This window comes from Ranitomeya imitator, chromosome 9 (assembly GCF_032444005.1).
Source record: "Ranitomeya imitator isolate aRanImi1 chromosome 9, aRanImi1.pri, whole genome shotgun sequence".
In the NCBI taxonomy this organism is placed as follows: Eukaryota; Metazoa; Chordata; class Amphibia; order Anura; family Dendrobatidae; genus Ranitomeya; species Ranitomeya imitator.
This window is the reverse complement of record NC_091290.1, coordinates 26433001-26717030: the sequence shown is the minus strand read 5'-3', so window position 1 is coordinate 26717030 and position 284030 is coordinate 26433001. Positions and strand designations below refer to the sequence as shown.

The 284030-nt window shown below is 45.2% G+C and overlaps 4 protein-coding genes and 1 non-coding gene across 6 annotated transcripts; 1 reads left to right on the top strand and 4 right to left on the bottom strand.

Annotated features, from left to right (window-relative positions):
- Positions 1-9754: 9754 nt before the first annotated feature.
- On the bottom strand, positions 9755-38166 carry LYVE1 (lymphatic vessel endothelial hyaluronan receptor 1). Its single transcript, XM_069738881.1, has 6 exons — positions 37930-38166; positions 13074-13245; positions 12819-12961; positions 10598-10972; positions 10331-10409; positions 9755-10137 (listed from the first exon to the last, which is right to left on the bottom strand). Exons 1-6 carry the CDS (start codon positions 38012-38014, stop codon positions 9966-9968), a joined length of 1026 nt encoding a protein of 341 aa, XP_069594982.1. The 5' UTR covers positions 38015-38166; the 3' UTR covers positions 9755-9965.
- Positions 38167-40468: 2302 nt separating this feature from the next.
- IRAG1 (inositol 1,4,5-triphosphate receptor associated 1) lies at positions 40469-158993 on the bottom strand. Its single transcript, XM_069740546.1, has 20 exons — positions 158843-158993; positions 83488-83648; positions 78605-78699; positions 78380-78456; positions 76531-76704; positions 76315-76392; positions 74454-74503; positions 72407-72988; positions 65792-65870; positions 63838-63973; positions 59748-59778; positions 58566-58706; positions 52764-52895; positions 52474-52615; positions 50842-50891; positions 50625-50732; positions 49951-50027; positions 47501-47623; positions 47051-47179; positions 40469-46018 (listed from the first exon to the last, which is right to left on the bottom strand). The coding sequence occupies exons 2-20, from the start codon at positions 83569-83571 to the stop codon at positions 45778-45780; spliced, it is 2529 nt and encodes an 842-aa protein (XP_069596647.1). The 5' UTR covers positions 83572-83648; positions 158843-158993; the 3' UTR covers positions 40469-45777.
- A 24377-nt stretch (positions 158994-183370) lies between these two features.
- CTR9 (CTR9 homolog, Paf1/RNA polymerase II complex component) lies at positions 183371-199407 on the top strand. The gene is made up of 25 exons (XM_069739907.1): positions 183371-183509; positions 184920-185018; positions 185988-186227; positions 186388-186505; positions 186590-186679; positions 187329-187477; positions 187935-188042; positions 188278-188385; positions 188466-188702; positions 189066-189155; positions 189229-189357; positions 189451-189634; positions 190204-190292; positions 190375-190560; positions 190718-190805; positions 191605-191753; positions 191859-191975; positions 192424-192569; positions 192662-192733; positions 192812-192947; positions 193102-193242; positions 197725-197891; positions 198338-198416; positions 198572-198687; positions 198913-199407. The coding sequence occupies exons 1-25, from the start codon at positions 183465-183467 to the stop codon at positions 199304-199306; spliced, it is 3477 nt and encodes a 1158-aa protein (XP_069596008.1). The 5' UTR covers positions 183371-183464; the 3' UTR covers positions 199307-199407.
- A 21946-nt stretch (positions 199408-221353) lies between these two features.
- Positions 221354-252178, bottom strand: EIF4G2 (eukaryotic translation initiation factor 4 gamma 2). 2 transcript variants are annotated; one of them, XM_069740472.1, is made up of 22 exons: positions 251961-252121; positions 239554-239670; positions 237601-237663; positions 234173-234410; positions 232672-232833; positions 232065-232167; positions 230441-230572; positions 230240-230306; positions 229996-230147; positions 229110-229220; positions 228935-229018; positions 228720-228818; positions 228469-228610; positions 228230-228393; positions 227101-227205; positions 226573-226788; positions 225006-225221; positions 224661-224919; positions 224051-224255; positions 223727-223935; positions 223515-223636; positions 221354-222314 (listed from the first exon to the last, which is right to left on the bottom strand). In XM_069740472.1, exons 4-22 carry the CDS (start codon positions 234250-234252, stop codon positions 222249-222251), a joined length of 2694 nt encoding a protein of 897 aa, XP_069596573.1. In that variant the 5' UTR covers positions 234253-234410; positions 237601-237663; positions 239554-239670; positions 251961-252121; the 3' UTR covers positions 221354-222248. The 2 variants fall into 2 exon arrangements, with proteins under 2 accessions (XP_069596573.1, XP_069596574.1); XM_069740473.1 differs by lacking the exon at positions 234173-234410 and having other exon boundaries at positions 251961-252178.
- On the bottom strand, positions 226888-227069 carry LOC138649897 (small nucleolar RNA SNORD97). The gene has a single exon (XR_011315402.1). It is a non-coding gene; the product is annotated as a small nucleolar RNA SNORD97 (small nucleolar RNA).
- Positions 252179-284030: the final 31852 nt, after the last annotated feature.

The following is a 284030-nucleotide window of genomic DNA, read 5'->3' as shown; positions in this document are numbered from 1 at the left end:
ATGGCAGCCGGGGGTCCCACCGAGGCCTCGTCCCCACCACAACCCAATAGTGAGGTCACGGTGCTAATGATAATGTTATGGCAGCCGGGGGTCCCACTGAGGCCTCGTCCCCACCACAACCCAACAGTGAGGTCACGGTGCTAATCATAATGTTATGGCAGCCGGGGGTCCCACCGAGGCCTCGTCCCCACCACAACCAAACAGTGAGGTCACGGTGCTAATCATAATGTTTTGGCAGCCGGGGGTCCCTCCGAGGCCTCGTCCCCACCACAACCCAATAGTGAAGTCACGATGCTAATGATAATGTTATGGCAGCCGGGGGTCCCACCGAGGCCTCGTCCCCACCACAACCCAATAGTGAGGTCACGGTGCTAATCATAATGTTATGGCAGCCGGGGGTCCCACCGAGGCCTCGTCCCCACCACAACCCAATAGTGAGGTCACTGTGCTAATCATAATGTTATGGCAGCCGGGGGTCCCACCGAGGCCTCGTCCCCACCACAACCCAATAGTGAGGTCACTGTGCTAATCATAATGTTATGGCAGCCGGGGGTCCCACCGAGGACTCGTCCCCACCACAACCTAATAGTGAGGTCACTGTGCTAATCATAATGTTATGGCACCCGGGGGTCCCACCGATGCCTCGTCCCCACCACAACCCAATAGTGAGGTCACGATGCTAATGATAATGTTATGGCAGCCGGGGGTCCCACCGATGCCTCGTCCCCACCACAACCCAATAGTGAGGTCACGATGCTAATGATAATGTTATGGCAGCCGGGGGTCCCACCGAGGCCTCGTCCCCACCACATCCCAATAGTGAGGTCACGATGCTAATGATAATGTTATGCCTCGTCCCCACCACAACCCAATAGTGAGGTCACGGTGATAATGATAATGTTATGGCAGCCGGGGGTCCCACCGAGGCCTCGTCCCCACCACATCCCAATAGTGAGGTCACGGTGATAATGATAATGTTATGGCAGCCTGTGGCTGGAGATTAGTGATTACGCAATACACAGCAAACACCTCTCGTCTAGCACATCCTTTATACACCCCATCCCGCACTTACCAACATTTCATTGCCACAAATTGGGACATTTAAGCCCATCTGGGACCATTCAAGACACCCCCAAAAAGACACTGGACAATTTTAGGTAGCTTTGCATAAACCCCACCCAGTTAGTGATTGGCCGGTTGGTTTGTTGCGTCAAAATCGGGATTGTTGATGCGTATGCCAACCCCTGCACACTTCGGCCCTCATGGACCAACTTTATTCTCGTCTGCTGCTTGATTTTACAATTACTCCAGTTTATGTTAATTTACCCTCCCCTTTATCTGGCCCTATCTACCATGGACCACCGTGATCTCTCATAGCTCTCCATTTGGAGCCCATCCACATTCTTTGTAGTAGGCACAGTACGACTGGCATTGTGGTTGGCACTGTATCATGGGCGTCCTTGCTGACACTGTTATGGCGGTATTTGTGACTGGCACTGTATATGGGTTATTTGTGATAGGCAATATTTTTGAACATTATAGCTGGCACTGGTATAAGAGTATTTGTGACTGGCAGTATATAGTATCTGACACTGTATATCTGGTGGGCAATGTCATTTGGGCATAGTAGCTGGCACTGTTATGGAGGGTATCTGTGACAAGCAGTAAACAGCACCGTAGTACTTGTGGATGGCAATATTATGGTGCCATGGAAGCTGGCACTATGGGGTATTCATGACTGACAGTATATGGTGCCATTGTGACTGACACTGTTTCTCAGATATTGGCATTATGATTTGGGCATAGTAGTCGGCACTGTCAGTGTTTGTGGCTAGCATTATAGAAGACCCTGGTGACTGGCAAATTGGCAATGTATTTGTGGTTGGAAATATTATAGTATAGTAGTTGGCAGTGTTATTTGTGGCTGGCTGTATAGTGGACCATGGTGATGGCACAGTATGGAAGGTATTTGTGTTTGGCAATATTATGGAGGCCAAGATGCTGGCGCTGTTATGGAGTATAGTGCTATATGGGGCAATGGGAGCTAGCTGCATTGAGGGGGCATTCATGTCTATGAGTATAGTGGAACATGGTGACTGGCACTATATTTGTGGATGGCATTATAATGGGGGTATAATAACTGGTACTGTTATGGGGAAATCAGTGTCTAGTTGTATAGAGGACCATAGTGACTGGCACTATATTTGTGATTGGCAATTTTAGGAGGGATTTAGTAGTTGGCACTGTTATGGGGTATTAGAGGACCATGGTGACTGGCTCTGTGTTTGTCGCTGTCATTATTATGGGGGTATATTGACTGGCACTGCTATGTGGTATTTATCAATAGTAGTATAGCGGACTCTGGTGGCTGGCACTGTATTTGTGGCTGTCATTATTATGGGAGTATGATGACTGGCACTGTAATGGGGTATTTATCAATAGTAGTATAGAGGACCATGCTGACTGGCACTGTATTTGTGGCTGTCACTATTATGGGGGCACAATGATTGGCACTGTTATGGGGTATTTATCAATAGTAGTATAGCGGACCATGGTGACTGGCACTGTATTTGTGGCTGTCATTATTATGGGGGTACAATGACTGGCACTGTTATGGGGTATTTATCAATAGTAAGATAGAGGACCATGCTGACTGGCACTGTATTTGTGGCTGTCACTATTATGGGGGCACAATGATTGGCACTGTTATGGGGTATTTATCAATAGTAGTATAGCGGACCATGGTGACTGGCACTGTATTTGTGGCTGTCATTATTATGGGGGTACAATGACTGGCACTGTTATGGGGTATTTATCAATAGTAAGATAGAGGACCATGGTGACTGGCACTGTATTTGTGGTTGTCATTATTATGGGGGTACAATGACTGGCACTGTTATGGGGTATTTATCAATAGTAGTATAGAGGACCATGCTGACTGGCACTGTATTTGTGGCTGTCACTATTATGGGGGCACAATGATTGGCACTGTTATGGGGTATTTATCAATAGTAGTATAGCGGACCATGGTGACTGGCACTGTATTTGTGGTTGTCATTATTATGGGGGTACATTATCTGGCATTGTTATGGGGGCATTTGGCTGGCACTGGAGCTCCCCCCCCCCCTCCCCCAGATGCTGCACTCATCCATTTGCAGATTCACTTTGGTAAAATCCTTTATTTCAGCATCCGAGGTGTTTATTATAAGCCATAAGATCCGCTCCCCCCATAGTAAATGATGCGATTATGATGCGTCACCTCGGAGCTATGGGGTCTGTACGCAGCACTCCGCCTGCCTTTCTGGGGTCACCCCATATTATAATTTCTCTCTCTGTACATAATGGAGCCGCCGTGGTGAGGGGGAATCTATTTACCCCTCTGTTGTTGCTATAGGTGTAATTTGCTTTTTCCTGTTCTGAAAACTGCAGATTTCCTGTAGATGTCGGAGATATTCACCAAAGGTCGACAGACATCTGTTCCCCTGCAAAATGCGCGAATCATGAGCCGATGACCTGCAAAGTGTGAATGGAGAACAACGTATGGGAAGCGCAGAAGACGCTGCAAAGTTCCCTGGACCCTCTGTCCTCATATAGATCAATCATTTCAAGGGATTTTCCAGTTTTATGTCGCAGCCATCTTTTTTATTATTATTATTATTATTGTTCCCATACATGTAAACAGAAAATGTAAGCAATTTTGTAAAGAGGTCTTGATTAGAAATTTCCCATTGATTTGTGCATACAGCTGCTTTGCAAACCTATGCGTCTCCATGGTAACAGACTACAAACAACCTCTGTGTAGTCTGAAGCTACAACTGTCTGTCCCCTACATTCTGTTGGTGAGAGAAGCAAAGGAGCTGCATACGAAAAACGGTAGAAGATTTGTAACCAAGACTTCGAGCGCTTCGAGACTCTTTTTTTATTTATCAAGGTCCTTGAATATAAAATTTTGCAACTTTGTTTTGCGCAAATGCACTTTATTCCAAACTTTGCGTCTACTTTCATGCATTATATAGAAATAATCTATTAATTACAGAGCACACCCAGAGATGAAGTATGCAAACATGGAGACCACCTTTTAAGGGTTTGTTCCCCCATCATAGATTATGGGCTGGGAACGATACTGGTCGCACTTTTCTCAGCTTTCCCTACAGGAGGAACATGGGTGTGTTTTGCACTGGATGCCGGATTCTGTTTTCTCCCTTCCTGACCTTCCTGTACCTCCATTAATACTGATGATTTCCCCTGTTGTCACCACAAATAACAGTGAAATCAACGATGTCTCCTGGGGATCGTGCAGGGCGAGATCAGACCGCTCATAGAAAGTCCGCAATGTGCTGGCGCCCATTCATCATTTTTTTACACTTTTTTTTGTCTAGGTTCACCTACTTTTTCTTTGCCCCATATTTGTCTTTTCGTTTGCGCCTTTTTTTTCACCTTTTTTTTTGCTTTCGTCTTTGTTTATTTTCAGTTCACCATTGTTGGACGGACTTTAGTGTTTCCAAATGTTTTCATCTGATTAATAATTATTTTCTTCTTTTTTTGCTCCATTTTTTTGCGACATTTTGTGGTCAAAGGGATGCTTTCTGGCCTGGCACAAAAGTCATGATCTTCGTGCACCGTTTTAAGAATTTGGCGCAAAAAAAAGCCAACGAATGCAAGACAAAAAAAAAAGAAAAGTGACTTAAAAATACAAATAATTAACCATGGCAGTATATCTCACACATACGTATCATACAGCGCATGGACCCCCGTTGTGCAGGGAAAATCTGTAAACGGGGCCCAGCGCTTCTTCAGAGCCGTGTCCCTTCATTCTTAGAATGGGTGGGGGTCTAAGAAGTCGGACACCCCTTCATAATAATGTACAGTAATTACCAAATCCATTTTAATAGCTAGTCCTTTGCAGACCTGGAGCTTATCATTATCTGTGTCCCTGTGACAACACTTCCGGTGCAGTTAGAAGTGCTGACACTCAGCACTTTTTTATCTGAGCTGAACCTTGCTCATCCAGTTTCTCCAGCAGTTTTTCACTTTGGATCATATTTCATGGATCTCCTCATTGGCTCAGATTTGTAGATGGAGATATTGCAATATATCTACATTATTTGAAATTTTTTTCCTACTCAGTGCTCACCCTCTAACACTTCGTAGGTTCATTACTGATTCATTACCTTATGTAACTTTTTCACTCTATACATAGATGGGTATTTCTTATAAATATGAGTAATTTTGCAATTTACTGCTTGTCAAAATGATCAGCCGTTGTTGAGATATTGTTTTTTTCTTTCTGTTTGTTTACAGCTCGTTGTCTTGGAGACAGACCACCGCTGCTAAACAGCAGAACATGCGCAGTGCTTACAAGCCCTCTTCTATTGAACTGCTGTTTTTAAGTCGTCCAGGATCGCGCTGTTATCTTCTAATCTCGGCTAGTTTCAGTGCAGTGCTTACAAGCTAGACTGCAGTGGTGGTCGGTATCCTAGGCAACCAGGTGTAAACAAAATAAAAGTGTTATATGTGTTTTTGGGGGGGGGGGGGAGTCGAGGAGTATAGGGGAGCCAGAAGAACCTAGGGGGATGTAGAAACAACTTTGTTTTGGGTGTTTATCAGTTAATAATTACCAACAGTATGTAATGTATCATTAAAAGAGGATTTATTAAAGGAACAGGAAAATATAAATAAACAGGTTAATTATATTTCTAACTAAGACAATCAGGTAGAAGGTAGGAAAGGCAGTGGCTATCTCATTGTGCTGTTTTACATATATCAGCAACATCCGCTCCTAATCTCCCCAACATCATCTGTCATAGGGGTCGGGAGGCCCCCAAACACACGACATAGTCGTCCAGTTGGGGGCCTCCAGTTGGTGGGGACACAGGAGGTTAGAAAAGAACAGAGGGTCTTAAAGAGGATAGAGGAGCTGAGAAGGGATAGAGGAGCCAGGAGAGAACAGAGGAGCTGACAAGGGATAGAGGAGCCAGGAGAGGACGGAGGAGCTGGGAGAGGACAAAGGAGTCGGGAGAGGACAGAGGAGCCGGGACAGGACAGAGGAGCTGAGAAGGGTTAGAGGAGTCTGGAGAGGACAGAGGAGCTGGGAAAGGACAGAGGAGCCAGGAGAGAACAGAGGAGCTGACAAGGGATAGAGGAGCCAGGAGAGGACGGAGGAGCTGGGAGAGGACAAAGGAGTCGGGAGAGGACAGAGGAGCCGGGACAGGACAGAGGAGCTGAGAAGGGTTAGAGGAGTCTGGAGAGGACAGAGGAGCTGGGAAAGGACAGAGGAGCCAGGAGAGAACAGAGGAGCTGACAAGGGATAGAGGAGCCAGGAGAGGACGGAGGAGCTGGGAGAGGACAAAGGAGTCGGGAGAGGACAGAGGAGCTGGGGCAGGACAGAGGAGCTGAGAAGGGTTAGAGGAGTCTTTAGAAGACAGAGGAGCCGGGAGAGGACAGAGGAGCTGGGAGAGGACAGAGAAGCTGAGAGAGGACAGAGGATCTGGGAGAGTACAGAGGAGCTGGGAGAGTACAGAGGATCTGGGAGAGGACAGAGGATCTGGGACAGGACAGAGAAGCTGAGAAGGGATAGAGGAACCTGGAGAGGACAGAGGAGCCAGGAGAGGACAGAGGAGCTGGGAAAGGACAGAGAAGCTGAGAAGGGTTAGAGGAGTCTGGAGAGGACAGAGAAGCCGGGAGAGGACAGAAGAGCTGGGAGAGGACAGAGGATCTGGGACAGGACTGAGAAGATGAGAAGGGATAGAGGAACCTGGAGAGGACAGAGGAGCCGGGAGAGGACAGAGGAGCTGGGAAAGGACAGAAGAGCCAGGAAAGAACATAGGAGCTGAGAAGGGATAGAGGAGCCAGGAGAGGATGGAGGAGGCGGGAGAGGACAAAGGAGCCGGGAGAGGACAGAGGAGCTGGGACAGGACAGAGGAGCTGAGAAGGGTTAGAGGAGTCTGGAGAGGACAGAGGAGCCGGGAGATGACAGAGGATCTGGGAGAGTACAGAGGATCTGGGAGAGTACAGAGGAGCCGGGACAGGACAGAGGAGCTGGGACAGGACAGAGAAGATGAGAAGGGATAGAGGAACCTGTAGAGGGCAGAGGAGCCAGGAGAGGACAGAGGAGCTGGGAAAGGACAGAGGAGCTGAGAAGGGTTGGAGGAGTCGGGAGAGGACAGAGGAGCTGGGAGAGGACTGAGGAGCCGGGAGAGGACTGAGGAGCCGGGAGAGGACTGAGGAGCTGGGAGAGGACAGAGGAGCTGGGAGAGGACAGAGGATCTGGGACAGGACAGAGAAGCTGAGAAGGGATAGAGGAACCTGGAGAGGACAGAGGAGCTGGGAAAGGACAGAGGAGCTGAGAAGGGTTGGAGGAGTCGGGAGAGGACAGAGGAGCCGGGAGAGGACAGAGGAGCTGGGACAGGAAAGAGGAGCAGAGAAGGGTTAGAGGAGCCAGGAGAGGACTGAGAAGCCGGGAGAGGACAGAGGAGCTGGGAGAGGACTGAGGAGCCGGGAGAGGACTGAGGAGCCGGGAGAGGACTGAGGAGCTGGGAGAGGACAGAGGAGCTGGGAGAGGACAGAGGATCTGGGACAGGACAGAGAAGCTGAGAAGGGATAGAGGAACCTGGAGACGACAGAGGAGCTGGGAAAGGACAGAGGAGTCGGGAGAGGACAGAGGAGCTGAGATGGGATAGAGGAGCCTGGGAGGACCTAGGACCTGAGGACAGAACAGCTTGGAGAGGAGAGAGGACAGAGGAGCCCGAAATGGATAGAAGAGTAGAGGATACTCAGGGGAGGGTCTTGCAATGTCTTATTTCTTTCCCCCATAATATATATATACAGTGGGGCAAAAAAGTATTTAGTCAGTCAGCAATAGTGCAAGTTCCACCACTTAAAAAGATGAGAGGCGTCTGTAATTTACATCATAGGTAGACCTCAACTATGGGAGACAAACTGAGAAAAAAAAATCCAGAAAATCACATTGTCTGTTTTTTTAACATTTTATTTGCATATTATGGTGGAAAATAAGTATTTGGTCAGAAACAAAATTTCATCTCAATACTTTGTAATATATCCTTTGTTGGCAATGACAGAGGTCAAACGTTTTCTGTAAGTCTTCACAAGGTTGCCACACACTGTTGTTGGTATGTTGGCCCATTCCTCCATGCAGATCTCCTCTAGCGCAGTGATGTTTTTGGCTTTTCGCTTGGCAACACGGACTTTCAACTCCCTCCAAAGGTTTTCTATAGGGTTGAGATCTGGAGACTGGCTAGGCCACTCCAGGACCTTGAAATGCTTCTTACGAAGCCACTCCTTCGTTGCCCTGGCGGTGTGCTTTGGATCATTGTCATGTTGAAAGACCCAGCCACGTTTCATCTTCAATGCCCTTGCTGATGGAAGGAGGTTTGCACTCAAAATCTCACGATACATGGCCCCATTCATTCTTTCATGTACCCGGATCAGTCGTCCTGGCCCCTTTGCAGAGAAACAGCCCCAAAGCATGATGTTTCCACCACCATGCTTTACAGTAGGTATGGTGTTTGATGGATGCAACTCAGTATTCTTTTTCCTCCAAACATGACAAGTTGTGTTTCTACCAAACAGTTCCAGTTTGGTTTCATCAGACCATAGGACATTCTCCCAAAACTCCTCTGGATCATCCAAATGCTCTCTAGCAAACTTCAGACGGGCCCGGACATGTACTGGCTTAAGCAGTGGGACACGTCTGGCACTGCAGGATCTGAGTCCATGGTGGCGTAGTGTGTTACTTATGGTAGGCCTTGTTACATTGGTCCCAGCTCTCTGCAGTTCATTCACTAGGTCCCCCCGCGTGGTTCTGGGATTTTTGCTCACCGTTCTTGTGATCATTCTGACCCCACAGGGTGGGATTTTGCGTGGAGCCCCAGATCGAGGGAGATTATCAGTGGTCTTGTATGTCTTCCATTTTCTAATTATTGCTCCCACTGTTGATTTCTTCACTCCAAGCTGGTTGGCTATTGCAGATTCAGTCTTCCCAGCCTGGTGCAGGGCTACAATTTTGTTTCTGGTGTCCTTTGACAGCTCTTTGGTCTTCCCCATAGTGGAGTTTGGAGTCAGACTGTTTGAGGGTGTGCACAGGTGTCTTTTTATACTGATAACAAGTTTAAACAGGTGCCATTACTACAGGTAATGAGTGGAGGAAAGAGGAGACTCTTAAAGAAGAAGTTACAGGTCTGTGAGAGCCAGAAATCTTGATTGTTTGTTTCTGACCAAATACTTATTTTCCACCATAATATGCAAATAAAATGATAAAAAAACAGACAATGTGATTTTCTGGATTTTTTTTTCTCAGTTTGTCTCCCATAGTTGAGGTCTACCTATGATGTAAATTACAGACGCCTCTCATCTTTTTAAGTGGTGGAACTTGCACTATTGCTGACTGACTAAATACTTTTTTGCCCCACTGTATATATATACACACACTTGTTACAATAACTTTACACCGACCATGAAGCCCCATACAGACGTAGTGGTGCTCACACAGCTGCGGAGGTTTGTGACACTGTATCTGTGTAAGAATTCTCAGCTGGAGTCCAGGACAGGAGGTGGACTTGTGACTGTAGTGTTGTGTTTAGCTCACAGAGGATTGACCCATTGTAACAGATCAATCAGCTGTGTGAGCCGGACTAGGTCGCTGCCCATCATTTCCATCAAGGATTTGTCCTGGTAAGACGAAGTGACATCCGAGGAGCAATGATGGCGGTATAATCCAGGGCCGGACGCTTTCATTAGTTATAAAATAATTTATTTAGCGTGGGGTGAGCTCATCCACCCATCCCCTAGTCTCCTTTAATGTGCTGGTTCAGGCACATAAATCTAATCACTGGAGCGTTAGAAATCGTTTTTTTCCGTGTTGTACTCGCCAGCCCCTGTCGGTCACACACCGGGCACTGTGCCCAGTCAATAAGCAGTTTATCTCTGCAGCCAGCCCACGGCCGATATTACACCTCCGCCTCTATAGAGTTTCCTGTAGGATTCTGTAGGCACTCCGCCTCTTTTCCGTTCGTATATTGTTCTTTCGTGTTTTCGGCACCCGACACGTCTTTGAACACTTTGGCTTCAACCAACTCTTTTTCCTTCTTCTTCTTGGTAAAGAGTAAATGCGTTTTGTATCTGTAGAAAGAGTCAAACATGAATGAAGTGTGATCTGGGGTGCAGAACCAAGAACGGCCACTATGCGGTGTGTAGAGTTGGCAGCCGGTGGTCCTGCAACAGCTGAACATTGGGGGGTGGCGGGTGGCGGACCCCCACCGGTCTGATATTATACTGCCTTGCTTGTAGTTTTGTAGAATATGGTTAAACTTACTTTTTAATATAGCAAATGGCGAGGATCACGGCCGCTATAAAAAACAGCAGCGCCAGTACGAGCAGTGTCGTAGGTAATCCTGTGGACAATAGAAATAGCTTGTAAATCCTTTGCCAAACTTGTCAGACACCCACAGGGTAAAACTGCAAACAAAACATAGACAAGCAGATCGCTCTTATGGGAAGAAATCAAATCGGTCAGAACTTTCTAATCGCAGACATTCACCTGTTTTTACACATTAACATAGTGAAAAGTTTGCGTTTTTACCTCCAAATACGACTCTCTCACTTTTTTGGGCCATCTGGTTCTCCTGTTTCGTGGGTGGTATGGTGTCCGGCGTTGGCGTTGTCTGTAGTGCGGTGGTGGACTGCACCGGCTTCACTGTGGTCACTAATGTTGTGTGCAACGACGTGGTCGAGGCTTTCCACGTGGTCGAGGCTTTCCACGTGGTCGAGGCTTTCCACGTGGTCGAGGCTTTCCACGTGGTCCACACGGGCGGCGTAGACGTCTCTCTTGGCTCCGTCTGAGTCTCTGTTTTTGCGCTGGTCGATGCCATGGTCGATCCGGATGTTGGCACTGCTGCACTGCTCGAAGGTGGTTGTGTAACCATGAGCCCGGGCTTACAGGAATTGATCCGGATGTCTGAAATACATGATGGGAGGATTCAGCGGAAAGGGAGGAAAGTAAGTAGTCACCTTCCTCCCCCCCCACACACTGATATTAGGGACCCCTTGCCCAAAAAGTGACACATTGCTGGAATCAGGGTCTCTGCCCCTACACTATGTTGCCTCAAAAAACCTGGTTATAGATTCTCTTTAAATAAATATATGTAAGCCCTTCTCTACCTTTATTTCAGCCATAATCCTACCTTAAGACCCCCCATGCACATTGGATAAGGGTTGGCTAAACCCACCTGTTTCGCCCCATCATCTAAAGTGAACAAGGGCCTCCGGACTCTCCCCCGACATCATCAGAAGAATCCCCCCAGTTGAATTTCAATGGCCGCTCCTTTTGTTTAGGACGGAGATAATTCTGACTCTCTCATAGATGAGCCGTGCGTTACTGTGTATCGGGGGAGTCTGGAAAGATACTGGAGCAGTCTGCTGAACGATCATTTTCCTAGTGTGTCTGGGTGGATAAAACACTGACTGGAGATTTGGCCCATAATCAATAAATTAAGGTAGAGAACTGTGAATGTTCCCATATAAGAAAATCTTCCATAGCAAAAGTCAAAAATGGAGCAAGAGGGTCGACCATCCCACAAGCTTTGGCAATATTGGGGTCAGGACCATAGTCGGTTTCCTCTCTATGTCACACCAACCCCCCTTCTTCAGTGACCCCAGTGACGTAGATGCCTCCATTATGGAGAACCCTTCCAATATTTAGGCTGAATTTTGCAACATATCTTTTATGTTTAATTAAGGGGTTGTCCAGTGAAAACAAGTCATCATCTATCATCGGAATAGGTGATAGCTTACTGATCGCGCGGGGGGGTCCGACCTCTGAGACCTGCACTGATCGGCAGAAGATGGGATTTTCATCCCCTGAGCGGCAGGTTGCACGCCCAACCCCCTACTCCATTCATTCTCTATGGGGCTGCCGGATAAAGCTGCACTTGGAAGCCCCGTAGGGAATGACGGGAGCGGCGGTGGTCGAGCATGCGCACTGACGCTTTATTCTGCTGATCGCTGTGAGCCCCCGAAGATTGGACCCCCATATCAATAACCTGTGATGTGGATTGGTGATAGATTGTTCTCACTGGACAACCCTTAAGCCAATCTGATGATGCAACCCCCATGTATTATCATCTGCGTAGGTGGGCATACCGCTATACTATAGCCATTATCAAGGCTGGTGGCCAAATTGCCCATGTGGCCAACTCTGTGGGTTTGTCTTTAGGCACATTTGGCGCCATAAGGCGATGCCCAAAGGGTTATAAACCAATGGTGGTCACCGTCCTCAGTAATGATCCTTAAGTTCTCATTGTTTTGGGCCACCTTCAGAGATGTCACCATTTGGCCATAGGGCCATATGCAGCCAGCAGTCAGACATCAGAGAAGCAAAGGTAACAGGCAGCGGTGGCCATAAGTTCTGTCTGAAGCTTTCAGGAATGCTTTGGCCTTGGCCCTACCCAATCCACGCTCTGTCCACTTTAGTAATCCTGCCTGCATACAGGACATAGAGGTTGAGTGCATTGCTTATTGCTTTCTGTGATAATTCTTTTCACCCCTCTGTCTGAAATCTTGTGGGGAGAAATTTTTAGGGTGAAATTATGTTCTTTCCACTTCCAGATTATCGCCCCGACAGTAATAACTGGAACTTTCAGTAGTTTAGAAATTCTTATGTAACCAATGCCATCAGTATGTTTTGCAACAATAAGGTTGTGAAGGTCTTGAGACAGCTCACTGGTTTTACCCATCATGAGATGTTTCCGGTATGGCACCTTGTTAATGAGACACCTTTTTTTATAGTAGTCATGTTCACTCACCAGACGCATTGAAACAGTAGGCGCTGAAGAACATTTTGTTGAGATCAACCTTCCAGGTGAGGACCCCAGTTTTGTTCCTGCCGCAGTTTTCGTTGTTTTGGATCCTCGGAATCACCCCAACTTGTTCCGATACCCAACCATAGCTGCAAAGAACAGAGATAAGTGATTATGTGTGTCTTCACTGCAGTTTTATTGCATTCTATTCATCTAAGAGGGCAAAAGAGATACAGAATATTACATAACGGGAAGACTTACCTGCACGTCTCATATCCATATCCCTTGGCCTTCTCCACCTGAGCCTTACTAGCCAGCTGTAAGCCCAGCTCCTGGCACGCACTTTCCGCCATTGTGTAGTTGAATTTCTGTGACCGGTCTTGATTCTCCACCAGTACTACGCCGGCTAGTCTGCATTTTGATTGCGTGAGATCTGAAACGGACGCAACAATGGATAAAGGTTTATGGGGTGTAAAGGGGTTAAAAGCGATCGCTGGGGTTGTGTCGGACAAAGGGTGCAAAGATTTTATCTTTCTTAAAGGGACCGTATTGCGGGTAAATCTAAAATTTGCTAATTTTATGTTCTTCTCAAATTTCTACATGTCTGCTTGCTGTCAGTGAATTGCAAAAAAAAATCTTGTTTATACTCATTGTGATCATATACTTCTCACAGCTGAGAGTTTGTTACAGTTGTATCCAGTCCTATGTAATCTGTAACATAAACAGTCTGACTGGTATGTTTTACCTGCACTGATACACTGTGACAAACCTGCAGCTGACAAGTGAGATTTTTGCAGATGTTTTGTTGTCCAGACTGGATTACAAATATATATTAAAAAAATATAAATTTCTGAGAAGTTTTAGGTCTGGATGTTTTTTTTTTTTACATCTGAATATAAAGATTGTTCTCATTCACTGACAGAAAGCAGAGATTTTGAGAAATTCTGCTCGGCATTTCCCTCCCAAGCTTAAATTAAGACGCTCAAAGTAATTTAAAAGGAAAGAGTCATCAGAAATTTACCTTTTTTTTTTAAATCGTTTTTTTTGTTAAAATATATTTTTTTACATTAATATAAATTTTTTTTTTTCTGCTTACCGAGAGGTTCTGCAGGCCTCGACGGGGTTCTCCCCCTTCGAGCTCCTGTAAGGCAGGAGAATCAGGGGACCCCTTGGGTTGGTAAGGGAATCCTGGGAAGAGGAGCTGAACCCTTCTGAAGTGTCCATAGTGGAGTATGTCATGCGCTTCCGTGACCAGATGCAGACCTTGACGCAGTTGGTGCATGACAACATTACGCAGGCTCAGGCTTATCAGAAGCACTGGTACGACCAGAACGCCCGGGAGAGGACCTACCACGTGGGTGAAAAGGTGTGGGTGCTGGTCCCCGTGCCAAAGGATAAGCTCCAGGCAGCCTGGGAGGGCCCGTACGTCGTCCACCAACAGCTCAACCCGGTCACCTACGTGGTCACGCTTGACCACGCTCAGGGTAGGCGAAAGGCCTTTCACGTCAACATGATGAAGGCTCATCATAAACGTGAACCTTTCGTCCTACCGGTCTGCAGCTTGCCCGAAGACGGGGAGGAAGACACCCTACTGGACATGCTGGCCCAAGCCAAGGCCGGTGGGTCCATCGAGGATGTGGAGGTGAGCGTCTCACTAACCGAACCCCAGCGGTCGCAGTTGTGGACCAAGCTGGAACCCTTCCAGGCCGTGTTCTCCAACCGACCTGGAAGGACTGAGTTAGCAGTCCATGAGGTGGACACCGGGAATCATGCCCCACTACGGCGAACACCCTATCGAATCTCCGACCAGGTGCAGCAGGTTATGCGCCAGGAGATCGATGACATGTTACAGCTGGGGGTGATTCGATGGTCAAAAAGTGCGTGGGCCTCTCCTGTAGTTCTCGTGCCCAAGAAGGATCGGACAGCCCGATTCTGCGTTGACTACAGGGGGCTCAACGCCATCACAGCCTCTGATGCGCACCAAATGCCGCGAATCGACGAGCTGCTTGAGAGGTTAGCTGGCGCAGATTGCCTAACCATAATGGATCTGAGTCGAGGATACTGGCAGATTCCCCTGAGCCCCGAGGCGCAGGAGCTGTCCGCCTTTATCACACCCTTTGGACTGTACGAGTCCATGGTTAACCTCCTGCCTCAGGGACTGGAGATGTACGCAGTGGCGTACTTGGATGACATTGCCATCTTCAGTTCCTCCTGGGAGGAACACCTGCAGCATCTCGAGGAGGTGCTCAGGCGAATTCACCGAGCTGGACTGACTATCGAGCCGGGAAAGTGCCAGATGGGCATGAGTGAGGTCCACTAGCTGGGGCAACGTGTAGGTGGTGGCACCCTAAAGCCAGAGCCTGAGAAGGTGGGAGCGATCGTGAACTGGCCCACCCCCAGGACCAAGAAACAGGTGATGTCCTTCCTGGGCACTGCAGGGTACTATAGGCGCTTCGTACAGCACTATAGTAGCCTGGCAAAACCCTTGATGAACCTCACCAGGAAGAAGCTACCCCACATCGTCAACTGGACCGACGGCTGTGAGGGGGCCTTCCTGGCGTTGAAAACAGCACTGTGTAACGCCCCTGTGTTGAAAGCAGTCGACAGCAGTCGACCGTTCTTGGTGCAGACCAACGCCAGTGAGTTTGGCCTTGGTGCTGTGCTCAGCCAGGTTGACTTGGAGGACCAAGAGCACCCCGTGTTATACCTGAGCCGGAAACTTCTGCCGAGGGAAGTCACCTACTCCACTGTCGAGAAGGAGTGCCTGGCCATAATCTGGGCCCTGCAGCGCTTGCAGCCCTACTTATACGGCCGTGCCTTCACTGTGTTGACCGACCATCACCCTCTGCGCTGGCTAAACGCCATGTGCGGAACCAACGGCAGGTTGCTACACTGGAGCCTTGCCCTTCAGCAGTTTGACTTCACCATTGAACACAAAATGGGCAGGGAGCATGGCAATGCAGATGGACTGTCCTGCCGGGGTGAACCTGTTGAGGTGCACATGGAGGAGCACCGAGCGGTCCTGCCTCTGTAGCGCACACCAGAAGGGGGAGGTGTGAGGATAATATATAATATAAATTTTAGTTTCTCTTGCCTGTGAGTGCCATGCTGTGGGCTAAAACCCCCCTTCTCTTTGTGTTCCTGAAATGTGTGTGTAGGAAAGGTTTTATCGCTTCTAGCTCTGGGAGCAAAGAGATTTTTACGATCGGTATAGCTGCACAGACAATGGTACCAGCTGAAACTGGTCTGATCTCTCTTTTCAAAACATGAGGCTCTTTGTCCTAATCTTGTAAGATTCTGGGCCACCGATTTGGGCTACAAAAATAATAAGTATATATTGCTAACCTCCATCGGCGGATCTATCAGCCACTGTAAGACCGAGCCTCTAATTCCACCAGGTAAAAAAATATAGATTTCTCTGGAACTGTACGTCCCAAATAGCCCAAATTTGGTTTTATTAGAAAGCCAATTGTAAAATAAGAAGAAAGCTGGGTGTGTTATGATTCTGATATGTATGGGAACGAAAATACGAGACTTATAAGAATTAGAGTTAAATTTGGTAAGTCTGAAGAGAGAGGACAGCCTGGGTAAACCAACCCCTTTTAGTGATGTCACCAGGCTGAGCTATAAGTGTTATGCCAGGCAGCCAGCAGTGGGAGTCTGAGTTTTTTAATTGAGGAGCTGTTTCTATCCCAACCTCCTGATGCACTGGGACATTTGGGGTTCCGCCTACCAGCATGGTTTTGCCTGAAATGAACTGAGAACATGTGAGTTTTACCTTTTCTCATTTAATCCCTTTATTTTATAATTACCTTGTACATATTTTCAATTGTCTCATATTGTAACATCTTTATATGCCTTTTTATAAACACTGCCTTCTTTCGGAATAAAATATATAAATTACTAGTTTTCGTTCTTCCTGCTCTAAAACGTACCCTATGTCTTCTGAAGGGAATTACGCTACTGTTTTGGGTTAGCTTTGGACCTGTTTAAACGAAGCTGGTGGCAGCATAAGGTGTTCTGGGTATTTGGGAGTCATTGTAGCAATGGCGGCATTGATAATTATTGTTCCTGCCTGAGTAGTTATATCGCCTCGCTGCAGCGTGCCCAATAGCCAGTACATAGCAGGCAGCCTTTCTGGCGACTAACTACCCTAGGTGCAGTACCTAATCTGACCTGAGGGTAAGGGGGACGCCAGAGAGCTGCAAGTTCAAGCAGAACTGTACAGCGGGATATACATAAATCCCTGCAGTTCGTGGAATATTGAAGAGCAGTGGGATAATTAAAATAAGCCCCTGCTGTAAACTAAGAGGTCAATAGCCTTGTGTGTGTTTTTCCATCACATTGTAGCAGTGGAGGGATAACTAAGATAAGCCCCCCTGCACATGTGATAGCCGTCTGTTGGCCTAAAGTCACCCCGATCCGTGACGTAGGGGTGATGGTTATGGTGTAAATCATGACACAAATCATATTTATATCTATATTAGAAAAATAAACTTGCAATTTTCACACTCGCTGCTAGGCTTAATATTACCCTCCACCTTTTTGTTTTCCATAGTAGCAACATTGAAGATGGATAGATAACAATTAGCAGCAATAGACGGTCACAAACTCTGTTTTTGCAATAGAAACATTATCTGAGCAAGCTCTAATCTGGGAAAGCATCATTGTGCAGCTAGAGGGAGGACGTGAGCTGTGACATCATCTATTGTAAATGATGTATCGGTCCCGTGTTATCTACTGTATATAGAGTTGTTCCCTGCCAAGAATCGCAACCTGCCACTGTAATCCTGCCTGCGATGATAATGAGACTGCTATTGGCAGCCAGAAATTTAAGATATATACATATATATATATATATATATATATATATATATATATATATATATATACATATATATATATATATATATATATATATATATATATATATATATATATATATATATATATATACACTACAGTTCCAAAGTTTAGGGTCACTTAGAAATTTCCTTATTTTTGAAAGAAAAGCACATTTTTTTCTAATGAAGCTAACATTAAATGATTCAGAAATACACTCTGTACATTGTTAATGTGGTACATGACTATTCTTGCTGCAAACTTCTGGTTTGTAATGCAATATCTTCAAAGGTGTAGAGAGGCCCATTTCCAGCAACTATCACTCTATAGTGATCTTATGGTACTTTGTGTTTGCTAACTGTGTAAGAAAGCTAATTGATGGTTAGAATACCCTTGAAAACCCTTGTACAACTATGTTAGCACAGCTGAAAACAGTTTGGCTGATTAGAGTACCTATAAACCTGACCTTCCTTTGATCTAGTTGAGAATCTGGAGCATTACATTTGTTGGTTCCATTAAACTCTCAAAATGGCCAGCAAAAAAGAACTTTCATGTGAAATTCGACAGTCTATTCATATTCTTAGAAATGAAAGCTATTCCATGTGAGAAATTGCCAAGAAACTGAAGATTTCCTACAACGGTGTGTACTACTCCCTTCAGAGGAGAGCACAAACAGGCTCTAACCAGAGTAGAAGGAGAAGTTGGAGACCCCGCTGCACAACTGAGCAACAAGACAAGTACATTAGTCTGTAGCTTGAGAAATCGATGCCTCACAGGTCCTCAACTGGCAGTGTCAACGTCTACAGTGAAGAGGCGACTCCGGGATGCTGGCCTCCAGGGCATAGTGGCAAAGAAAAAGCCATATCTGAGACTGGCTAATAAAAGGAAAAGATTAATATGGGCAAAAGAACACAGACATTGGACAGAGGAAGATTGGAAAAAAGTGTTATGGACAGACAAATCCAAGTTTGAGGTGTTTGGATCACACAGAAGAACATTTGTGAGACGCAGAACAACTGAAAAGATACTGGAAGAGTGCCAGACGCCATCTGTCAAGCATGGTGGAGGTAATATGATAGTCTGGGGTTGCTTTGGTGCTGGTAAAGTGGGAGATTTGTAAAAGGTAAAAGGGATTTTTGAATAAGGAAGGCTATCACTCCATTTTGCAACGCCATGCCATACCTTGTGGACAGCGCTTGATTGGAGCCAATTTCATCCTACAGCAGGACAATGACCCAAAGCACAACTCCAAATTATACAAGGACTATTTAGGAAAGAAGCCGCCAGCTGGTACTCTATCTGATGATATGTCCTGCCTTTACCTCGGTTTCTTACTAATACCTCCATGCATTGATACCGGGTACAGCAGTGAGACTTAGGGATTGTTATATTGGTCTTTTACGGTTAACATAGCTGTACACACGTAATGTCCTTTGGTCCATTACAATAGATTACATGCCCTGTTGTTTCCCTCTGACCGCACCTCATGCATGTGCTGATCCTGTCCTTTCTTTGGCCCAATTTCCACACCTATGGATTCGATCACTTTGTGATTAAAAACCCATGTATTATATAAGTTGCACATTTCTTTGGATATAATTTGTTTCTGTATGCTATTTATTTTTATTGTAACAATACATTTTTGGTGACATTTTATTGTCAATTTTGACTCGATGTTCTCCTTGATTATCCTCTCTTTCTTCATGCGTTTAATACTTTTCCCTGTTAATTTCTCATTATTACACATAATGGACAAGTATGGTTCTAGAATAAATTGTTGGAACAAAGTAATGCAACTAATAGGTGGTGTAACCTTAGAGTAGACAGCCTAGAGAACACGCTCCCAACTAATGTGCCCAAAAAGTTACCAAAAAGTTTGAGGAAAAGGAAGGAAAAGCAATCCAGTCACTGATATCCCTGGGAAGACGGGAAAGTCAGGATCAGATGTTTTCTTCGCTATATTAAAGAATCTTCTGTTGTTCTGTGTCACATAATACTCCATAAAGTCACCGTGATTCATCGCTGCTCAATAATACACTCAGAAAGTGCAAGATGGAGACAGGAATACGTGTAACAAGCAGCAGATCATTGTTTTCATGGAAGAGCATAAATATATGTATACAGGTTACACCACATCTCCCAACGTGACCCCACTGGATAGGACTATCATCCTCTATACATAGAAGACTACAACCCCCAACGTGACCCAACCACTGGATATGACTATCATCCTCTATACATAGAAGACTACAACCCCCAACGTGATCCAACCACTGGACATGACTATCATTCTCTATACATAGAAGACTACAACCCCCAACGTGACCCAACCACTGGATATGACTATCATCCTCTATACATAGAAGAATACAACCCCCAACGTGACCCAACCACTGTACATGACTATCATCCTCTATACATAGAAGACTACAACCCCCAACGTGACCCAACCACTGGATAGGACTATCATCCTCTATACATAGAAGACTACAACCCCCAACGTGACCCAACCACTGGATATGACTATCATACTCTATACATAGAAGACTACAACCCCCAACGTGACCCAACCGCTGTACATGGCTATCATACTCTATACATAGAAGACTACAACCCCCAACGTGACCCAACCGCTGGAAATGACTATCATTCTCTATACATAGAAGACTACAACCCCCAACGTGACCCAACCACTGGACATGACTATCATCCTCTATACATAGAAGACTACAACCCCCAACGTGACCCAACCACTGTACATGACTATCATCCTCTATACATAGAAGACTACAACCCCCAACGTGATCCAACCACTGGATATGACTATCATACTCTATACATAGAAGACTACAACCCCCAAAGTGACCCAACCACTGGATATGACAATCATCCTCTATACATAGAAGACTACAACCTCCAACGTGACCCAACCACTGGATATGACTATCATCCTCTATACATAGAAGACTACAACCCCCAACGTGGCCCAACCACTGGATATGACTATCATCCTCTATACATAGAAGACTACAACCCCCAACGTGACCCAACCACTGGACATGACTATCATCCTCTATACATAGAAGACTACAACCCCCAACGTGGCCCAACCACTGGATATGACTATCATCCTCTATACATAGAAGACTACAACCCCCAACGTGACCCAACCACTGGACATGACTATCATCCTCTATACATAGAAGACTACAACCCCCAACGTGACCCAACCACTGGATATGACTATCATCCTCTATACATAGAAGACTACAACCCCCAACGTGGCCCAACCACTGGACATGACTATCATCCTCTATACATAGAAGACTACAACCTCCAACGTGACCCAACCACTGGATATGACTATCATCCTCTATACATAGAAGACTACAACCTCCAACGTGATCCAACCACTGGATATGACTATCATCCTCTATACATAGAAGACTACAACCTCCAACGTGACCCAACCACTGGATATGACTATCATCCTCTATACATAGAAGACTACAACCCCCAACGTGGCCCAACCACTGGATATGACTATCATCCTCTATACATAGAAGACTACAACCCCCAACGTGACCCAACCACTGGACATGACTATCATCCTCTATACATAGAAGACTACAACCCCCAACGTGACCCAACCACTGGATATGACTATCATCCTCTATACATAGAAGACTACAACCCCCAACGTGGCCCAACCACTGGATATGACTATCATCCTCTATACATAGAAGACTACAACCCCCAACGTGACCCAACCACTGGACATGACTATCATCCTCTATACATAGAACACTACAACCCCCAATGTGACCCAACCACTGTATATGACTATCATACTCTATACATAGAAGACTACAACCCCCAACGTGATCCAACCACTGGACATGACTATCATCCTCTATACATAGAAGAATACAACCCCCAACGTGACCCAACCACTGTACATGACTATCATCCTCTATACATAGAAGACTACAACCCCCAACGTGACCCAACCACTGTACATGACTATCATCCTCTATACATAGAAGACTACAACCCCCAAAGTGACCCAACCACTGGATATGACTATCATCCTCTATACATAGAAGACTACAACCCCCAACGTGGCCCAACCACTGGATATGACTATCATCCTCTATACATAGAAGACTACAACCCCCAACGTGACCCAACCACTGGACATGACTATCATACTCTATACATAGAAGACTACAACCCCCAATGTGACCCAACCACTGGATATGACTATCATCCTCTATACATAGAAGACTACAACCCCCAACGTGGCCCAACCACTGGATATGACTATCATCCTCTATACATAGAAGACTACAACCCCCAACGTGACCCAACCACTGGATATGACAATCATCCTCTATACATAGAAGACTACAACCTCCAACGTGACCCAACCACTGTACATGACTATCATCCTCTATACATAGAAGACTACAACCCCCAAAGTGACCCAACCACTGGATATGACTATCATCCTCTATACATAGAAGACTACAACCCCCAACGTGGCCCAACCACTGGATATGACTATCATCCTCTATACATAGAAGACTACAACCCCCAACGTGACCCAACCACTGGACATGACTATCATCCTCTATACATAGAAGACTACAACCCCCAACGTGGCCCAACCACTGGATATGACTATCATCCTCTATACATAGAAGACTACAACCCCCAACGTGACCCAACCACTGGACATGACTATCATCCTCTATACATAGAAGACTACAACCCCCAACGTGACCCAACCACTGGATATGACTATCATCCTCTATACATAGAAGACTACAACCCCCAACGTGGCCCAACCACTGGACATGACTATCATCCTCTATACATAGAAGACTACAACCCCCAACGTGGCCCAACCACTGGATATGACTATCATCCTCTATACATAGAAGACTACAACCCCCAACGTGACCCAACCACTGGACATGACTATCATCCTCTATACATAGAAGACTACAACCCCCAACGTGGCCCAACCACTGGATATGACTATCATCCTCTATACATAGAAGACTACAACCCCCAACGTGACCCAACCACTGGACATGACTATCATCCTCTATACATAGAACACTACAACCCCCAATGTGACCCAACCACTGTATATGACTATCATACTCTATACATAGAAGACTACAACCCCCAACGTGACCCAACCACTGGATATGACTATCATCCTCTATACATAGAAGACTACAACCTCCAACGTGACCCAACCACTGGATATGACTATCATCCTCTATACATAGAAGACTACAACCCCCAACGTGGCCCAACCACTGGATATGACTATCATCCTCTATACATAGAAGACTACAACCCCCAACGTGACCCAACCACTGGATATGACTATCATCCTCTATACATAGAAGACTACAACCCCCAATGTGACCCAACCACTGTATATGACTATCATACTCTATACATAGAAGACTACAACCTCCAACGTGACCCAACCACTGGATATGACTATCATCCTCTATACATAGAAGACTACAACCCCCAACGTGACCCAACCACTGTACATGGCTATCATACTCTATACATAGAAGATTACAACCCCCAACGTGACCCAACCACTGGATATGACTATCATCCTCTATACATAGAAGACTACAACCCCCAACGTGACCCAACCACTGTACATGGCTATCATACTCTATACATAGAAGACTACAACCCCCAACGTGACCCAACCACTGGACATGACTATCATACGCTATACATAGAAGACTACAACCCCCAACGTGACCCAACCACTGTACATGGCTATCATACTCTATACATAGAAGACTACAACCCCCAACGTGACCCTACCACTGGATATGACTATCATCCTCTATACATAGAAGACTACAACCTCCAACATGACCCAACCACTGGATATGACTATCATCCTCTATACATAGAAGACTACAACCCCCAACGTGATCCAACCACTGGATATGACTATCATCCTCTATACATAGAAGACTACAACCCCCAACGTGATCCAACCGCTGGATATGACTATCATCCTCTATACATAGAAGACTACAACCTCCAACATGACCCAACCACTGGATATGACTATCATCCTCTATACATAGAAGACTACAACCTCCAACGTGACCCAACTGCTGGAAATGACTATCATTCTCTATACATAGAAGACTACAACCCCCAACGTGACCCAACCACTGTACATGGCTATCATACTCTATACATAGAAGACTACAACCCCCAACGTCACCCTACCACTGGATATGACTATCATCCTCTATACATAGAAGACTACAACCTCCAACATGACCCAACCGCTGGAAATGACTATCATTCTCTATACATAGAAGACTACAACCCCCAACGTGACCCAACCACTGGATATGACTATCATACTCTATACATAGAAGACTACAACCCCCAACGTGACCCAACCACTGGATATGACTATCATACTCTATACATAGAAGACTACAACTCCCAACGTGATCCAACCACTGGACATGACTATCATCCTCTATACATAGAAGACTACAACCCCCAACGTGACCCAGCCACTGGATAGGACTAACATCCTCTATACATAGAAGACTACAACCCCCAACGTGACCCAGCCACTGGATAGGACTATCATTCTCTATACATAGAAGACTACAACCCCCAACGTGACCCAGCCACTGGATAGGACTATCATCCTCTATACATAGAAGACTACAACCCCCAACGTGACCCAACCACTGGATATGACTATCATTCTCTATACATAGAAGACTACAACCCCCAACGTGATCCAACCACTGGACATGACTATCATTCTCTATACATAGAAGACTACAACCCCCAACGTGACCCAACCACTGGATATGACTATCATCCTCTATACATAGAAGAATACAACCCCCAACGTGACCCAACCACTGTACATGACTATCATCCTCTATACATAGAAGACTACAACCCCCAACGTGACCCAACCACTGGATATGACTATCATCCTCTATACATAGAAGACTACAACCTCCAACGTGACCCAACCACTGGATATGACTATCATCCTCTATACATAGAAGACTACAACCCCCAACGTGGCCCAACCACTGGATATGACTATCATCCTCTATACATAGAAGACTACAACCCCCAACGTGACCCAACCACTGGATATGACTATCATCCTCTATACATAGAAGACTACAACCCCCAATGTGACCCAACCACTGTATATGACTATCATACTCTATACATAGAAGACTACAACCTCCAACGTGACCCAACCACTGGATATGACTATCATCCTCTATACATAGAAGACTACAACCTCCAACGTGACCCAACCACTGGATATGACTATCATCCTCTATACATAGAAGACTACAACCCCCAACGTGACCCAACCACTGTACATGACTATCATACTCTATACATAGAAGATTACAACCCCCAACGTGACCCAACCACTGGATATGACTATCATCCTCTATACATAGAAGACTACAACCCCCAACGTGACCCAACCACTGGATATGACTATCATCCTCTATACATAGAAGACTACAACCCCCAACGTGATCCAACCGCTGGATATGACTATCATCCTCTATACATAGAAGACTACAACCTCCAACATGACCCAACCACTGGATATGACTATCATCCTCTATACATAGAAGACTACAACCTCCAACGTGACCCTACCACTGGATATGACTATCATACTCTATACATAGAAGACTACAACCCCCAACGTGACCCAACCACTGGACATGACTATCATCCTCTATACATAGAACACTACAACCCCCAATGTGACCCAACCACTGTATATGACTATCATCCTCTATACATAGAAGACTACAACCCCCAACGTGATCCAACCGCTGGATATGACTATCATCCTCTATACATAGAAGACTACAACCCCCAACGTCACCCTACCACTGGATATGACTATCATCCTCTATACATAGAAGACTACAACCCCCAACGTGACCCTACCACTGGATATGACTATCATACTCTATACATAGAAGACTACAACCCCCAACGTGACCCAACCACTGGACATGACTATCATCCTCTATACATAGAAGACTACAACCTCCAACGTGACCCAACCACTGGATATGACTATCATCCTCTATACATAGAAGACTACAACCCCCAACGTGATCCAACCGCTGGATATGACTATCATCCTCTATACATAGAAGACTACAACCCCCAACGTCACCCTACCACTGGATATGACTATCATCCTCTATACATAGAAGACTACAACCTCCAACGTCACCCTACCACTGGATATGACTATCATACTCTATACATAGAAGACTACAACCCCCAACGTGACCCAACCACTGGACATGACTATCATCCTCTATACATAGAACACTACAACCCCCAATGTGACCCAACCACTGTATATGACTATCATCCTCTATACATAGAAGACTACAACCCCCAACGTGATCCAACCGCTGGATATGACTATCATCCTCTATACATAGAAGACTACAACCCCCAACGTCACCCTACCACTGGATATGACTATCATCCTCTATACATAGAAGACTACAACCCCCAACGTGACCCTACCACTGGATATGACTATCATACTCTATACATAGAAGACTACAACCCCCAACGTGACCCAACCACTGGACATGACTATCATCCTCTATACATAGAACACTACAACCCCCAATGTGACCCAACCACTGTATATGACTATCATCCTCTATACATAGAAGACTACAACCCCCAACGTGATCCAACCGCTGGATATGACTATCATCCTCTATACATAGAAGACTACAACCTCCAACATGACCCAACCACTGGATATGACTATCATCCTCTATACATAGAAGACTACAACCTCCAACGTGACCCAACCACTGGACATGACTATCATCCTCTATACATAGAAGACTACAACCCCCAACGTGACCCAACCACTGTACATGGCTATCATACTCTATACATAGAAGACTACAACCCCCAACGTGACCCTACCACTGGATATGACTATCATCCTCTATACATAGAAGACTACAACCTCCAACATGACCCAACCGCTGGAAATGACTATCATCCTCTATACATAGAAGACTACAACCCCCAACGTGACCCAACCACTGGATATGACTATCATTCTCTATACATAGAAGACTACAACCCCCAACGTGACCCAACCACTGGATATGACTATCATACTCTATACATAGAAGACTACAACCCCCAACGTGACCCAACCACTGGATATGACTATCATCCTCTATACATAGAAGACTACAACCTACAACGTGACCCAACCACTGGATATGACTATCATACTCTATACATAGAAGACTACAACCCCCAACGTGACCCAACCACTGGATATGACTATCATACTCTATACATAGAAGACTACAACTCCCAACGTGATCCAACCACTGGACATGACTATCATCCTCTATACATAGAAGACTACAACCCCCAACGTGACCCAGCCACTGGATAGGACTAACATCCTCTATACATAGAAGACTACAACCCCCAACGTGACCCAACCACTGGATAGGACTAACATCCTCTATACATAGAAGACTACAACCCCCAACGTGACCCAGCCACTGGATAGGACTATCATCCTCTATACATAGAAGACTACAACCCCCAACGTGACCCAACCACTGGATATGACTATCATTCTCTATACATAGAAGACTACAACCCCCAACGTGATCCAACCACTGGATATGACTATCATCCTCTATACATAGAAGACTACAACCTCCAACATGACCCAACCACTGGATATGACTATCATCCTCTATACATAGAAGACTACAACCTCCAACGTGACCCAACCACTGGATATGACTATCATCCTCTATACATAGAAGACTACAACCCCCAACGTGACCCAACCACTGTACATGGCTATCATACTCTATACATAGAAGACTACAACCCCCAACGTGACCCTACCACTGGATATGACTATCATCCTCTATACATAGAAGACTACAACCTCCAACATGACCCAACCGCTGGAAATGACTATCATTCTCTATACATAGAAGACTACAACCCCCAACGTGACCCAACCACTGTACATGGCTATCATACTCTATACATAGAAGACTACAACCCCCAACGTCACCCTACCACTGGATATGACTATCATCCTCTATACATAGAAGACTACAACCTCCAACATGACCCAACCGCTGGAAATGACTATCATTCTCTATACATAGAAGACTACAACCCCCAACGTGACCCAACCACTGGATATGACTATCATACTCTATACATAGAAGACTACAACCCCCAACGTGACCCAACCACTGTACATGACTATCATACTCTATACATAGAAGACTACAACCCCCAACGTGACCCAACCACTGGATATGACTATCATACTCTATACATAGAAGACTACAACTCCCAACGTGATCCAACCACTGGACATGACTATCATCCTCTATACATAGAAGACTACAACCCCCAACGTGACCCAGCCACTGGATAGGACTAACATCCTCTATACATAGAAGACTACAACCCCCAACGTGACCCAGCCACTGGATAGGACTATCATTCTCTATACATAGAAGACTACAACCCCCAACGTGACCCAGCCACTGGATAGGACTATCATCCTCTATACATAGAAGACTACAACCCCCAACGTGACCCAACCACTGGATATGACTATCATTCTCTATACATAGAAGACTACAACCCCCAACGTGATCCAACCACTGGACATGACTATCATTCTCTATACATAGAAGACTACAACCCCCAACGTGACCCAACCACTGGATATGACTATCATCCTCTATACATAGAAGAATACAACCCCCAACGTGACCCAACCACTGTACATGACTATCATCCTCTATACATAGAAGACTACAACCCCCAACGTGACCCAACCACTGGATATGACTATCATCCTCTATACATAGAAGACTACAACCTCCAACGTGACCCAACCACTGGATATGACTATCATCCTCTATACATAGAAGACTACAACCCCCAATGTGACCCAACCACTGTATATGACTATCATACTCTATACATAGAAGACTACAACCTCCAACGTGACCCAACCACTGGATATGACTATCATCCTCTATACATAGAAGACTACAACCCCCAATGTGACCCAACCACTGGATATGACTATCATCCTCTATACATAGAAGACTACAACCTCCAACGTGACCCAACCACTGGATATGACTATCATCCTCTATACATAGAAGACTACAACCTCCAACGTGACCCAACCACTGGATATGACTATCATCCTCTATACATAGAAGACTACAACCCCCAATGTGACCCAACCACTGGATATGACTATCATCCTCTATACATAGAAGACTACAACCCCCAACGTGACCCAACCACTGGATATGACTATCATCCTCTATACATAGAAGACTACAACCTCCAACGTGACCCAACCACTGGATATGACTATCATCCTCTATACATAGAAGACTACAACCCCCAACGTGGCCCAACCACTGGATATGACTATCATCCTCTATACATAGAAGACTACAACCCCCAACGTGGCCCAACCACTGGATATGACTATCATCCTCTATACATAGAAGACTACAACCCCCAACGTGACCCAACCACTGGATATGACTATCATACGCTATACATAGAAGACTACAACCCCCAACGTGACCCAACCACTGGATATGACTATCATACTCTATACATAGAAGACTACAACCTCCAACGTGACCCAACCACTGGAGATGACTATCATCCTGTATACATAGAAGACTACAACCCCCAACGTGACCCAACCACTGGATATGACTATCATACTCTATACATAGAAGACTACAACCTCCAACGTGACCCAACCACTGTACATGACTATCATCCTCTATACATAGAAGACTACAACCCCCAACATGACCCAACCACTGGATAGGACTAACATCCTCTATACATAGAAGACTACAACCCCCAACGTGACCCAACCACTGGATATGACTATCATACTCTATACATAGAAGACTACAACCCCCAACGTGACCCACCCATTGGATAGGACTAACATCCTCTATACATAGAAGACTACAACCTCCAACGTGACCCAACTACTGTACATGACTATCATCCTCTATACATAGAAGACTACAACCCCCAACGTGACCCACCCACTGGACATGACTATCATCCTCTGTACATAGAAGACTACAACCCCCAACGTGACCCACCCATTGGACATGACCATCATACTCTATACATAGAAGACTACAACCCCCAACGTGATCCAACCACTGGACATGACTATCATCCTCTATACATAGAAGACTACAACCCCCAACGTGACCCAACCACTGGATATGACTATCATCCTCTATACATAGAAGACTACAACCCCCAATGTGACCCAACCACTGGATAAGAATAACATCCTCTATACATAGAAGACTACAACCCCCAACGTGACCCAACCACTGTACATGACTATCATCCTCTATACATAGAAGACTACAACCCCCAACGTGACCCAACCACTGGACATGACTATCATCCTCTATACATAGAACACTACAACCCCCAATGTGACCCAACCACTGTATATGACTATCATACTCTATACATAGAAGACTACAACCCCCAACGTGACCCACCCACTGGATAGGACTATCATACTCTATACATAGAAGACTACAACCCCCAACGTGACCCAACCACTGTACATGACTATCATCCTCTATACATAGAAGACTACAACCCCCAACGTGACCCTACCACTGGATATGACTATCATCCTCTGTACATAGAAGACTACAACCCCCAACGTGACCCACCCACTGGACATGACTATCATCCTCTGTACATAGAAGACTACAACCCCCAACGTGACCCACCCACTGGACATGACCATCATACTCTATACATAGAAGACTACAACCCCCAACGTGACCCAACCACTGGATATGACTATCATCCTCTGTACATAGAAGACTACAACCCCCAACGTGACCCACCCACTGGACATGACTATCATCCTCTGTACATAGAAGACTACAACCCCCAACGTGACCCACCCACTGGACATGACCATCATACTCTATACATAGAAGACTACAACCCCCAACGTGATCCAACCACTGGACATGACTATCATCCTCTATACATAGAAGACTACAACCCCCAACGTGACCCAACCACTGGATATGACTATCATACTCTATACATAGAAGACTACAACCCCCAACGTGACCCAACCACTGGATATGACTATCATCCTCTATACATAGAAGACTACAACCCCCAATGTGACCCAACCACTGTATATGACTATCATACTCTATACATAGAAGACTACAACCCCCAACGTGACCCAACCACTGGATATGACTATCATCCTCTATACATAGAAGACTACAACCCCCAATGTGACCCAACCACTGTATATGACTATCATACTCTATACATAGAAGACTACAACCTCCAACGTGACCCTACCACTGGATATGACTATCATCCTCTATACATAGAAGAATACAACCTCCAACGTGACCCAACCACTGTACATGACTATCATCCCCTATACATAGAAGACTACAACCCCCAACGTGACCCAACCACTGGATATGACTATCATCCTCTATACATAGAAGACTACAACCCCCAATGTGACCCAACCACTGTATATGACTATCATCCTCTATACATAGAAGACTACAACCTCCAACGTGACCCAACCACTGGATATGACTATCATCCTCTATACATAGAAGACTACAACCCCCAACGTGACCCAGCCACTGGATATGACTATCATACTCTATACATAGAAGACTACAACCTCCAACGTGACCCAACCACTGTACATGACTATCATCCCCTATACATAGAAGACTACAACCTCCAATGTGACCCAACCACTGGATATGACTATCATCCTCTATACATAGAAGACTACAACCCCCAACGTGACCCAGCCACTGGATATGACTATCATACTCTATACATAGAAGACTACAACCTCCAACGTGACCCTACCACTGGATATGACTATCATCCCCTATACATAGAAGACTACAACCTCCAACGTGACCCAACCACTGGATATGGCTATCATCCTCTATACATAGAAGACTACAACCCCCAACGTGACCCAACCACTGGATATGACTATCATACTCTATACATAGAAGACTACAACCCCCAACGTGACCCAACCACTGGATATGACTATCATCCTCTATACATAGAAGACTACAACCCCCAACGTGACCCAACCACTGGATATGACTATCATCCTCTATGCATAGAAGACTACAACCTCCAACGTGACCCAACCACTGGATATGACTATCATACTCTATACATAGAAGACTACAACCCTCAACGTGACCCAACCACTGGATATGACTATCATCCTCTATACATAGAAGACTACAACCCTCAACGTGACCCAACCACTGGATATGACTATCATACTCTATACATAGAAGACTACAACCCCCAACGTGATCCAACCACTGGATATAACTATCATCCTCTATACATAGAAGACTACAACCTCCAACGTGACCCAACCACTGGATAAGACTAACATCCTCTATACATAGAAGACTACAACCCCCAACGTGACCCAACCACTGGATATGACTATCATCCTCTATACATAGAAGACTACAACCCCCAACGTGATCCAACCACTGGACATGACTATCATTCTCTATACATAGAAGACTACAACCCCCAACGTGACCCAACCACTGGATATGACTATCATCCTCTATACATAGAAGAATACAACCCCCAACGTGACCCAACCACTGTACATGACTATCATCCTCTATACATAGAAGACTACAACCCCCAACGTGACCCAACCACTGTACATGACTATCATCCTCTATACATAGAAGACTACAACCCCCAAAGTGACCCAACCACTGGATATGACAATCATCCTCTATACATAGAAGACTACAACCTCCAACGTGACCCAACCACTGGATATGACTATCATCCTCTATACATAGAAGACTACAACCCCCAACGTGGCCCAACCACTGGATATGACTATCATCCTCTATACATAGAAGACTACAACCCCCAACGTGACCCAACCACTGGACATGACTATCATCCTCTATACATAGAAGACTACAACCCCCAACGTGGCCCAACCACTGGATATGACTATCATCCTCTATACATAGAAGACTACAACCCCCAACGTGACCCAACCACTGGACATGACTATCATCCTCTATACATAGAAGACTACAACCCCCAACGTGACCCAACCACTGGATATGACTATCATCCTCTATACATAGAAGACTACAACCCCCAACGTGGCCCAACCACTGGACATGACTATCATCCTCTATACATAGAAGACTACAACCTCCAACGTGACCCAACCACTGGATATGACTATCATCCTCTATACATAGAAGACTACAACCTCCAACGTGATCCAACCACTGGATATGACTATCATCCTCTATACATAGAAGACTACAACCTCCAACGTGACCCAACCACTGGATATGACTATCATCCTCTATACATAGAAGACTACAACCCCCAACGTGGCCCAACCACTGGATATGACTATCATCCTCTATACATAGAAGACTACAACCCCCAACGTGACCCAACCACTGGACATGACTATCATCCTCTATACATAGAAGACTACAACCCCCAACGTGGCCCAACCACTGGATATGACTATCATCCTCTATACATAGAAGACTACAACCCCCAACGTGACCCAACCACTGGACATGACTATCATCCTCTATACATAGAACACTACAACCCCCAATGTGACCCAACCACTGTATATGACTATCATACTCTATACATAGAAGACTACAACCCCCAACGTGATCCAACCACTGGACATGACTATCATTCTCTATACATAGAAGACTACAACCCCCAACGTGACCCAACCACTGGATATGACTATCATCCTCTATACATAGAAGAATACAACCCCCAACGTGACCCAACCACTGTACATGACTATCATCCTCTATACATAGAAGACTACAACCCCCAACGTGACCCAACCACTGTACATGACTATCATCCTCTATACATAGAAGACTACAACCCCCAAAGTGACCCAACCACTGGATATGACAATCATCCTCTATACATAGAAGACTACAACCTCCAACGTGACCCAACCACTGTACATGACTATCATCCTCTATACATAGAAGACTACAACCCCCAACGTGACCCAACCACTGGATATGACTATCATACTCTATACATAGAAGACTACAACCCCCAAAGTGACCCAACCACTGGATATGACTATCATCCTCTATACATAGAAGACTACAACCCCCAACGTGGCCCAACCACTGGATATGACTATCATCCTCTATACATAGAAGACTACAACCCCCAACGTGACCCAACCACTGGACATGACTATCATCCTCTATACATAGAAGACTACAACCCCCAACGTGGCCCAACCACTGGATATGACTATCATCCTCTATACATAGAAGACTACAACCCCCAACGTGACCCAACCACTGGACATGACTATCATCCTCTATACATAGAAGACTACAACCCCCAACGTGACCCAACCACTGGATATGACTATCATCCTCTATACATAGAAGACTACAACCCCCAACGTGGCCCAACCACTGGACATGACTATCATCCTCTATACATAGAAGACTACAACCCCCAACGTGGCCCAACCACTGGATATGACTATCATCCTCTATACATAGAAGACTACAACCCCCAACGTGACCCAACCACTGGACATGACTATCATCCTCTATACATAGAAGACTACAACCCCCAACGTGGCCCAACCACTGGATATGACTATCATCCTCTATACATAGAAGACTACAACCCCCAACGTGACCCAACCACTGGACATGACTATCATCCTCTATACATAGAACACTACAACCCCCAATGTGACCCAACCACTGTATATGACTATCATACTCTATACATAGAAGACTACAACCCCCAACGTGACCCAACCACTGGATATGACTATCATCCTCTATACATAGAAGACTACAACCTCCAACGTGACCCAACCACTGGATATGACTATCATCCTCTATACATAGAAGACTACAACCCCCAACGTGGCCCAACCACTGGATATGACTATCATCCTCTATACATAGAAGACTACAACCCCCAACGTGACCCAACCACTGGATATGACTATCATCCTCTATACATAGAAGACTACAACCCCCAATGTGACCCAACCACTGTATATGACTATCATACTCTATACATAGAAGACTACAACCTCCAACGTGACCCAACCACTGGATATGACTATCATCCTCTATACATAGAAGACTACAACCCCCAACGTGACCCAACCACTGTACATGGCTATCATACTCTATACATAGAAGATTACAACCCCCAACGTGACCCAACCACTGGATATGACTATCATCCTCTATACATAGAAGACTACAACCCCCAACGTGACCCAACCACTGTACATGGCTATCATACTCTATACATAGAAGACTACAACCCCCAACGTGACCCAACCACTGGACATGACTATCATACGCTATACATAGAAGACTACAACCCCCAACGTGACCCAACCACTGTACATGGCTATCATACTCTATACATAGAAGACTACAACCCCCAACGTGACCCTACCACTGGATATGACTATCATCCTCTATACATAGAAGACTACAACCTCCAACATGACCCAACCACTGGATATGACTATCATCCTCTATACATAGAAGACTACAACCCCCAACGTGATCCAACCACTGGATATGACTATCATCCTCTATACATAGAAGACTACAACCCCCAACGTGATCCAACCGCTGGATATGACTATCATCCTCTATACATAGAAGACTACAACCTCCAACATGACCCAACCACTGGATATGACTATCATCCTCTATACATAGAAGACTACAACCTCCAACGTGACCCAACCACTGGACATGACTATCATCCTCTATACATAGAAGACTACAACCCCCAACGTGACCCAACCACTGTACATGGCTATCATACTCTATACATAGAAGACTACAACCCCCAACGTGACCCTACCACTGGATATGACTATCATCCTCTATACATAGAAGACTACAACCTCCAACATGACCCAACTGCTGGAAATGACTATCATTCTCTATACATAGAAGACTACAACCCCCAACGTGACCCAACCACTGTACATGGCTATCATACTCTATACATAGAAGACTACAACCCCCAACGTCACCCTACCACTGGATATGACTATCATCCTCTATACATAGAAGACTACAACCTCCAACATGACCCAACCGCTGGAAATGACTATCATTCTCTATACATAGAAGACTACAACCCCCAACGTGACCCAACCACTGGATATGACTATCATCCTCTATACATAGAAGACTACAACCCCCAACGTGACCCAACCACTGGATATGACTATCATCCTCTATACATAGAAGACTACAACCTACAACGTGACCCAACCACTGGATATGACTATCATCCTCTATACATAGAAGACTACAACCTACAACGTGACCCAACCACTGGATATGACTATCATCCTCTATACATAGAAGACTACAACCTCCAACGTGACCCAACCACTGGATAAGACTAACATCCTCTATACATAGAAGACTACAACCCCCAACGTGACCCAACCACTGGACATGACTATCATCCTCTATACATAGAAGACTACAACCCCCAACGTGGCCCAACCACTGTACATGACTATCATCCTCTATACATAGAAGACTACAACCCCCAACGTGACCCAACCACTGGACATGACTAACATCCTCTATACATAGAAGACTACAACCCCCAACGTGACCCAACCACTGGATATAACTATCATCCTCTATACATAGAAGACTACAACCCCCAACGTGACCCAGCCACTGGAGATGACTATCATCCTGTATACATAGAAGACTACAACCCCCAACGTGATCCAACCACGGACATGACCATCATACTCTATACATAGAAGACTACAACCCCCAACATGACTCAACCACTGGATATGACTATCATCCTCTATACATAGAAGACTACAACCCCTAACGTGACCCGACCACTGAAGATGACTATCATCCTCTATACATAGAAGACTACAACCCCCAACGTGACCCAGCCACTGGAGATGACTATCATCCTCTATACATAGAAGACTACAACCCCCAACGTGATCCAACCACTGGATATGACTATCATCCTCTATACATAGAAGACTACAACCCCCAACGTGGCCCAACCACTGTACATGACTATCATCCTCTATACATAGAAGACTACAACCCCCAACGTGACCCAACCACTGGACATGACTAACATCCTCTATACATAGAAGACTACAACCCCCAACGTGACCCAACCACTGGATATGACTATCATCCTCTATACATAGAAGACTACAACCCCCAACGTGACCCAGCCACTGGAGATGACTATCATCCTCTATACATAGAAGACTACAACCCCCAACGTGGCCCAACCACTGTACATGACTATCATCCTCTATACATAGAAGACTACAACCCCCAACGTGATCCAACCACGGACATGACCATCATACTCTATACATAGAAGACTACAACCTCCAACGTGACCCAACCACTGGATATGACTATCATCCTCTGTACATAGAAGACTACAACCCCCAACGTGATCCAACCACTGGATATGACTATCATACTCTATACATAGAAGACTACAACCCCCAACGTGATCCAACCACTGGATATGACTATCATACTCTATACATAGAAGACTACAACCCCCAACGTGACCCAACCACTGGATATGACTATCATCCTCTATACATAGAAGACTACAACCCCTAACATGACCCGACCACTGGAGATGACCATAATATGATCCTAGAAGACATTTGCCGGGGTCTGAGTGGTCGTAGTGATCGTGCAGCTGTTTGTGGGTCCTCAGAATAACGTCACCTGGTGGTCCGGTACTAGATCCACTACACCCACCATTATCCGTCCTCAGGACTGAGCTGCAGATTGTTCCTCCTCAGTTCTCTCTCTTTGGTAAATTCTCCATGTTTCTTCTAGTTTTCCTAGACCTGGTGCAGACCTGGCAGCACGTCGCCCAGATCCCACCATCTTATCAGTGTGCGGAGAATATAGGGGGATCCAGTACGTACCTTTCACATCTATAGACGAGACCGATAAATAACCCCCCAGGACGAAGGAAAGGAGCGAAAGTCGAACCCCAAAGTGATAAGACATGTTATAGTCAGGGGTCCGGCGACCTGCTGGGGATCCGCTCAGTCCGATATTGTGAATCAAAGTCTGGGACCCTGAGAATAAGACTTCAACTTCATAAACATCTCCTGTCACCGCGGACAATGGGTGGAAACTCCTGACGTATGAAGCCCCCAATCTGCTCCATGGACAGATGTCTGGAATATTATAGTTCTGCTGATTCAGACGACATGGAGAACAGAGGAAACGAGATAACGCAAATCCTAGGAAGAGAACGTGTAAATAACTGCGGATTTATTACACCGTGTCCTCTGTCATCTCCACCCCGTAAACACCAAACATCGCCAGTACATCTTCTTACATTAAAGAGCAGTATTATAGTACTTCTATTCTTGTACATAGGGGCAGTATTATAGTACTTCTATTCTTGTACATAGGGGCAGTATTATAGTAGTTCTATTCTTGTACATAGGGGCAGTATTATAGCAGTTATATTCTTGTACATAGTGGCGGTATTATAGTAGTTATATTCTTGTACATAGGAGCAGTATTATAGTAGTTATATTCTTGTACATAGGGGCAGTATTATAGTAGTTATATTCTTGTACATAGGGGCAGTATTATAGTACTTCTATTCTTGTACATAGGAGCAGTATTAGAGTAGTTATATTCTTGTACATAGGGGCAGTATTATAGTACTTCTATTCTTGTACATAGGAGCAGTATTATAGCAGTTATATTCTTGTACATAGTGGCGGTATTATAGTAGTTATATTCTTGTACATAGGGGCAGTATTATAGTAGTTATATTCTTGTACATAGGGGCAGTATTATAGTACTTCTATTCTTGTACATAGGAGCAGTATTAGAGTAGTTATATTCTTGTACATAGGAGCAGTATTATAGTAGTTATATTCTTGTATATAGGGGCAGTATTATAGCAGTTATATTCTTGTACATAGTGGCGGTATTATAGTAGTTATATTCTTGTACATAGGGGCAGTATTATAGTAGTTATATTCTTGTACATAGGGGCAGTATTATAGTAGTTATATTCTTGTACATAGGGGCAGTATTATAGTAGTTATATTCCTGTAACATAGTAACATAGTAACATAGTAACATAGTTAGTAAGGCCGAAAAAAGACATTTGTCCATCCAGTTCAGCCTATATTCCCTCATAATAAATACCCAGATCTACGTCCTGTACATAGGAGCAGTATTAGAGTAGTTATATTCTTGTACATAGGGGCAGTATTATAGTAGTTATATTCTTGTACATAGGAGCAGTATTATAGTAGTTATAATTTTGTACATAGGGGCAGTATTATAGTAGTTATATTCTTGTACATAGGGGACAGTATTATAGTAGTTCTATTCTTGTACATAGGGGCAGTATTATAGCAGTTATATTCTTGTACATAGGGGACAGTATTATAGTAGTTCTATTCTTGTACATAGGGCCAGTATTATAGCAGTTATATTCTTGTACATAGGGGCGGTATTATAGTAGTTATATTCTTGTACATAGGGGGCAGTATTATACTAGTTATATTCTTGTACATAGGGGCGGTATTATAGTAGTTATATTCTTGTACATATTGGCAGCATTATAGTAGTTATATTCTTGTACATAGGGGCGGTATTATAGTAGTTATATTCTTGTACATAGGGGCAGTATTATAGTAGTTATATTCTTGTACATAGGAGTAGTATTATAGTAGTTATATTCTTGTACATAGGAGCAGTATTATAGTAGTTATATTCTTGTACATAGGGGCAGTATTATAGTAGTTATATTCTTGTACATAGGGGCAGTATTATAATAGTTATATTCTTGTACATAGGAGCAGTACTATAGCAGTTATATTCTTGTACATAGGGGCAGTATTATAGTAGTTATATTCCTGTACATAGGAGCAGTATTAGAGTAGTTATATTCTTGTACATAGGGGCAGTATTATAGTAGTTATATTCTTGTACATAGGGGCAGTATTATAGTAGTTATATTCCTGTACATAGGAGCAGTATTAGAGTAGTTATATTCTTGTACATAGGGGCAGTATTATAGTAGTTATATTCTTGTACATAGGAGCAGTATTATAGTAGTTATATTTTTGTACATAGGGGCAGTATTATAGTAGTTATATTCTTGTACATAGGGGCAGTATTATAGTAGTTATATTCCTGTACATAGGAGCAGTATTAGAGTAGTTATATTCTTGTACATAGGGGCAGTATTATAGTAGTTATATTCTTGTACATAGGAGCAGTATTATAGTAGTTATATTCTTGTACATAGGAGCAGTATTATAGTAGTTATATTTTTGTACATAGGGGCAGTATTATAGTAGTTATATTTTTGTACATAACCTGTCCAGTTCCCCTTTTTCTTTACAAGACATGTGTCACCTTTAAAGATTTATGAAAAGATTTGGTCTTTGAGATGTAGATAGATCACATTACACACACAGGCACTTTCAGCTTTTTCTCTTCTTTATTCTCACTATCAAGTATGTGGTCATTTACAGTACAACAAACAGCACAAAAATGTGCAACACAGAACATTACTAGCAAATTAAATATTCTACACCGAGTGATTTCTTCTGTCAGATCAGTACAATTCAGTGCTGTGCCAGACAAAAAATCAAAATATGACTACAACTAAACACAAATTGTCTGCAGATATAAATCATGGGAACATGAAAATTCAGAACAGAGGAGATTAGTGGCTTATACCAGACCTGAGGTACTAGCCGTGGCCTTTATCAGTGAAGAACGTCACATGTTGGAGCATAGCACAGACTGGAAAAAATTAATTAGAAGTAACTTTTTGAATGTTTATAAGCCTCAACACCTCTGACTAGACCCTGAGTTACATCTTGTATTATACCCCAGAGCTGCACTCACTGTGTACATACATTACATTACTGATCCTGAGTTACATCCTGTATTATACGCCAGAGCTGCACTCACTATTCTGCTGGTGCAGTCACTGTGTACATACATTACATTACTGATCCTGAGTTACATCCTGTATTATACGCCAGAGCTGCACTCACTATTCTGCTGGTGCAGTCACTGTGTACATACATTACATTACTGATCCTGAGTTACATCCTGTATTATACTCCAGAGCTGCACTCACTATTCTACTGGTGCAGTCACTGTGTACATACATTACATTACTGATCCTGAGTTACATCCTGTATTATACTCCAGAGCTGCACTCACTATTCTGCTGGTGCAGTCACTGTGTACATACATTACATTACTGATCCTGAGTTACATCTTGTATTATACTCCAGAGCTGCACTCACTATTCTGCTGGCGCAGTTACTTTGCACATACAGTTAGGGCCAGAAATATTTGGACAGTGACACAAGTTTTGTTATTTTAGCTGTTTACAAAAACATGTTCAGAAATACAATTATATATATAATATGGGCTGAAAGTGCACACTCCCAGCTGCAATATGATAGTTTCCACATCCAAATCGGAGAAAGGGTTTAGGAATCATAGCTCTGTAATGCATAGCGTCCTCTTTTTCAAGGGACCAAAAGTAATTGGACAATGGACTCTAAGGGCTGCAATTAACTCTGAAGGCGTCTCCCTCGTTAACCTGTAATCAATGAAGTAGTTAAAAGGTCAGGGGTGGATTCCAGGTGTGTGGTTTTGCATTTGGAAGCTGTTGCTGTGAGCAGACAACATGCGGTCAAAGGAACTCTCAATTGAGGTGAAGCAGAACATCCTGAGGCTGAAAAAAAAGAAAAAATCCATCAGAGAGATAGCAGACATGCTTGGAGTAGCAAAATCAACAGTTGGGTACATTCTGAGAAAAAAGGAATTGACTGGTGAGCTTGGGAACTCAAAAAGGCCTGGGCGTCCACGGATGACAACAGTGGTGGATGATCGCCGCATACTTAATTTGGTGAAGAAGAACCCGTTCACAACATCAACTGAAGTCCAGAACACTCTCAGTGAAGTAGGTGTATCTGTCTCTAAGTCAACAGTAAAGAGAAGACTCCATGACAGTAAATACAAAGGGTTCACATCTAGATGCAAACCATTCATCAATACCAAAAATAGACAGAAAAACACCTCAAGAAGCCAGCTCAGTTCTGGAAAAGTATTCTATGGACAGATGAGACAAAGATCAACCTGTACCAGAATGATGGGAAGAAAAAAGTTTGGAGAAGAAAGGGAACGGCACATGATCCAAGGCACACCACATCCTCTGTAAAACATGGTGGAGGCAACGTGATGGCATGGGCATGCATGGCTTTCAATGGCACTGGGTCACTTGTGTTTATTGATGACATAAGAGCAGACAAGAGTAGCCGGATGAATTCTGAAGTGTACCGGGATATACTTTCAGCCCAGATTCAGCCAAATGCTGCAAAGTTGATTGGACGGCGCTTCATAGTACAGATGGACAATGACCCCAAGCATACAGCCAAAGCTACCCAGGAGTTCATGAGTGCCAAAAAGTGGAACATTCTGCAATGGCCAAGTCAATCTCCAGATCTAAACCCAATTGAGCATGCATTTCACTTGCTCAAATCCAGACTTAAGACGGAAAGACCCACAAACAAGCAAGACCTGAAGGCTGCGGCTGTAAAGGCCTGGCAAAGCATTAAGAAGGAGGAAACCCAGCGTTTGGTGATGTCCATGGGTTCCAGACTTAAGGCAGTGATTGCCTCCAAAGGATTTGCAACAAAATATTGAAAATAAAAATATTTTGTTTGGGTTATGTTTATTTGTCCAATTACTTTTGACCTCCTAAAATGTGGAGTGTTTGTAAAGAAATGTGTACAATTCCTACATTTTCTATCAGATATTTTTGTTCAACCCTTCAAATTAAACGTTACAATCTGCACTTGAATTCTGTTGTAGAGGTTTCATTTCAAATCCAATGTGGTGGCATGCAGAGCCCAACTCGCGAAAATTGTGTCACTGTCCAAATATTTCTGGCCCTAACTGTAGATAGCATTACTCTTCTGGCTTTAGAGCTAGTTCAGTGTCTGCACTGTCTCTGGTGATTTGCATCTTTACAAGAGACTTTGATGTGAGTACAATTATCTTCACCCCTGCATTTTTAAAAGCTCAGCCAACTGTTAGTGTGGTGGCTGCCGACAAGCTTGCTGATGGTTTCCAATAAGAAACAACAGAATATTTCCTCCATGAACAATGTTTTATGGCTAAACATTCCCTGAATCATGTCCAGTTCTACTGACTGCAGAGGGTGATATGGCGTGTAAAGTATATGGCTGTGGTGTTCTGGATACCTTTGTCTGCTCCCCCATCTTCCTACCTCTCTATATTGTGTGCCCCATTTACTGATCTGGAGTTTCATTGTGTCTTAGAATTGTATTAGAGAATCTCTCAGAATCTTTCCTGCTTCTGCCGTTTTAGGCTTTGTTAAGAGGTTTTTGAGACATTTACAAATTATGGGTTTTTCAAGTGGAAACTGCTTCAATTAACTTTCTGTTTTGGAGGAAGTCGTAGGTTCTGGAATTTTTCCCTCCCGACCCTGGAATGGCTTTCTACAGCCATTTGATTGGACACTCATCTCAAATCCGTTTGGAGGGAATTCCATCAGGATCAGGAACCAAAAAAATGGACATGCAGTTTTTTTTTCCACCAGGCATTTTTCAAAAATCTCTTCAGGCAAAAATAAAAGATGCTGAAAAAAACTCCTCAGATGAAAAGCAAAGTGGATTTCCTATAATAAAAAACTCCTAAAAAAACCTCTGTGTGAACACAGCCTTAAACTAACAGGTTTTGTTTGCACATGGAAATAATATTTCTATAAGAAACATCAAGTATAGAAAACTAGTTGACAAGTCAAATGTTCCTGTCCATTTACAGTACACAGTAATGGCATCAAGAGTTCATCATCCCGGGTTGTTTAGGTTGGTGACTGCAGGCTTTATGATGTCCATGACCATAGTGTGTCCTTCTGTAGGGCTGTAACAATGGGATCCAGACAAATGATGGGTTAGGAGGTAGAAATGAGCAAATTGTTTCACAGGCCTATGTCCAGTGGCCAAGTAAGCATTTTGTGGCCTACGAACCCTCTTCTACCTGCCGGAATCCTCTTTTGATTAGTTGGCCTGGTATGACGTTGTGTGTGCATCCACAGCCATGGCATTTTGCAGCTAGTCCTAAGATTAGCTGAGGATGCCGGCAGGTAGGAACCACTTATTTAGAGCCCCATCCAGTGATGGCAAAATACTGACCTGGCAGCTGAACCAGGGTTCTACGACCCGATATGCCCATCTCTACTAGGAGGAGGTTTGTAAAGACTCTGACCTGAAGTTAGTTGCTAGGTAAGAGAACTGCAATATCAGATACAATTATGTGAAGCCCTGCTTGTCTGGCGCTTCATTTCAGTCCCATCCAGTTGTTCATATACATAAGTTCCCAGTGGCTTGCACCAGACCCCTTGGCGGTACCACTTGGATCCATTTTTATATATATTTTTTTAAACGGCCTTCAGCGCAATCTCGAGCCATGGCGACTTCATGGATCAACAATCTGTAGGAAGATCGATCTTGTGCAAGCCTAGAAAGGTCCACCAAGGTCTTCTCCGCCATTATCTTAATAGTATCAAGTCATCGTGTTGCTGTTTTACCTCTTCACCTTGCTCATTCTATTCTTCCGACCATGATCTCCTTCTCCAGTGATTGCTCTCTCCGTATGATGTGTCCAAAGTAGGCAAGTCGTAGCTTGGTGATCCTTGATTCGAGTGACGTGTCTGGCTTGATTTGTCCCAAAATTCATTTGTTTGTCGATTGATTTATATTTTAGAGTAAACTAACTGCTCATGTTATCTTTATAATGTCCTTAAAGGCTAACGCTAAACATTCAGGAGTGAGTATCATCCCATCACTTGTCTTCCCAATCTATAAATTCCCTTTCATAGGCCCTCAAAGTTTAGAAATGTGGAGTTATTTGTAGGGGTCCTCAAAGCCGATTCAGTTGTCGATCTGCTACCAATAAAATACAAGTAATGAGACCTCCTGTCTATGATTTAGGTGGTCTTCAGGATTAATAAAATGTTTTTTTTTTATTCCACCTTACAGAGCTCAGAGAAAATTCCTACTAATAATCAGAGCTTCCCTCTGTCTTTCAAGTACTCAGACGTCTGAAGCAGCAGTGAGAATCCCGCCGAACATCTGCTATCTCAGCCTCCTGGATGATTGTGGAATGAAATCATTGTTATACACAGTATTGATTTTTACAAATTTTGTGCGTAATCAACTCCATAGACTATAAAAACATGAAAACTCATGTACCAGACTGTAAATTAATATTATGCTAAATTAAATCCCCCCTGTGTCATGGTGGAACCTGGTAGAACGTTCTGTAATCCTGTGTAAGAACATTGTAACATTCTTGATGCTTGCGGGTCAATCTGGAGCTGATGAACCTGGATTTTCTTATGCCTCAAAAAACAGATGTTTCTTCTAAAATTTTACACTGCAAAAATCTTTGCACCCACCATGAAGACTGGTAGGGAGCACTAAGACAACCCCTCTTAGAGTTGTGCCCATCGAGATATCGTCCTCTGCAATAATATTGGGTCATTACGTACGGTAACTGCCTTAGTGATGAAGCCTTGGATCATCTTGGACCTCTTGGACTTGGCCCCCATTAATGTCCAATTTCTGTTTCGGCAGAGTTCCCTCATAATAGTCCCATCATACATGTCTTCACCATCATCATCTTGATAGAGGTTCCTCAGAGTGAGCTGAGACCACCACAGTGCGGAACCCTGTCTTCTACTGCCTGCGCTGCTTGTGCTGAGACCCTGAGGTCCACCAGGAATATCTCTGGGGTACAGAGCACGTGGCTTTCCCGTGACCGCCATCCGGGATTTCAGTGCATGAAGTGAAGGAATTATAAATACTTAACAAGACGGTCAGGAGGACAATCCCGGCCGCCACGATGGAGAAGATGCTCCAGTGGTCCATTAACTTGGGATACAGCATGTGCAAGTAGTCAATGCATTCTTCAATTTTACTGGAATTGGAGAAAAAATATGAATATTGGATTAATATTTTGATGTGGCGTCCGCATTTAAATAGAATATGTCAGCAGGTTTTGTTATGTAACCTTAGAGCAGCATGACGTAGGGGCTGAGAGCCTGATTCCAGCGATGTGTCACTTACTGGTCTGCATGCTATAATTTTTATACAATCACTGTTTTCTCTGTTGCAGATCTAGCAGATCTCTGAAAGCGGAGCCCTGTATAACCCCGCCCACAACATTAATTGGCAGCTCTCTGTGTACACTGTGCATAAGCAGAAAGTTGCTAATCAGTGGTGTGGGCGGGGTTGCACAGATCGGGATGACAAGGAGGCATGAGACACCTAGTCCTATAGTGATAATCTCCTGCTGATAAAATACTGATTTTTTGAAATAACACACAGCCTAGTAAATGGCACATTGCGGGATTCACTGGGAACTGTATGGGCGTCACCAAGGAAATAATAGAATAAGAAATTAATTTATTGTAACAACGCGTTTCGCATCCGGTTTGGTTCCTTCCTCAAATGATGTGGTGTTTGCTACAGAAAAAGTGGTCCATTGTGCAAAAACAAATTAAAAAAATCAAAGTTTGCAAAGTTTTCTATTTGTGTACTGTACCATGGTCACCAAAGTTATGTGAATGGTACCTCATATGGGATCAACAAGTTTTAAACAGGATTTTTAAACTTCATGTTGCAAATTTTGGTATAATTTTGGCACCTGTTCCTAGGAGAGGTAGATCATATTTTCTTACTTTACAAGTCTAAAATTGCATCAAGCAATGAGCCGCCACGCATCATTTAGTACATTTGGCTCAGTTTACTCAAATGATCATTTTTTAAGACTGGTGACTTAATCAGTCTTGACGTATCTGCCCCATTGTGTGTGAATTCTGTAAGTTGTCCATTTATAGGTCATCAAGATCAATCAGCCAGAAGATACAAGATCAGTAGGGATTTGTTAGGGTCAGATTTACGAGTGTAGGGGCTCCGAGAGCAGATGGAAGTGTTGGTGTCAGCTCACCTGCTCTTCAGTTTGGTGAATTCCTCCTTCCCCTCTTCTTCATACTCCACTGGACTCTCACTTAACTTTTCCTCATCTTCTTCCTTGAATTCTGGAAAACCCTGAACCTTCTTCAAACCTTCTTGATACCTTAAAGATACAGAGAAAAATGTGATAAGCTGTATATCCTTTCGGTTTCATGACTGAACACTAATAATACAAGTAGTGGTGTTCCGAGCGGCAGGCAATCAGGTAGAACCTGTTGTGGGGCCTGAAAAATGACGATTGTCAAATACTGTGGCTAATGAGAAGGTCATAAAATAGTAAGTAAATCTCACTTGTAAGGAAACAGAAGGCCACAATTAGGATCATTTATCTTTTTGGATCATCAGATTCCAGGTTAAGGGAATTTTGTGTTATTATTTTGTTGTATAAGTGATATACTTGCTAATTTTGGCAGGTGATCTCTACCCCTTGTTATAAGCCTCCTCTTCAATCTTGGCTTTAACTTCAGCACTGATGTCTTCTGAGCAGTTCGGCACCAACCCAGACACTTGCATCTCACAACCGTCTGTATCCAAGCTAGGCTTCCCACTTGAAAAATGGAAACGAAAAAATGACAAACATTATGTCACGTTGTGCCTTGGGACTTTGGACGTGAACCAGGTCCCTAGAATTAGGGGCGCCCTTGTCTATCCCTGTCCCACCGGATTACTCCTCAACATAGAGACCCCAGGTTCTCATGCCTTGCTCTGCTCCTAAATAAACCCTGATCCGTCTCCCCCTACCAGCCCAGGGAGGTAGAAAACTGTAGTGTATAGGATAACACTAATAAGACAAACAAGGGAAGACAGACACAGATGAATGAAAATAACAATCATACAAAATACACTCAACAAACAACAGAGTGGAACACAAAGCAGTTAAAGGAAGGAGAAACCAAATAGGAGAGGATGGGGATGTGCACGCAAAAAACTCCAAACAGCAATCTACCGAACAAATCTCCAAACGCCCACTCCAAGTACGAACTTCACCTCCAACTCCATATCAGGCAGTAAGAACTAACACTGGCAATTCCTGCGTGCCAGAGGAGAGCATATATAGGAGAAGGGAGCGGCCAACACAGAACAGTTGAGATAATCCAGGAAGTAAAGCTCCAGGAGCTTCATCTGAACAGATTGACACTTGCACTGCCTGCAAGGAAAAAACTGCACTGTTTAATACGATGGTGAAGTACTTCTAACCAGTTCAAGAGTTTGTGAAACCAGACACCGAGATCTTCTGGCTCCTCTCTGTCGCGTTCTCAGCGGAAAATATCGATGACCCTGCTAGTGCCAGTATAATAATCAACAGCACCTGGAAGACATATTGTAGTGACGGGCCTAACGTTGCGAGTGACGCCCATGGATTTGAAGCAGAAGGACATAAACCGCCGTTCACACTGAGAGATACTGTAGATAGATAGAACATAGAATAGGATACTGAAATTGTTGCACCATTATAACCGTTATTGCTACTATTGTGTGATTTGTTGTCCTGTATCCGAACTATTGAATTTAATTTCTGTGGCGGCTTTAGTTGGTTACTTCCACCTCATCCTTATTTGCGAGTTGCAACCCAGTAAGCTGTTCACATTGTTATGCTATGTGGGAGCATGGCCTTGGGGTAAGGCTAGACGTGACATTTGCAGCTGTAAACAGTAAATGGCCAAGTGAACATGTGGATTACAAATTGCCTAATAAACAATTATTTGATTTCGCACCATGCTGCCACTCGCCATTTTATGACGTCGCAGAGTATAAGCGGACGTAGGAATTGGTTCTGGTCAGAATAGCACGGATCGGCAGTACAGCCCGTGTAATAGTAATTCCGATAACTTCTCAATTTCCGTCTGTTCTGGGCACCTCCTTCGCACAGACCTTCCGTGTGCTCGGTGCTGGGCATTACTGTAAAATAAATGAATGAAGCTCCCGAGGACAACGCCCGGCTGCAATGAAAAACACTGATTTTCCAAGTAATATGGCAGTGAGGTCTTATCTCATCCTCCATGTCCTCTCCATTGTGTAACGTCAGCAAATCTATTACTTCAGCGGAGCAACAATTTCCTGCCCTGATATCGGAGAATGACCTGTATCCATGCACTGGCTCGCTGGGAGGGTCGCATTTAATTTCCATAAACCCTGACATCCTGTGTTACCGGTGGAAACAAATCAGTGGGAACGTGCCACCAGTGGCGGACGGGCTGGCCGGGTGGATTCTACTCTATATGTTTTTCTTTTTTTTAGGAAACTTATCTAAACTTGCCGAAACATGCACTTAGTCTTTGGCTGAGATGAAACAGTTTTCGCGACGTACTAATCATACAATGACCTCAACTGATGGAAAACCGTGCGACATATGCTCCGCGGGGGGATGTAAAGACTTTATTTATCAGGAAGTTGTAGGAAAACGCAAGGGTCAAAGGAGTTTTCCCACTGATACACTATGACATATCGATAGACTGGACTAAAGTTAGCCACAAGGTCGTGCCGGAGGTCACTTGAAAACTGAGCTAGAGCGCACAATGTCAATCAGCAGCTGCAAAGGAGATGTATAATTTGACTTGCAGGTTTTTAAGAAAATGCAATGGTAATATTGGATCGAAGACTGAAATTAGCAAAACTAGACATTTTTGCTAAGCTGAAATTTTGCCTTGTTGGTGAATATCCTTTATGACCTGGTAAGCTGTCCATGCTCTTTGGCCGACGTCCATTCTCCGGACTCCCCCATACCTATATATATATACTTATTTTGGTGGAGCGCTAATGTGTTTCCATAGGGAGCAGAAGGAAATTTGTGGCCAGATAGTGCGAATAGAAAAGGAAAAAGCTTGCGGGTTCTGTAGTCACAGGCCTGAAAACTTTCACATATGGAGAACATACTTTTCTATCAGAGGAGAAAGTCCCGGAGAGGCTGGTAGACTGCTCCTGCCACTGCTGCTGCTGCCTGGTGATTCTGCCTGAAAAGCCCAGAAAATCCAATTAATTAGTCATATTATTCCTAAAATACTCTGTGCTGCACCTTTCACTGGGTAACATTCTGTCTGGTACCATCTGCAAAATCCATGAACTTCTTTCAAGATCCTGCTCCTTCCACTGCGTTGGGCTACGTTCACATTTGCGGTGCGTCGGGCGCAACCGCGGCGACGCATGCGTCATGCGCCCCTATATTTAACATGGGGGCGCATGGACATGCGTTTTCTTGCGTTTTGTGACGCATGCGTCTTTTTTGGCGCAAGCGTCAGGGCGCAGAGGACGCAGCAAGTTGCATTTTTTTTTGCGTCCAAAATCGGCCAAAAATGGACGCATGCGTCACAAAACAATGCGTTTTTGCATGCGTTTTGCATGCGTTGTGCGTTGCGTCGCCGACGCAACACACAACAACGCAAATGTGAACGTAGCCTTACTCTCATTCTGAGACACTCTCCCACCCCATCATGATCAATACGCTATTATCCTGAAATACTTTGTGCTGCTGTGAACATGATCATCATTTTAGCAACCTTGTATGCATCCAGTGTGAGTAGAGACGAGAAGTAGAGAAGAAATCCACTTACCAGAGAAGACAATGTGGGGACGGGGGACGAGCTCGGGGACTGTCCTGGGATGTTCAGCAGATTAAATTTAGGAACCACAGCGACGCTCACTCTGCGACGAGGCATGTTCTGGAATAAAGCATCAGCGGTGATGTCCCCTGTAAGCGCTGCATCATCTGAACAGCTAGCAAAAGTGGAACAAACATTAGGGTGCGTGATTTTTGGATACTGTACCCACCTTCCCAATGGTCAGTGACATGGACCGTGAGGAGCGAGGGACGCCGTCATCTGAAATATACAAGTGGAGACAGTGACGTCATTCTGTGCAGTCTCTGCATAATGAGCAGGTCTGAAGGGGTTGCACATTTCTAAAGTAGATGCGATGTTTTAGGACTCCGGACTAATTCCCAGCCTTTATGTAGGCATGGTCAGATCATGGTGCTAGAAGCAACCATTAATGGAAGGAAATATTAGAGAAGCAGTCAGACATAAGGAGGCACCGTGGTAGGCAGAGTTTTGGCCACTTGTGGTCTCTCCCCTTATTTTCAGATATAATGCTTAAAAAGTTTTGAATATCCAACAAAACACTGGATCACTCTCAGATCAATATTATTCTATCGGGTCGTACACAGATCCCAGTCCGATTTTTTTCCTCTGTCCATGGCAACAATGGCAGCATATATTATTCACTTTCGATATTCGGATTGCATTCGTTGTACATCTTCGCAAAGTCCAAAAACACTTTATCTACAGTGGCTCCTCTGTCCTGGTGTCTACTCACTTCTTCACAAAAACTAATCAGATCAGTCAATTTCTGTCCTCAGTAAAACCAATGACTTACACTATTATCTACCACATACTCTTGTGCATATTCCCTTCTAAGCCCATCTAGTATTTTGCCCACAATGGATGATAAACTTACTACTCTATAATTATCCAGGAAAGACCCAGAGCCATTTTTGAAGCTTTGCGCCATCAGCTTTGCGCCAGTCATTCGCCAGAGTACCAGTATCTAGATTATGTACAGCGGCAACTGAGCTTAGTTCCCTAAGAACCCTTGGATGTAGCCCATCAGGTCCCGCGGTCTTGTTCACAATGATTTTATGTAACTTTAGTTTGGACCATAAAAACCAACTGAGCATATTAGATGACACGTTAGGAGCATTGGGATCGGTTGCATCCGCCACTCTGTTCTTCAGTATCTAGAGAGCTGAAGAATCCATTTAGTAATCATCCATTCTCTTGACTCATTGACCAATTCCTCCATTTTTTTTGAAGGACCCATGGGTCAGGAACTTGCTGAAGGCCTCCATGCCTACCAGGATGGTACTCCTATGAAGGCCAGCTTGTGGCTGGTGTGATTTATTTATATTTTTGCTATGTACTGCAATATTATGGTGTTGCATTACATAGTACAAGCGATCGGAAAAATTGCAGGTTCAAGTTCTCTAGGGCAGCTAACAAATAAAGTAAAAAGTGGGAAACAAATATTCTTAAAAATAAAGAAATTCAACTTCCCCCATGTTCCCCCGGCCGTTGACTACATCAAAATTCATGACACTAATTATTGTCAAAAATATTACTTCAGTCCCTGATGGGAGAAACATTTCTGGCGAGGAGCACAAAGGTGCACACCACTGAGAAGGGCGTCCTTTGCTCTCATCACTGAACACTGATGGTTGCAGCCACATATGCACAAAGACCAGGAGCAGCCCCGGAACTTGGTTGCCACCAAGAGTAAGAACATAATCAAAGAGGTCAATTTTTGGATTTAGCATATGGACGTAGACGGGAGAGGATCTGACAAGTAGCAAAGCATGGACGGTGCAGTGTGGGGGCCCTGCCATCTGCATAGCGGTGTCACATTTACCAGAAGCGGTGTAGTTGCGGCTGGAGTTCTGGTTGGCGAGTTTCTTAAACTCCATGAGCTCAGCATGATCCTTCTCATAGGTCCTCTTCAAGTTCTCCACATACTGCATCATCACTTCCGTGGCCCGAGACATGCGCTTCTCCTGGACAACAAAGTGCACAATTGCTGAGAAGATACATTTGTGGAGCACAAAAAGATGAGCAGAATTATTTGGTCAATCACAGCTCAAAATACAGCACCAAAATTCAAAATAGCCTAACAATGCAAACACAGATGTGCATCCTACAGACCTGCCGCACAGCGCCAACCATCTCCGCCCGGCTGGACAGTCTGGTGATCAGACGGTGGAGGACACAGATGTCCTCTAATAACTTCTGGTAAGCTTCACGGTGCTCACTGTTCTGCCACAACGATGCAGAAGACTGAAAGAAGAGAGAGGTGCAATGGGACAGAGACAGAACACATACTCCAGAGCTGCACTCACTATTCTGCTGGTGCAGTCACTGTGTACATACATTACATTACTGATCCTGAGTTACATCCTGTATTATACTCCAGAGCTGCACTCACTATTCTGCTGGTGCAGTCACTGTGTACATACATTACATTACTGATCCTGAGTTACATCCTGTATTATACTCCAGAGCTGCACTCACTATTCTGCTGGTGCAGTCACTGTGTACATACATTACATTACTGATCCTGAGTTACATCCTGTATTATACCCCAGAGCTGCACTCACTATTCTGCTGGTGCAGTCACTGTGTACATATATTACATTACTGATCCTGAGTTACATCCTGTATTATACTCCAGAGCTGCACTCACTATTCTGCTGGTGCAGTCACTGTGTACATACATTACATTACTGATCCTGAGTTACATCCTGTATTATACCCCAGAGCTGCACTCACTATTCTGCTGGTGCAGTCATTGTGTGCATACATTACATTACTGATCCTGTACTGATCCTCAGTTACATCCTGTATTATACTCCAGAGCTGCTCTCGCTATTCTGCTGGTGCAGTCACTGTGTACATATATTACATTACTGATCCTGAGTTACATCCTGTATTATACCCCAGAGCTGCACTCACTATTCTGCTGGTGCAGTGATTGTGTACATACATTACATTACTGATCCTGAGTTACATCCTGTATTATACTCCAGAGCTGCACTCACTATTCTGCTGGTGCAGTCACTGTGTACATACATTACATTACTCATCCTCTACTGATTCTGAGTTATGTCCTGTATTATATGATTCGCCCACCAGGGAAATGGGATACTTGGTACCGGGTCCGGTCTTAAAGGGGATGTTACGGTGGCTGCAATCCGGTCCGTGGCCCTGGGAGCCCAATTAAATGAAAAGTCTTTTAGGGGTTTTATGAATAAAATTCGTGACGCCACCTGTGGTGTTCGGTCAGTGGGGACCGACGCTGCTTAAAGGGGTCCTCTGGGGTGATGGAATGGCAGCTAGATGGTATAACTTCCCACAGGTGAAGTATGTCCCCAGGGCTTCCCGGTGTGTAGATGGAGAGTGGTGCGATGAAGAACGAGGACACAGGTTTGCAATGTCTTTACCTGGTTTACTGTAGGCTTCAGGCAACAGGTACAGGCAGGGTCCGGCCGGCTTGGAAGCGAATCCAGGGTCTCCCTTACCAGGTGGAGATCAAAGCCTTCCTCCACGTGCAGTAGTGTTGTAGTCCCTTACTGCCTAATGCTTCCAATAAGGTCCTCACAGTTCCTCTCTGTCCCCCATAAAGGTTAGGACACAACCCGTATGACAGGTGAACTGGGCCTCTTTACAGGGTGTCTATCATGACCCGGCCCCTATAGATATCACTGTGTCTCCTGGGTATCAATGCGGACAGGTGATGTACAATCCAGCTGTCCTGCCAGTTTCAGCTATGCCACTATAGAGTTCAGCACGGCCATGGTCTTCCACCTACCGGAATCTGCACTAGCCAGGGAGGTAGCCACTTCTCAGCTCTGCTCCACTGGTGTTGTTCTCCTGCGCTTTTTCCCTCCGACACCTTTTCTACAATCTGTTCCTTCTTTCTGATTCCTTCTTTCTCCAGGAGCTGTAGTACCTTGAACTACACGGCCCCTTCAGACTTTCTAGCACTCTCTGCCCGTCTGCTCTCTTCAGGTCCCCTGATCGTCTGCACTGTCTGCTGTCTGGGACGAACTAACTCCTCTCCGTCCAAGACCAGAATATATCAAGGGGAGTTCACCCTGAATCTGGGTTCAGAGCTCCCCCTTCTGGTCTGGAGTGTGAACGTGTTGTATGTAGTGATTACCTGGTGAAAGATATCTTTCATCGCTTCCAAGCGTGACATCACCCTCCCAAGGGGAAAGCGATGCCACTGTGACGATCAGGACCCTGGGGCGTCACATTATACTCCAGAGCTGCACTCACTATTCTTCTGGTGCAATCACTCTGTACATATATTACTGATCCTGAGTTACATCCTGTATTATACTTCAGAGCTGCACTCACTTTTCTGCTGGTGCAGTCACTGTGTACATACTTTGCATTACTGATCCTGAGTTACATCCTGTATTATACCCCAGAGCTGCACTCACTTTTCTGCTGGTGCAGTCACTGTGTACATACATTGCATTACTGATCCCGAGTTACATCCTGTATTATACTCCAGAGCAGCACTCACTATTCTGCTGGTGCAGTCACTGTGTACATATATTAGCTATACAGAGGCATGTAAAAGTTTGAGCACCCCTGAACTATTAAGAGTTAAAGTTAAAGATGACACATTTCCTTGTATTTTAGGCAAAAAAATACACATACAGTATATATTCATCTTTTACATGTTAAATGGTTAGTACCTAGTAGCGCCCCCTTTTGCTAGTATCACAGCTTGTAAACACTTTTTGTAGCAAGGCAAGAGTCTTTCAGTTCTTGTTTGAGGAATTTTCAGCCATTCTTCCTTGAACAATTCTTCCAGTTCTGTGAGATTCCTGGGTCATCTTGCATCCTCTGCTATTTTGAGGTCTAGCCACAGATTTTCATTGATGTTCAGGTCAGGGGACTGTGAGGGCCATTGTCAAACCTTCAGCTTGCACCTTTTGAAGTCGCCTATTGTGGATTTTGACATATGTTTAAGATCATTATCCATTTGTAGAAGCCATCCTCTTCCTCTTTTCCACTCCAGCTTTTTCACAGATGGTGTTATCTTTACATCAAGTATTTGTTGAAATTTCATTGAATTCATTGTTCCCTCTACCAGTAAAATGTTGTCTGTGCCATTGGCTGCAACACAACCCCAAAGTATAATTGATCCACTCCCATGCTTAATGGTTGGCAAGATGTTCTTCTCCTGAAATTCTGCACCCTTTTTTCTCCACACATACCTTTGATCATTGAGGCCAAAGAGTTCTATTTTAACCTAACTGGTCCACAGGAATTGTTTCCAAAATGCATTAGACTTGTTTAGATGTTGTTTTGCATACTTCTGATGCTGCATTTTATGGTGAGGACGCAGGAGAGGTTTTCTTCTGATGACTTTTTCCTGAAGGCCATATTTGTGCAGGTGTCTGAGTGGAACAATGTAAAGTCTGCTAAATCTTTCTGAAGGTCTTTTGCAGTCAAGTTAGGGTTCTGATTTGCCTCTCTAGCAAGCCTACCAGCAGCTCTCACTGAAATGTTACTTGATCTTCTAGATCTTATCTTGACCTCCACTGTTCCTGGTAACTGCCATTTCTTAATTACATTTCAAACTGAGGAAAGGACAACTTGAAAACGGTTTGCTATCTTTTTATAGCATTCTCCTGCTTTGTGGGCCTCCACCATTTTCATTTTCAGAGTGCTAGGCAGCTGCTTAGAACAACCCATGGCTGCTGTTTTGGCACAAGGTTAGAGGAGGCTGGGTTTTTATAAAGCTGGGAATTTGCAACACCTGGCCTTTTCTAACAAAGACAGTGAACAAGCCATAACCCTAACAGGCTAATTAAGGTCTAAAACCTTGGTTAAAGTTATCAAGGTCACAAAAATCTCCAAGGGTGCCCAAATTTTTGCATTGGCCCATTTCCCTTTTTCTTAATTTCTAAAATGTAAAAAAAATAATAATATTTATTTTGTTGCCTAAAATACAAAATAAGTGTCATCTTTAACTTTAGGCCATTTAGAGATCATTTTATGTTCAACTTGCCTAACTGTTTACAATAACAGTAACTTTGCTCAAACTTTTATAAACCACTGTAGGTGATAACTTGTTTTCCTTGGACAACTCTTTTAAGGTTTAATTTTCCTAATAATCCTAAAATCTTTAATTTTTTACTCCGGCTACTAAACTTAAAATTATATTGTCACTCCCTGTTCTGCAGAGCTCAGCAGTCATTATCATCACAGGAGAATTGTAATTTCAAATCTGGATGGGCTGTTGCTCTGTGTTCTGTGTATATAACTGGTATAACATTGTAAAGTTCATCAGTGTCTTTGTATACAGTTCTGCTCAAAACTTTACATGCCCCGGCAGAATTTTTGCTTTCTTGGCCTTTTTTCAGAGAATATGAATGATAACACCAAAACTTTTTCTCCACTCATGGTTAGTGGTTGGATGAAGCCATTTATTGTCAAACTACTGTGTTTTCTCTTTTTAAATCATCATGACAACCCAAAACATCCAAATGACCCTGATCAAAAGTTCACATACCCCATTTTATAATACCGTGTATTGCCCTCTCTAACATCAATAACAGCTTGAAGTCTTTTGTGGTAGCTGTGGATGAGGTTCTTTATTTTCTCAGATGGTAAAGCTGCCAACTCTTCTTGGCAAAAAGCCTCCGATTCCTGTAAATTCCTGGGCTGTCTAGCATCAACTGCGCGGTTGAGATCTCCCCAGAGTGGCTCAATGATATTGACGTCAGGAGACTGAGATGGCCACTCCAGAATCTTCACTTTCTTCTGCTGTAGTCAATGACAGGTCGACTTGGCCTTGTGTTTTGGATCGTTGTCATGTTGGAACGTCTAAGTACGTCCCATGTGCAGCTTCCGGGCTGATGAGTGCAAATGTGCCTCCAGTATTTGCTGATAATGTGCTATATTAATCTTTTCTTCAACTTTGACCAAGTTTCTTCTGCCATTGTAGCTCACACATCCTCCAAACCATCAGCGATCCACCTCCGTGCTTTACAGTAGGAATGGTGTTCCTTTCATCATAGGTCTTGTTGACCTCTCTCCAAATGTAACGTTTATGGTTGTGGCCAAAAAGTCCAATTTTGGTCACATCACTTCAAATTACCTTGTTCCAGACGTTTTGAGGCTTGTCTCTGTGCTGTTTTGCGTATTGTAGGCGAGATACTTTCTGGCATTTGCATAGTAATGGCTTTCATCTGGCGTCTCAACCATGCAACCCATTTTTCTTCAAGTGCCTCCTTATTGTGCATCTTGAAACAGCCACACCGCTAGTTTTCAGATAGTCCTGTATTTCAGCTGATGTTATTTGTGGGTTTTTCTTTAAATCCCAAACAATTTTCCTGGCAGTTGTGGATGAAATTTTTGTTGGTCTACCTGACCGTGGTCTTGTTTGTACAGAGCCCCTGATTTTCCATTTGTTAATCACAGTGTGAACATTGCTGACTAGCATTATCAATGCCTTGGATTATCTTTTTGTATCCTTTTCCTGTTTTATACAGTTCAACTACCTTTTCCCGTAGATCCCTTGACAATTCTTTTGCTTTCCCCATGACTCACAATCCAGAAAAGTCAGTGGCTGGATGAAAGATGCAAGAGTCTGTCTGGATCCCAGAAACTCACTCAGCTTTTATGCAAACACACTGATTACAAGCAAACAGATCACAGGTGAGGATGTTACCTTTAGTAGTCATTCAAACCCATTTGTGTCAACTTCTGTGCATATTATCAGGCCAAAATCACCAGGGTATGTAAACTTTTGATCAGTGGTTTGACAACCACTATCCATGAGTGGAGAAAAAGTGTTGGTGTTATCATTCATATTATCTGAAAAAAGGCCAAGAAAGCAAAAATTCTGCCAGGGTATGTAAACTTTTGAAAACAACTGAATGTCGCAGTGGAACGACTGCCTCAGGTAATCTACCGCCATCTCACCGTAACAGCCGCCTTGAAGTTCTCTAATTCCTTTTCATTATTTTCCTCGGTCAGGTTTCGCTCCCTCTCTGACTGATTCAGCCGGGCTTCCAGCGTGTAGCTGTCATTCCGAAACGCCAGGGAAAGCTGAACGAAAACGTTCTGTGAAAGTGCAGACATTTACCAAATATTATATTTGGCTGGAACAAACGGAGACTGGAGATTGGAAACATCACAAAGATGAAAGCGGAGTGTTCCCCGGTCCGGAGGGCAGAAGACTGAGGTCAGAGTCAGCCGGCTGTTACATAATAACCGCTATACTATGCTTCCGGTGGTATTAGATCACATGACACCATCATATGTATAAAACCGCCACAAACACTATACTGTCATTATAAAGAAACATTAACCGCAAATCCCTCCTCACTAAATAACATTTGTCAACTATGGGGCATTTTTTGTTACTTAAACGCTTGCATTTGAGGCTACATATCATTGTTACAATTGGTTTTAATTACAAATTTTGCACCGTTTTGCTTTTCCAGGCTCTTTGTTTTTCTGCACATTTGACTTTGATGTGGTCTGTAGTCATAAATCAGCCAAGAGAAGCAAAAAAAATACATAAAAGAGCTATAAACTCCCAATCAGACTGTCATAGCGGGCTCACTGACGGATTCTTAGTTAACTCATTATGCAGCCAACAATTAACATTGCAACACAGAGGCTATAGAAAGCAAGCGGTGGAAAATACTTAATGAAATCCAATAGTAAAAATGATTAATAGCCTCAAATACATGCGTTTAATTGGCAACATATTATTGCAGAACCATTACACCTAGTGGGATCGACCTCACAAAGAACTACTGCGGTACTGGAGGCCAAAGGAGGTCCAACATGATACTACTTGGGTTACAGCTATGGACATCACTCCCATACTCGGACATTCTGTAACTTGCCTGAAGAAAGCTGCTTTAGGGGTTAAGGAGCCCCTGTTCTTTTGATACGTGGGAGTCCTAGGGGTCTGCATTATACGCCCCAGAGGAGTCGGGGCCGGGCAGATCATTGCAGAACAATAGGGACATTATATTGGCAATACTCATATTTTACTATATTTGGACAGAATATTATTTTCCCTAGAAAACCCTTTAATCCGGATATGTTTGTCGTATTCCAGCAACCTTCGTGACTGCGCACGGGACTCACCTCGACTTCCTTCTCTGTCAGCGGAGGGGCACTGAAAGGAGACAAGTACATATTACATATCAAGTCACAGAAATGTCCAGAAACACAAACACCAGAGACATCAACAGGAAACCAGTGATGATAGGAGGCCACGAGGCACAGGGGAGCGGATTACTGCAGGCCAAAAAGTGATGCCCCGGTCACGTCTCATCTACTGTACATGTGTATGTTTCATAGAGAGACTATATGAAGTGGTGTCTGCTCCTGTGTGACAACCTCCAGGGCTTACCCTGCAAATATATCCAAAGCTGCAGCTAGGAAAAGAAGACAGCTACCTCCTCACATTCCTGCATTATTCTCCAAAGCTGCACCTAGGAGAAGAAGCTAGCTACCTCCTTATGTTCCTGCGTTATTCTCCAAAGCTGCACCTAGGAGAAGAAGCTAGCTACCTCCTCACGTTCCTGCATTATTCTCCAAAGCTGCACCTAGGAGAAGAAGTTAGCTACCTCCTCACATTCCTGCATTATTCTCCAAAGCTGCACCTAGGAGAAGAAAGCTAGCTACTTCCTCATGTTCCTGCATTATTCCCCAAAGCTGCACCTAGGAGAAGAAGCTAGCTACTTCCTCACGTTCCTGCATTATTCTCCAAAGCTGCACCTAGGAGAAGAAGCTAGCTACCTCCTCACATTCCTGCATTATTCTCCAAAGCTGCACCTAGGAGAAGAAGCTAGCTACTTCCTCACGTTCCTGCATTATTCTCCAAAGCTGCACCTAGGAGAAGAAGCTAGCTACCTCCTCACATTCCTGCATTATTCTCCAAAGCTGCACCTAGGAGAAGAAGCTAGCTACCTCCTCACGTTCCTGCATTATTCTCTAAAGCTGCACCTAGGAGAAGAAGCTAGCTACCTCCTCACGTTCCTGCATTATTCTCCAAAGCTGCACCTAGGAGAAGAAGTTAGCTACCTCCTCACATTCCTGCATTATTCTCCAAAGCTGCACCTAGGAGAAGAAGTTAGCTACCTCCTCACATTCCTGCATTATTCTCCAAAGCTGCACCTAGGAGAAGAAGCTAGCTACCTCCTCACATTCCTGCATTATTCTCCAAAGCTGCACCTAGGAGAAGAAGCTAGCTACCTCCTCACGTTCCTGCATTATTCTCCAAAGCTGCACCTAGGAGAAGAAGTTAGCTACCTCCTCACATTCCTGCATTATTCTCCAAAGCTGCACCTAGGAGAAGAAAGCTAGCTACTTCCTCATGTTCCTGCATTATTCTCCAAAGCTGCACCTAGGAGAAGAAGCTAGCTACTTCCTCACGTTCCTGCATTATTCTCCAAAGCTGCACCTAGGAGAAGAAGCTAGCTACCTCCTCACATTCCTGCATTATTCTCCAAAGCTGCACCTAGGAGAAGAAGCTAGCTACTTCCTCACGTTCCTGCATTATTCTCCAAAGCTGCACCTAGGAGAAGAAGCTAGCTACCTCCTCACATTCCTGCATTATTCTCCAAAGCTGCACCTAGGAGAAGAAGCTAGCTACCTCCTCACGTTCCTGCATTATTCTCTAAAGCTGCACCTAGGAGAAGAAGCTAGCTACCTCCTCACGTTCCTGCATTATTCTCCAAAGCTGCACCTAGGAGAAGAAGCTAGCTACCTCCTCACATTCCTGCATTATTCTCCAAAGCTGCACCTAGGAGAAGAAGCTAGCTACCTCCTCACGTTCCTGCATTATTCTCCAAAGCTGCACCTAGGAGAAGAAGCTAGCTACCTCCTCATGTTCCTGCATTATTCTCTAAAGCTGCACCTAGGAGAAGAAGCAAGCTACCTCCTCACATTCCTGCATTATTCTCCAAAGCTGCACCTAGGAGAAGCAAGCTACCTCCTCATCTTCCTGCATTATTCTCCAAAGCTGCACCTAGGAGAAGAAACTAGCTACCTCCTCATGTTCCTGCATTATTCTCCAAAGCTGCACTCACTGTAATGCATCATACACTACAGGTACAGGATAAATAATGTATGCACACAGTGACTGCACCAGCAGAATAGTGAGTGCAGCTCTGGGGTATAATACAGGATGTAACTCAGGATCAGTAATGTACTGTATGTACACAGTGACTGCACCAGCAGAATAGTGAGTGCAGCTCTGGGGTATAATACAGGATGTAACTCAGGATCAGTAATGTAATGTATGTACACAGTGACTGCACCAGCAGAATAGTGAGTGCAGCTCTGGGGTATAATACAGGATGTAACTCAGGATCAGTAATGTACTGTATGTACACAGTGACTGCACCAGCAGAATAGTGAGTGCAGCTCTGGGGTATAATACAGGATGTAACTCAGGATCAGTAATGTAATGTATGTACACAGTGACTGCACCAGCAGAATAGTGAGTGCAGCTCTGGGGTATAATACAGGATGTAACTCAGGATCAGTACAGGATCAGTAATGTAATGTAATGTACACAGTGACTGCACCAGCAGAATAGTGAGTGCAGCTCTGGAGTATAATACAGGATGTAACTCAGGATCAGTAATGTAATGTATGTACACAGTGACTGCACCAGCAGAATAGTGAGTGCAGCTCTAGGGTATAATACAGGATGTAACTCAGGATCAGTAATGTATGTACACAGTGACTGCACCAGCAGAATAGTGAGTGCAGCTCTAGGGTATAATACAGGATGTAACTCAGGATCAGTAATGTAATGTATATACACAGTGTCTCCACCAGCAAAATAATGAGTGCAGCTCTGGAGTATTATACAGGATGTAACTTAGGATCAGTAATGTAATGTATGTACACAGTGACTGCACAAGCAGAATAGTGAGTGCAGCTCTGGAGTATTATACAGGATGTGACTCAAGATCAGTACATGATAAGTAGAAAGAACTCTGTGACCTATTTGACTTCTAATGACTATGTATGTAATTAAAGTGTTTTTTTTGGCCTCAGCTTACCAGGGGTGATGATTACAGCACATGATCGCTGCATCCAGTCATTGGTCGCAGCCGTTATGTATAACACGTGATTGTTGAGGCCAGAGATTTAGATCTCTCTCATCTCTTTCTAAACATCCCTCATTTACCTGGTATATATGTAACGGGATGCGGGACGGTAGCCGTGGGCGAGGTACTCATCTTTCACACCTCGGCACCCTACATGAAGATGAGGGACCCTGGCTGGGTGTGTGGACTTTCGTTATGGGGGCATCAGTCCCTTGCAGTCTGCAAGATACCGGTAACTTTAGCTGGCCAGGACCAGGTCTTACAAAGTTCAATGAGGGAGACCGCCACTTAAAAAGGAACAGTCTTTTACTAAACAATTACTAGGCAGGAATTATATACAACAGATAGCGGGCGCGTAACATCATGAACATTTTTCTTACCACATGGAACATCTTCATACAAATTTTCTCTATGCATCATTATTTAGTCCTGTCTTCACCACCACCCACTATGGTACTTCAGGAAGTTCCCTTGTCCCCAATGACGGTACTATAGTCAGTGAGAGTCCTGTACTTCAACCCGCGGTTCCGGTCCTTTTTCCCGTAGCGGAGCTACTTGGCCACTTTGGCCATTACGCAGCTTCTCCGCGGCACTCTCTTCTTCTCACGTTCCCAGTTCTGTCACCTTCTGTACTTGCAAGCTCGGTATTGCATTACTAGGTTTCCTGCCCCAGAGAATCACACCTATGTCACCTTCTCTTGCCTCTTTTCTGAATCTCGCTATCTGCTCCCTCGGTCTCCACTCACTCCAGGGACACCCACGTCGTGCGACTCTGCTTACTTATCAGACCATAGGTCTGCTCCTGCTGCAAGCTGGGCCCTATCTCACCTCCTGACTGGAAACTGTCACTGTCTCTTTGCTTTAGTCCCTCCCATCCTGGGCTAGTCCCAACCATCAACCCTAACTCTCCCTACTGTTGGGCAAAATACAACACCGTAACTAATATCGCATGTCACAATACACATTACAACAACCCATGTGTCTTCCAGGGGAAACGTGGGCAGCTTGTCTACCTCCTTATGTATAAGTTGATGAATCCTTTCAGTATTTTCCGTATAGAAAATTGCCCGCAATAACTGAACCGTAGTGAAAAATATTCTGGATTGTACCTGCTTGTGAGGGCTTTGTGAACACGAAGTTTCCTGAGTAAGATGTCCGGGATATTGGGCATGACATCAGATTCAGCTTCCCCTTTCCCCTCATCATCATCATCATCAGCAGACAGAGACTGGACAGGAGAAGAGCCTGAAACACCATAAGTTCAATAATGCCATTAATCAAACTTTCCACTTACGGTATCTGTATCCCACACACACTACCAACATGAGAATCTAATATCCACCAGAGGTAAAGTCCCTGGAAGATTCCTCTAGAAAGTGACCTGCACCCCAGCAGCGCTGCGCCCCATCATGTGCCATAAATACACGAAGAGAGAACCTGCTGCCTCCATGGAGCCCGAGTCCATCCCTTCAAAAACCCAAGAAGAAGAAAACAGGTCTAAAACTTTTAGAAACGGCGAATTACAGGATGTGAATAAGACGTCTGTCACCAGCTCTGGTTTCTTATCACTGGGGAACAGACAGGGATACTCCATGATGGAAATGTCACACATCAATGCCCCATATAGAAAGTATCATGTAAGGCTACGTTCACATTTGCATTGTTGGGCGCAGCGTCGTCGAAGGATACCGACGAATGCGTCATGCGCCCCTATCTTTAACATGGGGGGTGCATGGACATGCGCCGGTATGCGTTGTACGATGCATGCGTCATTTTGACGCACAAGACAGGGCGCGGACGACGCTACTTTTAGCGTTTTCCCTGCGCCGAATTTCCTGATCTTTACTATCTTATGACAACGCATGCGTCACAAAACGCTGTGGTGTGTATATGCGTTGTGGGTTGCGTCGCCGTCGCTGCGCCCAACAACGCAAATGTGAACGTAGCCTAATACAGTAATATAGTCACATAAACAATCCTCCTACTTCACAATCATATTCTTAACACTAGGGGGAGTATAATAGCAGTTTTATTCTTGTATATAAGGGCAGTAATATAGTAGTTATATTCTTGTACATAGGGGCAGTATTATAGTAGTTATATTCTTGTACATAGGGGCAGTATTATAGTAGTTATATTCTTGTACATAGAGGCTGTATTATAGTAGTTATATTATTGTATATATATGGCAGTATTATAGTAGTTATATTATTATACATAGGGGCAGCATTATAGTAGTTTTAGTTTTGTACATAGAGGGCAGTATTATAGTAGTTATATTCTTGTACATAGGAGCAATATTATAGTAGTTATATTCCTGTACATAGAGGGCAGTATTATATTAGTTATATTCTTGTACATAGGAGCAGTATTATAGTAGTTATATTCTTGTACATAGGGGCAGTATTATAGTAGTTATATTCTTGTACATAGGGGCAGTATTATAGTAGTTATATTCTTGTACATAGAGGCTGTATTATAGTAGTTATATTATTGTATATATATGGCAGTATTATAGTAGTTATATTATTATACATAGGGGCAGCATTATAGTAGTTTTAGTTTTGTACATAGAGGGCAGTATTATAGTAGTTATATTCTTGTACATAGGAGCAATATTATAGTAGTTATATTCCTGTACATAGAGGGCAGTATTATAGTAGTTATATTCTTGTACATAGGAGCAGTATTATAGTAGTTATATTCCTGTACATAGGGGCAGTATTATAGTAGTTATATTCTTGTATATACAGTATATGGCAGTATTATAGTAGTTATATTATTATACATAGGGGCAGCATTATAGTAGTTTTATTTTTGTACATAGAGTATTATAGTGGTTATATTTTTGCGCCTTGAATCTGTTCTGGTTTCTATAAAGGTCAGCACAGTACACATACTAATTAAGTGCATTATTCCTGCCCTGTCACTAGTTCGTTGTGATCTATTACATTGGGCTTTTCTCCTTTCCTGTATCAGTTGATAATATCGGTCCCAGGAGCTTTACAGTTTTGTTCCTCTGGTTCATTAGCTGGAACATATCGGAGACCTCCGGTGTCGTACCTCTTTCCTGTTCAGCCGCCTCACTGAGATCCGGGAGCTTCTGTCCTGTGAGGTTCTGACTTCTCATCAGTTTATGTTCCTGAACAGGAAATATAACGGTGATTAATAATTTTGGAAGGGGAGGATTATATATCATAATTTATAGGTTTTCCTTAATCTGAAAAAAACAAACACAACAGTTAGTTAGAGCAGATTAGAACACAGATTGGAATGTAAGTTTGGTGCAAGAAGGAGTCCGCATCCCTCGCTTAATGTGGAGGAATCGGACTCAAACGTAGATGACTGAAGACCTAAAAGGTTTTTTTAACATTTTGTTGACCATGACGTAATGGGGATGAAAGTATTGAGAGTGGGAGTGATGTAAGAGGGAGTGAGTGTTGAATGGTGAAGAAAGGGAAAAATTAGATACCGGTAATTATGATGGATGATAACTAGGGATGGGATTTTGGAAGTTGTGAGTTGAGGTGGAGGCCACTGAGGACAAGCGTAAGATGTTGGAAGGTGAGGATGACATTGTTGGTGGAGGACTTATGATGGACCGTGGATATTATATGGTCAATGGTGAAGGTGATATGGTGGAGAGTGGTGCTAGGGTTTTGGAGCATGGAAACACCAAGTAGGGTGAGTAAGAAATATGTGGCGATACAATGGAGGACAATAGTAATGTGGTGACGGAGGTTGAAGATTGGATAAGTGATGATGAGGATGAAATGTTGGATCATCAAAATAATATAATGGAGGTGAGGATGATACTATGGTGGGTGAAGATAATTTGATGGAAGGTGGGGATTACATGGTCTATATGTGTGGAGGAGAGTGGTGGAGAGATCATGGAGGGTGATGACACCAAGGAGGAAAACGATGGATTGATGGAACGGTATGATGGATGATGACATGATTGTCACGTGGTGGAGGATGATTGGATTAAAGAGGAAGAACTGCGATATGGTGATGAAAGAGGTTTGGACCAATGTGATGAAGTGATGGATGGAGGCTGGAGATGAGGGTCATATGATGTGCAGTAAGGATAAAGAGGTGGATGATAAGTGTTGGAGTTTGTGCAAGTGGATTTTCAGGATCTAGTCCATCGGCCACATTAGTACTAGTAGTCTGGACCCGCTGGTCTGGGAGCCGGAGAACCGACTCCTACCTGAGAGTATCCGCGGCTCTTCGTTGGAAGAACTGACTCACGGATCGGTCTGCGTAATTCTAATGATAAGATGTTGGAAGTATGATGGAGACTAAGGATCACATGATGGAGGATAAAGACTAAGGATCACACACTGGGGGGATACAATTTTGGACAATGATATTTTTGGGAGCTACAATGGAGGTAGTAAGAGTGGGGATAGTACGTGGGGTATGGAGCAGCTGAGGATCATGGATGGATAATCAGATGACAAGAAGAAGAATGACTTAAAGAAAGAAATACAACATAACAATACGGGAAAAGTATATGAGAAGGACTGAGTGACAGTAGAGTAAGCCTCCATTGCTCCATGAAGCTTCTCACACAATAACGCAATGAATTCCTTACATTTTGGGAAGACATAATGGAACGTGTCATGATAACTGTGGTGCTTATCACGTCCCCGTCATGACAATGTCACGGCACGATACAGGTTATTGGCAGCAATCAGGAAAGGAAGTATCCGGGAAGACGGAGGATACTCCGTTGTGAGATACTCGGTCTGCACATGCCTTGAGGCGGACATGCATTAATCAGGCTTTTCCTGTTTACAGGTTGGGTCACATTAGAATGGCCCGGTTTAGTCGCCCGCTTTGTGTGAGAGTAATAAATGTCACTCTGGACAGGGCGGATGTTCTTCCATTATTGAGATTCATTTACCCTCTGGATTTGCATGTCATTTAGGGCTCATTCACACAGTCCGAGTGTTGTCCGTGAAAAAAATTGTCAGCACTCAAACCAATGTTATTCAATGAGGCTGTGTGGATGAATGTTTTTTTTTTTTCACTGACCGAATCTGTGTGTGAAAAAAGAAACTTCAGCATGCACTAGTTTCTTCCATAAATTGGATGACACTCATCCAATCAAGTCCATGGGTGCGCGAAAAAAATCAGATGCCTTACGGAGCCATAGTATAACATCCAATGTTTACAGGTACATTGCAATTCTGTAGGATACTGTAAATGGTCCTGTAAATTATTAAAAACTGCTGGTGTAAAAAAAACTAAAACATATTGCACACGGAGTTTTGTGGATGAAACATTGAACTAATTTTTATACGCTCATAAGAACCTACATTAAGGGTACTTTGACACTGTGTTTAGTGGCTCCGTCAGTGCATATGTCCGACTCCCCCACTTACACAAAACGGAGTTTGGACGTATGCGCCGACGAGGCCATAGACTGTAATGGTGACTTCAGAGCGAACGTGAGCTCTGCCGTGCACTTTTTTCGGGAGTGTACGCCTACTGTTCCAGTATAATGGAAATCAATTCTCTGTGCATCGGGCTTTTACCCGGCTGCCAATCTAACGAAGGAGAGCTGCAGTTTAAAGCATGGGGGAAGGACAGTTCAACAGCCTAAGTCTGAAGAACCGTAGAGATCAGGCAGAATCCCACCACTGCTACCACTTTTGCAGGAAGGCATAAGGGAGATCAGGCAGAATCCCACCACTGCTACCACTTTTGTAGTCAGGCATAAGAGAGATCATGAAGAATCCCACCTCTGCCACATGTGAGGAACCCGCACTTTGCCACCCGCCGGACGTCACTATTGCGTTAGATGGATCACATAATGCGGTCTCCCCACTATCATCAACGTGACATTCCGCACCCCCTGGAGACATGTATGGTCAGTCTGATACAGTTTTACACAGACACCCCCTGTCCACAAGGGCCCAGAGAGGCAAAGGGAGTAAGAGAATGTGGCTCATGCAGTAACTGACATGGCATCACACTCGCTCACGACCCTGACAGGCTGAGAGGTCCCTTTCACTAGCACCAGTGAAAACAGAGCACTGCCAGCCCGATAGGACTGCCACCAGTTCCTTGTTAAATATAAGCCCGGTCTGTTTACGGGATTATATCGGGCCAGAAACCAGCCCCAGTAGCACGAAAAGTTAAATCGAGAAACGGACATGTGAATTCATGGATAGAGATAAAAGAGCAACCCAAGGTTAAATTATATGTTTAATCACCTTATGGGCACAGAAGACTACCGTATACACAGTGGTTATACATATGCAGAGAAAAAACAATAGGTCATGCTTTACATGGGCATTTAACCCCTTTGAGTCACTCCCCTCCTGCTCTCCTGAACCTAAATCCCCTCCCCTTGCTTCTAGAAGCTAAAAACTCCACAACCTAAGATGTCTCATAATGTCTTAATGGAAAGTCCTAGGGAGGCGGTTTTGGTGCAATCTGATCCGGCCGGGCCCCTGCTATGTGTTAAAACCAAATACAGCTTTGCTATCTGGTTTTTACTATTTGTTATAGGTATCTCCATACCCCTGGGTGCTAGAACGAGATGATACCCAGGCAGGCGTTTGCCATGTTCTGGGGATCTTGGAAATATACACAATGTATGGCTAGAATGTATAGTATCTTCATAACTCCTTATGGAATTATGTTTCTGGAATGTTCTAGAAAGTGTCTGCAACTTCAGCAGGACTCTATATGGCAAGCAGACCTTTGTCGTGCTTTGAGCACTCCAAGGTGTGAGATCTGTTACTCACAGCCTCTGAAGCTTCGTCCCCCCTGCTGAGCTTGGTGGCAGCTTTTTCCTTGAGGCTTTGAGAATATGAGCTTCTTATCATTGCTGGACAAAGGAAAGACTTTTATAATCCCAGGCCAAATAAAATACAAATGATTGGCATGAAATTATATCTCCAATATTCTTCACACGGAGCAACTAAGGTGAGCAAGCATAGCCATAACCTAATGTCCATAGCAGGTAATCCAGAGGGAGTGACTGCCAAAATAGAAAAGTCTGTGCTGTCTGTTATCTATTCTGGGACAGTCAGCGTAATTCACCTCTAGGATTGAAAAACCCTGTCCTAAAACATCATACAGTTGACAGTTTGCTACACTGTATCAGTGCAGGTAATGCTCTGTGACATAACACATAAACATCACAATTTTTCTCATTACCTGATATTTTGCTACAATGTATCAGTCAGTGCAGGTAAAATGGAGGCTACTGGTTAAATGTAGGAGTGGGGTAAAAAAAATCTGTATTACGCCACAATCAGCACTTTACATCAGTATTTGTAAGCCAAAACCAGGAGTGGGTGATCAATACAGAAGTGGCGATGTGTTTCTATTATTCGTTTTCTCTAATTGTCCAACTTTTGGTTTTGGCTTACAAATACTGATGTAAAATACTGACCAAATACTGCGTGTGTGAATATGGCCTCACTGTAACCTGTCATATATCACCATCTACAATCCGGAACCCATCATCCATATGAGAGGAGCACCCTCTAGTGGTCACCACAGTAATTATCCACGGCTCACAGCTGCAGCTGCATACAGCCGATTTCTGCTTTTCTTCGGCTTTTAGGAGTTTTCTGGTTTTAGGTAAGTCTTATTATTAGGAATATTTTCCTGTAGGCTATGTGCAGTTTTCGGAGCAGAAATTAAGCAAATTTGATTTTTTGAAGAGTTCCCACTCAGTTTCTGCTCCAAAGCCACCTTAACAAAATCTGTGCTGTGTGCACATAACCTTAAAGGACTTGTGCAAAGTATGGAAGTTATCCCCTATGCATAGTATGGGGGGAAAACTCCCTGATCACTGAGGCTCCAGTAGCTGGGAATCCCACTGATCTTGAGAACAGAGCTCTGCAGAGTCCAGTGTGAATGGAGCCGAGATTCAGGATGCACTCTGTGCTTTATTCTCTATGAGACTGCCGGGTACATCTGAGCGCTGTATTTGGTCATCTTCAGCAGTCCCATAAGGCTAGTCTTACACGTCCAGATAATTCCGGTACCGGAAAAATCGGTACCGCAATTATCCGTGTCCGTGTGCTTACCGTGAACATCAGTGTGGCACACGTGTGGCAGCCGTGTGCCACCTGTGTGCCAACTGGGTACCACACGGACCGTGCAGGAGACAGCGCTACAAGTAAGCGCTGTCCCCTGCAACTGGTGCTGAAGCCGCCATTCATATCTTCTCTCCAGCAGCGTTCGCTAGAGAGAAGATATGAAAAATCCTTTTTTTTGTATTTTTCGTGTTTAAAATAAAGATCCCTGTCCCCACCCCCCTCCCACCCCCTGTGCGCCCGCCCGCTGTTACTAAAATACTCACCTGGCTCCCTCGAAGCGTCCTCTCCATGCCGCACCTTCTCCTGTATGAGCGGTCACATGGTGCCGCCCATTACAGTCATGAATATGTGGCTCCACCCATATGGGAGGTGGAGCCGCATATTCATGACTGTAATCGGCGGTACCACGTGACTGCTCATACAGGAGAAGCTGGCGCTGAGAGGACGCTGCGAGGGAGCCGGGTGAGTATTTTATTAACAGCGGATGGGCGCACAGGAGGTGGGAGGGGGGTGGGGACAGGGATCTTTATTTTAAACATGAAAAAAAAAAAAGGATTTTTCATATCTTCTCTCTAGCGAACGCTGCTGGAGAGAAGATATGAATGGCGGCTTCAGCACCACGTGGGGGGGACAGCGCTTACTGTAGCGCTGTCTCCTGCAGAGCACACGGACTGCACATGGACGCTGTCCGTGTGCAGTACGTGTTTTACATGGACCCATTGACTTTAATGGGTCCGTGTAATCCGTGCGCTTCCACGAACACTGACATGTCTCCGTGCTTTGCACACGGACATACGGTCCATGAAAACACGCTGACATGTGCAGAGACACATTGATTTTAATATGTCTATGTGAGTCAGTGTCTCCGGTACGTGAGGAAACTGTCACCTCACGTACCGGAGACACTGACATGTGAAACCGGCCTAAAGAACAATGGAGCAGAGGTTGGGCATACCGAAGATCTGCCCGTTCATAATGCTCCCAGCGGTTGGATCTCAGTGATCAGGATGTTATCGCCGCTCCCAAGGATAGGAGATTATTTCCAAACCTGCTACAACCCTCTCACTTTTCTGCAAATTCTCTGTGTAATAAAAAGTTCTACAATTCCCCAATTTATTTTCCGCTTCGATTTTTCATGGGTTTTTAAGATTTCTGCTGATCTAGTGATAACCTCACTTGTGTCAATTGGACACGTGGAGGCCTCTGACTATCAACGTTTCCATTCACTGACAGCAAGCAACGATCTTGAAAACGGCGAAGAATTAAAAATCTGGAGCAAAAAGAAAAAGGACGCAAAATGTTTGCACAGTTTGTAGTTGCGCAAAACTTATGCGACTTTTCCCATTTTTCCGTCAGTTGTACCAACTTTTCGAGGTTAGCTTGAGGGCGTGATATCGATCGATTCATTGTAATTTGGACCGCAAAAGTCTTGTAAAATGAAAGACAAGACAATAAGTGACTTAAAAAACAAACCTGTAAATGATGGATCTTGGTCAAAGACTATTGAAAAGTTACAGAACTTTCATCATGCGATGATGGGGCTTAGGATGGGGATCCCTTTAAGGCGAGTATTGACCCCTTATGAGCACATATGGTGGTCACTTACCTCCCTTAGTTTGGTCAGCTTCTGGAGTCGAACAGGTTGAATATGAAAATCCTTCAGCCCGGAGAACTTGGACAGTTTATCGTTACACTTATCATAACTGGAAACGAGGTCTTTTTCGGGTGACTCTAAACTGGATTTAGTTCTCTGTTCTGGTTCGACGCTGTCCCAGGAGAGGGCCCTCAGGAGCGGCGGCCTGTTCCCGGCCGTCACATGTTCCAACCGGGATACAAACTTGGAGTCAACAGGGACTTGAGGTGACCCCGAGAATTGGAAAGCCACACTAGAAGCAGCCAGTCCCTCCGAGGGGCCTCCTCGAGGCGGGTCACCCGGCTTCTTCAGGATGGATTTCTGGAGCTCCTGCTCAGGACCAATTCTGGTCTTTATAATAGAAGGTTTAGAGATATCAGGGGCCGGGGATTTATATGTACCGCTCACGTGTTTCAGGGGGTCAAAGTTTTCCTTCTGTTCATAAAGGGTCTCCTTAGAAGCAGCTGTAAGACTTTGAGGACGCGGGGTGAGCCGGCCCTGGGAAATCTTCCTTTGGTCGTTCTGCTTCCGATTCGTCAATCCCTTTGTTGCATTCTAGAACAATGGAAATTATTAATATGGTATTTAGGACTGGAGATGAGATGGCGCTCATGGAGAATCTCTGTACAGGGCAGTAGAAAAGCTCTAATGCAATGTTATATCTTGTAATGACTGGATCCTTAATGTTATCACTTGCCATCATTTGTTTGTTTTTTTTTCCTGAATCCGGAGCTGTCTTTCTTTTGCTCCTGCGCCTCTCCGTTCCATAGATATGGCCCTTCCTTTGCTGTATATAAATCTAGCTCTTTATCCAACTGGGTGTGGTCTTTATAAAGACGCCCACAGAAAATTGTTGATAACCAGTCCCACTTGGTTAACAAGACTAGATTTACGTAAAGGGAAGAAGGGAGACATATCTCAGGAATGGAGAGGCGCAGGAACAAAAGAAAAACAGCGCCGGATTCAGGAGAACGGCGGCTTTTATGCAAAGTAAAAATAACATTTATTGCAAGTGACAGGTCCTCTTTAAACGGGTATCACGCTTAGTCGGTTGCGTCTTTAAATAAGTATCAGGGGTGTAAACAATTCTCTGTGAGCCAAATACAGCAGCACACATCTCTCATCTGTCCTGGACTCATCCCCATTCATACAATTAAGGCTACTTTCACACTAGCATCGGATTCGGCCCGTCGCATTGCGTCGGGCTGAGATTCCGACGCTAGCGTTTGATGCGCCGCACAACGGGGGCAGCGGATGCATTTTTCCTGCGCATCCGCTGCCCCATTGTGAGGTGCGGGGAGGTGGGGGTGCAGTTCCGGCCGCGCATGCGCGGTCGGAAAAAGCGGTCCGTCGGCAGCAAAAAACTTTACATTTAGCGTTTTTTGCTCCCAGCGGTCTGCCACAACACGGCGCAACCGTCACACGACGGTTGCGACGTGTGTCAATACGTCGCAATGCGTCGGTAATGTTACTCTATGGGGCAAAAACGCATCCTGCAAACAACTTTGCAGGATGCGTTTTTTCCCCTAAACGACGCATTGCGAAGTATTCAAAAAAACGCCAGTGTGAAAGTAGCCTAACCAGCCCCTCAGCTGTGGGACTAGTCCAGGATGGGTTTTCTGCAAAATTTTATTAACAGCAACCAAAAATCTTGAGAACAGTAAGAAGATGAGACAAAAGGGGTGAATTTCTAAACACTGGGGCATCAATGGTTGGCAGGTGTCACGTCGCCTTATGTTCTGCTTCGTTACACATTTTCTGAGAAATAGAAAAGTATAGAAGCGAATTCTGCAGGAGCCACTTGAGGTTCGCCACTTGTTCCATTATTCCTCCTCCATCTAAATGTCCCCTTCAGCAGGGTCATGTCCCAAGCACGGTCCTGTGACTATACCACCGCTTTACAGTAAGCCGCAGATCACACCCCCAGCTGTGGAGGGCGCTCTTCCGTGTCCATTATAAGTCATAAAGACTTGGAACATACAATAATCTTTTTTTAACCTCAGTACTTGTGCCGTCTTACCTGTAGCAATGTTGCAGCTTCAGGGAAGACACTGGGATACGGATCAGGTCCTGTACACAGAAACAATAATGATAATTTTATTTCTATAGCGCCAACATATTCTGCAGCACTTTACATTTTAATAGGGACTGCCAAAAATTCTGTGCTCTAAGGGTATGTGAACACATGAGTCTTTCACCCTCCGGCGTATCCGCATCGTTTTTGATATAGGAAGACACTTCGGGAAAAACGGTGGCGGTGTTTTTCCTGACGTGTCAGTTTTTTAGTTTTGGAAGAACGAACCAGCCATTTCCTTTAGCCGCTTAAAAGCTTTCGAAGCCTGAAGAGGCTAAAAGAAGTGATAAAAGATGAAACGGGCGCAAGGCAAGGCGTTTTTATATTGCTGTATAAATGTTCTTTTTGCAGGTTTTTTAGTTCTCTTTTATTTGGGTTCCAGGCGGAATCCGCCCAAAAAATATGCACATGCCCTAAAGGTCAGTGGCCATCTTAACCCTCTCCGGTGATATTTTTTTTTCCCCTTTGAAAGTCAACTTTAGCACAACAATGGCGTTCATGAGATCACCCTCCTCTTTGGTCACCTCCATGTTGGCTACCGGAGGAGGTGGATTTATTTCAGCCACTGTCGGCGTGTGTTGGGACCATGTCTTCACGCTCAGGGCTCCTTCTTTTCCACATTGCTGAGCGTTCCTTCTGTCTGACCGCTCCGGATACCTAATATAGTCACAATGAAGCGGATGATTCCCAGCGCGACACTAAATGCTGAAATGTGAAACAAGAGAAAGAGGAAAAAAAATCCCGCGTGTCTGGCAACGTGCTCCAAAATAAGTGGAATTCGGAGAGAACAATGTTTCCTCATTTATGTGAACTATTATTAGTCTGTCCTTTATGGAGATTTAAGTGGGATGGTGGGGGTGAAATTAGCAGATAAGTCACATCACTAAGTAACGGGGTAAACAGAGCGATTACAGATCAAGGAGAAGACGTCGTCAGGACCCCAGAGATGACCGCCATTCATATGGAACATCACACATACTGGAGATAGGGAAGAGACAGGGGTGGAATACAATCGGCTCTCATGGTCCGTGTCTTAAAAGGATGGCCCTTTTGCAGAATTGGGAGGATTATGCCCACCCGGTACCCTTTTGCTGAATTGACCCATATCTGCGTTCTTAGGATGCAGATACTATGGAAGATAGGGAAGCAACATGTAATGCAGTTGTTGCAATGGCATCTTCACGACAATGTGAGAGCGTTAGCCGGTGAGTATTCCTTACTAGGGGTGCAACATGATGCATAGATTACTCGGGGGGCATAGTGTATGAGGCACAATCAGTATAATTCTTGCAAAAGCAAGAAGTCATCTTGACGGCAAACTTTGCAGACCAGACTCGAGGTCAGGAGAACTTTCTTCTATGACAGTACCATTTAAAACTGTGCAAAGAAAAGGTCTTAGCATTTACAGTGCCACCAATAATCATGCCAGCCGGTCACGGCACCCAGAACCGTTCATGCCATCCATAGTAACCCATAGCATTGCTTTACAGAACCGGGTAAACCAGTCAGGGGCATCATAAGAACTCTTGGGGTCCCATAGCAAAGTCAAGAATGGGTCCCTGCCTTGTATATGGTAATGTGAAGTATTGCAAAAATAGCAAATCTAATTCAACTTGGGCAGCAACCAAAGGCTGTAAGGTGTCCTGTATGAGATCAGCCGATCTCAGGAGAGCCCATGTAGTAGGGTGGCACAGCCGGTGGCTACCGTTCTAGTTCCTGTGCCAATCCAAAGCCACTGACTATAGGACCACAGACTTTAGCCTTGATATTTCCCAAGAATTGATGAGCATTTGATGGCTTTTTGTACCTGGTGCTGCCGGAAAGGTGAAGGAGTTGCTCCGAGATGACACTGGAGACACTTTGGGGCTCGGTGATGGGGATGAGACTGGCGAGGAAAAAATAAGAGAAAGTCTTGTTATAGTGGCATTGTCCAAGTATAAAATATATTGTAATGACAGATAACATTTTACTGTACCAGGAGGAGGTTTTAGGTACAGAAACAAACCCTTACTACACCAAGCACCTGTGGGCGAGTCAGAGAGGCTGCATCTCGAGCGTCGGCCCCGTCGGGTTAGGAATTTTTCACTGACTTTTTTGGCTTCTTCCAATAACTGCAGGTTTTTCCTCTTGTCCTCCTCTGATATCCTAAGGTCGGGTAGACTCCCATGGACCAGGTCGATCACATGGCCATTGTTATCTGAAGGAGAAAAGTGTGAGCTGCCGGAGCAGAATGTAGTGCTACCATATGTTTACAGGGACAGAAAACGGAACATGTCAAGATATCTCCTCCAAGCTCTGCCTATGATGGGCCACGCTGGGCATTTTTTTGTTTGTTGCATATTTAAAGAGCGGCGTCCGTCAGTTGGAGTAAGGAAAAATAATGTATCGATAATGGCTTCTTCTGTATCTTTTGTAACTTTCTTTCTTTTGCTCATGATTTATGCTATTTTCTTAAATAGACTCCCCCGGAAGAAGGCACACGCAGCCGAAACGCGCGTAGGGGCTCTGGCGCCATCAGACCTAAGGTAATCTAACGTTTTTTACTAATGCTTTTACATGCCATTTATGTTACATCCCAAGCATGGGACACAGGATTGTAACGCCATTGGGCGTAATAGATTGCTGAATGCACGGGAGATTTAAACCTTGTGGCAGTGAAGTGAGTAACTATTAATGTGCCTTAGGTCTATGGTGACTATTTACTGGTATTTATCACCATCATTATTGTCTCTTTCTTTGTTTTGTTATGTTTTATGCTAATAAAATTTGTTACTATATTATACCTTGAGGTTGACTCGTGCAAGTTTTTATAGGTTTATAGTTCGTTTGTTGTACGGTACCGGTAGGATTTCATTATCCTTGGATGGTCACAGGGTGTAAATTGTATTTACCCTGTGTGGTGTTTGTCAGTAATTGGTGAACTGTATAGATAGATAGATAGATAGATAGATAGATAGATAGATAGATAGATAGATAGATAGATAATAGATAGATAATAGATAGATAGATAGATAGATAGATAGATAGATAGATATTTCAAGACAAGATTATTAGAAAAGGAGCAGTTGGTGCTGATGGCGGATTTCGGTGGCTCACATTTTAGCCTGATATGTAGAGGTTTCTTTTTTCCAGAATTTTTTAATTTTTTGCATTACATAAACATGCACTAAAAGTCACTTTTCAGTGATTACTGTATTGTTGTTAAATGCATTTTAGGATACTATTGATAAATCCATGTTCCACGGCATCGAGAACTTCTGCTCTTGTCACAATGCAAAATGTTGAAAATCTATTTTGACAATGCTATGTCACAGGGACCACCCTATCCCCAAGCGGACGCCTTGGGTGGACCACCCACAATTACAGATAAGAAACACTTGACCCTTGGCAAGAATTGTATCCAAGGAAGAATGACCTCTATAGGGCTTTGTACACAGGACGCTCTCCGCTTCCCTCCGCTCTGCGGCGTCCACACACACACACGATGCTCCTGGCACTTCAGCCGTTGTCACACTGTGATGTTTTGGAGACTGTTCTGGTAAACATTGTGAAGTGTTCCTCTCCTGCCGCGGGTGGCATGTCTTGGCAGTCTATGCACATATTTTTAAGTATTTACCATCGGGATGGAAACCCACCCTTGAAGCGTCTGCCAAGATGTAATGACCACACGTATGCCCGGCCACCCATTATCACTAAGACATCATTAATTGATGGGTGAGGGGGAAAATCAAAGTTTAGGGTCGAGATGGTAAGAATGTTTTTAAGTACCAATTTCCGTTTTCCTAAGACATGTTATCTCCTCTTATCCCTCAGAAGATCACTAAGGTAAAAAGACCATCATAATCCCCCGACAGAGTCGTGGGCGATCTTACCGACAGATATCAAGGAGTTTGCGGAAGAGATGGATGATCTGGCCTGGCGACTGGATCTAAAGGACGGACTGTGAGGTCTGCGGGAGAAATTCCAAAGATCTGACCATGTAATGCAATATATGTAAATGATAATTAATAAAATATGTAAAAAAAAAAAAGATACATTAATTAGAAAAAACTTAACCATTGTCTTGAGATATGATCAGAACGGTAACAGCTGCTTACCGGATTCTTTCAAGACAGTTTTCCTCTATAGAATTTCCTGGTTCTGGTAGAATTATAGATGGTGGGATGAAGGCTCTGCCGTCAGACGCTGCATCCTGAGAAGAAGCACACCATGCAATATATAACTTATAGAATGACAGCTAAAAGGCTATCAACGATTAACTGCTTGATATATATATATTGTGAGGGGAATCATATACGAGGGTCATTATGTGTCCCCCAGGATGTGCATAGAAGCATACTGAACCCGCTATTGTGCTTTGTAACTACAGCCACAGCTGTGATTACAATGCAAAAGAAAAGAGAAATTGGATTTGGTCAAACTATTTGACCAAGTCAGAATTAAGAAGACTTGACTTGACTTTTATTTTTGGAAAGATCTACAGGAAGGTAATGGGGCGGTTCTCTCCCTCCATTCTTGGTTTTGGGAATGGCCCATGTCCACAATTCTCATTTAAACTTTCAGTTAAGGTTTGGGTGTGTCAGTGTTTGGATTGCATGAAGCAGAGCAGGAGGCTCTGTGCAGGATAAGGGCTGTATGAGCCTGAACACAGGCCACAGAAGGCAGAGCTGTTGACGCACCCACGAGTGACACAGCGGTGCAGTCGCCCAAGGCAACAGATGTGATAAGAACTGTTATGGACTATTCGGCTGCGAACCAGATGATAAAGTTTGAGTTATTTTTGTAAGTTCCCAAAATAAATACTTGTAAATTGGAATAACCTGGGTCACTGCCTCTTTAACACGCTGTTGTGAAAGTCTCTGCATTACAATATACAGTACAGACCAAAAGTTTGGACACACCTTCTCATTTAAAGATTTTTCTGAATTTTCATGACTATGAAAATTGTACATTCACACTGAAGGCATCAAAACTATGAATTAACGCATGTGGAATTATATACTTAACTAAAAAGTGTGAAACAACTGAAAATATATCTTATATTCTAGGTTCTTTCTTCAAAGTAGCCACCTTTTGCTTTGATGACTGCTTTGCACACTCTTGGCATTCTCTTGATGAGCTTCAAGAGGTAGTCACTGGGAATGATCTTCCAACAATATTGAAGGAGTTCCCAGAGATGCTTAGCACTTGTTGGTTCTTTTGCCTTCACTCTGCGGTCCAGCTCACTCCAAACCATCTCGATTGGGTTCAGGTCTGGTGACTGTGGAGGCCAGGTCATCTGGCGTAGCACCCCATCACTCTCCTTCTTGGTCAAATAGCCCTTACACAGCCTGGAGGTGTGTTTGGGATCATTGTCCTGTTGAAAAATAAATGATGGTCCAACTAAACGCAAACCGGATGGAAAAGCATGCCGCTGCAAGATGCTGTGGTGGCCATGCTGGTTCAGTATGCCTTCAATTTTGAATAAATCCCCAACAGTGTAACCAGCAAAGCACCCCCACACCATCACACCTCCTCCTCCATGCTTCAGGGTGGGAACCAGGCATGTAGAGTCCATCCGTTCACCTTTTCTGCGTCGCACAAAGACACGGTGGTTAGAACCAAAGATCTCAAATTTGGACTCATCAGACCAATGCACAGATTTCCACTGGTCTAATGTCCGTTCCTTGTGTTCTTTAGCCCAAACAAGTCTCTTCTGCTTGTTGCCTGTCCTTAGCAGTGGTTTCCCAGCAACTATTTTACCATGAAGGCCTGCTGCACAAAGTCTCCTCTTAACAGTCGTTGTAGAGATGTGTCTGCTGCTAGAACTCTGTGTGGCATTGACCTGGTCTCTAATCTGAGCTGCTGTTAACCTGAGATTTCTGAGGCTGGTGACTCGGATAAACTTATCCTCAGAAGCAGAGGTGACTCTTGGTCTTCCTTTCCTGGGGCGGTCCTCATGTGAGACAGTTTCTTTGTAGCGCTTGATGGTTTTTGCCACTGCACTTGGGGACACTTTCAAAGTTTGCCCAATTTTATGGACTGACTGACCTTCATTTCTTAAAGTAATGATGGCCACTCGTTTTTCTTTACTTAGCTGCTTCTTTCTTGCCATAATACAAATTCTAACAGTCTATTCAGTAGGACTATCAGCTGTGTATCCACCAGACTTCTGCACAACACAACTGATGGTCCCAACCCCATTTATAAGGCAAGAAATCCCACTTATTAAACCTGACAGGGCACACCTGTGAAGTGAAAACCATTCCCGGTGACTACCTCTTGAAGCTCATCAAGAGAATGCCAAGAGTGTGCAAAGCAGTCATCAAAGCAAAAGGTGGCTACTTTGAAGAACCTAGAATATAAGACATATTTTCAGTTGTTTCACACTTTTTTGTTACGTATAGAATTCCACATGTGTTAATTCATAGTTTTGATGCCTTCAGTGTGAATGTACAATTTTCATAGACATGAAAATACAGAAAAATCTTTAAATGAGAAGGTGTGTCCAAACTTTTGGTCTGTACTGTATATACACTGCATAGTACCACTTCTCCTGTTCTTCACGATGGGAGAGGTAGTAGAGATTGCCTGTATTCTCGGTGCTGTATACGGGGGGAATGTAGCGGATGTTTTGTTCTATGAAGCAGATAACGGGATTCTTGCCAGCATATCGTTGCCATTACTGTGAACATGTCACTGGATTTAGCCGCTGCTTATAAAACATTTTGAAACCGTTTCTGAGAATTTCAGCTTAGTTCTATTATTAGCTTCAGAATTTCTACAAAAAAAAACCACTTTAAATCTCCCAAGGGAACAAGCTGCTGAAAATATTATGAAGATAGAACAATTTATCACAGCAGCCGGCAGCGGAGAATCCTTACATCAGACTTTATACTGTCATCGGCCCAAAGTTTTCAGACTGACACAAATTCTGATTTTCACAAACTTTGCTGCTTTTTTTTGCTCTTTGATTGTTTAGTCGGATGTTTCTCTGGTTACTGAAGTACTAAACAGGCTACATCAATGGTGTGTCCACCCCTAAGTGGTTAGATATAGGTGGTGTTGCCATTCTAGCCCTGGGTCTTCTGTGGCTGGGCTTCAGAGGAGAAAATTAATTTTGCGATACTGCAGTGTTGCAGTGGATTGTACTGTACAAGCGAAAAAGCTATTGCAGGTTCAAGTCTAGGAGAACTGATAAAAAATGAGAAAAAAACCTGTTAAAAATCTTCTTTTAAAAATCAGATACATAAATGTTCAAATCATCCCCCTTTTCCTTAGTAATTTTTTTTACTCTTTTTAATACAGTATTACTTTTTTTTAATTATGGTAAACCTAAAAAAAAGAAAGTTTAGTATCTCTGTTACGTGTTACAGAACCACTCAGCACTCAGAATATGTTGTGCAGTTACAGTATATGCATGTATAATAGGTTCCATGTGAGATGCATCAGCCCACAGGTTGCGCCCCCGGGCAGAGGGGACAAGATATCCCCCTTCTGTCCTCCCCCCACCTTTGTAATTCCGACAGTAAATATCGGCAGGCTTTGGCCACCTGCGGCTATTGAAATGTATGTCTGGCCTGCCGCTTTTCTATTGGCCTGCCCTGTGTATCTGTGTGATATATTCTGTGTCCTGTGAATAAAGTGTTGTCAGACTGAAAATACGTGGAGAAGCAGTGATATTTTATATGCTCCCAGGTAACCAAGGAATTCCAGCCAGAGTCCTTCATTCAGACTCCAGCCAAAGCAGAGTGGACCTCCTGAAACACGGGGTGGTACTGAAAGAGGTACCCCAGCTTGGTAGACCCCGTTACAATCGCTATGTACAAAATGTGAACACATCATATTTACCTCATTGTGAACGTCATAAAAATAATTTCTAACAAATATTGTTTTGTTTTGTTTTTTTCCCAATTCCACCCTGCATCCCATTTTCTATGAACATTATATGGTAAAGTGAAAAGCATTATTTACAATTATAACTCGTCACTCAAAAAACACGTCCACATTCTGCCATGCAGACAGAAAAAAAAAAGTTATGGTTCCCAGAAGGCAACACATTTTTTTTTTTAAATGAAAAAAATTAAGTAGTTTGTTTCGAGTGCTATCTGTAGACCTGATGTAAATTGGGGCCATCTGTTGCCAGATGGGGGTCTTCAGATCTCAGCTTCATGGATCCTAAAGCCCACCATAGACATGAGATGGCTGTTGGCCAATCATTTGGCTGGCGGCTCTCTCATCCAGTTATCCCATACTCAGAAGCGCTTGTTCGAGTGAGTGTTTTGGTGTTCTCTATGAGAAAGCCATCTTGATGACGCTTATCTCCAGGAGAAAGATAGGATCGGTCAGTCTGAAATCGGACATGGTGGATCCTTAAAGGGAACCTGTCACCGGAATTTGGCTGGACCGGTTTTCGGTCATATGGGCGGAGTTTTCGGGTGTTTGATTCACCCTTTCCTTACCCGCTGGCTGCATGCTGGCCGCAATATTGGATTGAAGTTCATTCTATGTCCCCCGTAGTACATGCCTGCGCAAGGCAATCTTGCCTTGCGCACGCGCAGTATGCTTTGCCCAACTGCGGGCAAAGCCGAAAAGCATTAGTGCGCATGCGCCGGCGCACTATGTCCCGGAAGTATTTAACTGTGTTCAGGGACATAGTGCGCCGGCGCATGCGCACTAATGCTTTTCGGCTTTGCCCGCAGTTGGGCAAAGCATACTACGCGCGTGCAAGGCAAGATTGCCTTGCGCAGGCGTGTACTACGGGGGACATAGAATAAACTTCAATCCAATATTGAGGCCAGCATGCAGCCAGCGGGTAAGGAAAGGGTGAATCAAACACCCGAAAACTCTGCCCATATGACCGAAAACCGGTCCCGCCAAATTCCGGTGACAGGTTCCCTTTAACTCCCCCGACAATCAATTGCACAATTTCAAAACCAGTCGACATTAGTCTAATGTGAATGGGGGACTTAAATGTACTATGTAGATATAGGACACTCACCTTCACCGAGGCGGAGGAGGATGGAGGAGGGGAGGAGTGCTGGGTATCTCCAGTTTGCTCCGGCACTCCAGGTAATGTGGGCATCCTGGACGGTGACTGGTGACTTGATAGATCCTGGACTGACCATACACAGACAGTCAGGAATTATCATCTGCCGTGAGCTTAAAAAGAAACACATCATTATGTTATATTCTATGTACTGGGAGATTATACACACATTGTAATCACTACGTAACCGGACATCGTCAACGTTAGGCACTGTTCAGATGTTCAGTTATCATCCGTTTGTAATGGGTCCAGTGGTGTCTCCGATCACCTCTAATGTTCTGGGCACAGCAAAAAATGGAACCATTGTTGGATTATCTCAATGAGAATAACTGTTTAACTCCATATCAGCATGGGTTTATGAGAAATCGCTCCTGTCAAACCAATCTAATCAGTTTTTATGAAGAGGTAAGCTATAGGCTGGACCACGGTGAGTCATTGGACGTGGTATATCTCGATTTTTCCAAAGCGTTTGATACCGTGCCGCACAAGAGGTTGGTACACAAAATGAGAATGCTTGGTCTGGGGGAAAATGTGTGTAAATGGGTTAGTAACTGGCTTAGTGATAGAAAGCAGAGGGTGGTTATAAATGGTATAGTCTCTAACTGGGTCGCTGTGACCAGTGGGGTACCGCAGGGGTCAGTATTGGGACCTGTTCTCTTCAACATATTCATTAATGATCTGGTAGAAGGTTTACACAGTAAAATATCGATATTTGCAGATGATACAAAACTATGTAAAGCAGTTAATACAAGAGAAGATAGTATTCTGCTACAGATGGATCTGGATAAGTTGGAAACTTGGGCTGAAAGGTGGCAGATGAGGTTTAACAATGATAAATGTAAGGTTATACACATGGGAAGAGGGAATCAATATCACCATTACACACTGAACGGGAAACCACTGGGTAAATCTGACAGGGAGAAGGACTTGGGGATCCTAGTTAATGATAAACTTACCTGGAGCAGCCAGTGCCAGGCAGCAGCTGCCAAGGCAAACAGGATCATGGGGTGCATTAAAAGAGGTCTGGATACACATGATGAGAGCATTATACTGCCTCTGTACAAATCCCTAGTTAGACCGCACATGGAGTACTGTGTCCAGTTTTGGGCACCGGTGCTCAGGAAGGATATAATGGAACTAGAGAGAGTACAAAGGAGGGCAACAAAATTAATAAAGGGGATGGGAGAACTACAATACCCAGATAGATTAGCGAAATTAGGATTATTTAGTCTAGAAAAAAGACGACTGAGGGGCGATCTAATAACCATGTATAAGTATATAAGGGGACAATACAAATATCTCGCTGAGGATCTGTTTATACCAAGGAAGGTGACGGGCACAAGGGGGCATTCTTTGCGTCTGGAGAAGAGAAGGTTTTTCCACCAACATAGAAGAGGATTCTTTACTGTTAGGGCAGTGAGAATCTGGAATTGCTTGCCTGAGGAGGTGGTGATGGCGAACTCAGTCGAGGGGTTCAAGAGAGGCCTGGATGTCTTCCTGGAGCAGAACAATATTGTATCATACAATTATTAGGTTCTGTAGAAGGACGTAGATCTGGGGATTTATTATGATGGAATATAGGCTGAACTGGATGGACAAATGTCTTTTTTCGGCCTTACTAACTATGTTACTATGTTACTATGTTACTATGGATGATCCATAGACTTCAATGTTAAAAAAAAATCTGTTTATTTCTGAGGGAGGTTTATTGTCCAGCTAAAAAAAAGTTGTGCCAACAGTGTTATTTGTTTTGGCTAAAAAACGGGTAACAGTTGGAAAGGAGGAGAATAGAAAACGTTTTATGACTTATGTTCCCATTCCAATGAATTTCTCCAAAAGCGGAAATAACTACTGGCCATGTGAACAGAGCCGTAATTGTCTGGGTGCTGTATTGTTCTATTTTATCTGAGCACCACTATGTAGTAATATCCATGTAAAATAAGGCTATAATGTATATTGGAGCTTTTCCCCACATATACTGTAACGTGCCCATAGGCCCCCATTTATTAAGGACCACAATAGTGTCCTCTTTCGGCCTTTATCTGCCGGCATATCGCTTGTTTAATTGCAGAAAAAATTGAAGCAGACTGCGCTTTCCTACATAACAGCCACTGCAAAGCAACGTATAATGTGTGGTAATGGGTCTCTGTGGTGGATGGATGGCTAGGCAACATCCGGTGCATACCTCCTGAGTGTATGTGCCTGACATTGTTATCTGAACTGTATGGTCCTATCTGGTCACTTTGTGTATTGCTATCAGTGCTTTTTCTTTTCTGATTTATCTAAGCACTTGTGGCATGACCTAAGCACCCCATGTGCTATTTATCTGGACCCTATGTCTCTGATTTATATGGGTACTATAGTGTTATCTAAGCAATATATATTTTATGTATCAGTACACTGTATTGCACTACTTACCTAGGTATTGTGTGTACTATACAAGTGCTATCTATACTATTAATTAAGGCACAGTTTGGCATTATCTAAGCACCTCAAATACTGTTGGAGTACAAATAATGTAGGAGATGTTACTTGCAGTCCTATGTAACATTACACATAACAGTGATATTAATGCGGAAGGCGTTACCCACAGTTCTATGTAACAGCTGTGGCAATGCCACTCAATTGGGAGCGATCTGAGGTATCACAGGAACCGTTTCTACTTAAAGTCCGGTTGGTTTATTTCAGTTCTCATATACCAATTTGCAGGAAAACTTTAAATAAAGCCTTTGTCCGGCATAAAGTAAAACATAAATTAAACCGTTCATACAATAGTGCAGGTTTGGCTTAGAGTCCAGATTCTTAGTCCTTTTGCAAAGCCACACAATCCAGGAGGTCTGCACACCTCCATACACAGCACCCTGTGTCAGATAAACAGGACCCATTTTACAATGTGTACCACTCCCAGTGGTGGAGATATGGTGAGAAACCTAACTCTTCTGCTGCTCACAAATAGAGCTGGACCTAAGATGGCTTATAAACCCCTCTCTTAGTACTATGTGTACTTGAGCATTACTTCGGGTTTATATCACAGAGGACATGCACCTCTGTGATACCTATCTCCCATCTACTGTGTCCAGCAGCCACCTTACACAACACAAATAACATTGATAACCCTGAGTACAGATAACGTAGTAAATGTTACCCGCAGTCCCATGAAACACTGATAACTCTTCGAGTACAGATAATATATTATATGTAACATATTTAATTATTATACAAAATAACTTAAATCGGACCTGCCTGACAAAGTGAAATAGACCAAAAACTCCTCAAAAGCTAGACATAATGCCACATTCCAAAGAAATTCTGGAACAAATGAGAAACAAAGTAATTGAGATCTATCAGTCTGGAAAAGGTTCTAAAGCCATTTTTAAAGCTTTGGAAATGGTGAAAACATTTATGCATAATGGCTCTCATTGTTTTTCGCTGGAGTCCCAAAGCTTTCCATGAGTGGCTGGCTGACCAAAAATATCCCAAGGGCGCATCGACAACTCATCCAAGAGGTCACACAAGACCCCACAACAACATGCAAAGAACTGCAGGCCTCACTTGATTCAGTTAAGGTCAGTGCTCATGACTCCACCATAAGGCCGGAGTCACACTAGCGTATAATACGGACGAGTGCTATGCGAGAAAACATCGCATAGCACTCGGACCAATGTTATTTTATGGGGAAGTTCCCATCACCGTTTTTTTCTTCGGGCGTATTCTACGTGCGAGTGAAATCGCAGCATGCTGCGATTTTACGTATATATCGGCCGAGTCTCGCCAATGCAAGTCTATGGTTACGATTAAAAAAAAAAAAATCGGACACCACAAGGACCATCAGTGTAGCTTGCGAGAAATACGCACACATTTTCCTCATTTCAGCCCATCGAGCCATTAAATTCATTGGGGAAAAGCAGTGAGAAAACATCTTGATGATCCTAAGGACTTTTGGGAGAATACTCTGTGGATTGACAAGGCAAAAGTTTAAATTTTTGGAAGGTGTATGACCCATTACATCTGGCATAGATGTAACAAAGCTTTTAAAAAAAGAAACATCATACCAAAAGTAAAACATGGTGGTGGTAGTGTGATGGACTGGGGTTGTTTTACTGCTTCAGGACCTGGAAGACTTGCTGTGGTGAATGGAACCGTGAATTCTGCTGTCTACCAAAAAATCCTGAAAGAGAATGTCCGGCCATCTGTTCGTGAGCTCAAACTGAAGCACACTTGGGTTATGCAGCAGGACAATGATTCAAAACACACCAGCAAGTCCACCTCTGAATGGCTTAAGAAAAACAAAATGAAGACTTTGGAGTTGCCTAGTCAAAGTCTTGACCTTGATCCGATTGAGATGCTGTGGCATGGTGGCATGGCCTTAGAAAGGGAGTGCATGCTCGGAACCCCACCAATGTGGATGAATTACAACAATTCTGCAAAGATGAATGGCCTAAATTTCTCCAGAGCGTTGTAAAAGATTCATTGCCAATTATTGCAAATGCTTGATTGCAGTTGTTCCTGCTAAGGGCGGCTCAACTTTTTCAGGCCGGACCCTGTAGGTTTGGATTTCTTTTTCCCTTAATAATACAGACCTTCATTTATAAACTGCTTTCTGTGATTACTTGTGTTATCTTTGTCTAATATTTACATTTGTTTGGTGATCTGAAACATTTAAGTGTGACAAGCATGCAAAAGAATAGGAGATCAGGAAGGGGGCAAACACTTTTTCACACGCCTGTATGTCACCTGCAGTCCTATGTAACACCGAGAAAAAAACTATGATAACTTCAAATACAAACGATATAGTAGATGTTACCTGTAAATCCTATGTAACACCACAAAAAAACAGTAATACCTTCCTGAGTACAGATAATGTATTATATGTGACCTGCAGTCCTATGTAACACTACAGGTAACGCAGTGATAACTCTCTGAGTACAAATAATGTATTATATGTCAACTGCAGTCCTATGTAACACCGCAGATAACACAGTGATAACTCTCCGAGTACAGATAATGTATTATATGTCACTTACAGTCCTATGTAGCACTACAGATAATGCAGTATTATAATTTATTACATGTCACCTGCAGTCCTATGTAACACCACAGATAACAGTGATAACTCTCCGAGTACAGATAATGTATTATATGTCACCTGCAGTCCTATGTAACATACATAGTAACATAGTAACATAGTTAGTAAGGCCGAAAAAAGACATTTGTCCATCCAGTTCAGCCTATATTCCATCATAATAAATACCCAGATCTACGTCCTTCTACAGAACCTAATAATTGTATGATACAATATTGTTCTGCTCCAGGAAGACATCCAGGCCTCTCTTGAACCCCTCGACTGAGTTCGCCATCACCACCTCCTCAGGCAAGCAATTCCAGATTCTCAATGCCCTAACAGTAAAGAATCCTCTTCTATGTTGGTGGAAAAACCTTCTCTCTTCCAGACGCAAAGAATGCCCCCTTGTGCCCGTCACCTTCCTTGGTATAAACAGATCCTCAGCGAGATATTTGTATTGTCCCCTTATATACTTATACATGGTTATTAGATCGCCCCTCAGTCGTCTTTTTTCTAGACTAAATAATCCTAATTTCGCTAATCTATCTGGGTATTGTAGTTCTCCCATCCCCTTTATTAATTTTGTTGCCCTCCTTTGAACTCTCTCTAGTTCCATTATATCCTTCCTGAGCACCGGTGCCCAAAACTGGACACAGTACTCCATGTGCGGTCTAACTAGGGATTTGTACAGAGGCAGTATAATGCTCTCATCATGTGTATCCAGACCTCTTTTAATGCACCCCATGATCCTGTTTGCCTTGGCAGCTGCTGCCTGGCACTGGCTGCTCCAGGTAAGTTTATCATTAACTAGGATCCCCAAGTCCTTCTCCCTGTCAGATTTACCCAGTGGTTTCCCGTTCAGTGTGTAATGGTGATATTGATTCCTTCTTCCCATGTGTATAACCTTACATTTATCATTGTTAAACCTCATCTGCCACCTTTCAGCCCAAGTTTCCAACTTATCCAGATCCATCTGTAGCAGAATACTATCTTCTCTTGTATTAACTGCTTTACATAGTTTTGTATCATCTGCAAATATCGATATTTTACTGTGTAAACCTTCTACCAGATCATTAATGAATATGTTGAAGAGAACAGGTCCCAATACTGACCCCTGCGGTACCCCACTGGTCACAGCGACCCAGTTAGAGACTATACCATTTATAACCACCCTCTGCTTTCTATCACTAAGCCAGTTACTAACCCATTTACACACATTTTCCCCCAGACCAAGCATTCTCATTTTGTGTACCAACCTCTTGTGCGGCACGGTATCAAACGCTTTGGAAAAATCGAGATATACCACGTCCAATGACTCACCGTGGTCCAGCCTATAGCTTACCTCTTCATAAAAACTGATTAGATTGGTTTGACAGGAGCGATTTCTCATAAACCCATGCTTAACACCACAGATAACACAGTAATAACTCTCCGAGTACAGATAATATATTATATGTCACTTACAGTCCTATGTAACACCACAGATAACGCAGTGATAACTCTACAAGTACAGATAATGCATTATGTCACCTGCAGTCCTATGTAACACCACAGATAACACAGTGATATCTCTCCGAGTACAAATAATGAATTATATGTCAACTGCAGTCCTATGTAACTCAACAGATAACACAGTGATAACTCTGAGTACAGATAACGTTTGTCACCTGCAGTCCTATGTAACACCACAGATAGCACAGTGATAACTCTGAGTACAGATAATGTATGTCACTTGCAGTCCTATGTAACACCACAGATAACACAGTAATAACTCTCCGAGTACAGATAATGTATTACATGTCACTTGCAGTCCTATGTAACACCACAGATAACACAGTAATAACTCTACAAGTACAGATAATGTATATGTCACTTGCAGTCCTATGTAACCCAACAGATAACGCAGTGATAACTGAGGCTATGTTCACACGTATAATGGTCCTCTGCAGAATTTTCCGCAGTGGATTTGATAAATCTTCAGGGCAAAAACGCTGCCTTTTTGCTGCGGATTTACCGCGGTTTTTCTGCGGATTTCACTGCGGTTTTACAACTGCGGTTTTCTATAGGAGCAGCTGTAAAACCGCTGCGGAATCCGCAGAAAGTGACATGCTGCGGAATAAACAATGCTGCGTTTCCGCGCGTTTTTTTCCGCAGCATGTGCACAGTGTTTTTTGTTTCCCATAGGTTTACATTGTATTGTAAACTGATGGGAAACTGCTGCGGATCCGCAGCGTTTTCCGCATCGTGTGCACAGACACCGATTGCATGAATTGTGTGACGTCTGCACACAGAACCAGAGCTGGACAGCACCTCAGTATACTGCTGTGATTTTCCGCCACGCTCTCCCCTGCCTTATATAGCAGGTTTTATGAATTAGAGGAGTTTTTCTTGCTGGAATAACACGGGGTCTATTTCCGTCCTCATCATTCATCATATCAGTGCAGGAGCCTGGGCTAATAGCAGTCGTGTCCATTCATCCCGGCCCCAGTCACCGCCGGCTACACCATCTTTTCCCACGGTGCTTCCTCTATGGACTGTGCCTAATTTAGAAGGATTAAGATGATGGCCTCCAGGGGCCGAATCTTCAGCCAGATGCCTAGAACAGGATAAAAAGGATTTTTTTTTTTGCATGTGCTGTAGTATCAGGGTTAAAGGGGCAGGATACATTGTAAGAGCCTCTTCCATAAATGGAGACAACACTGGACAGTTTTACTTCACTTTTGTTATCACAGTGAAAAACAAAAAGATAAAAAATCCTATAACCGATCCATTAATCCCATTAATTGAATTTGCTGGGAGCATCCAGGTTTTTCTTTTTCAAACCATTCCGAAAAATTTGTGGCTTCCTGTGATGAATAAAGGGTGGGCGTTTCACCAACTGTGTCCCCAGATGGGCATTTTTGGTTGGTATTATGGGGGTCCCGTTCAGGACTTGGGACAGGACTAAAGTGTCCCGTAATTGCCGACATCAATTTTGGTAACTATTCAGACCCATCAGCAATTTGAAGAGCAACTAGAACCGTTTTAGCCTATTATTTATTGGCAAGAAGAAAAGCTGAATCCCTCATGGTGTACTAGATCTCTGCTTGCAGTCAGTGAATGATAATCTTATCACTTTCGAAAGATGGCACAATTCCTCTCTACACACAGATAGAATAGGGCCCCTGTTCAAGAACAGTGTACGGGCCCTTTGCAGTCCACTGACTCATGATAATGCACATTTCCGCCTGCTTTGGAGGTGGTAGTGGCCCCCTACGTCTTGGGCCCCTGTGTGCACAGCTTGCGTCTACCTCCAACCTTTTTCTTTTGTGTATGAAAAGGGGAATTGGAGCACCCGCTAGGAACGTGGGATACTCAGGCCGGGTCCGGCGGTACTTAAAGGGTTGGTCACGGATGCTGTGACCCGGTCCGTGGCCCTGGGCGTCCAACAAAAATGATGAAGCAAAGTGGAAAATAAAGTCTATGGGGGATAATTTGTGACGCCACCTGTGGTGTTTGGCCAGGATGGCCAACGCTGCTTAAAGGGACCGCTGGGGCAGATGGTAACGCAGCGAGGATGGTTCTGCTCCCCACAGGCGGAGCGGGGCCCCACGACTACCGATGCAGTTGGTAAGGGATGATAGACGGTGCGGTGCAGGACTGAGGGTGCAGGAAAAAATAGGAGGACACAGGGATTGCTGTTTCCTTGACCTTTTACTGGTGAATTGCAAGTGCAGTCCAGGGCACAGGTTACAGGTGTTGATGTGGTCTGGGCTGCCTGGGAGTGACTTGGGATCCACCTAGCCAGGTGGGTTCGGAGGCCTTCCTTCTGCACTGAATTCTGTCCCTTGCTGCCTGAAGCTTTACACAAGTTCCCCTGTGTCTGATACTCAACCTGTATGGTTGACAGCATGAACCTTTCATGGGCACTGTCTTCTCACTGGCAGCCCCAAGCTCCAGACTTGCTGTTGTGCCTCCAGGAGTCAGATGAGCCAGGAGAACTGCAATCTCCTGCCCTTCGGTTCTAGTTGCTGGGCCTTTAGTACCCGTGCAACCACAGACTCCAGTGTCCGGTTTCTTCTGCGCTTAATCCTGGGAAGAGCTCAATCACAGCTCCGCTCCCAGTCTCTCTCCTCACATGCTTCCTCTCCCTTCACTGTCTCACACAGAACTCACTTACCCCGCCTCCAGACCAAAACTTATAGGGAAGTTTGTTGTGAATTCTGTGGCAAAGCTCCCTCCTGTGGTCACAAGTGGTACTTCGGCTGATTCTCTCTGTGAGCTTCCGTTGGTGGAGGAAAGTGGTACTGTGGCTTCTGAGTTTCCTTCCTCAGGTGATGTGGTGAAGTCGTTAGGTGCTGCTCTATTTAACTCCACCTAGTGCTTTGATCCTGGCCTCCAGTCAGTGTTCTAGTATTGGACCTGTTTCCTCCTGGATCGTTCCTGTGGCCTGCTGCTCTGCATAGCTAAGTTCCGCTTTGCTATTTTGTTTGCTGTTTTTTTCTGTCCAGCTTGTCTATTTGTTTTTTCCTGCTTGCTGGAAGCTCTGGGACGCAGAGGGTGTACCTCCGTGCCGTTAGTTCGGTACGGAGGGTCTTTTTGCCCCCTTTGCGTGGTTTTCGTAGGGTTTTGTGTTGACCGCAAAGTTACCTTTCCTATCCTCGCTCTGTTCAGAAAGTCGGGCCTCACTTTGCTAAATCTATTTCATCTCTACGTTTGTCTTTTCATCTTAACTCACAGTCATTATATGTGGGGGCTGCCTTTTCCTTTGGGGTATTTCTCTGAGGCAAGGTAGGCTTATTTTCTATCTTCAGGCTAGCTAGTTTCTCAGGCTGTGCCGAGTTGCATAGGGAGCGTTAGGCGCAATCCACGGCTGCCTCTAGTGTTGTTGGAGAGGATTAGGGATTGCGGTCAGCAGAGTTCCCACGTCTCAGAGCTCGTTCTATGTTTTTGGGTTATTGTCAGGTCACTGTATGTGCTCTGACCTCTATGTCCATTGTGGTACTGAATTACCTTATAACAGTACTGGAGGCCAAAAGTACTAATGATTCTCAATAGAGGGAAAAAAGAAGTTCTGAGACCATTGTTTTTTCTCTGCACTGTGTTTTGCCTTTTTTTTCCCCTAGACATTTGGGTGGTTCAGGACACAGGTGTAGCGATGGACATTAAAGGTCTGTCTTCATGTGTGGATCAGCTCACCGCAAGAATACAAAATATTCAAGACTTTGTGGTTCAGAATTCTATGTTAGAACCGAGAATTCCTATTCCTGATTTGTTTTTTGGAGATAGAACTAAATTTCTGAGTTTCAAAAATAATTGTAAAATATTTCTGGCTTTGAAACCTCGCTGCTCTGCTGACCCAGTTCAACAAGTTAGGATCATTATTTCTTTTTTACGTGGCGACCCTCAGGACTGGGCATTTTCTCTTGCGTCAGGAGATCCTGCATTAAGTAATATCGATGCGTTTTTCCTGGCGCTCGGATTGCTGTACGATGAGCCTAATTCAGTGGATCAGGCAGAGAAGAATTTGCTGGCTCTGTGTCAGGGTCAGGATGAGATAGAGGTATATTGTCAGAAAATTAGAAAGTGGTCCGTACTCACTCAGTGGAATGAAGGTGCGCTCGCAGCTATTTTCAGAAAAGGTCTCTCTGAAGCCCTTAAGGATGTCATGGTGGGATTTCCTATGCCTGCTGGTCTGAATGAGTCTATGTCTTTGGCCATTCAGATCGGTCGACGCTTGCGTGAGCGTAAATCTGTGCACCATTTGGCGGTATTACCTGAGCTTAAACCTGAGCCTATACAGTGCGATAGGACTTTGACCAGAGTTGAACGGCAAGAACACAGACGTCTGAATGGGCTGTGTTTCTACTGTGGTGATTCCACTCATGCTATGTCTGATTGTCCTAAGCGCACTAAGCGGTTCGCTAGGTCTGCCACCATTGGTACGGTACAGTCAAAATTTCTTCTGTCCGTTACCTTGATCTGCTCTTTGTCATTGTATTCTGTCATGGCATTTGTGGATTCAGGCGCTGCCCTGAATTTGATGGACTTGGAGTATGCTAGGCGTTGTGGGTTTTTCTTGGAGCCCTTGCAGTGTCCTATTCCATTGAGAGGAATTGATGCTACGCCTTTGGCCAAGAATAAGCCTCAGTATTGGACCCAGCTGACCATGTGCATGGCTCCTGCTCATCAGGAGGTTATTCGCTTTCTGGTGTTGCATAATCTGCATGATGTGGTCGTGTTGGGGTTGCCATGGCTACAAGTCCATAATCCAGTATTAGATTGGAAATCCATGTCTGTGTCCAGCTGGGGTTGTCAGGGGGTACATGGTGATGTCCCATTTCTGACTATTTCGTCATCCACCCCTTCTGAGGTTCCAGAGTTCTTGTCTGATTACCGGGATGTATTTGATGAGCCCAAGTCCGATACCCTACCTCCGCATAGGGATTGTGATTGTGCTATCGATTTGATTCCTGGTAGTAAATTCCCAAAAGGTCGACTGTTTAATTTATCTGTGCCTGAGCACGCCGCTATGTGGAGTTATGTGAAGGAGTCCTTGGAGAAGGGGCATATTCGCCCGTCATCGTCGCCATTAGGAGCAGGGTTCTTTTTTGTAGCCAAGAAGGATGGTTCACTGAGACCTTGTATAGATTACCGCCTTCTAAATAAGATCACGGTTAAATTTCAGTACCCCTTGCCGTTGTTATCTGATTTGTTTGCTCGGATTAAGGGGGCTAGTTGGTTCACCAAGATAGATCTTCGTGGTGCGTATTAAGCGAGGAGATGAATGGAAAACTGCATTTAATACGCCCGAGGGCCATTTTGAGTATCTAGTAATGCCATTCGGACTTGCCAATGCTCCATCAGTATTTCAGTCCTTTATGCATGACATCTTCCGAGAGTACCTGGATAAATTCCTGATTGTGTACTTGGATGACATTTTGATCTTCTCGGATGATTGGGAGTCTCATGTGAAGCAGGTCAGAACGGTGTTTCAGGTCCTGCGTGCTAATTCTTTGTTTGTGAAGGGATCAAAGTGTCTCTTTGTTGTTCAGAAGGTTTCATTTTTGGGGTTCATCTTTTCCCCTTCTACTATCGAGATGGACCCTGTTAAGGTCCAAGCCATCCATGATTGGACTCAGCCGACATCTCTGAAAAGTCTGCAAAAGTTCCTGGGCTTTGCTAATTTTTATCGTCGCTTCATCTGCAATTTTTCTAGTATTGCTAAACCATTGACCGATTTGACCAAGAAGGGTGCTGATGTGGTCAATTGGTCTTCTGCTGCCGTGGAAGCTTTTCAAGAGTTGAAGCGTCGTTTTTCTTCTGCCCCTGTGTTGTGTCAACCAGATGTTTCGCTTCCGTTCCAGGTCGAGGTTGATGCTTCTGAGATTGGAGCAGGGGCTGTTTTGTCGCAGAGAAGTTCTGATTGCTCGGTGATGAAACCATGCGCCTTCTTTTCCAGGAAGTTTTCGCCTGCTGAGCGAAATTATGATGTGGGCAATCGAGAGTTGCTGGCCATGAAGTGGGCATTCGAGGAGTGGCGTCATTGGCTTGAAGGAGCTAAGCATCGCGTGGTGGTCTTGACTGATCATAAGAACTTGACTTATCTCGAGTCCGCCAAGCGGTTGAATCCTAGACAGGCTCGTTGGTCGCTGTTTTTTGCCCGTTTTGACTTTGTGATTTCGTACCTTCCGGGCTCTAAAAATGTGAAGGCGGATGCTCTGTCTAGGAGTTTTGTGCCCGACTCTCCGGGTTTATCTGAGCCGGCGGGTATCCTCAAAGAGGGAGTAATTGTGTCTGCCATCTCCCCTGATTTGCGGCGGGTGCTGCAAAAATTTCAGGCTAATAAACCTGATCGTTGCCCAGCGGAGAAACTGTTTGTCCCTGATAGGTGGACGAATAAAGTTATCTCTGAGGTTCATTGTTCGGTGTTGGCTGGTCATCCTGGAATCTTTGGTACCAGAGAGTTAGTGGCTAGATCCTTTTGGTGGCCATCTCTGTCGCGGGATGTGCGTATTTTTGTGCAGTCCTGTGGGATTTGTGCTCGGGCTAAGCCCTGCTGTTCTCGTGCCAGTGGGTTGCTTTTGCCCTTGCCGGTCCCGAAGAGGCCTTGGACACATATCTCTATGGATTTTATTTCAGATCTTCCCGTCTCTCAAAAGATGTCAGTCATTTGGGTGGTCTGTGATCGCTTCTCTAAGATGGTCCATTTGGTACCCTTGTCTAAATTACCTTCCTCCTCTGATTTGGTGCCATTGTTCTTCCAGCATGTGGTTCGTTTACATGGCATTCCAGAGAATATCGTTTCTGACAGAGGTTCCCAGTTTGTTTCGAGGTTTTGGCGGTCCTTTTGTGGTAGGATGGGCATTGACTTGTCTTTTTCCTCAGCTTTCCATCCTCAGACTAATGGCCAGACCGAACGTACCAATCAGACCTTGGAAACATATCTGAGATGCTTTGTTTCTGCTGATCAGGATGACTGGGTGTCCTTTTTGCCTTTGGCTGAGTTCGCCCTTAATAATCGGGCCAGCTCGGCTACCTTGGTTTCGCCGTTTTTCTGCAACTCTGGGTTCCATCCTCGTTTCTCTTCAGGGCAGGTTGAGTCTTCGGACTGTCCTGGTGTGGATACTGTGGTGGACAGGTTGCAGCAGATTTGGACTCATGTAGTGGACAATTTGACCTTGTCCCAGGAGAAGGCTCAACGTTTCGCTAATCGCAGACGCTGTGTGGGTCCCCGACTTGGGGATTTGGTTTGGTTATCTTCTCGTCATATTCCTATGAAGGTTTCCTCTCCTAAGTTTAAACCTCGTTTCATTGGTCCGTATAGGATTTCTGAGGTTCTTAATCCTGTGTCTTTTCGTCTGACCCTTCCAGATTCTTTTTCCATACATAACGTATTCCATAGGTCATTGTTGCGGAGATACGTGGCACCTATGGTTCCATCTGTTGATCCTCCTGCCCCGGTTTTGGTGGAGGGGGAGTTGGAGTATATTGTGGAGAAGATTTTGGATTCTCGTGTTTCAAGACGGAAACTCCAGTATCTGGTTAAGTGGAAGGGTTATGCTCAGGAAGATAATTCCTGGGTCTTTGCCTCTGATGTCCATGCTCCCGATCTTGTTCGTGCCTTTCATATGGCTCATCCTGGTCGTCCTGGGGGCTCTGGTGAGGGTTCGGTGACCCCTCCTCAAGGGGGGGGTACTGTTGTGAATTCTGTGGCAGAGCTCCCTCCTGTGGTCACAAGTGGTACTTCGGCTGATTCTCTCTGTGAGCTTCCGTTGGTGGAGGAAAGTGGTACTGCGGCTTCTGAGTTTCCTTCCTCAGGTGATGTAGTGAAGTCGTTAGGTGCTGCTCTATTTAACTCCACCTAGTGCTTTGATCCTGGCCTCCAGTCAATGTTCTAGTATTGGACCTGTTTCCTCCTGGATCGTTCCTGTGGCCTGCTGCTCTGCATAGCTAAGTTCCGCTTTGCTATTTTGTTTGCTGGTTTTTTTTGTCCAGCTTGTCTATTTGTTTTTTCCTGCTTGCTGGAAGCTCTGGGACGCAGAGGGTGTACCTCCGTGCCGTTAGTTCGGTACGGAGGGTCTTTTTGCCCCCTTTGCGTGGTTTTTGTAGGGTTTTGTGTTGACCGCAAAGTTACCTTTCCTATCCTCGCTCTGTTCAGAAAGTCGGGCCTCACTTTGCTAAATCTATTTCATCTCTACGTTTGTCTTTTCATCTTAACTCACAGTCATTATATGTGGGGGCTGCCTTTTCCTTTGGGGTATTTCTCTGAGGCAAGGTAGGCTTATTTTCTATCTTCAGGCTAGCTAGTTTCTCAGGCTGTGCCGAGTTGCATAGGGAGCGTTAGGCGCAATCCACGGCTGCCTCTAGTGTTGTTGGAGAGGATTAGGGATTGCGGTCAGCAGAGTTCCAACGTCTCAGAGCTCGTTCTATGTTTTTGGGTTATTGTCAGGTCACTGTATGTGCTCTGACCTCTATGTCCATTGTGGTACTGAATTGCCTTATTATAACAGAAGTTCCCCTGAAACCGGGTTTAGAGCTTCCATTCTGGTCTGGAGTCAGTAAGGTGTTGTATGTTTGTGTTACCTGCTAAGGGGATCCCTCCTTACTTCCAGGCATGACATCACCCCCCGTGAGGATGGCAATGCCATTGTGGCAACCGGACTCCTGGGGTACCACAGAATGTCAATGTGGGGTGTCATAAAGTGACAGATTTCTTGCTTTTTAGCCTCCTTGGATGGAGTGCAGGCTTGGACTGGCCCACAGGAGAATCCTCCGGTAGGCCTCCCCTGTGAAGGAGTGCCAATGAGTAGTGCTATTATACTTGATTCACAATTTGCAGAAAAAGGTATAATCTAATCATTCCTCAAACAAGCTAGCCAAGTCAAAATTACATAGAAGCAACAGTAAATTTGAGTACTAGGATCAGGTTATTTTTGCATGTAGCTGAACAGTGGGCCCAAGAATCAATGTTACGAGTGGGCCTTTGCCCACCCAGTCCGATACTGCTTGGATGTTGTCATTATCGTGGCAATCGACTATAGGCTTGTTAAACCTCGGCTTTTTTTTACTTAAATACATGTATTTTTTGGATAAAAATAATTTTTGTAATAGGATTTAAAAAAAAAAAAAATTATGACTGTTTACATGCGGCGGTGGCTAGGAAAAATAGTGTCAGACAGCCCAAAAGTCACAAAATTTTAGCAAAGCCTTGAATTGCGCCAAATTTTTGCAACTTTTAAAAAGCTTTTCATGGGCGTAAATAGTTTGATGAATTGGGGCCCATTGTCCCCGGCTAACTTCTCACAGTATGTTTTCTCTGGTACGCTGCGGCGGCACTTCAGAGTAAAGCATACGTGGCTGCAATAACGCGACCGGTCTCTGATTTATGCCGCCCACGGATTCGTCCGGTGTGAGTCAGCTGACAAAGTTTGTATAAAGCGCACACATTACTTATCTGTGCACACTGTGAGTAATGCAGCAAGTGAGCGTCACGGTACATTATTAATCGATGTTTACTCTCTGAAGAGGTTACTGGAAGAATCAGGAAAGTAAACGTATAAGATACTTTATATAAAAGAGAATTCTGGAATCATAACACAGCGATCATAAAACTATGTCTTATCCAAACACCGAGACGTCTGCACTGCTACAGCTACTGTTCTGCAACAACCGAGACCCCGCAGCCAATCACTGAGCCGCCGATAAAATAGGCAACACCTGGAATTTAAAGGGGTTCTCCAGTGAAATGTATCTCTGCGGCGTACACAGACTTTCTTCTCTAAAAGGTCCACTTTTTAACTTAAAGGGGTTATCCATGACTATTTAATATTCCATACTACAGGCTTAAGAACTTACAGGTAGATAGTTGTGACTATCCACCTGTTGTGCCCATCGCCGATCTCTGCTGGCACAGAGTGGTTACTAACCACTCCTGCCAACGATTCGGTCAATCATGTTGACAGAGAAGCGGCTTCTCTTCCGCTCTTCTCTATTGACAGGATGTGACTGCGTCATGCTGATTGACAGCCATCTCCCCGCTGCCTAACTGTGGTGAGCCGGCTATCAATCAGCATGACGTCAGCAGACAGGCTCTGTCAACACAACAGCCTGGAAGAAGAGGAACTGCTCTGTTGATGTGAAGCAGCTGAATCGCCTGCAGGAGCGGGGCCGAGGAGAACAGGCCTTTGTTAGGAACTACCTGCCTGTTAGTTCTTAGGCCCATAGTAAATAAATAAAATAAACAATCCCGTAATTGGGGCTACAAATCATTCTTGGAAATGGATTTCATCAAAAGTTTGGACCGTCTGCTTTCTGTATTGTACTATTGTCTATCGCTGCTTACAAAATGAGTTAGCTGAGACTCTGTCAGTGAATACTCAATAATGGTTTAATGGGGAGCTTGTAACACTTTTATCCGTCTTTTCATGAGCTCTTTTCTGCTGATTTATGACCACAGATCACATGAAAGTTGAATGTGCAGGGAAACAATGATCTCCGTAACAGCCAAACGGTGCAAAGTTTTTAATGAAACCCAATTGAATTTTTAGGAACAAAAACATAGATTTAAGTAACAAAAAAAAAAAAAAGAAAAAAAATTCTGCTACATAAGGGGTATGATTATAGTAGGCGCAGGGTAAAAATCTAACAATCCAACTTCTTAAATAAAGGACGAAGCTTTATTAATTTTGCATTGAAAGTCATACATTGTGATGGAAAAGAAGATCAAATCAATTTCTTAATTTATGTATTTCCAGCTGATACACATAGATACAAGATGTGCAGACTACATATTGCAGATTGCAAGCCTTTCTTATAATTAAATGCACGACATTTGCAGTGTTCTTGTACTGTCGGCGGTGATAATTCTTAGGGCTCATTGACATGTCTCATTTTCACGTGCGTTTTCACAGACATTAATTTTACTTTTACATAGTAACATAGTAACATAGTTAGTAAGGCCGAAAAAAGACATTTGTCCATCCAGTTCAGCCTATATTCCATCATAATAAATCCCCAGATCTACGTCCTTCTACAGAACCTAATAATTGTATGATACAATATTGTTCTGCTCCAGGAAGACATCCAGGCCTCTCTTGAACCCCTCGACTGAGTTCGCCATCACCACCTCCTCAGGCAAGCAATTCCAGATTCTCACTGCCCTAACAGTAAAGAATCCTCTTCTATGTTGGTGGAAAAACCTTCTCTCCTCCAGACGCAAAGAATTCCCCCTTGTGCCCGTCACCTTCCTTGGTATAAACAGATCCTCAGCGAGATATTTGTATTGTCCCCTTATATACTTATACATGGTTATTAGATCGCCCCTCCGTCGTCTTTTTTCTAGACTAAATAATCCTAATTTCGCTAATCTATCTGGGTATTGTAGTTCTCCCATCCCCTTTATTAATTTTGTTGCCCTCCTTTGTACTCTCTCTAGTTCCATTATACTTTTGATATTCTGTAGGGCCATTAATATGTTTGATTTTTTTTTTTTTTTTCTTTTTTTGAGATGAGCAAATTTGACATCTAGTGCCGGTGCTGAAACCTCAGAACACAGACTTCTCCTGGAAGTCCCTTTTACAGTTTGGGAGTCCGGGGTAGAGAGAGGGAGGGAGATTTTCCAGATCCAAAGTTCGGGTCCACATTGATTTCTATGGGGTTGGGGGTTTAAGTTCTGGTACGTCAACCAAACTTTGGATTAAAGTTCAGTTGAACTCAATGATCCCGAACTTCCACAGGTCCGATCATACCCAATGATTTGTTTTCGTGCTCTTTTTTTGAGCAAGATTATGAAAACGGTCAAGAACCCAGAGGGGGTATCTCCTGCTTCTCAGGCTATTAAACACCTCGGATGCTTCTTCAATTCACAGAAAACTTGTATGACAAAAAAATCTGTGTAACTTGGTGTCGCTCAACTATTTTAGAGCTTAGATTTTCCTGTTAAAGGGAACCCGTCAGCGAGATTGTGTACAGTAACCTACAGTGTCAGGTCGGCGCCGTTATACTGATTACAATGATACCTGGTGATGAAATCCGTCTTGTGGTTGTTCTTTAATATTTTTTTTGAGTTAATGATACGCTCGTGCTCCGGAGCAGCCTGTGGGGGGTCTTCATATCGTGCTCTGATTAAGTATTCATCTGTATGGCTTCTGACAGGTCACTGATCCCTCACTGATCTGCCCCTCGCTTACATAATGAATATCATAGATATTTAAAAAAAAAATCATCTTCAGCAGGTGCCTGCGCTGCAGCATGATCACATGTGTAATCTGTATTTATTTTATTTGGTGCTATAAGTAAATTAATTAAAAAATGTGTCTCAAAATGGCACCAGCCGTGCCTGTGCAGTAGCAGCTATCGGCGATCTGATATCTGCTACTGCGCAAGCGCCAGCGAAGCCATCTTGCTAGGCAAAAAAAATTGCATCCTCCAAGATGGTGCCGTCAGTGGCAGCGCAGTAGCAGATATAGCATCGCCGATAGATGTCATAAGCCATACAGATGAATAGCTAAGCAGAACACAACATAAAGGCCCCCCACAGGCCGCCCCGAAGCACGAGCAGATAATTAACTCAAAACTGAAATTAAAGATTACACAACCACAAGACGGATTTCATCACCAGGTATCATTGTAATCAGTATAATGGCGCCGACCTGACAGTGTCTGTAGGTTACTGAGCACAATCCTGCTGACAGGTTCCCTTTAATAAAACAAGTAGACAAGTGCACAGAAGTCCATAGCAAGTGTGACTTATGGAGCAGTATTATAGTAGTTATATTCTTGTACATAGGAACAGTATTATAGTAGTTATATTCTTGCACATAGGAGCAGTATTATAGTAGTTATATTCTTGTACATAGGGGCAGTATTATAGTAGTTATATTCTTGCACATAGGAGCAGTATTATAGTAGTTATATTCTTGTACATAGGAGCAGTATTATAGTAGTTATATTCTTGTACATAGGAGCAGTATTATAGTAGTTATATTCTTGTACACGGGGCAGTATTATAGTAGTTATATTCTTGTACATAGGGTGCAGTATTATAGTAGTTATATTCTTGTACATAGGAGCAGTATTATAGTAGTTATATTCTTGTACATAGGAGCAGTATTATAGTAGTTATATTCTTCTACATAGGGTGCAGTATTATAGTAGTTATATTCCTGTACATAGAGGCAGTATTACAGTAATTATATTCTTGTACATAGGGGAAGTATTATAGTAGTTATATTCTTGTACATAGGGGCAGTATTATAGTAGTTATATTTTTGTACATAGGAGCAGTATTATAGTAATTATATTCTTGTACATAGAAGCAGTATTATAGTAGTTATATTCTTGTACATAGGAGCAGTATTATAGTAGTTATATTCTTGTACATAGGGGCAGTATTATAGTAGTTATATTCTTGTACATAGGGGGCAGTATTATAGTAGTTATATTCTTGAACATAGGGGCAGTATTATAGTAGTTATATTTTTGCACATAGGTGCAGTATTATAGTAGTTATATTCTTGTACATAGGGGCAGTATTATAGTAGTTATATTCTTGTACATAGGAGCAATATTATAGTAGTTATATTCTTGTACATAGGAGCAGTATTATAGTAGTTATATTCTTGTACATAGGAGCAGTATTATAGTAGTTATATTCTTGTACATAGGGGCAGTATTATAGTAGCTATATTCTTGTACATAGGGAGCAGTATTATAGTAGTTATATTCTTGTACATAGGAGCAGTACTATAGTAGTTATTCAAAACCCTCACACTGACATACAAAGCCATCCACAACCTGTCTCCTCCATACATCTGTGACATGGTCTCCCGGTACCTACCTACACGCGACCTCCGATCCTCCCAAGACCTCCTTCTCTACTCCCCTCTCATCTCTTCTTCCCATAACCGCATCCAAGACTTCTCCCGTGCTTCCCCCATACTCTGGAACTCTCTACCCCAACACATCAGACTCTCGCCTAACATAGAAACCTTCAAAAAGAACCTGAAGACCCACCTCTTCCGACAAGCCTACAGCCTGCAGTGATCCTCAACCTACTGAACAGCCGCACAACCTGCCCTACCCTCTCCTAGTGTATCCTCACCCACCCCTGCAGACTGTGAGCCCTCGCGGGCAGGGTCCTCCCTCCTTATGTACTCGTGTGCCTTGTTATCTGCTCATGTTTAATGTATTTGTCTATATTTGCCCCGTATTCACATGTAAAGCGCCATGGAATAAATGGCGCTATAAAAATGTATAATAATAATAATAATAATAATAGTTATATTCTTGTACATAGGGGCAGTATTATAGTAGCTATATTCTTGTACATAGGGAGCAGTATTATAGTAGTTATATTCTTGTATATAGGAGCAGTATTATAGTAGTTATATTCTTGTACATAAGGGGCAATATTATAGTAGCTATATTGTACATAAGGGGCAGTATTATAGTAGTTATATTCTTGTACATAGACTCAGTATTATAGTAGTTAGATTCTTGTACATAGGTGCAGTAGTATAGTAGTTATATTCTTGTACATAGGAGCAGTATTATAGTAGTTATATTCTTGTACATAAGGGGCAATATTATAGTAGCTATATTGTACATAAGGGGCAGTATTATAGTAGTTATATTCTTGTACATAGAGGCAGTATTATAGTAGTTATATTCTTGTACATAGGTGCAGTAGTATAGTAGTTATATTCTTGTACATAGGAGCAGTATTATAGTAGTTATATTCTTGTACATAGGGGCAGTATTATAGTAGCTATATTCTTGTACATAGGGAGCAGTATTATAGTAGTTATATTCTTGTATATAGGTGCAGTATTATAGTAGTTATATTCTTGTACATAGGGGGCAATATTATAGTAGCTATATTATTGTACATAAGGGGCAGTATTATAGTAGTTATATTCTTGTACATAGACTCAGTATTATAGTAGTTAGATTCTTGTACATAGGAGCAGTATTATAGTAGTTATATTCTTGTACATAGAGGCAGTATTATAGTAGTTATATTCTTGTACATAGGTGCAGTATTATAATAGTTATATTCTTGTACATAGGAGCAGTATTATAGTAGTTATATTCTTGTACATAGGGGCAGTATTATAGTAGCTATATTCTTGTACATAGGGAGCAGTATTATAGTAGTTATATTCTTGTACATAGGAGCAGTATTATAGTAGTTATATTCTTGTACATAGGGGGCAATATTATAGTAGCTATATTATTGTACATAAGGGGCAGTATTATTGTAGTTATATTCTTGTACACACACTCAGTATTATAGTAGTTAGATTCTTGTACATAAGAGCAGTATTATAGGAGTTATATTCTTGTACATAGAGGCAGTATTATAGTAGTTATATTCTTGTACATAGGTGCAGTATTATAGTAGTTATATTCTTGTACATAGGGGCAGTATTATAGTAGTTATATTCTTGTACGTAGGAGCAGTATTATAGTAGTTATATTCTTGTACATAGGAGCAGTATTATAGTAGTTATATTCTTGTACATAGGGGCAGTATTATAGTAGTTATATTCTTGTGCATAGGGGCAGTATTATAGTAGTTATATTCTTGTACATAGGGGGCAGTATTATAGTAGTTATATTCTTGTACATGGGAGCAGTATTATAGTAGCCATATTCTTGTACATAGGGGCAGTATTATAGTAGTTATATTCTTGTACATAGGAGCAGTATTATAGTAGTTATATTCTTGTACACTGGAGCAGTATTATAGTAGTTATATTCTTGTACATAGGGGGCAGTATTATAGTAGTTATATTCTTGTACATAGGTGCAGTATTATAGTAGTTATATTCTTGTACATAGGAGCAGTATTATAGTGGTTATATTCTCGTACATAGGTGCAGCATTATAGTGGTTATATTCTTGTACATAGGTGCAGTATTATAGTAGTTATATTCTTGTACACTGGAGCAGTATTATAGTAGTTATATTCTTGTACATAGGGGCAGTATTATAGTAGTTATATTCTTGTACATAGGAGCAGTATTATAGTAGTTATATTCTTGTACATAGGGGCAGTATTATAGTAGTTATATTCTTGTACACAGATGGAAGTATTATAATAGGTATATTCTTGTCTGTAGCAATCATAAATGAAGGACATGACATTTCATTTTCTCATGGCTACTTCTTGCTGGAGGATCACTTATATAATCCAGAACTAATCATTCACTGAGATTCCTTTAATGAGACGCTTGGATGGGCTGGTGGGTAAAAGACGTCTGACTGAGAGCGGCACAACTCCAAAAAAGGTGATTCTATGGGGAAATGTCTTTCCTGACACATAATCTGAACTTTTCATATTTGACATCTGCTTTTCATTTGAGGTTATTTTAATCTGTTATCAGCCTTGTCCTCAGGATATATCTTACCTAATATTCTTATGTTTGCACTTGGCTAAAATTAGGTCTAAAAACAACATTGAGATGTTTAAATAATCCTAGCTGCTCCATGGAGATACTTCACTGAAAAAGGAGATCATGCAATAAAGTAATTTGGAACTTTTAAAGAGCTTTTCCCCAGAAAAAAAAGATCAACCCGTAAGTCGTTTTCTAAGAAAGAAATTTCAGCTTTATCAATTTTGGGGAAAGATGGATGACAAATTATCATTATTAATAATATGATCATCAATACATCTACGGTAGTTATCACCTATGAGTGTAATAGATATAAAATATGATATAATCCCATAACACAAAAAATACTATAAAGGATGAAGGAGGGTAATGCAGTAGAACAAATACTCAAAGGTCCACTGCAAAATTGTTCCATCAAATGTCCCTACTGTGCATGTCCTTTATGCGGTCCTGTTGTGCTTAGTTCTGTGGCTCCAGAATGGTGGTCACCGCACAGCGACATCAGTACTAGACACCATCCTAGTGAGACAGATGTCCTAAGCAACTCATGTCTGTGTGCAGAGATTTTCCAGCACTACAAGAAAGAGAAAGATAGAAGGCATCATTCCTCATGTTCTATCAGTCCCTGCAAAATACTACTTACTACTAAAGCAAGGAAATGCTGCATCCGTCATACAACGAATGCCAAGGCTGTCCGATGTGTGCCATGTATTGTGAGGCACTATAGTGAGACACATAAACAGTGGCGTAACTAGAAAGTTATGGGCCCCGATGCGAACTTTCAAATGGGCCTCCCCCCCCAACCATGCAAAAATATTTTCCACCCAAATTTAGATTTTCCCTATTCATTTCGCACACTATAGCTTTATCGCAAAGTTGTATAGTGTGACCTCAATGGCGCAACTATCCGGTGCCCCATCCTGGTATATATCTGTCCCCCGTACTGCCATTGTTATGTAATTTATAAAAGAAAATAAACCATTATACTCATCAGGGGCTTACATAGAAGTCATGGGGATCCATATAATAAGTATAATGCACCCCCATAAAACTCTTTATAATAGAATGCACCCCCATAGTCCTCTATGTAATATACTGCACAGTTCATAGTCATCCATATAGTATAATACACTCTCCATAGTCATCCATATAGTATAATACACTCTCCATAGTCTTCCATATAGTATAATACACTCTCCATAGTCCTCCATATAGTACAATAGTATAACACCCCCCATAGTCCTCCATATAGTATTATACACTCCTCAGTCCTTCATATAGTATAATATACTCCTCATAGTCCTCTATATATTAAAATACACTCCTCATAGTGCTCCATATAGTATAATACACTCCTCAGTCCTCCATATAGTATAATACACTGCTCATAGTGATCCATATAGTATAATACACTCTCCATAGTCATCCATATAGTATAATACACTCTCTATAGTCATCCATATAGTATAATACACTCTCCATAGTCCTCCATATAGTACAATAGTATAACACTCCCCATAGTCCTCCATATAGTATAATATACTCCTCAGTCCTCCATATAGTATTATACACTCCTCATAGTTCTCCATATATTAATATACACTGCTCAGTCCTCCATATAGAATAATACACTCCTCATAGTGCTCCATATAGTATAATGCACCGCCATCGTCATCCATGTCGTACAATTCACTTCTCATAGTATAATGCACCCCATAGTTCTTCATATAGTATAATGTATTCCCCATAGTCCTCGATACAGTATAACGCAGACCACATATAGTATAATGAAGCCACCCCCCAGAGTAAAATACACCCACCCCACAAAAGTATAATGCAGTCCCACCATACAATATAATGTAACCCCCATAGAATATAATGCAGCCCCCCCATACAGGTGCAGTGAGAAAGACACGGGCAAATGGCACAAGGGGACACATGTGGGTTAGGAGGCAGGGGAGAAGGGCACAAGGGGACTAGTGGGCAAGGGAGACTGACACAAGGAGACACACGGGGACAAGGGACACAAGCACAAGGGGACAAAGGAGACAGGCACAAGGGGACAAACAGGGACTAGTGGGCAAGGGAGACTGACACAAGGGGACACACGGGAACAAGGGACACAAGCATAAGGGGACAAAAGAGACAGGCACAAGGGGACACACAGGGACTAGTGGGCAAGGGAGACTGACACACAGCTACACACAGGAACAAGAGACACGAGCACAAGGGGACTCATGGGGACCAGGAAGAAGAGGAGAAGGGCACAAGGTGACTAGGAGGCAAGGGAGACAGGCACAAGAGGACACAAGGGGACTCCGAGGGCAGAGTAGATAGGGACGCAAGTAGACTGAGTTGCAAGGGGACAGGGGAAGACGGGGAGACTTGGGAGCAGGGAAGAAGGGGGCACAGGGATTACGAGGACAGAGTAGATTGGGAACACACGGTGAGAAAAGGGACAGGGGAGACTTAAGAGCAGGGCAGACGGTTCACATGGGGACAAGTGGCTGGGAATGCATGGGGGAGCAGGAGGACTCAGGGCATGGGAGATGGAGAGCATTGGGGGAAATGGGGCTAGTGTCACAGGGGGGCGGGGACGCTGGGGGCCGAAGACGGCAACACACGGGCAGCAGACACACCTCACTGCCGCCGGTCCTGTACACCTCCATGTTCATCCCTGTACCTGCGGTATGCCCCTCCTAGGCGGATCGGTCCACGTGCCCCCTGCCAGATCCGGAGCCGAATGTTCCTCGGACCCAGCAGCCACAAGCTCTGCCAATATGGCGGACGGCATCACCTGTGCAGATGCTGCACTGCCTGGGTCCTGCAGACAGCGGGTGCACGATGAAGTGATGTCATCACGCACCCGCAGTGTCAGAGGCAGAGGGGAATAATGGGAGAGGGAGCGTCAGCTGACGCTCTCTCCTCCATCATTGCTTTGAACTGTACCGGCGTCATAGACGTCAGTATAGTTCAATGCGGGGGAGTCGGGTGCCTTTGACCTGCCGGGCCCCTGACCTGCCAGGCCCAGTCGCAGCGGTGACCACTGCGACCGTGGTAGTTACGCCCCTGCCTCACACACACACACACATACTACAAATCACACACATACACTACAGATCACACACACACATACTACAAATCACACACACACACACACACACACACACACACACTACAGATCACACACACACACGATACCAGCTCATACACACATCTCACACTCTCCTCTCTGGTACAGGGGAGGCTGATATAAACGTGCAGCTCCTCAGCTTCTCCTGACTACAGCAGCTCTGTCCTGTCCCGCACCTCCCCCCTGCTCTCACCTTCTGTCCTGGGGCTGCAGAGCAGGAGAAGATGTCTCACCGTGGCTGTGCTGACTGGAGCTGCTTCCTATCTGTCACATGCCCTGGCTGCCCCCTCCCCCTAGATACACCTCTGACTGTTGCCAACTTGCCGTGAGCGAGAAATCTCCTGCACTGCAACATGGTGTTGGGTGCCTCGTACCTTCCGGGCCCCTGACCCGCTGGGCCTGGTCGCAGTGGCGACCGCTGCGACCGTGGTAATTACGCCCCTGCACATATTGTGGTTACACTCTAATGAGACATATAAGCATTGTGGTTACTCTCCACTGAGGCACATAAGCATTGTAGTTGCATTCCAGTCAGGTATATATGCATTGTGGCTACACTCTACTGCGACACCTAAGCATTGTGGTTACACTCCAGTGAGGCACCTAAGCATTGTGGTTCCACTTCAGTGAGACACCTAAGCATTGTGACATAGTAACATAGTTAGTAAGGCCGAAAAAAGACATTTGTCCATCCAGTTCAGCCTATATTCCATCATAATAAATCCCCAGATCTACGTCCTTCTACAGAACCTAATTGTATGATACAATATTGTTCTGCTCCAGGAAGACATCCAGGCCTCTCTTGAACCCCTCGACTGAGTTCGCCATCACCACCTCCTCAGGCAAGCAATTCCAGATTCTCACTGCCCTAACAGTAAAGAATCCTCTTCTATTGTGGTTACACTCTACTGCGACGCCTAAGCATTGTGGTTTCACTCCAGTGAGGCACATAAGCATTGTGGTTCCACTCCAGTGAGGCACATAAGCATTGTGGTTCCACTCCAGTGAGGCACATAAGCATTGTGGTTCCACTCCAGTGAGGCACATAAGCATTGTGGTTACACTCCAGTGAGGCGCATCAGCATTGTGGTTACACTCCAGAGAGTCACATAAGCATTGTGGTTACACTCTACTGCGACATCTAAACATTGTGGTTACACTCCAGTGAGGCACATAAGCATTGTGGTTACACTCCAGTGAGGCACAGAAGCATTGTGGTTACACTCCAGTGAGGCACCTAAGCATTGTGGTTACACTCCACTGAGGCACCTAAGCATTGTGGTTACACTCCGGTGAGGCACATAAGCATTGTGGCTACACTCCACTGAGGCACATAAGCATTGTGGTTACACTTCAGTGAGGCACATAAGCATTGTGGTTACACTCCACTGAGGCACATAAGCATTGTGGTTACACTCCAGAGAGTCACATAAGCATTGTGGTTACACTCTACTGCGACACCTAAGCATTGTGGTTACACTCCACTGAGGCACCTAAGCATTGTGGTTACACTCCGGTGAGGCACATAAGCATTGTGGCTACACTCCACTGAGGCACATAAGCATTGTGGTTACACTCCAGAGAGTCACATAAGCATTGTGGTTACACTCTACTGCGACACCTAAGCATTGTGGTTACTCTCCACTGAGACATATAAGCATTGTTGTTGCATTCCAGTCAGACACATGAGAATTGTGGTTCCACTCTAGTGAGACATATAAGCATTGTGGTTACACTCCAGTGAGGCACATAAGCATTGTGGTTCCATTCCAGTGAGGCACACAAGCATTGTGGTTACACTCCAGTGAGGCACACAAGCATTGTGGTTACACTTCAGTGAGGCATATAAGCATTGTGATTACACTCCAGAGAGTCACATAAGCATTGTGGTTACATTTCAGTGAGGCACCTAAGCATTGTGGTTACACTCCGGTGAGGCACATAAGCATTGTGGTTACATTTCAGTGAGGCACATAAGCATTGTAGTTACATTCCAATAAGACACCTAAGTATTGTGATTACACTCCAGTGAGGCACATAAGCATTGTGGTTACACTCCAGTGAGGCACATAAGCATTGTGGTTACACTGCAGTGAGGCATATAAGCATTGTGGCTACACTCCAGTGAGGCACATAAGCATTGTGGTTACACTCCAGTGAGACACCTAAGCATTGTGGTTACTCTCCAGTGAGACACCTAAGCATTTTGGTTACACTCCAGAGAGTCACATAAGCATTGTGGTTACATTCCAATAAGACACCTAAGTATTGTGATTACACTCCAGTGAGGCACATACGCATTGTGGTTACACTCCAGTGAGACACCTAAGCATTGTGGTTACTCTCCAGTGAGACACCTAAGCATTTTGGTTACACTCCAGAGAGTCACATAAGCATTTTGGTTACACTCCAGAGAGTCACATAAGCATTGTAGTTACACTTTAGTGAGGCATATAAGCATTGTAGTCACATTCCAATAAGAAACCTAAGTATTGTGATTACACTCCAGTGAGGCACATAAGCATTGTGGTTACACTCCAGAGAGTCATATAAGCATTGTGGTTACACTCCAGGGAGGCACATAAGCATTGTGGTTACACTTCAGTGAGGCACATAAGCATTGTGGTTACACTCCAGAGAGTCACATAAGCATTGTAGTTACACTCCAGTGAGGCACCTAAGCATTGTGGTTACACTCCAGAGAGTCACATAAGCATTGTGGTTACATTCCAATAAGACACCTAAGTATTGTGATTACACTCCAGTGAGGCACATACGCATTGTGGTTACACTCCAGTGAGACACCTAAGCATTATGGTTACTCTCCAGTGAGACACCTGAGCATTTTGGTTACACTCCAGAGAGTCACATAAGCATTTTGGTTACACTCCAGAGAGTCACATAAGCATTGTGGTTACACTTTAGTGAGGCATATAAGCATTGTAGTCACATTCCAATAAGAAACCTAAGTATTGTGGTTACACTTCAGTGAGGCACCTAAGCATTGTGGTTACACTCCGGTGAGGCACATAAGCATTGTGGTTACACTCCAGTGAGGCACATAAGCATTGTGGTTACACTTCAGAGAGTCACATAGGCATAGCGGTTATACTGCATACACCAGTTTATATCCCAGTTCATACCTTTGAGTTTTTTTCAGTCTGTTTGCATCATGTGCATATAAAGCCATGGCCTGCTTTTTCTTTGAGCTGAGCATTCTATTGATGTGGCTCTGTGTCCACTAGTTGGGCCCAGTCCTTCTCAGCCCTTAACCACATACATGTCACTTGACTAACGGTAAGGTTTTTAATATTAGAGTTAGGACTGTCCTAACTATGATCACCGTGATGAGGCAGGATGGCTTTTGCATTTTTTATTTATAAAAAAACATGTTAACTAAGTACCGTATATTATCTTCATGCACTAATCTATTTATTTACTGCAGGGTATTCTATCATTATGTTTCTGTCTTTGTTTTTTTTTTTATTGAGGTATATAAGCATACAGTTACACTCCGATGAGGCACAGAAGCTGTCCATTTCCAGTGGGGAAACCAAGATAGTGGCTCTTGATGGTTATAAAAAATAGAGACACATGTGAGTTCAAGTGTAAAGGTCCATGAAAAAGTGGACAGTATAAGGATACCATTTATGTTGCATCTGTATGTTTCTCATTTTTCGCAGACTGGTCCCTAGGGGAAGCTTTGGTAATCTCCACCAATGTTTGTTTAAGCGATAAAAAAATGGATGACAAAGAGATGAAAAAACAGATTTGGACACTAAACTATAACATTACGTACGTCTCCTCAAGAGGCCATGTAGATCCTGGATAATGCTGAATCAGAGTATGACTAGAGTGCAATCAAGCTAGAAGACAACTGCATACATGAAGGAGGGCACAAGCTCCCTGATATTTCAGGAGCGTAGAGAACAGCACATCCATGTAATGACTGTGCTATGGATGATGTTACAAAGCAGGGAGAGAATGGGGGAGAATCTTTGCTGGTTTCCCTTTACTTGTTCAATTCTTTAAATAGGATTTCAGCATAAGATGCTACATATCATCGTAAATACCAATCTGCAGAACCCAGGAAATGTTACCACATTCGTATACAGCCATGTACACATACACGCACTTTGTGGGTCTGGGCCATAGACAGAGACAAAGAAGGGAAGCAATAAAAATAGTACATAAAATGATATCCTTTTTTGTACAGTTTTAGGAGAAACTTAAGAGCAACCTAGTCTGTTTTATGCAGTTTGTCTTACAAGTTCACTTTCATGATTTTACCACTCACGGTGTCCTAGAGACGCTGTGAAAGACAGCTCTGCCGTCCTATGGGATCGAGGGCTGGCTGAGCTGTCAGGATTGTGAGTGACAGCTCTGTCACCCAATCTGAGGAAGAGGTGTTAATATTATGACTGACAGCTCAGTCGTCCTATCTGGCTAGGTCTGTGGGACCTCCTGCAAGTGTCATCCATTCTGGTTGATTACAGGACTATTTAGCACTCTGTCAATTCTCAGACCTTTGCCAATTATAGCTTTGCTCTAGTGGTATGTATGTTTTCTCTGTACTCTGTGTTGTATTCTGATCTCCGTTGTCAACCTGGAAGTTAGCCTTTTGATCATCCGTCTGACTTACCCTTTTGTCTTGATCCGATCTCTTCTTGGTTCTCTGACCTCGGACTGTTACCTGACTATAATTTTGTCTTTTCCCTTTGTCTATTACGAGCCATCTTGGAACTGACCACAGACCTCTTGACTATCCTGCCTCCTGGTAGGTCCGGGAGAAGTGACCACAGTCACATACATCCTCTTTCAATTCTATAGTTACATTATCAATTGGGGTTGAGTTAAAAGGCCATTTGTGAATAATGGAAAGTCAATCATTCTACTTCAAGAAAGATTATTTACTGACTAATGCAATATTCCCAGGAGTGGATATCCAAGCAAATGCACCTCAAGGTCAGATGATGCAATGCTCAGAGAAATTGCAAAAACACAAGAGCTACAGCTCAGACTCTAAAGGCTTAAGGTTACTGTGCTAAGTGTCCAAGTTAATGATAGTACAAATGGAAAAAGACTGAACAAATATGGTTTGGTTGGAAGGGTTTCTAAAAAGAACAAGGCAAGATTTCTGGAACAATGTCCTTTGGATAGACAAGACCAAAACGGAGATGTTCGGCCTTAATGCCCTGCACCACGTTAGCTGAGAAGTGAATATAGCATAGCAGCACAAACACTTCATACCGACTGTCAAGCACATGGGTGGAGGGGTGATTATTTGGGCTTGTTTTGCAGCCACAGGACCCAGGCACCATGCTTTATTAATTGACATAAATGTGAGGCAATTTAATCAAAAGCTAAAGCTTGGCCGAAACTGGTTCATGCAACCAGACAATGATCCCAAGAGCAGCAGCAAATCTACTTCTGAATGGCTGAAAAAGAAAGGAATCAAAGTGTTAAAATTTTCCAGTCCAAGTCCAAACCTCTATCAAAATGAAATGACATAGCAAGACCTTAAGAAAACTGCATAAATGAATGCCGCAAACCTCAACTTAAAAAGGTTGTCCAATACTCTATGACAATCCTGCCTTCTCAGTCACTATATTCCCCCATGTAAAGTAATAACCGCCTGTACTAACCTCCGATGTCACTGCCATTCCAGTTACATCAGCACCAGGTCTCCTGGGGCTCGTGTGACGTTATGTCACATAATCCCGGTAGACAATCAGCAGCCACTTCATTCTCACTTCCTGCAGACTAAATTGACATCTGGAAGAAGTGAGAACTGCTGCTGCTCTGACTTCATCCGGATGTCATTTACGCACTGAAGAAACTGAGCATGAAGAGGCTCATTAATGGCAGCTGATTTTTCCTGCTGATGGAATCATGGATATTAAATTTGCCAATGTGAGAAAGGCCTTTAGTTAATTAGTGGTTATCTTGGGTTCCTTTGTGATCTTGTAGACTATTACACGCCATGCTCTTGGAGTGATATTTGTTAGTTGACCAGTCAAAGGAAAGTAATAATGGTTTTAAACGTTCTCAAATTATACACAATGTGTATGACTGTGGTTTGGTGGCGTCCAAACTCTTTTGAGTTGGTTTTGTAGGCTTTTCCAAACTGAGGAACATCAACAACTCTTCTTCTGAGATCTCATTTGTTCATGCCATTATACACTTGCAAAACATGTGTTGTGAAGATCAAATTTTGGTAGATCCCTGTTCTTTAAATAAAACCTTCAAACTATCTACTAATTGTAAACGTTCACATCATTTGCAGCTTACAGATATGTAACATTGGACCTCTTTCCTTATTTAACTATTTTCAAATTCTAATATTTTACTCATTTTTGTTTTTCGTTTCCCTTCATCTACTTTTAGAACTTGGGTAAAAATCTGTTGAAGTTTTAGGTATAATTTAATGTGGAAAATTCTGAAGGTTTCAAAAACTTTCAAGCTCCACATGTTGTGCCCCCAACCCCAAATACTGTGGAGTCGACAGAAAAATGGCTACAAAATGCCCTATATGGACCCAGCCTTGCTACAGAATATCAATATCATAATATCACTAATCATTACTTCTTTCTTTTAAGATCATTGTATACCCAAAACCTACATCTACTCAATCAATTTCACAACAATGTAACAACTGTGTGCAATAATTAAACCATTGTCATCTCAGCCAGTAATTGGTAAATGTAATATCCTGGATTGTACAACTTCCCAGCCTCCAGGCTACAACCTGATTTCTTGTAAATTATTGGAAACAAATGAAAACTATTGTTAATAACATGCGGAAAGGAGATCACCCAGTAAAAGAACAAATGTCTTTCAAGTTCAACTTATACTCCATACTTATTGATTCAGAGGAAGCTACAAACCTTATGAGGCAGATGTAAACTGCCCTATTTTAGGGGTAAATTTCTTTCCTAACGCCAGATGGGGCAATCAGACTAGTTCCCTAGATCAACCTCCAATCTCCATCTTGTTTAGAGAAAGCAACATGGCAGAACTTTAATTCAAAAGATTATTATTATTATTTATTGTTATAGCACCATTTATTCCATGGCGCTTTACATGTGAGGAGAGGTATACATAATAAAAACAAGCACAATAATCTTAAACAATACAAGTCATAACTGGTACAGGAGGAGTGAGGACCCTGCCCGCGAGGGCTCACAATCTACAAGGGATGGGTGAGGATACAGTAGGCGAGGGTAGAGATGGTCGTGCAGCGGTTTGGTCGATCGGTGGTTACTGCAGGTTGTAGGCTTGTCGGAAGAGGTGGGTCTTCAGGTTCTTTTGAAGGTTTCGATGGTGGGCGAGAGTCTGATGTGTTGTGGTAGAGAGTTCCAGAGTAGGGGTGATGTGCGAGAGAAATCTTGTATGCGATTGTGGGAAGAGGAGATAAGAGGGGAGTAGAGAAGGAGATCTTGTGAGGATCGGAGGTTGCGTGCAGGAAAGTACGGGAGATGAGGTCACAGATGTATGGAGGAGACAGGTTGTGGATGGCTTTGTATGTCATGGTTAGGGTTTTGTACTGGAGTCTCTGGGCAACGGGGAGCCAGTGAAGGGATTGACAGAGGGGAGAAGCTGAGGAATAGCGGGGGGACAGGTGGATTAGTCAGGCAGCAGAGTTTAAAATAGATTGGAGGGGTGCAAGAGTGTTCGAGGGGAGGCTACAGAGCAGGAGGTTGCAGTAGTCAAGGCGAGAGATGATGAGGGCATGGACTAGGGTTTTTGCAGATTCTTGGTTGAGGAATGAACGGATTCGTGAAATATTTTTGAGTTGAAGTCGGCAGGAAGTGCAAAGAGCTTGGATATGTGGTTTGAAGGAGAGATCAGCGTCAAGGATTACCCCGAGGCAGCGAGCTTGTGGGACTGGGGTGAGTGGGCAGCCATTTACTGTAATGGATAGGTTCATTGGGGGGGTCACGTGAGAGAGGGGAAAAATGATGAATTCGGTTTTGTCCATGTTAAGTTTCAGAAATCTAGCGGAGAAGGATGAAATAGTGGACGGACATTGAGGGATTCTAGTAGGGAGGTGATATCTGGTCCAGAGATGTAGATCTGTGTGTCATCAGCATAGAGATGATACTGAAAGCCATGAGATTCTATGAGCTGTCCCAGGCCAAAGGTGTAAATGGAGAAGAGCAGGGGCCGAGGTGAGGAGGTGGTGTGTGAGTGGGAGACGCTGAATGTCCGGTTGTTAGGTATGATGAGATCCAGGATAGGGCCAAGTCTGTGATGCCAAGGGATGAGAGGGTCTGTAATAATAGGGAATGGTCCACTGTGTCAAAGGCAGCCGACAGGTCCAGGAGGAGGAGGACAAAGTAGTGTCGCTTGCTCTTGGCGGTTAAGAGGTCATTGGTGACCTTAGTAAGGGCAGTTTCAGTGGAGTGGTGTGACCGGAAGCCAGATTGTAAGCGGTCAAAGAGGGAGCAAGAAGAGAGATGGGAGGACAGTTCAAGGTAGACGTGTTGTTCCAGTAGCTTGGAGGCATAGGGGAGAAGTGATATAGGGCGATAGCTAGATACAGAGGATGGGTGAAGAGAGGGCTTTTTGAGGATAGGTGTGATGGAGGCATGTTTAAAGCTTGAGGGGAAAACACCAGTTGTTAGTGATAGCTTGAAGAGATGGGTTAGGGTTGGGATGAAGACTGTGGTGAGGTTTGGGATGAAGTGGGATGGGATCGGGTCAAGTGCACAGGTGGTGAGATGTGATCTTGAGAGTAGAGTGGAGAGTCTATCTTCTGTAATGGTGGAGAAGTTGGTTTTGGAGGTGGAGGGCTGGGAAGTCGAGAGGAAGGGCTCTGGGGGTTGTTGACCAAAACTGTCTCTGATGTTATCAATCTTCTGCTTGAAAAATGAGGCAAAGTCTTCAGCTGAGATGAGTGGGGAGGGAGAAGGTGCTGGGGGACAGAGGAGAGAATTGAAGGTGTTGAATAACTGTTTAGGGTTGTGAGACAGGGAGGATATGAGAGATGAGAAGTAGGTTTGTTTAGCTGTGGGGAGTGTGGTCTTGAAAGTAGTGAGGGACTGTTTGAATGCGATGAAGTGCTCGTTGGAGTGGGATCTTTTCCATCTCCGCTCAGCAGTCCTGGAAGCTCACCTCAGTTCTTTGGTCAGGCTGGTGTGCCAGGGCTGTCTGTTGATTTTGCGAGCTTTGGTATGTGTAAGAGGGGCAAGAGATTCCAAAGCTACAGCTGTAGAAATGACTGTGGGAATGTGGTGAGGAGGACCAGGATTTGGAGAGATATCACCAGCAGTGAGAAGGAGCAGAGAAAGTGTTAACAGGTGGGAGCAGGAGAGGGCATGAGGGGGCTTTCTGTGTTTGGAGACAGAGGATTGTATGTTAAGGAACAGTTTTGAGGAGGAGGTGAGATGGATGGGGAGGATTGAAGAAGACATGAACAGTTCTTTACTAGGAGTAGGGATTAGGGGAGTTTGCAGAAAGTGAAGAATTATAGGGGTGAAAGTGAAAACAAACAGAAACATTGTTTACAGTGACTGGCCAGTTACCTTCAGTTCCCTTCTGGTTCAATTCTGGTTTTAATTCTAAAATTAATCTTCACACTTCTAGGACACACTTATAGGAATCACACAGCAGACTAAAGTCATTGCAGACTTTTGCTATGCAATATATGTACACAGGGCTGCCACTAGAAATTTCGGGGCCCCATACTGGCAAAATTTTCGGGGCCCCCTTGAGACTCCGCCCAGGCTCCACCCCAGCCCCGCCTCCAGGCTCCACCCCTCGAACTGTCCACAGTCCCACCGCTCTCTCTTGGAAAAACTCCACTTCTCACCAATCACACATTAACAGTTCCCATCACCAGATCACACATATAGCAGGCAGCTTTTGTTTTGGCCAAAAGATTTTTTAAGCCGCCACCATAACACGGTAGACACTTTTGGCCGGGCCCTACTCTGCTGTAACCTATTAAATATTTGTTAAAATATGCAATACAATTTAGGTATATTTTTATTTATTTTTCAATTTTTAAAATGCCCAATAATATCACATAGAAGGAACAAATACCACAACACCATGACCAGATGACATATTACCACCACAGTGATCGAATAATATCACATACAAGGAACAAATACCACAACACCATGACCAGACCACATATTACCACCACAGTGATCGAATAATATCACATACAAGGAACAAATACCACAACACCATGACCAGACCACATATTACCACCACAGTGATCGAATAATATCACATACAAGGAACAAATACCACAACACCATGTCCAGACCACATATTACCACCACATAGTGACTGAATACTACAATTCTGATCAGTAATTTTTAAAAAAGCACCATACTATCACCATAAGTGCCATTATACACAGGAGATCTGTAATTAGTATGCAGTGTCTGTGTACAGATAATATAGTGATCACTAGTGAAATTATACACAGGAGCTCTGTATACAGTGTATAGTGTCAGTGTATAGGTAACACACTGACTCACCAGTGACGTCTCTAGGTGAAGTCCTTCATCTTTCATCCAGCACAGACCGCCATCATTTCATCCAGCCAGGACTTCTCTCTGCAGGAAATAACACAGTTATCTCGAGCTCCGCTTGCAGAACACATTACTTAATTTTTCACAACTTCTACATTACACCACATGAAGAAGGCGACATAGTATACTCTATACAGTAACAGGACCGCCCCCCATTTAAAACAGTATACTCAAAAAATAAAATAAATACATCACTGCAGTAATAATATCCCTAAATTAGCCCCTATGGTATTAATAATATCACCCAGCCTGGCCCCGTGTGTCTCATTCCTGGCGTCAGCCAGATATTCTCCCATCCTGCCCTCATGAGTATCCATTCTGCCCCATATGATCTCCTTATCCTGCCCCATATGATCGCCCCATCCTGCCCCATCTGTCTCCATCATATCCATCCTGCCCCATGATCCTGCACGATCTGTCTCCAATTCTGCCCCCAGTGTCTCCAATCATGCCCCATGTCTCCATTCTGCCCCCTATGTCTCCAACCATGCCCCCATGTCTGCAATCCTGACACTTGTCTCCAATCATGCCCCCTGTGTCTCCAATCCTGCCCCATCTGTCTCCAGTCATGCCCCCATGTCTTTCATCCTGCCCCGTGTCTCCAATCATGCCCCGTATCTCCATTCTGCCCCGTGTCTCGCATTCTGCCCCTGGGTCTCACAGTCTGCCCCTGTGTCCAGCATTCTGCACCTGTCACTGTGTCCAGCATTCTGCCCCTGTCACTGTGTCCAGCATTTCTGCCCCACTGTGTCCAGCATTCTGCCCCACTGTGTGTCCAGCATTCTGCCCCACTGTGTGTCCAGCATTCTGCCCCACTGTGTGTCCAGCATTCTGCCCCACTGTGTGTCCAGCATTCTGCCCCACTGTGTGTCCAGCATTCTGCCCCACTGTGTGTCCAGCATTCTGCCCCACTGTGTGTCCACCATTCTGCCCCACTGTGTGTCCACCATTCTGCCCCACTGTGTGTCCACCATTCTGCCCCACTGTGTGTCCACCATTCTGCCCCACTGTGTGTCCACCATTCTGCCCCACTGTGTGTCCACCATTCTGCCCCTGTGTGTCCAGCATTTCTGCCCCACTGTCCAGCATTTCTGCCCCTGTGTGTCCAGCATTCTGCCCCACTGTGTCCAGCATTTCTGCCCCTGTGTGTGTCCACCATTCTGTCCCACTGTGTCCAGCATTTCTGCCCCTGTGTGTCCAGCATTCTGCCCCACTGTGTCCACCATTCTGCCCCTGTGTGTCCACCATTCTGTCCCACTGTGTCCAGCATTTCTGCCCCACTGTGTCCAGCATTTCTGCCCCTGTGTGTCCACCATTCTGCCCCACTGTGTCCACCATTCTGCCCCACTGTGTCCAGCATTTCTGCCCCACTGTGTCCGGCATTTCTGCCCCTGTGTGTCCAGCATTTCTGCCCCACTGTGTCCGGCATTTCTGCCCGTGTGTCCACCATTCTGCCCCACTGTGTCCACCATTCTGCCCCTGTGTGTCCAGCATTTCTGCCCCACTGTGTCCAGCATTTCTGCCCCACTGTGTCCAGCATTTCTGCCCCTGTGTGTCCAGCATTTCTGCCCCTGTGCGTCCAGCATTTCTGCCCCTGTGTGTCCAGCATTCTGCCCCTGTGTGTCCACCATTCTGCCCCACTGTGTCCAGCATTTCTGCCCCACTGTGTCCAGCATTTCTGCCCCTGTGTGTCCACCATTCTGCCCCACTGTGTCCACCATTCTGCCCCACTGTGTCCAGCATTTCTGCCCCACTGTGTCCGGCATTTCTGCCCCTGTGTCCACCATTCTGCCCCACTGTGTCCACCATTCTGCCCCACTGTGTCCAGCATTTCTGCCCCACTGTGTCCGGCATTTCTGCCCCTGTGTGTCCAGCATTTCTGCCCCACTGTGTCCGGCATTTCTGCCCGTGTGTCCACCATTCTGCCCCACTGTGTCCACCATTCTGCCCCTGTGTGTCCAGCATTTCTGCCCCACTGTGTCCAGCATTTCTGCCCCACTGTGTCCAGCATTTCTGCCCCTGTGTGTCCAGCATTTCTGCCCCTGTGCGTCCAGCATTTCTGCCCCTGTGTGTCCAGCATTCTGCCCCTGTGTGTCCACCATTCTGCCCCACTGTGTCCAGCATTTCTGCCCCACTGTGTCCAGCATTTCTGCCCCTGTGTGTCCACCATTCTGCCCCACTGTGTCCACCATTCTGCCCCACTGTGTCCAGCATTTCTGCCCCACTGTGTCCGGCATTTCTGCCCCTGTGTGTCCAGCATTCTGCCCCACTGTGTCCACCATTCTGCCCCTGTGTGTCCACCATTCTGCCCCACTGTGTCCAGCATTTCTGCCCCACTGTGTCCACCATTCTGCCCCACTGTGTCCAGCATTTCTGCCCCACTGTGTCCGGCATTTCTGCCCCTGTGTGTCCAGCATTCTGCCCCACTGTGTCCACCATTCTGCCCCTGTGTGTCCAGCATTTCTGCCCCTGTGTGTCCATCATCCTGCCCCCCGGGCCTCCCTGGATCGCAGCAGCTCTCAAAGAAAAAAAAAAAAACACAACTTCTTACCTGGCCAAGCTCCAGCGCCAGGTGAAGCTCCCTCTCCAGGCTCCACACAGACGCACTCGCCGCCGGGCCCGGCGGCTGACAATGACGTCAGACGCCGGCGACGCCGGCGAGTGCGCACTGCGGCCCTATTCAGCCGCCAGCCTCAGACTGGCTGGCGGCTGTTAACTATTGACGTGCGGGCTCGGGCCCGCACGTCAATAGTGTGCCGCTGCCGCAGCGCCTGCAGGGGGGGCCCGGTGACCAGATGAGACGGGGCCCGATGCGGGCCCCCTCTGCTCACCGGGCCCCATACGCCAGTCACGGCTGTCATGCCCTGATGGCGGCCCTGTATGTACAACTAAGTGCATTCAGGCGTGAAGCAGAAAGGAGTGGTCTCTGCTCATCTTGGTCAGAGAATTAAGGGTGGACCAGATGCATACAATCAAGCCTGAGTAAACAAGCTCATAAATAACACAGGGTAAGCTGGGGTTAGATGAAAGGCATACAATGTGAAAGCTAGGAGCAGAGGGAAGTCTATGTGCAAAGCTGGGTGATGTACTATGTGCACTTCATAGACAGACAGCAGGAGAGCTGGGTGGATGAACATACCTGTAGGAAGAATAGACATGCTGGTTAGAGTTCGATGGTGGCAGATAGCAGGGCACAGTCTGTATACATCCTTCTGGTTTTAATTCTAAAATTAATCTTCACACTTCTAGGACACACGTATAGGAATCACACAGCAGACTATAAAGATCTATAAATTAGTCCTTAGGGGTAAATTCTAGGGTAGCAAGAATGGGGATCCAATTCATCTCAAATTAGCTTTTATTTGAAGGGCAAATAGTGACCCATTTGGTGATGCTTCAAAAAAGTGAAGGATTCTGAATGATCGTTCGGGAGAAATAGCTGGGTGCTCAAGTAAAGGCAAGAGGAGAGTGGATTGATAAGGAAATTACAATAAGACAGAAAAGATTTTTTAATCATATGGCCAAGTTCCAAAGTGCAAAAACTTTTGTTTGTTTTTTATTTTGCTGCTTCTTTCTGCACATCCTTCTATAGGTGTCCCCACCAAAATACTCAAGTCTGCTCTGTTTTTTTAACTATTATTTTGAACATTTTGCAATTTTGCACCTACAATCACAAACTGTGACTTTTGCATGTGGCCTTTCAAATGAATAGGATTTGATCTGCTGAATCCTGAACAATGGTGGTGTTCTGGATCAATTCACGGCTCACATAAAGTTGTGGCTGGAGCTGGCAACAGCTGATTGGTGCGGGTGTCGGATCCCCAATGATTTGATGCTGATAATCTATTCTATGGATAGGCTATCAATAGTGGAAATCCTCTTTAAGACAAGATTCTTTGCATAGGGTCATGGTCTTTATGATCAGTGATTGCAATGACCATTGAAGTCATAGAAGGATGCACCAATTCCACATGGGTGACCGTAAATTTCCTCCAGGGTTTTGAGTCCCATGTGGACCCGTCCTAGAAGAAAGTTCTCACAGTTTGTCACCAGATGTTCCCTATAATGAGGTAGGACTAGCTTCCATAATCCCATACTGTAAACTGGATCCTCTTCACCAGTGGTGGCTGTGAGAGTGTCGACCACAGGTTTTGTAGGATCATGCGAATATGCTCCTTCTGTTACTCACCCAGCACATGACTTGTGTGTGTTTAATGATGCTGTGGTCATTATATGGCTGATGTTTAGTTTCATCTCCAGTCGTGCTTGTGTTTATCCAGCCTTAGTCTCCAGGAGATATATACGTCCATAGCCAGCTGTTCTCTCCGGCTTCGTGCAGCTGCATTTCCTCTTCTCTCTTAAATTGTTGAGTCCCATGAGGGTTTACCCCCTTAATTCGTGACAGTGGCAGTTGTGACTGTATAGTGCTAGAGTCACGTACTTGTAAAGTTATTAAAGGGACATTAAAAGAGTTATCTGGGAATCTTTAATTATTATAGGGTTGCAGATATGGATAATAACAAACACACCAATACTCTCCCTCCACAGGTCCAGCACCGTTGCTCCACCACTGCCACCGGTCTTTGCTGTGAGGTTGCAGCAGTGAAGTCATGACTACATCATGTGACTGCTGCAGCCAATCCCTGGGCCCAGCAATCATGCTGGGTAGACCACTGAGCCCAGTAATTTGCTTCCATGGTCACATGGGCTGTACTTGTGATGGCACTGATGCAGCCATATAGACAAAGAGGGGTAGTGTCGGAAAATCTGCACTGGAATTGCAAGATGTAAGTAAGGCTGATTTTGTTATCTTTAGATGGAGCATGCCTGTGGAGTAAAAAGGAAAAAAGTGGACAAACCCTTTAAGAAATGTGTACAAAAAAATACATGACATTAAAAGATGAATATATGGTTCCTCTATGGCCCCTAATATAGCCCTGTGGATGCACACCACACAGCTAACTATGAAGCAGCTTCATTATGCTGGGCTTCACAGCTTTACACACTCCAGACAGGTGCAAAAAGTTGCAATACAAGTAGGTGTGTCAGAGGCAACAGGCAGTCGCTCTGCATCTAGCTGCAAAAGGTCTCTGCGTTTAGTATTGCAGACACCTTCTTAATCCTTCTGACTTTTAGATCCAGTGGCAACCTCCCTCCAGTTCTAATTGACACACCTGGACCTGGGTGTTTATAGACACTCAGTCTGCTTCAGGGAGCCGCTGGTGATATTCACGTTTTCCCTTGTGAAGGCTTGGCGCTATAGCAGTCTGCTTACTTCCTCTCTGGTGCTTTTGGAGGATGTTTGGGGTTACCTCTCTGGAGTCTGCTCAAGCTAAGTTTCCTCCCTCTTGTTTGTCTCCCTTCTTGTCTTTAGTGTGCAATGGGGACTGACCAGTGCTCATCTTCCCCCTCCTTCCCTATTCAGGGCCTAGCTCTAGGGATATACAGTACAGGGCTTAGGTTTCCTGCTTGGCGATTGATGTGGAACCAATATAGGGACGGTAGGGTAGGCAGGGTGCTATTAGATCTGTCTAGGGGTCTCCACTCCCCCTTTACCTAGAGTTTGGGCTTCCTTCCCCTCATTATTGCATAGCACAAGTCTGCAATGACTTTAGTCTGCAGTGTGATTCCTATAAGTGTTGTGATGCAGTGACCCCTGTTACAGCTAGGGGGCGCTGAATGTGCTCCCAAGGGCACGCATGGAGGCGTAATGGGGATAGTGAGACAGTGTCCGGCATTGTGGTGAATGGCCGGTATGTGTCGCAGAGGAGGTCTTCTGCGCTGTAAGCCTCTCTTGATATGGGGAGATGTTCCCTGCAATGCAACCCAGAGTACTTTGTCTTTGGTGCACATGAGCACTAAGATGTTGTTTAGTGAATCTAGGTCCGGGTTGCGGGTAGCTATGAGAGATGGGAGGGTCTGGCTACCCACATACCTCACCACTGGGTGAGGGTGCTCACTGTACCCATTTTTCCTGCGTGAAGTTCAGGTGTTTGAGGACCTGCAGTGATGTCAGGATCACGTGATCAGCCCATGTGATCCATACCTCACCTGTGGGTGTGGTTACAAACTACATAATGGAGGTGTGTTTGGTACATGGAGTGTTGACTGGGGGTCTGTCAGAATGGACAGACTTCCATGTGTCCAGGCGGGACACTACAGAGCGTTCTGTGTGCAGAGACAGTGACGGCACTGTGTTGGGGAGCTACTGACCTTTGGTGGGCCTGGACTGTCGGGAGTGCCCTGGTCACAAGGACAGTGATCCCCGTAAGGCAGTTTCCCAGGAGAGAGGACTGGCAGGAGGTCAGTGTGTGGAGAAGGAGCTCCAGGAAGGTAACCTCAGACAAGAGGGTTGTAATAAAAGCAGAGATGTATCTGCTATATGAACTGACTGATGTCCTATAATGTTTCGTGGATGTAATGAAACAGACTGTACTCTATCTGATTTATGCGGAGTTTAAATAAACCGGATTGCCTGCTTATGTGAAGTAACCGTTCCTGTGTGCTTGAATATCGCGGTCAAGCAAGTGTCTCCCAACACAGATAGTGTGTCCTAGAAGTGTGAAGATTAATGTAGAATTAAAACCAGAATTGAACCAGAAGGGAACTGAAGGTAACTGGCAGGTCACTGTAAACAATGTTTCTGTTTATTTTCACTTTCACCCCTATAACCCTTCACTTTCTGCTAACTCCCCTAATCCCTACATCTAGTAAGGAACTGCTCGTCTCTTCTTCAATCCTCCCCATCCATCTCACCTCCTCCTCAGAACTGTTCCTCAACATACAATCCTCTGTCTCAAAGCACAGACAGCCACCTCATGCCCTCTCCTGCTCCCACCTGCTAACACTTTCTCTGCTCCTTCTCACAGCTGGTGGTGATATCTCTCCAAATCCTGGTCCTCCTCACTACATCCCCACAGTCAGTTCTACCTCCCATCCACGCTCTATCACAGATTTCCGTAACCTCTCTAACCTTATACCCATTTGCCCGGCCCCCACTTCCCCAGTCCCACTAACAGGAGCTCTATGGAACGCTCGCTCTGCCTGCAACAAGCTTTCCTACATCCATGATCTTTTTATTACTAACCATCTTTCCTTCCTCACCATCACCGAAACCTGGCTCACCCCTTCTGAGACACAGCCTCTCCTGCTTCACTTTCGTATGGTGGCTTCCACCTTTCTCACACACCCCGCCCCAGCAGCAAGCATGGCGGAGGAGTTGGTTTTCTCCTGTCTGATAACTGCTTCTTCACCCACATCCCACTGCCACCCTCTGTTACCCTCCCTTCCTTTGAGGTGCACTCTGTGCGCATCTACTCCCCCTCCAACTGGCTGTCATTTACCGCCCCCCAGGGCCAGCCACCACCTTCTTTGACCACTTCACCACCTGGCTACTTCATTTCCTTTCTGCGGACATCCTGACTATCATCATGGGCACTTCAACATCCCCATTGACTCTTCCCTCTCAGCTGCCACTAAACTTCTATCTCTCACTTCCTTCTTCGGCCTCACTCAATGGTCTTCTGCAGCCACTCACAAAGATGGTCACACACTGAACCTCATCTTCACCCGCCTCTGCTCCCTATCTAACCTCTCTAACTCACCTCTTCCTCTTACTGACCACAATCTACTCACATTCTCTTCCTTCTCCACTCCTTGTCTACAATCCCCACCCCACAAACTTGCACACCCTCGCAGATATCTTAAACATCTTGATCTACACTCACTCTCTGAATTCCTGCTCCCTCTCACAGACATAAGTTCCCTACACAATGCGGATGAAGCTGCGGCTCTATATAATAACCACAATAGCTGTAGCTTTGGAATCTCTTGCCCCTCTTACACATACCAAAGCAAAATCAACAGACAGCCCTGGCACACCAGCCTGACCAAAGAACTGAGGTGAGCTTCCAGGGCTGCTGAGCGGAGATGGAAAAGATCCCACTCCAACGAGCACTTCATCGCATTCAAACAGTCCCTCACTACTTTCAAGACCATACTCGCCACAGCAAAACAAACCTACTTCTCATCTCTCATATCCTCCCTGTCTCACAACCCTAAACAGTTATTCAACACCTTCAATTCTCTCCTCCGTCCCACAGTACTTCCTCACTCCCCACTCATCTCAGCTGAAGACTTTGCCTCATTTTTCAAGTAGAAGATTGAGAACATCAGAGACAGTTTTAGTCGACAACCCCCAGAGCCCTTCCTCCCAACTACCCAGCCCTCCACCTCCAAAACCAACTTCTCCACCATTACAGAAGATCGACTCTCCACTCTACTCTCAAGATCGCATCTCACCACCTGTGCACTTTACCCGATCCCTTTCCACTTCATCCCAAACCTCACCACAGTCTTCATCCCAACCCTAACCCATCTCTTCAACCTATCACTAACAACTGGGGCTTTCCCCTCCAGCTTTAAACATCCCTCAATCACACCTATCCTCAGAAAGGATAGCCATCCTCTGTATCTAGTTATCGCCCTATATCACTTCTCCCCTATGCCTCAATACTGGAACAACACGTTCATCTTGAACTGTCCTCCTATCTATCTTTCTGCTCCCTCTTCGACCGCTTACAATCAGGCTTCCGGTCACACCACTCCACTGAAACTGCCCTAACTAAGGTCACTAATGACCTATTAACCGCCAAGAGCGACACTACTCTATCCTCCTCCTCCTGGATCTATCCTCTGCCTTTGACACAGTGGATCATTCCATGTTGCTGTGGACCCTCTCATCCCTTGGCATCACAGACTTGGCCCTAACCTGACCGGACATTCAGCGTCTCCCACTCACACACCACCTCCTCCCCTATCTGTCGGAGTCCCACAAGGTTCAGTTCTAGGGCCCCTGCTCTTCTCCATTTACACTTTTGGCCTGGGACAGCTCATAGAATCTCACGGTTTTCAGTATCATCTCTATGCTGACGACACAGACCTACATCTCTGGACCAGATATCACCACCCTACTAACCAGAATCCCTCAATGTCTATCCGCTATTTCATCCTTCTTCTCTGCTAGATTTCTAAAACTTAACATGAAAAAAAAAGATTTCATAGTCTTTCCACCATCTCACGCGACCCCCCCCCCAACGAACCTAACCATTACTGTAAACTGCTGCCCACTCTCCCCAGTCCCACAAGCTCGCTGTCTCGGGGTAATCCTTGACACTGATCTCTCCTTCAAACCACATATCCAAGCCCTTTCCACTTCCTGCCGCCTTCAACTCAAAAATATTTCACAGATCCGTACATTCCTAAACCAAGAATCTGCAAAAACCCTAGTCCATGCCCTCATCATCTCCCATCTCGACTACTGTAACCTCCTATACGATACGGCCCCCCGAGGAAGTCAACTACGCGAAACGCGCGTCGGGGGTTGTACATTCAGCCTGTCGAGGTCTCTCCTTCCCACATGGGTAAGCACACGCTATGTTTAGGCTAATGAGCAATGTTATATTGGTTGCATTGAGAACGACAATTGCCGGTATGGGCTCCCCATGTAATTGATTCAGATGGAAGGATGCCTATCTTACAATTCTGTACTTGCTCTTGGCTCTAACAAACATGGAGACATCTTTTCCGGTTGTTTTGGTATTTTTATTGTGTTCTTTTCCCTATTCATCTTTTCGTCATGTTTTTTGTACTTTGGCATCTAGCCGTTATTTACTGTAAATGAGCTCTGTGTAATAAAGATTTCTTTTTGATATTACATTTAAATTATTTGGGCTCTATTTATTACTTAAATTTGTACCCATGAGAGTATACTCCTGGTCCTCTGTAGGTTAACTATATTTGTTTGGAGTCGCGGTAGCGCTCTCATTCTTTGGTCCTGTATTTAGGACCATAACTATCAATGTGTTTCCAGCATGTCAGTGACTGTTAACCAACCTCCTGCTCTGTGGCCTCCCCTCTAACACTCTCGCACCCCTCCAATCTATTCTAAACTCAGCTGCCTGACTAATCCACCTGTCCCCCCGCTATTCTCCGGCCTCTCCCCTCTGTCAATCCCTTCACTGGCTCCCCATTTCCGAGATGACTCCAGTACAAAACCCTAACCATGACATACAAAGCCATCCACAACCTGTCTCCTCCATACATCTGTGACCTCGTCTCCCGGTACTTTCCTGCACGCAACCTCCGATCCTCACAAGATCTCCTTCTCTACTCCCCTCTTATCTCCTTTTCCCACAATCGCATACAAGATTTCTCTCGCGTATCACCCCTACTCTGGAACTCTCTACCACAACATATCAGACTCTCACCTACCATCGAAACCTTCAAAAAGAACCTGAAGACCTACCTCTTCCGACAAGCCTACAACCTGCAGTAACCACCGATCGACCAAACCACTGCATGACCATCTCTACCCTCACCCACTGTATCCTCACCCATCCCTTGTAGATTGTGAATCATCGCGGGCAGGGTCCTCTCTCCTCCTGTACCAGTTGTGACTTGTATTGTTCAAGATTATTGTACTTATTTTTATTATGTATACCCCCTCCTCACATGTAAAGTGCCATGGAATAGATGGTCTATAATAATAAATAATAATAATAATCCCCTCGTGTTACTTAGTCTTCCCACACTGTACGTGACAGTAGGTGGAAAAGTGTGCTGAACTGTTTAGCCACGCCAAAGGTGCACTGAACACTGGTGCTTGGTTTGAAAAGTAATTTTGTGCTGACAGCTTGCCTTTATCAAGCCCTTTAAGAAATGGCTAAAAAGAAACTTGGCAGTGTTAGATGAATCAGAGGACTCTCTATTGTTACTAATATTCAGCTACTCACCCCTACTGCTAGATAGCTGTGATGCAGACACTCTATTGGACTCCTCAGCTTTCTACCCTTCTGTTATGCTGGCTGTATGAATGTGTCTTATTTTTAATAGCAAGAAACAAGAACTTTTTTATAAACTTTTTCATATTACCATGAGCGCAGATTCTAATGCAAAACAAGTAGGTGGTGAGGAGAACTGAACTGGTCATCCATGCACCTGCACCAAATGCCTGTGGCTGGTTTGAACGGTCATTCTCTGCTGACAGGCTGCCTTTAAGGGGACAACCCTTTAAAGATATCACTAAAAAGAAACTTGGCAGTAGTAGATGATTCACAAGGAGTCTTGGTTTGATCAATCATTCTGTGCTAAGTACAGATGCTTGGTGCACCCTTGGTGTGGCCAAACATTTATGTGTGCCTTCCCACCTACTTGTTTTCATTTATCTCCATCTCTCTCTGGCTCTATAAAGCCAGAGCTGTCAATCAAAGAACAGGAGAGTGGAGATAGAAGGAAAACAAGTAGATGGGAAAGTGCACTTCAATCTTTGGCCATGCCAAGGGTGCATGGAGTGCCTGTGTATTGGTTCGAGCAGTCATTTTGTGCTGACATACATACACAAAGAAAGGTTGCACTCTATCGTGTCAAAGCATGTCGAATATGAAATACATGAAATATGAATAGCAAAATGGCTATTTGAACATTAGGAAAAATATTTATGAGACTCTTTGCACAGAATTTGGCCAAATAGTGTGAGCCCATCAACCATCGTCAAGGTGGTCTAATTAATCTGATGGATCCCTGACCTCCCTGTCCAAATGTGAACACTTACCGAAGGCTAATGTCTGTATGCATGGGTGAATGTGGACACCTCTCTCAGTAAAGCCTACATATGGGTTGGCCGGAACCAAGTGTGATTAGATGTAATTAAAAACCACATGGTGAAGGGAGGAGTGCACAGTCAGTAAGCTAACATAGAAATGACAGCTAACATAGAAATGACAATGAGAGAGGCGTCCACATTCACCTATGCATACAGACATTAGCCTTCGGTAAGTGTTCACATTTGGACAGGGAGGTCAGGGATCCATCAGATTAATGAGACCACCTTGACGATGGTTGATGGGCTCACACTATTTGGCCAAATTCTGTGCAAAGCGTCTCAAATATTTGTTCTAATGTTCAAAAAGCCATTTTGCGATTCATATTTCATGTATTTCATATTCGACATGCTTTGACACGATAGAGTGCAACCTTTCTTTGTATATTGTATATGGAGATAGCTGCTCCTGGTATGCACCTATTCACACTAGTTTGGATGTGCCAGTCGCTTTTCTGTCATTTTGTGCTGACAGACTCCCTTTAATTTGGAAGGGTGACATTGTTCTCTATTTTGGATACTTGGCTATCCTGGCAAGAGCCATAATTACTTTTTCTAAATAAAAAAGATAAAATGTCACAGTTTACATTGAATTTTCTGCAAACGATGGGTGACCACAGTCTGTAGGGGTCATAATATGTATCCCCCGATTTGAGTGTGATCCCACAAATACACTACGAAGGTACTGAACAGTTATGAGAGGATTCACCACTGGGTGCCATCCCTGCATTAACACAGAGATAATGCAGACTAATATGCTATTAGTGTCTATGAAAAAGCGGTTGATGCCCTGCGGGACGCTGTAATGGCTGCTTATAGGACGCACTTTTTAAGCAATTACCTGATATATTCTGTGCAGTTACTCGGAGGTTCTTTACAACCAGCTGAAAAAGAGACTGACTCCATGTTTGTGTCATAATTACTATGCCGGCTCCTCAGATGGGCCCTACAATGGGGACCTCATGGATGTCTCCAGCAGGTCTGACAGACGACAGCTGCCCTCAGAGCTATTGTACCACATCGGCTAATGGAGGAATATAGCGTCACGTAATCCTCTTTGTTATCATAATGCTGAACAGCGTATACAGTATTCTCCATGATGTTTAATGTATATCACATCACGCTCTTCATCATGTCAGGTACCCAACCATTCGCCGGAGGGGTGGGCACAAGTGGCGAGGGGCACATTGCAGGCTCAGTTATCAAAAATGACTTCTTTTTCAGGCAGTTCCTCAAAAAAAAAAAGGAATAGTGATGAGCGAACGCTCGGATAAAGCGTAATCAGAGCATGCTCGGGTGCTGAGTGTATTCAGCGTGCTCGAAAAATATGTTCGACAGAGTCCTCGGGGCTGCATGTCTCGCGGTTGTTTGAGAGAGTCCCCAGGGCTGCATGTATCTCGGCTGTTCGACAGAGTCCCCGGGCTGCATGTCTCGCGGCTGTTCGACAGAGTCCCCGGGCCTGCATGTCTCACAGCTGTTCGACAGAGTCCCCAGGGCTGCATGTCTCACGGCTGTTTGATGGAGTTCTCAGGGCTGCCTGTCTCGCACCTGTTCGACAGAGTCCCCGGGGTTGCATGTCTCGTGGCTTTCAACAGAGTCCCCGGGGTTTTTATGTCTCGTGGCTGTTCGACAGAGTCCCGGGGGCTGCATGTCTTGCGGCTGTTCGACAGAGTCCCCGGGGTTGCATGTCTCGCGGCTGTTCGACAGAGTCCCCGGGGTTGCATGTCTCGTGGCTTTCAACAGAGTCCCCGGGGTTGCATGTCTCGTGGCTTTCGACAGAGTCCCCGGGGTTGCATGTCTCGCGGCTGTTCGACAGAGTCCCCGGGGTTGCATGTCTCGCAGCTGTTCGACAGAGTCCCTGGGATGGAATGTCTTGCGGCTGTTCGACAATGTCCCCGGGGCTGCATGTATTGCGGCCAGGGTCGGAGTGGGGTGTCTGGGGCCCACCAGGGGAATGGACTCTAGGGGCCCACCCTACAGCTATATGCAAATATCTGTCATTATAGCGGAGCATCAGATGTAAAACACCGCTGGCTGCTGCACATCTACTGTGTGCCCCAATAACTGGGATGTATAATTTCAGTAGTTTACATTAATGGGGTTCTTGGTAAAACAAGTTATCACCCATCCATGGGCTCCACAGGATAGGTGATCGCTTAGGTCCGACCATTAGAAACTGCACCGATTGGAAGAATGGGGAAGTTTTATCCCTGACAGGACACTTTTATCCCTATTTTAAAATGCAGCGGCAGGTGGGATGTCTGACCGCAGCTCTATTCATTCTCTTTGGGGCTTCCAGAAAAAAACAAGTGCAGCCACTGAGGGAATGAATGGATCAGTGATCTAGTCAGACATGCCACTCCAGTCTAATGGGGATAAAAAGTTCCACATTTTGCTGAATGGGTCAAAGCAGTCAGACCCCCACCAATCAGTACGTTATCACTTATCCTGTGGAGAGGTGATTACTTTTTTCCACAGGAAACCCCCTGTAAGTGCATCTCGGCCGCTGTCTACAAAGCATTAAAACTCTAATGGAAATAAAGAATCTTCTCCTAATTAATATCAGAGAGAACAAATGACCGCCATACACAACACAATCCACTATACCAAGACCAATAATACCACATACAGGAAGAAATACCACCACACCATGGCCACACCACATAGTGACCGAATAATACTACATACAAGGGACAAATACCGCCACACAATGACCAGATCACATATTACCACCACATAGTGACCGAATAATATGACATATTAGGGCAGCACGGTTCAGAGGTTAGCACTGCAGCCTTGCAGCGCTGGGGTCCTGGGTTCAAATCCCACCAAGGACAACATCTGCAATGTATGTTCTACCTGTGTTTGCGTGGATTTCCTCCAGGTACTCTGTTTTCCTCCCACATTTACAAAGACATACTGCTAGGGAATCTAGATTGTGAGCCCCATCGGGGACAGTGGCAATAATGTCTGTAAAGCGCTGTGAAATTAATAGCGCTATATAAATGAATAAAAATAAATATTACCAGCATATAGGGACCAAATGATACCACATACAAGGAGAAATACTGCCACGCCGTGACCAGACCACAAATTACCAACACATAGTGCCCGAATACTACAATATTGATTATGAATACAAACCACAATACTAACAACACTGTTATTACCACCAGTGACAATATGCACAGTACCTCTGTATATAGTGTCAGTGTACAGGTAATACAGTGATCACAGGTGACATTATACACAGGAGATCTGTATATAGTGTCAGTGTACAGGTAATACAGTGACCACCAGTGACATTATACACAGGAGCTCTGTATATAGTGTACTGTAATACAGTGATCACCATAATTATACACAGGATCTCTGTATATAGTGTCAGTGTACAGGTAATACAGTGATCACCAGTGACATTATACACTGGAGCTCTGTATATGGTGTATAGTGTACAGGTAATACAGGGATCACCGGTGACATTATACACAGGAGCTCTGTATATAGTGTCAGTGTACACATAATACAGTGATCACCAGTGACATTATACACAGGAGCTCTGTATATGCTGTATAGTGTACAGGTAATACATTGATCACCAATGACATTATACACAGGAGTTCTGTATATAAAGGTACAGGTAATACAGTGATCACCAATGACATTATACACAGGAGCTCTGTGTATAGTGCACAGGTAATACAGTGATCACCGGTGACATTATACACAGGAGCTCTGTATATAGTGTCAGTGTACACATAATACAGTGATCACCAGTGACATTATACACAGGAGCTCTGTATATGCTGTATAGTGTACAGGTAATACATTGATCACCAATGACATTATACACAGGAGTTCTGTATATAAAGGTACAGGTAATACAGTGATCACCAATGACATTATACACAGGAGCTCTGTGTATAGTGCACAGGTAATACAGTGATCACCGGTGACATTATACACAGGAGCTCTGTATATAGTGTATAATGTACGGGTAATACAGTGATCACCAGTGACATTATACACAGGAGCTCTGTATATAGTGTCAGTGTACACATAATACAGTGATCACCAATGACATTATACAAAGGAGCTCTGTACACAGTATACAGGAACACATGGGCTACTTGCACAGTGAACAAGTCTGTATGATCATGTTCACACACCACCAAGAAACCTGAAGACACAAAAGAGAATAGTAAAACCAAAAACACTCAGTTTGAAAAAATGTTGCAGTAATCCGCAAGTGCTAGTAAAAGATGTAAAAAACAGGGTATTTGGTTGATACGTTTTTTGCAAAAAATGTATACTAAGCTGCTCTACCAATCTTCACGGTATACCCTTATCAGAGCAGTCCTAACTAATGTATGCAATCCCTATCTGATGTATTTAAAAACCTGATCATCTGTATATAACCTGTGTGAACAGGGTTCAGAGAGGAAAAATCCATGTGTGCATACAGGGTAGAACAGCTATTGTGCAGATAGTCCAAGAGGAGTGGTGGAACTCCCCAGTCTTGTAGACACAAGAGAACAATTATGCAGCTTAGTATACATTTTTTGCAAAAAACGTATCAACCAAATACCGTGTTTTTCACATCTTTTACTAGCACTTGCGGATTACTGCAACATTTTTTCAAACTGAGTGTTTTTGGTTTTACTATTCTCTTTTGTGTCTTCAGGTTTCTTGGTGGTGTGTGAACATGATCATACAGACTTGTTCACTGTGCAAGTAGCCCATGTGTTCCTGTTTCCATAATTGTTCTCTTGTGTCTACAAGACTGGGGAGTTCCACCACTCCTCTTGGACTATCTGCACAATAGCTGTTCTACCCTGTATGCACACATGGATTTTTCCTCTCTGAACCCTGTTCACACAGGTTATATACAGATGATCAGGTTTTTAAATACATCAGATAGGGATTGCATACATTAGTTAGGACTGCTCTGATAAGGGTATACCGTGAAGATTGGTAGAGCAGCTTAGTATACATTTTTTGCAAAAAACGTATCAACCAAATACCCTGTTTTTTACATCTTTTACTAGCACTTGCGGATTACTGCAACATTTTTTCAAACTGAGTGTTTTTGGTTTTACTATTCTCTTTTGTGTCTACACAGTATACAGTGTAAGTGTACAAGCAACACACTGACTCACCGGTGACATCTGTAGTTGAAGTCTTTTTTCTTCATTCAGTGCAGATCGCCATTACTTCTTCCAGCAAAGACTCATCTCTGCAGAAAAGAACAGTTTTCTATAGCTGATCGCATCCAGAGCACATTCCCCACTATTTTCCTCGACTTCTATACTATGTCAGATGAAGAAAAAAGACATAGTGCCACCCTGCACAGTAGCAGGACCCCCTTTTGTTCTCCCAATGGAAGACAGTAAGATCAAAAGTAAATTACAGCAGTAATAATGTCCCCTGAATGTTCCCTACAGTAATTATGTCCCCACTTGCCACCATAAACCAATAATGTATGTTCCTCATCCTGACCTCAATACAGTAATTATGTCACCCCTTTACTTAATAAGGTGCCAGATCCTTGGCCCCTTTATTTAATGTCTCCATCTTGGACCCCAATGTCCACCTTAAAAAGGTCCCTATCCTCTAGGCCCCTTCCAGTAATAATGTCCTCATCCTGGGCCCCTTTATTTAATGTACCCTCCCTGGGCCCCTATGTCCATCCCTATCGCCACTACCTTGCCCAACTACAGAGGGGGGGATTCTTCTCACCTTCTTGCGCTCTTCGGCATCCTCTTTTGGCTTCATATTCGGCGTAATCATTATAATGGCTGTCGACTGCAGCTGTGACAGGGCGCTCTGCTCTGTGACAGGCCGCGCGCTGATATCACATAGCAGTAACAATGAAAGGCTGCCGGCCTATCAAAGGCTGCAGGAGTCATTTAACAAAACTGCTATGTGACTTCAACACATGGCCTGTCACAGAGCAGAGCGCTCTGTCACAGCTGCAGCCGGCATTCATCTTGACGTGCGTTGTCGGGTCCAGGTTTTCATGGGCCTCGGGCGAAAGAGTATCAGTGGGCCCCTTTAACACATGCCACGATTCCTGATGCACAGATAAAAAAAACAGATATAGTACAATATATAGGCACCACACAGTGTGCCATACAGTATTATGGTCAACACATAGTGCTCCATACAGTATTACTGGCACCTCATAGTCCTCCATACAGTATTACGGGCAACCACATAGTGCTCCATACAGTATTACGGGCACCTCATAGTCCTCCATACAGTATTATGGGCAACCACATAGTCCTCCAGACAGTATTATGGCCAACCACATAGTCCTCCATAATGTATTATCGGCCGCATTTAATGCTCCTCCATACAGTATTATGGGCACCTCATAGTTCTCCATACATTATTATGGCCATCCATAAAGTCCGCCATACAGTATTATTGGCCCCATATAATGCTCTTCCATACAGTATTATTGGCCCCATATAATGCTCCTCCATACAGTATTATTGGCCCCATATAATGCTCCTCCATACAGTATTATGGGCACCTCATAGTTCTCCATACATTATTATGGCCATCCATAAAGTCCGCCATACAGTATTATTGGCCCCATATAATGCTCTTCCATACAGTATTATTGGCCCCATATAATGCTCCTCCATACAGTATTATTGGCCCCATATAGTGCTCCTCCATACAGTATTATGGGCACCTCATAGTCCTCCATACAGTATTATAGCTAAAAACATTGTCCACCATACAGTATTATTGCCCCATATAATGCTCCTCCATACAGTATTATTGGCCCCATATAATGCTCCTTCATACAGTATTATGGGCACCTCATAGTCCTCCATACAGTATTATAGCCAACCACATAGTCCTCCATACAGTATTATTGGCCCCATATAAAGCTCCTCCATACAGTATTATGGGCACCTCATAGTCCTCCATACAGTATTATGGCCAACCACATAGTCCGCCATACAGTATTATTGGCCCCATATAATGCTCCTCCATACAGTATTATTGGCCCCACATAATGCTCCTCCATACAATATTATGGGCACCTCATAGTCCTCCATAAAGTATTATGGCCAACCACATAGTCCGCCATACAGTATTATTGGCCCCATATAATGCTCCTCCATACAGTATTATTGGCCCCACATAATGCTCCTCCATACAATATTATGGGCACCTCATAGTCCTCCATAAAGTATTATGGCCAACCACATAGTCCGCCATACAGTATTATGGGCCCCATATAATGCTCCTCCATACAGCACATCATGGGCCCCCTGTCCTTACTCTCCAAACAGTATTATGCCCCCAAGCTCCTCCACACAGTATTATGCCCCCCAGCTCCTCCATACAGCATTATGGGTCCCCCGCTCCTCCACACAGTATTATGGGCCCTCCGCTCCTCCACACAGTATTACACCCCCCAGCTCCTCCACACAGTATTATACCCCCCAGCTCCTCCACACAGTATTATGCCCCCGCTCCTCCATACCGTATTATGGGTCCCCCGCCCCTCCATACAGTATTATGGGCCCCCAGCTCCTCCACACAGTATTATGCCCCCCAGCTTCTCCATACAGTATTATGGGCCCCCCCACACAGTATTATACCCCCAGCTCCTCCACGCAGTATTATGCCCCCCCCTGCACAGTATTATGCCCCCTCGCACAGTATTATGCCCCCCCCTCCATACAGTATTATAGGTCCCCTGCTCCTCCACACATTATTATGGGCCCCCGCTCATCCACAGTGTTATGGGCCCCCTGCTCCACCACACACTATTACGCCCCCCAGCTCCTCCACACAGTATTATTCCCCCCAGGTCCTCCACACAGTATTATGGCCCCCCGCTCCTCCACACAGTATTATGCCCACCCCCCGCACAGTATTATGCCTCCCCCCCGCTCCTCCATAAATTATTATTGGCCCCAGACATAAAGAAAAAAAAAAGTAAAATCCTCACCTCTCCCGTTCCTACCGCAGGTCCGCTGCACTTAGCGTCTCTCTGGCTCTGCTAGCTCAGGACAGAGAGGCTGAACGTGCAGTGATGACGTCATTGCACCCTCTGCCCTGAGACGTCGCAGAGTCAGAGGGCGCTGAAGACACTGCAGCTGCCGCCGGAACGAGGAGAGGTGAGTATTAGAAGGGGGGCCCAATGCCAGCGCTGGCATCGGGGAGCCCCTGGTCGTGGCGGCGGTCGGGGCCACCAGAAGATTTAAAGGGCCCGCATCCTTTTTTTTTTTTTTCTTCCTCCTCCTCCTCTCTGGGGCGGGGCCCACCAGGCATTTCGGTGTTCCGGTGGGCCAGTCCGATCCTGATTGCAGCTGTTCGACCGAGTCCCCGGGGCTGCATGTCTCGTGGCTGTTTGACAGCTGCAACACATGCATGGATTGCCTGTTTGTTAGCATAAATGGATAACACCTTATCCGAACACGTTCACTCATCACTAATAATGAACCATAGACCTTGAAAGGTACAGAAATCAGTACAGAATCATGTCCCCCCCTTTTTACGCTGCCTGGGTACAACCTCTCCTCTGATGTCAGAAAGATGTGGCAGTATAAGGGGGCTGCTTGGGTGGTGAAGTGATCCCTTAAATATGATATAGGATACAATAGCCCCTGGTAATAGAGTGTTGTCTTGTAGGCATACATTGGAGACAGTTCAACTTTACTCTCAAAGAGGCAATGAGCTTGATGGTTACAGCTTCTGTCGAAGGACAGCATCCTGTTTGGTTACAAATGTTCTTACATGAGACAACAGCATGAACAAGGGTAGATGATTGGCATCAACTTCAAAAGGGGCATGTACTTGAATACTACACTTTACCCATCCTAATAACAGGCTCCCCAGCAGCAAATCTGCCACAGTCTCTGTGTCCCTTTTTATATATAACATGTGCTGCTCACCCCCACTTCTAGCTAAGATGCAGGCACTCTGCCACAACTCTTCCTCCTTCTGCTGGCCTGTCCTTTTGTGTGTGTCAGACCTCTACTGCCAGGAAACAAGCATTTTGTGGAATTTTAATATTATCATGTATAGTTAACAGTACAGGCATGTTTCGTTGTATAAGAAAGACAATAATAAGCATTATTATATACCAGGGGACAGAATACTGGAGAGCGACAGTGCTCGGCTATACCCAACAGGAAAAATACAACATAGGAACTCAATAGTAGAAAGCTATTTGACTTTTGGGGTTCTAAGCACTGCACCCCTTCACTTTTGGTGTCCCAGCTTACAGATCCCTATCAATGCTTTATGGCTTACCAGAAGACAAATGTGTCTGGATTTCCCCTTTAATGGGCAGCGAGCGGCCCTGGGATATCTCTTTTCCCTGGTAAGTCTTTGAGGGGGGATATGATCAGATATTATCATAATGTTGGGGGCTGGTATTAACCCCTGACTTGCTGGCCACCTATTTCATGGATCAATGTGAAGAGAAGCGGTGGCTATATATAACGATGGCAGCAGAGATGGAATAAGGATTATTAATAGTCCCACAGTGGCCTGAATGACTAGTCATCATTAGTTACGAGGAGCATGTGGGAGCTAATTATTTAATGCGGAATCATAGAGGGAGAGACTGGAGAGGACGTCCAATTCTGCATGTGAAAGTAACTATATCTGCAGGCACAAGACATGTATCTGCAGGCACACTACTGCCCCCTTAAATCAAGGCTGATTATGGACGGAGCTATTGGTTCCCATGGCCTACAATGATAAGTAGCCACTAATCTGTCACGTGGCAACAAAAAGAGGGCAAAATAAGTCATTAACACACATCAAAAATCGACAGGATGCATATAAGAATAGGGACGTCTCCATGTCCATACGTGATCGCCATTCCACAGTTACAGAGACAGGTTGCCTGCTTTATACTTCAGAGCTGAAATCACATTTCTGCTGATTGTTATTAAAAACAGTCAGGAGATTTGTTGTCAGGCATAAACCCAAAACCTTAGCTGAGCTTCTATAGCACATGGGGAATCAGATGACTGTACAATGCCTACTGTAAAGATGGCATTCACATAATACAGGGTGTAACTCAGGATCAGTACAGGATGAGAAATGCAATGTATGTACACAGTGACTGCACCAGCAGAATAGTGAGTGCAGCTCTGGAGTATAATACAGGATGTAACTCAGGATCAGTAATGTATGTACACAGTGACTGCACCAGCAGAATAGTGAGTGCAGCTCTGGGGTATAATACAGGATGTAACTCAGGATCAGTAATGTAATGTATGTACACAGTGACTACACCAGCAGAATAGTAAGTGCAGCTCTGGGGTATAATACAAGAGATAACTCAGGATCAGTAATGTAATGTATGTATACAGTGACTGCATCAGCAGAATAGTGAGTGCAGCTCTGGGGTATAATACAGGATGTAACTCAGGATCAGTAATGTAATGTATGTACACAGTGACTGCACCAGCAGAATAGTGAGTGCAGCTCTGGAGTATAATACAGGATGTAACTCAGGATCAGTAATGTAATGTATGCACACAGTGACTGCATCAGCAGAATAGTGAGTGCAGCTCTGGGGTATAATACAGGATGTAACTCAGGATCAGTACAGGATCAGTAATGTAATGTATGTACACAGTGACTGCACCAGCAGAATAGTGAGTGCAGCTCTAGGGTATAATACAGGATGTAATTCAGGATAAGTAATGTATGTACACAGTGACTCCACCAGCAGAATAGTGAGTCCAGCTCTGGAGTATAATACAGGATGTAACTCAGGATCAGTAATGTAATGTACGTACACAGTGACTGCACCAGCAGAATAGTGAGTGCAGCTCTGGAGTATAATACAGGATGTAACTCAGGATGAGTAATGTAATGTATGTACACAGTGACTGCACAAGCAGAATAGTGAGTGCAGCTCTGGGGTATAATACAGGATGTAACTCAGGATCAGTAATGTAATGTATGTACACAGTGACTGCACCAGCAGAATAGTGAGTACAGCTCTGGAGTATAATACAGGATGTAACTCAGGATCAGTACAGGATAAGTAATGTAAATGTATGTACACAGTGACTACACCAGCAGAATAGTAAGTGCAGCTCTGGGGTATAATACAAGAGATAACTCAGGATCAGTAATGTAATGTATGTACACAGTGACTGCATCAGCAGAATAGTGAGTGCAGCTCTGGGGTATAATACAGGATGTAACTCAGGATCAGTAATGTAATGTATGTACACAGTGACTGCACCAGCAGAATAGTGAGTGCAGCTCTGGAGTATAATACAGGATGTAACTCAGGATCAGTAATGTAATGTATGCACACAGTGACTGCATCAGCAGAATAGTGAGTGCAGCTCTGGGGTATAATACAGGATGTAACTCAGGATCAGTACAGGATCAGTAATGTAATGTATGTACACAGTGACTGCACCAGCAGAATAGTGAGTGCAGCTCTGGGGTATAATACAAGAGATAACTCAGGATCAGTGATGTAATGTATGCACACAGTGACTGCATCAGCAGAATAGTGAGTGCAGCTCTGGGGTATAATACAGGATGTAACTCAGGAGCAGTAATGTAATGTACGTACACAGTGACTGCACCAGCAGAATAGTGAGTGCAGCTCTGGAGTATAATACAGGATGTAACTCAGGATCAGTAATGTAATGTATGTACACAGTGACTGCACCAGCAGAATAGTGAGTGCAGCTCTGGAGTATAATACAGGATGTAACTCAGGATCAGTAATGTAATGTATGCACACAGTGACTGCATCAGCAGAATAGTGAGTGCAGCTCTGGGGTATAATACAGGATGTAACTCAGGATCAGTACAGGATCAGTAATGTAATGTATGTACACAGTGACTGCACCAGCAGAATAGTGAGTGCAGCTCTGGGGTATAATACAAGAGATAACTCAGGATCAGTGATGTAATGTATGCACACAGTGACTGCATCAGCAGAATAGTGAGTGCAGCTCTGGGGTATAATACAGGATGTAACTCAGGAGCAGTAATGTAATGTACGTACACAGTGACTGCACCAGCAGAATAGTGAGTGCAGCTCTGGAGTATAATACAGGATGTAACTCAGGATAAGTAATGTATGTACACAGTGACTCCACCAGCAGAATAGTGAGTCCAGCTCTGGAGTATAATACAGGATGTAACTCAGGATCAGTAATGTAATGTACGTACACAGTGACTGCACCAGCAGAATAGTGAGTGCAGCTCTGGAGTATAATACAGGATGTAACTCAGGATCAGTAATGTAATGCATGCACACAGTGACTGCATCAGCAGAATAGGGAGTGCAGCTCTGGAGTATAATACAGGATGTAACTCAGGATAAGTAATGTATGTACACAGTGACTCCTCTGATGCTTTTCCATTCTAGGTAATAGTAAGAGATATATTTACCACTGTAGATATGCTGCTATCTATGGTACTTTATTGTCCATTAGGTGACTCTTATACACTATTATTAATCAAATAGTGGGACTTTTTCTTGATGTGATTATAATTGCACTTGCACTTTACTAATATCATTCTAAATATAACTGCTCCTGTTTTTTGGTAACATACCTTTCATTATTTCATCATTCGAGATATGCTACAATCTATGTTTTCCTTGATTATTATGTAGTATCCAGGTGTCAATATGTTATAACAAAGGAGGATTCTCTTGTTTCCTTTGATTAGACTACTGCTGCACTTAAATTGTATTATTATTGCACTTGCACTTTGATCAAATATTTGTTATTGCAGCATCAATGGTCTATAGGACTTAAATGCCTCTACCACTTGACAACCTAAAGATTATTATCTGACATACTGAATAGACTTGGATATGCCACTGTATTAATCGGGATCTAAGTTATACCTGTGTCTCCCCCTTTGTTAGAGGATTTGCCCTGCCTTTTTATTTTTTCCTGTTTTTATTTGATGACTTAATAAATATTATATTTTATATTAAGCTGGGATCTCATTATATCCTTCAGCATATTGAGTGGCTGTTAGGGATATTGGTTGTATATCCCTTCTTAATATATTCAAATGTATTTACATCTTTAAAATGTGAGTACATTTAAATACTAAAGTCAGGACTGGGGCAGAGGAGTGATTGTCAGCCTCGGTCCAGCCTTGAGCTTGAATAGCGTAGCCATACGTCCTAACCCCCGCTCATTCCTCACTTCCTTACTTCTTCCCCCACTTTTTTTTATCATTATGAGTTTTTCATTTTAAATTATATCATTAAAAGCCATGTTTTAATCTCCACGTCAAGCGGGTGCGGGAATCCCATTTTTCTTTTTGACATTGCATTCACGTACTGACAGTTTTTCTGTCTCTGCATTCATGTACTGACGGTGGTTCTGGTACCGCATTCATGTACTGATGGTGGTTCTGGTGTTTCAGTAATGTGCTGATGGTGGTTCTGATCTTGTACAAATGTAGCAATACAAAACTGGCTTCTTGGCTATGTTAAAGCTTAAAAATCTTCAAAACTTTGAGTTTTGAGATTATGAGGAGGATATGGTGAGATTCTATTTAGTTTGTGCTCCAAAAACTCGTTGTGGTGATGTATTAATGTACTGATAGTGGATCTAGTGATGTATTCATGTAAATACCCCTTAAGATTTTTTTGGTGCCCTTAGGATTTGTTCAGTATGGTAATGCATTGGGACCAAAAAATATGCACCCCTGCTTTAGAACATCATTTATTAATATAAATTATATGTAGAGATGTATTGTGTGATCCTCATAGAACTGATCTCTTTACATAAAACCTGCTAAAGTGTTATTCTGCCATAACTTCTTGTTTAAAATTTTTATTAAACGTTCCCTGAAGTTTTTTCCTTTCTTTTTATCTGGCATGGAGATAAGTCATGAGAAACATCAACTCTCTTCCTACACAACTGTCTCTCCTCCTCCTTGTTACTTTCATCTCTTTACAACCTCAGATTCCGCATCTTCCAGCTAAACAATAGCTTCTACCATTGCTGTGACTCAGGCCGAAACTATCCGAAGTTCTGAGCTGTGATGGGACATTTCATACCATCTGTTCGCCAAGAAGAAATCAAGATGATAATTGTTTACAACTCGACCCTCTGGATCTGAACTATTTCATTCCGACAAGAGAAGGATGGCGTTTTTTATGGCTGCATGGGAAGGGTACAGCTAGACTGCTAAAAACCCAGCCGGTGTTGGCACCACAGAGCAGGGCAGATCCAGGGGTGCAGTGTCCATAAAATGCACAAGCTGACATTATAACAAGTGTCAAGTGAATGGGGCCATACTGTAGTATACTGCATTGTGATGGACGTAAGATGTTTCTGTGCAGGAGAAAACTGTTGAAGGATATATGTGCTGTAAATGTGGGTGAAGTCGTCAGTCGTCGGTGGATGTTTTTTTAGCAGGGAAGCGAGAGAGAGCCCTCCAAAATCCACATCAAAAAAACTTTTGAAAAGTCTATCCCATAAAATCCGCTCCAAATTTTACACCAAAAGGCTACAGAAACTGCATAGAAAAAAAAGCTTGAAAAGTGCTAAAAATCTGCTTCAAAACCAGTATCAGAATCTCATTTAAAAAAAACCAAAAACGACTAGGTTTCTGATGTGGATTTCTTTTTAAAATCATGTTGGACTTTTCTTCTGAAAAAAAGCTCTTCTTGAATATTCCCACATGGGATATGTGCACAAGGAGCTTTTGGAGGAGTTTTTGGATTAGAACCTGAAAAGAAACTCTTCAAATCCTCCTTCAAAAATCCTCAAAAACTTGAACGTTCTGCTCAGTTTCTAAGGCTGAGGGTATGTGCACACGTCAGGATTATTTCCTGACAAAATCCTGAGAATTCTGCCAGAAATCCGCGTCCTTTTTTCGCGTGGAATTTGCGCGTTTTTTTGCGGAATTTTTGCCGATTTTTTTTTTTCCGGAATGTCCTTTTTGATAGGAAATCCACAAAAAATCCGCAAAAAGATAGAGCATGTCAGTTTTTTTGCGGAATGCATTTTTTTGGCGGAAAAAAACGCTAACATATGCACAAAAAATGCAGAATGCATTCTAAAAGATAGGATGCATAATGTTAGCGTTTTTTTACCGGATTTATAGCGTTTTTATAGCGAAATTCCGCAAAAAAACATTAAAAATCCTGACATGTGCACATACCCTTATGGTAGATTTGCACAATGAACACTTGTTGCAGAATTTCAGTTATGAAATTTGTGATTCATGGCATAAAAAAAATTTGGAGAATGTACTATCTGTCATGGAAATGTAGCAATTTTTTTTACCACGGATTTCATTCATTGCTGTTCATAGGGAGTGTGTCATTAGAAAAAGACCTATAGTTTAAATCAGGTTTTTGTGTTTATTCTATTTTTTCAATGTTTATTTTTTCATTCCGTATAAAAATCTAGATGAGAAATCTTGCAATTTTCACACCGGCTACTTGAATTATTCTACACTGTAACTTCCTGCTGTTTCTGGAAACCCACACGTACATTAATTGCATGGAACAAACTCCGACCCTATCTTTTGCATTATTCTAATGAGCGTGTGTAAAGGTCATTATGAAGGTAGTGGGAGCATGGGAGCTGTGACATTGCCTATTGTGATTGGTGAATCAGGTGTATCAGCTCTGTATAGAGGTGTTACATGCCATTGTAATCCTGCCTCTGATGATAACGAGACTGCTGAAAACTCTTCCTGAAAGGACAGTGAATATGATCTCAAAAATAGCAAGGCTACTAATTTTGTTTTAGAACACAGATCGTGAAACGAAAAAAAGGCTTTTTTTTTTTTTAAATCCTTGTCACGCAAAAACAAGAAATAATTCTCAGATTATGCATCCCATTTAAAGAATGAAGCCATAGCCTTACCTGCATAAAAATCTGCTAAGGAAACAAATTAAGATTTTTGGTGAAGTTTTTGTTATCAGATTTACATGTGTTAACTTACCCTTACACTTATTATTGACCTAATTTTGACTTTATATAATGTATATATCCCTCATGAACATACAGTGGGGCAAAAAAGTATTTAGTCAGTCAGCAATAGTGCAAGTTCCACCACTTAAAAAGATGAGAGGCGTCTGTAATTTACATCATAGGTAGACCTCAACTATGGGAGACAAACTGAGAAAAAAAAATCCAGAAAATCACATTGTCTGTTTTTTTAACATTTTATTTGCATATTATGGTGGAAAATAAGTAAACTTATTGTTTCAAAACATACTTATGGCATTGGTTACAGAAGAATGTCTAAACGACTGAAAGTTCCAGTGAGCGCTGCACGTTCTTAAGGGTTATTCCCATCTTCACTGATGGACATTGTCAGATTGGTCTTGTAAATATAAGCACTTTTGCATTTTACTGCTTGTTTAAATTTTCAGTTGTTCTTGAGATATTAACATTTTCCTTTTATTTTGTTTACAGCTCGTTGCCTAGGAGTCCGACCACCGATGCTGTCTAGCTTGTAAGCACTGTGCTTAGAATTTGTGTTTGCAATCATTTTCAGGAAGAAACTGAGTATTATCTGACAGAATTGCAGGGGTGTCAATACTTTTGGCCACAACTGTACATCTGAATGGGATTGATTTGGTGTCAGGCCGGTTGATCTCTGCAACCCACATGTGGATGATTGGTTATGTGAAAAATTTTCTGCGACTCTCTGCGTGTGAATTCCACTTAAAGCTTGGTTACGAGTTAGTTTCCATCCAGACTTCATAAAATTTCATCCACATACAGTGCTGCGGAGAAAATCTGGAAATCTACGAAAACTGCGGATTTGATATCTGCAGCATGCCAACTTTAGCTATGAATATTCATTGAGGATTGCACCCCTATTAATGCAAAAGTTGAAATATACGGTAAATCTACAGCATTTCTGCTGCGTAATCTGCAGAAAAATTTGCACAATTTATTGTGGAGTCTGAATTTTTACTGAGGGAGTTTTGCAGCAGGTAATTCCTATGTGGATGTACCCCAAGGTTATGTTAACATTGGATTTGCTGCCCCAAAATTCTAAAGCAAATCTGCAGGAATTGGCAGAAGTATTTGCAGCAGTAAATCCGTACCAAGCTGTGCTGATTTTGGTGCAGATTTTACACTGATTTTCCTGAGGAAAACAGCACCACGTATTTTATTAAAATCCCAATACTCAACTCGACTGGCACTTCTCAGGCCACGTGCAGACGTTGCGGAAAGTAGTGCAGATTTTTCCGTACTGATTTTGGTAATTCCACAGGTAAACCGCGCTGCGGAATTACTGTGGATTTATCGCGATTTTTTTGCGGATTTTGTGCGGATTCCACCTACGGTTTTACACCTGTGGATTCCTATTATGGAGCAGGTGTAAACCGCTGCGGAATCCGCACAAAGAATTGACATGCTGCGGAATAAACAACGCTACGTTTCCGCGCGTTTTTTTCCGCAGCATGTGAACTGCGGATTTTGTTTTCCATTGGTTTACATGGATCTGCAGCAAAATCCGCAACGTGTGCACATACCCTCCGGCTTCCATAATCCTTACCTATTCCCTGCCGGTCTCTGTATAAAAGTCTCCTGGGATGACGTGTGACCAATGTAGCCCGACCAAGGCTTCAGCCATATGTTAGCCAGGACACCAAATGCATGGATGCCAAATCTGGATATTGCAGCCAGGTCATCATATTACATCCAGAACTTCCAGCCGGGATTCCATATCAAAGACAGGACATCATAGCACAGCCAGGACATCATATCACAGCCAGGACATCAGGACATCATATCACAACCAACACACCAGGACATCATATCTTAGGCTGGTTTCACATTTGGATTTTTTGCCGCTGCGTTTTAACGCATATAAACGCATGCGTTTTTTTCCCTATATTTAACATTAAAAACGCATGCGTTTTCTTTGTACGCGTTTGGCCGCGTTTGACGACGCATGCGTCATTTCGATGCTTGCGTTTTTGTGCGGAAATGCAACATGTAGTAATTTCTAGAGGCTTTTTTTGCCGCAAAAAAACGCATGCGTTCGATTGCGTCAAAAAAAGTATTGTTGTCTATGTAAACGCATGCGTTTTTAAGCACATGCGTTTGGTTGCGTTTTTGAACGCATCTGTTGCAATAGAGAAAAACAAGTCTAGACACTGATAAGCCACCCCCCACCAACAAGGTGATAAAAGGATCCAAACCCTAACCCTAACCCTAGCCCTAACCCTAATGGGAAAATGGAAATAAATACATTTTTTAAAATTTTTAATTTTTCCCTAACTAAAGTTGATGAAGGGGGTTTGATTTCTATTTATAAGGGGTTTTCTAGTGGATTTTTATGATTGGCAGCTGTCACACACTGAAAGACGCTTCTTATTCCAAAAAATATTTTTGCGTTACCACATTTTGAGAGCTACAATTTTTCCATATTTTGGTCCACAGAGTCATGTGAGGTCTTGTTTTTTGCAGGACGAGTTGACATTTTTATTGGTAACATTTTCGGGCACGTGACAATTTTTGATCACTTTTTATTCCAATTTTTGTGAAGCAGAATGAACAAAAACCAGCTTGTGAAATTTCCCATCATGCTTACAAAAAGCGCAAACGCAGGAAAAAACGCATGTAAACGCGTACAAACGCAGCGTTTTTTTAACCGCATGCGTCTAAAAAACGCAGCGTTTGTACGCGTTTATATGTGTTTTTTCCTCCACTTGCGGATGCGTTTTAAACGCTGCGTTTTTAAACGCAAATGTGAAACCAGCCTTATCCAGCACACCATATGACAACCAACATACCAGGACATCATATCTTAGCCAGCACACCATATCACAACCAACACACCAGGACATCATATCTTAGCCAGCACACCATATCACAACCAACACACCAGGACATCATATCTTAGCCAGCACACCATATCACAACCAACATACCAGGACAACATATCTTAGCCAGCACACCATATCACAACCAACACACCAGGACATCATATCTTAACCAGCACACCATATCACAACCAACATACCAGGACATCATATCTTAGCCAGCACACCATATCACAACCAAGACATCATATCTTAGCCAGCACACCATATCACAACCAACACACCAGGACATCATATCTTAGCCAGCACACCATATCACAACCAACACACCAGGACATCATATCTTAGCCAGCACACCATATCACAACCAACACACCAGGACAACATATCTTAGCCAGCACACCATATCACAACCAACACACCAGGACATCATATCTTAACCAGCACACCATATCACAACCAACACACCAGGACATCATATCTTAGCCAGCACACCATATCACAACCAACACACCAGGACATCATATCTTAACCAGCACACCATATCACAACCAACACACCAGGACATCATATCTTAACCAGCACACCATATCACAACCAACATACCAGGACAACATATCTTAGACAGCACACCATATCACAACCAACACACCAGGACAACATATCTTAGCCAGCACACCATATCACAACCAACACACCAGGACAACATATCTTAGCCAGCACACCATATCACAACCAACACACCAGGACATCATATCTTAGCCAGCACACCATATCACAACCAACACACCAGGACAACATATCTTAGCCAGCACACCATATCACAACCAACACACCAGGACAACATATCTTAGCCAGCACACCATATCACAACCAACACACCAGGACAACATATCTTAGCCAGCACACCATATCACAACCAACACACCAGGACATCATATCTTAGCCAGCACACCATATCACAACCAACACACCAGGACAACATATCTTAGCCAGCACACCATATCACAACCAACACACCAGGACAACATATCTTAGCCAGCACACCATATCACAACCAACACACCAGGACAACATATCTTAGCCAGCACACCATATCACAACCAACACACCAGGACAACATATCTTAGCCAGCACACCATATCACAACCAACACACCAGGACATCATATCTTAGCCTGCACACTAGAACACCATATCACAGCCAGGACACCAGGAAATCATATCTTAGCCAGCACACCATATCACAGCCAGGACACCATATCTTAGCCAGGATGTTCATATCACAGTCAGGGTACCATATTATTAAAATGACAATAGGCCACCACATCAGGATATTGTAGACTGGACAACATTTCACAGCCAAGTCATCCAGTACATAATATTACACCTAGGATATAAGGACACCAGCACCATATCACAGCCAGGACACCAAGATATCATATAGCATCACAGCCAGCTCACCAAGCGATTATACCACAGCCAAAATACCAGCCCCTCCCCCGTATCATAGCAAGGACTCCATGACACCATATCACAGCCAGGAGTCAGGACACCAGGACTTTTTATCACAGTCAGGACCCCAGGACACTATATCACAAGCAGCACACCAGGACTCTATATCACAGCCAGCACACTATATCACAGCCAGGACATCAGGACACTATATCACAGCCAGGACACTATATCACAGCCAGGACACCAGGACACTATATCACAAGCAGCACACCAGGACTCTATATCACAGCCAGGACACTGTATCACATCCAGGACAGTATATCACAGCCAGGACACCAGGACACAGTCAGGACCCCAGGACACTATATCACAGCCAGCACACTATATCACAGCCAGGACATCAGGACACTATATCACAAGCAGCACACCAGGACTCTATATCACAGCCAGGACACTGTATCACATCCAGGACAGTATATCACAGCCAGGACACCAGGACACTATATCACAAGCAGCACACCAGGACTCTATATCACAGCCAGGACACTATATCACATCCAGGACAGTATATCACAGCCAGGACACCAGGACACTATATCACAGTCAGGACCCCAGGACACTATATCACAGCCAGCACACTATATCACAGCCAGGACATCAGGACACTATATCACAGCCAGGACACTGTATCACATCCAGGACAGTATATCACAGCCAGGACACCAGGACACTATATCACAAGCAGCACACCAGGACTCTATATCACAGCCAGGACATCAGGACACTATATCACAGCCAGGACACTGTATCACATCCAGGACAGTATATCACAGCCAGGACACTATATCACAAGCAGCACACCAGGACACTATATCACAGCCAGGACATCAGGACACTATATCACAGCCAGGACACCAGGACACTATATCACAGCCAGGACACCAGGACTCTATATCACAGCCAGGACACCAGGACACTATATCACAGCCAGGACACCAGGACACTATATCACAGCCAGGACACCAGGACACTATATCACAGCCAGGACACCAGGACACTATATCACAGCCAGGACACCAGGACACTATATCACAGCCAGGACACCAGGACTCTATATCACAAGCAGCACACCAGGACTCTATATCACAGCCAGGACATCAGGACACTATATCACAGCCAGGACACTGTATCACATCCAGGACAGTATATCACAGCCAGGACACTATATCACAAGCAGCACACCAGGACACTATATCACAGCCAGGACATCAGGACACTATATCACAGCCAGGACACCAGGACACTATATCACAGCCAGGACACCAGGACTCTATATCACAGCCAGGACACTATATCACAGCCAGGACACCAGGACACTGTATCACATCCAGGACACTATATCACAGCCAGGACACCAGGACACTATATCACAGCCAGGACACCAGGACACTATATCACAGCCAGGACACCAGGACACTATATCACAGCCAGGACACCAGGACACTATATCACAGCCAGGACACCAGGACTCTATATCACAAGCAGCACACCAGGACTCTATATCACAGCCAGGACATCAGGACACTATATCACAGCCAGGACACTGTATCACATCCAGGACAGTATATCACAGCCAGGACACTATATCACAAGCAGCACACCAGGACACTATATCACAGCCAGGACATCAGGACACTATATCACAGCCAGGACACCAGGACTCTATATCACAGCCAGGACATCAGGACACTATATCACAGCCAGGACACTGTATCACATCCAGGACAGTATATCACAGCCAGGACACCAGGACACTGTATCACATCCAGGACAGTATATCACAGCCAGGACACCAGGACAGTATATCACAGCCAGGACACCAGGACACTGTATCACATCCAGGACAGTATATCACAGCCAGGACACCAGGACTCTATATCACAGCCAGGACACCAGGACAGTATATCACAGCCAGGACACCAGGACACTGTATCACATCCAGGACAGTATATCACAGCCAGGACACCAGGACACTGTATCACATCCAGGACAGTATATCACAGCCAGGACACCAGGACTCTATATCACAAGCAGCACACCAGGACTCTATATCACAGCCAGAATACCATATTACAACCAGGAGACTGTATCACAGCCAGAGGCATATAAGCTTTAACCTGTGATAATTATGATAACACTGCTGAAATCTCTGATGGATATTAATAGAAAGTAACAATCAGTTAATCATCAATTTACCAAAATGTGCAGCTCAGCGTGGGAGAACTGCGGGAACCAGCAGGGATTTAGGATAATTTATCTTTCTAGAATGTGATGTTTGGACTGGATCCAGAGGGGGAAATAGCGAGAAATACAAGTGTAAATTTCCTCAAACCTCATATAATTCAGTCGGCTGTTATGATTATAAGTCAGTTTTGTATATAGGCCCCGAGAACACAATGTGATATTATCCCGATACCACAACAATAGTATAACCGGAAACCCTGGGACAGCGAGACGGATGATGGGATTCTATGGGACTGTTTAGGGTTCTCAGGCTCACGACTGCTGCTTTGTCTTAACCTTGAGAAAATATGTTTCAGTTCATCTTAAAGGCACTGGTACATTGTAACAAACTATCAGAACACTAGAGAAATTTGTGCGGCTGATGGAACAAATACTTATCAGTTTAGTATTTCCCCTATTGACTTTATAGTAATGTCAGCCTGATGTTACATAACCTTACCTGTGAGCTGCACTAAGTATAAGGCTATGTGCACACGGTACCATGTAAACCTATGGAAAACAAAATCCGCAGTGCCCACGGTGCGGAAAATACTGCGCGGAAACGCTGCGTTGTATTTTCCGCAGCATGTCAATTCTTTGTGCGGATTCCACAGCATTTTACACCTGCTCCTCAATAGGAATCCGCAGGTGTAAAACCGCAGGTGAAATCCGCACAAAAAACGCAGGAAATCCGCAGGTAAAAAACGCAGTGCGTTTTACCTGCGGATTTTTAAAAAAACGGTGCGGAAAAATCCGCACACGAATCCGCAACGTGGGCACATAGCCTCACTTATCCTTCATTATTAGGACAGGTGGTAACCTATTGATTGCTGGGGATGGGTGTCACTTTTGGGACCACCATTAATCTCAAGAACAGGATTCTGCCCCATCTAAGTGGAGCAGGGGGACGAGAATGAGCTCCTCTACTCCATTCATTCTCTATGGAACTGCCGGAGATGGTGGAGCTCTGTAGTCCCCTGGAGAGTGAATGTCCTCCTTTCAGAAGGGGCTCGGCAGAACCGAATTCTCAGGATTGGTGGGGGTACTAATGGTCACAAGCCCCAGTGATCAGTAACTAGTTCCCTATCCTATCGATATAGGATAACTTATATATTTAGAAAAAACTGTTTAACCACAGAATTGATCACATAATTCACTTTTAGCATTTTGAACACTAGGGCGGCATTATTTGGGCACCGTGGGGATATATGGTAGCATAATTTAGGCAGTGATGAAATAATATACGGACAGTAAAGTTTTATTATGAGAGTACTGAAGTATCTAGCACCATAGAGGCATTATTTGGACACTATAAGGGCAGGTGCTGTAGATTCTCTCATCTAAGAGAATTGGGTCCATTATGCTAATCACACTCGGGTCAAACTTTGATCATAGTGTGATCCGATTCTCTCGGATGAAAAGAAGATGGGAGAAAAAAATTGCTCCATCTTCTCCATTCTGTCAGTCCGTGGAAATCGGACTGCACTCGGATGTCATCTGAGGTTTTCCATGGACTCATTTACTTGCGTTGCCGAGTGCGATCCCAATATCGGATCAAACTCAGACGTGGGTGACTTTTTCCACAGACAGGCTCTACCTAGGAAAAATACTGGATACGTGGACGGCCCCACATTGGTCCGTGTGTGATCTGATGTTTTGTCGGATCGCACTCAGACAGAAAATACGGCCACGTGTACGAGCCCTAAGGATAATACATGGACCCAATGTTCTGGTATGTAACACATGGTGGTAATATTATACCACTGGAGTGGTGTTATTAAGGCAACGTTGTAGTTTAGGCACAGTCTTAGTATTATTTCACCAATATCTAATAGATTATGAAGGATTATTTTCATTTCCTACTATTTTCAATATTTTGATGTCATGTATACATTGCATTTCTACTTTGGAATATTCTTGTACAAATTTACATTTTGTGGATGAAGAAATCTAATTTATAGGCTGTGATAAGCCTCAGTCCATAAATGCTGATCTGTGGGTCCGGCGCATCAGTGAGAGGCAATGGTTGCGTAAAGATGATCTTACTTCATTCCCACGGGGCCAATTCTGCTGTGGAATTTTCACGGCAAGAATACACAGCGGGAAAAAACAGTGCAGATTTCGCTATGGAAATCTGATCACTCTAAAATACAGAAAGGACTGTACAAGATGGCCATAGATCCTCACTCTAAAATACAGAAAGGACTGTACAAGATGGCCATAGATCCTCACTCTAAAATACAGAAAGGACTGTACAAGATGGCCATAGATCCTCACTCTAAAATACAGAAAGGACTGTACAAGATGGCCATAGATCCTCACTCTAAAATACAGAAAGGACTGTACAAGATGGCCATAGATCCTCACTCTAAAATGCAGAAAGGACTGCACAAGATGGCCATAGATCCTCACTCTAAAATACAGAAAGGACTGCACAAGATGGCCATAGATCCTCACTCTAAAATACAGAAAGGACTGTACAAGATGGCCATAGATCCTCACTCTAAAATACAGAAAGGACTGTACAAGATGGCCATAGATCCTCACTCTAAAATACAGAAAGGACTGTACAAGATGGCCATAGATCCTCACTCTAAAATACAGAAAGGACTGTACAAGATGGCCATAGATCCTCACTCTAAAATACAGAAAGGACTATACAAGATGGCCATAGATCCTCACTCTAAAATACAGAAAGGACTGTACAAGATGGCCATAGATCCATCATGGTGGCCACAGTGTATTCTATAGGAATAAATAATACCCCATGCCACAAAATAGTAATAACAATTGCTTTCCGCATCACAAAATGATATTCTGTAACACTGTATCTACTTCATGTCACCTACCAGGTAAAGTACAATCGATGGGATCTTGTAACTATTATTAACTAATTAACTAATATTAGTAATTATAATAACTAATGACCGCCATTAGTGAGTTGTCTCCAGCACTGGAGAAATTGCTAGATCACACAGTAATCAAAAGCCGAACATTATATTAATGCCTTAACAGAGCAGCAAGACTCCTTATATCCCAGTTATATTAAAGGGTGCTGCTGAGAACTAAGAGACCCCCCCTATAAGGAGTAAGTAATGATCCATAAGGGGGCTACTGCGGAATACAACACCCAGCATTTTGTGGGATGCATCAGTCTGCAGGGATATAATGAGAATTATAATCATGACACAGATATTGATAGATGCTACGAAAAGTTGAAAATGCCGTAAAGATTATCCACGATAGAATATTATGGTGAATTTATAAGACATCACATAAAAGACTGATTGAATCCATTTCTCCCGTCCATGGTTCCCAATAGAGAGGTCGTTCTTTGGCTACGTTCACATTTCTGTTGCGTCGGGCGCAGGTTCGGCGACGCATAACGACGCATGCGTCATGCGCCCCTATATTTAACATGGGGGCGCATGGACATGTGTTGTCTTGCGTTTTGTGACGCATGCGTCATTTTTGGCGCAAGCGTCAGGGCGCAGGTCCTCTGCGCCCTGCAAGTTGCATTTTTTTTGCGTCCAAAATCAAGCCAAAAATGGATGCATGCGTCACAAAACAATGCATTTTTGCATGCGTTTTGAATGCGTTGTGTCGCCGACGCAACGCCCAACAACGCAAATGTGAACGTAGCCTTTGTACAGGAGGATAATAGTTAATATACCATAAAAGTCTTGGAAAACAACTTTGAAGAGGTCTAGTTGATCATTGGGGTTCCATAGATGGTTCAACTGGAAGAGCAAGTAATTGGCAAACTATGAAGAAAAGACTATGACTCTTTGATTGCAGAGATGATGATCTGTTGTCGGCCACTTTCATTAATTATTAAGTATTCCCAAGAGTAGCGAAAGCGAAACAATCATTAAAATAAATGTGTGATGGATAAAAGTCAGAGTCACTTTTGGGAGGTCCAAGAAAAGGACCCTTTCGTCTATTATAATAGAGAAAGGGATGACACAATGGAAAAGTGTCGTAATTGCCATCCTAGGGCAATATCTGTGCAGGGCCGGTTTCACGCGTCTGACATTGACAGTCCGGGCACGGAACATGATGTCCGGACCGGCCGCTGGTCTCCAGACCCGAACGCAACAGTCTTATAGGCATAAATAAGGTTGTGTGGTCGGGGTCAGAAGACTCAAGGCTGGTCCCGACATCACGATCCGTACTCAGACTGTGGATGTCGTATGTGTATCACCTCCACAGTAATATCCTGACACTGAAAAATACAGGACATCCGCCGTCTTGGACCGTCCCCTTCTTAAAAGTATTGCATGCGAGTTGGTACTGCGCTAGATCACGTCTTGCATGCAATAAGCCGCCATATAGATGCTGCCTAGCGCCTCGTGCGCATGACCGTAGTTTTGGTCCGACAAACCATCAGACTAATGGGGCCGTGCACATATCCGTTTTTTTTTTTCCTCGAACCGAGCCAAATCTGGTACTTTGTATGAAACTGAAATAAAATGATTTTCTTACCTGCTTTATGTTCCATTACACTGAGCTTTCCCCCCCAATGTCGGACCAGGACCTTCTACTCGTGGAGCAGCATTTAGTGCATCAATGGACGACTCCTCTGCATGGACTCGCGTCCTCATTACATGGAAGGCTGCAGTCCTGGCTCGTCCCTGAAAATGCAGTTTATTCTTGGATATGCAGATTACCATCCAAAAAAGCAAAATACCCTTTTTTTTCCCCTCTCCCTCCTCCGGCCGCCCTCTCCATCACTCCTGGGAGCTTTTACCATTTAAGGTCAATGCTGTATTTGGCTGAAGAAACTCGTCTCTGAATTTTTGCTACATGTAAAGCTCAGAGTCCGGGTTTTCCGAGCAAAATAAATAAACTTTTAGAAAGAGGAAAGGGAAAAAAAAAAAGTCTTGTCTCTCCTTGTGGCAGTTCTTAAAAGATCTTCCCCCTTCTCATCTCCTGCAGCCAAGACACATATGTGGAGAAGACACCTCGCTGGGAAATCTGCTCTATGTCAAACCTGATACTTGTATATATCGAAGGCCAGGACCCAAAGCAACATGGCGCAGTTCTCCAGGGGGACCCGGCGGTTATTTATAGTCATTCCCATCATAGACTCAATTACTGTAATGTTATTTACCAAGAAACACCCTTACATTTGTCAGAGCGATGAACGTGTGATACTCTGTGCTGAGCCGCCGTATCTAACCCTATCCTGGCAGCACCATGCACTAATCGGTGCAAATCGGATGCAACTAAGCCTTCCGTGGGTGATACTGCCTGCTAAACTGCGGAAATTAATCATGGCATGTATGATACCATCCTCTGACACCCTGTATCTAAGGCTATCTGTGATACTGTCAGCAGAATCAGTGTATCTAAACCTATTATATGTAATACTGTCTGCTCAGCTACTGTATCTAATCCTATCATGTGTGACACTGTCTGCTGAATCACTGTATTTAAGACCACCATATGTAATATCCTCTGAAGAGCTGGTGCATCTAAGCCTATCATGTGCTGTACCATCTGCTAATCTGATTTATCTAAGATTATTTGTGATACTGTCAGCAGAATCAGTGTATCTAAACCTATTATATGTAACTAGATGGTGGCCCGATTCTAACGCATCGGGTATTCTAGAATATGCATGTCCACGTAGTATATAGCACAGCCCACGTAGTATATTACTCAGCCACGTAGTATATTGCCCAGTCACGTAGTATATTGCCCAGTCACGTAGTATATTGCCCAGCCACGTAGTATATTGCCCAGCCACGTAGTATATTGCCCAGCCACGTAGTATATTGCCCGGCGACGTAATATACAGCACAGAGCCACGTAGTATATTGCCCAGCCACATAGTATATTGCACAGCGACGTAGTTAGTATACTGCCCAGCCACGTAGTATATTGCCCAGCTATGTAGTATATTGCCTAGTCACGTAGTATATTGCCCAGCGACGTAGTATATTGCCCAGCCACGTAGTATATTGCCCAGCCATGTAGTATATTGCCCAGCCATGTAGTATACAGCACAGAGCCATGTAGTATATTGCACAGCAACGTAGTATACTGCCCAGCCACGTAGTATATTGCCCAGTCATGTAGTATATTGCCCAGCTACGTAGTATATTGCCCAGCTACGTAGTATATTGCCCAGCTACGTAGTATATTGCCCAGTCACGTAGTATATTGCCCAGCTATGTAGTATATTGCTCAGTCACGTACTATATTGCCCAGCTACGTAGTATATTGCCCAGTCACGTAGTATATTGCCCAGCTATGTAGTATATTGCCCAGTCACGTAGTATATTGCCCAGCTACGTAGTATATTGCCCAGTCACGTAGTATATTGCCCAGCTATGTAGTATATTGCTCAGTCACGTATTATACAGCACATAGCCACGTAGTATATTGCACAGCGACGTAGTATACAGCACAGAGCCACGTAGTATATTGCCCAGTCACGTAGTATATTGCCCAGCTACGTAGTATATTGCCCATCCACGTATGTCACAGGTTTAAAAAAATAACAAAAAAAACCATATACTCACCTTCCGAGGGCCAGTTGTAGTTCGATCACATGACCGTGACGTTATGGAAGGTCCTTCTCGCGCAGGAGCGCAGGACCTGTGATGACTTCGCGGTCACATGATCGTGACGTCATGGAAGGTCCTTGTCACATACCATCCTTAGCACCGGAACGTCGCGAAGAGCGGGAAAGGCACCGGAGGGTAAGTATATGATGATTTTTTATTTTTTTTAATTATTTTTAACATTAGATCTTTTTACTATTGACGCTGCATAGGCAGCATCAATAGTAAAAACTTGGTCAGACAGGGTTAATAGCGGCGGTAACAGAGTGAGTTACCCGCAGCATAATGCGGTCCGTTACCGCCGGCATTAACCCTATGTGAGCGGTGACTGGAGGGGAGTATGCGGGCGCCGGGCAGTGATTGCGGGGAGGAAGGAGCGGCCATTTTCTTCCGGACTGTGCCCGTCGCTGATTGGTCGTGGCTGTTTTGCCGCGACCAATCAGCGACTTGGATTCCATGACACACAGAGGCCGTGACCAATGAATATCTGTGACAGAAAGACAGACACAGAGACAGAAAGACGGAAGTGACCCTTAGACAATTATACAATAGATACTGTCTGCTCAGCTACTGTATCTAATCCTATCATGTGTGACACTGTCTGCTGAATCACTGTATGTAATATCGTCTGAAGAGCTGGTGCATCTAAGCCCATCATGTGCTGTACCATCTGCTAATCTGATTTATCTAAGATTATTTGTGATACTGTCTGCAGGATCAGTGTATTTAAACCTATGATAAAAGTATGTAATACTGTCTGCCGAGCCAATCATATGTTATACTGACTGTTGAGCTTCTGTATCTAATCCTATCATGTGTGATACTGTATGCTCAGACACATGATTTAAGCTTATGTCTGATACTGTCTGCTGAATTAGTGCACAATCTAAGCCTATAATGTGTGACACCATCTGCTAATTTGATGTATCTAAGATGTGTGATACTGTCTGCAGGATCAGGATATTTAAACCTAGCATATGTAATACTCTCTGCCAAGCCAATCATTTATGATACTGCCTGTTCAGCTCCTGTATCTAATCCTATCATGTGTGATACTGTATGCTCAGACACATGATTTAAGTTTATGTGTGATATTGCATGCGCGGTCGGAAAAAGTGACGTCAGCAGCAAAAAACGTTACATGTAACGTTTTTTGCTTCCGGCGGTCCGCCACAACACGGCGCAACCGTCGAACGACGGTTGCAATGTGTGTCAATGCGTCGCAATGCGTCACTAATGTTAATCTATGGGGCAAAAATGCATCCTGCAAACAACTTTGCAGGATGCGTTTTTTCCCCTAAACTACGCATTGCGACGTATTGAAAAAAACGCCAGTGTGAAAGTAGCCTAAGGCTGTGATGAGTGATACTTTCTTCTGAATTAAACTCAATTTCACTGCATAGCCTAAGGGTACCGTCACACTAAAACGACGCTGCAGCGATACGACAACGATGTCGATCGCTGCAGCATCGCTGTGTGGTCGCTGGAGAGCTGTCACACAGACAGCTCTCCAGCGACCAACGATCCCGAAGTCCCCGGTAACCAGGGTAAACATCGGGTTACTAAGCGCAGGGCCGCACTTAGTAACCCGATGTTTACCCTGGTTACCAGCGTAAACGTAAAAAAACCCAAACACTACATACTTACATTCCTGTCGCGTCCCTCGGCGCTGTGCTTCTCTGCACTGACAGTGAGCGCCGGACAGCTGGAAAGCAGAGCGGTGACGTCACCGCTGTACTTTATGGCCGGCCGGCGCTCACCAGTCAGTGCGGGAAGCTGAAGGCGAGGGACATGACCAGACACCGGGAATGTAAGCATGTAGTGTTTTTTTTTTTTTTTTTTACATTTACACTGGTAACCAGGGTAAATATCGGGTTACTAAGCGCAGCCCTGCGCTTAGTAACCCGATGTTTACCCTGGTTACCAGTGAAGACATCGCTGAATCGGCGTCACACACGTCGATTTAGTGATGTCAGCGGGAGATCCAGCGACGAAATAAAGTTTCAAACGATCTGCTACGACGTACGATTCTCAGCGGGGTCCCTGATCGCAGTAGCGTGTCAGACACAGCGTGATCGTAAGGATATCGCTTGAACGTCACGGATCGTGCCGTCCTAGCGACCAAAGTGCCACTGTGTGACGTACAGAGTGAAGCAGCCGGTGACACGGTGAGCTCGACTGCTGCACTTTGCACAGTTAGTTTAGTGAACAAGATGTCCAAGATGACAAAATTAATATACATTTTTTTTAAACAGAATAAAGTTAAACATAATTAATTCTGAGGAAATCCAAATCTTACCCGATGACCATTGTCTCAATATCACCTTTGGGGCAGCAAGACCATGTCTAGAGATGGTTCAGGTGATGTAGCTGGTACATGTCAGCTGTATTACCTAGCATCTGTGTCTAACAGCAGCAGCCAGAGGTGAGCTCCAGTCACTGCTGTTAACCATTTATATGTCGCTGTCAGTGTCTGACAGCGGCTTTTAAATAGAGTGGTTGATGGTTGTCACATGCACCGAATCACAGCGGCCACCCCCCAACCCCAATTCAATCATGGAGCACAGATGGGTCACCGTGGCAGCTTGGAATCTGCTGAAGACGCCCATCAATGAACTCTTGGTACAAATTAAAAAAAAAAAAAAATACAGATTTAAAAAAATAAAAATGTCTTGTATCCCTTGCATCTGTAGAAGTCCAGTCTAAATAAACTCATATGGTAGACGCCATGAAACGAACAAAAAATCAAAAAAGACAGAATTATATTTTTGGTCACAACTCCCTGAAAAAAGGAGTAACAAATAACGATATGCAGACCGGTAGCAGTTAGAGTTCCGGTACCCAACCCGAACTTTATTCCAAAGTTCAGTTCGGTTACCAAGAACTGTACCCGATCTTGAACCAGAACCCAAACAACTTTGAAAACAATGGAGACCTGAATTCAAAAAATCTCTCTCTCTGTTTGGCTGTGGAAGTAAGGCATTAAAGGGTTATTTTCATTAACATACGTGGTTCAAATTGCAAAAACAAGCAATTTAATATTTTAGAACTTTGTAAAATAATGTTATCTTTTCTTGCCATTTTTTTTTTCAGATTTTCCCATCAGTGAAGCTGGGTGAGGACTTTTTATTTGCGTAGCTAGCTGTGGTTTTCATTGATACCATTTTGAAGTTCGTACAACAGTTTTATGACTTTTGCGGCTTTTTTTTTTTTAGATATTTGATAGACAAAAAATGGCAATTCTGGATTTTTATTTTTTTTTTTTACTTTTTTTTCCGATTTATTACTCTTATATTTCTGAATGATGAATGATTTAACCTGTGAATAGCTTTTATATCTTGTTACTGTTTTTTTTTAGATTTTTGAAAACTTTTTTTACTTGATAATCCCTTTAGGGAGAGAGGCAACTAAAAGGTTAAAAAGCAGCGGGTTGCCTTCACTGCTACTGGGCACACTTATATACAAACATATAACCCTTATATATTTGGCTATGATGTCATTACTTTACGCACTCAGGACACTTTATATGTAGTTAGCTCATATATACTCCATCTACCTCGCTGTGCTATTAACACTTTATGCACTCAGACACTTTGTATAAAGTATGCTGCTACCACTTTATTGTTATATATATGTTTTCACAACTTTTATATATATTTTTTTCATATATTTTTGTATTAATTAGCACCACGGTTGTCTACGAAGGATTTGATATATTTTTATATGGTTTTGACACTAATTTAAAAATCACATATATATAGTTTGTGCTGTGTTTGGTTTCACCATTTTTTAACATATATAACCCCAGGATATATAATCTTGGGTATATATTTTTTGTTCTGATAAAAAAAATTTTTGTGAAACACAGCGAGTAAAGGCATTATTTTCCTTAGGAGGCTGCTACCTGTATATTTGGGGATCCCTGGGTACCATATATTATTATTCCTGCGGTTTTGTTATTAATTTTTTATATATAGTTGAGAGTAATATGTTTTTTTAAAATTATTCTTTGATATATGTATTGCCAATATATTTAATAAAGGCATATTATTGATCCTAATGTTGTGGTAATCTCTGGTGATTTCCTGTCTTGTGGTGGTTTGGTGATTTGAGTAGCTAATCCTAGTATGTGCGATACTGTCTGATAAACCACTGTATCTAAGCCTACTATATTACACTGTCACCTGATCCAGTGTATCTAAGTCTTCTGCCTGTGATACTGCTTGCCGCCATGTCTCAGACGGCAGTAACATGGACTGTGACTGGTTGCTACGGGTGACAGGCTTCCCTTCCCTCAGGCCTTGTAGGCCTTGCTATCTATGATAAGAATATGGAGGGATTACTATAGCAACAAGCTTCAGTCTTTAAGATTTCTACCACAAGATGTCTGGTTGTTACAGACAACACGTCCTCCATGAAAGATCTGATCCCTCAGAACAAAAGGTGGAAAGGTGTCAGTGGAAAGGTTACGATGGCATGCACGCAGTTTAGTAAATCTTGCCCGTAGTCCGTAGTAAACCTCTGGCAGTGCTGACATGGATCCTGGGTGGTCTGTATGTATGCAGTAAAACACTGGAGATTTCGGCACAGATACAGTAAGCTCCTCTTATCCCCCTCTATAGATACGGATCAGTTTACATGTCCAATCACATCCATATGAAGGTTTAATTATGACGTTATATATAACTACAGCCTGTACATATCTACAACACACGCCTTGGTCTTTAATGGTGGCAATCAGTATGTCTAACCCTGGGAAGTTCACTACACGTCAGTAACCCCAAACCCTATTTTACTATTTTTATAGATGATCTATGTAAACGGCAAAGTCACTGTGTACATGCATTACTGATACCAGGTACTAATTCTGAGTTACATCCTGTATTATACTCCAGAGCTGCGCTCACTATTCTGCTGGTGCAGTCACTATGTACACATATTTCATTACTGATCCTGAGTTACATCCTGTATTATACTCCAGAGCTGTGCTCACTATTCTGCTGGTGCAGTCACTGTGTACATACATTACATTACTGATCCTGAGTTACATCCTGTATTATACTCCAGAGCTGCACTCACTATTCTGCTGGTGCAGTCACTGTGTACATACATTACATTACTGATCCTGAGTTACATCCTGTACTATACCCCAGAGCTGCACTCACTATTCTGCTGGTGCAGTCACGGTGTACATACATTACATTACTGATCCTGAGTTACATCCTGTATTATACCCCAGAGCTGCACTCACTATTCTGCTGGTGCAGTCACTATGTACACACATTTCATTACTGATCCTAAGTTACATCCTGTATTATACTCCAGAGCTGCACTCACTATTCTGCTGGTGCAGTCACTGTGTACACACATTTCATTACTGATCCTGAGTTACATCCTGTATTATACTCCAGAGCTGTGCTCACTATTCTGCTGGTGCAGTCACTGTGTACATACATTACATTACTGATCCTGAGTTACATCCTGTATTATACCCCAGAGCTGCACTCACTATTCTGCTGGTGCAGTCACTGTGTACATAATAATAATAATAATCTTTATTTTTGTATAGCGCTAACATATTACGCAGTGCTTTACAGTTTGCACACATTTTCACTGCTGTCCCCGTTGGGGCTCACAATCTAAATTCTCTATCAGTATGTCTTTGGAATGTGGGAGGAAACCGGAGTACCCGGAGGAAACCCACGCAAACACAGAGAGAACATACAAAACTCTTTGCAGATGTTGTCCTTAGTGGGGCTTGAACCCAGGACTCCAGCGCTGCAAGGCTGCATTACGTTACTGATCCTGAGTTACATCCTGTATTATACTGCAGAGCTGCACTCACTATTCTGCTGGTGCAGTCACTGTGTACATACATTACATTACTGATCCTGAGTTACATCCTGTATTATACCCCAGAGCTGCACTCACTATTCTGCTGGTGCAGTCACTGTGTACATACATTACATTACTGATCCTGAGTTACATCCTGTATTATACTGCAGAGCTGCACTCACTATTCTGCTGGTGCAGTCACTGTGTACATACATTACATTACTGATCCTGAGTTACATCCTGTATTATACTCCAGAGCTGCACTCACTTTTCTGCTGGTGGAGTCATTGTGAACATACATTACTGATCCTGTACTGATCCTGTACTGATCCTGCGTTACATCCTGTATTATACCCCAGAGCTGCACTCACTATTCTGCTGGTGCAGTCACTGTGTACATACATTACATTACTGATCCTGAGTTACATCCTGTATTATACTCCAGAGCTGCACTCACTATTCTGCTGGTGCAGTCACTGTGTACATACATTACATTACTGATCCTGAGTTACATCCTGTATTATACCCCAGAGCTGCACTCACTATTCTGCTGGTGCAGTCACTGTGTACATACATTACATTACTGATCCTGAGTTACATCCTGTATTATACTCCAGAGCTGCACTCACTATTCTGCTGATGGCGTCACTGTGTACATACATTACATTACTGATCCTGCTTGTTTATGTCTTCTATGAGATTTTGATAGAAAGTAAATAAACATGAGAAGACCATGAAATTGTCATCATAGCTGACTCTGACATTGTCCATCAGTCCTGTGCCTGGATCACCTCTCCCTCATCATCCTCCACTCCAACCCCCACCCTTACCAATAACCCCAATTAAGACATGACACTTAGGGTACCGTCACACACTGCAATTTTCATCGCTACAACGGTACGATCCATGACGCTCCAGCATTGTAACAATATCGCTCCAGCGTCGTAGACTGCTGTCACACTTTGCAATCTACGACGCTGGAGCGATAATTTCATGACGTATGTGCGATGTAGAAGCCGTTGGTTACTATGCGCACATCGTATACAATATTGTGCACACCTTTGTTACACCATGCGATCATGCCGCCACAGCGGGACACTAGACGACGAAAGAAAGTTTCAAACGATCTGCTACGACGTACGATTCTCAGCGGGGTCCCTGATCGCAGGAGCGTGTCAGACACTGCGATATCGTAACTATATCGCTCGAACGTCACGAATCGTGCCGTCGTAGCGATCAAAATTGCACTGTGTGACGGTACCCTTACTGTCCATGTTAATAATTTGGCCATAGCAGTCTTTACTTAAATAAGCAAATAATTAAACTTGAAAACATTCAGTGATAAGATTGGTAAGACGATTGAAGCTACCAAAATCTGGTGATTACCAAAACAAATCCATAAATCATGATTACTCACAGCCGTTACCCCACTGGCTTGGGAGCACCATAACCCAAATGGTTCCTTTCAATATCAAAACTTCTGAGCACTGGACATTCCATTACCCTCCCTCCCCCCCCCCCCAAAAAAAAACAAAAAAAAAAACACCAGACAAAGACAAACTTTTGGCAATTGAGGAATCCTCACCTTAATGGATCCCCTGGACCAATTTAGAACCAACCTCTGGGACCCCCTCAACAGCCACAATGAGAGCACCTTGAACACCTCAAATGCTCGAGACTGTATGGGCTAAAACCCAGGGATCAAAGCCCACGCCATTTAAATGCACTTTGTCAGCTACCCAAAACTCCTTGCCTCCTGTTTCCAAGTTGAAGTGCCGCACTGCAAAGCTTCCGTTCTGAATTACAAAACTGGAAACCGCCCTATTCACCTTTATGCGAGCATGAATCTTCTCTACTGGACGAATAGTTCAGTCTATTAAATCCACAAACCCTTCTGCGCCTTCTGACAACCCATTTCTTCCTCATGAACCATCCACCAACAGGGAGACGAAAGGTTGTAGGTAGAAGGGTCCCGGTTTTCCAAGCCCAAGAAGGCCGCACCACGCTGGAGGCAACTGCAGGAATGATGAGAAAGATGGACCAGCAGGTTGCAGGTGGGCTGGTGAACCAGCCGAAAACAACCCACTGTCCATCCATGAGCAGCCTGGGACATCCACGTCGTACTAATGGAACCCGAAGGGAAGGATAAGGGGATGAACCAGTGTGCCGCACCTGTGCCAGAGGTCCCCCGGAATCAAGCCACTGTCCGTAACACTTGAGGCCTGGGATATCCTGACGTTGTCGAGGAAAGCAGAAGCGGGCTGCCCGACAGATACATCGCCATGAGGGCCCACCGTAATGTCACCGGAGTCAGATGAACTGGTGCGCGCAGGCCCCGCCACCATCTCGGGATGAGGCCTACCGGACTCGGCCACATGCATGGATTTCTCCCAGGTCGGGGTCTTCTTGCTCGTTTACGTGGCCTCCAGCCCGACACTGAGTCTGGGGAGCCATATCAGGTGAGAGCCTCGTCGGAGGCCGCGACCTGTTAAGACGCCGCTCGAGCAGCGATGACGTTCCAACTGTCCCCGCTCCCCCACCAACGATGCCAGGCGCCTGCGCTTCCAGCTAGCCTGTGAGATGTGCGCTGGCTGCAGTACGCAAACGCTCCAACGGCTGCTCGACAGCTCCAATCACCATGGGTCACGGGAATCACTGTTAAATGCCCTGCAAGCGGGATACTGTAAAATCCCACCCCCTTCTCCTCCATATAAACCCCTTGTAACCTGACAATGTAATACACAGATAATGCAAGGCAAGAACAGTCAGTTCACAATATTATTCTGTATAAATACAAACAGTTGGTGATAATAACGGGGCAAATGAACAACAAACCAAATAGCGATACGAGTGACGTAGCAGCGAAAGTTCTCCACTATATAATACTAATGTCCCCTTCACGAAGTTGGTACACCCATTCACAGGAGTTACCGCGTAGATTCTCTGCCTTTAACTCTGGCCCTTGCAGGGGTCACCGGGTTTTCCCACTAGGCCTCAAGTCTTTCTGTTGGAGTCTATTAAAGCTCGTTGAGCCTCCCACGCACCAACTGGCCCCCACCCAACCTGTTGTCCTGACCCCGGCCAGCCCTGGTACTGTATGTTAAAACTGGCAGTGGTGGCCCTGCTCACTCGCACTGTCCCTCTGCAATCGCTGTGTCGTCGTCTCCTCGGGAATCTTCGCTGCTTGACCATCTGCTGGGCCTGGAGCGGCGAAGACTGGGGCTCGGCTCTTGACAAGGTGACGTCTGGTCTCTAGGGCGCAGGTCCTGGTTTTGACTGGTGCAGTCAAAACTCTGGGCCTTCCTGAATACAGCCTGAAGCTTGTCACCCTGATGGAGCAGACTTCCCGCTGAGGCCATCCCTGGTCCACGTCTGCTCCTCTCTTTCTCTTGGCACAGAATCTGCCTTGCTGACTGTCTCTAACCAGAACTAGCGCATGCCGCTCTGCAAAATATACTGTAGTGATACAATCCATGGATTCTGAATGAGTGCCATGGCCATTGGCATTGTCTGGTTTCTATTCCTATCATTACGAGGATCGGTGGTTCCATTTTTACAGAAATCTCACCTCTCCGCTGATCAGTCTGAGAGACAAGCTTTATCTTGGCCGGTACGGGTCTCCTCTTGGCCCGCAGGCGTCAGGCAGTTACATAGTTGTAAAACTTCCAATTCTGACTTGAAAAATGGAAACACTTAAATGTGATTTTAATGACGATAATTCATAAATGCTGGAGGCTATCGGTGTGATACAGAGCAGAAGATGGATGTTCTTCATCAGAATTTCTCATTTTTATTTGTGTTTCAAGGTTGGTGCCAACAACCAAATCACACGCTGATCAAACTCTGATCAGAGTTTGATCATAGTGCAATCTGATTCACTCAGATGAGAAGATGGAGAGAAAAAAAACAAACATTTGTCCATCTTCTCCATTCTGTAAGTGCGCGAAAATTGGACTGCACTCGGATGTCATCCAAGTGCAGTCTGATATGTTCTACACACTCATCGATCTGCATGGCCGAGTGCAATCCGCATATCAGATCAAACTCGTGCATGCTGCATTTTTTGTTCCTGGAAAAATAATTGGACATGTGCACGGCCCCATATGAATAACATGGGGGTGAATAGTATCAGTCAAAATGACAGCACTCGTCCGATTATTATAGCCGTCTGAACGAGCCTTTACTCATTGAATAGCAAAAGGTAAAATCTACTGTGACTTCCACAGCATAAATGATCTTCATCTAGATTTCAAATCAGCAGCAATGGATAAAGTTTATAAGTTTTTGGCTGTGGAAATTCTTCGGAACATGTACATGACATTTCTAAAAATCTGATTCACAACGCTGGTCCAGTAATATGCAGCAGATGTTCTGCCGGAAGTCGGCTGTGCAACCTAAAGGTTAAAAGTTATAAGTTTTACAAGTTTTCTAATAAACTTTGGATGGAATTCATCATGAGAAAAAAACTTTTGAACTTTTGAAGTCAGTTTTTCTCTTCTTGCGTCTGCGCTGCCACTAATTGCACAAAATTTTACAGATTATCGCACAATTCGGGTCATTTTGCCACTTCTTGCCTACTTTTTCAAAAAGTATCGGGGCAGGCGCAAAAGGGCCTTTTGACAGTTTTTTTTTTATTTTTACATAGAGGGAACGATACATTCCTCCCAATGTTTGATACATTTTGACACATCTTTAAAATGTAAAACTTCTATTTTAGAATCTTGTGACTTTTTCACAATTCATAAATCTGGTTTAAAATGAATTTGCACAGCTAATCTCACCCAGATTACACTCACTTTTTATAAGTTGCAAGAGTGTCGTAATGTTATAAAAAGTTGCATTTTTTTATGCAAAATCAATGTGCAACATAATATTCACTGGAAAACTGGAGCAAAAGTTTTCTTAAATAGCCCTTCTGTGTAATTTCGTCACTACTTTTAAGATATTTTCACTGTCCATGGATGGAAACGTTCGTTTTTTTAATTTACATGTAGCAAACTTTATACATACGGTAATTAGTTCTGCTCTTACCAGAGAACGTGCCGGGTTAAGGTGTTATCCGCCATGCTCTGGTGCTAACTGAGTGTCTTCGGCGTGCTCGAAAAATATGTTCAAGTTCTCGCGGCTGCACGTCTCGCGGATCTTCGACAGCCACAGCATATCCAGGGATTGCCCATTGGTTAGGTAATCCCTGCATGTGTCGCGGCTGTCTAACAGCCATGAGACATGGAGCTGCAGGGACTTGAACAAATTTTTCGAGCACGCAGAAGACACTCGGTTAGCACATGAGCATGCTCAGATAACACCTTATCCCGTCACAGTCACTCATCACTATTCCCCTCCTCTATATAATTCTACGCTGATTTATTTCTTGAATTAAAAAGGGGTTGTTTCATTTCAGAAAATGTTCAGCATGGGCTGCTGTTTATTAAAAAAACAACCAACTGAGCTATACTCACCTTCCCCAGGTCCATCGGCGAGGCTCCTGGTGTCTGGGATTGGCTGACATCACTCCGTCCAATCAGTGGGCTTAGCGGCTCTGAATCAAGCATTCTGTCTAGCCTTAAAGAACCGCTGAGCTCACTGATTGGCTGCAGTGCTATCAACGTGATATCCGTTCCAGACACTGGGAGCAGTGACGGAGACTTATCTATGGACCAGGGGAAGACGAGTATAGCTTGTTTTTTTGTTTTTTTTTAACCAACTGTAGCCAGGATTTTAACAATTTCTGAAAGGGGACAACCCCTTTTAACAGTTACACAACAGAATTCTGTTTGGCTGCAGCCGCCACTATGGGCAGCTCCATGCAGACTGCTGTAGATTGAGTTTAATGAGTACACAAAGCTCCTTAGCTCCCCCTGGTGGTGGCAGCAGACAAGGCAGATTTTAAAGGAATTGTCCACTACTTTAGTCACTTATCTATGCACAGTATTTGGAGCAATCTTAGAAAAAATGCGTTCTAACAGAGCCTCCTAACTTGACACCATTTTCTATACCACTGCTTGCTGTCAGAGGCTGTAAATATTCTTGATCACATCCAGAAGCTGGAAGCCATTGCCTCTATATAGGCTGTAACCGCAAGCAAGCCACATCGTACCGCTAACAGAGATTGTCTAGAATGGATGTAATTGTACTTACTGACTTGAGCAAGCAAATATTTAGAAAATGGCGTTGACTTGAAACCCAAAGGACACACAAAATGCCAGTTAAAGCAACAAATAAAATCTCAGCACGTCACCAGAGCGGCGGAGAAAAGCTTGTCCAAGTGAAAACTCAAATCTTGCTCTTTTACAGGCCGCCAGCTAGCGGCAAGGGTCACGGCTATGGATTACATATCGCTCTAGTTATGTGACATCGGACTAACCACCAGATGTTATCTCCTTAAAATAATAAATGAACGGACTGGTGAGAAAAATTCTCGTTGAAAACACCCGGGGCTCATTCACACGAGTCCAAGACACCAAGCACAAGGCCAAAAGAAGAGCAATACAGATATAGTATTTAGTCGTACTAGTAACGACTACTGATGGGCGAACCCCTGGGTTCGGCAGAACCGTTAAAAAAAAGTTTACTTTGGGGCCCGAACATCCAATGTTTACCACGCTGTCATGTGCATGACAGCGCAGCAAACACTGCCTCTGATCGGCGGTAAAATCATTACTGCAGGTCAGAGAGCTGAGGTTCCCATCCTGTCAAATGGCAGCGTGAGCCCGCAGCTGTGACCGGAGGTAAAATGTTTACTTCCGGTCACTGGAGTCGGCTGATGGGACTACTATTTCCACCAGCCTACCCCTGCTGCCGCTAATAACCGCGAGAGCAGGCAGCGGCTGATGGGAGTATTCATCAGCCAGCGCCTGCGCGCTAAATAAATAATAATAAAAAAAACCTGGCGTGGGTATCCCTGTATTTTTAATAATCAGTCAGGCAAAACTGACAGCTGCAGGCTGCAACCCTCAGATGGCAGTTGTAGCAAGGTTGGTTTTCAAGAATAGAGGGGTCCCCATGCTGTTGTTTTTAATTATTTTAAATAAATATTTTAAAAAAAAAACGGCATGGAGTCCCCCGTTTGACAACCAGCCAAGCTAAAGCAGACAGCTGGGGGCTCGTATTCTCAGGCTGGTAAGTGGTCATAGATATTGACCCCTCAGCCTAAAAATAGCAGCCCACTGCCACCCGAGTTGACTGCGTTATACTCTATGAGGGGAGTGAATTTTACTCTCTGAGGGGGCTGCATTTTACTCTATGGGGTGGCCACATTATACTCTATGAGGGGGCTGCATTATATTCTGAAGGGGCTGCATTATACTTTATGAGGGGGCTGCATTATACTCTATGAGGGGCTATATTATGCATTAATAGGAGGCTGCATTATACTCTATGACATTGTACTCTATGAGGGGGCTGCACTATACTCTATAAGGAGGCTGCATTATACTCTGTGTGGTGGCTGCTTCATGCTCTATGGGGTGACTGCATTATACTTTGAAGGGGCCTGCATTATAGTCTGAGGGGGGCTGCATTACACTCTATCAGACTATGGGGAGTGCATTATACTATATGTACTATATTGGATCTGCATTATACTGCATCAAGGACTATGTGGAATGCATTATACTATATGAAGAATGATGGGGTACATTATGATATGGGGAGTTCATTGTACTACATGGATGACTATGGGGATGCATTATAGCATATGTTGGACTGAGGAGTGTATTATACTATATGGAGGACTATGGTCAGTGTATTATACTATATGGAGGACTATGGGGCACGTTATATGATATGGAGAACTATGGGGCACATTATACTATATGGAGGACTATGGGGTGTGCATTATACAATATGGAGGACTATTGTGCACATTATACTATGTGGAGGGCTATGGGGTGCATTATACTATGTGGAGGACTATGGAGAGTTTATTATACTATAATGAGGACTATGGGGCACGTTACATGATATGGAGAACTATGGGGCACATTATACTATATGGAGGACTATGGGGTGTGCATTATACAATATGGAGGACTATTGTGCACATTATACTATGTGGAGGGCTATGGGGTGCATTATACTATGTGGAGGACTATGGTGCATATTATACAATATGGAGGACTATGGTGCACTTTGTACTATATGGAGGAGGACTATGGGGCATGTATTATACTATGTAGAGGACTATTGGTGCATTAAACTATGTGAAGGACTATGGTTCGTATTACACTAAACAAGCAAAATGCTGCCTATTCATTGAGTGATTGGATTGTTTATGCCGGAACAAAAATCATTGTTCTCAGCAGCAGTGAAAACTGCAGATGTGCTGCTGATAACATGATACTGTATGGGGACAGATTGATCTACTAGTGATCATTCTGTCCCAATCATTCTTCCTTAGGTGTAAAGAGGCCGGGAAACAAGCGTCGAACGACTTCAATATTGTCAATCACCTTTATTTAACAGCCTGAACTCAGCAAATGGAAATACAACCGAAATGTTTCTGTGTGATGGAGCAATATGTTAGCATTCGGGGCCCCACTTTAAACTTTGGCGTAGGACCCCATTGTATCTAAAGCCAGCCCTGCTCCTGCCTTTCTTCCTCCTCTGTCTGAGCAATGCTGGAGTCTTTTATACCCACTTTTGGGACTACAGCCATGCACTCCTCTTTCCCACCTGGTGACGCTATGATCAATCAAAGACCTGCATTGATCACACATGTCCATTAATCATCCGTTTGAAACTGATCCAGTAAGCAAAAATCGTATTGCTACTGGATCCATCTCTAAAGGATGATTACTGCACATGTGAACACAGTCTTACAGTAAACCTCCTTGTCATACATTCACCGATATACAAAATGGTATACACACAGATATTTCATGGATTTTAGATTTGAAATCTTGCAACGTGTCACAATAAGAGGCCATCGCTCCTGTTACAGCAGCGGTTTAAGATTTCTGATTGTAAATGGCAATAAAATCTGAGTCTGGAATTTCAGACAAGTTCACTTTATACTAAGAAGGCTGGTACTTGGAACGGACAATTCTGTGTAAAATTGGGCCTCAGAGCTGCAGACTCTATTAGAAATACTATATATGAACTCTATATATAGGCTCTGAAAATACAGACTGGTAATGATCGCGGGGGCAGCCACATCTCTCCGTAACACGACAATGACCCTAATAAGCTATAGGTGATTACTGAGCGTTGGCATGAAAATAATATCTGTAAAACTCAGAATGCAGCACTCGTGTAGAACCGGCATGAGGCCATAGTTTTCTGAGAATCTCCATGATTACCACTGTCAGGTACCTTTTATATAGGATATGGCTGTCCATACTGGTCAAACTGAACATATGAAGCCCCATCCATGTGTAACGTCCTATCAATATTTTGAATTCTTCTTCCATAGCAGCAGCTTCAGAGCCGACATCGCTGTGCAGATGTAAATCTGCAGCGCCCTCTACAGCTTCCTGGGAGGAATTGATTTAGTTTAGATGAAATATTCTGGACAACATTGACGCTGTAGCATGAATATAAATGCTAATCTAAAAAAAGCGCATTAAAAATTACATTGTTATATTTTTCATTATCAAGTGTTTTTCATTTTTTTTTAGTAATTTTATAGGATGAAAAAATCTCTTATTCCCCCTCTATAATAAACATACAGTGCCTTGCGAAAGTATTCGGCCCCCTGGAACTTTTCAACCTTTTCCCACATATCATGCTTCAAACATAGATACCAAATGTAAATTTTTGATGAAGAATCAACAACAAGTGCAACACAATTGTGAAGTTGAACAAAAGTTATTGGTTATTTTAAATTTTTGTGGAAATTCAAAAACTGAAAAGTGGGGCGTGCAATATTATTCGGCCCCTTTACTTTCAGTGCAGCAAACTCACTCCAGAAGTTCATTGTGGATCTCTGAATGATCCAATGTTGTCCTAAATGCCTAATGATGATAAATATAATCCACCTGTGTGTAATCAAGTCTCCGTATAATTGCACCTGCTCTGTGATAGTCTCAGGGTTCTGTATGAAGCACAGAGAGCATCATGAAGACCAAGGAACACAACAGGCAGGTCCGTGATACTGTTGTGGAGAAGTTTAAAGTCGGATTTGGATACAAAATGATTTCCAAAACTTTAAACATCCCAAGGAGCACTGTGCAAGCGATCATATTGAAATAGAAGGAGCATCATACCACTGCAAATCTACCAAGACCCGGCCGTCCCTCTAAACTTTCATCTCAAACAAGGAGAAGACTGATCAGAGATGCAGCCAAGAGGCCCATGATCACTCTGGATGAACACTAGAGATCCACAGCTGAGGTGGGACAGTCTGTCCATAGGACAACAATCAGTCGTACACTGCACAAATCTGGCCTTTATGGAAGAGTGGCAAGAAGAAAGCCATTTCTCAAAGATATCCATAAAAAGTGTTGTTTAAAGTCTGCAACAAGCCACCTGGGACTGGGAGACACACCAAACATGTGGGAGAAGGTGCTCTGGTCAGATGAAACTAAAATCAAACTTTTTGACAACAATGCCAAACATGTTTAGCGTAAAGGCAACACAGCTCATCACCCTGAACACACCATCCCCACTGTCAAACATGGTGGTGGCAGCATCATGGTTTGGGCCTGCTTTTCATCAGCAGGGACAGAGAAGATGGTTAAAATTGATGGGAAGATGGATGGAGCCAAATACAGGACCATTCATGAAGAAAACCTGTTGGAGTCTACAAAAGACCCGAGACTGGGACTGAGATTTGTCTTCCAACAAGACAATGATCCCAAACATAAAGCAAAATCTACAGTGGAATGGTTCACAAACAGTGGCGTAACTACCGCGGTCGCCAGTGCGATCGGGCCCGGCAGGTCAGGGGCCCGGGCCCGGCAGGCAGGCTCGGACTGGCAGTGCCTCCCCCCGCTCCAGGGCCTCCCCCCCCTTCCCCGCCGCCGCCACCACCACCGCCGCCGCTGCCTTGAATACTCACCCTGCTCCAGCGATGGTCTCGGCGTCTGCACTGCAGCTCGTTCCTGCTTGAGCGGTCACGTGACACCGCTCATTAAGATCATGAATATGCACGGTGTCACATCATGACCGCTCAAGCAGGAAGAAGGTGCTGCGCCGGCGCCGCCGTCTGGAGTCGGGACAGAGCGCGAGGGATGTCGGCACGGCCGTGCAGTGGGAAGACAGGTGAGTATGAGGGACGGGGGAACGGGGGGGGGGGGGGGGGATGAAGGAGGACATAAGCCGGCGCGCCGAGCAGGAGCGGAGAGCTAAGCCTGCATACAGGGGGGAATATGAGCCATGCAGGGGGGGATATGAGCCATGCAGGGGGGAATATGAGCCATGCAGGGGGGAATATGAGCCATGCAGGGGGGAATATGAGCCATGCAGGGGGGAATATGAGCCATGCAGGGGGGAATATGAGCCATGCAGGGGGGAATATGAGCCATGCAGGGGGGGATATGAGCCATGCAGGGGGGAATATGAGCCATGCAGGGGGGGATATGAGCCATGCAGGGGGGAATATGAGCCATGCAGGGGGGAATATGAGCCATGCAGGGGGGAATATGAGCCATGCAGGGGGGAATATGAGCCATACAGGGGGGAATATGGGCCATGCAGGGGGGAATATGAGCCATGCAGGGGGGGATATGAGCCATGCAGGGGGGAATATGAGCCATGCAGGGGGGAATATGAGCCATGCAGGGGGGAATATGAGCCATACAGGGGGGAATATGAGCCATGCAGGGGGGAATATGAGCCATGCATACAGGAGGGGTAATATGAGCCATGCATACAGGAGGGGTAATATGAGCTATGTATATGGGATAGGAGGGAGATGAGCCATGCATACAGGAGGGGGGTCATTATACAGTATTGAGCATCATGTATGGCCGTTATACAGTATTGAGCATCATGTGTGGCCATTATTCTATGGGGGTTACATTGAGTTGTATGGCAGGGCTGCAGGGGGGGGGGCCCCATTTGGAAGTTCGCACCGGGGCCCCTAACTTTGTAGTTACGCCACTGTTCACAAATAAACGTATCCAGGTGTTAGAATGGCCAAGTCACAGTCCAGACCTCAATCCAATGGAGAATCTGTGGAAAGAGCTGAAAACTGCTGTTCACAAACGATCTCCATCAAACCTCACTGAGGAAGAACGGGCAAGAATTTCAGTCTCTCGATGTACAAAACTGATAGAGACATACCCCAAGCGACTTGCAGCTGTAATTTCAGCAAAAGGTGGCGCAACAAAGTATTAAGTTAAAGGGGCCGAATAATATTGCACGCCCCACAAAAATTTAAAATAGCCAATAAATTTCGTTCAACTTCACAATTGTGTTCCACTTGTTGTTGATTCTTCACCAAAAATTTACATTTGGTATCTTTATGTTTGAAGCATGATATGTGGGAAAGGTTGAAAAGTTCCAGGGAGCCGAATACTTTCGCAAGGCACTGTACATCCATTGTACACAGCAGGGTATGTCTTTCAGTATAATCTGCCTGTAGTCAGAGCCTGAAATACAGATCAAGAACACAAAAGTCTCCTAGTGACATCACTAGAACTTGTGGCTCACAAAATAGTAGCAAAGCCACAAAAGAGGACTAAAAATCCTCCAAAAATTAAAAAATACAGCTGAAAAATGGGCAGCACTGCTTACCTGCCAGGTCTCTGGACAAATGCACTACAGGATAATCTGCCTGTAGTCAGAGCATGAAATACAGATCAAGAACACAAAAGTCTCCCGGTGACATCACTAGAGCTTGTGGCTCAGCAGCTTAAAGCACCTGTGTCTGAAATGTGAGGGTAGGTGCACACGGTCAGTAAACGCTGCAGGTTTGATGCTGCGTACATGCACAGAGTCCAACCCGCAGCGTCCAGATGTTACAGCATAGTGGATGGTATTTCAAGAAATCAGAGCAGAGTGTGAAAGGTGTATGGAGTGGAGCCACGTGTGTACGAGGTGTACAGAGCAGAGCCACGTGTGTACGAGGTGTGCGGAGCAGAGCCATGTGTGTGCAAGGTATACGGAGCGGAGCAGTGTGTGCAATGTGTATAGAGTGAAGCCGTGTGTGTACGAGGTGTACGGAGTAGTGCCGTGTGTGTACGAGATGTATGGAGAGGAGCCGTATGTGTATGAGGTGTACGCAGCGGAGCCGTGTGTGTGCAAGGTATACGGAGCGGAGTAGTTTCTGCAATGTGTATGGAGCGGAGCGGTGTGTGTATGAGGTGTACGTAGTGCCGTGTGTACGAGATGTATGGAGCGGAGCCGTGTGTGTATGAGGTGTATGGAGCGGAGCTGAATGTGTACGAGGTGAACGGAACGGAGCCGTGTGTGTTTGAGATGTATGGAGTGGAGCCGTGTGTATGGAGCGGAGCCGTGTATGCAAAGTGTACGGAGCGCAGCCGCGTGTGTAGGAGTAGCTATGTGTGGCCATTATACGGTACGAAGTATCATGTGCGGCCAATATACAGTATGGAGCATCATGTGCGGCTGTTATACAGTATTGAGCATCATGTGTGGCCATTATACAGTATTGAGCATCATGTGGGGCCATTATACAGTATGGAGCATCATGTGGGGCCATTATACAGTATGGAGCATCATATGTGGCCGTTATACAGTATGTAGCATCATGTGTGGCCGTTATACAGTATGGAGCATCATGTGTGGCCATTATACAGTATGGAGCATCATGTGTGGCCATTATACAGTATGGAGCATCATGTGTGGCCGTTATACAGTATGTAGCATCATGTGTGGCCGTTATACAGTATGGAGCATCATGTGTGGCTATTATACAGTATGGAGCATCATGTGTGGCTATTATACAGTATGGAGCATCATGTGTGGCCATTATACAGTATGGAGCATCATGTGTGGCCGTTATACAGTATGTAGCATCATGTGTGGCTGTTATACAGTATTGAGCATTATGTGTGGCCGTTATACAGTATTGAGCATCATGTGGGGTCGTTATACAGTATTGAGCATCATGTGCGGCCATTATACAGTATTGAGCATCATGTGCGGCCAATATACAGTATTGAGCATCATGTGCGGCCATTATACAGTATTGAGCATCATTTATGGCCATTATACAGTATGGAGCATCATGTGCAGTCATTATACAGTATGGAGCACTGTGTGGCCATTATACAGTATGGAGCTTCATGTGCGGCCATTATACAGTATGGAGCACTGTGTGGCCATTATACAGTATGGAGCATCATGTGTGGCCATTATACAGTATGGAGCATCATGTGCGGCCATTATACAGTATGGAGCACTGTGTGGCCGTTATACAGTATTGAGCATCATGTGTGGCCATTATACAGTATTGAGCATCATGTGTGGCCGTTATACAGTATGGAGCACTGTGTGGCCATTATAAAGTATGGAGCATCATGTGTGGCCATTATACAGTATGGAGCATCATGTGCGGCCATTATACAGTATGGAGCACCATGTGCGGCCATTATACAGTATGGAGCACTGTGTGGCCGTTATACAGTACTGAGCATCATGTGTGGCCATTATACAGTATGGAGCATCATGTGTGGCCATTATACAGTATGGAGCATCATGTGTGGCCATTATACAGTATGGAGCATCATGTGTGGCAATTATACAGTATGGAGCACTGTGTGGCCATTATAAAGTATGGAGCATCATGTGTGGCCATTATACAGTATGGAGCATCATGTGCGGCCATTATACAGTATGGAGCACTGTGTGGCCGTTATACAGTACTGAGCATCATGTGTGGCCATTATACAGTATGGAGCATCATGTGTGGCCATTATACAGTATGGAGCATCATGTGTGGCCATTATACAGTATGGAGCATCATGTGCGGCCATTATACAGTATTGAGCATCATGTGTGGCCGTTATACAGTATGGAGCATCATGTGTGGCCATTATACAGTATGGAGCACTGTGTGGCCATTATAAAGTATGGAGCATCATGTGCGGCCATTATACAGTATGGAGCACCATGTGCGGCCATTATACAGTATGGAGCACTGTGTGGCCATTATACAGTATGGAGCATCATGTGTGGCCATTATACAGTATGGAGCACCATGTGCGGCCATTATACAGTATGGAGCACTGTGTGGCCATTATACAGTATGGAGCATCATGTGTGGCCATTATACAGTATGGAGCACCATGTGCGGCCATTATACAGTATGGAGCACTGTGTGGCCATTATACAGTATGGAGCATCATGTGCGGCCATTATACAGTATGGAGCATCATGTGCGGCCATTATACAGTATGGAGCACCATGTGCGGCCATTATACAGTATGGAGCACCATGTGCGGCCATTATACAGTATGGAGCACCATGTGCGGCCATTATACAGTATGGAGCACCATGTGCGGCCATTATACAGTATGGAGCACCATGTGCGGCCATTATACAGTATGGAGCATCATGTGCGGCCATTATACAGTATGGAGCATCATGTGCGGCCATTATACAGTATGGAGCACCATCTGCGGCCATTATACAGTATGGAGCATCATGTGCGGCCATTATACAGTATGGAGCATCATGTGCGGCCATTATACAGTATGGAGCACCATGTGCGGCCATTATACAGTATGGAGCACCATGTGCGGCCATTATACAGTATGGAGCATCATGTGCGGCCATTATACAGTATGGAGCACTGTGTGGCCATTATACAGTACTGAGCATCATGTGTGGCCATTATACAGTATGGAGCATCATGTGTGGCCATTATACAGTATGGAGCATCATGTGGGGCCATTATACAGTATGCAGCATCATGTGTGGCCATTATACAGTATGGAGCATCATGTGTGGCCGTTATACAGTATGGAGCATCATGTGGGGCCATTATACAGTATGCAGCATCATGTGTGGCCATTATACAGTATGGAGCATCATGTGTGGCCGTTATACAGTATGGAGCATCGTGTGTGGCCGTTATACAGTATGGAGCACTGTGTGGCCATTATACAGTATGGAGCACTGTGTGGCCATTATACAGTATGGAGCACTGTGTGGCCATTATACAGTATGGAGCACTGTGTGGCCATATTTTTTTGTTTATAATTATTCTTTATGAACAGTGTGATCAGCAGTGCTAAATGGGTGTGGTTGAGACGTGGATATGAGTGTGACTAGTGAATGGGTGTGGTCAGAGGCGTGGCCTAAAATTTGCCGCGGCGCGCGTTGCGTGCCGCTAACTTTGTCCCTCTTTCCCAGCTTCAAAAGTTGGGAGGTATGCAACAAATCCTCCATAGGAAATGAATGATTATACTGGATAACACTAACTACCTGCACGGGTCCGGATTCTCTACCTGTTGTTAGTGAAACAAGTGAAGGTCATTCACATTCTGATCAGTATAATAATACTAAATATATACCTCAAATAATAATTCATTGCTATATAACCAATAAAATGGCGACTCACCCCTTACAGGCGACACTTCAAACGTCATAAGTAAAGGCCGGAAATGACGCAATCGGGTATTTCCGGGCAGCCTTAGATTGACCCCGCCGGGCCACCGTACCCAATGGTTGTGTGCGGAAAATGGGAACAGCCTCCGCCCCTTCCGGGTCATGTGACTCTGATGTCACAGCAGTCTGTTCGGTTGATCTAGGTCGCAGGTTGGACGGTGGGAACTGAGGAAGCGGCAACGATGTCCCGCGGCTCCATCGAGATCCCTCTCCGGGACACTGACGAGGTGAGGACGGGAGTATGGAGGGGAGCGGCTCACCCCAAGGCTAAACTTCTCACCTGCCCGAGTGCTGCGCCCCCCCCCCCCCTCCAAACCCCAGGAATTAACCCTGCACATCCTGCAGCCAGCACCTATTGCCCGCTCCTGTATGTGTGATGCTGGATTTCCCGTCAATTTCACCTGATGGATTGAAAAGTTGAACCCCCCCCCCCCCGTATAGGGTGAGGTCCTCCCCGCCGGTCGGTTGATGCAAGGTTTTTTTTTGAGCCTGTAGATGCCATTTAGTAATAATCTCCCCCACGTTACGACCTCTAATACGATGGCTGCAAAATCCAGACGGTAAAATCCACAGCAAATCTGCGGTGTGTGAACATTACAGAAGTCACATGCAACGTTTCCTATAGTAATCTTAAAGGGGTTGTCCACTTTTTAAATATTTAAATATTGGGTCCATGGGGGTGCTTAAAAGAAAAAAAACACTCTCCTCCCAGAACCCTTACCGGACCCCTTGCTTCCTGTTCTGGAGGGCGACCATTCATTAGTCACTTTGGTCTGAGCTGGAAGAAGCAGTCTCATAGTGATCCCTTCCAGCTCAGGTGGAGTATCACCGCTGCAGCCAATCAGTGGCCACCTGACGCCTCGCTGGAAGAGGAAGCTACGAGGCGGTCAGGGAATGCTTTCAGCACTATGGAGGAGCAGTGGGGTGATTCGTATTGTGTAATGCTAGTGGACGACCCCGGGGTGCAGCATAAGACAACTGTATCTTTCCTCTGATCCTACCTCGGACAGCAGCCAATCAATAGCGACTGGAAGAATAAGGTTTCCTCCACGCTGACATCAAGGTAAAGGCTGCAGACAATCAGCGGTCACTGATCAGCTGCACCGGTCACGTGATATTATGTCTGGAGACCGGCGGGGGGGACGTCGCTAAGATCAGAGGAACGGTACAGGCCTGGGAGGTGGTTTGTGCAGCATCCTGCAGCCATTAATAAAGGATTGGTCAACCCCTTTGATTTCTCATTCCAATACCTGGGCCCAATACCTTTGTCAGAGGAAGTTTTGACTGGTAAGAATCCCACCCGTTACTGAAATGAGGGGGCACAGGTGAGGTCTGTGTCCCTTCATTGCTGATCTGCTCTGTTCAGGGGGCGCAGCTGGAGATCATTTATAGGCTTCGTTCACATGTGAATGTTGATTTATTTTCCATCTGGATTTGTGGGCACAAGATCTGCAGTGTAAACCAGTGGCAGCATCGAAATGCCGCAGAACAATACCCGCTGGGAAATGGACATGCAGCGCTGATGATGATGACGGCGGCGGCATGTCCTCCCCTCGCTCTGACCGATCCCACAAGCCTCCCGTCCTTGTGTCTCACCTGTATGTAAATGGCTGTTTTACGTTCTTTCCTCCCTGCAGGTCATCGAGCTTGACTTCGATCAGTTACCGGAGGGGGATGAGGTGATCAGTATCCTGAAGCAGGAGCACACCCAGCTGCACATATGGATCGCCTTGGCGGTGAGTATCCAACGCTGCCAGCACTGGTGACACCCAGGGTTTTCGGTTTCTATATGGCAGCACTGTGGGCCGAAGCAATAACCTGGCCCCCCCCCGTTACGGCACCGCCTGTTCAATTATTCATCAGGAAAGTGCACACTGTAAAACTATTAGCATGCCCTTATGTGCTGGGAGTTGTAGTTCCACAACAGCTGATTGTAGATTGTAAGCTCTCACGAGCAGGGTCGTCTTATTTCGCTTTAATTATTGTATTTCTAACCTTGTTACTTATGACTGTTGTGTTTGAAACTGTTAAGCTGTAAAGCGCTGCGGAATATGTTGGCGCTATATAAATAAAGATTATTATTAGCTGAAAAATCAGTAGTGATCACTGTGACTTTATAGTGGCCAGAATACGTCCCTTTAAACCTGTTTGGTGTCGTAGGGAAAAAACAATGGCCACCAACCCATCAGCCTGTATCATGAGCTGTTACAAATCCTTCCCACTGGTCACAAATATTCAGACGCACGATACAGTGCCGGGTGTCAGTTATTTGCAAAAAAATAAAATAATGTGAGCTGTGGCGGACAACTGGAAAATGAAATCTAGATCTGGTGCCATTTGTACGTCACACGTGAAGGTGAATCCCTGAAACCACTGCCATTTCCATACCTTGTTGGAGCGCCCCCTAGTGGTAGATAGATATATAGATATAGATAGATATATAGAGATAGATAGATAGATATAGATATAGATATAGAGATATAGAGAGAGATAGATTTATATTATATAATATATATATACCTCATGTATGAGTACAGGGATGTTCCCGACCAGTCATCCATGTTACCTTTCCCCCCCTCCTTGGCCCTTTTGGGATGTGTGAAGAGATTTTGTCCGTTCTGTATTAGTCCTGTCCAGAGAGAATCCTTTTTCTTGCGATACGACGCATATTCATCTTATCACTGACATGTCGTCCTTCTCTCCAGCTGGAGTATTACAAGCAGGGAAAGACAGAAGACTTTGTGAAGCTGCTGGAGGCGGCACGAATAGATGGCAACCTAGACTACCGGGACCATGAGAAAGATCAGATGACCTGTCTGGATACACTGGCAGCCTACTATGTCCAGCAGGCCCGGAAAGAGAAGAATAAAGACAGCAAGAAGGAGCTCATCACCCAAGCCACCCTGCTGTACACGATGGCCGACAAGATCATCATGTACGACCAGGTGAGTGCAGCGTGTCCAGAACCTGGGGTCCTGCAGCTTCAGGGCATGCTGGGATTTGTAGTTGGGCCATGATGTATTTGCTGGAATGGACCATAGTCTTCGCTGTTTTAGTGTTGGCGGATAGCTCGGCTCGCGATCCTTCATTGTGTGTATTTTCCAGAACCACTTGCTGGGCAGAGCCTGCTTCTGCCTGCTGGAGGGAGACAAGATGGACCAGGCGGATGCCCAGTTTCACTTCGTTCTCAACCAGTCTCCGAATAACATTCCCGCTTTGCTCGGTAAGGTTAACAGATGGCGGCAATGTTCGTTTTACTCGTGAGTATTTTTTTTCCACACTTTTTTTTTTTTAATGAATTTTGCAGGAAAGGCTTGCATCTCCTTTAACAAGAAGGACTACAGAGGAGCCCTGGCCTACTATAAGAAGGCTCTGCGGACCAACCCCGGCTGCCCTGGTAAGACCACCGGGGTCCTATAGTTTGTGTTCAGGGTATCACCTTGTTTTTGTAGTTTGGCCAATGTCAGAGCCACATTGAGAGCAATGAGTGATGGTGCATCACTGAGCTTAGTTTGCTGTTAAAGTGCTTGCCCTGCTTTTTAGGGGACTTATTTTTCTTAAATGCATGCATTTCTGCTTAAAAAGAATTTTTTATAATTGGGTTTCATTAAAAATGTTGCACCACTTGCCTTCTATAGCCTCGGTGTTGCATTGACCATTGCTGGCTGCAGTATGAGTTAGCAGAGGATCTGTCAGTGAGCTCCGTCTCACCGTAATGGGAATGTTTGTATCTGTCACTTTTTGAGCTCCTCTCAGCTCATTTATGACCACAGACAACATCAAAGTTGAATGCAGAAAAAAACAAACAGCCTGTAACAGCCAAATGGTGCAATATTTTACAATGAAACCCAATTGCAAAAATTATTTTTTTGCCTCATATACATGCATTTAAGGGGAAAAAATGTCAGAGGTAGATAACTCAGAGCTGAACCTTACAGTACACCCTCCCCCACTACGGGCACTAAGAGACTTCGCTGCAGATGGGGGAACAGTGTCCTAAGTTTTGATATTTCTTAGAAGTGCGTCTGAATCTTGTGTTTCCACAGCCGGCGTGAGGTTAGGAATGGGACACTGTTTTGTAAAACTCAACAAGATGGATAAAGCTCGCTTGGCCTTTGGACGGGCGCTGGACCTGAACCCCAAATGTGTGGGTGCCCTGGTCGGGTTGGCAGTTCTGGAGCTTAACAACAAGGAGGTGAGCGACCCGAAGTGTCTTATTAACTAATAAGACTAAATCTTAACTAAAGTTGTCCAATGTGTCACCGGGGGACGGCTGCCATAAAGATAGAGCCTCATATTAAGTCCAATTTCGGAGCGTATAATTGGCGACGCTCCATGAATGTCCATAGAATCCGAGAGCCGTCTATGCGCGTTTTCTGTAATTGCATTTTCATATTATTAATTGTCTATTAATACCGTTATTCCCTGGTGCTGATTATTGATTTTATTTTTTTCACTTCTGAGCACGTTGTGCTGTTGGTGAGCGTTCACCTCCCACTGCTATCACTAAAATTAATCGATAGCACGAAATCCATTTTCTGGGTGGGATCTAAATTCACGTTTTTTTATTTATTTATTTTATTTTTTTTAACATATACTCTCCTAATCTGTATCAACATTAATTTAAAGAAAATCATGTTTATTTTCCACAGGCCGATTCCATAAAAAATGGCGTCCAGCTGCTGTCGAAAGCGTACACCATTGACCCCAGCAACCCTATGGTGCTCAATCACTTGGCCAATCATTTTTTCTTCAAGAAGGTGAGAATTATTTGTAATGTTTAGTGAAAAGACACAAAATCTTTTCTTTCCTTCTACCAGCTGGGGAGGAGGCTGACAGTCGTGTTATTCAGTGGCACAAGTGATATAAAATATCCCTAACTCTTCACGTACCTCCAATGCAGGGAGGGGGGTGTCCGGACATTGAGAAGTGTTTGCGAGCGCGACTCGTGTGGTGCCGTATTTTCATGGTTTGCGTTGGTTAATTCTCCTTCAGGATTACAGCAAAGTTCAGCACCTGGCTCTCCACGCGTTTCACAACACTGAAGTAGAGGCCATGCAGGCAGAGAGCTGCTACCAGCTGGCCCGCTCCTTCCACGTGCAGGTATGGGGGCAGCTGTGATGGCTGTGGGGGGGTGTTCATCAGGCTTGTGCCGTCCCTCACTCGGGGTATCTCTGTCTCAGGAGGATTACGATCAGGCGTTTCAGTACTACTATCAGGCCACACAGTTTGCCGCTGCCTCGTTTGTGCTTCCGTTTTTCGGACTGGGACAGATGTATATTTACCGAGGCGATAAGGAGAACGCAGCTCAGTGCTTCGAAAAGGTGCTAAAGGCCTATCCCAACAACTACGAGACCATGAAGATCCTGGGGTCACTGTACGCCGCCTCCGAGGACCAGGAGAAGAGGGACATTGCAAAGGTGAGTATGCAGCAAGTCCTAGACCGAGACGCTGCAGGTGGTCAGGCAACCATACACATTACACTGTCAGCCGATGGTCTGTGTATGGGGGTCTCTGATGTCGGGGGAGAAAAGTATCCAGTATGTCATATTGCTGGCGCACAAGCTATTGTTCATCCTGCAGTGGTCTAAAATTGATAGCGGTGTATATATATATATATATATATATATATATATATATATATATATATATATATATATATATATATATATAATAGATAGATAGTGTAACCCTCGTACACGGCACCCCTCCATTCTGGCTTCTATAAGGGTCCCCTATACCATCCACATCCTCTTAGCTCATCGGTCACTGCTTCTCTCTAGAGTCACCTGAAGAAGGTCACCGAGCAGTACCCGGATGACGTGGAGGCATGGATTGAGCTCGCTCAGATCTTGGAGCAGACTGACATCCTGGTAAGGATTCCTGCCCTTCTAGGAAGAGGGAGAGGTACATAGTCTGTACGTCTCACACCATCTTCTCTGGCAGAATGCCCTGTCTGCCTACGGCACAGCCACCCGAATCCTACAGGAGAAGGTGCAGGCGGATGTTCCTCCAGAGATCCTGAATAATGTGGGAGCCCTTCACTACCGTCTGGGCAACCTTGGAGAAGCAAAGGTATTAACGCAAAATTTACGCAAACATTTTCAGGTGTACATAAAATCATTCCAGTGGAAAACGGAGTTACATTTTATGTTTATGGGTTTACAGAAATACTTCTTGGTTTCCCTGGATCGCGCCAAAGCAGAAGCCGAACACGACGAACATTACTACAGCGCCATTTCCGTTACCACCAACTATAACCTGGCGAGATTGTACGAGGCGCTGTGCGAGTTTCACGAATCGGAGAAGTTGTACAAGAACATCCTGCGGGAACATCCCAACTATGTGGACTGTAAGTTCCCGATCGCTGTGATCTCACCTTTTCTTTTCTAATAGGAGTAGAAACTAGTGATGAGCAAACGTGCTGGGATAAGGCATTATCCGAGTGCTTGGGTGCTAACCGAGTGACATGGGCGTGCTCGTTCGGGGCTGTTCGGCCGCAACACATGCAGGGATTACCTGTTTGTTTGTTTTTTCTCGCATCTGCGAGACATGCAGCCGCAGGGACTCAAAACATATTTTTTGACCATAGCGAAGTCACTCAGCACCGGAGCATGCTCCGATAACACCTTGTCCCAGCACGCTCGCTCATCACTAGTAGAAACATAACAGGGAGCTGTAGGGTGCCATTGTATCACATCAGCACCTCGTAATAAAGGTACTGCACACAAGGAGCCCCTTCTCAGATTAGATGTTGACTCGGGCATTTAATGGGTTAATTGGTTTTGGTTGAAGCTTTCTTTGCTTTCAGCCATTGCATCATATACAGCTGACCTCTGCCATCCTCTCGCCTCTTTGACTTATCGCCAAGTGGTGTGGCACCGAGAGGTTACAGTTTTGCTCGTCTTCTTCATTGTTCAGGTTACTTGCGTCTTGGAGCCATGGCCAGAGATAGAGGAAACTTCTACGAGGCTTCAGATTGGTTTAAAGAAGCTCTTCAGATTAACCAGGTAGAGTCCAGTGACCACCTGCCAAGTCTCTGTGGTCAAGGCTCGGGCCTTGTGGTAAACCGGTCTCTATTGCTGCTTTCAGGATCACCCCGACGCTTGGTCCTTGATTGGAAACTTGCACTTGGCCAAACAGGAATGGGGACCCGGACAAAAGAAGTTTGAAAGGATTTTGAAGCAACCATCCACCCAGAATGACACCTATTCTATGTTGGCACTGGGCAATGTGTGGCTACAGACGCTGCACCAACCCACCCGAGATCGTGAAAAGGTAAGTGCGTCATTTGGCCCCACCATAGCATTGTTTTGGGCAAATGGCTTGGATTTTCAGCCTATCAATTTGCAGTACAAACACCCCCCCTCCCTCCACATATGAAGCTGCATATTGTCTTTATTAGCAAAGATGATGGGTTATTCTGTCCCCACAGGAAAAGCGTCACCAGGATCGTGCTCTGGCGATCTACAAACAGGTGCTGAGAAATGACTCCAAGAATCTGTATGCAGCAAACGGCATAGGTATGTACCGAGGTTATTGTGCCTAATACAGGAGACTGAGCTAATCAGATGTTATCCCTTTGTTCCCAGATGTTGCTGTGTACATACATAGCTGATCCCGAGTTACATCCTATATTATACTCCAGAGCTGCACTCACTATTCTGCTGGTGCAGTCACTGTGTACATACATTACATTACTGATCCCGAGTTACATCCTATATTATACTCCAGAGCTGCACTCACTATTCTGCTGGTGCAGTCACTGTGTACATACATTACATTACTGATCCTGAGTTACATCCTGTATTATACTCCAGAGCTGCACTCACTATTCTGCTGGAGCAGTCACTGTGTACATACATTACATTACTGATCCTGAGTTACATCCTGTATTATACTCCAGAGCTGCACTCACTATTCTGCTGGTGCAGTCACTGTGTACATACATTACATTACTGATCCTGAGTTACATCCTGTATTATACCCCAGAGCTGCACTCACTATTCTGCTGGTGCAGTCGCTGTGTACATACATTACATTACTGATCCTCAGTTATATCCTGTATTATACCCTAGAGCAGCACTCACTATTCTGCTGGTGCAGTCACTGTGTACATACATTACTGATCCTGAGTTACATCCTGTATTATACCCCAGAGCTGCACTCACTATTCTGCTGGTGGAGTGTCAGTGTAAATTAGTGGTTTTAATTGCCGATCTGGCGATTTAATTCTGCATCTAAACTGTAGACTGTAGGTCAATGGCGGACACAAGCTTCATTGATAAGGAGGTCACATATTTCCTTTTTTTTTTATGTAAGGGGCCGTGTTGGCACACAAAGGATACGTGCGAGAAGCCCGTGATGTATTCGCCCAGGTCAGAGAAGCCACCGCCGAGATCAGTGACGTCTGGCTGAACTTGGCCCATATCTACGTGGAGCAGAAGCAGTACATCAGCGCCGTGCAGATGGTAGGCAGTGTCTCCGGGTTTTCTTTCCTGCCTCATTGTTATCTGGGCCGCTTCCAATGAATGAGCCGGAGCTCGGAGTTGACTTTTTGTTTATTCCCTCTGTAGTATGAAAACTGTCTGCGCAAGTTCTACAAGCACCAGAACACGGAGGTCCTGCTCTACTTGGCCCGAGCCTTGTTCAAATGCGGGAAACTGCAGGAGTGTAAGCAGATTCTGCTGAAGGTGAGTGCCCGATATGTCCTGTGTGATGATTTTCATTTCCTTCCTTACTTTCCCCTTCATCAGTTTCTATTCACTGACCGAAAACGGTCATTGCTTTGTGTTCTCAGTGGACCCGTCCTGATCGTTCCTAACTAAGGTTGAATTCAGACATCTGAGTCCGGACTGTAGTTTACAGGTCTCCTGACCTGGACTCCGGGTCACATATGTCTACGTTGCTGCCGATTCTGGGTCAGGAGACCCATGGTTGGCCCAGGAGCCTTGGTTTGTACCCAGTTTGTGTTTCTGAATTCGGCCTTTATCAGGTGCAGGTTGATGTCAGGATGGGTTCTCTGCCTCTGAATAGAAAGAAAAAATATGCCATACACTGACAGCAAGTATATCTAGAAGGAAATGAAGCAAGCTACTTATCTTGATTCTCGACCTGTTCTGTTCTCCTCTGACCCTTCAGGCTCGTCACGTGGCCCCTAATGACACCGTCCTCATGTTTAATGTGGCCCTGGTGCTGCAGAGGCTGGCGACATCCGTGCTGAAAGACGAGAAGAGCAACCTGAAGGAAGTACTGAACGCTGTCAAAGAGCTGGAACTCGCCCACCGGTGAGAGGAGCGTGGGATCTGCGTATGAGGGCCACGTCCATATTGGCCATTTGGCGCCTGTGAAATCTGACCTTCTGATGTTTCTTCTGCAGATATTTCAATTACTTGAGTAAAGTTGGTGACAAGATGAGGTTTGATTTGGCGCTCGCAGCGTCTGAGGCCAGGTATATGCTGCAGGGATGGGGAACACAACTCATGGATGTGGACTGTTGCCGCACTCTAACACGTTGTCCACATTGTAGGCAATGCTCCGATCTTCTGAGTCAGGCTCAGTATCACGTGGCTCGGGCTCGCAAGCAGGATGAGGAAGAGAAGGAGCTGAGAGCCAAGCAAGAGCAGGAGAAGGAGGTTCTGCGGCAGAAGCTGCTGAAGGAACAGGTTGGTGTCCTTGGCCTCCCAGAGGATAACCACTAAGAGGGGAGCTGGTGGGAGACAGAGGGATGCGGGTGTCGGTGAATGGTAGGCTTGTTGTGTTGGTAAGTTACCGCCCATTCCTTGATCCATAGCTTATTTTTTTTTTATAAACTTTCAGGAAGAGAAACGTCTCAAAGAGATCGAGGAGCAGAAGAAACTCTTGGAGCAAAGGGCGCAATATGTGGAGAAGACCAAGAACATCCTGCAGTTCACTGGAGAGATGGAGACTCCAAAAGAGAAGAAGCGAGGTGGCGGCCGGGTGAGTCTTGTATGGTGACGTCATGCGTGCCTGGATAGCACCTGATGCCGGGCCTCTTGTATGTAACTTATGTGCAGCATTGGCCTCTGCTGTACATGTGCTGTAGGCTCTGGGCAGTGTCGGCCTCTGCTGTACATGTGCTGTAGGCTCTGGGCAGTGTCGGCCTCTGCTGTACATGTGCTGTAGGCTCTGGGCAGTGTCGGCCTCTGCTGTACATGTGCTGTAGGCTCTGGGCAGTGTCGGCCTCTGCTGTACATGTGCTGTAGGCTCTGGGCAGTGTCGGCCTCTGCTGTACATGTGCTGTAGGCTCTGGGCAGTGACGGCCTCTGCTCTACATGCGCTGTAGGCTCTGGGCAGTGTCGGCCTCTGCTGCACATGTGCTGTAGGCTCTGGGCAGTGTCGGCCTCTGCTCTACATGCGCTGTAGGCTCTGGACAGCGTCGGCCTCTGCTGCACATGTGCTGTAGGCTCTGGGCAGTGTCGGCCTCTGCTGTACATGTGCTGTAGGCTCTGGGCAGTGTCGGCCTCTGCTGTACATGTGCTGAAGGCTCTGGGCAGTGTCGGCCTCTGCTGTACATGTGCTGAAGGCTCTGGACAGTGTCGGCCTCTGCTCTACATGCGCTGTAGGCTCTGGACAGCGTCGGCCTCTGCTCTACATGCGCTGTAGGCTCTGGACAGCGTCGGCCTCTGCTGCACATGTGCTGTAGGCTCTGGGCAGTGTCGGCCTCTGCTCTACATGCGCTGTAGGCTCTGGGCAGTGTCGGCCTCTGCTGCACATGTGCTGTAGGCTCTGGGCAGTGTCGGCCTCTGCTCTACATGCGCTGTAGGCTCTGGACAGCGTCGGCCTCTGCTGCACATGTGCTGTAGGCTCTGGGCAGTGTCGGCCTCTGCTGTACATGTGCTGTAGGCTCTGGGCAGTGTCGGCCTCTGCTGTACATGTGCTGTAGGCTCTGGGCAGTGTCGGCCTCTGCTGTACATGTGCTGTAGGCTCTGGGCAGTGTCGGCCTCTGCTGTACATGTGCTGTAGGCTCTGGACAGTGTCGGCCTCTGCTGTACATGTGCTGTAGGCTCTGGGCAGTGTCGGCCTCTGCTGTACATGTGCTGTAGGCTCTGGGCAGTGTCGGCCTCTGCTGTACATGTGCTGTAGGCTCTGGGCAGTGTCGGCCTCTGCTGTACATGTGCTGTAGGCTCTGGGCAGTGTCGGCCTCTGCTCTACATGCGCTGTAGGCTCTGGACAGTGTCGGCCTCTGCTGTACATGTGCTGTAGGCTCTGGGCAGTGTCGGCCTCTGCTGTACATGTGCTGTAGGCTCTGGACAGTGTCGGCCTCTGCTGTACATGTGCTGAAGGCTCTGGGCAGTGTCGGCCTCTGCTGTACATGTGCTGTAGGCTCTGGGCAGTGTCGGCCTCTGCTCTACATGCGCTGTAGGCTCTGGACAGCGTCGGCCTCTGCTGCACATGTGCTGTAGGCTCTGGACAGTGTCGGCCTCTGCTGTACATGCGCTGTAGGCTCTGGGCAGCGTCGGCCTCTGCTGTACATGTGCTGAAGGCTCTGGGCAGTGTCGGCCTCTGCTGTACATGTGCTGTAGGCTCTGGGCAGTGTCGGCCTCTGCTCTACATGCGCTGTAGGCTCTGGGCAGTGTCGGCCTCTGCTGTACATGTGCTGTAGGCTCTGGGCAGTGTCGGCCTCTGCTGTACATGTGCTGTAGGCTCTGGGCAGTGTCGGCCTCTGCTCTACATGTGCTGTAGGCTCTGGGCAGTGTCGGCCTCTGCTGTACATGTGCTGTAGGCTCTGGGCAGTGTCGGCCTCTGCTGTACATGTGCTGTAGGCTCTGGGCAGTGTCGGCCTCTGCTCTACATGCGCTGTAGGCTCTGGGCAGTGTCGGCCTCTGCTGTACATGTGCTGTAGGCTCTGGGCAGTGTCGGCCTCTGCTGTACATGTGCTGTAGGCTCTGGGCAGTGTCGGCCTCTGCTGTACATGTGCTGTAGGCTCTGGGCAGTGTCGGCCTCTGCTGTACATGTGCTGTAGGCTCTGGGCAGTGTCGGCCTCTGCTGTACATGTGCTGTAGGCTCTGGGCAGTGTCGGCCTCTGCTGTACATGTGCTGTAGGCTCTGGACAGTGTCGGCCTCTGCTGTACATGTGCTGAAGGCTCTGGGCAGTGTCGGCCTCTGCTGTACATGTGCTGTAGGCTCTGGACAGTGTCGGCCTCTGCTGTACATGTGCTGAAGGCTCTGGGCAGTGTCGGCCTCTGCTGTACATGTGCTGTAGGCTCTGGACAGTGTCGGCCTCTGCTGTACATGTGCTGTAGGCTCTGGACAGTGTCGGCCTCTGCTGTACATGTGCTGTAGGCTCTGGGCAGTGTCGGCCTCTGCTGTACATGTGCTGTAGGCTCTGGGCAGTGTCGGCCTCTGCTGTACATGTGCTGTAGGCTCTGGGCAGTGTCGGCCTCTGCTGTACATGTGCTGTAGGCTCTGGGCAGTGTCGGCCTCTGCTGTACATGTGCTGTAGGCTCTGGGCAGTGTCGGCCTCTGCTCTACATGTGCTGTAGGCTCTGGGCAGTGTCGGCCTCTGCTCTACATGCGCTGTAGGCTCTGGGCAGTGTCGGCCTCTGCTGTACATGTGCTGTAGGCTCTGGGCAGTGTCGGCCTCTGCTGCACATGTGCTGTAGGCTCTGGGCAGTGTCGGCCTCTGCTGTACATGCGCTGTAGGCTCTGGACAGCGTCGGCCTCTGCTGCACATGTGCTGTAGGCTCTGGGCAGTGTCGGCCTCTGCTGCACATGTGCTGTAGGCTCTGGGCAGTGTCGGCCTCTGCTGTACATGTGCTGTAGGCTCTGGGCAGTGTCGGCCTCTGCTCTACATGCGCTGTAGGCTCTGGACAGCGTCGGCCTCTGCTGCACATGTGCTGTAGGCTCTGGGCAGTGTCGGCCTCTGCTGCACATGTGCTGTAGGCTCTGGGCAGTGTCGGCCTCTGCTGTACATGTGCTGTAGGCTCTGGGCAGTGTCGGCCTCTGCTGTACATGCGCTGTAGGCTCTGGGCAGTGTCGGCCTCTGCTGTACATGTGCTGTAGGCTCTGGGCAGTGTCGGCCTCTGCTGTACATGTGCTGTAGGCTCTGGGCAGTGTCGGCCTCTGCTGTACATGTGCTGTAGGCTCTGGACAGTGTCGGCCTCTGCTGTACATGTGCTGTAGGCTCTGGGCAGTGTCGGCCTCTGCTGTACATGTGCTGTAGGCTCTGGGCAGTGTCGGCCTCTGCTGTACATGTGCTGTAGGCTCTGGGCAGTGTCGGCCTCTGCTGTACATGTGCTGTAGGCTCTGGGCAGTGTCGGCCTCTGCTCTACATGCGCTGTAGGCTCTGGGCAGTGTCGGCCTCTGCTGTACATGTGCTGTAGGCTCTGGACAGCGTCGGCCTCTGCTGCACATGTGCTGTAGGCTCTGGACAGTGTCGGCCTCTGCTGTACATGCGCTGTAGGCTCTGGGCAGTGTCGGCCTCTGCTGTACATGTGCTGTAGGCTCTGGACAGCGTCGGCCTCTGCTGTACATGTGCTGTAGGCTCTGGGCAGTGTCGGCCTCTGCTGTACATGTGCTGTAGGCTCTGGACAGCGTCGGCCTCTGCTGCACATGCGCTGTAGGCTCTGGGCAGTGTCGGCCTCTGCTGTACATGTGCTGAAGGCTCTGGGCAGTGTCGGCCTCTGCTCTACATGCGCTGTAGGCTCTGGGCAGTGTCGGCCTCTGCTGTACATGTGCTGTAGGCTCTGGGCAGTGTCGGCCTCTGCTCTACATGTGCTGTAGGCTCTGGACAGTGTCGGCCTCTGCTGTACATGTGCTGTAGGCTCTGGGCAGTGTCGGCCTCTGCTGTACATGTGCTGTAGGCTCTGGACAGCGTCGGCCTCTGCTGCACATGCGCTGTAGGCTCTGGGCAGTGTCGGCCTCTGCTGTACATGTGCTGAAGGCTCTGGGCAGTGTCGGCCTCTGCTCTACATGCGCTGTAGGCTCTGGGCAGTGTCGGCCTCTGCTGTACATGTGCTGTAGGCTCTGGGCAGTGTCGGCCTCTGCTCTACATGCGCTGTAGGCTCTGGACAGCGTCGGCCTCTGCTGCACATGTGCTGTAGGCTCTGGGCAGTGTCGGCCTCTGCTGTACATGTGCTGTAGGCTCTGGACAGTGTCGGCCTCTGCTGTACATGTGCTGTAGGCTCTGGGCAGTGTCGGCCTCTGCTGTACATGTGCTGTAGGCTCTGGACAGCGTCTGCCTCTGCTGCACATGTGCTGTAGGCTCTGGGCAGTGTCGGCCTCTGCTGTACATGTGCTGTAGGCTCTGGGCAGTGTCGGCCTCTGCTGTACATGTGCTGTAGGCTCTGGGCAGTGTCGGCCTCTGCTGTACATGTGCTGAAGGCTCAGAGCAGCGTCGGCCTCTGCTGTTCAGGAACTTTAGGATTTTGTAAGCATCGGACATAATTGGCTTCATTTTTGTTTGTTTTTTCTCTACAGCGATCCAAAAAGAATGGGGAGTTTGAGGAGTTTGTCAACGATGACTCTGATGAGGACCTGCCTCCAAAAAAGAGGAGGAAGAGGAAGGGCGGCGGAAGCAGCAGCGGAGGCGAGCAGGAGGGAGGAGATGAGAATGAAGGAGAGAAGAAGAAAAAGCGAAGGAAGAGGTGAGTTCTGCAATCCAGACCCACCCTCTGTATGGCACATTACGGAGAACATCGGGGGTCTCTCGCCATCCTTTTTTATATCTGTCCCTTACTTAGTTGTGAGTCTTTGGAGAAACTGGGTGCGCGACCACCAATATGGCGCCTGCTGTCTCTCCTGCAGATGTTTGCAATGTCTTCCTCACATTTAGCAGCCACAGACCTTTCTCGTGCATTAATTCCCAATCCAATTCTCCATAATTCTAAGCGGAGAAATATGAGACCTAGGATGGGAAAGCTGGGTACCTGGTGACCCACTCATCTGCTGAACTGTGCATTGGTTTGTGAGGAAGAGAAGCTTCTCAGCAGGCGGATTGGCCTTTCAGACATGTGAACAATCTGTGTGACAGCCCCTAGGGGTGCAGTATTACTAGTCACTCAGCTTTCTTGCCCCCCTCTCTTACCATCAGGCCGCAGAAGTCTGGTGACGGCTCGGATGACGATGAGGATCAACGTCCCCGTGCCAAAAAGAGACCACCAAAGAAACAGGTAAATAGGACCATCTGCACCCTGGGTCTGCTCCCAGCGCATGCATTGAACATGTCGGCCCCCTGGGGTTACGCTGTGCGCCCCTCCGCTTGTTCTTTAGCTTGCTCGCTGTCCTGGCAGCTCTGACCGCAACTTTTTTTATATCCCTTCCTCAGCCAGCCAAAGTGGAAAGGACGCCGGCCTCCATGAAAGGGAAGATCAAGTCCAAAGCCATGATCTCCTCCAGCGATGACTCTTCAGACGAGGACAAGCTTAAAATTGCTGACGAAGGGTAAGCGTAACTTAAATCCGATTTAAAGGGACTCTCCACCTAAAAGTGCTGGTCATGGGGATCAGCATCAGTGACTGTGACCTGGCTTGATTTACTGGTTCAGCTATGGAGTGGGGCAGTTGGCAGAGACCCTATAACCAGTGCCAGACCTTGCTCAGGTCACACGCAAATCTGCATTCATTGCTTTGTTCAACAATCAAAAAAAAAATCTTGTGTTTTTTTTAGAAACGTCCAAAACAGCAACAGCGACTCAGACGTCGACACCCGACCCTCCAAGAAACGCATAATGTCCGACAGCGATTCTGACGGTGGACACAAATCTGGAAGTGACGCTGGCAGCGGCCGGAGATCCCAGCAGTCAGGTGACGAATCTGACAACAACACCTGGGCACGGAAGAGACCGAGAACAGATTCTGGCTCTGACAACGAATCGGTCCAGTCCCCCCAACGCAGCAGATCCGGGGGATCGGATAACGAGTCACGCGCCGCTTCCCGGAGTCCAGAGTCGGATAGAGAGTCTGGCAACGAGGGATCTGTCCAAGGATCTGGAAACGAGTCCGAACCAGAAGCATCCAACAACGAAAAGTCCGAGCGCGGATCTGATGATGACAGCGACTAAATGTGAAACTTTCAATATTGAATGTAAATATTTAAAAAATACAAATTTTCTAAACCCCGGAAAAAGAGGTTTCAGCTGTAAACGTCGCCACCTTTGGCGTTTTGTAAAATCCCAGTGTTATGTCTGACTTGGTAACTGTGACTGTTATTTTGTCAGTTTTCGATCATTCTGTTTTTTTTTTTTTTTTTGTTTTTTTTTTTTTGTTTTTTTGGAGGGATGATTTATAGAGTTGTTAAACTTCTTTTTGGGGTTATCGCAAATAAAGTGCAGAACATTTTTTTTTTTTTAAGCAAAGATGAACTCAACTCCACTTACTCAACAGTACAACATTTTTTACTTATTAAGTGCAAACATTTAGCCTTTCCTTTCCTCTAGTCACATCCATAACTGCATTTATAGAGCGTCGTGCTCTGCTGCTGTACATTCACATCCTGGCGCTGTAATGTTTACAGAATTGTGATTGCAGCTTTGAATGTGACTGGAGCATAAAATATGATGGTACTCATGATGGGTATTTTCTGTTATTCATAATGCAGCTTTACTCTTAAAGGGTTGTTCTTATAAGATGGTACTGCTGCCATTTACTGCTTACTACGTTTTTCAGCTGTTCTTGAGATATTACCACTTTTTTTTTTTGTTGTTGTTGTTTTGTTTACAGCTTGTTACCTTAGAGACCGACCACCATTGCTGGTTAGCAAAATATGCGCAGTGATTACAAACTGTCTGCTTGTGAGCGTTTTTTTTTTTTTTTTTTTAAAGCCAGGATCGCTGGAGTGCAATGTTACCTCCTATTCCTAGCCTGCTTCATTGCAGTATGGGCAGCATGGTGGCGCAGTGGTTAGCACTCTACAGCCTTGCAGCGCTGGGGTCCTGGGTTCTAATCCCACCCAGGACAACATCTGCAAAGAGTTTGTATGTTCTCTCCGTGTTTGCGTGGGTTTCCTCCGGGCACTCCGGTTTCCTCCCACATTCCAAAGACATACTGATAGGAATTCTAGATTGTGAGCCCAATCGGGGACAGTGATGATAATGTGTGCAAACTGTAAAGCGCTGCGGAATATGTTAGCGCTATATAAAAAAAAATAAAGATTATTATTGCAGTGGTTACAGCTGGGGTGGTCGGTCTCCTAGGCAACAATTGTGTCGCGAAAAGTATTAATATCTGAAGAACAGCTGCAAATTTTAATCAAATGTAAACTGCAAAAGTGCTTGTATCCATCTATGAACCCTTGAAAGTGACTTGATGTCCATAAACCAACTTTCCAAGGTGACTGTAGACGCCTCAAGCTTTTGCCTACAGTAGCCCTTTTAACCCCTTTCTGACATCTGACGTAATATCCCGTCGAGGTGGGGTGGGCCCGTATGACCACCGACGGGATAGTACGTCATAGCGATCGGCCGCGTGTCAGCTGCCTATCGCAGCTGACATCCGGCACAATGTGCCAGGAGCGGTCACGGACCGCTCCCGGCACACCGCGATCGCGGTGTGCCGGCGGTACAGGGAAGCATCGCGCAGGGAGGGGGCTCCCTGCATGCTTCCCTGAGACCCCCGGAGCCCCCCCGAAGGTCTCTTACCTCCTTCCTTGCTGCAGGCCCCGGATCCAAAATGGCCGCGGCATCCGGGTCCTGCAGGGAGGGAGGTGGCTTCACAGCGCCTGCTCAGAGCAGGCACTGTGAAGCCTCTGGAGCTGTGCATGACAGTGCACAGCAAAGTGTCAGATCAGCGATCTTACACTATAACATGATGCCCCCCCCCCCCCGGGGCAATGTTATAGTGTAAAAAAAAAATTTAAAAAAATTTCTCCCCCTCCCCCCCCCCCCAAAAAAAAATATATTGTTCCTATAAATACATTTCTTTATCTAAATAGAAAAAAAACAAACAATAAAAGTACACATATTTAGTATCGCCACGTCCGTAACGACCCCACCTATAAAACTGTCCCGCTAGTTAACCCCTTCAGTGAACGCGGTAAAAAAAAAAAGGCAAAAAAAACAACGCTTTATTATCATACCGCCAAACAAAAAGTGGAATAACACGCGATCAAAAAGACGGATATAAATAACCATGGTACCGCTGACAACATCTTGTCCCGCAAAAAACGAGCCGCCATACAGCATCATCAGCGAAAAAATAAAAAAGTTATAGTCCTCAGAATAAAGCGATGCAAAAATAATTATTTTTTCTATATAATAGTTTTTATCGTATAAAAGCGCCAAAACATAAAAAAAGATATAAATGAGGTGTCGCTGTAATCGTACTGACCCCAAGAATAAAACTGATTTATCAATTTTACCAAACGTGGAACGGTATAAACGCCTCCCCCAAAAGAAATTCATGAATAGCTGGTTTTTGGTCATTCTGCCTCACAAAAATCGGAATAAAAAGCGATCAAAAAATGTCACGTGCCCGAAAATGTTACCAATAAAATCGTCAACTCGTCCCGCAAAAAAACAAGACCTCACATGACTCTGTGGACCAAAATATGGAAAAATTATAGCTCTCAAAATGTGGTAACGCAAAAAATATTTTTTGCAATAAAAAGCGTCTTTCAGTGTGTGACGGCTGCCAATCATAAAAATCCGCTAAAAAACCCACTATAAAAGTAAATCAAACCCCCCTTCATCACCCCCTTAGTTAGGGAAAAATTAAAAATTTTTTAAAAATGTATTTATTTCTATTTTCCCGCTAGGGTTAGGGTTGGGGCTAAAGTTAGGGTTTGGATTACATTTACAATTGGGAATAGGGTTAGGGGTGTGTCTGGGTTAGGGTTAGTGTTGGGATTAGGGTTAGGGGTGTGTTTGGATTAGGGTTTCAGTTATAATTGGGGAGTTTCCACTGTTTAGGCACATCAGGGGCTCTCCAAACACGACATGGCGTCCGATCTCAATTCCAGCTAATTCTGCGTTGAAAAAGTAAAACAGCGCTCCTTCCCTTCCGAGCTCTCCCGTGTGCCCAAACGGGTTTACCCCAACATATGGGGTATCAGCGTACTCAGGACACATTGTCAACAACTCTTACCCTCGGGAAAATACAAAACTGGGGGCTAAAAAATAAATTTTGGGGGAAATTTTTTTTATTTTCACGGCTCTGCGTTATAAACTGTAGTGAAACACTTGGGGGCTCAAAGTTCTCACAGCACATCTAGATAAGTTCCTTGGGGGGTCTAGTTTCCAATATGGGGTCACTTGTGGGGGGTTTCTACTGTTAAGGTACATTAGGGGCTCTGCAAACGCAATGTGACGCCTACAGACCATTCCATCTAAGTCTGCATTCCAAATGGCGCTCCTTCCCTTCCGAGCCCTCCTATGCACCCAAACGGTGGTTCCCCCCCCACATATGGGGTATCAGCGTACTCAGGACAAATTGTACAACAACTTTTGGGGTCCAATGTCTTCTCTTACCTTGTGAAAAAATATGATTTTTTATTTTTACGGTTCTACATTATAAACTTCTGTAAAGCACTTGGTGGGTCAAAGTGCTCACCACACCTCTAGATAAGTTCCTTAGGGGGTCTACTTTCCAAAATGGTGTCACTTGTGGGGGGGGGGGTTTCAATGTTTAGGCACATCAGGGGCTCTCCAAACGCAACATGGCGTCACATCTCGATTCCAGTCAATTTTGCATTGAAAAGTCAAATGGCGCTCCTTCGCTTCCGAGCTCTGTCATGCGCCCAAACAGTGGTTTACCCCCACATATGGGGTATCGGCGTACTCAGGACAAATTGTACAACAACTTTTGGGGTCCATTTTCTCCTGTTACCCTTGGTAAAATAAAACAAATTGGAACTGAAGTAAATTTTTTGTGAAAAAAAAGTTAAATTCCTGTGAAACACCTGAAGGGATAATAAACTTCTTGAATGTGGTTTTGAGCACCTTGAGGGGTGCAGCTTTTAGAATGGTGTCACACTTGGGTATTTTCGATCATATAGACCCCTCAAAATGACTTAAAATGAGATGCGGTCCCTAAAAAAAAAAATGGTGTAAAAATGAGAAATTGCTGGTCAACTTTTAACCCTTATAACTCCCTAACAAAAAAAAATTTTGGTTCCAAAATTGTGCTGATGTAAAGTAGACATGTGGGAAATGTTACTTATTAAGTTTTTTGTGTGACATATCTCTGTGATTTAATTGCATAAAAATTTAAAGTTTAAAGTTCAAAATTTTCGCCAAATTTCTGTTTTTTCACAAATAAACGCAGGTAATATCAAAGAAATTTTACCACTATCCTGAAGTACAATACGTCACGAGAAAACAGTGTCAGAATCACTGGGATCCGTTGAAGCGTTCCAGAGTTATAACCTCATAAAGGGACAGTGGTCAGAATTGTAAAAATTGTCCCGGTCCATAACGTGCAAACCGCCCTTGGGGGTAAAAGGGTTAAGAATCTTTTGCATGGGAAGCTGGTGAATGTCCACTGACTCCTTTAAGATTCTGCAGACTCCTTGCTGGGAAATAACTGGCCTTTAGGATGTATTGGAAGAATTAGAGGGGATAAGCAGTAAATGAGCCAAGTCCTATTGAGTTTTATGGACTGACAACCCGCCAGTCTCCCACTAAAAAAAAAAAAAAAGTGCAAAAATATATAAATGAAATGTCCACATCCATGGGGGGTGGGATGTAGTTGTTTTTCTTGTTGGTTTTTTTTTTTTACCCCTTAGAGGAAATGTTTCTTAGAATGTTCTTTTGTTCACAATGTATCCCTGTGGAAACTTTATTTAAAGGGAAAAATGTTCTGATTTCCATAAAACTGTAAAAAGTTGTTCTTTAATAAATAATGTGAGAATATTGTTTGTCACTTTCTATTGTTTTCAGGTATATGTTCTCAGGTTTCTGGAGAGCTGATAAGGGATGACGGGGATTGTAGTTCATTGACTGGACTAGTGTAAAATGTAAAGTGATACATTTAGAGAGATCGAATAACGTGTAAATAATGAAGCAATTGAAAATGCTGGATGATCTTAGTTGTGAAGCTGCAGAATAGTGAGTGCAGCTCTGTAGTACACTGCTAAAAAAAATAAAATAAAGGGAACACTTAAACAGCAGAATATAACTCCAAGTAAACCAAAGTTCCGTGAAATCAAACTGTCCACTTAGGAAGCAACACTGATTGACGATCAATTTCACATGCTGTTGTGCAAATGGAATAGACAACAGATGGAAATTATTGGCAATTATCAAGACACTCAATAAAGGAGTGGTTCTGCAGGTGGGGACCACAGACCACATCTCAGTACCAATGCTTTTTGGCTGATGTTTTAGTCACTTTTGAATGTTGGTTGTGCTTTCACACTCGTGGTAGACACTCTACAACCCACACAAGTGGCTAAGGTAGTGCAGCTCATCCAGGATGGCACATCAATGCGAGCTTTGTCAAGAAGGTTTGCTGTGTCAGTGTAGTGTCCAGAGGCTGGAGGCGCTACCAGGAGTCAGGCCAGTACACCATGAGACGTGGAGGGGGGCCGTAGGAGGGCAACAACACAGCAGCAGGACCGCTACCTCCGCCTTTGTGCAAGGAGGAGCACTGCTAGAGCTCTACAAAATTACCTCCAGCAGGGCACAAATGTGCATGTATCTGCACAAACGGTTAGAAACCGACTCCATGAGGATGGTCTGAGTGCCCGACGTCCACAGATGGGTGTTGTGCTAACAGCCCAACACCGTGCAGGATGCTTGGCATTTGCCACAGAACAACAGGATTGGCAAATTCGCCACTGGCGCCCTGTGCTCTTCACAGATGAAAGCAGGTTTACACTGAGCACATGTGACAGACGTGACAGAGTATGGAGACACCGTGGAGGGCGATCTGCTGCCTGCAACATCCTTCAGCATGACCGGTTTGGCAGTGGGTCAGTAATGGTGTGGGGGCATTTCTTTGGAGGGCCACACAGCCCTCCATGTGCTCGCCAGAGTTAGCCTGAGTGCCATTAGGTACTGAGATGAGATCCTCAGACCCCTTGTGAGACCATATGCTGGTGCGGTTGGCCCTGGAATCCTCCTAATGCAGGACAATGCCAGACCTCATGTGGCTGGAGTGTGTCAGCAGTTCCTGCAAGATGAAGGCATTGAAGCTATGGACTAGACCGCCCGTTCCCCAGACCTGAATCCGATTGAACACATCTGGGACATCATGTCTCGCACAATCCACCAACATCACGTTGCACCACAGACTGTCCAGGAGTTGGCGGATGACGTTGCGCGCAAGGCACGCTGGGAGTGGGCGTGCCTGCATGACGTCAGAGCGGCGCACCGGATCCAAGATGGCGGCACCCATGGAATGAACGCCGGAGACATTACAAGCTTCCCGGCGGTATACAGGAGGGGGAGAGGGGCACATCGGATACTGGAAGAGGTGGGGAGCACGGCGGATTACCCTTCATTAAGGGTGGAGTTGCACAGAACGTCGCTCACTTCCATACAGCTTTCCAGAGATGGAGGATCGTATGGAGCAACAGCAGCAGCAGCAGCAGCCATTGCAGCAGCAGCAGCAAGAGCCCTTATCAGATGATGCACCGGCTCACCAACGTGCTAAGAAAAATAGCCACTTGAGTGGAAGGAGCGGCAATCGTCCTAGCCGGACGTCACAGGATTCTTCAGCCTCCAGGAGGAACGTTCCCCGTACTCCTAGTCCGCCTCAGAATCCGGTACCCTTTATGGTCAGCGGGTGGTGAGTGATCTACGTGAATGTCACCCTGGTGGTAATGGGCTACATTTTCTGTTTACTTGGCAGGCGCCGAGGAAGGCTAGCTCCAAGTCAAAGCATAAGGAATGTGCCCTCTGTAGAGTTCTGTTGGCAGTCCAGGAAGAGTCTTTGTGTAGATTGCATCCAAAAGACTATCCAGGAAGAGACCCCTGACTTTGCCTCTAGTCTTAGGGCAATAATCAGAGCAGAAGTAGAAGGCTCTGTAAAAGCAACCCTTAAGAAAAAGGGTAGTAAAAACCCAGAGCCGGTTTCTTTTTCCGAGTTTTCTCATTCTGACGAGGAATGTCAGGAGGAACCATTATCTCCCTGCTCCTCCTCTTCTAGGTCTTCTGGCTCCTCTTCAGATAGCGATGTTGGGGGCCGTCCGTGCTTTCTAACCGAGAACACGGATAAGCTAGTAAAAGCCGTCAGAGCTTCGATGGGCCTAAAAGATGAAAAAGCGGCCAAATCCCTGAAGGACATTATGTTTGGGGGTTTAGAGGAAAAAAGAAAGCGCACCTTTCCAGTTAACTCCAAAGTAAAAGCCCTTATAGAGAAGGAATGGAGGAAGCCAGAGAAATCGGGTAATCTACCCTCGGATTCTAAAAGACGTTATCCCTTTGAGGAGAAAGATTCGGAGACATGGGATAAGGTTCCAAAAATCGATGGTGTGGTAGCTAGATCATCTAAAAAGATATCCCTTCCCTTAGAAGACTCTGGCGTGTTAAGGGATCCCTTAGACAAAAAAGGGGATGGGTTCCTAAGACACACCTGGGAAGCGACCACAGGGGGTTTAAAACCGGCAATTGCGGGGACTTGTGTCGCGCGCTCCCTTATTGTCTGGCTACAGCAGATAGAGGAACAATTGAAATCTAAAGCTCCAAGGGAAGAGATTTTAACCAATGTAACTATGGCTAAAGGAGCAGCAGCCTTCATAGCAGATTCTTCGGCAGACTCCGTAAGGCTGGCGGCTAGAGCAGCAAGTTTATCCAATGCGGCTAGACGTGCTCTCTGGTTGAAGGGGTGCCCGGGCGACTTACCTTCAAAGAATAGACTTTGTTCTATACCGTGTGACGGCCATTTCCTCTTTGGTCAAAAACTAGAAGACGTTTTGGAGAAAGCAGGGGATAGGAAAAAGGGTTTTCCTCGCTTTCCAGTGGACATCAGAAGACCTTATTTTCGGAGGGGCAAAATTAGTAGGGGCCGCCCCCCGGGAGATAGGAGGAATTGGGACTTCAGAGACAGAAAAGGTTCAGGATATATGTTTAAAGGTCCCTTGACATCAGCAAAAAAAGCCCTCCCAATGACGCCAGGCCAGAGGTGGGGGGAAGGCTTTCATCTTTTTTCCCAGCCTGGGTAAACATCTCCCCCAGTCATTGGACTCTGAAGGTTGTCAAAGATGGCCTAAAAATAGATTTTGTGTATCCACCGCGACAGACTTTTGTTTTAACACCCCAAAGAAAAACCCCGGAAGAGCAGCTAGGCTTGGAAGCAGAGGTATTGGAGCTGGTATCAAAACGAGTTCTGGAGAAGTCCCGGGGTAAGAGGAGGGAAAAGGTTTTTATTCCCCTCTTTTTTTGATACGAAAACCGGACGGGTCACTAAGAACCATTGTCAATTTAAAAAATCTTAATCAGTCGGTAGTAAACTGCTCCTTCAAAATGGAGTCTGTGAATACAGCGATAAAACTCTTGTTCCCAGAATGCTTCATGGCAGCTATAGACTTAAAGGATGCCTACTACCATGTCCCAATCCATCGGGACTACCAGAAATTTCTAAGAGTAGCAGTTTATGTCCAAGGAAGTCTCAGGCACTATCAATACGCTGCCCTCCCATTCGGCCTGTCAATAGCGCCAAGAATATTTACCAAGCTAATGTCAGAGGTCATGTCCTTCCTCCACGCTCGGAACGTGGTTATAGTTCCGTATCTAGACGACTTCCTTATAATAGGGAATTCAGCAGCACACTGCCTGGCACAAATAAAAGAAGTCACGGCAACACTAGAGGTGTTGGGGTGGAAAATAAATCTCACCAAATCAAGGTTGACGCCAGAGCTAGTTCAGTCCTTTCTGGGCTTAGTTCTGGACTCCAGGCGTCAGCTTTGTCTCCTACCAGAAAACAAGCTGGTCAAAATTCAAAATCTTGTGGAGTCAGCGATTCAACACCCCGTAATGACATTGAGAAAGGCAATGTCCCTGTTGGGTTCTCTGACGTCCTGTATACCCGCAGTAAGATGGGCGCAGTTTCATCTAAGACAGTTACAGTGGGAGGTCCTGTCAGCACAAAAGTGGTTAAAAGGGCATTTAGAGGGGAAGCTACGCCTTTCACTGGATGTAACAGATTCCCTAAAATGGTGGGCAGTAAGAGATTATTTGGTGCAGGGGGTCCAGTGGGTAACTCCGATAGAGCAGGTCATCACCACAGACACAAGCGGTACAGGATGGGGGGCTCATTTAGGAACTCTCTCAGTTCAGGGATCTTGGTCCCGTCTGGAATCACAGCAGGCGTCAAATTTAAGAGAGTTATGGGCTGTAGAGAGAGCTATAAAACATTTCCTTCCCATCCTTCAGGGTCACCATACCAGAGTCATGTCAGACAGTCACGCAGTAGTTGCATATATCAACCACCAAGGGGGGACGAGATCCCCTTCCCTTATGAAGTCAGCGTCTATCCTCCTTCAGCTAGCAGAGCGCCACCTACTATCCCTCTCTGCTCTCCACATAAAGGGAGTTGAGAATACGAAAGCGGACTACCTAAGTCGCAAGACACTGAGACAGGGAGAGTGGTCATTGAATCCCCAGGTGTTTCAACAGATAGTGCAGGCTTGGGGCTTACCTGTAATAGATTTATTTGCCACTCTAAACAACAGGAAAGTAGAGAGTTTCTGTTCGTTAGACCCGAGAGAGAAACCTTTCGCGGTGGATGCTCTTCAAATTCAATGGAAATTCAGTCTTGCTTATGTGTTTCCACCGATAGCGATGATTCCGGCAGTGGTAAGAAAGATCAGAATGGAGCAGGCGAGAGTAATTTTGATTGCTCCATTTTGGCCAAAAAGACCTTGGTTTTCCCTCCTAAGACAGATGTCAAGAACCGATCCATGGATTCTGCCAGAAATTCCGGACCTGCTTACCCAGGGTCCAATATGCCACTCTCAAGTGAAGGGCTTCCATCTGGCAGCCTGGAATTTGAGAGGGCAATACTGAGTAGGCAGGGGTTTTCACCAGGGTTAGTCTCCACCTTGTTGAAAAGTAGAAAACCAGTCACATCGACAATATATATGGTAGAACATGGAAAAAGTTTCTGGATTTTTCAGGGCAACCTTTGGGGGACAAGGCTCCTTAGGTACTAATTTAGAGTTTTTACAAGCGGGTTTACAACTAGGGTTGGCAACTAATACGCTCAAAGTACAAGTGTCGGCATTAGGAGCCTTGTATAATTGTAATCTGGCCTCTGATAGGTGGGTGTCCCGCTTTATTAAATCTTGTAGTAGGTCTAGACCAGTGGTAATTCAGAGGGTTCCTCCATGGGATTTGAATCTGGTGTTAGAGGCTCTAACTAGAGGTCCATTTGAACCTTTGCAGGAATCATCGGTAAAAATACTCACTCTTAAAACAGTGCTTCTGGTAGCGTTGACATCAGCCCGTAGGGTGAGTGACTTGCAAGCCCTGTCTGTCTCCCTTCCTTACACGCAAATATTTGATGACAGAGTAGTACTCAGACCAGATCTGGCATATCTACCGAAAGTAGTACTTAAGTTCCATAGAAGTCAAGAAATTGCGTTACCCTCTTTTTGTGATAATCCCAAGAACCCAGGGGAAGAGAAATTTCATACACTGGATGTAAGAAGAGCTATTTTGCAGTACATATCTTTTGACTTGTCAGTGGAGGAAGGATCAGTCCCTGTTTGTAGCTTTCCAGGGTAGCAGGAAGGGATATGGGATATCCAAGGATACTATTGCTAAGTGGATTAGGGAGGCCATTTCCTTATCCTATGCTTCTCGTGGTGTCCCGATCCCTGAAGGCATCAAGGCTCACTCCACCAGAGCTGTGGCTACTTCCTGGGCAGAAAAAGCAGAGGTATCGATTGATCAAATTTGTAAGGCCGCTACCTGGTCCTCACCGTCTACCTTCTTTAGACACTACCGACTAGATCTATCCTCTTCAACTGACATTACCTTTGGTAGAAGGGTGCTACAAGCGGTGGTCCCTCCCTAAGGTGTTTCTTTCTCCAAAAATCTCTCAGGTGTGCTGTCATGGGAGACGGGAAAACAACAAGGTTACGTACTGGTAGCCGGTTTTTCCGGAGCCCATGACAGCACCTTTCCAAAGCGTTTGATACCGTGCCGCACAAGAGGTTGGTACACAAAATGAGAATGCTTGGTCTGGGGGAAAATGTGTGTAAATGGGTTAGTAACTGGCTTAGTGATAGAAAGCAGAGGGTGGTTATAAATGGTATAGTCTCTAACTGGGTCGCTGTGACCAGTGGGGTACCGCAGGGGTCGGTATTGGGACCTGTTCTCTTCAACATATTCATTAATGATCTGGTAGAAGGTTTACACAGTAAAATATCGATATTTGCAGATGATACAAAACTATGTAAAGCAGTTAATACAAGATAGTATTCTGCTACAGATGGATCTGGATAAGATGGAAACTTGGGCTGAAAGGTGGCAGATGAGGTTTAACAATGATAAATGTAAGGTTATACACATGGGAAGAAGGAATCAATGTCACCATTACACACTGAATGGGAAACCACTGGGTAAATCTGACAGGGAGAAGGACTTGGGGATCCTAGTTAATGATAAACTTACCTGGAGCAGCCAGTGCCAGGCAGCAGCTGCCAAGGCAAACAGGATTATGGGGTGCATTAAAAGAGGTCTGGATACACATGATGAGAGCATTATACTGCCTCTGTACAAATCCCTAGTTAGACCGCACATGGAGTACTGTGTCCAGTTTTGGGCACCGGTGCTCAGGAAGGATATAATGGAACTAGAGAGAGTACAAAGGAGGGCAACAAAATTAATAAAGGGGATGGGAGAACTACAATACCCAGATAGATTAGCGAAATTAGGATTATTTAGTCTAGAAAAAAGACGACTGAGGGGTGATCTAATAACCATGTATAAGTATATAAGGGGACAATACAAATATCTCGCTGAGGATCTGTTTATACCAAGGAAGGTGACGGGCACAAGGGGGCATTCTTTGCGTCTGGAGGAGAGAAGGTTTTTCCACCAACATAGAAGAGGATTCTTTACTGTTAGGGCAGTGAGAATCTGGAATTGCTTGCCTGAGGAGGTGGTGATGGCGAACTCAGTCGAGGGGTTCAAGAGAGGCCTGGATGTCTTCCTGGAGCAGAACAATATTGTATCATACAATTAGGTTCTGTAGAAGGACGTAGATCTGGGGATTTATTATGATGGAATATAGGCTGAACTGGATGGACAAATGTCTTTTTTCGGCCTTACTAACTATGTTACTATGTTACCTGTATATTCCCTCCCTTCTTTTTCACCCTTTGGTGTGCACTTTTTAGCTGGGTGTTTTTTGTTATTATTATGATGTGGTGGTAGATTGCCATGTGTACTAACCAATGGGGCCTCTCATGCTCTGAAAACCAACTGAAGCGAGGGAGAGGTACCGCCCTTTTATTTCAGTAGGTTTCCTGTCCCGACTGGGCGGATCCCTCTCGGGTGTGCTGTCATGGGCTCCGGAAAAACCGGCTACCAGTAAGTAACTTTGGTGTTTCCACTTTGATTTTGAGCATAATTCCAACTCCAGACCTCCGTGGGATATTAGTTGTGATATACAGTACATTGATAATTTTTAGGTTTTATTGTTCTCAACACATTCCACTATGTAATGAATAAAGATTTACAACTGGAATATTTAATTCAATGATATCTAGGATGTGGGATTTTAGTGTTCCCCTTATTGTTTTGAGCAGTGTATAATACAGGATCAGTAATGTAATGTATGTACACAGTGACTCCACCAGCAGAATAGTGAGTGCAGCTCTGGAGTATAATGCAGGATGTAACTCAGGATCAGTAATGTAATGTATGTACACAGTGACTGCACCAGCAGAATAGTGAGTGCAGCTCTGGGGTATAATACAGGATGTAACTCAGGATCAGTAATGTAATGTATGTACACAGTGACTGCACCAGCAGAATAGTGAGTGCAGCTCTGGAGTATAATACAGGATGTAACTCAGGATCAGTAATATAATGTATGTACACAGTGACTGCACCAGCAGAATAGTGAGTGCAGCTCTGGAGTATAATGCAGGATGTAACTCAGGATCAGTAATGCACCAGCAGAATAGTCAGTGTAATACAGGATATAACTCTGGATCATTAGAAAATATATGCTGTGGATTTAGGCTTATGGGTACAGTATACGGTGACTTGCAAATACTGATTTAAGCAAGTTTAGTGAAGTGTCCATAAAAGGCAGATCAAGCCATACTTTTATTTTTTGTTGTCCCCCTTTCTAGGCTGGGAATCCAAGGTAATCAGATCAGAGATGTCTGGATAGCAGTGTGAGTGGCCTCTTATCTCAACACTCCTGATATCTTCAGAATTTTCTGAGATTTTTCTTGAACGTATGTCCTATGTGAGCCATTTTTTTAGTAACTCACAAGGATGAGGACCTTTCACGTGGGTTGCGAGCTTGCGTTTTTTGGACAAAATATCGACCGATACCTCATGTATTTTAAACATTTTCAATGCCTAGAGATCCTTTTCTACTCTCGAGGAACCTATTTCGGCCAAGCCTGTCTCTGACATACAGTAATGTTCAAAATAATAGCAGTGTTTTCAAAAACATGATAATCACAAAATGTTTCTTCTAGTTTTTATTTCCAACATTGGGAACGTTGCACACTGTTTTTGAATCCTAAAAATGAACATTGGGCCGTTCTAAAATGAACAGTGTCTGCATTTGTCTTCTACTAACCTCCCTAAATCTGACATTTCCCTCTCTGTGGGTGGCACCATAATAACACCCCGGCAGCAGGCGCGCTGTCTGGGTGTTATGTTTGACTCCGATCTCTCCTTCACCTCCCACATACAATCTCTTGCCCGCTCGTGCCGTTTACACCTAAACAACATCTCTAGAATCCGCCCTTTTCTCACCATGGAAACAACAAAAACCCTCACTGTCGCCCTGATCTACTCCCGCCTGGACTACTGCAATGCTCTATTAATTGGTCTCCCCCTCACGCGACTTTCCCCTCTCCAGTCTTTCCTTAATGCGGCAGCCAGGGTTGTCCATCTGGCTAATCGTTACTCGGACGTGTCCGCTCTTCGCCAGTCGTTACACTGGCTGCCCATTCATTACAGGATACAATTCAAAGTACTTGTTCTCACCCACAAAGCTCTCCACAGTGCGGCACCCCCTTACATCTCCTCCCTTATTTCTGTCTATTGGCCTAACCGACCACTGCGCTCTGCAAACGACTTTCGACTAACCTCTCCACTAATCCGTACCTCCCACTCCCGACTCCAAGACTTCTCGCGTGCTGCGCCAATCCTCTGGAATGCTCTACCCCAAGATATGAGGACAATCCACAACTTGCATAGTTTAGGCGCTCGCTCAAAACTCATTTGTTTAGAGCGGCCTATCACGTTCCCTAATCAAACTCATTTTGTTTGTGTGTGTGTAGCCCATTCAGTATCTCCATCTACCCCCCACTCCCTGAAGATGGCTGGACCATCATTGTAAATACACACCTGTACTTTGTATCTCCCCACCTCATTGTAGTTTGTAAGCTGTCACGAGCAGGGTCGTCTTATTTTGCTTTATTACTGTATTGTTAACATTGTTACCTATGACTGTTGTGTTTGAAACTGTTAAACTGTAAAGCGCTGCGGAATATGTTGGCGCTATATAAATAAAGATTATTACTACAAACTCACAATATGTATTTTTTTGTGGATTTAGCATTTCTGTAAATCAGTAACCTAATATTTAGTTGCTACAGTTCTTTAGACCTGCTTCACATCTACAGTATGTTGCATAGAGTCACCCAACTTCTGCCCCGTCACCTGTTATTCCAGCCCAGGATGCTCTGACTACATCCCACAATTTTGTGGCATTTGTTGGCTTTGCCTCAGAAACAGCATTTTTTGTCATCCCACAAGTGTTCTATCGGATTAAGGTCCGAGCATTGGGCTGGCCACTTCATGACCTCAATTTTGTTGGACTGGAACGAAGATTTTGCTTGCTTACTGGTGCGTTTAGGGACGTTGTCTTGTTGAAACCCCCATTTCAAGGGCATATGCTCTTCAGTGTAAGGCAACATGACCTCTTCAAGTATTTTAATATAAGCAAACTTGTCCATGATCCCTGATATGTGGTAAATAGGTCCGGCACCATAGTAAGAGAAACATGCCCATATCATGATGCTGGCTCCATCATGCTTCACTGTGTGCAGACTGTACTGTGGCTTGAATGCAGAGTTTGGAGGTCGTCTGACAAACTGCGGCCCTTGGACACAAAAATAGAATTAGACTTACCGGTAATTCGGTTTCTAGGAACCTTCCATGACAGCGTAGGAGATTGTCTCCACACCCTAATGGGGGACAGGAAGCCAAGAGGTTAAAAGCCCCTCCCACCTCCAATTCTCGAGTGACTTATAACGAACACCATAGCACTGGTTACCTTTTAAGTTCCCCGGAATACTCCAAGGAACATAGGGAGAGAATTAGTGCTGTCTTGGAAGCTTCCTAGAAACTGAATTACCGGTAAGTCTAATTCTGTTTTCTCTAGTCACGTTCCACGACAGTATAGGAGGAATAGCAACTAATACAGCAATGGGGGGACCATGGCCTGGAGTACTTTCTGGCGCAAAGACTCCCTATTGGACAATAAGTCCAATCAATAGTGTTTTGTGAAGGTATACAGTGAAGACTATGTTGCAGCTCTGCAGATCTGCTCGGTGGAAGCGCCTGCTCTTTCTGCCCAGGAGACCGATGTGAATCTTGTAAAGTGGGCCCTGACCCCAGTCGGGGGTGTCATGTCCCGGGACAGGTACATTTCAGATATGGCTTTTTTGATCCAACTCGAGATGGTGCTTTTTGATACCTTCTCCCCTTTATTCCGACCTGATGGATGTACAAACAGGTTCTGGTCAATTCTCCAAGGACTGGCTTGTTCTAGGTAGAATAGGATGGCAGGTCGAACATCGAGGGTATGGAATTCTTCCTCTTCTGGATTGCCTGGATACTGGCAGGAGGGAAGGACGATCTCTTGAGACCGGTGAAAATCGGACACAACCTTAGGGAGGCAGGATGGATCAAGATGAAATACTATAGTCATCTCTTATTATTAAATAAGGCTCTCTTACTGAAAGAGCCTGTAATTCTCCTACACGCCTTGCCGTGGTGATGGCGACAAGAAAGGCAGCATTGTATGCCAGAAATTGAAGAGTGCAGGAAGACAGAGGTTCAAATGGAGGTCTTGTAAGCCCTTTGAGGACTATAAGGCCCAAGGAGGGACAACAATCTGCCTTCTGGGATGTGATCTGAGGGCTGAAGATATGAATCTCTTAATCCAACGGTGGTTGGCTAAATCCTGATTGAACATAGAGCTTAGGGCGGAAACCTGAACTTTCAGAGTACTGGTTTAAGGCCAATGGCTAGCCCTTTTTGTAAGAAGTCCAACACCTGTGGAATATTTGGTTGGAATGGATCAGTTAGATTCAGGAGACGGAAGGATGAAAATTTATTCCATACCTTATTATATATAGCATTCGTAACTGGTTTCCTAGATCTCTGTAGGGTAGCAATTACCGTGTCTGAAATTCCTCCAGCTCTCAGCACCTGGGCCTTAGTAACCAGGCAGATAGATTCAATTTTTGAGGTTCGGGATGAAGGGGGTCCTTGAACGAGAAGGTTGACCTCTATGCCGTCATGGAAGGTGACTAGAGAAAAGAACAATTTCACTTTCATCAGTCCACAAAATGTTTCTCCATTTCTCTTTAAGCCAGTTGATGTGTTCTTTGGAAAATTGTATCCACTTTAGTACGTCTTTTTTATTTTCAACAGTAGGAAGTTGCGGGGACTTCTAAGAGATTAGTATCACACAGGTGTCTTCTGTCACAGTCCTCACAGGTAATGTGACTGTCTGTGATCATCCTGGAGATGAGCCTTTGCCATTCTGGCTATTCTTCCATCCATTTGAATGATAGTCTCCCATTTCTTCCACGTCTCTCTAGTTTGGATTTCCATTTTAAAGCATTGGAGATCATTGTAGCTGGACAACCTAACATTGTATGCACTTCTTTATAAGTTTTACCCTCTACAATCAACTTCTTGAATGACCCATATTTCTCAGGCTTTCAGGGAGACATGCATGTACAACATATCCTGGTTTCACCCTTAAATAAGGGACACCTGATTCACCCGTTTCTTCACAATGATTTTGCCTCACTAATTGATCTTCACACTGCTAATATTCGGAACTCTACTGTATAGCAAGCAAGATTTCTCCCCACTGGAGAGGCAAGAAACGACACCAAGAGGCAGTAGAGTGCTGGCCATATTGCCAAGACCAAAAAGGTGGTTGCTGGGGTTGATTGAGAATTCCTTGACCAAGACGGTCCTCTGTAGCTGGAATGAACTCTTAAGGGAACCTGTCACCCCCAAAATCGATGGTGAGGTAAGCTCACCGTCATCAGGGGCTCATCTACAGCATTCTGGAATGCATGCTGTAGATAAGCCGCCAATGTTACCTGAAAGGAGAAAAAGGTTAGATTATACTCACCCAGGGGCGGTCCTGCTCCGACGGGTGTCTCAGGTCTGGAACAGCGCCTCCCATCTTCATTCCATGACGTCCTCTTCTGGTCTTTACATCGCGGCTCCGGCGCAGACGTACTTTGTCTGCCCTGTTGAGGGCAGAGCAAAGTACTGCAGTGCGCAGGAAAGGTCAGAGAGGCCCGGCCCCTGCACACTGCAGTACTTTGCTCTGCCCTCAACAGGGCAGACAAATTACGCCGGAGCGTGAAGACCAGAAGAGGATGTCATGGAATGAAGATAGGAGGCGCCGCAACAGACCTGAGACACCATTTGACGGGATCGCCCCTGGGTGAGTATAATCTAACCTTTCAGGTTACATCGGGGCTTATCTACAGCATTACAAAATGCTGTAGATAAGCCCCTGATGATGGTGAGCTTACCTCACCATCGATTTTGGGGGTGACAGGTTCCCTTTAAGTAATGAAGGTATTAAGCATGGCACACTGATCTCGGGAGTCTGAGAATCACCGTCCGCTTCACCCCCAGAAACACTTTGTGACCGTTACACAACCAAAGGCAAATCCTGGAACAAAGCGCAGAGCTCTGCTATATATAAACATAGTGGGTGAGCGATGACTCAGGGACGCGACAACTCCAACAACGAAGACTGACACAGGAGTAACAAAATTCTAGAATGTGGGCTCAAAGCCGCCTACCAACACCACTTCTAGAAGCAATCATACCTCTGGAACTAGAACTCCAAGCTTGTCCCAACAGGAATAGCCCTTGCTTTATCACTTTGCTGTAGAGTAATAAAACAAAACAAAGGATGTTTGTATTTGGCTGCTCAGTGAAGTAGCCTCAAACTAAAGCCATATTTCAGACACTGAAATACACTAATGACCAGTCCATAATAAACAGTAACCGATCCCAGTACAGGGCATGATCTCCAGCATCGTCACCATTTCACCCTCAGGGATCACTGATAGGTTTGATTTATATTTACAGACTGGATAACAAACCAATCCTAATCAAAAGTGTGACTCCGGCCTAAGAAAAGAATGGCAGAGGTTCAGAATAGTCAAAGCCTCAACTCAGAAAACCATACCGGGCCATTACACAGCATAGGCACCCCGAAAATGCCACAGGATCATATCAGTGTTAAACGGAGAGTATGACCAACATGGTTAAAACACAATGGGGAGGGGAGACAGGACACACACCCCCATCACCAGTATTATATCACAGAGGTGCACTCACTATTCTGCAGGTGTAGTCACTATACATTTGTAATCCAGAGTTACATCCTGTATTATACTCCAGAGCTGCACTCACTATTCTGCTGGTGCAGTCACTGTGTACATACAGGATGTAACTCAGGATCAGTAATGTATTATACCCAAGAGCTGCACTCACTATTCTCCTGGAACAGTCACCGTTTACATATATTACTTATTTTAAGTTACATTCTCCCTTTTCTTTGAGCTAAAGAATGGTGGAACTGGATTGCAAACACGTAGGTGTGAAGAGGCACGGAACAGTTTCACCTTGCCAAGGGTGCACCGAGCACCTGTGCTTGGTTTGTACAGTTATTCTGTGCTGACAGACTACCTTTAATTTGTGTACTTGTCAGCATTCAAAGAGTATGTGCTCATCAGATGTACAGTGCTGAGCTCTATTCTACAAATGTTTCATGCCAGAATATGGCAAGAACCACTACATGAAAAACATTAGTCCATCATTACTTTAAAGAACATGAGTGTCAGAAATTGCTAGAACTTGAAGAAATCCTCAAGTGGTGTTAAAAAAACCATCAATTGCTAGGAGGAAACACTAATGTGGAGCACCACAGGAAAGGAAAACCAAGAATTACCTCTGCTGCAGAGGATAAGTTCATTAGTTACCAGACCAAAAAAAAAAAAAAAACACACTGCTATGATCCCAGTTAACAAATGATGCTGACATATCTCAGCATCAACTGTCCAAGACTTCGAGGTGCAAGGTTATGGCCTATATGCTGCAAAGAAATCACTACTTAAAACCACAATCAAGAAGAGACTTGTTTGGCCCAAGCAACACTAGAATGAGTCAGTACAAATCTACATATACACACACATCAAGTACCAAAAATCTTTTTTTTTTCTTCTCATTTTACGAGTCATGTTTTTGAGACATAGAAAGCAGAGCAGGTTGATTCTGCATGTCTGGTGTCTACTGAAGCATGGAGGTGAGGGTGTGATGGCGGTTTACAGGTGAAACGGTTTAAAATTCAGGGAACAATAACCCAGCATGGCGACTACAGCAACATCATCCCCTTTAGTATGGCCATCATTTGTTTTACAACAGGAGAAGGATCGAGAGCACATCCAGGCTAAGTGCCCAACTGGGGGACCCCCTAGATCAGTCATGAGGCCTCTCATACAACCAAGTCAGATCTCATGCTTTGCAGAGTACGGGGCAACACCACTGAAACACGTTTCTGCAAACAGATTCAAGTGGCATTTATTTGATCTAATGCAGTAGGGTATTAAAGGGTCAATACTGACTTTTAGGCTGCCGTCACACTAGCAGTATTTGTTCAGTATTTTACATCCGTATTTGCAAGCCAAAACCAGGAGTGGGTGATAAATACAGAAATGGTGCATATGTTTCTATTATAGTTTTCCTCTATTTGTTCCACTCCTGGTTTTGGCTTACAAATACTGATGTAAAATACTGACCAAATACTGATAGAAAGTCTAAGGCTGCCGTCACACTACTTCCAGTAAGATTTAACACATTCGAGTTTGCTACATGTGTTTCTGTACTTCTACCCCTTTGTGGCTTTCCAGCCTTCAGTCTGAATCCAGAGGTGCACATTCCAATAGAAACCAAATGCACGAACAGACGTTTCCAAACTTAGTCCGATACTGTACCTTACTTATCTTGTACTGATCATGGAGTGCAGCTCAGGAGCTAAAACAGGTAATCCTTGCATGTGTTACAGCTGTCGAACAGCCACGAGACATTGAAGCTGGAGACTTTCTTTTTTGAGCACGCTCGGATAACGCCTTTTCCAAGAACGTTCGCTCATCACTAGTGATTTATAATGACTGGACACCAAGGTTTGACAAACATTTTATAGTCTTCCTTTACTGTAGATGCATTAGACATTAAGGCTATGTGCCCACGTTGCAGAATAGAAGCAGATTTTTCTGCTTCAAATCCACACTTCCTTTGCCAAGAAAAATGTTTGTGGATTTTAAACGCATTTTTGTCACGGTTTTCAAGCATTTTTGTTGCGTTTTTTCCCCAAGCGTTTTCCTATACAACTCTATGGTGGCAGAATCGCCTTAATATTAATGAACATGCTGCATATTTTTACGCAATGCGATTACGCTGCAGAAAAACATGCAGCATGGGAACAGCAATTGCAGAATTCTATTAAAATTAATGGGATGCATTTTGTGAGCTTTAAGCGTTTCCGCAGCAGAAAAACATGACAAAAACTCAACGTGGGCACAGCCTAAAGTTTATCATTTACATCTGTAAAGACCCAAAACCTAGTCCTGTGCAGAGTCCTCCTAAACATTGTACAAAAAGAAGAGACGGGCGCGGACAAGGAGTAGAAATGAATGGATTGCACTTTAATAACAAGATTCTTACATAAGATCTAAAGTATTAAAAACAAAAAACAAAACACGACAACACTGCACACGTAGATCCATCAGCAGCAAACACTCCGTCACCTCCAGTCTCCAGGTGTAAGACAGTCATAGATCACTACATGTATAGATGACAACCACACATTCATTCCTCCACAATGTAACATTTACATAATTCATTTAGTTACAAGTCACGTCCTGTACCCCCGTATGTAGAGGAGCTTAAAAAAAAAAAAAAAAAAAAAAAAAAAAAACTGTACTCCAGAGCTGCATTTGTAATTCTGCTGACTTCAGTCAGTGTACTATCCGCTGTGGCAGACAAAGTGTGTCAGGCCATACTATACTTATAAGTGACGCAGACCTACTGTAATACAGGAGCATTACATCAAGGGTATGGTCATAATGATAAGTAGCAGAACTGTGAATACAGCTCTGGATAGGACTTAAAAACAAAAAGGAAATGCAATATATTTCACTCGATTATAGGACCTCCGCAGAAGGGGCAAAGTATCAACACAACTGTGACAGATTGTCAACAGTAATCAGATTTTTTTTTTAAAAAACACAGCTCTGGTTGCAACTAGAGAACACAAAAAAAAAAAAAAAAAAAAAAGCAATGTAGACTCTAAAATGCAATATATTCAACAACTATCCGCTCAGCTGAGACATTGCAGTGTACAAAGCAGCCTAAGCTCATGTCTCCTCCAGAGCTGCATTCACAATGTCACAGCTCGATGTGATATTCAGTTCAGCCAGTTTTTTTGCTAGTAAAATGCAATACGTTATCTAAGTTATAGGATATGGTACAAGGGCAGGTTATGCATACACGCAGGCTGTGACATATTGCAAACAAGCAGAATTATGAATGCAGCTCAGGATGTGACCGCAGCATGTTTTTCCAACTACCAAGTGTAGAGCTTTATTTTAATTTTTAACCCCGCAGGAGGCAGCTCTCAGGCAGATACCGTCACACACGTCAAGTATCACAATGTTTATTTCATAGATACAAGTATATAAAATCAGGGCATGAACAGGTTTTGATAAATTACTCAGTTTCAGTACTACGAGGACCAATTCATTTTTTTTTTCCTCCCCTCAGCATTGTAAGCATCGCTTTCCAGGGCAGTGATCGATCTTTCAAAATGGAGCAGAATTTGTGCAAGTAAACCAGGTGTATATATATATTTTTTTTTTTCCTTTTTTTTTTTTTTCTCCTTAGATATTTTTTTCTATTTTTGATTTTTTTTTTATACATTTTTTAAAGATTTGTGCACTTGCCCAGGCTCGAAGATATTAAAATCTAGCACAAAGAAAAAAAAAAAAAAAAAAGCCCATTACTAGAGGTAGAAATACAGGCAATATATACTATACGGCAACAACCATCGATTTACAGTTATAGATTCACTGTAACAACCAAATATTGCAACAACTCAAGTAATCACTGAGCAAAGTGCATCTACAGTATTCAGTGTTGCTAATCAGGTTTTGCTTTTTTATTTTTTTTTTTTCCTTCTCAATTTTGGCAGCAGAGTCCTTCCCATTGACCAGCGTCTGTTGAGAACTTGGGGTGTAATTATTGCATGCTGCTTATCATACACGGATCTAAACATTACAGATACTCTAAAAAATATTGCATGGCTGACTGATTAAGACGTTACACTTTAAAAACCTGTTTTGTTTTTTAGGCAGAAGGATCCTTAGTTGACATGCCTCGTTCCATTAGATATTGCAACGAAAAAAGAAAAAAAAAAATTAATAAAAACAAAACGTTACAGCGGAATGGTGTTTTCGCAGTGGTTAGGTCAAAAGAAACGCAGTTTACATCATAGCAACAGTATGTCTGCACAACGTTTAAGGCTTTGGCTGGTTCTTTAGTCGGCCTCTTCCTCGGATTCTTCTTCTTCTGCCGTCTCCAGCCATGTCAGCCACTGGTTCACCTGCAAAGGAAAAAATATATATATTATATACAAGATATATATCAATCAAGTAGGACTCGGGCCTGACATGTGGATAACTGGTGGGAGATATTATGCAGTTTCACAAAACTTGAACCTGCCATTCCACTATTAGTTACAATCGACGACCACTGTAAAGGAAGTTGTAAGGAGATCGATCTCTAAAAATGTGTCAAAAACAAAAAAATATCCAGCTGCATGTAATTTTGCATAAAAGTTACTAGATGAACTTGCAGCTGCAAGTGCACAAGCATTGTATATACAAACTAGGAGGCGCTAAGCCAATTTACGTTGCAGCCCCCATGATCATGTTTGCACCCTGTAACTGGGGTCAATGTCATCATTACAGGGGAAATCCTCAACAATCCCAGGTGTGTTCTACAACTGGATGTAGCAGTTTACCCCTTCATGCCTCACCAAAATAATATAATCTTTATTATACCAACAAAAACACAGGGTGCCTGTAGACTGTCATGACCGCCATGGGCCAAATTAAGAGACTAATACCATTAAGGGTCTGTGCATACGAATTGGTTTTATTGCAATTTTATTTTTTTGTGAAGAGGTCACAAAACCCTGAAGAATTTCCTAGTACCAGCAACGTGAATGAGGTTCCTCAACACTCATGCACAGGTTGCTTATTTTTTTTCTTACATGTCAATTCGTTCTGTGTTTTTTTGCTGCAGATTTCACCCATACTAATGAATGGGAAAAGTGAAGGAGAAATGTTATGCTGGTTTTTCCTGCCAACACAACAATTTGCAGATTTTCTGCTGCAATTAGTGAACATGTACATACCCCAAGGTTACCTTCCAAAGTTATAGAGCAGTGCCAATTTGCACGTTTCCCCCCCATGGAGCATTGCTAATAGGTCTCTACACACAACCGAAGTCCGTAGACTAAGGACTCATGAGTTTATTTTCAGTCCATGTCTGCAATGGACCTTACATGGATCAGTGTTCGCCCATGTGCTAGTGCAGGTCCAAGTGGAAAAAACAAAAAAACAAAACAGCCCAGTTCATGAACCACAATAAACTCATGTGCCCACACCAGTTATCTATGCAGATCAGTGTGAGGAGACATTCACGTCCACAACCTGCAAATGTGATTGTGTGAAAAGTTCAGGGTTTGTCGAAAGTTACAACTTATTTCCCCCACCAAAAAGTTCTGCTACCATCTTACCTGGAATAAAGCTTTTCCTTTCCCAGGAAACTCCTGTGTGATGTCTTCCTTCCATGCCAAAAAGGCTTCCTCTTCTAGAATCTCCATATCGTAGAAATGGACAAAGAAGCGCAGTAACATGCCTGAAACCACAAGACAACACATGTTAGGGAGGCAGGAGATGCACGACAGCAGCCACAGTGCAGGTATGACGAGGAGAGGGGTGACCGTACCTTTGGGGAAGTTTTTACCGTAGCAGTGCACCTGAAGGGCATAGAGGGCACTGACTTGCAATTCCACATGGTCATGGAGGAACTTCTGCATCACCGGTTTAAAAGACAGCAGCAGCTGCTTCTCCTGCTCCAGCAGCTCCTTTGATGGCGCTGCCGTCTGATCATCATCATCGATTGGGCAAACATCATTAGAAATGTACTGTAAAAAGCTGAAGGGAAGCAAAGAGGGAAAATAAGTCAAAAGGGATCAACTCACAAAGACTTATCGGCGTATGTTTGGTCCCGGCTACGTGTGAACACGCGCTTTTCTTTCAGGATACTCACCTGGTCATCAAAATATTCACAAATCCTTTATCTACATGAAGTTTAGGAGAAATGTTATCCTTAATCCACTTGTAGATGGTTTGTGGTGACGGATCCATCTTGATTTGTTTTAACAACTCTTTCTCCAGTTTCATCAAAGGAAATAAGAAGCTCAAGCCCTTTCCTTCAAGGATCTCCAGCATGCGGTCCTTGTTCTGGTCGATTTCTAGGGGTAAGGAGAAACAAGGATCAGTCATCTACCATTGTGGCATATCATGTATTAGTACTAAAAAGGGGGTGACCATTTTATAAAATGATGGCACCCTGACACAGCTGTGATATACACTGTGAAAGGAACAATAATTGGAAAACCCCTGCAAGTGTCTTCACATGACACAGCTTGTGGCACAGCCAGGTGACCCATGCAATGTACGGAGGAAAGTGAACATAAGCCGAAGTTGCAACTCCTTTGTTCCCAGGATCAGTGAAGGACCCCCAAGTTTTCGACAATGATGGCATATCCGGTAAGGTTCTGTTTAGACCGTGCAGTTTTCAGGGCATGCCACGTACAGATTTTGCAATCGTAACCGTGGTAGGTCCGTACCGCAGTTTCACAGCCAAGCACACTCACCCGGTAACATCTTCTGCATATTCACTTTGCTCTGCTGGAACAGCTCCGTCAGCCAATCTCGATCTTTAAGCTTGGCCAGTTGCTGAAGGCAGAGTAGGAACAAAGGAAAATGGGTGCCATTCTCCAAGGGCTGAGCCAGTTCAGAAATGCTCACCAGGTCAGCAATTATGGCCCGAGCTGCAAATTGTGCCAGGTAAGATTTCACCAGGGGTATGTCCACCTCCAGTTTTGGGCATTGGTCCAGCACATTTAGAAAAGCCTGTAAAAAAAAAAAAAAAAAAAACGATGTGGTCAGTGACAGGAGCACAGCGTCTCGGCAGACCTGAACAGGACGCCCCGCTTTACCTGCATGAAGTTGTCACTGGTGGCCACACCTTCTTGCCGCAGGATCCCGATCAGAGAGCTCGCGCGATCCTTGTCTTCATCGGACCGATCTAGTGATTGAAGGATGATCCTACTGATCATTTCTGGGATGAAGTGTTTGGGCGCTCTCATTTCTTTCACGCTGTTTATGGCATCGTCAGCATTCCCATTGTTCAAGTACTCCGTCACAAATGCTTCCTGACAGCATAAAATAAAATGCAGACTATTAAAGGTCAGACTCCGAAGGATGGCAAAAAGATGGTGACAACATGGGCACGGCAATCGGACTGGTAACCTCATCTGCAAGGGGTTCTTGAGGTCCAAGGGACCTACTGCACCTGGGCATTACCCCTCTTGAAATTACATTTTAACGCTTCAAATTTTTTTTTTACAGATTTCCTTTCATCAGAGCAGCATGATGTAGGGACAGAAATCCCGATTCCAGCTTTGCATAGTGTCAACCTCCTAGTAGCAGCAGAATACACCCATGGTTTCCTGTGTCTCCCCCAATGAAGAGGGAGAAACCCCAATTCCAGCGATGTGTCACTTACTAGGCTGAGTTTTTATCAGAAGATCATCACTAAAGGACTAGCTGTCTCAAACCTCCTGGTCCAGCCACACATTCAACACGATTGGCAGCTTCCTGTGTACACTGCATAGGCAGAAAGCAGCCAATCAGTGGTGTGGGTGGGGTTATACAGGCCTCAGCATTCGAGCTCTGCAGCAGAGAATACTGATGCCATCACAACTACTTACACCCAAAAAACTAAGTGACATCGCTGGAATCAGGCTCTCTGCCACTACATCATACTGCTCTTAGAATAGTCAAAAAAAGCCTGCTGACATTTCCTTCAAGTGGAGAGTAAAGACCTTAAGCGACCTCTTAGGTTGGCGAAATTAAAGGATCTTGGTAAGAGGAATACAACAATTCCTTAATCTCTAGAGTGTCCTTAAGACCATGTTCACACGGAGCATTCGGTGCAGAATTTCTGCAGCTGAGTAAATTTTAACTAATCTCATCGACACATTGGTGATATGTGCGGTGTGAAATCTGCATGTAATGCAAACACGCAATGTGTGAACTATGCCTAACTATCCTGAAATCCAAGAAGTATAGTTTCTCCTTCCGGAGATCGACATGCTAAGCATGCCGAGATGAGGAGACTTAAAGCCGCAATGCTCCTCTGGGTAATATGCTAATTATGCAAATTGTCTCTTCAGAGAGGAAGAGAACTAGAACTTTAGTGCCACCTATTGGAAGGTAGCAGTCCTAAAAGTCAATGTTGTAGGATTGCTACCTTCCAATAGGTGGCACTAGAGTTCTAGCTCTCTTCCTTTCTTAAGAGAATTTGCATAATTAACTATTCTGAGACCCGGACATCTCCCAACCTACTATTGGAGGGAGTGTCAATCACCATGTGCCACACTGCTTGCTTTCTAGCCATCGGTGGGGTCGCCAGCACCCAATAGTTTCAGTTTTTGGCTTCAACTTGACCAACTTTTTGCTAGAAATGCTCTACACACCAACAGCCCGACTCCAGTCACTTACAGTCAGTTTAAGCAGCTCTTCTTTCGATGGTGGAGGCTTCTTCACGCTCTTGGCAGGCTTCTCTTGGATGGGTGGTGGATTGGTTTTCAGGCCAAGCTGAGGAGTCTGTCCCATAGGTGGCGTTTGCGTGCGAGGGGGCATAATGCTTATCTGAGGCGGAAGCTTTGGCACTTGGTTTTTATTCATTAGGAAAGACTGAGCCGGTCTCAAGCTGATCTGGAAAGCAATTTTTTTTTTTTTTGGAGGGGGATGGTCAGAAATGATAAAATTACCCTTTAAACAAAACCCACACATTTCAATTACTGAATGGTAAGAATGCCCTCATATCTCATAATCTTGCTCAAAGGACACTGGATACTCCAGAAAAAGGAGATAGCTGTGAAGATTAGGGTGAAGGGGCAGGAAGTTAGAAAGTAAGAAAAAGATGAGGGGGGGTAAAAGAGGAGATGCCAGTTTCTGTCCTCGTAATAACGCGTCTTTTCTTAATCATCGGGCATAATCATCTCCCCCATTGTCGGGGATACGTACCTCATCTGCATTAAGCTGTCCTTTTTTAATGAACCGAGGAGGCATATCTTTGGACTGTCCTTGCTGCGATAAGAGCCCCTGACTCTGATACAAAGGACCTTGTCCCTTTAAAAGCAAAACAAAAAAAATATATTTATTAAAATTTTTATATATTATATTAATATGCACAATTAAGTAGGAAGATACAATCTTGACCATGCAACTTTTAAGGTACAGTCACACTAAGCGACGCTGCAGCGATACCGACAACGATGTCGATCGCTGCAGCATCGCTGTTTGGTCGCTGGAGAGCTGTCACACAGACAGCTCTCCAGCGACCAACGATCCCGAGGTCCCCGGTAACCAGGGTAAACAACGGGTTACTAAGCGCAGGGCCGCGCTTAGTAACCCGATGTTTACCCTGGTTACCAGAGTAAACATTAAAAAAACAACCACCACATACTTACCTTCAGCTGTCTGTCCTCCGGCGCTCTGCTTCTCTGCACTGTCAGCGCCGGTCAGCCAGAAAGCAGAGCGGTGACGTCACCGCTCTGCTTTCTAGCTGGCTGGCGCTGACACAGGAGGAGTGCAGAGAAGCACAGCGCCGGAGGACAGACAGCTGAAGGCAAGTATGTAGTGTTTGTTTTTTTAACGTTTACGCTGGTAACCAGGGTAAACATCGGGTTACTAAGCGCGGCCCTGCGCTTAGTAGCCCGATGTTGACCCTGGTTACCAGTGAAGACATCGCTGGTTCGGTGTCACACACGCCGATCCAGCGATGTCAGCGGGAAGTTTAGCAACGAAATAAAGTTCTGGACTTTCCTCAGCGACCAACGATCTCCCAGCAGGGGCCTGATCGTTGGTCGCTGTCACACCACGATTTCCTACGTCACAAAAAGCAACGATATCGTTATGTGTGATGGTACCTTAACGCTTTAGGACTGCCATTAAAAAAAAAACAAAAAAAAAAACCACAGGAGATACTGACTATTACGGCAAACCTGGTGCTTTTTCCAGTAGTCGAAACATGAAATAGTAGCCCAAAACTATTAAGTTGCCAAGTTTGTTGGCCCCTTTGTGTTCTGCATCAGACTGGATACTCTTACAAGGCACCATAGAAGCCTAGTTAGAATTGGCATCAAAACCTTACCTGGCTTTTCATGAACGTTTTTCCTCCAATTTCACCAAACTGGGACTGTACAGGAGGTATGATGTGCCCACCATGCCCATTGAACAGCTGATTTGAGCGATGACGTCCTAAGGTTGGAGAGAACCTGTCCTGTATAACTCCAGGACCAGTGCCTATTCCGCTGCCTGAAGAAACATGCTGTCGTCAGTACAAAAATCAGGTAAGAATAGTTAGGAATTCCCAAAGCAGAACACCCCCACCTGGCATTTGCCTAAACATGTCAGCAAGTCCTCCAAGAGGGTCCCGGTCAAGCTTCATTCTTGGTGGCATGAATGGTCCTTCCAAAAAGAAGTCAGTACGCATTCCTTGCGACATAGGAGCAGGAATAAAGACTCCTAGATCCTATGGGAAAGAACAGCATTGATGTGACAGATCTCACAGGGTTAAAATAAGATATCCTTGTACTTGTGACCGATCACGGAACCAAAAAGGTTCTGCTCGAATCACTTACTTTCACTGCATCTTGGCGGATTTGTGTGATAGTCTTTGGTCCATTGTCAATGAAAGCTTTGCGAGGAACCCAACCGTTTTCTCGCAACTCCACAGTATCCTACAAAAGACAAAAATATTTTATAGGCAGGAGCCCTAAAATATGAATCAAGAAGTGCAAATCTTCTAGGAAATTGGCTATGATGCTGAACACAAATTCATGAAAAACACACTTACTTGCAGCAGGAAACGAATCCTTGCTGGCAAATCCTTACAAGACTTCAAGGCGCACATCCGGGCAAAGTACTGATCCATTAAGGACTAGAGGGAAGAAAAAACAAAAACCAAGTGGTCACAGTATTCTTGAAGGTTTACAGCGATGGTGACCATATATAAATGATCATATACATACCTTGGCTTTTTCATGGTCTAATCTAGGCCCCACAGTCCTCATTATCTGACAGAGACACTCCAAATCCTCTCCCATGTCCTTAAGTTGGACTCTCTTCTTCTTTTCCAAAAGCTAATGAATGTAAATCGTACAACGTGAATAGACTAAAAAAGGTTCACACACACTAGTCTGAAATCATAGACTATAGGGTACAAAGCAACCTATAGGGGGCTTTGAAGTGCAGTTATAGTGAATGCATGCGACAAATACACACACACTCTCCATGCTGATATATTAAAGGCTCATATTAGGTACTGCCCAATGTGGGCGAGTCCTCATTGAGCCTTAGGAAACTTGGAAAATGCCATTTACCTACAGATATAGTGTTAATCTGCATGCCAATGCTGCCTGGCCACCTTACAGAAAGAGCGGCTACTGGGAGAAAAACAAACTCATTTCTTTCCTCCTGGGAGCCGCTGGCTTTCAGTCATGTGGTCGGGCACAGAGCAGCTACAGTCATCGCTCACTATACTGGACCCTTGGAGTTTGAACGCTTGCTCAACAGTGCATTTGCGAAGAGCTGGCTATCCAAGTGACAGGCCAAGCTTAGAGCATAGCAAGCGGTGCCTGTGGTCGATCTGTGCATGACTGAAAGCCGACAGGTTCCAGAAAGAAAGAAGATCTCGCGGTAGCTGCACTTTCTAAAAGGCGGCCAGGCAGCATTGTAACACTACTGACAAGAAGATTAATAGCATTTTCCCCAAGGCGTCAGGTCTGTTAAAGGCCCCAAAGCAGTCCAGACATAACGTCTTGGACCTGTTAGGTCACCAGCCTATGGATTTAATCATTAGCCCTATTTTAGTGTAAGGTACATGAGCTGAAGATTTTGCAGTGTCCCCATACTTACTGTTTTGATGCACTTATGAAGGATAGATTCATGAATAAGGTCAAGCTTGCCAAGCTCCCCAATAAACTTGATGTTTCCCAGCATCTTGATTTTGGCAATAGCTCTTTGTTCCTCTTCCTCAGGGAGGAGGGGGCTGTCTCTTTTGTCATATACTGCAGAAAACACAAACAAAAGACGGACACCACGTTACAGACACATGAAGAGAACTTTCCTCCAAAGAGCCATGGACACGCTGCACACTTACAATCAACATTTTTCGATCTGTTCTCAAACTCATCTTGAAGTTTTGAAATTAGGAGGCGTCTAAACGTCTGAGGAAAAATTAAAAACAAGCACCGTGTGGTTTGTAGTTGATAGAAAGTATAAAAAAAAAAAAAAAAAAACACATGAAAACAACAATGAAACCGATAAGCGAGGCTATGGATTGATAGGAGACCACACTCACTGTGCTTTGCTTCTGCCCTGGTTGACCCTCGGTTGGTGGGCCGTCAAAGTTTGGTGCATCTTCTGCTAATCGCAGACATAGCTGAGCGTAGAGTGAGCTGTACTTTGGCTCTTCGAGGGCTTTGTCTACAATCTGAGAAGACAAAGATCATGCATTAGTAAAGAGCAGGATTAATCTGTGCACTTTTTTTCTTTTTTTTTACATCTTATTCCACAACACCATAAATAAGATTCATTATTCCAAGTGTCCAGTGGCTCATTAACACGAGAAAATTAGTTTATACAAGGCTGATTTCTAAGCATCAGACTAAAGGTACCTTCACACTCAGCGACGCTGTAGCGATACAGACAACGATGTCGATCGCTGCAGCGTCGCTGTTTGGTCGCTGGAGAGCTGTCACACAGACCGCTCTCCAGCGACCAACGATCCCGAGGTCCCCGGGTAACCAGGGTAAACATCGGGTTACTAAGCGCGGCCCTGCGCTTAGTAACCCGATGTTTACCCTGGTTACCAGTGAAGACATCGCTGGATCGGTGTCACACACGCCGATCCAGCGATGTCTGCAGGGAGTCCAGCGACGAAATAAAGTTCTGGACTTTCCTCAGCGACCAACGATCTCCCAGCAGGGGCCTGATCGTTGGTCGCTGTCACACAGAACGATTTCCTTAACGATATCATTGCTACGTCACAAAAAGCAACGATATCGTTATGTGTGAAGGTACCTTTAAATACAATAGTCGTATAAGTGTCCCTGCGGACAGAAGTCATACCCCAACTACCCCATACACATGAATGCTAAACAGAGGGGAGAGCAGAGGAATCCGGCACCTAAATATCTGGGGAGGTATGAATACCCCCAATCCCAACCCTATACATATCAGATGGTGCACAGCACATCATGATGTCTGATGGCATTAAAAAGGCCTTAGCATCCACAGCTGCAGTTTTTTCTGTTAAAAGCAAAATGTGCTCACGGCTTTACTCACTGACCCCAAATCCAGCACTGTCACTGACTTCAGCAATTTAGACCATAAAACAGAGGCAGAAACTCTGCGCTGAACCCAGGGAGGGCGAGGAAATCAATTTTTGTTTTGCTTTAAACTGAAGATGGGGGATAAAGGTTATTCCTGAAATGCATGGGCAGCACGGTGGCTCAGTGGTTAGCACTGTAGCCTTGCAGTGCTGGAGTCCTGGGTTCTAATCCCACCTTAGACAACATCTGCAAGGAGTTTGTATGTTCTCCCCGTGTTTGCGTGGGTTTCCTCCCACATTCCAAAGACATACTGATAGGGAATTTAGATTGTGAGCCCCAATGGGGACAGTGATGATAATGTGTGCAAACTGTAAAGCGCTGCGGAATAGGTTAGCGCTATATAAAAATAAAGAAGATTATTATTATTTGGGAAACCCAAACCAAATCGGGGTGCAAATAAAAATAAATAAATTGGGGATTATGATCAGTTTTGATATCAGTTCAGTAAGATTGAAGGTGATAACAGAGCACAAGATCTGAAAGCCTTTAAAGAAACGCTATTCCACACATCTTCTGGCAGCAGGAGCATTGACCGATGCGTGTGAACACTGTGTGCGACACAAAGTATCTGCCCCCTTAGGTCTTACTTACAAGCAGTATGACTCCTTTGAGGATGAGTTTGGAATCTACACCCACATTGAGGAGCTCAAGGCATAGCTTGTCAAACTTCTCAGGAGCAAGCTTGTTTAAGATGCTGGAGGAGAAAAAAAAAAAGTTAATAGAATGGCAGCGGGGGTCCCAGTATCAGCATTGTTCGTCTATTAACTCATTCACATCTAGAAAATCCCAATACCACTAACAATATTCGGCTTATATTCATGGACATCAGTGGGTCCCATCAGCTCGGACCCCCATCGATCGCCTGTAATAACATTCATGGAAACTGGCCCAATCGTTGGCCTATTTTCGTCATATGTCTGGCCATCTTAAAGGGGGTCAGACTTTTTTTAATGCAGCTTTCCACACAATGATTACTGAGGGAGCAGCACATGACCAGACGATTCCATCGGCCGCTAGTAGGAAAGCAGCTTTCCTGTGTGAGGGGTTATATAATGGGCTCCACTGTGTCAGGGAAGAGGGTCTCGATGTTCAGCGAGGAGCGCTCCACAGAAGAACTTGTGCATATTAGACCTTAAATAACTCACTTCTAGCACCGGAGTTTTCACCCCCGCCCTATATTGGGGTCTCGCTCACTTACCCTCTTACTTTCCTAAAGATTGCATCGTGCCGTTCTTTTTCACTTGCGGAGGTGTGCGCAGTGTTGTTGGCGGAGTTACTTGTGGAGTTAACATCTCGTCTAGTGCTTCGTGAAGGAATCCATCTTTGAACGCCAGGCCCTGGGGTTTTCCCCAGGTACTCGCTGCAGGAGAGAGAGGAAAAAAAAAAAAAAAAAAAAAAAGTTCCAAAATTCAGTCCCATTATTGCAATGTCTCCATTCCACCTTGCACAAATGAACGGCAGTAATGCACGGATCCTCTAATGAGGTCGCCTGTGCTCCCTGAGCGAGCGGCCGATTGTCACTGTCCTCGCACTAAACGGACATTATAGGAGACGAATGGGACGGGGTGCTGAACGTCTCAATTCAAATAGGAAGCAGGATTCAAGATCACTGCTTGCTGTAAGCAATTTGTATCTGTATAAATTCGGACATTGAAAGCCCCATCCTTGCTTACTATTGTCACAGCGGAGGGGTTGTTTCAATGCATTGGTCCGAGGGGGTCTTATAAGCCAAGCGTGTGCTTTGGGACTAACTTGTGAAACTACGATTCCCAGCGTATCCAGAGAGGGGGTATTAGGAGTGGATACTCCTGAACAGCTGGAGCACCCCCTAGCCTGGAGCAATGCTCTGCAAGGCAAGCGGATAAGCCTCAGACATGCACAACGTTGTTAGCTTGGGTCGGGCTGTAATGCAAACCGTAAAAAAAAAATAAAATAAAACAAAACAAAACAAAAAAAAAAAACACAGGCTATCATGGGAGACTAGTGCGAAAACCCGCTTGTGGAGCAAGACCACGGAGCAGCAATAAATACGCAGCATTTCCTCCAAGGTCTGTGGAAGCTTATTACAGTCAGTAAATTGGATAACATTGCAACAAGCCCTCTACTGTGAGAAAATGTAGGCACACGGGCTTAATACAGTATATTAGAAAATATTAGATTTTAATTTTCTGCAAATCGTAAAGTGCCCCTGTCAGCAGGATTGTGCACAAGTAACCCACAAACCGTGTCAGGTCGGCGCCATTATACTGATTAAAATGATACCTGGGTGATGAAATCTGTCTTGTGGTTGTTGTGTAATCTTTATTTTCAGTTTTGAGTTAATATGCTCGAGCTCCGGGGCGGCCTGTGTGCGCTCGCTCAGGGGCACGAGCATATATTTAACGCAAAATTGAAAATAAAGATTAAAACAACAACAACCACCACAAGACAGATTTCATCACCAGGTATCACTGTAATCAGTATAATGGCGCCGACCTTACATTGTGTGTAGGTTACAGAGCACAATCCTAAAGACGGGCACATTACAAAGTATACAGTCAATAACAGGCAGAGGTAAACTGACGCCCTCTGGGTATAGATGCATGCTCATTCATCGTTACAGGGGTCTCCGAATGCAGCCCATTAACTTAAGTAGCAGAGATGACAGCACTGAGGAGGTAGAGGGGGGGTCTTCCTTCACCGTATAGAAGTATACACACCAGCGTTTCCGCGAGGCTGAGTCACTGTGCGTTACAGGCGCACAACCCGCGGAGTCCGCTCCAACTAACGCGCGCTGCATGCAACTGCACGACGCGCGGATGTATTAAAGAAATACACCAGCGAGTTAGAGTCTGGGGGACGTGGGGGAACGTTTGGGCCTCTCAGACGATCTTCTCTGGGCAGGTAATGTCACCCAATCAAAATCCTGGCAATACACTGCAGTTCACAGCTGTCCACCTGCCAACGATCAAACGTGGGACAAAGAGCCAAAGTGAGGGACAAGGTACACAGCCAATCTGGATTATAAAGACGATAAAGCAGGACCCCAAGCCGCCTCCCCCCCATTATCTCTTAAAAGGTCGTGAGGACACAGGAAACTACGAGGTGGCCATTAATCACATGGAAACAACCATAATAACATAACACCATGAATACATCAAATCCTAACTTACAAAACCCTGGTGGGATGCAAGAACTGCTGCAGCAAGGGTGCACTCAGCGTCTGCATTATGGGAGCAATATGACAGCTACTATAGGGACTGCCAGCACAGAGTGACTGTTCAAACCAAGCATAGGCGTTCAGTGCACCCTTGGTGTGGCCAAATACTTCAGCACCCTTCCCACCTGTTTTCTCTCCAACTGGCCACATCAAGCACCTGTGCTTGGTTTGAAGAGTCATTCTCTGCAGACAGACTCCCTTTAAAGAAAAAGTGTGGGGGGGCTTTGGGGTGCACCCCTTTAATTTGTATAGCGAGTACTACTGCCTGTACTCAAATCGGCATCTCAGCACCACTGCAGCGCCCGGCCGTAGCGATCGTTGGGAGCCAGCAATGAGCAGCACACTGTCTGCAGGTGCCACTTGGTCCTGTACTGCAGGTGGGAGTCAGCGATGAGCGCGCACACAAACAGCGCAGCCGAGCTCCTCCAGTGTCTGTCTGGAGTTCTTGGCTGGGCAGGTGTTATGGTGCATAGAAATGTATGTACGTACAGTACAGACCAAAAGTTTGGACACCTTTTTATTTAAAGATTTTTCTGTATTTTCATGAATATGAAAATTGTAAATTCACACTGAAGGCATCAAAACTATGAATTAACACATGTGGAATTATATAAACAACAAAACAGTGTGAAACAACTGAAAATATGTCTTATATTCTAGGTTCTTCAAAGTAGCCACCTTTTGCTTTGATGACCGCTTTGCACACTCTTGGCATTCTCTTGATCAGCTTCAAGAGGTAGTCACCGGGAATTGTTTCCACTTCACAGTTGTGCCCGGTCAGGATTAATAAGTGGGATTTCTTGCCTTATAAATTTGGTTGGGACCATCAGTTGTGTTGTGCAGAAGTCTGGTGGATACACAGCTGATAGTCCTACTGAATAGACTGTTAGAATTTGTATTATGGCAAGAAAAAAGCAGCTAAGTAAAGAAAAACGAGTGGCCATCATTACTTTAAGAAAAGAAGGTCAGTCAGTCCGAAAAATTGGGAAAACTTTGAAAGTGTCCCCAAGTAAAGTTGCACAAACCATCAAGCGCTACAAAGAAACTTGCTCACATGAGGACCGCCCCAGGAAAGGAAGACCAAGAGTCACCTCTGCTTCTGAGGATAAGTTTATACGAGTCACCAGCCTCAGAAATCACAGGTTAACAGCAGCTCAGATTAGAGACCAGGTCAATGCCACACAGAGTTCTAGCAGCAGACACATCTCTACAACAACTGTTAAGAGGAGACTGTGCAGCAGGCCGTCATGGTAAAATAGCTGCTAGGAAACCACTGCTAAGGACAGGCAACAAGCAAAAGAGACTTGTTTGGGCTAAAGAACACAAGGAATGGACATTAGACTAGTGGAAATCTGTGATTTGGTCTGATGAGTCCAAATTTGAGATATTTGGTTCCAACCACCGTGTCTTTGTGCGACGCAGAAAAGGTGAACGGATGGACTCTACATGCCTGGTTCCCACCGTGAAGCATGGTGGAGGAGGTGTGATGGTGTGGGGGTGCTTTGCTGGTGACACTGTTGGGGATTTATTCAAAATTGAAGGCATACTGAACCAGCATGGCTACCACAGCATCTTGCAGCGGCATGCTATTCCATCCGGTTTGCGTTTAGTTGGACCATCATTTATTTTTCAACAGGACAATGACCCCAAACACACCTCCAGGCTGTGTAAGGGCTATTTGACCAAGAAGGAGAGTGATGGGGTGCTGCGCCAGATGACCTGGTCTCCACAGTCACCAGACCTGAACCCAATCGAGATGGTTTGGGGTGAGCTGGACCGCAGAGTGAAGGCAAAAGGGCCAACAAGTGCTAAGCATCTCTGGGAACTCCTTCAAGATTGTTGGAAGACCATTCCCGGTGACTACCTCTTGAAGCTCATCAAGAGAATGCCGAGAGTGTGCAACACACTCAAAGCAAAAGGTGGCTACTTTGAAGAACCTAGAATATAAGACATAATTTCAGTTTCACACTTTTTTGTTAAGTATATAATTCCACACGTGTTAATTCATAGTTTTGATGCCTTCAGTGTGAATGTACAATTTTCAGTCATGAAAATACAGAAAAATCTTTAAATGAGAAGGTGTCCAAATATATATATATATATATAATTAGGATTCGATGGGGGCCATGTCCCCCCTATATACTTGTATGCAGATTCATGCTTGATGGGGGAATTTAGATGGCGCACAATATCTGCAAGTTGCTGCGAAACAGGTTGGCAGTACACAAGTTTAGTGCTTTTATAAAAGAGCAGCCGCGACTTTAGTGCAGCTCACATCACCACCACCCCCCCCCACCCCCCCCGAAGCGGCACTAGACAACACTTAAGGGGTTAACCAAATTTAGATTCCCATGGGATCACCCGGAGGGGTTTGAAAGTTGCGGTCATAATACAGAATGTGACGTGCACCCGTACTACGGACTATCTGCTCAGACATTAACCAATTTCACATTTAATACATAAATATACAGGCGATATTCCCACCAAAAATTCAGCAACAGAATCTGCAACGTGCGAATTCACCCTTAAGTGCAGTTTCTTAAAGCCAAGGCAGAAGTGGAAGCACAAGGGCGACGGGCTCTGTCCTGCCGGATCCACTTCTGACTGACTTGAAAAATCTGCACCTAAAGTTTCTACAAACCCAACATGTGCAATCCCTCCTGTCGACATGTCGCGATGTACATGCGGGAAACAATAGAGCAGATCCCCAGCTACAGAGAATTTGTGTAATCTACTAATTTCTTCACAGGCATCCCAGTTATTGACAGTCACCTCTGACAGTGACCCTGCCAGCAAGACGTCAATCATCAGTAGGTTCGGAGTCAGTGCGTCACTATGCTTTATAAGGTCACCGGATGTACAGCACGACAGGTTCACCGAGATGTGTTGCCAACAATCCTCATCCTTAATTGCTGGACAGACACCTACCTGTTGCCGACAGTTTTGGGATAGTGCTGAGAGGCACCCCTACCTCCTCCACCCGACGAAGCACTGCAATGAGAAAGAGCGAGAGTTACACCACAAGACCCAGCAGGAGTCACTCCACCGCAGACTTATACCCCACCACAGTAGGGCACTCCACCACCGCAGACTTTTATACCTCCTTCCCCACCACCACACTGGGGCACTCCAGCACCGCAGACTTTTATACCTCCTTCCCCACCGCCACAGTAGGGCACTCCACCACCGCAGAGTTTTATACCTCCTTCCTCACCGCCACAGTAGGGCACTCTACCAGCGCAGACTTTTATACCTCCTTCCTCACCGCCACACTGGGGCACTCCACCAGCGCAGACTTTTATACCTCCTTCCTCACCACCACACTGGGGCACTCCACCAGCGCAGAGTTTTATACCTCCTTCCTCACCACCACACTGGGGCACTCCACCACAGACTTTTATACCTCCTTCCTCACCACCACACTGGGGCACTCCACCGCAGACTTTTATACCTCCTTCCTCACCGCCACACTGGGGCACTCCACCAGCGCAGACTTTTATACCTCCTTCCTCACCACCACACTGGGGCACTCCACCACAGACTTTTATACCTCCTTCCTCACCGCCACACTGGGGCACTCCACCAGCGCAGACTTTTATACCTCCTTCCTCACCACCACACTGGGTCACTCCCCCGCAGACTTTTATACCTCCTTCCTCACCACCACACTGGGTCACTCCCCCGCAGACTTTTATACCTCCTTCCTCACCACCACACTGGGGCACTCCACCAGCGCAGAGTTTTATACCTCCTTCCTCACCACCACACTGGGGCACTCCACCAGCGCAGAGTTTTATACCTCCTTCCTCACCACCACACTGGGGCACTCCACCACAGACTTTTATACCTCCTTCCTCACCACCACACTGGGGCACTCCACCGCAGACTTTTATACCTCCTTCCTCACCGCCACACTGGGGCACTCCACCAGCGCAGACTTTTATACCTCCTTCCTCACCACCACACTGGGGCACTCCACCACAGACTTTTATACCTCCTTCCTCACCGCCACACTGGGGCACTCCACCAGCGCAGACTTTTATACCTCCTTCCTCACCACCACACTGGGTCACTCCCCCGCAGACTTTTATACCTCCTTCCTCACCACCACACTGGGTCACTCCCCCGCAGACTTTTATACCTCCTTCCTCACCACCACACTGGGGCACTCCACCAGCGCAGAGTTTTATACCTCCTTCCTCACCACCACACTGGGGCACTCCACCACAGACTTTTATACCTCCTTCCTCACCACCACACTGGGGCACTCCACCACAGACTTTTATACCTCCTTCCTCACCACCACACTGGGGCACTCCACCGCAGACTTTTATACCTCCTTCCTCACCGCCACACTGGGGCACTCCACCACCGCAGAGTTTTATACCTCCTTCCTCACCACCACACTGGGTCACTCCCCCGCAGACTTTTATACCTCCTTCCTCACCGCCACACTGGGGCACTCCACCACCGCAGACTTTTATACCTCCTTCCCCACCGCCACACTGGGTCACTCCCCCGCAGACTTTTATACCTCCTTCCTCACCGCCACACTGGGGCACTCCACCACCGCAGACTTTTATACCTCCTTCCCCACTGCCACACTGGGGCACTCCACCACCGCAGAGTTTTATACTTTCTTCCCCACCACCACAGTGGGGCACTCCACCACCGCAGGCTTTTATACCTCCTTCCCCACCGCCACACTGGGGCACTCCACCACCGCAGAGTTTTATACTTTCTTCCCCACCACCACAGTGGGGCACTCCACCACCGCAGGCTTTTATACCTCCTTCCCCACCGCCACACTGGGGCACTCCACACACCTTTATAACCCCCACCTCCACACTGGGGCATTAGTTGGTGCAGTCAGTGACCTACCTGAAACGAGAAGCACCCCCTTCTGCGATCGCACTCTCCACTTTGGCGGCTTGATAACAAAGAATGTTCAAAAAAAGAATAAATACTCAATGGGCAGGGCGGGGAGGGGGACACACGCTGAAAGACAAAACAAAGGGGAAATGAACAAATGACCGATCATGTCGCCAAAGACTTACTACACGCCCCATCAGATCATATGCATATCACAGGCAATTCCTTAAGCTCAGGACTCCCCCCAAAGCAGCAGATTCTGATCGGCCCCTAGATGGAGGTGGTCCTGACTGAAAGGTTCTTCTTGGAACATGTTTCAATATTGCACTAGAAACAGAAAACCAATGATTTAACATTTGTTGAAACTGGCAGCATCTATTTCTCTCTGTTATCAGCCATGCAGGTTGGGACAAGCCACAACTGCAGCATTCATTGATCGGATGAGACACACGCGGTGTACAAATCAATACTCTGCCACATACATCCAGCTTCCGTCCTTCTAAAATGGCCGATACCTGGGAGAAATAGACTGTCTTTAGCCACTGGCTATATGTAGAGATGTTTTTTCGGCAGATTCATGATGACATCCAGCAGTGCAGACAAAGGCCGCAGATCAATACTTGTTTCCCTGCCCATGGCAGGGTAATTAATGTGACGGCCCTGGTTGTATAATTGCGTCCAATGCAGGAGGGAGAGGAAAGTGGCAGCGGTGGGATGAAGGGGGGGATGTGAAGCAATGAAGCTTTTGTTTTATGCTGCAAATTCATAAAGTAAAAAAGGCAGGATTAACAACAAAGGAGCGCAGGCTCCTAAGCAGGAGGAGGGGGTTGGATCCAGGGGCGTACAATGGCTGAGGAGGGAGGGAGGTGGTGCAGCAGGGACCTTGGGGCAGACGCCTCCTTTGTTCTCCAGGAGGGAGACAAAAAAAGAAAAAATAAAAAGCCTCAAAAAACCAGACCTGCAGATGTGAACCAGGGCAGGCGCCTCCTCATCACCCCCATCTCATACCTGGCAGTGGTACTACATGGGAGCTAGGCGGCGTACGTGGCTGCCAGCTCACAGCACATTTATGCAAGTCATCGTGTAGGAGGACGTCAGGGTTGGAGCCCCCTATATACCCCTGCTTGATGCGATCCCAATATCCTATAGGACTCCGTTACCCTCATCGGGGAGGTGGTCACAGTCAGTCACGCGGGCAGCAGATCCTGATAACCTTGTGGGGTCCTGTGAAGATCAAGTCACCTCCATGATGCCAGGACCCCCCACCTCTGCTCCAGAGGGTCTGGCCTCCTCCACCCCATAGAGCACTGTGGTGTCATCTCTTCCCTTCCAAGACCCTTCTCTCTGCCTCTTGGGGGTGAACGATGGTCTGCACCGGACAGAGTGAGCTGCACGGCTCCACGTATCCCGGCCTTTATCACAGCCACCAGCTCGTCTTCCTGGGACCACCATCTGTAGCATGCGCCATTTTGGAGACCCCGTCGTCTAGACATCACATCTTGGCCCGCGTCCAGGCACCTTGCAGACTTATGCTTTTTGGGTATACTTCCCACCTGCGTTGCCTAATATATCCACAAAGCAGCAATGTCTCCCCCATGACCTGTGTGATCGGCAAGCCTCGCACATTATACCGGGGCCTGCGATACTCTATATACAAATGTGAGCACATGTATATCACTAGTCACAAGCCCAAGGAGGAAGCAAAAAAATAACCCCCCCCCCCCCCCCAGTACAGCCTCCATGGATTAGCGTGACCAGTGCAAGTCAGTAACGTGACGACCAATATCACATCAGAACTGGGATTAACGGGGTCGGGAGCTCTGGATACTCAGCCAGGAGATGGCAGCAAGAAGGAAACAAGTGGGAAAAAAAAATGTAACATGTGAGACTTACATGGGGCAAGGCCATAGCTAGTGGGGAATATAATGGTCAAGGAGGAGGAGGGGGGGAGATTATTAGATAGATACAGAAGTTTTCATCCACTATATAAAGACACATCTGCATGTTTTTCCTCAATATCCAAGATGAAATCAGAATAAACCTTTCCCATTTTAGGTCAATTAGGATTACCATAATTATTAATATTTGCCAAGTGCCAGAATAATGAAAGCGAGAATGTTTAGGGCATTTTTATTACTTACTGCAAAATTAAGAGTTTACATACATTTCATTAATATTTGGTACCACTGCCCTTAAACTGAATGACTTGGGTCACACGTTTGGGATCTCCTCCCACAAGATTCTCACAATAGGTGGTCGGAATTTGGGCCCATTACTCCTGACAAAACTGGTGTAACTGGTCCATGTTTGTAGGTCGCCATGCTCACACCGGCCTTTTCAGCTTTGCCCATAAAGTTTCAATAGGATTGAGATCAGGGCTTTGTGATGGCCGCTCCAAAACATTATCCTTTTTTTTTTTTATCATTAAGACACTAACCATTTTGGCAGTGTGCTTCGGGTCATTGTCCATTTGGAAGACCCATTTCTGCCCAAGCTTTAACATCCTGGCTGATGTCTTGAGATGTTGCTTCAGTATTGCCACATAATCTTTTCTCCGGATACCATCCATTTTCTGAAATGCACTAGTCCCTCCTGCACCAAAACAACCCCACAACATGATGCTGCCACCACCATGTTTCACAGTTGGGATGGTGTTCTTAGGCTTCCAAGCTTCTCCCTTTTTCCTCCAATATCACAATGGTCATTATGCCCAAAAAGTTCAATTTTAGTTTCATCAGACCACAGGACGTCTCCCAAAATTTAGGTCTTTGTTCCTGTGTGCATTTAAAAACATTAACCCCGTAGCGACCACCAGTGTCTCTTAACCCCTTAAATGCTGCGGTCAGTAGGGACTATGGCATCTTGATAGTTAAAAGTGTGGGGGCTTCCTCTTTAAACTCATCGGCACCCTAAGATCTTGATTGTGTGGTCCTGAGGTTTGCCATGGCAATTCATGGCCAAGTAACATGTAGTTTGCCGGCTATAGCGGCCTGTTCAAAAGTTATCAAAATGTATGTGGAAAAATTCCCGTCATGCCACTTTGCATTAATTCATGAAAAGCACCTGAAGGGTTAAAGAACCATCCAAAAGCAATTTTGAATACGTTGTGGGGTTCAGTTTTTAAGACCATATCACTTTTGGGGGATTTACAATATATAGGACCCCAAAATCACTTCAAACCTGGATAGGTCCCCCCCAAAAAAATGGTTTTAGAAATTTCCTTGAAAAAAAACAAAAAAAAAAAAAAAAACCAATTGCGGCTACATTTTTAAAACCTTCTAAAACGCTAACAAAATAAAAACAACATTTCACAAATGGAGCGGATGTAAAGCAGACATGAGGGAAATATTATTTATTAATGATTTTGTGTGGTTTGACTATCTGGATTAAAGGGATAATCATTCAAGGTTTGAAAATTTTCAATTTTTTTTTAACTTGTCAAATTTGATATTTTTTATAAAATGAATGCAAAATATATCAACCTAAATTTACCATCATAAAGTATAATGTGTCACGAAAAAAATAAAACATTCTCGAAGTCACTGGGATATGTTGAAGTTATTACTACATAAAGGGACACTGGTCAGATTAAAAAAAAAAAATGGCATGGTCGCTAAGGGGTAAATCTGGTTTCCTTTGGAGTAATGGCTTCTTCCTGGTGGAGTGGCTTTTCAGCCCATGTTGATACAGTACTCTTTTCACTGTGGATATTGACACGATCTTACCAGCTTCCGCCATCATCTTCACAAGGTCTTTTGCTTTTGTCCTTGGGTTGATATACACATGTTGGACCAAAGCACGTTCATCTCTGGGACACACTACTCGTCTCCTTCCTGAGCGGGATGATGGCTGGACATTCCCATCTTGTTTGTACTTGCGTATAATTGTTTGTACGGATGAACGAGGCACCTTCAGGGATCTTGAGATTGTACCCAAGGATGAGCCAGACTTGTGCAAGTCCACAATCCTCTTCCTGATATCTTGGCTGATTTCTTTAGACTTTCCCATGATGCTACACAAAGAAGCAGTGTTTCAGGTGTGCATTAAAATACATCCACAGGTGTGTGTATCTCAGGTGTTGCAAAAAAAAAAAAAAAAAAAAACTATCAGAAGCTTCAACACATGACATTATCATATGGGTGGTCCAGAATTGTTTAAAGGCATAGTAACCTTAGTGTATGTAACCTTCTGACTTTGCAGTAAGTAATAAAAATGCCTTAAACACTCTCACTCATTCTGGCACTTGGCAAATATTAATTATGGTAATCCTAATTGACCTAAAACGGGAAAGGTTTATTCTGATTTCATGTCAGATACTGAGAAAAACATGCAGATGTGTCTTTTTATGTAGTGGATGGAAACTTCTGGCTTCAACAGTAACTTCTGATAGTGGTCAATATAATGAATTGGGGGGGTGATACATGACTAGTGATAATTGTGAATATAATTATAATGTAATGAATATAATGGATGGGGGGAGGGAGACGATACATGACTAGTGATCATGAAGAATACAGAGGACGGCTGTAGTAGTGGGGGTATGAACATTATCGGTAATCAGTCTGGATATAAATGGACTGGGGGGGGGGGGGGGATATCACCATCAGATATCAGTATACGCATAATGGGTGGGGGATATAACAACTAATACGGATATAATGGATGGTGTGTGTAACGGTTAATAACATTCAATATAAAGAGGGTCCCCAGGGGAGGACATGGGGCCCACATCCAATATGAGACGGGAAGGGCTGGGGCACAGGGTGGTATAACCGTATGATGCAGAATAGGCGTGGGACTCCAGCTATAAGGACAGGATGGTGGCAGTGGGGGCCCTGTTATACCACATATACACAGAGGGGCGGGTCATCCCCAGGTGTGATCAGTTATAGGGACAGGATGGTGGCAGTGGGGGCCCTGTTATACCACATATACACAGAGGGGTGGGTCATCCCCAGGTGTGATCAGTTATAGGGACAGGATGGTGGCAGTGGGGGCCTGTTATACCACATATACACAGAGGGGCGGCTCATCCCCAGGTGTGATCAGTTATAGGGACAGGATGGTGGCAGTGGGGGCCCTGTTATACCACATATACACAGAGGGGCGGCTCATCCCCAGGTGTGATCAGTTATAGGGACAGGATGGTGGCAGTGGGGGCCTGTTATACCACATATACACAGAGGGGCGGCTCATCTCCAGCTGTGATCAGTTATAGGGACAGGATGGCGGCAGCGGGGGCCCTGTTATACCACATATACACAGAGGGGCGGGTCATCCCCAGGTGTGATCAGTTATAGGGACAGGATGGCGGCAGCGGGGGGCCCTGTTATACCACATATACACAGAGGGGCGGGTCATCCCCAGGTGGGATCAGTTATAGGGACAGGATGGTGGCAGTGGGGGCCCTGTTATACCACATATACACAGAGGGGCGGGTCATCCCCAGGTGTGATCAGTTATAGGGACAGGATGGTGGCAGTGGGGCCCTGTTATACCACATATACAGAGGGGCGGGTAATCCCCAGGTGTGATCAGTTATAGGGACAGGATGGTGGCAGTGGGGGCCTGTTATACCACATATACACAGAGGGGCGGGTCATCCCCAGGTGTGATCAGTTATAGGGACAGGATGGTGGCAGTGGGGGGCCCTGTTATACCACATATACACAGAGGGGCGGGTCATCCCCACGTGTGATCAGTTATAGGGACAGGATGGCGGCAGTGGGGGGCCTGTTATACCACATATACACAGAGGGGCGGGTCATCCCCAGGTGTGATCAGTTATAGGGACAGGATGGCGGCAGTGGGGGGCCTGTTATACCACATATACACAGAGGGGCGGGTCATCCCCAGGTGTGATCAGTTATAGGGACAGGATGGCGGCAGTGGGGGGCCCTGTTATACCACATATACACAGAGGGGTGGGTCATCCCCAGGTGTGATCAGTTATAGGGACAGGATGGGGGCAGTGGGGGCCTGTTATACCACATATACACAGAGGGGCGGGTCATCCCCAGGTGTGATCAGTTATAGGGACAGGATGGTGGCAGTGGGGGCCCTGTTATACCACATATACACAGAGGGGCGGGTCATCCCCAGGTGTGATCAGTTATAGGGACAGGATGGCGGCAGTGGGGGCCCTGTTATACCACATATACACAGAGGGGCGGGTCATCTCCAGGTGTGATCAGTTATAGGGACAGGATGGTGGCAGTGGGGGCCCTGTTATACCACATATACACAGAGGGGCGGCTCATCCCCAGGTGTGATCAGTTATAGGGACAGGATGGTGGCAGTGGGGGCCCTGTTATACCACATATACACAGAGGGGCGGGTCATCTCCAGGTGTGATCAGTTATAGGGACAGGATGGTGGCAGTGGGGGCCCTGTTATACCACATATACACAGAGGGGCGGGTCATCTCCAGGTGTGATCAGTTATAGGGACAGGATGGGGGCAGTGGGGGCCCTGTTATACCACATATACACAGAGGGGCGGCTCATCTCCAGGTGTGATCAGTTATTGGGATGATTAAATATAATATATGGGGGCACTACTATACTACATGATATTGTATTGGGGGTCCATGTGTAATCAGCCATGATTATTATATATAATATGGGGTGGGACACGGAAAAAATATATACATATAGCGGGAGTGTAATATACCACAAGATGCCTTATATTAGGGAGTCCAGGTAACATATGGGAAGGGGGGGTGGGGGGTTCACCATTTACACTGAATTATTCATGATGCTGTGTGTGTGTGTGTGTGTGTGTGTGTGTGTGTGTGTGTGTGTGTGTGTGTGTGTGTGTGTGTGTGTGTGTGTGTGTGTGTGTGTGTGTGTCAAGCAATATATTGTGTGTGGGCCTTACTATACCATATGATGCCTCACCTACAGGGGGGGCTATTATACCACATGACCCCTTATGTAGGGGATTCCAGGTTAGGCTAGGTTCACACTAGCGTTGCGCCGCCCTGCGTCGGCGACGCAACGCACGTAAAAACACGCGCAAAAACGCGTGCGTTTTGCGACGCGTGCGTCGTTTTTGACGAAAATCGGACGCACAGAAAATGCTACAATGTAGCGTTTTCTTGCGTCCGACGCTAGCGTCGGAAACGACGCACGTGGCGAAAAACGCCACCAAAACGACGCACGCGTCCCCTATGTTAAACATAGGGGCGCGTCGCCGGCGCAACAGCGACGCACATTGGCGGAACGCCAATGTGAACGTAGCCTAATATATGGGGGTGGGGAAGGATCATTACACCCTGGATTATACCACGTCACGCCTTATATAGGAGTCTCCAGGTAATATATTGAGGGGTATATTATATACAAAGTGTCCATGTATGAGCTATGGATGGCACTTCCACTAACAGTTAATACCAAATAGCGGACTTAAATCAAATTAGCCGCATGAAGAGATCCATCAAGATAAAAACAGAAAACCTTTATTATTCATATTAAAAACATACAACAAGACTAAATCCAATATACAAAACAAAGTGTCCAGTGGGAGGAGGGTGTCCGGCACTACTAATATGGCAAAATAGAAAGAAAAGCATATACGAGCAGTCATATACTGTAATAAATTTCACTAAATGCCATATAGCGAATAAACTGCAGTAAGTACAGGTAAATGGCTGAACATAGACAGGCATATAACAGGACGGAGAAATCTATGTATACAAGGGGGGGCAATAATGCCACCCAAAGCCTCAGCAATAACCTTGTTCCCGTGCTAGTATGCCCGGTCAGCTAAACCAATTGTGCTTCTATTACTAATATCAACCATGTGGCAGATGGAAAGAGTTATAATACATAGTATATTACCTAATCGTGCCAAGAGACCCAGCTCCCACGAGCGCCCCGACGCGCGTTTCGCCCAAGCTTTCTGGGAGCGCTCTGTCCTGGAGACGCTTGCGATCCAGCTTGCGTTCCAGTGAGCGCTGCCCTGGAAATGCTTAGTTATACTTCCGGAGCAGCCTGTTGCCGCATGCGCCGCCAGGCAAGGGGGACGCTCTTACCATTGTGGTAGTCACGCCTCCACATTACGCTCCGTTTCACCATTGGTAGTGGGTCCTATAAATGATGGTTTTATCTTCACACTAGTCACGCCCCCGGAAGAAGCTTGGGCGAAACGCGCGTCGGGGCGCTCGTGGGAGCTGGGTCTCTTGGCACGATTAGGTAATATACTATGTATTATAACTCTTTCCATCTGCCACATGGTTGATATTAGTAATGGAAGCACAATTGGTTTAGCTGACCGGGCATACTAGCACGGGAACAAGGTTATTGCTGAGGCTTTGGGTGGCATTATTGCCCCCCCTTGTATACATAGATTTCTCCGTCCTGTTATATGCCTGTCTATGTTCAGCCATTTACCTGTACTTACTGCAGTTTATTCGCTATATGGCATTTAGTGAAATTTATTACAGTATATGACTGCTCGTATATGCCTTTCTTTCTATTTTGCCATATTAGTAGTGCCGGACACCCTCCTCCCACTGGACACTTTGTTTTGTATATTGGATTTAGTCTTGTTGTATGTTTTTAATATGAATAATAAAGGTTTTCTGTTTTTATCTTGATGGATCTCTTCATGCGGCTAATTTGATTTAAGTCCGCTATTTCGTATTAAATATATTGAGGGGGCATCATTACACACTGGATTATACCACATGACGCCTTATATAGGGGTGGTGGGTGTCCACATAATATATGGGGGGACATCAATACACCCTGGATTATACCACTTTATATAGGGGTCCAGGTAATATATGGGGGGGGGGGCACCGTTACACCCTGGATTTATACCTCAACGCCTTATAGGAGGGAATCCAGGTAATATGTGGTGTCCAGGTAATATATGGGGGCATCATTTCACCCTGGATTATACCACGTGACGCCTTATATAGAGTGTGTCCAAGTAATATATGGGGGGGGGGGGGGGGGGGGCATCATTACACCCTGGATTATAACACCTTATATAAAGGGTGTCCAGGTAATATATGGGGGGGCATCATTTCACCCTGGATTATACCACGTGACGCCTTATATAGGGTGTGTCCAAGTAATATATGGGGGGGGGGGGGCATCATTACACCCCGGATTATAACACAACACCTTATATAAAGGGTGTCCAGGTAATATATGGGGGGGCATCATTACACCCTGGTTTATAACAACACCTTATATAGGGGATGTCCATGTAATATATGGGGGGGGGGGGGCATCATTTCACCCTGGATTATACCACGTGAGGCCTTATATAGGGTATGTCCAGGTAATATATATGTGGGGGGCATCATTACACCCTGGATTATAACACACTAGATTGTGGCCCGATTCTAATGCATCGGGTATTCTAGAATATGCATGTCCCCGTAGTATATGGACAATGATGATTCCAGAATTCGCGGCACACTGTGCCCGTCGCTGATTGGTCGAGGCAACCTTTATGACATCATCGTCGCCATGGCAACCATTATGACATCTACGTCGCTGAATCAGAAACGTGAGATGTCTACGTCCTTTATGACATCATCGTCGCTGTGCCCGTTGCTGATTGGTCGAGGCCGCCAGACGCGGGATTTCTAAGTTGATGCTGTGCCGGTCTCTGATTGGTCGAGGCCTGGCGGCCTCGACAAATCAGAGAGCAGGGATTTCCAGGACAGACAGACGGAAAAACCCTTAGACAATTATATATATAGATGACATCTTATATATGTGGGGGCCCATGATTACAGCACATGACGCCTTATAAAGGGGGTGTCCAGGTAATACACGGGGGCATCATTACACCCTGGATTATACCACATGATGCCTTATATAGGGGGTGTCCAGGTAATAGATGGGGACATCATTACACCCTGGATTATACCACGTGACGCCCTATATAGGGGTCTCCAGGTAATATATTGAGGGGGCATCATTACACACTGGATTATACCACATGACGCCTTATATAGGGGTGGTGGGTGTCCACATAATATATGGGGGGACATCAATACACCCTGGATTATACCACTTTATATAGGGGTCCAGGTAATATATGGGGGGGGGGGGCACTGTTACACCCTGGATTTATACCTCAACGCCTTATATGAGGGGGTCCAGGTAATATATGGGGCATCATTACACCCTGGATTATACCACGTAACGCCTTATATAGGGTGTGTCCAGGTAAATATGGGGGGGGCATCATTACACCCTGGATTATACCACGTAACGCCTTATATAGGGTGTGTCCAGGTAAATATGGGGGGGGGGGGGGCATCATTACACCCTGGATTATAACAACACCTTACATAGGGGGTGTCCAGGTAATATATGGGGGGCATCATTACACCCTGGTTTATAGCACCACCTTATATAGGGGGTGTCCATGTAATATATGGGGGGCATCATTACACCCTGGTTTATAACAACACCTTATATAGGGGGTGTCCAGGTAATATATGGTGGGGGCATCATTACACCCTGGATTACAGCACATGACACCTTATATAGGGGGTGTCCAGGTAATATATGGGGGCATCATTTCACCCTGGATTATACCACATGACACCTTACATAGGGGGGTCCAGGTAATATATGGGGGGCACCATTACACCCTGGATTATACCACATGACACCTTACATAGGGGGTGTCCAGGTAATATATGGGGGGGGCATCATTACACCCTGGATTATACCACATGACACCTTACATAGGGGGGTCCAGGTAATATATGGGGGGCACCATTACACCCTGGATTATACCACATGACACCTTACATAGGGGGTGTCCAGGTAATATATGGGGGGGGGCATCATTACACCCTGGATTATACCACATGATGCCTTACATGGGGGGTGTCAAGGTAATATATGGGGGGGGGGGGGGCCCATCATTACATCCTGGATTATACCACATGACACCTTACATAGGGGGTGTCCAGGTAATATATGGGGGGGCATCATTACACCCTGGATTATACCACATGACACCTTACATAGGGGGTGTCCAGGTAATATATGGGGGGGCATCATTACACCCTGGATTATACCACATGACACCTTACATAGGGGGGTCCAGGTAATATATGGGGGGGGGCATCATTACACCCTGGATTATACCACATGATGCCTTACATGGGGGGTGTCAAGGTAATATATGGGGGGGGGCATCATTACATCCTGGATTATACCACATGACACCTTACATAGGGGGTGTCCAGGTAATATAAGGGGGGGGGCATCATTACACCCTGGATTATACCACATGACACCTTACATAGGGGGTGTCCAGGTAATATATGGGGGGGCATCATTACACCCTGGATTATACCACATGAAGCCCTATATAGGGGGTGTCCAGGTAATAAATATATGGGGGCATCATTACACCCTGGATTATACCACATGACACCTTACATAGGGGGGTCCAGGTAATATATGGGGGGGGGGCATCATTACATCCTGGATTATACCACATGACACCTTACATAGGGGGGTCCAGGTAATATATGGGGGGGGGCATCATTACACCCTGGATTATACCACATGACACCTTACATAGGGGGGTCCAGGTAATATATGGGGGGCACCATTACACCCTGGATTATACCACATGACACCTTACATAGGGGGGTCCAGGTAATATATGGGGGGGGCATCATTACACCCTGGATTATACCACATGACACCTTACATAGGGGGGTCCAGGTAATATATGGGGGGCACCATTACACCCTGGATTATACCACATGACACCTTACATAGGGGGTGTCCAGGTAATATATGGGGGGGGGCATCATTACACCCTGGATTATACCACATGACACCTTACATAGGGGGTGTCCAGGTAATATATGGGGGGGGCATCATTACACCCTGGATTATACCACATGACACCTTACATAGGGGGTGTCCAGGTAATATATGGGGGGGGGCATCATTACACCCTGGATTATACCACATGACACCTTACATAGGGGTGTCCAGGTAATATATGGGGGGGGCATCATTACACCCTGGATTATACCACATGACACCTTACATAGGGGGTGTCCAGGTAATAAATATGGGGGGGCATCATTACACCCTGGATTATACCACATGACACCTTACATAGGGGGGTCCAGGTAATATATGGGGGGCACCATTACACCATATGATGCCGGATATATAGGGGGGGCACATCTGGAAACAAAGGGCCCATGCCGGGCCATAGCCGGGCGATGCTGTGGCCCCCGCTGCCCTGTGCCTGTCATCTGTCCTTCCCCTCAGCCATTACCGCAGTGATGTAAGGAGATACCGATAGACGGACCCCCCCCATCCACAGCCCGGGCCCCGCCATCCCCATCCAGCCGCCGCCATTTTCTCAGTGTCCGCCATCTTAGGCGGAGAGCCGTCGCTTCTCACCTCTCCTAGAGTCCCGGCAGTTTCCTGACGCAGTGTGGAGCGTATCCCAGAGAGAAAAAAAACGGGTCTGAGGGAACGGGGGGGGATAGGGGAGCGGCCGGGTCCCGTGTACGGAGCAGCTGCCGCGATGCCGACACCTCCGCTATCACTCAGCGAATCCCGGGGAAGCACACTGGACAAACTTTATCAACGAGCTCAGCCTAACCTGCTCTCAGTCTGCAGGGTGGGGAAAATAGTAACGGTCCAGCCAGTCACAATGCAAGGACTGATGATGGACGTGGCCGGTGGGGGATGGAAGGCCAATCTGAGAGCAGTGGGCGTGTCCCTGCTAGTCGGGTGGGTTGAGGCGCAGCACAGCCGCAGTGCAGCAGCGCTATTCACGAAGATGGGTAGTGTGCGTAGACTGCGTACACACACTGCGGGGGCTGTGAGGGGGCGCCGCCGGGTTTTGGGGTCTTCTTTCCAGATGGAAAGTGTTAATGGACGGCCCTGGTCACAGGAGAGTGTTTACTGGCCAGCACCCGGGCTGTGGGGTGAGGGAGCCTCCCATTTCCGGCTCCTTTGTTTGCTTGTGTGTAGTCACCCTGATTGTGTAATTGAGTGATGCGACCCTCACCCTCTATCCCCCGGGGCTCACCTCACCCGCCATCCCCGGGGCTCACCTCCCCCTCCATCCCCGGGGCTCACCTCCCCCCGCTATCCCCGGGGCTCACCCTCCATCCCCGGGGCTCACCTCCCCCTCCATCCCCGGGGCTCACCTCTCCCTCCATCCCCGGGGCTCACCTCTCCCTCCATCCCCGGGGCTCACCTCCCCCTCCATCCCCGGGGCTCACCTCCCCCTCCATCCCCGGGGCTCACCTCCCCCCGCCATCCCCGGGGCTCACCCTCCATCCCCGGGGCTCACCTCACCCGCCATCCCCGGGGCTCACCTCACCCGCCATCCCCGGGGCTCACCTCACCCGCCATCCCCGGGGCTCACCTCCCCCTCCATTCCCGGGGCTCACCTCCCCCTCCATCCCCGGGGCTCACCTCCCCCCGCCATCCCCGGGGCTCACCCTCCATCCCCGGGGCTCACCTCCCCCGCCATCCCCGGGGCTCACCTCACCCGCCATCCCCGGGGCTCACCTCCCCCCGCCATCCCCGGGGCTCACCTCCCCCTCCATCCCCGGGGCTCACCTCCCCCTCCATCCCCGGGGCTCACCTCCCCCCGCCATCCCCGGGGCTCACCCTCCATCCCCGGGGCTCACCTCACCCGCCATCCCCGGGGCTCACCTCCCCCTCCATCCCCGGGGCTCACCTCCCCCCGCTATCCCCGGGGCTCACCCTCCATCCCCGGGGCTCATCTCACCCTCCATCCCCGGGGCTCATCTCACCCTCCATCCCCGGGGCTCATCTCACCCTCCATCCCCGGGGCTCATCTCACCCTCCATCCCCGGGGCTCAGCTCACCCTCCATCCCCGGGGCTCTGCTCCGCCTGCCTGTGATAATGGCGGACGTTCGCTGCACCATTTCCAATTTTTTATGAGAAAATCAGAGGAGACGCTGCAGCTTATTAGGGCGGTGTTCATACTAGCATTCAATCCTAATAGCTAGAAAGGGAAAATGGAGACGAACTGACCCGAGTGCTGCAGTAAGGTCCTCTCCCACATATCCAAGCGAATCGCGCACTGGTATTACCCGGACCGCCAGCACGGTGGGTATAAGGCAGCATAGTGGGTATACGGCCCAGTGGGTATACGCTAGCACGGCACGGTGGGTATGCGGCAGAATATTGGGTATACGGCCCAGGGGATATACGGCAGTGCAATGAGTATACAGCCCGGTGGGTATACAGCCTGATGGGTATGTGGTGTGTTGGGTATACGGCGGCACTGTGGTATACGGCATGACGTTATGGCTGCGGAAGCAAAACATGCATGAGGGTCTATTGGATACATTGGAGGGCTATCAGATGAGAGGATTGGATACAAGGGGGAATTACCGGAAACCCGGAAAGGTTATCGGATACATGGGGATGTTTCTTGGCTTCACCTAGGTTTATTGGATACACAGGATTATCAGATACATGAAAGGGTTATCGGATATACGGGGGGAGTTATCAGATACACACTGGGGGGTAGATCAGATATGAGGAGATATTAGATTAATGGGGGACAGTATATGGGTTTGTTGCAGCCCATTAGCTTCTCATAATGTACAATTCCACCTGCTTTTGAGGTGGCAGTGACAGGGCTGTGGTGTTGGAGTCTGAGTCGGATCCCATTTTGGTGGAGTCGGAGTCGACATCATGGAAATTGAGGAGTCGGAAGTTTGGCTTACCGACTCCACAGCCCTGGGTAGTGACCCCGTTACCTTTTGGACCCCAGTATGGCTGCACAGGTTGCACCAATGACGTCTCCTCTGATTTCCATATTCGCCACGTCCATACGTCCTGTGATTTCCATAATTCCATGAGTTTTCCTTCTTGCTGTTGCAGTTTCAATGTTGAGGAGTGTAACAACTACCACAGCCTGTGAAAGAAAGGCCCGGTAGCCCCCTGTGTATGGTTTACATGCTGCATATTCTTTTGATTCAATAAATGCATGTAAATGTACGTGATGCCGAGGCTGTGTCGGAAAATGTGTGCAGACTGGTTGAGGCCATAGGTCACCTGAGCATGGCGGCACGCAGGCTCCATTCTAGGCGTGCATGCCGTACAGGATGATTTCTTGCTCAGCTTTGCTGAGATAGCGTTTTCCAAGATGGCAGTAGGAACTGCGGACCATAATGTAAATTTGCGCTGCGTCCTAGAGTGAGAAAAGATGGTGCCCATCGCCAAGGCCTGAGATGGTAATGACGTTGTAAGGAAGACTGCATTCTGGAATCTGCTGGATGTGTGAGGATCTCAAAGTTTTTTTTTATATACCCTGAATTTATACGTGAACATTAAGTACTGATCCTGCGATACAGCACCTGTGGACCTTTTGGGGCGTAACTGACAAGCTCCATACCACAATACCCTCCAAGCTGTGTCCCACTGTCTACTAAGCTAGTGTAGACACCAAGCTAAGAGACTGTTCCTGTTATTGTGGAACTGCTAAGCTGAGTATGGAAGCGGAACCGCCAGAATTTGTGCCAATGTTTAACTCTTACTCTCGCACCCGCATATGAGATACTGTAACCATCGCGCTTGGTTGTCTCACTTCGAGTCGACCAGTTTAAGTGAACCCTTCCGTGTTTGTTTCTATCTGCACCTGGTAGCTCTGTCTGGTGTTGAAAGGGCCACAAACATATTTTGGTTTGGCGTAGTCAGCAAGATTTGAAGCTGAGAATTGGCCTGCAGTTGTATTGGATTAACGATCTGACCTGGGTGTGAGTCCTGGCTGACATGGTGGTTCTGAGGGTAAGATGGATGTCCAGAACAAACCAGAACTGTAGGAACCAAAGTTATGGACTCATCCAAGTGAATAGTGATGGTTAGATCTTAGAAGATCAATCAGATGAAGCTCATGCTGGAACACTTAGCGCAGAGACCAAGTGGAGTTTATCCTGATGGAGAAGAGCCAGGTCACAGCTGCCACCTTTGTAGCCTTCAGTGACTGGTGCGAAAGCCGATTTCTGCTCCTATTGAAGGCCTGCTTGTGCCGTGTGCTTGCCCAGGAAGCAGGGCTATGGAGTCAGAGGCCATTTTGGTGGAGTCGGTGTCATGGAAATGTTGGAGGTTTGGCTTACCGATTCCACAGCCCTGCCAGGAAGGAGGACTCGCGTCTACTCACTCAGAAGGGCCAGAGGTGGAGTAAGTGGCTTAGCGGCTTGAGCAAGAAAAAGCATCAGAGGTGACCATCAAGCAAACTGCTGGAGCAGACTCACCCATAGTTACTGTCCGTAGCCCATTTTTGTCAGAATATTCCATATTTATTCTTATTCCTCAGTTCAAGGATGTCCCGTCTACAGGAGAACAGACTGCCTTCTACCTGAAGGACACTTTTCACCTTTCATTAAATTAGTGCAGGCTGACGTTGGTACCTTGCTGGGCACGGACAAGCGTGGTTGTTATAAAGTGCCTAGGAGGGCACTCGTTAAAGGGCTGGTCTGAGAAGTAACGCCACAGCCCTTCACAGAAATGTGTATCCAAGAACTGATTTAGCTTTTATCCTAAATCATATTACAAGACTCGTTAAAGGGTTGATTGTGACTTGTAGGATCGCTACTTCCAACTGTTGGCGCTATAGAGTTCAAGTCCTCTTTTTCTCTGAAGAGGGAGGCAATTTGCATATCTAAGAACAGTTATTGCATGCATTATTCAAGCAACTTTCTGATCAGTGTTAAGTTACACCGTGTTATTTTTATGTTTCTGGTTGACACAGTTCACATGAGACTTTATTGCAACTTTTTTTTTCTGCATGAAAATGCACAAAATACATGCTTTTCATGTGTTTCACTTAGTCATTAAGCATTCATTAAAGTTTGGGCACACGTCCTTGATCCCTGAAGCCACCACTTTTCTCTTCTGACATCATCCTCTTTATCTAATCATCTGCCTCATCCCAGTCCAAAACCTGACCGTTCTCATCCAACTCCTCAGTGGGAAGGTTCTCCTAAGAAATTGGTTCCTTAGCACCCGCAGTGATATCTCTTAGAAGAAGAAGGCTCCTCACCAGGGATCAGGGAAAACAGAAATGTCATTGAGGAAATACAAAGGCCTCTCTGGAAATTAGATTTTACAGCAGCAGTGGTGGACTAATGGGCTGAATACTGACTGAAACTCATGGTGTCAGGGAACCTCATTCTGCAGTGGATGAGATCAGTAACGGCCCATATAGTCCTCCATGTCCTCCTCATTCAGATACCTAGTGGAGACAAAGGACAATCGTCAACCTCTGGTGCCGACAGTGCTTCTGCTGCGATATGTGGCTTCCACATTCTTGTACCACAATGTTTCTCTAAGAATCAGATTGGATGGTCTGAGCCATCCATCTATTTGCCACCGATAATGGACTGGTAAAGAGCAGTTTGACAGACCTTTCAACAAGCTAGGAATTTGTACCCAATCCATATCCCGTAGTAAAACATAGCTGTTCACAGAAAGGGGTTGTTCGGACGTAGGCTACAAGTCTGCAGTCACTCTGTAACTGCAGACTTGTGAATCTTCCCATTGCTTGAACTGCGTGCCATGAGTATTGTGAATTCTGCTTTTGGGTTCCCTCCAGTGGTTGTAGGTGGTAATGCAGTTGTCCCTGAGTTGCAGTCCTGGTCAGGTGTTTCTGCTGATTGCAGTTCTGACTGGGGTATTTAGGTGTGCAGGATTCATTAGTCCTTGCCAGTTGTCCATGGTTGTGGGAGGTTTTGGATCTTTGAATGGTTCCTCCTGCCTTGCTGCCAATTCAGCAAAGATAAGTGTCTGGTTTTTGTTTCTGTGGCACACATGCTGTGTGCTTAATAATTCTGTGCTATTCATTTGTTTTCTCTTGTCCAGCTTAGACTGTGTCAGTGTTTTCTCAAGTCTTGTTGGATTCTCTGGAGTTGCAGATATACGCTCCACATCTTTAGTCAGATGGTGGAATTTTTGTATTTTCTGCTGTGGATATTTTTGGAAGGATTTTAATACTGACCGCTTAGTATTCTGTCCTATCCTTTCCTATGTTAGCTAGAGTAGCCTCTTTTGCTAAATCCTGTTTCCTGCCTGCGTGTGTCTTTTCCTCTACTACTCACAGTCAATATTTGTGGGGGGCTGCCTATCCTTTGGGGTTCTGCTCTGAGGCAAGGTAGAATTCCTATTTCCATCTATAGGGGTATTTAGTCCTCCGGCTGTGTCGAGGTGTCTAGGATTTGTTAGGCACACCCACGGCTACTTCTAGTTGCGGTGTTAAGTTCAGGATTTGCGGTCAGTATAGTTACCACCTACTCCAGAGAAAGTTCCATGCGGCTCCAAGGTCACTGGATCATAACACATGAGCGACGAGTGCATGACCGCAAGTCTACGATTTGCATACATGCTGTCACGTGCCGACTAGACTTGCACAGACTCACTTATTGCAGTATTATTGAGCGAGGCCAGACATGTCTAGTTGGAATGTGTTCAGAAGTTTGCCAATTATTTACTTGCAGTCACATGACCGCCCGCTGCCCAATTTTTTCACATGGTCTCAGAATTTCCTTACACCCCTAAAGAACCAGTACTGGAAGCGACGGTAGAGGGAATTTAGTAGAGGCTTGTAATTCATTCTTCTTAAACGTCTCCATTTTTTTAAATTAAAAATGACAAATTTAAAGAGTTTTAAATAAAAAATATTTTACTGCTTTTAAAAAAATAATTAAAAACATTTGTTTTATGGTGCCATTTTGTGAGACTTGTAACTCTTTATATTACTTATAGATGTGTGAGAGCTTGTTTTTTTTTTGCAGTGCGAGCTGTAATTTTTTTTTCTGATCGTTTTTTTCTTACATTTGTTTTTTTTGTCATGTATGGATTAGGTTCAGCCGCACCACATACAGTTGAAACCAGAAGATTACATACATTGTATAAAAAGTCACATATTCACGTTTTTCTCAATATCGGACATGAAATCAGAATAAACCTTTCCCGTTTTAGGTCAATTAGGTTTACCATAATTATTAATATTTGCCGAGTGCCAGAATAATGAGAGAGAGAGAGAGAGAGAGAGAGAATGTTTAGGGCATTTTTATTACTTACTGCAAAATCAAAAGTTTACATACATTTCATTAGTATTTGGTACCATTGCCCTTACACTGAATGACTTGGGTCACACGTTTGGGATCTCCTTCCACAAACTTCTCACAATAGTTGGTCAGAATTTGGGGTCATTCTTCCTGACAAAACTGGTGTAACTGGTCCAGGTTTGTAGGTCGCCTTGCCCACACCGCCGGCCTTTTTAGCTTTGCCCATAACGTTTCAATAGGATTGAGATCAGGGCTTTGTCATGGCCGCTCCAAAACATTGACTTTGTTATCCTTAAGCCACTTTGTTACCATTTTGGCAGTGTGCTTCGGGTCATTGTCCATTTGGAAGACCCATTTCCGCCCAAGCTTTAACTTCCTGGCTGATGTTTTGAGATGTTGCTTCAGTATTGCCACATAATCTTCTTTTCTCATGATGCCATCCATTTTGTGAAGTGCACCAGTCCCTCCTGCAGCAAAACAACCCCACATGATGATGCCACCACCATGTTTCACAGTGGGGATGGTGTTCTTAGGCTTCCAAGCTTCTCCCTTTTTCCTCCAAACGTAACGATGGTCATTATGCCCCAAAAAGTTCATTTTTAGTTTCATCAGACCACAGGACATGTCTCTGAAAATTAAGGTTTTTGTTCCTGTGTGCATTTGCAAATATTAACCCCTTAGTGACCACCGATACGTCTTTTTACTGACCTGTGATGTAAGAGAATAGCATCTTGATACAGGTGACAATCCAGCAGCTGTACACTAAAGCAGACAACTTGCTGCATCAGCCACAATCAGTGTTGGCACAGTCTGTGGTACTTTAACCCCTTAAATGCTGCTGTCAATAGGGACTGTGGCATTTTGATGGTTAACTATGGGGGCAGAGTGTCTGTGGACTGCACTCCAGTCTGTGGTCAACTACTGAGCTGACAGGTCCTGTCTTGTTTCTGCCACCCTGGGGCTGTATACCCAGGTCTGTACCTGACCTCACTTGTTTCCATCACCCTGGGAACTGAGTACCCAGTCCTGAATCCTGAACCTGTACTTGTCTGTCCTTGTCTGAATTACTACCTATTCCTGTACCTGTTTGTTTCCGAGTCTGGACCTTTCCCTTTTCTGCTGTGTCTGCCGCTGTCCCTATTCCTTAAACTTGCAGTGTCTGAACCTGATTCTACCTCCTAAAGAGCTGCAGTATCTGTACTGACACTTGTCTAAAAAACCTGCAGTATGTGAACCAGCACCCAACTCTATTCTGCTGTCTCTGCACGACGTTAGTGATCTTTGTCTACACTTGCTACTTCTTTGTAAGTACCTGTGTAAAACTGGTCCCGTCAGTCCTGATCTGCACCTGCGGCTCTGCATCTGTTCTGCACCTGCGGGACTGCATCTGTGCCGCATCTGCGGCTCTGCATCAGTACCACACCGGCGGCTCTGCATCTATACCGCATAGGCGGCTCTGCATCTGTACTGCACCTGCAGCTCTACATTTGTTCTGCACCTGCGGGACTGCATCTGTACTGCACCTGCGGCTCTGCATCTATACCGCACCTGTGGCTCTGCATCTGTGCCGCACCTGTGGCTCCTTGTCTGTCCAGTCTGCACTGGGTCCTGTTCGTCCCTGTATTCCAGTCATACCTGCCTGTGTCCCAGTCCTTCCTGAAAATGTACCTGTCCCTCCAGTCTGAACCGTGCCCACCTGCCTGCCAGAGTGTCAGCCATGCCCGCCTGCATCGGTCCGCCTGTCCATCACCCGTGTCCGCCAGTACTTGCCTGTCTATGTATCAGCTGAGAAGAGAGTATTGGCCTGCACTCTGTCCAATAGCAAGGTGCCGATGTAACGGGCCGGTTGACCCTTAGTCCATGTAATTAGAATTCACCGCACACTCTAATTTTGCTGATGCAAAAACATTTATTAAAGTCAGTGAAAAAAATCAACAAAAATGGGCAAATCGCAGGAAAAATCAGATTACGTTACAAAAGCGACTGTATTGAAACGGCTCGAGAAAGGCCCACATCTTGGACAGAAATGTTGCACATGGGCCAATAAATCACATTTATTTTTTCTATTGGAGTGCTGCCTTCGGTTTTTTTGGACTATAGCATGAGGTTTGGTACATACCTGAAAGGATTTTTTGCACCCTTTGTTTTCTTTTGGTGATGTTTTTTTTTTTCTTGTTTTTCTATATTGAACCGTAGACGTTTCGACCTAACCAGGCCTTATTCATTACTTCGCTGCAAGAGAAAAAATTCCACGAGAGACAATTCAGATATACAAAGCTTAAAATCACAAATTAATTAGTTACATAAAATCCCAAAGACATTAGTTCATTCAAAGATATTCCACACGGAACAATCCCTAAAGGAACACAATGGATTAGCATGGTAACATACATTATGTTTCAACGTGTATGGTCCACTAGTCACGAGGTAATGGGGACAGTTCAAATGGGTGGCAACTATAGCCGACCTGTATGATAATATGATACTTATTTGTATGAAGATCAGTCGTATTTAGAAAAATGGCGGCAGTCCCCAGAGTGCGAGGCTACATTGAGAGCTGCGGGGGAATGAGAAATATAAGTATATCCTACATAGGACTGCGGTGTATCTGCTGTGTATGGTGGATACTGTGGGCAGAATACCGGAAGTGTATGTATCAGCTGAGCCAGACAGTATATCTACAGTACTTGCCTGCATCTGTCATTACAGTGTCCTGCCCCTTTGGGGGTCAGCTGCCATTGCCAGACGCCACCCTGGCAGCTACCTGTGGGGCCACAATCCTCGCTTGCGCCAACCTGTCTGGGCGCATGCGTTGCAAAGACTCCATCCACTTCTCAAACATTTACTGTTGTAAGAAGAAAAGGGGACTCGGCCCGGACACAACTTTTTTTTTTTTAGATGGTTCACTGCCGACAATTTCTAAATGAGTTCATTTAAACAAAAAAAATGGAAAAATGTCCAACATTCACTTTCTGATCAGTGTCCTGTCTTCTGCTGTGAATAAAATAATGGCTATAAGAGATTTCTAGATCATCGCCTTCTTGTTTTCTTTACATTTTACACAGCGGCCCAACCTTGTTTTGGAATTGGAAAACCTAGACAGAAAAAGTCCTCCAGAGAGTCATGTAAAAAATGTATAATTTATTGAACCATATCTAAAACATGTTTAAAATGGGATGACACCATACAGAACAGAATGGACAAAACAAGCAAAACATTGGGCAGCGAGATGATGCACCCCTTCTGAGGAGGAGGTTCTCGAAATGCGCTTCAGGGGGTACGTTGTAGCAGCCTGGACTTGGGTAATTATATGCACTTTTGAGCCAGCACTTACTATGTATTCTTTTTATTATGTCTTTATGTTTGGCTATGGTGTGCAGAGAAATGATTCTCCTCTATAAAACTCCCAAGTAATTTTGCTCACTAAGCATTGTATTACTTTACTTAAACAACTAGTCCTAGATGTGCTTGGTCCTTATCTTTGTGTATCTTTGCACTTGATATATATTAAAGGGAACCTGTCACCCCCAAAATCGAAGATGAGCTAAGCCCACCAGCATCAGGGGCTTATTTACAGAATTCTGGAAAGCCCCCGTTGTATGCTGAAAGATGAGAAAAATAGGTTATATTATACTCACCTGGGTGGGCGGTCCGGTCTGATGTCGTCGCGGTCCGGCCCGGGGCCTCCAATCTTCATAGGATGACGTCCTCTTCTTGTCTTCACGCTGTGGCTTCGGGGCAGCCGGTCTTTGTCTGCCCTGTTGATGGCAGAGCAAAGTACTGCAGTGCGCAGGCGCCGGCCCTCTCTGACCTTTCCCGGCGCCTGCGCACTGCAGTACTTTGCTCTGCCCTCAACAGGGAAGACAAAGTACGCCTGCGCTAGAGCTGCGGCATGAAGACAAGAAGAGGACGTCATCCTATGAAGATGGGAGGCCTCGGACCGCGACGCCCATTGGATCGGACCACAGCGGGACTGCCCCTGGGTGAGTATAATCTAACCTCTTTTTCTCATCTTTCAGGATACATCGGGGGCTTATCTACAGCATTACAGAATACTGTAGATAAGCCCCTGATGCCGGTGGGCTTAGCTCATCTTCGATTTTGGGGGTGACAGGTTCCCTTTAAGCACTGTGCTCTTATTTATCCATGTAGAGACCCTACTGTTGCTCTCTATGTATTTAGTATTGTCGGACCTGATTAATCTCGCTGTCCAATGTTTTGCTTGTTTTGTCCATTCTGTTCTGTATGATATCATCCCAAACATGTTTTAGATATGGTTCAATAAATTATATATTTTTTACATGACTCTTTGGAGGACTTTTTCTGTCTAGGTTTTCCTGGTTTCCACAGTCCTCCGTGTTTATGCTGTGGGGCACTTTTTTTGCGTTCTTGTTTTGGAATTGGGTTATATTAAAGTACAGCACTTACTGACGCATCTCATTGTCACATTTTATGGAGGGAATTTCTGATAAATGCTATCAGCGATGGTAACGTAATGCCCATTCTCATCTATTGAGCAAACTCTGCCCCAGAGAATTCACAAGAACATCTGCAAGGACACGAGAGACGATAAGGGGTAACGCTGACCAGTCGTCACATCTAGCGAACAAAAAGCATGAGCGAGATTTACATTTACTAAACATCTCAGAGGTAATTAGACCGGATACTTCTTACTTCTGAGAGTTTGTTACAATCCTTTTCAGAACAAATTACAGCAGTTTGTTACAATGTATCAATCTGGAGTCCAAGGGACCTTCTAGACCAAATACTACAATTGTGGCATACTCTGTATTAGATCTTCCTTGTTGTTCCCTTCAATGATCATGATGTGGATTCTGTCCTCTTTTTCTTCGGTAGCCTGAACAAGACATAACACTTTCTGTCTTGTGATGTTTCTTCTTCATGCATCTTACTCCCTTTCTCTTTATCTACCAGGCATTGACTTTGCCTCAGCTGTTTTTATGATCCTTCAGAAGTTTAATCTGTCTTTCCATGACTTCTTACTATTCCTCTTTCAACAGATCTTTCAATAATTCGACACCTTTATTTTTCCCGGTAGTCTTCTCTTGCTCATGTACCTATATCCATGTATTTGGTTCCATCCTTCTGAGAGCCGAAAGTTGTCTTCCCGAAAAGTGGGTTCATATACGTTGATTGTGCTCGTTGTCCACGAGAGACGTACAGCTGGTTTACCTTTGTTTTCTTTTATTGAATATATTGGTTCTGTATCTGGGCTCGGTTATATCAGCCTTTGACTTTTGCTGACTTGGGCCAGCTTTTTCTCCTGTACTTCTTTCCAGTGATATCATCCTGTTACCTTTTATATCTTTTGTCAGGTTCCATTTTTTGCAGTTCTGTAATGCCTTTTAGATATCTGTAACCTGAATGTCTATGCCATGTGTGGATGCAGACATTGTGTCCATGTGCGCAGGGTTTCACCTGTCCCTTTACTGAGTTGAAAAGATGTAAATGCTTATCTTCTATGGCATTAAGCGATCAGCCACTTTCAATCTAGAATTGCACACTTGTCACCTTCTAATTTTACAGTGAGTCTTTTAGCTGGCATATGCTTTACGGATAACAGTTCTGCTTCTAGACTGGGAAAATACAACATGTTTTTTACTACATTGGCTAAATACTGGGAAAAAAAACCTTAGTTTTGCTGAGTCATCATTTGTTTTGCCTCCTATTCCGCTCCCCAGCAGTTTTAGGAATAGACCTGGGTGCCACACTAAGGGTATGTGCACACGTCAGGATTTTTAGAGTTTTTTTTGCGGAATTTCACTATAAAAACGCTATAAATCCGGTAAAAAAACGCTAACATTATGCATCCTATCTTTTAGAGTGGCAAATAAAAGAAAAAAAAAGAGAGAGGGATCCGCACCACTAAAGCCAAACTCACAATGAACGGTCCGGAGAATGAACCTCTGCTGGTCTGCTCTTGATGTCGGGTGCTATGGCCGCAGAAACATGAGAACGTGCATATAGATATGAAGAAATACGGCAGCACTCACCAATCTTCTGTGCAGGTTACTTTATTAGTGCATAGACTTCACGGCACGGGGGTGTATACCAAGGTAATGTGAGGGCTGAACAACGGCCGTTTCGCACCTCGAGGTGCGAAACGGCCGTCGTTCAGCCCTCACATTACCTTGGTATACACCCCCGTGCCGTGAAGTCTATGCACTAATAAAGTAACCTGCACAGAAGATTGGTGAGTGCTGCCGTATTTCTTTATCTTTTAGAATGCATTCCGCATTTTTTGTGCAGATGTTAGCGTTTTTTTCCACAAAAAAAACGCATACAGCAAAAAATTCGGACATGCTCTATCTTTTTCCGTTTTTTTTTTGCGGATTTCCTATCAAAAAGGTCATTCCGGAAAATTAAAAAAAAAAACGCAAAAAACGCGCAAATTCCGCGCGAAAAAAGCACGCGGATTTCTGGCAGAATTCTCAGGATTTTGTCAGGAAAAAATCCTGACGTGTGCACATACCCTAAAGGTACCGTCACATTAAGCGATGCTGCAGCGATATAGGCAACGATGCCGATCGCTGCAGCATCACTGTTTCGTCGCTGGAGAGCTGTCACACAGACAGCTCTCCAGCGACCAACGATGCCGAAGTTCCCGGGTAACCAGGGTAAACATCGGGTTACTAAAAACACTACATACTTACATTCCGGTGTCTGTCGCATCCCCCGGCGTTCTGCTTCCCTGCACTGTGTAAGCGCCGGCCCTAAAGCAGAGCGGTGACGTCACCGCTGTGCTCTGCTTTACGGCCAGCCGGCGCTGACACAGTGCAGGGAAGCAGAACGCCGGGGGACGCGACAGACACCAGAATGTAAGTATGTAGTGTTTTTTTTTTTTTTTTACATTTACAATGGTAACCAGGGTAAATATCGGGTTACTAAGCGCGGCCCTGCGCTTAGTAACCCGATGTTTACCCTGGTTTCCAGTGAAGACATTGCTGAATCGGGGTCACACACACCGTTTCAGCGATGTCAGCGGGTGATCCAGCGACGAAATAAAGTTCTGGCCTTCTAGCTCTGACCAACGATGTCACAGCAGGATCCTGATCGCTGCTGCGTGTCAAACACAACGATATCGCTATCCAGGATGCTGCAACGTCACGGATCGCTATCGTTCTTGTTGTTAAGTTGTTCAGTGTGAAGGTACCTTAAGTCGAAGTCCACAAAGCAGGCATTGATCCTCCCATGTTTTGTATTGTGGATGTGGCTCTTGATGAGGCTGTGTAGGGGGTAGATGTGGTCGGTGATGCAGAGGTTTGGCATGAAACCCTCTTCGCTTTTGCTAAGGATGTTGTGTTGCTTGAGGAAGGCGAGGATCCACAGTTGAAGAGTTTCCCCAGATTGCTGCTGACACATATCCCCCCAGTAGTTTGCTGGGTCCCTGTTTTTATGTATCGGGGTTATCAGTCCTTGGTTCTAGTTTTTGGGAGAGTAGCCAGCCTGTAGTACAATATTGAATAATTTTGCCATCACAGCCTGGATGTCTGGAGGGCTGTATTTTAGCATTTCTGGAAGGATCCTATCTGGGCCGCTAGCTTTTTTTTTAAACCTTTTATCAGTGTGATCCTTTCTGTTATTTCTGACAATGTAATCGGCGTGTCCCCCATATTTTCATATTTTTCCCCCATATCCTTCAGTTTATTCACAAGCTCTTTTTGTGCCGGGTTCAGATCTTCACTTGGGATGCCTTTGTAAAGGTCCTTGAAGTACTGGAGTCAGGTGTTGCTGTTCTGGATGTGGAGGTTGTCTCTTTTTCGGTTGGATCCAAGGTGGTTCCATAGTTCCCAAAAGCTGTTGTCTTCAAGAGCAATCCTGGAGCTGGAGGAGTTTGGTGCAAATGTGGTTTTGCTTTTTTATTTTTGAGGATGGTTTTGTATTTTTATTATATTGCTTCTCTCAGAGTGGGGTTGTTTGGGTCTCTGTGACTTATATTTGAGGCCATTCTTGGGACCTTCCTTATTGTTTTACATTTCTTGTCAAACAAATTGTTGTGATTTTGTTTACTCAGCCTCTCTTTGCTGCATCTTTTCAGGTCGACATTTCTGCCATGGCATAGAATATGTCGTTAAGCTCCCTTACCACTAGGTGCATTCCTTCTGAGATAAGTTCATACACGTTATTATGGAAGTGTCGGAGCTTTTCCTTGATCTCTGATCTGTTGATGGCATCTGCATATTTTGGGGCCAACCTCTTGGACCATTTGAAAGATGGAGGCGAGCTTAAGTGGCCCGTTTGCTGCAGAGTTTGTGTGGGTGATTTGTTTTTGGATTTGATATATAGGAGCAGTTGGTTCTGGTCTGACAGATGTGTTTGTGAGGTGACTATAAAGGCGCCAGTGCTTGTAGGGTTCATATCTGTGATAGCATAGTCTATCACGTTGCTGGCCACGTAGGGGTTTTGGGTGCGTCAACCCAATGAGTCTCCCTTGGTGCATCCACTAAGGATATGAAATCCGAGGTTTTGGCATAGGTTCAACAGTTTTCTGCCACTTTTATTGACTGTGCTATCGTAGTTGTTTTTCTTGGTGTGCCCTGGGTTGTCACGGTTGGTAGCTGCCCCAAATATATAGAAATTTCCTTTAATGGTTAGGTAGCCTCTTCTCATTCTTGCATTGAGGTCTCCGTAGATGAGAATGCCAAAGTCTCGAAATGGGCAGATTTGCTCTGTAGGGTCTCAAAGCTGTCTGGATTAAAGTATGGAAACTCTGAAGGAGCAACATATGCTGCACAGAGGTAGATGTTGGCCCGAGAGGTGAGGATGGAGCAGCTTATTCTTACACAGATGTGGCTGTCTCCTCTCTTCATTTATGTGATATGTTCATGAAGCTCATATATTTCTATTACACATTTATCTATCATCTATCTATTTATCTATTAGCTAATTACCGTATATACTCGAGTATAAGCTGAGATTTCAGCCCACTTTTTTGGGCTGAAAGTGACCCTCTCGGCTTAAACTCGAGTCATTGTCAGCGGGGGGCGGGGGGGTCGGCAGGGGAGCGGCGCGGTGACATACTCACCTGCTCCTGGCGCGGTCCCTGCATGTCCGATGGTCTCCGGGCAGCTCTTCCTGTGTTCAGCGGTCACGTGGTACCGCTCATTAAAGTAATGAATATGGACGCATATTCATTACTGTAATGAGCGCAACGTGACCGCTGAACACAGGAAGATGCCGCCGGCTCCCGGAGACCATCTGACAGTGAGACGCTGCAAGGGACCGCGCCGGGAGCAGGTGAGTTGTTGTGAATTCTGTTGTCAGGCTCCCTCCTGTGGTCATGAATGGTACTTCGGCTGGTTCTGTCCATGGACTTTCTCTGGTGCCTGTGGGTGTTTCTGAGTTTCCTTCCACAGGTGACGAGGCTAATTCGTTAGTGGGCTGCTCTATTTAATTCCACTTAGATCTTTGCCCCATGCCAGCTGTCAATGTTGTACTATGGCTCTAGTTCGCTCCTGGATCTTTCTGAGTTCCTGTTGCTCCAGCAGAAGCTAAGTTCCTCTTTGCTATTTTGCTTGTTTGCTGTTTTTTTCTGTCCAGCTTGCTTTTGTCAATATTGCCTTGCTTGCTGGAAGCTCTGGGACGCAGAGGGGCGCCTCCCGCACCGTGAGTCGGTGCGGAAGGTATTTTTCCCTGCACTCTCTGCGTGGTTTTTTGTAGGTTTTTGTGCTGACCGCAAAGTAACCTTTTCTATCCTCGGTCTGTTCAGTAAGTCGGGCCTCACTTTGCTAAATCTATTTCATCTCCCTGTACAAATCCCTAGTTAGACCGCACATGGAGTACTGTGTCCAGTTTTGGGCACCGGTGCTCAGGAAGGATATAATGGAACTAGAGAGAGTACAAAGGAGGGCAACAAAATTAATAAAGGGGATGGGAGAACTACAATACCCAGATAGATTAGCGAAATTAGGATTATTTAGTCTAGAAAAAAGACGACTGAGGGGCGATCTAATAACCATGTATAAGTATATAAGGGGACAATACAAATATCTCGCTGAGGATCTGTTTATACCAAGGAAGGTGACGGGCACAAGGGGGCATTCTTTGCGTCTGGAGGAGAGAAGGTTTTTCCACCAACATAGAAGAGGATTCTTTACTGTTAGGGCAGTGAGAATCTGGAATTGCTTGCCTGAGGAGGTGGTGATGGCGAACTCAGTCGAGGGGTTCAAGAGAGGCCTGGATGTCTTCCTGGAGCAGAACAATATTGTATCATACAATTATTAGGTTCTGTAGAAGGACGTAGATCTGGGTATTTATTATGATGGAATATAGGCTGAACTGGATGGACAAATGTCTTTTTTCGGCCTTACTAACTATGTTACTATGTTACTATCTCTGTGTTTGTATTTTCGTCTTACTCACAGTCATTATATGTGGGGGGCTGCCTTTTCCTTTGGGGAATTTCTCTGAGGCAAGGTAGGCTTTATTTTTTCTATCTTCAGGGCTAGCTAGTTTTTTAGGCTGTGCCGAGTTGCATAGGGAGCGTTAGGCGCAATCCACGGCTATTTCTAGTGTGTTTTGATAGGTTTAGGGATTGCGGTCAGCAGAGTTCCCACGTCCCAGAGCTCGTCCTTATTATCAGTAACAATCAGGTCCATTATTTGTCCAAACCACCGGATCATAACAGTACAGCTGGCCAAAAGTATTGATGCATCTCAATAGCGGGATAAGAGAAGTTCTGAGACCATTTTTTTTTCTTTGCAGTGTGTTTTGTCTCGCTTTTCCCCTTTACCTCTGGGTGGTTCAGGACACAGGTGTAAACATGGACATTCAAGGTCTGTCCTCTTGGATGGATAATCTCACTACAAGGGTACAAAACATTCAAGATTTTGTGGTTCAGAATCCGATGTCAGAGCCTAGGATTCCAAATCCTGATTTATTTTTTGGTGATAGATCTAAGTTCTTGAATTTCAAAAATAATTGTAAATTGTTTCTAGCTTTGAAACCTCGCTCCTCAGGTGATCCTGTTCAACAGGTAAGGATCATTATTTCCTTATTACGTGGCGACCCTCAAGACTGGGCATTTTCCCTTGCGCCAGGAGACCCGGCATTGCGTGATGTAGATGCGTTTTTCCTGGCGCTCGGATTGCTTTATGACGAATCCAATTCAGTGGATCAGGCAGAGAAAATCTTGCTGGCTCTATGTCAGGGTCAGGATGAAGCAGAGATATATTGTCAGAAGTTTAGAAAGTGGTCTGTGCTCACTCACTGGAATGAATGTGCCCTGGCAGCAATCTTCAGAAAGGGTCTCTCTGAAGCCCTTAAAGATGTCATGGTGGGATTTCCCATGCCTGCTGGTCTGAATGAGTCTATGTCTTTGGCTATTCAGATCGATCGGCGCTTGCGTGAGCGTAAAACTGTGCACCATTTGGCGGTACTATCTGAGCATGGGCCTGAGCCTATGCAGTGTGATAGGACTTTGACCAGAGCTGAACGGCAGGAACACAGACGTCAGAATGGGTTGTGTTTTTACTGTGGTGACTCCACTCATGCTATCTCCGATTGTCCTAAGCGCACTAAGCGGTTCGCTAAGTCTGCCACCATTGGTACGGTACAGTCTAAATTTCTTTTCTCCGTTACTCTAATTTGCTCTTTGTCGTCCTATTCTGTTATGGCATTTGTGGATTCAGGCGCTGCCCTGAATTTGATGGACTTGGAGTATGCTAGGCGCTGTGGTTTTTTCTTGGAGCCCTTGCAGCATCCTATTCCATTGAGAGGAATTGATGCTACGCCTTTGGCCAAGAATAAGCCTCAGTACTGGACCCAATTGACCATGTGCATGGCTCCTGCACATCAGGAGGATATCCGTTTTTTGGTGTTACATAATCTGCATGATGTGGTCATTTTAGGGTTACCATGGCTACAGGTCCATAATCCAGTATTGGACTGGAAATCTATGTCTGTGTCCAGCTGGGGTTGCCAGGGGGTACATGGTGATGTTCCATTTTTGTCAATTTCGTCTTCTACTCCTTCTGAAGTTCCGGAGTTTTTATCGGATTATCGGGATGTATTTGATGAGCCCAAAGCCAGTGCCCTACCTCCTCATAGGGATTGCGATTGTGCAATTAATTTGATTCCTGGTAGTAAGTTTCCTAAGGGCCGATTGTTCAATTTATCTGTGCCAGAACACGCCGCTATGCGGAGTTATATAAAGGAATCCTTGGAGAAAGGCCATATTCGCCCATCGTCATCACCGTTGGGAGCAGGGTTCTTTTTTGTGGCCAAGAAGGATGGTTCTTTGAGACCTTGTATTGATTACCGCCTTCTTAATAAAATTACAGTCAAATTTCAGTATCCTTTGCCATTGCTGTCTGATTTGTTTGCTCGTATTAAAGGGGCTAGTTGGTTCACCAAGATAGATCTTCGAGGGGCGTATAATCTTGTGCGTATTAAACGGGGCGATGAATGGAAAACAGCATTTAGTACGCCCGAGGGCCATTTTGAGTACCTGGTGATGCCATTCGGGCTTTCCAATGCTCCATCAGTATTTCAGTCTTTTATGCATGACATCTTCCGAGAGTACCTGGATAAATTCCTGATTGTGTATTTGGATGATATTTTGGTCTTTTCGGATGATTGGGAGTCTCATGTGAAGCAGGTCAGAATGGTGTTCCAGGTCCTTCGTGCTAATTCCTTGTTTGTGAAGGGGTCAAAGTGTCTCTTTGGAGTTCAGAAGGTTTCATTTTTGGGGTTCATTTTTTCCCCTTCTACTGTCGAGATGGACCCTGTTAAAGTCCAGGCCATTCATGATTGGACTCAGCCGACATCTGTGAAGAGCCTGCAAAAGTTCCTGGGCTTTGCTAATTTTTATCGTCGCTTCATCGCTAATTTTTCTAGTGTTGCTAAACCGTTGACTGATTTGACCAAGAAGAGTGCTGATGTGGTCAATTGGCCTTCTGCGGCCATGGATGCTTTTCAGGAATTGAAGCGTCGTTTTTCTTCTGCCCCTGTGTTGTGCCAGCCAGATGTTTCGCTCCCGTTTCAGGTTGAGGTTGATGCCTCTGAGATTGGGGCAGGGGCTGTTTTGTCGCAAAAAAGTTCTGATGGCTCAGGAATGAAGCCATGTGCTTTCTTTTCTAGAAAGTTTTCGCCTGCTGAGCGCAATTATGATGTTGGTAATCGAGAATTGTTGGCCATGAAGTGGGCATTCGAGGAGTGGCGTCATTGGCTTGAAGGAGCCAAGCATCGCGTGGTGGTCTTGACAGATCACAAAAATTTGACTTATCTTGAGTCTGCCAAACGGTTGAATCCGAGACAGGCTCGATGGGCGTTGTTTTTCTCCCGTTTTGATTTTGTGGTTTCGTACCTTCCGGGCTCTAAGAATGTGAAGGCTGATGCCCTGTCAAGGAGTTTTGTGCCTGACTCTCCGGGTGGTATTCTCAAAAAGGGGATAATTTTGTCTGCCATCTCCCCTGATTTGCGGCGGGTGCTGCAAAAATTTCAGGCTGATAGACCTGACCGTTGCCCAGCAGAGAAACTGTTTGTCCCTGATAAATGGACTAGTAGAGTTATCTCTGAGCTTCATTGTTCGGTGTTGGCTGGTCATCCTGGAATCTTTGGTACCAGAGATTTGGTGGCTATATCCTTTTGGTGGCCGTCTTTGTCACGGGATGTGCGTTCTTTTGTGCAGTCCTGTGGGACTTGTGCTCGGGCTAAGCCCTGCTGTTCTCGTGCTAGTGGGTTGCTTTTGCCCTTGCCGGTCCCGAAGAGGCCCTGGACGCATATTTCTATGGATTTTATTTCGGATCTCCCCGTCTCTCAAAAGATGTCAGTCATTTGGGTGGTTTGTGATCGCTTTTCTAAGATGGTCCATTTGGTACCCTTGTCTAAATTGCCTTCCTCCTCTGATTTGGTGCCATTGTTTTTCCAGCATGTGGTTCGTTTACATGGCATCCCGGAGAACATCGTTTCGGGCAGAGGTTCCCAGTTTGTTTCGAGGTTTTGGCGATCCTTTTGTGCTAGGATGGGCATTGATTTGTCTTTTTCCTCGGCTTTCCATCCTCAGACAAATGGCCAAACCGAACAAACTAATCAGACGTTGGAAACATATCTGATATGCTTTGTTTCTGCTGATCAGGATGATTGGGTGTCTTTTTTGCCGTTGGCTGAGTTTGCCCTTAATAATCGGGCCAGCTCGGCTACTTTAGTTTCGCCGTTTTTCTGCAATTCTGGTTTCCATCCTCGTTTCTCTTCAGGGCAGGTTGAGTCTTCGGACTGTCCTGGTGTAGATACTGTGGTGGATAGGTTGCAGCAGATTTGGACTCATGTGGTGGACAATTTGACATTGTCCCAGGAGAAGGCTTGAGGAGGCTAATTTGCTTGAGGAGGGATTCAAGCTTGAGGAGGCTAATTTGCATATTCTAGGTGCCTTCTGGGAAAAGCGAAGAGTCTCCCTAAGCTAGAAGATCGTTGGGTACAGCCGGGACCAGCTGCTTGGAAAGCATCACCAAACCGCAAATTTTTGCCTGTAGGACATTATTGCAAGAGAGCTTGGCTGAGTAGATTACACAAGAAGGAAAACACACAGCAAGTCAGCAGGATCTAGGAGCAACATGGCAGATGTGACAACCTACATGGTGAGCTGCAGCATGTGCTACATGTTCACAGATCGACCAGAAGAAGAATCAAATTTCACCTGTCAGAAGTGTAGACTAGTGGCCCTTTTAGAAGAAAAGGTGCAGGGTCTGGAAGAAAGAATAGCAACTTTGAAACTCAAAGAGAATGAAGACTTTCTAGACAGAACAGAAGCATCTCTACTGGTCACAGAAGGTGAAAAAAGTGTCAGAGAACCTCCAAAAGCAGATGAGTGGAAGCATGTGACCAAAAGAAGCAAGAAGACCATGGAGAAATCACCAACCACACAACTGAAGAACCGATATCAAATCTTTGTAGAGGATGAAGATGGCACACCTAAGGATGAAGCAATACCAGCAAGCAAAAAAGAAAAGGGCACACAGCAACAAGTGACAGCAAAAAGTACAGCCAAGAAGCAACGAAGAGTGGTGGTGGTGGGAGACTCACTACTGAGAGGCACAGAAGCAGTCATCTGCAGACCGGACATAACTGCAAGAGAAGTATGCTGCCTTCCAGGTGCGATGATCAAGGATGTGACCGATAGGATACCAAAGCTCTTCAGCTCCAAGGACGTCCACCCATTTCTTCTGATACATGTTGGCACCAATGACACGGCAAGGAAGGACCTACCGACAATCTGCAAAGACTTTGAAGAGTTGGGGAAGAAAGTAAAGGAACTGGATGCACAGGTAGTTTTTTCTTCTATCCTTCCAGTAGACGGGCATGGCACCAGGAGATGGAACAGGATCCTTGATGCAAACAACTGGCTAAGACGATGGTGCAGACAACAAGGATTCGGATTCCTGGACCACGGTGTGAATTATTTGTACGATGGACTCCTCGCCAGAGACGGACTACACCTCAACAAACCTGGGAAACACACATTCGCCAGAAGACTCGCTACACTCATCAGGAGGGCGTTAAACTAGAAGAGGGGACGGGAAGAAAAACATTAGACTTGAACAAAGAAGACCCAGGAAAACATACTCAGAAGGAAGGTAAGAACATTTCTAAAACAATCCACAGCGAGGAGATTGGAACAAAACAAAATCCTCTAAACTGCATGCTCGCAAACGCCAGAAGCCTGACAAACAAGATGGAAGAACTAGAAGCAGAAATATCTACAGGTAACTTTGACATAGTGGGAATAACCGAGACATGGTTAGATGAAAGCTATGACTGGGCAGTTAACTTACAGGGTTACAGTCTGTTTAGAAAGGATCGTAAAAATCGGAGAGGAGGAGGGGTTTGTCTCTATGTAAAGTCTTGTCTAAAGTCCACTTTAAGGGAGGATATTAGCGAAGGAAATGAGGATGTCGAGTCCATATGGGTCGAAATTCATGGAGGGAAAAATGGTAACAAAATTCTCATTGGGGTCTGTTACAAACCCCCAAATATAACAGAAACCATGGAAAGTCTACTTCTAAAGCAGATAGATGAAGCTGCAACCCATAATGAGGTCCTGGTTATGGGGGACTTCAACTATCCGGATATTAACTGGGAAACAGAAACCTGTGAAACCCATAAAGGCAACAGGTTTCTGCTAATAACCAAGAAAAATTATCTTTCACAATTGGTGCAGAATCCAACCAGAGGAGCAGCACTTTTAGACCTAATACTATCTAATAGACCTGACAGAATAACAAATCTGCAGGTGGTCGGGCATCTAGGAAATAGCGACCACAATATTGTACAGTTTCACCTGTCTTTCACTAGGGGGACTTGTCAGGGAGTCACAAAAACACTGAACTTTAGGAAGGCAAAGTTTGACCAGCTTAGAGATGCCCTTAATCTGGTAGACTGGGACAATATCCTCAGAAATAAGAATACAGATAATAAATGGGAAATGTTTAAGAACATCCTAAATAGGCAGTGTAAGCGGTTTATACCTTGTGGGAATAAAAGGACTAGAAATAGGAAAAACCCAATGTGGCTAAAGAAAGAAGTAAGACAGGCAATTAACAGTAAAAAGAAAGCATTTGCACTACTAAAGCAGGATGGCACCATTGAAGCTCTAAAAAACTATAGGGAGAAAAATACTTTATCTAAAAAACTAATTAAAGCTGCCAAAAAGGAAACAGAGAAGCACATTGCTAAGGAGAGTAAAACTAATCCCAAACTGTTCTTCAACTATATCAATAGTAAAAGAATAAAAACTGAAAATGTAGGCCCCTTAAAAAATAGTGAGGAAAGAATGGTTGTAGATGACGAGGAAAAAACTAACATATTAAACACCTTCTTCTCCACGGTATTCACGGTGGAAAATGAAATGCTAGGTGAAATCCCAAGAGACAATGAAAACCCTATATTAAGGGTCACCAATCTAACCCAAGAAGAGGTGCGAAACCGGCTAAATAAGATCAAAATAGATAAATCTCCGGGTCCGGATGGCATACACCCACGAGTACTAAGAGAACTAAGTAATGTAATAGATAAACCATTATTTCTTATTTTTAGGGATTCTATAGCGACGAGGTCTGTTCCGCAGGACTGGCGCATAGCAAATTTGGTGCCAATATTCAAAAAGGGCTCTAAAAGTGAACCTGGAAATTATAGGCCAGTAAGTCTAACCTCTATTGTTGGTAAAATATTTGAAGGGTTTCTGAGGGATGTTATTCTGGATTATCTCAATGAGAATAACTGTTTAACTCCATATCAGCATGGGTTTATGAGAAATCGCTCCTGTCAAACCAATCTAATCAGTTTTTATGAAGAGGTAAGCTATAGGCTGGACCACGGTGAGTCATTGGACGTGGTCTATCTCGATTTTTCCAAAGCGTTTGATACCGTGCCGCACAAGAGGTTGGTACACAAAATGAGAATGCTTGGTCTGGGGCAAAATGTGTGTAAATGGGTTAGTAACTGGCTTAGTGATAGAAAGCAGAGGGTGGTTATAAATGGTATAGTCTCTGTGAAGGATTACCCCTTCCTCCCACGTCACCAATCCGTGACGTCACTACACAGGTCCAGCTCTCCGGCGCCCCCTTTGTCTCTCAGGTCAGTAAAGGAACTGCACCTAGAGCAAATGGCCGCCGGGGAGACTGCCCTGTTACCCACCCTGGGTATTCTAAGATTCGCAATCAGAGTAAAAGGATCAGCCCAAAATTAATTTATGATTTAATTGCCTTAAGGGCGCACTAGATAATTACAAGAAATATACAGTCAAAAAATATATCAAGAATTAGTCAGAGTACAATATAACAACAATAATACAAGGCTTAAAGGTATAAAGCTGGAGGTCAATTTACCAGGTTGAAGGTCGCTTGTGGAAGCCGGGGGACATAGCATTCCGCAGGTCCAAAAACTTAGTTGCCGGGCAGCCCCCAGAAAGCATGTGCTTGCTCCCCCCTCTGGCTGGCATACCCTGTTCCTTAAGATATCATCATCATGTTCTTCTGTGGAGTGAGACCCTCCCAGTGACCTCAGCTTCTTCTTATACCTGGCTGAGCCCCCCTGCCTGCAGCTGGGTGGGCTTAGCAATCTCCACCCCCTCTGTCTCCCTGCAAGATTTATTCCAATTTCTAATAAATGGGATAACTTCCCTCACGATGATCGGATCAGCACACGGGCAGTACCAGCGCCTGTGGTTTGTTCTGCCGGTCGTACTGGGATCAAACCTGGACCCATTCGGTCCCTGTGGGAGGCTGATCCCTATATCTCGGGTTTCAGACGTTCCACCGTCACGGTCAGGGCCGTATTTAGAGTTTCTGCTGCCCTAGGCACTTTTAGTGCTGCCTCCCCCTTTGGTGAGTATGACACTATCGGCAGTGACTTTGGCAAAAATCGCTGATGTGAAAGTCGCCTTTTGCAGCAGATCCGACAGTTTTTCCGCATCTGCCGCGTAATGGATCACTTAGGGCAACACTGCGTTCGGCCTCATTCATTCCCTATGGGACTTACAGACATGTGCGGCTCTTGCGGTTTTGCCGCCATCCGGCAAATGCGGTACTTGCAGCAATGAGAAAAAACACTACTAGCAGTGTTTTATGTATCATCGTAAGTGCAAAACCGCAATTGCCGCACATGTTCGCAAGTAGCCATCATTACCTGTCCCTGCACCTTGCTAGCTCATCCCTATCCAACCCTCCCTGACCTAAAACTACACTATAAAGCTTCAGAAAAGCAATTTATTAACTGCCATATTCCTATGATAATGAGGGCTCTAGGCTACGGCGTAGACTGGGACGGGCAGTCTCCGGGTCTCCATCCTCTCTGTGCACACCCTCAGTCCCTGCCTCACTGCCTGTGCACAGACCTCCCTCCACCGCACCCGGTAATCACCGCTCGCAGTAGCATACCAGCAGAGGTGTATCTAGGGTTTCTGGCACCCGGGGAAAGAATTCATTTTGGTGCCCCCCCTCCGCCAAGGACATATGTGATTTGCACACTCAGTCATGTACCCACGAGCTCCTCTCCCTAATGCTCTCAATGTTCAGTGAAAAACTAAGAGAAGCAGAAGAGAAGCTCGATGTCGCAGGACCATAAGAGTATGTGTCCACGTTCAGGATTGCATCAGGATTTGGTCAGGATTTTTCATCAGTATTTGTAGCCAAAACCAGGAGTGGAACAATTAGAGGAAAACTATAATAGAACCATATGCTCCACTTCTGTATTTATCACCCACTCCTGGTTTTGGCTACAAATACTGATGTAAAATACTGACCAAATCCTGATGCAATCCTGAACGTGGACACACACCCTAAGTCTGAAAAATCGCATATGAGTGACGTGTCCATGTGACGACTACTGGAACTTGCAGAGCTGAATCCTGACATCGCAGCTTCTGAATTCTCACAACGCATGCACTGCACTTTTAGGATTCTCCCTTGCCGGTGGACGGTCATGTCAGCACAAGTATGTGATTTGTAGACTTCTGACCACATTCTGACTAGATGTGCCCGGCCTCGCTCAGTTCATTTTCATTGACGGAGGTCACGCATGTCTAGTCAGCACGTGATCGCATTAATGTAAATCCCCAGCATGAGAGAATCCTGACAGCGTGCAGTGTGCACTGTGAGAATTCAGAAGTCTGCAGTCACAAAGAATGACTGCAGACTCATCACAAGCCTGGACATCCCCTTTAAAAGGGACTCTGTCACCTGAATTTGGAGGGAACAATTTTCAGCCATAGGGGCGGGGCTTTCGGGTGTTTGATTCACCCTTTCCTTACCCGCTGGCTGCATGCTGGCTGCAATATTGGATTGAAGCTCATTCTCTGTCCTCCATAGTACACGCCTGCGCAAGGCAAGATTGCAGATTGTGCAGGTACAGTATGTACTACGGAGGACAGAGAATGAGCTTCAATCCAATATTGCAGCCAGCATGCAGCCAGCGGGTATGGAAAGGGTGAATCAAACACCCGAAAACCCCACCCCTATGGCTGAAAATTGTTCCCTCCAAATTCAGGTGACAGTGTCCCTTTAAATCTCCTAACATATATAAAAACATGAGAGTTAGCATCACAAATAACATTTACATCCAGGTACCTGATAGATGACGTCGCCTCTGGAGCCGTTCTCCTTTTCTTCATCTTGTCCAGATCCCATGATGAGTTTTCTCATCCACAGCCGTCTCTGCAGACTTCCATCTTCGCCGCTCTTTTGCAGAAAGTCTCCACATGACGCCCTTAAAGATACAAGTGTCATTATAATGCTCCCAAATAAAAAATTGCCCCTCACTATATTGTCTGCACAAAGTATGACCCCCACACTGTCCCTCTTATGGTACATGCTCTTCACACTGTCCTCTCCTTTCTATACCAGTCCCCTCTTCACACTGTCCTCTCACACTGTGTCCCCCTTATAGGGCCCAGTATTTATACTCCATATTTATACTCCATCCTCCCACACTGCGTTCATGCCTCCCCCATCCTCCCACCCTGCGTTCATGGCTCCCCCATCCTTCTCCCCTGCAAGCATGGCTCCCCCATCCTCCCACTCTGCGTTCATGGCTCCCCATCCTTCTCCCCTGCGTTCATGGCTCCCCCATCCTTCTCCCCTGCGTTCATGGCTCCCCCATCCTCCCACTCTGCGTTCATGGCTCCCCCATCCTCCCACTCTGCGTTCATGGCTCCCCCATCCTCCCACTCTGCGTTCATGGCTCCCCATCCTTCTCCCCTGCGTTCATGGCTCCCCATCCTTCTCCCCTGTATGCACGGCTCCCCATCCTTCTCCCCTGTATGCACGGCTCCCCATCCTTCTCCCCTGTATGCACGGCTCCCCATCCTTCTCCCCTGTGTGCACGGCTCCCCATCCTTCTCCCCTGTGTGCACGGCTCCCCATCCTTCTCCCCTGTGTACATGGCTCCCCATCCTTCTCCCCTGTGTGCACGGCTCCCCATCCTTCTCCCCTGTGTGCACGGCTCCCCAACCTTCTCCCCTGTGTGCACGGCTCCCCATCCTTCTCCCCTGTGTACATGGCTCCCCATCCTTCTCCCCTGTGTGCACGGCTCCCCATCCTTCTCCCCTGTATGCACGACTCCCCATCCTCCCCTGTATGCACGGCTCCCCATCCTTCTCCCCTGTATGCACGGCTCCCCATCCTTCTCCCCTGTGTGCACGGCTCCCCATCATTCTCCCCTGTATGCACGACTCCCCATCCTTCTCCCCTGTATGCACGGCTCCCCATCCTTCTCCCCTGTATGCATGGCTCCCCATCCTCCTCCCCTGTGTGCACGGCACCCCACTTTTTTCCCTGTCATACTTACCTCTCACCGGCGCGCAGCACAGAACTTCCTGGCATCTCAGCGTCTTCCTTCCTGTCTTCAGCGGTCACATGGTAGCGCTAATTAAGGGTGATGAATATGCGCATATTCATCACCCTTAATGATCGGTACCATGTGACCGCTGAAGACAGGACGGCGCTGAGACGCAGTTGCAGCCACCGCTGGAGGAAGGTGAGTATTACGTCTTCAGGGAGGGAGGGAGGGGGGCGGGAAGGAGGGAGGAGGGGGGGGGGCGGGAAGGGGGGAGGGAGGAGGGGGGGCGGAAACTTGACCCCGGAGTTTTATAAAATAAAAAAAAAAAAAAAAGGAAAAAACCTAGCTCAAGGGCGCCCCCCCGCATCCCGCCGCCCTAGGCACGTGCCCTCAAGTGCCTAGTGGCAAATACGGCCCTGGTCACGGTAGTCACACTGTTGGATGCACAATTTCTTTAGGGTAAGGAGAATATTTTTTATGAGCCTGTACCTCGGACGATGCGTCCATAATTCACAATTCCATGTTGGAGACGGTTTGGCTGGGCTGCCATAATTGATGTGTATCCAGTGGCCACTTGGCATGCGTGTTTTAATTAAGCCCCCAAGCATTTCCAAGCCCCCCTGCTGGCGTGGTTTCCTCAGCGAGCTTTTAAAATACCGTCTACAGTTTACAGTGAGCTCAGCCCGTTAGCATACTAATAGGAACTTTATTCATAGAAAAGGTGGGGGCCAGGAGCGCTCCTAGCTGCCGACCTGAGGCCAGAAGACAAAATGGAGTCACGCCAATCTGTAAGTATGCCTGTTCCAAGATGGCGGCTGTTCCCTCATCACACCTCCCTGCTTTAGAGGGCGCTAGGGGGCATCACATTCCTGTGTTCCCCCATGCGCCCTTCCACACCTTCTCCGTGCCGGGGCAACCCATCAGCATTACTAGGGTCTCGGCCTCTCTCTCCCTGAGCCTGTCCCTGCCTCCTCCTCTCTGAGGCTGACTCTGTCCCTCCTCTCTCTCTCTCTGAGGCTGTCTCTGCCTCTCCCCTCTTTCTGAGGCTGTCTCTGCCTCCTTCCCTGTCTCTCTCTGAGGCTGTCTCGGCCTCCTCTCTCTCTCTGAGGCTGTCCCTGCCTCCCCCTCTGTCTCTCTCCGAGGCTGTCTCCGCCCCCTCCTCTCTCTCTCTGAGGCTGTCTCTGCCCCCTCCTCCTTCTTTCTCTGAGGCTGTCTCTGCCCCCTCCTCTCTCTCTCTGAGGCTGTCTCTGCCCCCTCCTCCTTCTCTCTCTGAGGCTGTCCCTGCCTCCTCCTTTCTCTCTCTGAGGCTGTCTCTGCCCCCTCCTCCTTCTTTCTCTGAGGCTGTCTCTGCCCCCTCCTCTCTCTCTCTGAGGCTGCCTCCGCCTCCTCCGCTGTCTCTCTCTGAGGCTGTCTCGGCCTCCTCCTCTCTCTCTCTGAGGCTGTCTCTGCCCCCTCCTCCTTCTCTCTCTGAGGCTGTCCCTGCCTCCTCCTTTCTCTCTATGAGGCTGTCTCTGCCCCCTCCTCCTTCTTTCTCTGAGGCTGTCTCTGCCCCCTCCTCTCTCTCTCTCTGAGGCTGCCTCCGCCTCCTCCGCTGTCTCTCTCTGAGGCTGTCTCGGCCTCCTCCTCTCTCTCTCTGAGGCTGTCCCTGCCTCCCCCTCTGTCTCTCTCCGAGGCTGTCTCCGCCCCCTCCTCTCTCTCTCTGAGGCTGTCTCTGCCCCCTCCTCCTTCTTTCTCTGAGGCTGTCTCTGCCCCTCCTCTCTCTCTCTGAGGCTGTCTCTGCCCCCTCCTCCTTCTCTCTCTGAGGCTGTCCCTGCCTCCTCCTTTCTCTCTCTGAGGCTGTCTCCTCCCCTGTCTCTCTCTGAGGCTGGCTCTGCCTCCTCCCCTCTCTTCCTGAGGCTGTCTCCGCCTCCTCCTCTGTCTCTCTCTGAGGCTGTCTCTGCCTCATCCTTTCTCTCTCTGAGGCTGTCTCTGCCCCCTCCTCCTTCTCTCTCCGAGGCTGTCCCTGCCTCCTCCTTTCTCTCTCTGAGGCTGTCTCCTCCCCTGTCTCTCTCTGAGGCTGTGTCTGCCTCATCCTTTCTCTCTCTGAGGCTGTCTCTGCCCCCTCCTCCCTCTCTCTCTGAGGCTGTCTCTGCCCCCTCCTCCCTCTCTCTCTGAGGCTGTCCCTGCCTCCCCCTCTGTCTCTCTCCGAGGCTGTCTCCGCCCCCTCCTCTCTCTCTCTGAGGCTGTCTCTGCCCCCTCCTCCTTCTTTCTCTGAGGCTGTCTCTGCCCCCTCCTCTCTCTCTCTGAGGCTGTCTCTGCCCCCTCCTCCTTCTCTCTCTGAGGCTGTCCCTGCCTCCTCCTTTCTCTCTCTGAGGCTGTCTCCTCCCCTGTCTCTCTCTGAGGCTGGCTCTGCCTCCTCCCCTCTCTTCCTGAGGCTGTCTCCGCCTCCTCCTCTGTCTCTCTCTGAGGCTGTCTCTGCCTCATCCTTTCTCTCTCTGAGGCTGTCTCTGCCCCCTCCTCCTTCTCTCTCTGAGGCTGTCCCTGCCTCCTCCTTTCTCTCTCTGAGGCTGTCTCCTCCCCTGTCTCTCTCTGAGGCTGTGTCTGCCTCATCCTTTCTCTCTCTGAGGCTGTCTCTGCCCCCTCCTCCCTCTCTCTCTGAGGCTGTCTCTGCCCCCTCCCCTCTCTCTCTGAGGCTGCCTCTGCCCCCTCCTCCTTCTCTCTCTCTCTCAGAGGCTGCCTCTAACTGTCGGTCCCTGGGCCACGCCTCTGGTGAACCCTGCTGGACCGTTACCTGGTACAGCCGTCCCTGGTCCCAGACCACCTGCTCGCGGTCTGACTCCCCGGGAGGCTGTGCCGCCTGCTCCTTAAGAGCTTTCAGGCTAGCGTCGGCTTCCAGCGCTTCCTGACATCCCTGACTCGATGTGGCGAGAATGGACAACACCGCCACATCCACCGTCAGCTCCCCGGGATCTGTCTCCTGGCCGCTGTCTGACTCGGCAGCCACTTGGTCAGAGAGGGGGAAGCCGTCGGACCTCTGCAAGGCTCCTTGGGCTCCGGCGCTCCCATTCCTGGTGACAGCAGCCACGACCACTGTGTCCATAGGTAGCGCCTGCTTCCCCCCGGCTCCTGACCAAGTCGCCAGGTCAGGCAGACTTCCCGGCCCTCCTGACATCCCGGGTGTGGGGAACTCCCGCCCTGGGGTCTTACCTGGTGGCTCCTCTCCCGGGACGCCTCCTCCCCCCATGGCCTGTTCCTCTTCCTGCAGGGGCCCTAGACTCAGCAGGCTGGATTCACCTAGGGGCCCTACACTGCCCGTAGCAGCCCCTCCCTCCACCTCTGAGCTCTCCCCTACAGTCTCCTCACCTGTCCTCACTGTGAGCCCTGTGTGTGTGGTGTCAGTGTATGGAGTACCCTCAGGTTTCACTCCCTCCCCCACTGTTGGAGGCACATTCAACACATCAACATTCACAGTAGAGACATGACATTCTTGGGGAGCCGAACTTGGGGGTTCAGTGGCCACATACTGAGACACTAGCCGCCCCAAATCGGTCCCAAGTAATACATTAGCAGGAATATTCGACGTTACTCCCACCTCCCGCATTCCCCTCCCGGCACCCCAGTCCAAAAACACCTTTGCGACAGGCAGCGCCGGTTCCACGCCTCCAACTCCGGAGACGGACAGGGTTCTCCCTGGCACCAAGTCTTGAGGGGACACCACCTCAGGACGTACCAGGGTTCGTTCAGCGCCTGTGTCCCGCAGTCCCATGACCGCTGAGCGGCCGATAGTGACGGGTTGGTAATTGTCCAGGGACCTCCCACCACCCCCTCCCACACATAAAACAGTGGACGGTTTCGGGGACAGGGATGGGGGCTTAAGACGCTGGGGACATGCAGCCTTGAAGTGTCCCAGCTGGTTGCAGTGATGACAACGTCTGGGTTCTCCGTCTGGCCTGGAGAGGGCAGCAGGGGGGTACACCCCTTGCACTCTGGGGGCTGGGGAAACAGGGGCAGGATTGGGCTTACCCCCTCTCCAGGTGCTGCTGGCAGGCTTCTTCAGCTCAGGTGCCCTGTTATTGGCATACTCATCTGCCAGGGCGGCTGTAGCAGAAGCCCCCTTCGGTTTCCGGTCACGGAGGAACT

Excerpts from the sequence above, each read along its gene's own strand:
- LYVE1 (XM_069738881.1), bottom strand. The coding sequence starts at position 38,014 with ATGTCTTATCACTTTGGGGTTCGACTTTCGCTCCTTTCCTTCGTCCTG. Across the intron at positions 13,246-37,929 it reads CTCGTCTATAGATGTGAAAG|ATCTCACGCAATCAAAATGC; the intron begins GTACGTACTGGA and ends CGTCCGTTTCAG. Across the intron at positions 10,410-10,597 it reads TGAGAGAGTCGTATTTGGAG|GATTACCTACGACACTGCTC; the intron begins GTAAAAACGCAA and ends TATTGTCCACAG.
- IRAG1 (XM_069740546.1), bottom strand. The coding sequence starts at position 83,571 with ATGCCCACATTACCTGGAGTGCCGGAGCAAACTGGAGATACCCAGCAC. Across the intron at positions 59,779-63,837 it reads CACAAAGCCCTCACAAGCAG|TGCCCCTCCGCTGACAGAGA; the intron begins GTACAATCCAGA and ends GTCTCCTTTCAG. Across the intron at positions 52,896-58,565 it reads ACTTCAAGGCGGCTGTTACG|TCTTCTGCATCGTTGTGGCA; the intron begins GTGAGATGGCGG and ends CTCTTCTTTCAG.
- CTR9 (XM_069739907.1), top strand. The coding sequence starts at position 183,465 with ATGTCCCGCGGCTCCATCGAGATCCCTCTCCGGGACACTGACGAG. Across the intron at positions 187,478-187,934 it reads TGGAGCTTAACAACAAGGAG|GCCGATTCCATAAAAAATGG; the intron begins GTGAGCGACCCG and ends TATTTTCCACAG. Across the intron at positions 193,243-197,724 it reads AGAAGCGAGGTGGCGGCCGG|CGATCCAAAAAGAATGGGGA; the intron begins GTGAGTCTTGTA and ends TTTTCTCTACAG.
- EIF4G2 (XM_069740472.1), bottom strand. The coding sequence starts at position 234,252 with ATGCAGCGCGCGTTAGTTGGAGCGGACTCCGCGGGTTGTGCGCCTGTA. Across the intron at positions 223,936-224,050 it reads GTGAATATTTTGATGACCAG|CTTTTTACAGTACATTTCTA; the intron begins GTGAGTATCCTG and ends GCTTCCCTTCAG. Across the intron at positions 222,315-223,514 it reads AAGGAAAAGCTTTATTCCAG|GTGAACCAGTGGCTGACATG; the intron begins GTAAGATGGTAG and ends TTTCCTTTGCAG.